We start from the raw sequence: 288,358 nt of genomic DNA on the forward strand, positions 1-288,358 counted from the left end.
GCCGATGACACGAAAGTTGTTGGTGTTGTAGATAGTTTTGAGGGCTGTTGCAGGTTACAATAGAACATTGACAGGATGCAGAGCTGGGCTGAGAAATGGCAGATGGAGTTCAACCTAAATAAATGTGAAGTGGGCAGCACGGTGGCGCAGTGGGTTATCCCTGGTGCCTCACAGCGCCGAGGTCCCAGGTTTCATCCTGGCTCTGGGTCACTGTCTGTGTAGAGTTTGCACGTTCTCCCTGTGTTTGCGTGGGTTTCACCCCCACAACCCAAAGATGTTCAGCCTAGGTGGATTGGCCATGCTACATTGCCCCTTAATTGGAAAAAAATAATTGGGCAATCTAAGTTTAAATAAATAAATGTGAAGTGATTCATTTTGGAAGGTCGAATTTGAATGCTGAATACAAGGATAAAGGCAGGATTCTTGCAAGTGTGGAGGAACAGAGGGATCTTGGGGTCCACGTACATAGATACCTCAAAGTTGCCACCCAGGTTGATAAGGTTGTTAAGAAGGCATATGGTGTGTTGTCTTTCATTAACATAGGGATTGAGTTTAAGAGTCGCGAGATTTTACTGCAGCTTTATAAAACCCTAGTTCGACCACAATTGGAATATTGTGTCCAGTTCTGGTCGCCTCATTATAGGAAGGATATGGATGCTTTGGAGAGGGTGCAGAGGAGATTTACCAGAATGCTGTCTGGACTGGAGGGCATGTCTTATGAAGAAAGGTTGCGGGAGCTAAGAATTTTCTCACTGGAGCGAAGAAGGAACAAAGCTGACTTGATAGAGGTGATGAAAGGCATGGATAGAGTGGATTGCCAGAGACTTTTCACCAGGGCGGAAATGACTGTCACAAGGGGACATGATTTTAAGGTGATTGGAGGAAGGTATAGAGGAGATGTCAGAGGTAGGTTCTTTACACAGAGAGTGGTGGGTGCGTGGAATGCACTGCCACCGGAGGTGGTGAAGTCAGACTCATTAGGGATATTTAAGCGACTCTTGGACAGGCACATGGACAGCAGTAAATTGAAGGGGTGCAGGTTAGATTGATTTTAGATTAGGATAAATGGTTGGCATAACATCGTGGGCCGAAAGGCCTGTACTGTGCTGTACTGTTCTATGTTCTATGTTCTCATAATAGTAACCTACGATGCAGTGTCAGAGTTCCATTTTAATCAAATTCTGAGAAAGAAAGATTTGTATTTAGACAGTGCTATTGATGACCGCTGGATGTCTCAAAGTGCTTTCCAGCCATGAAATATTGTTGGAAGTGTAATGCAGGAAACATGGCAGCCAATATGTGCACAGCAAGCTCCCACAAACAACAATGCGATAATGACAAATTATTTGGTTTCTTGTGATGTTGACTGAGGGATAAATATTGACTAGAACACCGGGTATAACTCCCATGCTTGTCTTCAAAATAATGCCATGGGATCTTTCACATCTACCCAAGCCGGCAGACAGGGCCTCGATTTAACGTGTTATATTAAAGTCTGTGCAGCGCCATCTTACCAAACTGATTGTAAATGTAGTTGGGGAGAATTGTTCCCAGTCACACACAGACCTTTGGTTCATTCTCATGATAAAAGTGATTAATTAATTTTTCTGTGGAATGTTCTTCAAATGGCCTTGGGTGTTTGCAGTTTCTTGGAAACTTGTAGGCTAGGTTTTCTCTCTCTCTCCACTCTCTCTTACCCTTACAGTCAGGTGGTTGTGTCATCAAGCCCCCATCCAGGACATACACACACAAACAGGCCGCGATTCAACTAATTGGGAACAAAGTCCCATAGCGAACATGTTAGCCGTATGTTTCCCGAAGCTTGCAGCGCCGAGAAACACATGGCTATACAACATGACTCGCTTTCTATAAGGGGCCTCAGCGACGAGGCTTGGCCGCACATATCCCTATGTTGTAGCGAGAGATCGGGACATTTTTGAATGGCTCCCCAATCTCTGAAGCCCCCAAACCGACCCCCAACAGCCTGTACGCACTATGGAAGGGTCCCCATTCCCCCCGCACCAACACAAATCTCGCACATACACACAAAAAATGCCAACCTGGCACCATCACTGTCAACTGGCAGTGCCACATGGGCACCCTGCCAGTGCCAGGCTGGCACCCACATGTCACTGCCAAGGTGCCAAGCTGGCAGTGCCAGGGTACCACCCTACCCAAAGAGCATGCAGCTGGGGGCCTCCGAACCCCTGGGATCAGGTGTCGTTGTGGAGACCAGTGTTGAATGGCACTAGCCCGAGGTCACCGAGTCAAAGGGGATGAATCCCAAAGCCTCGGGTGCCTTGAAAATCTGCACATTAGAGTGAGGTTAGCTGTCTCATTCTAATATACAGATTTGAGAAAAGGTGCAACGTCACATTGGATCTCGCGAGGTGTGGTGAGCTGGGGAGTTCCCGGGAGTGGGGCCTCCTTGCTTCTATCAGCCACGCTACGCCATGGCAAGCTGCTTTTCGGGCGCAGCGTGGCCATTGGATCGCGCCCAACAGTCCCAGTGTAATACTTTTTTTTTAGAAATTTAGACTACCCAATTCATTTTTTTCCAAATAAGGGGCAATTTAGCGTGGCCAATCCACCTACCCTGCACATCTTTGCGTTGTGGGGGCGAAACCCACACAGACACAGGGAGAATGTGCAAACTCCACACGGACAGTGACCCAGAGCCGGGATCGAACCTGGGACCTCGGCGCCGTGAGACAGCAGTGCTAACCACTGAGTCACCGTGCTGCCCTGTACAAGTGTAATACTGAGGGAGTCCTGCACTGTCAGAGGTTCTGTGTTTTGGATGAGACTCCAAACCCAAGTCCTATCTGCTTACTCAATGTGAATGCTAAAAATTCCACGACTTTGAAGAACGGCTGGAACACCTGCCCTTTGACCAATGTCGCCAGAGCTGATGGCCTTATTATTCATCCCAGTTGTTGTTGTGGGATTGGGCTGTGTGCTAATGGCTGCCATGGTTGTTTATAATAACAACAGTACAGCACATCAGAATGCAATTAACCGGTTTTGAAGTTCTGTGGAGCTTCAGATGATTCCAACTGAGGGACCACTGACAAACTTTATGTTATTATGCCATGTCAGTGCCGAAGCACCAGGGTTGTGAATATTCTCCAGTATGATTCCAAGGGAACCATCAGCTGGGCCATTGTGTTGACCGGTGAGGTGGGAGAGCGAATGAACAGCCACACCTCAATTTTGTTGCCGTGACGTTGTCTTCAGTGATGCAATGGCGTATTTCTGTGGAATCAGGTTACAAGGTTCAGCTGTGACAGGAAGAGGGTTTAGAACATACCTTTCAACAGAACAATGCCTCCTTTCAATTGTAGACACGCTGGGTGGAGCCTTTGTGATATTCAACACCAATGAAAATCAGGACTCGCACACTTAAAACACTACCTCCACCCTTAGGGCATCTGATATGCTGTTCGTAGATTGCTGAGCTGTTTATGAAAAACGCTAAATTGAATGCAGTTACTGTGGAGAGATTATGGGTGCGATTCTCCGGATACATTTCTAAGTTCATTTCTGGTGGGTTTTTCAGGGAGTTTCCTGCCGGCGATTTCCCCACCGCTATTCAATGAGACTTAGTCATTTTTTTGGGCCCAGGGGAGTTTCTGACTGGTTTAGCCCACACGTGGATTTTTTTTTAGCACTGGGGAGCTGAACTCAGAAATCGGGCCGCCATTTTGAAAGGGTGCCCCGATCTCTAAGTGAGCTTGTGGGTCCCCGCCCATGGGCAATTTCACCCCCCCCCCCCCCCACACACACATGGACTCTACCCCACAGCCCCCAAGTGAGGACACCCCCTCTTCAGGCCCCCTTACAGCATCCTCTCCCTTCCAACCTCCTGGAGACTACATATCTGCCTGCACACCCCAACCCTTCAAACCCCCACCTCTACCCTCTTATCTTAGGCATGTCCTGTCTTGGCCCCTGACCGTTGGCAGTGCCACCCTGGCAGCTTGGCAGTGCCATCCAGGTGCCATGGCAGTGCCAGGATGATAGTGCCAGATGGGCAGTGCCAAAGTGCCTGCATTCCAGGGGGAGGGCCAGTGGGCCACCCTGCACTGATCCTGAACAGCTAGGGGTCTCCGATGGCCCAGGAGACCCCCCGGGTGCCGTCCTGACTGGTCCACGTTCTTGTGGACCAGCACTGAGGCTACCAGCTGTAGCCTTACTGAGGAGGCCAGTGGATCCCGCGATGCTGGTGGATATCGGGTTAGTTCGCCGAAGCTGGCGTGACGTTTGGTCCCACCCCTTGTGGACTCCGACGCCTTGCGGGACTTGGGTGAATCCCGCGAGGCATGAAGACTGTCGGGAAGCCTACGAGTGAGCTCTGCCAGCATTCACCGGTCGCACCGCACTCAAGGGAGAGGGCAATGTGGCCGGTGGATCACGCCCTTTACCTCCCAGGTTGGCCTAGCTGGAAAAGCTCAGCAGGCCTGCCAGCATTTGTGAAAACAGAGTGACAACGTTTTTAAAAAAATTTAGAATACCCAGTTCATTTTTTCCAATTTAGGGGCAATTTAGCATGGCCAATCCACCTACCCTGCACATCTTTGGGTTGTGGGGGCGAAGCCCACGCAAACATCGGGAGAATGTGCAAACTCCACACAGACAGTGACCCCGAGCCGGGATCGAACCTGGGACCTCGACACCGTGAGGCTGCAGGGCTAACCCACCGTGCTGCCCCAGAGTGACAAAGTTTAATGTTCTGAGTCCAATATTAGTCTTCTGCAGCACTTTGGAAGAAGAGTCACATTGGACTCAAAACCTTGTTGTTCTCCCTCCACAGATACTGACCCGCTGTGATTTTCCCGCACTTTCTGATTTTGTTTCAGATCTCTAGCATCCGCAGTATTTTGCTCTTAAAAAAATAAATATGAGGGGGCAGCCCGGTGGCCTAGTGGTTAGCACAGCTGCCTCACAGCGCTGAGGTCCCAGGTTCAATCCCGACTCTGGGTCACTGTCCGTGTGGAGTTTGCACATTCTCCCCGTGTCTGCGTGGATTTCGCCCCCACAACCCAAAGATGTGCAGAGTAGGTGGATTGGCCATGCTAAATTGCCCCTTAATTGAGAATTGGGTAATCTAAATATAAAAAAAAGAAAATAAACGTGTTACTTTATAATATCCCGAATATGTGGAAGAGACTTTCTCGAAGTGAGATGATTTGAGGTTAACTGATGCCTTTAAAAGGAGTTGGATTTGCCCGATAAGACGGATTTCCTCTTCGAACATACTAAAAACCTACAAATTGATCCCCGAGCCATTTATCACCTCTTTGAGTCTGTTCTGCTTGTTCAAATGTAGCTTTATTTCAAAGGGACTTTGTTGGCTACAAGGCACTTTGAACAGTCTGAGGTCATGAATGACAGGACATTAATTCTAGTTATTTCCTTCTAACGTTAACGTGGGGTTGGGGACTGAGTTTTTTTTTCTGGTCTCTATCCTTGTTTGAGGCTTGTGTATCTTGTACCTGATTCTGTTCGGACTGTGCTCTTTGTTTACGGACCCCGCATTATTCGGAAGATGGCTCTCTATTTACACATGCTATTTTTTTTAATAAACATTTTATTGAGGTATTTTTGATTTTACAACAACGACAAAATAAACAATGTACATGAGTCTATAAACATAGTGCAAAAAGCCGTCTCCCTCCCTTACAGGTCCCACCATTATTAACCCCCTACTTTAAGCTGAACTAACTTCTGCTGACGATTAATTTTCCGCAAAGAAGTCGATGAACGGTTGCCACCTCCGGGTGATCCCTCACATTGACCCTCTCAAGGCAAACTTGATTTTCTCCAAACAGAGAAAGCTAGCCATGTCCGATAGCCAGGTCTCCGACTTCGGGGGCTTTGAGTCCCTCCAAGCTAATAGTATCCGTCTCTGGGCTACCAGGGAAGCAAAGGCCAGAATGTCCACCTCTTTCTCCTCCTGGATTCCCGGATCTTCCGCCATCCCGAAAATCAACACCCCCGGACTCGGTGCCACCCTTGTTTTTAACACCTTGGACATGACATCCGCAAACCCCTGCCAGGATCCCCTCAGCTTTGGGCATGTCCAAAACATGTGGACATGGTTCACTGGCCCCCCGCACACCTTGCGCACCTATCTTCTACCCCAAAGAACCTGCTCATCCGGGCCATTGTCATGTGAGCCCGGTGAACGACCTTAAACTGTATCAGTCTGAGCCTGGCGCACGTTGTCGACGCGTTGACTCTACTCAACGCATCCGCCCAGAGACCATCCTCTATCTCTCCTCCTAACTCCTCTTCCCACTTGCGCTTCAGCTCCTCAGTCTGCGTGTCCTCTGACCCCATGAGTTCCTTATAGATGTCAGAGACCTTCCCTTCTCCTACCCACCCTCTGGAAACTACCCTGTCCTGAATCCCCCTTAGCGGTAGGAGCGGGAAGGTTGAGACCTGCCTACGTAGGAAGTCCTGCACCTGCAGGTACCTGAATTTGTTTCCCCTTGCCAATCTATCTAAATTTCCCCTCCAGCTCCCTCAAGCTAGGAAATCTCCCTTCTATAAACCTATCCCCATCCTCACCGCTCTCCACCATCTCCGAAACCCCCCGTCCATCCTTCCCGGGGCAAACCGGTGATTATTACAAATTGGAGACCAGACTGATGCTCCCTCCACTCCCACATGTTTCCTCCATTGCCTCCAGACTCTCAGGGCCGCCATCACCACAGGGTTGGTGGAGTATCGTGCCAGCGGGAACGGCAGAGGCACCGTTATCAACGCCCCAAAGCTGGTGCCCTTACATGATGCCGCCTCCATACTGTCCCATGCCGACCTTTCCCCCACCACCCACTTCCTAATCATGGTTATATTCGCCGCCCAATAATAGTTACTGATGTTTGGCAGCACCAGTCCACCCTCTCCCCGGCTCCGCTCAAGCATCCCCTTTTTCACTCGCGGTGTCTTGCCCGCCCATACAAAGCCCGTGATAACTTTGTTAACCTGTTTAAAAAAGGACCACGGCACTGCTGCCTCACGGCGCCGAGGTCCCAGGTTCTATCCCGGCTCTGTGTCACTGTCCGTGTGGAGTTTGCACATTCTCCCCGTGTTTGTGTGGGTTTCGCCCCCACAACCCAAAAATATTCAGAGTAGGTGGATTGGCCACACTAAAAATTGCCGTTAATTGGAAAAAATGAATTGGGTACTCTAAATTTATTTTTTAAAAAGGAACGCGGAATAAAGATGGGGAGACACTGGAACACAAACTGGAATCTTGGAAGGACAATCATCTTCACCGTCTGCACCCTCCCAGCTAATGACAACGGGAGCGTGTCCCACCTTCGGAAATCATCCTTCATTTGGTCTACTAGTTGGGCCAGATTAAGTTTGTGCAACCGTAGGGCAGCACGGTGGCACAGTGGTTAGCATTGCTGCCTACGGCGCTGAGGACCCGGGTTCGGATCCCGGCTCTGGGTCACTGTCCGTGTGGAGTTTGTACATTCTCCCCGTGTCTGCGTGGGTTTCACCCCCACAACCCAAAAGATGTGCAGGATAGGTAGATTGGCCACTCTAAATTGCCCCTTAATTGGAAAAAATAATTGGGTTCTCTAAATTTAAAAAAAAAAAGTTTGTGCAACCGTTCCCATTCCCGCGCCACTTGGATGCCTAGATACCGAAAGCTTCCCCTTACCACTCTAAACAGCAGTTCCCCCACTCACCTCTCCTGTCCCCTTGCCTGAATCGCAAACATCACGATTTTCCCCATATTTAGTTTGTACCCTGAAAACCGGCCAAATTCCCCCAGAATCCTCATGATTTCTTCCATCCCCCCCCCCACTGTGTCTGATACATACAGGAGCAGGTCGTCTGCATAATGCGAGACCCTGTGTTCCACTCCCCCCCGGACCAACCCCTTCTAGCCCCTTGAGGCTCTTAGTGCAATTGCCATCGGCTCTATAGCTAACACGAACAACAGTGGGGAGAGGGAGCATCCCTGTCTCGTCCCCGATGCAGCCTAAAATAGTCCAATGTTGTCCTATTCGTCCGTACGCTCGCCACAGGAGCCTGATACAGCAACCTGACCCAATAAATAAAGCCCCACCCAAATCCGAACCGTCCCAGTACCTCCCACAGATATTCCCATTCTACTCGATCAAAAGCCTCCTCTGCATCCATTGCGACCACTACCTCCACCTCCCTACCTTCTGGGGGCATCATGATCACATTTAGCAACCTTCTTACATTGGCCACCAACTGCCTACCCTTAACAAACCCCGTCTGGTCCTCCCCAATCATGTCCGGAACACAGTCTTCAATCCTAGAGGACAAAATTTTGGCCAGCAGTTTGGCGTCCACATTCAATAGGGATATCGGCCTGCAGGACCTACACAACTCCGGATCCTTGTCCCGCTTCAGGATCAGCGAGATCGTGGCCTGTGACATCGTAGGGGGAAGCACCCCTCTCTCCCTTGCCTCATTGAATGTCCTCATCAACTGCGGCCCCAATACCCCGAGAACTTTTTATAGAACTCCACTGTGTACCCAACCGGCCCCACAGCTTTACCCGACTTCATGGCCTTCAGCCCCTCCGCTATCTCTTCCATCCCGATCGGAGCCCCCAGCCCTTCTACCAGCTCCCTGTCTACCTTGGGGAAATTCAGCCCTCCTAGGAAGTGCCTCATCCACTCTGGCCGGGTGGGGGGTCCGACCCATACAGCCGACTATAAAACTCCTTAAACGCCTTATTCACCCCTGCTGAATCTCCAACCAGGTTCCCGTCTCCATCCTTTACTTTCCCTATCTCCCTGGCTGCCTCCCTCTTTCTAAGCTGCTGTGCAAGCGTTCTGCTGGCCTTCTCTCCATACTCATAAATCGCCCCTCGCCTTTCTCAGCTGCTCCACCGCCCTCCCTGTGGTTAACAAGCCGAACTCTGCCTGTAGCCTCCACCGCTCCCTTAAAAGCCCTGCCTCTGGGGTCTCCGCATACCTCCTGTCGACCTGCAGTATCTCCTTTACCATTCGGTCCGTCTCTGCCCTATCCATCTTCTCCCTGTGGGTCCGTATCGAGATCAGCTCCCCTCTGACCACTGCCTTCAGTGCTTCCAGACCACTGCCGCCGAAATTTACCCCGTGTCATTGACCTCCAGGTAGTTCTGAATACATTTCCTCAACAGCCTGCACACCTCCTCATCCGCTAAAAGTCCCACATCTAACCTCCAGTGCGGGCGCTGGTTACTGTCTTTATTAACCTGTAGGTCAACCCAGTGTGGGGCATGGTCTGAGATTGTGATCGTCGAGTACCCAGTGTCCACTACCCCCGTCAGTAGAGTCCTGCTCAGAATAAAGAAATCAATCCGGGAGTACACTTTATGCATGTGTGAGTAGAAGGAATCACTCTTGGCTGCCCAAATCTCCATGGGTCCAGCACCCCCATCTGCTTCAGGAACCCTTTTAGCTCCTTAGCCATTGCTGGCATCCTGCCCGTTTTTGAGCTTGACCAGTCTAAACCAGGGTCAATAACTGTGTTGCAGACCCCTCCCATGACCAGCTTATGCGAATCCAGGTCCGATATCTTCCCCAGCATCCTCTTTATAAACTCCACATCGTCCCAGTTTGGCGCATACACATTTACTAGTACCACCTGCACCCCCTCCAATTTCCCACTGACCATAAAGTACCGGCCTCCCACATCCGTAACTATTCTTCCCGCCTCAAACACTTGTTGATCAGGATCGCGACCCCTCTAGTCTTCGAGTCCAGTCCCGAGTGGAAAACCTGTCCGACCCAACCTTTCCTTAATCTAATCTAGTTAGCTAGGCTGAGGTGTGTCTCCTGCAGCATTACCACGTCCGCCTTCAGCCCTCTCAAATACGCGAGCATGCGTGCCCTCTTGACCGGCCCATTGAGCTCTCTTACATTCCAGGTGATCAGTCTAGTTCGGGGGCTCATCAACCCCCCCTCTTCGTCGATCAGCCATCCCCTCTCTTGGGCCAGTCACCAACCCGCGCCCCACGCCTCCACCGGCCCGTCCCCAGGCAGCCTCCGCCCCCGACCTCCTCTCTGTCCCTCAGCAAAAGTCCCTCCCTTGTCAGCAGAACATTTCCCCCCTCCCCCCCAGTAACAGCACAAAATAAATCAACCCCTTTGATAAGCCTAACATCTGCTCACCCCCCATTATGCTTCCGTAAGCTGGCCCGCCCAGCTAGCTTGGTGCCCCCCGCCCCTGGTGCCAGACATTCTCCCACCTATTGTTCTCTCCCCACCCTTCCCCCTGCTCATACATACATATTCAAATGAAAAACAATCCCAACAAAATTGCCTGACAGAGAAAGAAAAACCCCAGTTGAACAAAGAAAAGATCAAGCGAAAGATCCAGCATCTGAACAAACACACCTCCATCCCCCAACAGTGCAAATGCAAACTTTAACTCACTCAGCTCTGCAACTGACCCCAGATCAATACAAAAGGCATTACAAATAACGTCCGCAAAACAAAAACCAAGAAACTTTTTTAAACATAAGCATTGCAACAAAGTTCAAAGTTCTCAGTACGACACCAGTCCTTTCCTTTTCACGAAGTCCAGCGCTTCCTCAGGCGACTCGAAATACAAATATTGCTCCTCGTATGTGACCCAGAGGTGGGCCGGATACAACAGCCCAAACTTCACCTTTTTCTTAAAAAGGGTCGACCTGATCTGGTTAAACCCCGCTCTTCTCCTGGCCACCTCCGCATTCAGGTCCTGATAGATCCACAGGATACTGTTGTCCCATTTACAGCTCTGTGTCTGCTTGGCCCACTGTAAAATACGCTCCTTATCCAAATACCTGTGGAATCTCACCACCATTGCCCTCGGGGGGGGGGGGGGGGGGGGGTGGTCTCCCATTCGCGGCTTCCTCGCGAGTGCTCTGTGAGCCTTGTCCACCTCCGGTGGGGGAATGCCCCATCTCCCAACAGCTTCTTGAACATGTATGTCCGCTATGTATGCCCCAGCGTCCGCTCCTTTGGACCCTTCCGGGAGCCCAACGATTCTCAAGTTTTGCCGGCAGGACCTGTTCTCTAGGTCCTCCACCTTCTCCAAGAGCCTTTTCTGCTGGTCTCTCCACATCCCCACTTCCAATTCTACCGCTGTTTGATGATTCTCCTGGTCAGCCAGTGCCTTCTCTACTTTCAGGATCGCCCGATCTTGGGCATCCAATCTGAGCTCCAGCCAGCCTCTTTAATCAGGTCCAAGCAGAACTGCTTCTGCTTGGCGAAGCCCTCCTGGATAACTTGCATCAGCTGCTTGGTTGACCGCTGGGTCGACAAGCCAGAGGTCCGGTCCTCTGACATGCTTACTTCCGGTGCAGCTTCAGCCCAAGCCTTCTCTGTCTTTTTGTTTCTGCCTTTACGAGCACTTCTAGTCCTCCTCTCCATGCACCGATGTGGGAATTCAGTACACAATTGCCTCTGTCATCAATTTTTCAAATCAAGTTCGGCAAAACAATCGGGGGAAAAAGTCCAAAATTCCGACCCGAGTGGGAGCCACCAAATGTGCAACTTACTCCTTCATAGCCGCCACCGGAAGTCCTATTTACACATGCTCTTGATCTTACTTGCTTGATCTTGCGGAAACCAATACCAGGCTTTAACTATCTCACTCCATAACTTCCATGGGAACAGCACGACGGTGGCCATTTGATGCATGTTGCGCTCTGGACTTCAAAGGTGCTGCATCAAGCAGGGCCCACTAGAGGGCGAAAGGCTACTGTGAGAGTGGGCAGAGAATGGGCTAAGCAAATCAGCAGCCGGTTTTACACTCTGCCCAGTCTTTGTTTCCATTGAAGTTGATGAGAAAAGAAAGCAATTGTGGTGTAAAATGGATTGACAATTCCCTATTGTATATAATGGTATTGAAAAGTGTTATATCAATGTATAAGGAATAGTGGATAGTGTCCCTGCTTTTGACACAGAAGGTCCAAGTTCAAGTTCCACTCCAGCACTTGACGCCAAGGAAGGTGCATTCATAACACAGCCAAATAGGTTGAGTGTCAACTTGTAAATCCTTCCAACATACACCAATGCCAGGGGGAAGAGTGGGAAAAATTCCTGGTCAGTCATGTGAGGGAAAAAAATTTGGAACTTCTGCCATCACTGTCCATAGCTCAGGAGTGCAGCATGTATGTAAAAGTCCATGTTGCTGCAGCAACCCGGACTCCGGGGGGGGAGGGGCGTGCTCAGTTGGCTGGACCCGCCTCCTTGCCGCACCCTTGGTGGAGATTGTGGGTTGAACCTACCACAGAACTGAAGACGAAGAAATGTGTGTGTTTGCTTATGTGAGCCTGTTTACTACTGCTGCTCACTGTGCTTGATTGGTTAAACCTGGGTGTGGACTTTGAGAAAAGTAAACCGAGAACGCAGAAAGACCTGTAAGCATGAGTGCAGACACTTTGTGACTGGACTGTAAATAAGATTCCTGCACCCATAGACACGAATGCCGTCTCTGCATCGATTTGAGGTATAGAACACAACAAAATGCAAGTCTTTCTTTTCCTGCGTCTTGTACAATGATGTGTAAGAAGGTATATGAAAAGGGATTGCATTTGTTCCTGTTCCATGGATAGACATTGGGGAAATGGAAACTTGCTGTCTGACACTGAGGAATGGGAAGGGAACAGAAGAAGAAAGAGGAAGGGGGAGCATTGCTTAGTGATTAAACCATGTAGGTGTCTGACTGACATTTTGTGTCATTTAACAGTTACCTATTAAGTGGTTGTCACCTCAGGCAACTCATTGTCTCTCCACTTCTGATGGGGAGCTACACCCAAAGCATTAAATTGCCTTTTCTCTTCATAATAAATATCTTCATAAACTTGCCTCCACCAGTATATCAGACCCAAAATGATCAATGGGTAGCCTTCAATAAGTTACAGTAGTGTGCAACACTTCAATATGGAGCATAAAATAGGTTTGATCAACCGCAGCTCATTTTGGGAATAATAATTAAGGTGACTCTCCCCGTACGTTCCAGCAGTGTATCATGGACCCTCTAAGCCCACACATTCTTAATGGATGGACTCAGCTAAACTACATGCAACCCCCCCCCGGGAAAAAAAAACCTCTGGTTCACTGTTGTCCCTTTGGGAAGGAAACCTGCCAACCTTACCCAGTCTGGCCCAAATGTGACTCCAGACCCATGCAATGCGGGTTGACTCTAAAATGGCCGAACAGCCACTCAGTTCAAGGGGAAGTAGGGATGGGCAACAAATTGTGGACTTACCAGTAACACGCACATCCCGTTCAATAATTTAAAATAAATATTTTGAAGAGGAAACCTCACTGGTAAGTCATCTTTAGTTTAGTTAGATATCCTAGCCTGGAGGATTCTTTGAGAAGCTATGTGGAGGAACCAGGTAGGTAGGTTGGCATTACGAAATCAGATGGCTTTGATTGGCTTTCATCTGATTTGGATGAATGACCTCTTACTAATCTTGTTAAAGGGTCATTATCACCATGACAAATATTTTTCTTTGGCACAGAGCCAACCCGAGGAGGCACGTCTCAAAGGAAGAGCTGTGTGCTGCATTCCAGTGCTATTTGCATCAGCCATAAACTTATGTTGTATTTTCAATGAGGTTCCTTTTCCTCCACCCAGCAGAGTCCTTGATCAGAAACCCTGGAGGTGGTTCTTACCCTCGAAGACTTGCTTGCACTTCTGACAGGAATAGCAATGGACCCAGTTGGGTGCCTGCTGCTATAAACTATTGTGACATTTACTGCCTCAGTAACTTAATCAAATAGTCACCGTATGTCAGAATCATGTTGTTGAGTTCTGGGCCAGGTTTTTAACGGCCCTCTGGAGATGGGCTATGAGGCGGGAGAGCCAGTAAAATGGTGGAGAAAGCATCGAGAAGGAATCACAGAAATACACAACTGTTACAGTGCAGAAGGAGGCCATCCGGCCCATCGGGTCTACAGTGGCTCTCTGAGCAATTCACCTAGTTCCAGTTCTCCTGCCTTCTCCCCGTAGCCCTGCACATTCTTCACTTTCAGATAAAACTTCAAATCCCTTTTGAGAGCCTCGATTGAACCTGCTTGCACCGCACTCTCGGGCAGTGTATTCCAGGCCCTAACCACTCGCTGCGTGAAAATGTTTTTCCTCAGGGCACTTTTGCTTTTTGCCAATTGCTTTAAATCTGTGAGCCCGACATCTTCCTGCTGTCGGGGGTTATTTGCAAAAGCAGGAATGAGGAATGACTCCGTTACCCACTGACTAGAGGCAGGTAACCAATGAAGCCAATGTAATGGCCTATTAGTGGGTATTTTATACACCGCACTGGTTACTGGCACCACCTTGGAAGACCACCACATTGAGCTGGTGTCCCAGTAACTTATTGAGAGGGAGGTGTTAGTAACCCTCCCTTCCCAGTAGCTCCGTATCCCGTGAGTGGGTAGGTTACCCCCCCCCCCGCAGTGACAGTGGCTTCTCCTGCATTTACCCCTCCTACAGGCAGGGACTGCCTCCCTGGACCCGGCACATTAAATATTTCTTAGTTGTCCCTTTGGAGGTGCTTCAACATGAAGGCGCCCTCTTCTTCTCTCTGCAGCCGCCTCTGTTGGTGCGACCGCGCGCTGGCCCTCCGAATGAGCTGGAGGGGGCGGCCATTGAGGAGTTTGCAAGGTTACAGCTCAAAAGCAGAAGATGTGGGACAAAGTGTGATTGGTGTTCCAAAGAGCCAGCATGGGCACACTGGGCCTCCTCTTTGACTAAGTTTTTAAGATTCTATGAAAGCATCTGCGAGAGGATGGGGAAGGTTGAATTTAAATTGGAACAAGAGCTCAGATATATATCACAAGGGACGAATTAGCTCATTTTGTTGTCTTTAGACTCTGCTTTAATTATGTTTCGCAATATCATTCTTCAACATCTTAAAAATCAGCATCCTGGGTGGCAGGGTGGCGCAGTGGGTTAGCCCTGTTGCCTCACGGCGCCGAGGTCCCAGGTTCGATCCTGGCTCTGGGTCACTGTCTGTGTGGAGTTTGCACATTCCCCCCATGTTTGCAAGGGCTTTGCCCCACAATCCAAAAATGTGCAGGCTAGGTGGATTGGCCATGCTAAATTGACCTTTAATTGGAAAGAAAAATAATTGGGTATCTAAATTTATTTTTAAAAATCCTCTTAATTTCTGAGTGTTTACACTGCTTAGATACAGAGGGCTGAATTTTCCCGCCCCATCCCGGTGGGGACAGGGCCGGGAAATACGGCTAACCATTTAAACATCCATTCACTTTGTCAGGTCCAGAAGATCCCACTGTTGGGAGGGACCGGATAATTCCTGCCAGAGTAACTTCACTGCTCAGAAGGAGGCCATTTGGCTCATTGTGTGAATAAAGCTGATAAAGAGCAACCCAACCAAATTCACTGTTCAGTCCATGGTCCGTGGCCCTGGAGGTTAGATCTTACAGGACTTCTACCACCACCAACCCTTCAGGAGGTGAGTTCCAGATCCCTATTACCTTCTGGTTGAAAAACATTCTTCTCAACTCCTCTCTAATATTTTTGCCTTAAATCTATGCCCCCTCGTTGCTGATCTCTCTGCTAATGGATAAAATGCCTTCCTACCCACTCTATCCAGGGCCTTCATAATTTTATGCACCTCAATTAAATCTCGTCTTGGTCCTTTCTACCCAATGAAAACAGCTCCAACCTATCAAATTGTTCCTCACTGCTCAGAATCTCCAGTGCTAGATGGCAATGTCCTTGTAAATCTATCCTGGCAACGTACTGCACTGACTCCGAGAGATCTGCTGTCCTTCACTGTTGGGTTGGAGCTTGTTTGGAGAAAGCTGGTGAGTGATGAGCATTTAGAAATATGATGAATGGGACTTTTCCCCATGTCCCAATGCTCGCTGCTTGAACCGTGTAATCAGCACCACTTCCCACTCCCTGCCAGGTGACCTTTAAGGGCAGGTATCAAGGAGATGATTGTGCTGCTCAGAGAGACGTTTAAGCGATTGGGATTTCTACTGGAGCCATTCTAAGTTTTAAGAGGATATCCCAGCTTCAGTGGAAAAAATGAAACGCACAATACTCAGAATTGAATCAAAATGGAATTATACGCATTTTAAAAATAAATAAATTGAGAGTACCCAATTCATTTTTTCCAATTAAGGGGCAAAAGGGGCAGGTTTAGCTCAGTGGGCTAGAAAGCTGGTTTGTGATGCAGAACAAGGCCAGCAGCGCGGGTTCAATTCCTGTACCAGCTTACACGAAGAGGCGTTGCAATGTGGTGACTAGGGCCTTTTCACAGTAACTTCATACTTGTGACAATAAAAGGTTATTATTATTGGGCAGCACGGTGGCGCAGTGGTTAGCACAGCGCCGAGGTCCCATGTTCGGATCCCGGCCCTGAGTCACTATCCGTGTGGAGTTTGCACATTCTTCCCGTGTTTGTGTGAGTTTTGCCCCCACAACACAAAGATGTGCAGGGTAGGTGGATTGGGCATGCTAAATTACCCCTTAATTGGAAAAAATGAATTGGGTGCTCTAAACTTTTTTAAAAATTATTATTATTTAGCGTGGCCAATCCAACTACCCTGCACATCATTGTGTTGTGGGGGTGAGACACACGCAGACACGGGGAGAATATGCAAACACCACATTTTGTTTCTTGGATTTTGTTTGTTTATTGTCACGTGTACCGAGGTACAATGAAAAGTATTTTTCTGCGAGCAGCTCAACAGATCATTAAATATATAAAAAGAAAAGGAAATAAAAGAAAATACATAATAGGGCAACACATGTAACTACATAACACTGGCATCGGGTGAAGCATACAGGGTTGTAGTGTTAATGAGGTCAGTCCATAAGAGGATCGTTTAGGATTCCGGTAACAATGGGGATGAAGCTGTTTTTGAGTCTGTTCGTGCGTGTTCTCAAACTTTTGTATCTCTTGCCCGATGGAAGAAGTTGCAAGAGTGAGTAAGGGGTCTTTGATTATGATGCCCGCTTTCCCCAGGCATTGGGAGGTGTAGATGGAATCAATGGATGGGAGGCAGGTTCGTGTGATGGACTGGGCGGTGTTCACGACTCTCTGAAGTTTCTTGCGGTCTTGGGCCAAGCAGTTGCCATACCGGGCTGTGATGCAGCCAGATAGGATGCTTTCTATGGTGCATCTGTAAAAGTTGGTAAGAGTTCATGTGGACATGTTTCCTGAGGAAATTCCTTAATTTCCTGAGGAAGTATAGTCGTGTTGTGCTTTCTTAGTTGTAGCGTTGACGTGGGTGGACCAGGACAGATTTTTGGAGATGTGTACCCCTAGGAATTTGAAACTGCTCACCATCTCCACCTCGGCCCAATTGATGCTGACAGGGGTGTGTACAGTACTTTGCTTCCTGAAGTCAATGACCAGCTCTTTAGTTTTGCCGGTATTGAGGGGGAAATTGTTGTCGCTGCACCACTCCACTTGGTTCTCTTTCCCCCTCCTGTATTCTGACACGTTGTTATTCGAAATCCGGCCCACTATGGCCTTATCATCAGCAAACTTGTAAAAGGAGTTGGAACCAAGTTTTGCCACGCAGTCGTGTGTGTACAGGGAGTAGAGTAGGGGGCTAAGTACACAGCCTTGCGGGGCCCCGCTATTGAGGACTATTGTGGAAGAGGTGTTATTATTTATTCTTACTGATTGTGGTCTATGGGTCAGAAAGTTGAGGATCTAGTTGCAGAGTGAGGAGCCAAGTCTTAGGCTTTGGAGCTTTGATATGAGCTTGGCTGGGATTATGGTGTTGAAGGCGGATCTGTAGTTAATAGATAGGAGTCTGATGTAGAAGTGCTTGTTGTCGAGATGCTCTTGGGATGAGTGTAGGGCAAGGGAGATGGCATCTGCTGTGGACCGGTTGTGGCGGTATGTGAATTGCAGTGGTTCAAGGCATTCTGGGATTATGGAGGTGATGCGCTTCTTGACGAACCTCTTGAAGCACTTCATTACGATTGAAATTAGGGCCACCGGACGGTAGTCATTGAGGCACGATGCCTGGTTCTTCTTTGGCACCAGTACGGTGGTGGTCTTCTTGAAGCAGGTGGTGACCTTGGAGCGGTAGAGGGACAGGTTAAAGATTTCCGCGAACTCATTTGCCAGCTGGTCCGTGCTGGCTCTGAGTGCATGGCCAGGGATCCCGTCTGGACCGTCATCTTCTGAGGGTTCACTTTCAGGAAAGCTGAACTGACTCTGGAATCTGTGATGGTGGGTATAGGCATGTTATGGGTTGCTGAGGTACTGCATGGGCAGTGACCCGGGGCCAGGATCAAACCCTGGTGCTCTAACCACTACACCACCGTGCCGCCCGAGAGTTGTTTTCAGTGTGAATATATACTTGAAGAGGAGGGCGTCACAGTGGCACAGTGGTTAGCATTGCTGCCTCACAGCTCCAACGACCTGGGTTTGATTCCAGCCATGGGTGACTGTGCCTGTGTGAAGTTTGCACTTTCTCCCCGAGTCTGTGTGTGTTTCCTTTGGGTGCTTTAGTTTCCTCCCACAGTCTAAAGATGTGCAAGTTAGGTGGATTGGCCAAGTTAAATTGTCCCTTTATATCGAAAGATGTTCAGGTTAGATGGGATTACGGGCATAGGGTGGGGGAGTCGGCCTAGGTAGGATGCTCTTTCAGAGGTCGGTGTAATCTCGATGGGCCAAATGGCCTCCTTCTGCAATGTAGGAATTCTATGGTTCTGTGGACAAATGTGAGGGATTTCAGACTATGGAAGAGTTGGAGCAAAATAGAAAGCAGGAGATAGGTGGAAACTCAGGAGATATTTGACCAAGATTTCATGGGGCACAAGACAAAAGGAGTGTTAATGTTACAGGGCCATGTTCTTATGATTTGCTTTGGTCCCAGGTTCGTTCCTGGACCTCCGGCGTCGGAGGCCGCTCCTCGCCCCCTATTCTCCCCCCGGGGGGGTAGGAGCGGCATTGCGGGAAACTCGGCCACCGGGCCTTGACGCTTGCATCAAAGCGGCGCGCCGAGAATGACACGGCCTGCGCCGCCGAAATGACGTCGGCTGCGCATGCGCAAGTTGGCCGGCTCCAACCCGCACATGCGCGGTTGCCGTCTTCCCCTCCGCTGCCCCCGCAAGACATGGCGGCTTGATCTTGCGGGGCGGCGGAGGGAAAAGAGTGCGTGGGCACCGATCGCGGGCCAGTCACCTCATGAGCACGCCTGTGGTGCTCGATCCTCCCTCCGCCCCCCACAGGCCCCACACTTACCTGTCGCATGCTGTTCACGATGGCAGCGACCAGGTGTGGTTGCCGCTGGCGTAAACCGGTCGGGTTCGTCAGGCCGCTCGGCCCATCCGGGCTGGAGAATTGCCGCTCGCTGTGAAAAACGGCGAGCGGCGATTCTCCGAGCGGCGTGTCGAAAAACGCGACACGCCATTTATGGGGGTTGGTGGGAGAATCGCGGGGGGTGCCAGGGCGGCGTGTCGTGATTCGCCCGGCCCTCCCGCGATTCTCCCACCCGGCGTGGGGAGCGGAGAATCACGCCCTTAGTTACCTGCAAAGGCTCACATTCGAAGTATCACCTTGCAGTATTGACTTTGTCTATATATATGGTTATGGAACCCACCTCTTCACTCACATGATGAAGGAGCAGCGCTCTGAAAGCTAGTGATTAAAATCAAACAGGACTTTAACCTGGTGTTGTAAGACTTCTTACAGTGCCCACCCCAGTCTAATGCCGGCTTTGCAGCATGAGGTTTAATAAGCAATTTTTTTCTCAGCTTTACTGAAGATTTTAAATAATTATTTGTAGTGGGCTAATGTTGTTACTAAAGGAGCAGAGAGATCCAGGCCAAGGAGCAGGAGGAGAGACTGAAAGAGCTGCCGCTCAGGATGGTAGAGAAAAGTTTTCATTACCTGGGTATACAGGTGGCCAGGAAATGAGATGCCCTGCACAGGGTCAACCTGACTCGGTTGGTGGAGCAAATGGAAGGGGACTTTAAAAGGTGGGACATGCTCCCGCTGTCACTGGGAGGGAGGGTGCGGACCGTGAAAATGACTGTCCTCCCGAGATTTTTGTATGTCTTTCAGTGCCTCCCCATCTTCATCCCTAAAGGCCTTTTTTAAGCTGGTGAGTAGGATCATTACGGGCTTTGTGTGGGCGAATAAGACCCCACGAGTAAGGAGATCGCTGTTGGAGCACAGTTGAAAGTGGGGGGGGGATTGGCGCTGCTGAACCTTCGCAACTACTACTGGGCGGCCAATATAGTTATGATTAGGAAGGGGGCGATGGGGGGAGGGGGGCGGGGGGGGGGGGGGGGGGGGGGGGCGGCGTGGGAGCAGCTGGAGGCGGCGTCATGTAAAGGTACTAGTCTGGGAGCTTTGATAACGGCTCCTTTGCCGTTCTCGCCGACCCGTTACTCCACAGGTCCGGTGGTGGTGGCGACACTGCGGATCTGGGGACACAGGAGGAGGTACAAGAAGGTGGAGGGAGCGTCGGTCTGGACCCTGATATGCAACAATCACAGGTTTGTCCCGGGTAGGATGGATGGTGGGTTCCAGAGCTGGCAGAGGGCAGGCATCAGAAGGATGGGAGATCTGTTCATAGACGGAAGCTTTCCCAGTTTGAAGGCGCTAGAGGACAAATTTAATCTGTGCCAGGAAACGCCTTTAAATATCTGCAAGTACGAGCCTTTCTGAAAAAACAGGTAGTGGGCTTTCCGACGCAGCCACCACTGAGGATACAGGACAGGGTGGTCTCCGGCACCTGGGTGGGGGAGGGGAGGGTGTCGGATATCTACCAGGAACTACAGGAGGCAGAGGAAACCCCGGTGGAGGAGCTCAAGGGCAAGTGGGAGGAGGAGCTAGGTGAGGGGTTGGAACATAGAACATAGAACGATACAGCGCAGTACAGGCCCTTCGGCCCTCGATGTTGCACCGACATGGAAAAAAAAAACTAAAGGCCATCTAACCTACACTATGCCCTTATCATCCATATGCTTATCCAATAAACTTTTAAATGCCCTCAATGTTGGCGAGTTCACTACTGTTGCAGGTAGGGCATTCCACGGCCTCACCACTCTTTGCGTAAAAAACCCACCTCTGACCTCTGTCCTATATCTATTACCCCTCAATTTAAGGCTATATCCCCTCGTGCTAGCCACCTCCATTTTCATTCCTTTTTTTCCATAAATTTAGAGTACCCAATTATTTTTTTCCAATTAAGAGGCAATTTAGCGTGGCCAAACCGCCTACCCTGCACATCTTTGGGTTGTGGGGGTGAAAGTTGGAAGCGGGTCTGTGGGCAGAGGCCCTGGGCAGGGTTAAATCCTCCTCATCATGTGCCAGGCTCAGTCTAATTCAATTTAATGTGGTCCACCGGGCACACATGACGGCAGCGAGAATGAGCAAGTTGTTTTGGGTAGAAGACAGTTGTATGAGGTGCAAGGGCAGCCCTGCAAACCATGTCCACATGTTTTGGGCATGCCCGGAGCTTAGAGAGTTCTGGCAAGGGATCGCGAGGGCAATGTCCAAGGTGCTTAACACACGGGTGGTGCCGAGTCCAGAGATAGCGATCTTTGGAGTGTCAGAAGACCCGGGAGTTCAGGGAGCGAAAGAGGCCGACGTCTTGGCCTTTGCCTCCCTAGTAGCCCGGAGATGGATTTTATTAATGTGGAGGGACTCGAAGCCCCCGAGTGTAGAGACCTAGGTTAACGACATGGCTGGGTTTCTCAGCCTCGAGAGAATAAAGTTTGCCTTAAGAGGGTCTACGCTAGGGTTCTCTCGGAGGTGGCAGCCATTCGTCGACTTTCTCAGGGAAAATTAAAATGTCAGCAGCAGCAGTAATCCGTGGGGTGGGGGTGAGTGCTTCATTGGGATGGTGTGGGAAGACTGCGTTGCGTGGGGTAATGTCTATATAATTGTTATTGTATATTCTCTTTTTGCACTATGCTAATGTTCACTCTAGTTTGTTTTATTTTCATTCCTTTTTTTCCATAAATTTAGAGTACCCAATTATTTTTTTCCAATTAAGAGGCAATTTAGCGTGGCCAAACCGCCTACCCTGCACATCTTTGGGTTGTGGGGGTGAAACCCACGCAGACACCGGGAGAATGTGCAAACTCCACACGGACAGTGACCCAGGGCCGGGATTCAAACCCAGGTCCTCAGCGCCGTAGGCAGCAGGGCTAACCACTGTGCCACCGTGCTGCCCTTAGTTTGTTTTATTATGGTAACTACTGTTTTATTATGAAAAATTCTGCAAAACCTTAATATAAATACTTTTTTTTAAAAAGGAGCGGAGAGGAGTTTTAGACTGACACATGAAGTTTTTTAGACTCCTTCTTATTGCTTGTGATCGGGATAGCATTTGCTTATAAGCAAATCTTCAATTGGAAAATAGCAGTATTGTTTGTTAATCTGGAGAAGATTAGAACTTGATAATCAACTGCTAATCTCTAACCAGTATAATGTGTGAATTTCACTGGACCACAGTGTAGTCTCCTTTCCTGCTATCAGATACTTTGTGTGAGTTTTGCATACTTTTTTTCCTTTTCTTTGTCACTATACCTATCTTTTCCTTCATTCCTTCCCTGATCAGGTGCATATGGCTTTTTTTGTGTTCTCTCTATTACAACACAGTTGCAGCACAGTGGTTAACACTGTTGCTTCGCAGCTCCAGGGTCCCAGATTCGATTACCGGTTTGGGTCACTGTCTGGTAGAGTTGGCACGTTCGCCCTGTACCTGCGTGGGTGTCCTCCGGGTCCTCCAGTTTCCTCCTACAAGTCCCGAAAGACGTGCTGTTGGGTAATTTGGACATTCTGAATTCTCCCTCTGTGTACCCGTGTAGGCGCTGGAGTGTGGTGGCTAGGGGCTTCTCACAGTAACTTCATTGCAATGTTAATGTAAGCCTACTTGTGACAATAAAGATTATTATTATTAACAAATATGTAACAGGGTGTTGTAGTCCAGTGCTGGGATTCACTCATTGAGGCTCAGAATGAGAAGACAGGGCCTTTTTTAAAAATCTTGCATAATAGATGGCAGGTCTGGCAGTGCAGCTTTCACTCAGTACTGCACACAAGTGTCAAAACGAGAGTGGCGTTCGAGCCAGTGCAGGTCAGAGAACACAGGGCTGATGGGTTACTGGAATGTAGGAATGGTGTTCGGGAAAAGTGCAGGAGAGGGTGGCACGGTGGCACAGTGGTTAGCACTGCAGCGTCACAGCGCTGAGGACCCGGGTTCGATTCCGGCCCCTGGTCACTGTCTGTGTGGAGTTTGCACAATCTCCCCGTGTTTGCGTGGGTCTCACCCCCAAAACCCAAAGATGTGCATGGTAGGTGGATTGGTTGAGGTGATGATGTGGATGCATGGCCAGAAGATCATCTCAATATGACACCCAGGTCGCAAAGTTTCCGGCTCAGCCTTAGACAGTTACCAGCGAGGGAGATGGAATTAGTAAGCAGAGTTCATGCGGGGACCAAGGACAATGGCTTTAATCTTGCCAGTATTTAATTGGAGGAAATCTTTGTTCATCTAAAAAGGCTGCCGGGAAGCAGCCTGATCATTTGAAAACACGTACAAAGTACGTTATTAGCTGTGCTCATTAAAAGCTCTTTTGGCGATCTGTTCAGTCTATGATTCAATTTGCAGACAGTATGAGATACTTAAATGTGCAATTAGAGGATCCTTAAATCCTAAATGAAAAGCACAGAAGGGGGCGCCACATGTCTATAACAGAGAAACCTCATTGCGATATGAATCATAGAATCATCTACAGTGCAGAAGGAGGCCATTCGGCCCATTGAGTCTGCACTGATCCTCTGGAAGAGCACCCTACCTAGGCCCATGTAACCCAATAACCCCACCTAAACTTTTGGACACTAAGGGGCAATTTAACATGGCCAATCCATCGAACCTACACATCTTTTGACTATGAAAAGAACCCAGAAACCCACGTAGACATGGGGAGAACATACAAACTCCACACAGAATATCACCCAAGGCTGGAATTGAACCCGGGTCCCTGCAATTTTGTTGGTTCAGAGGGCATGCATTAATAGTCTATTTGCCACCTTATAAAGCTAGGTTTTCCATATACATTTGTACAGCTTTTGAAAAGGAATAAGCAAAAAGTCCTGGCCAGATTTTTCTGACCCTGTCAACTGCTGGGATCTTCCAGTCCTGCCGAAAGTCAATGGAGTTTTGGCTGACCTGGCAAGTCCGGAAAATCCTGGCTGCTTTGTAAAATGGTAATCGGCAAAAAGACCAGAGGGCAGATGAAGAAATTTGTTTTTACACCGTGGGTTGCTGTGATCTAGAATGCACCATCTGATAGGAGCATATGGAGCAGATTTAATGGGATCTTGGCTTGTAGAGTGCAGTATAGATCAATCAGAGTTCTTGCTCATAACCCCTCTGGAGCCTGGGTGAGATTTTAACGTCCTGTCTCCTGGTTGACGGGAAATCCAGGCTTTCGGGCTAGATTTTGCCGACAGTGAACTGAATTTAAGATATTGGATAAATTTTCAACACCCTAAGCTATCCACCCTCCCCAGGCACAAACACTGACCTGAGGGAGAAAACTAGATTAGTTCAGGCGCAGTCTTGGTTACAATTTTTGCTGAAGTATACGTATGAATAGTGGCCAGCTTGGCAAGATGAGGAAGCTGATCTGTGTCCGTCACCCATCTCGTGCTGAGTGAGTCTATGTGTTCAGGAGGAGGGCAGGAAATAGGGAACATCGACCGCACCTTCTAAAACTGCAACCTCTGCCAACTGGGAAGACAAGAGCAGCAGATACCTGCGAACACCACCACCTGATGGCTCCCCTCCAAGCCACTCACCATCCTGACTTTGAAATATATCGGCCGTTCCTTCAATGTCACTGGGTGAAATGCCTGGAATTCCTGCCCTAACAGCATGGTGGGAGTACCTACTGTTCAAGAAGGCAGCTCACCACCACCTGCTCAAGGGGTAATTAGTGATGGGCAACAAATGCTGGCCTTGGCAGCGACACCCAAATCCTGTAAATAAATAGCGGGGGGTAAAAAAATAGTGTTAGACATCTCGGTTCTTGTGGATCTTGTCAGCTTGCAATGAGCTCATTGAGGTCTACCCATTTCATGTTCATAATGACAAGGGCCAAATAGCTTATAACCTGGTTCTGAATGGAGACAAAGCACTCACGTTTGCTCTAGGCACCAGCTGCATTGAAACAATTATGGGTTTTGTGATGGAGGTAATTGGAAATCAGGAGAAAACGCTGGAGACAACCCAGCATCTAAGGCTCAGGGTTTGCTGGGTTGGATGGGCAGATGTTGTTGAACATCTGAAAGGAGAAAATCAGTGCGGAACGTTAGGGTGTGAGGGAAGAGTGATGGGGGTGGGAAGCAAAGGCCCATGGTCACACTGTCTGCAGCTTGCTCATCTTGTCTGGTAACAGGATGAAGGTTATTCTGGGAATTGTGAAGGAGCATAAAGCAGGAATATATCATCGCCCTTAGTCTTCTCCGCAATTCTGGAATCGACTGGCTCTGAGCATTGCAGCCAGCCACATAATGATGAGAGTAATCTCCCTTTCCTGCTTTAACCCCTCTCCTCTTCCTTCATCCTCTCTTACCCACAATCACATCTCCCCTGCTTCCACCTTCCCCTCTCTTACCCCTTCACTCTCTATCTCCCTATCCTCTCTTTCTTCCTCCCCTCTTTTTTTTTCCCTCTTCCCTTCCCTCTCTCCATTCTTTTCCACTGGATGCTGCCAGCCCTGTTGGGTATTCCCAGAGTCTCCCTGTTTTATTTAAGCCTTCCTGCTCTTGGTGCATCATTTGCAGAATTCATAATGAAGGATACAAGAATATAGTCAAAACTGCTGCTGTCACTGAAACTATACAACTAGTTAACTGTGGGTGGGATTTAACACCGTCCCCCACCCCCCCAACGGAGGCAGTGGTGGGGCTGTGTGATTGGGCAGGAAGGTGCAGGATGGAGATCTCACTGACTTCCCGCCTCCGTCCGATTTGGTTTGGTGCAGGAAGGTCTGAGGACGGTCTGCCTTCCCAGAGGTCAACTGAGGCCTTTGGGTGGCCTTAAATTGGCTGCTGTATTTGACCTGTGATGGGTCAGAGTCATGGTGTGCAAGCGTGCCGCCATGAAAGCCCTGGCAGGCAGGCCTGAGCCTAACCCTGAGGCCTATTAAGGGAGGGGGGGTCCCTCCTTCTCAGACACACTTTGCCCCTTGTGGTGAATTATATGCCATCATAATTCACACTGTATTGCCTTGCATGTATTGTGTCCTTGTGGGCTCTGTATGTGAGCCGTTGCGCGGCTCTGCCCATAGGGGGAGATGAGGAGTTTGTACAGGGCTCCACCCATGGCTCAGCCCATGGCTCCACCCATGGCTCCTCCCACTAACCGGAAGTATAAAGCACTGCAGCCGTAAGCCTGCTCTCAGTTCCTCTGGTCGCAGGCTGGCTTAGTTGTAAGACTATTAAAACCACAGTTTACTTCCAGTCACGTGTCTAGTGAATTGATGGTCACATCAATTTAAGAGTCTTAGAAAACTTGAAGAAAACTACTATGGAATCAGCCCTCAAACCTGACCGACTAGAACTTGACCCGCAGGCTGCAGAGGCGAAAGAAATCTTTCTACACTGGCTCAGATGTTTCAAGGCCTACCTGGCTGAATCAAGCACTTCAGAAACTACGGAGGAGCAGAAACTCAGCCTACTGCATGCAAGGGTGAGCCATCGTATCTCTACGCAACTTAACTGTACTACCTCATATACGGAGGCCCTGGCCATGCTCGACCTAATGTACGTGCGGCCCATCAACGAGGTCTACGTGCGCCATATTTTAACGACCGGCCGGCAGCGCCCCACTATTAAAACCACAGTTTGCTTCCAATCACGTGTCTAGTGAATTGATGGTCACATCACTCCTATGCATTCCCACTCCCCCGCTCAGTGCACCCCCCCCCCAGCCGTCCTTTAGATTGACCTGCCTCTTTCTGGTGGCACTGCCAGTACGGGAATGCTGCTGGCCTCTGATTGGCTGATAGCTCCCACGGGTGGAGATTCACCCAACACCCAGATTTCCAAGATCTAATTCCCCTCACAGGAGTCAGGAAGCCTGATGGCAAAAATGGTAGATGGCTGATTGGGATTAAATGCCGTCAAGTCTTCTGAGTAATAGGGGTGGCACGGTGGCGCAGTGGTTAGCACTGCTGCCTTATGGCGCTGAGCACCCGGGTTCGATCCCAGCCCTGGGTCACTGTCTGTGTGGAGTTTGCACATTCTCCCCGTGTCTGCGAGGGTCTCACTCCCACAACCCAAAGATGTGCAGGGTGGGTGGATTGGCCATGCTAAATTGCCCCTTAATTGGGAAAAAAAAGAATTGGGCACTCTAAATTTATTTTAAAAACGGGCCAGAAGATCGCGACATCAGCCAATAGCGGGTCTCCTCTGCCGCCACAAAACACACAATGGGGAAGGGGCACAGATTAATCCTGCCTAATATTTCTGGTCAGTAACTGTCCGACCTAAACGGGGAGTTTTTAAAACTGTAAGAAATTTGAAGCCAGGAATGGAAAGGAGTTGGAGTGGAGAAAGGACAAACTTGGGGGGGAGGGGTCTTGATAGGGTGGAAGTCAGGAGCGATTAATTGACAAAAGGGATGATGGTGCAACGGAAAAAGAGATGATAATGGAACAGCGAAGGAAATAAAAGATAAGGGTAGAAGCCGAAATTGTTGAACTCGAAAGATGAGGTACTATTGCGTAGACCTTATCTTGAATTTAGACCATAAGATATAGGAGCAGATTTAGGCCATTCCTCACTGGAACAGTGCAGTAGCTGAGGACAAAGATGCCAGGGTGCTCTTGTTATTATTCCTGGCTCAATGACTAGGATTCATCAATCTGCCCCTCAGACCTCAGACCATGGGTGGGAGTTTTCCATGTTTCACAGCGGCAGAGGTGGCCCACCTTTACTGGCAGCAGATCTTCTGGTCCCACTGTTGCCAACGGGGTAACCCCATGGAGCTCACCCCTTGCCATCGGCAAACCCGAGGGGTGGGTGTGCCGTCCGCCGCACCGGAAGATCCCACAGGCATGGACAGCTGGAAAATTCCAGCCAATATCTCGGCTAACTGTATGGGGAAGTATGGAGGGAGCATTGCACAGAGGGAGTGTTGCACGGAGGGAGCGTTGCACTGAAGGAGGGCTGCACCGAGGGAGCACTGCCCCGAGGAAGCATTGCACAAGGGAGCATTGCACCAAGGGAGCATTGCACGGACAGAGTGCTGCACCAAGGGAGTGTTGCACCAAAGGAGTGCAGCACCGAGTGAGCTTTGTACCAAGGGAGCGCTGTCCCGAGGGAGCGCTGCACCAAGGGAGCGCTGTCCCGAGGGAGTATTGCACCAAGGGAGCATTGCACAGACAGATGCTGCACCAAGGGAATGTTGCACCGAAGGAGTGCAGCACCAAGTGAGCTTTGTACCAAGGGAGCGCTGCACCGAAGGAGAGCCGCATTGAAGATGTGCTGCACCAAGGCAGCGCTACACCGAGGGAGCGCTGCACCAATGGAGCGCTGTCCCGAGTGAGCATTGCACCAAGGGAGCATTACACGGACAGAGTGCTGCACCAAGGGAGTGTTGCACCGAAGGAGTGCAGCACCGAGTGAGCTTTGTACCAAGGGAACGCTGCACCGAAGGAGAGCCGTATTGAAGATGTGCTGCACCAAGGCAGCGCTGCACCGAGGGAGCGCTGCACCAAGGGACGCTGTCCCGAGGGAGCATTGCACCAGGGGAGCACTGCACAGACAGAGTGCTGCACCAAGGGAGCATTGCATCTAAGGAGCGCTGCACCGAGGGAGCGCTGCCCCCAGGGAGCATTGCACTGTGTGCCATCTTTCTGATGAAATGTTGAATTGAGGAAATTCATCCTCTCAGTGAACATATTTAGAGAAGAAAGTGAGCTATGGTCAGTGTCCACGGAACCATACAATCCCTACAGTGCAGAAGGAGGCCATTCGGCCCGTCGAGTCTGCACCAATTCTCTGAAAGAGCACCTTTTATAGGCCCACTCCCTAACCTGCACATCTGGATACTTAGGGACAATTTATCATGGCCAATCCACCTAACCTGCACATCTTTGGACTGTGGGAGGAAACCGGAGCACCCGGAGGAAACCGAAGCAGACAGAGAGAAAGTGAAAACTCCACACTAACAGTCGCCCAAGTCCAGAATCGAACCTGGGTTCCTGGCGCTGTGAGGTTGCAGTGCTAACCACTGTGCCACTGTGACTCCCGTCCTCCGAGCTGCCACATATTCCAGAAAACATAGAAACCTAGGAAATGGATTTGGGAGTGATTTTTAACAAACTGTTGAAGCCAATTGCAACGTTCATGATACCACTAACATTTTACAAACCAAATACTTGGCTGTACCGCAAGAACACTTGACACCCAAAGCAAAATAAAAATGCTCTTCTAATCCACTTTAAAAATGTTTATTGCAAAATGTTTTGCCAAAAGGTTCAAGAGGGGAGACATGGTGGCGCAGTGGTTAGCATTGCTGCCTCACGGAGCTGAGGACCCGCGTTCGATCCCAGCCCCGATCGTTGTCTATGTGGAGTTTGCACATTCTCCCTGCGTCTGCATGGGTCTCACCCCCACAACCCAAAGATGTGCAGGGTGGGTGGATTGGCCACACTAAATTGCCCCTTAATTGGAAAAAAAAGAATTGGGTACTCCAAATTTATAAAACAAAAGAAAAAAAAGATTCACGAGAGTTTGGTGTCGATTGCTGCTATTTGGAAAAGGGATGCGGCAGATTATGGAAAGATTGCTTGCAATGAAGTTAGAGGAAATCAGCTGAGTGAACCTCAAGCTCATGGACAGCACAAATGTACCGGAAAGATGGTAAATTAGAAATGTTCAAACTGCTCCATGGAGAATATGTCATTTTAAAAATATTTAGAGTATCCAATTATTTATTTTCCAATTAAGGGGCAATTTAGAGTGGCCAATCCACCTTCTCTGCACATCTTTGGGCTGTGGGGGTGAAACCCACGCAGACACGGGGAGAATGTGCAAACTCCACACGGACAGTGACCCAGGGCCAGGATTCGAACCTTGGTCCTCAGCGCTGCAGTCCCAGTGCTAACCATTGCGCCACATGCCGCCCTCAATGGGTCAGAGTTAACGTTTCAAGTCCGCATGACTCTTCTTCAGTTCAGTCCAGTTCAGACGAAAATTCATAATTGGACTCAAAGCGCATCTCTCTTCACAGAAGCTGCTGGACCTGCTGCGTTCTTCCAGAACTTTCTATTTTTACTTCAGATCTCCAGCATCTGCTGTATTTTGTTTTTATTCGAATGGCGCAGCAACCCGCCTAACTTCCTCGTGATTCGTGATAGGTTTCAAACACTTTTTTAAAGCTCAATCCACAGTTGGTTGCTTCGTTATTACAGGCCATGGACCCACAAATCTCCCAATTTACGGCTGGAGTTTACCCACTGCGGGACAGGAAGTTTCCGCCCGAAGCAAAACGGATTTTTGGCTGGCCCATCAGACTTTCTGTCCCATCTGTGATGATTCGCACCATGGGAGGGAATGGAAAATCCCGGCCTACATTCTCTGCATGCACTAACTGCTGAGATGTCCATTTTGAGGAAGTGGCCCTTTTAGAATCCAATGTCCAGTTAGGGGCGGAAGGACTCCGTGCTTTGGAGGGAGTTCAGAGAGGAGAAGGAGAAACTGTAAATGTACCTTTTAAGTGTGACTGTGTCACAAAAGGAAGGAACTTGCATCTTTATACTTAAGGGTATCCCAAGGAACCTTACATCCAATGAAGTTCATTTTTAAAAATTTAGAGTACCCAATTATTGTTTTTCACCAATTAAAGGGCAATTTAGCGTTACCACTCCACCTGCTCTGCACATCTTTGGGTTGCGGGGGTGAGACCCACGCAGACAGGGGGAGAATGTGGAAACTCCACACAGACAGTGACCTGGGGCTGGGATCGAACCCAGGTCCTCAGCACCGTAGGCAGCAGTGCTAACCACTACGCCATTGTGCCACCCACAATAAAGTTCTTTTTGAAGTGTTATCACTGTTTTAATGTAGGAACGAAAAAAACCAATTTATGTACAGCAAGCTCCCACAAAAAGTAATTTGATAATAACCAGATATTCTGATAATTAGTGATGCTAATTGAGGGATGAATATTGGTCAGGGCACTGGGGAAAACCCGTCTCTTGTTTTCAAAATAGTCACAGAGTCATGGAGTTTTACAGCACAGAAAGAGGCCCTTTGGCCCATTGTGTCAGTGCCAACCGCAAGCATGTGTATATATTGATTCCATTTCCCAGCACTTGGTCCTTATCCTTGTGTGCTATGGCGTTTCAAGTGCTTATCTAAATGCTTCTTAAATGTTGTGAGGGTTCCTGCCTCTACCACCCTTGCAGGCAGTGAGTTCCAAATTTTCCTCAAATCTCCTCTAAATCTCCTGTCCCTTGCTATAAATATATGCCCTCTGGTGATTGACCCGTTGGCTAAGGGGAAACGTTTCTTCCTATCTACCCTATTGATGCCCCATATAATCTTGTACATCTCAATCAGGTTCCCCCTCAGCCTTCTCTGGTCTAAGGAAAACAAACCTAACCAGCCTCTCGTCATAGCTGAAACTCTGCAGCCCAGGCAACATCCTGGTGAATCTCCTCTGCACCCTCTCGATAGATACATAGGTACATGGAAGATAGGAGTAGGAGGAGGCCTTTTGGCTCTTCGAGCCTGCTCCGCCATTTATCACGATCATGGCTGATCATCCAACTCAATAGCCTAATCCTGCTTTCTCCCCATAGCCTTTGATCCCATTCTCCCCAAGTGCTACATCCAGCCGCCTCTTGAATATATGCAGAGTTTTAGCACCAACTATTTCCTGTGGTAATGAATTCCACAGGCTCACCACTCTTTGTGTGAAGAAATATCTCCTGACCTCTGTCCAAGATGGTTTACCCTGAATCCTCAGGCTGTGACCCCATGTTCTGGGCAGACCTATCATTGGTAACATCTTCCCTGCATCTACCCTGTCTAGTCCTGTTAGAATTTTATGTCTCTATGAGATCCCCGACCATTCTTCTGAACTCCAGCGAGAACAATCCCAACCTAATCAATCTCTCCTCATATGACAGTCCAGCCATCCCTGGAATCAGTCTGGTAAACCTTCGCTGCACTCCCTCGAGAGCAAGAGCATCCTTCCTCAGAGAAGGAGACCAAAACTGCACACAATACTCCAAGTGTGGCCTCACCAAGGGGCAGCACGGTGGCGCAGCGGTTAGCATTGCTGCCTACGGCGCTGAGGACCCGGGTTCGAATCCCGACCCTGGGTCACTGTCCGAGTGGAGTTTGCACATTCTCCCCGTGTCTGCGTGGGTTTCACCCCCACAACCCAAAGATGTGCAAGATAGGTAGATTGGCCATTCTAATTTTTTTTTAAAGTGGCCTCACCAAGGCCCTGTACAATTGCAGCAACGTATCCCTGCTTCTATACTCGAAACCTCTCGCAATGAAGGCCAACATACCATTAGCCTTCTTTACCACCTGCTACACCTGCATGCTTACCTTCAGCGAACGTTGCACAAGGACACCCAGGTCCCGGCGCACACTCTCCTCTCCCAATTTACAACCATTCAGGTAGTAATCTGCCTTCCTGTTTTTTGCTTAAAAAATGAATAACCTCACACTTATGCAGCACGGTAGCATTGTGGATAGCATAATTGCTTCACAGCTCCAGGGACCCAGGTTCGATTCCGGCTTGAGTCACTGTCTGTGCGAAGTCTGCACATCCTCCCCGTGTGTGCGTGGGTTTCCTCCGGGTGCTCCGGTTTCCTCCCACAGTCCAAAGATGTGCAGGTTAGGTGGATTAGCCATGATAAATCGTCCTTAGTGTCCAAAATTGCCCTTAGTGTTGGGTGGAGTTCATGGGTTATGGGGATATGGTGGAGGTGTTGACCTTGGGTAGGGTGCTCTTTCCAAGAGCCGGTGCAGACTAGATGGGCCGAATGGCCTCCTTCTGCACTGTAAATTCTATGATCTATGGCTTATCCAAATTATACTGCATCTGCCATTGGTTTGCCCACTCGCCCAACCTGTCCAGATCTTGCTGTAGGATCCCTGCATCCTCGTCACAATTCACCCTCCCACCTAATTTGGTATCATCTGCAAACTTTGAGATGTTACATTTCCAAATTATTAATATATATTGTGACTAGCTGGGGTCCCAGCACCAATCTCTGTGGTACCCCACTGGTTACTGACTGCCAATTTGAAAAGGACCCATTAATCCCTACTCTTTGTTTCCTCTCTGCCAACCAGTTTTCTATCTATCTCAATACATTTCCCCAATCTCATGCGCTTTTATTTTGCACAATAATCTCTTATGCGGGACTTTGTCAAACGCCTTCTGAAACTCCAAATATACCAAATCAACTGGCTCCCCCTTGTCGACTGTACTCGTTACCTCTAAAGCACAATCAATGACTACTAAAGCGAGGTTGTAGTACAACTGAAGGCTTTAATAAGCTAGATGTTTCCCCCAGCAGCTCAGGTACAGAAAGGAAGCTGCTGGGGCAGGACGGGCTCTTATACCCCGCCTTGCAGGGCGGAGCTACCAAACAAGTTCGACTCATAGAAAACATACATTATCTACCAATGGTGTTCCAGCATTACAAGATACCGTAATACCTCTACACAGACTACCACAACCTCTTCAAAGAATTCCAACAGATTTATCAAGCATGATTTTTCCTTCATAAATCCATGCTGACTCTGACTGATCCTGCCACTACTTTCTAAATCTTCCGCTATAAAGTCCTTGATAATGGATTCAAGCATTTTCCCCACAACCGATGTTAGGCTTACTGGTCTATAATTGCCTGCTTTCTCTCTACCTCCCTTTTTGAATATCAGAGTGACGTGAGCTACCCTCTAATCTGCAGGGACAGTTCTAGAGTCTATAGGATCCCAGAAGATGACCATCAATGCATCCACTATTTCCAGAGCCACCTCCTTAAGCACTCTGGGATGCAGATTCTCAGGCCCTGGGGATTTATCTGCCTTCAATATCATCAGTTTTTCCCAGCACCATTTCTCTACTAACGTTGATCTCCCTCAGGTCTTCCTTCTCACTAAACCTTTCATTCTCCAACATTTCTGGGATCTGATTTGTGTCCTAATTTGTGAAGACAGAACCAAAGTATGTATTCAATTGCTGAGCCATTTCTTTGTCCCTTATTATGCATTCCCCTGTTTCTGTCTGTAGGGGGCCTACAATTCTCTTTACCAATCTCTTTCTCTTCACATATCTGTAGAAACTCTTAGTGTCAGTCTTTATTTTCCCTGCAAGCTTTCTTTAGTACTTTCCCTTCTTAATCAATCCTTTCGTCCTTTTTTGTTGAATTCTAAACTGCTCCTGGCCAATGTATGCTTCTTCCTTGTATCGGATACTATTTTTAATTTCCTTTGTAAGCCATGGATTGGCATTCTTACCCCCTTTGCTTTTGTGCCAGAAAGGAATGAACAGTTGCTATAGTTCCTCCATGTGTTCCTTGAATGTTTACCATTGCACTCTTTTTAAAAAAATATAAATTTAGAGTACCCAATTATTTTTTCCAATTAAGGAGCAATTTAACGTGGCCAATCCACCTATCCTGCACATCTTTGGGTTGTGGGGGCGAAACCCACGCAGACACAGGGAGAATGTACAAACTACCATAGCACTCTTTAGTACAATCACATCCATATGCCTTGGAATTTTTGATGTCAACCTGAGAAGGCTGGCAGAACCACGGCTGAGCGCCTCATCCGAAAGACGACACTTCTGACAGTGCAGCACTCCCTCGGCAGAGCTAACATGCACATATCTCCGGAGTGCGGTTTGAACCCACTGTCTGACTCGATAAATCTGTAGTGCTATCCGAGGGTATTTTGCATTCTATCCAATTCTCGTTCAGAGTGCTGTGCTGTAATATCTTCCTCGGGATGAGAGTTTAGACTGGGGTTGTGAGTGTTAGATCAGGTGTAGGTGCGAGGCATGCTTAACCTTGGTATGCTTAACATTGATGATCAAGGGGCAGCATGGTGGCACAGTGGCTAACATTGTTGCCTACGGCACTGAGGACCCGGGTTCGAATCCCAGCCCTGGGTCACTGTCTGTGTGGAGTTTGCACATTCTCCCCATGTCTGCGTGGGTTTCGCGCCCGCAACCCAAAAGATGTGCAGGGTAGGTGGATTGGCCGCGCTAAATTGCCCCTTAATTGTAAAAAATAATTGGGTACTCTAAATTTATTATAAAAAACATTGATGATCAATGATCAAATAAAGCATCAGGACTGAACGCTAGAACAATATCCAGTAATTTTCTTTCCCAGAAAAGAAAAGGACAATCAATTCCCACAACTTCAAAAAGCTCTGAGGCTGATAAAAACCTTACTTCATCCTTTCAGTGGTAGCCTAGCAACCGTTTATCCTATAATTTGAGCACTCATATAGACTCCTTAGGAACTGATTACTTATTTAGCCTCTTCCTCTCATTTTCAAATTAGTTCATCCTCCATAGAAGCATCTGGATGATGTCAAGTTGAAACTAAAACACAACAAATGAGAGATGAGCTCCCCTCTGTAGTGTGTCTTTGAAAAGTTTGACTCTGGGGCCGTTCTACCTCAATGAACTTCCCACCTGGGTTTCGTGTCCCCGCAGGTCTGCATGGACACGTGCACGGTAAACACTTTGGGCAGGCGAGATTCCGAGCCTACAACACAAGGTCAGAATATTACTCTTAAAAGGCTTGTGTCATTTTCGGGCAACTTAGATTATCTCCACACCCTACGCCAAAGCCCAATTGGTACAACAACAACTTGCATTCATGTAACCTCCCCAGACTCATTACAAGAGCGTTAAGCATCAAGAACAAAGAACAAAGAAAATTACAGCACAGAAACAGGCCCTTCGGCCCTCCCAGCCTGCGCCGATCCAGATCCTTTATCTAAAACCTGTCTCCTATTTTCCAAGGTCTACTTCCCTCTGTTCGGCCAGATGACCAAAAGCCTGGTCAAAGAGGTAGGATTGAAGGAGCATATGAAAGGAAGGAGAATGGGCAGAGAGGTTTCGGGCGGGATTTTAAAAAAAATTTAGACTACCTAGTTACATTTTCTTTCCAATCAAGGGGCAATTTAGCGTGGCCAATCTACCTAACCTGCGCATCTTTGGATTGTGGGGCTGAAACCCACGCAGACATGGAGAAAAGATGCAAAGTCTACATGGACAGTGACCCTGGGGATGGGATCGAACCCTGGTCCTTAGCGCCATGAAGCAGCAATGCTAACCTCTGTGCCACCGCACCACCCGGAATTTCAGAGGTTAGGGTTTTAGCAGCTGAAGGCACAGCAGCACAGTGCTGAGCGATTAAGATCCTGGTTGGAATTCGAGGAGCATAGGTATCTCGGGGAGCTGAAGGGCACGGAGCTTTCAGAGAAAGGGAAGGGCAAGGCCATGAAGAAATTTGAAAACAAGGATTGGGAGCCAAAGTAGATCACGGGGACAATGGTTGAATAAAACTTGGCGTGAGTTAGGATGTGGAGTTTTGAATGAGTTCACGGTTACAGAGGATGCAAACTAGGAGGCCCCCAGCCAGGAGAACCAGTCTTAAAGTAATAAAGGGATGGATGAAGGTTTCAGCAGACGAGCTGAGAAAAGTTGGAAACCCGATTCAATCTTGACATTTCCTAACTTCTCAAATGTCCTTCTAAACTCAACTTTAGGAATTGGCTTAAATCTATTTTTTCTCCCCACACATAAACAGGAGTAGGCCATTCAGCCTGTTGAGCCTGCTATGACATTTGATGAGATGATGGTTGAGCTCCATCCCACTTACCCACCATCGATCCAGATCCCTTTATACCCAACAATAATCCATCCTTCTCAGTGTTGAGAAGGTAGAATCCACGGCCTTTTGGGCAAAGTGTTACTTTGCCACCGCCACTTGTGTGAAACATAACTTCCTGATTTCACTCCCGAATGGCCTAGCTCTGATTTTGCAATAATGTTTCCGTGTACTTGATTCCTCCAACTGATGACTAGTTTACCTGTACCTGCGCCATTTTCTTTTTTGAATCCAGGCTTTATAAATGGAGACATTGAGGGCAGCACGGTGGCGCAGTGGTTAGCATTGCTGCCTCACGGCGCCGAGGTCCCAGGTTCAATCCCGGCTCTGGGTCACTGTCCGTGTGGAGTTTGCACATTCCCCCGTGTTTGCGTGGGTTTCGCCCCCACGACCCAATGATGTGCAGGCTAGGTGGATTGTCCATGCTAAATTGCCCCTTAATTGGAAAAACTGAATTGGGTACTCTAAATTTATATTAAAAAATAAATAAATAAATGGAGACATTGGACAGAATTTAATGCCTCCTAGTGGGGGGTGGGGGTGGGGAGGGTGGAGGCAATTTTGTCAGTCGGGAGGATGAAGGATTGGGAGCCCGTCCTCCCCCCTCCACCCCAATTAAGTCTGAGGCTGGAAAGCCATCCCCCCCTCCCCTCTTGCTCTTGCATCCGATCTCCCTCACCACCCCCACCATCCTGTCATCACCCATCTGTGGCCAAGGACTATTCATGACATGAAGCCTTGGGTGGGGGAAGGTGTAGGCTCAGGTCCCACAACATCATGCTGGCAGGATAGACTCTGAATGAACCAGCCACGCCAGCAATTTAGGCTTAAGGGCGCACCCATTTTTGTTTTTTGAATTTTAGAGTACCCAATTCATTTTTTCCAATTAAGGGGCAAATTAGCATGGCCAATTCACCTACTCTGCACATCTTTGGGTTGTGGGGGAGAAACCCACGCAAACACAGGGGAGAATGTGCAAACTCCACACAGGCAGTGACCCAGAGCTGGGATCGAACCTGGGACCTCGGCACCATGAGGCAGCAGTGCTAACCACTGCACCACTGTGCTGTCCAAGGGTGCACCAATTTAATTAAATTAAAATTAGAAAAGGAAGAGCCGTCAGAAGCCCCCCTCACATTTGCAAGGGACACTTGCATTTCTCCTCCCAAAGGAAACTTCCCCTGTGTCCTGCCCACCATGGAACCCCCCCAAGACCTCACTCACGGAACTCCCTGGCACTGCTTCCAGCACCTGGGCAATGCTTGATCCTCTCTCCCCAGGTGTACTCATCTCTGGTGTGTTCTTTTTGTCAGGACATGGTACCGTGAATGGACAATCTAATGTGGGGGGGCGGGGACAATTAGGCCTGATCTGCATATTCAAGTAGATATAAATAGGCATCACAACTCTGTTATATTATTGGTGGGGAGTGGGGATAATCGAGTCGGCAAATCCCACCAGCATGAAAGCTGTTTTGGGTCTCTCACTCAATTCATCACCCCCTAGAAAGAGGGATGAAAAATACCCCCCCCCCCCCTCCTTATTGTGGCTAATTTTTGGCACCTCACTTTAGGAAGGGTGTGAATGCTTCTGACAGGGTGCGGAAAAGATTTACGAAAATGGTTCCAGGAATGAGGGAGTTTGGTTACAAGGATAAATTGAAGAAGTTGAGAATGTTGTCCTTACAGTGAGGAGATTTGATAGAGATGTTCAAAATCATGAGGGATCTGGACAGAGCAGGTGGAGGGAAACTGTTCCCATTGTAGAAGGGTTTCAGAAGCAGAGGACACCGATTTAAGGTGATTGGCAAAATAACCAAAAACGACATGAGAAAAAAGAAGTTATGCAGCAAGTGGTCAAAATCTGGACTGCATTGTCTGAGAGTGAGGTAGAAGCAAGATCAATTGTGGGTTTCAAAAGGAAATTGGATAAGCACCTGAAGAGAAATAATATACTGTGCTAGCGGAGAAGGGTGGCGGAGTGGGATTTGTAGAGTTGCTCACTTGAAGAGAGGCAACATGGGGAGAAAGGGCTGAATGGCCTTCTGTGCTGTAGCCTTCGATAATTCTTTTCTGTGACTCTACACAAATGCTTTTGTCATTTTAAACACCTTGATTAGAACACTTTTCATGTCTTTTTTTATCAGTTTAGAGTACCCAATTATTTTTTCTCCAATTAAGGGACAATTTAGCGTGACCGATCCACCTAACCTGCAAATCTTTGGATTGTGGAGGTGAAACCCACGCAGACATAGGGAGAATATGCAAACTCCACACAAACAGTAACCCAGGGCCGGGATTCGAACCCGGGTCCTCAGCACCGCAGTCCCAGTGCTAACCACTGTGCCACATGCCGCCCTAGAACACTTTCCAAACTTCTAAACCCAAGAGAGTGCAAGCCAAGTTGGTTCGCATCATTTAATTCTGTCGTGATCACAGTTGGTGCTGAAATTTCAGGCTGAGGGTTTGTGGTGTTTGGTAGTGTGTTGTGACAAGGAAGACGGCCAAATTTCCCTTTGCACTCTCCAATGAAAACAGATGGACTGAGAAATATTCATGCTCACACTTTGTTTCCCTCTTATATTTTTCTGGGAATTGAGTCCTGTTCACCCAGTAGATGGCCGTACAATTTGGGTTCATAGTCAGGTGAAGTAAGAGGTGAGTAACAGCTGTTAAACTCTCCAATGTTGCAGGTAAACTAAATTGTAGAAAGAAAACACACATTATGAGCATCCCTCTTCCCTCTGGAGTCTTGGATTGTTTTAAAATTCTGACTAAATTTCGAAATTGAGTTGTAATTGTTTGGCAGGTTTTAGGCCTCAGTCTCTGTAGAAGACTGAAATAAAATCCAATTAAAACGCAGCAGATTGAACATTTAGAGCACTGAGCTTCAATATGATGCCCGGCAACAAGTTTCTGAAGCCAACTTCCTCTTGAACTTGACCCATAGCCAAGCTTCACCTCGTATTTTGTTTCTCGTCTCTTGACGTTGATGTTCATTTATCTTGCTCCCTGTTGATCATTCTTTTTCATAAAATGTTGCATGTTCTTCTTAAGTCCCAACCCCCTTGGTAAAATGGGTGCCAACCTACCTTGTAAGGCCGTGGTGGGCAATATACGGCCCAGGCCCAACATGTGACCCATCTGGGTTCTGAGTGTGGCCTGTGAGACATTTTGTTGCCCACACGCAAGGTTGCCACATTCCGTTGACTTCTGTCCAAGCATTTTTTTCCCTACCGGTATGGCTGAAGTGATGCGCATATAAAGCAAGAGGAAGTGAAGGGAGGTGTATGCTGATGGCTCCCAACATTGACTGTAAGCCTTGCACTCCCTCTGTTTCCAAAGTGTAAATATTTATTTTGTTTTTACCATTTGAAGTTGATGACAGTTCTATTTGTGGTGATCTTTGTGAGGGGTTTCCAGGATGGAAGACGTAGTGTTCACAAAGATAAACAAAGCTCTTTTGAAGAACTGAACTAATTTTATTAACACTACTAAATTTGAGTTCAACAGTTATTCTGAATAGCAAACATACACGTAAAAATTAAATTATTTTCACTAATATTATCTCTGTCTATTAATGATAACTATTATATCTTAACTACCTCTGCAATACATTATGAATCTTATCTTCTTCACCTCCAGTCTAAACTCCTCTCCCTAGCTTAAGAGCCAGTGCAATTTATAGTACTGTTCTTAGCTCCCTCTAGTGGCTAGGCTGAACATAACATTAAATCTTCACATGCTGTACATTTGTATAATGTCATACTATTAATGTGTAAATGATAAAACATTTTCTATAACTCATCCCCCCCCCCCCCCCCCCCCCCACTGATATCACAAGAGAAGGTCAAAGAGCCATACTTAAGGGAATGGAATGGTCTTTTAAATCACCTGAGTTGTGTGTTGGTCACCATTGCTGTAGAAATTATTATTAAGAAGAGACTTGCATTTATATAGTGCCTTTAATGCCCTTGTGATGTCCCAGAATGCTTCTCTTTTTTATTCTTTCATGGGATTTGGACGTCGCTTAATAGGCCGCATTTATTGTCCATCCTAAACTTCCCTTGTGATGTTGAAACGCCTTATTTTTAAAAATACATTTAGAGCACCTAATTCATTTATTTCCAATTAAGGGGCAATTTAGCGTGACCAATCCACCCACCCTACACATCTTTGGGTTGTGGGGGCGAAACCCATGCAAACAGTGAAACGCCGTCTTAAATCGCTGTGGTGTAGGTACTCCCACAGTGCTGTTAGGAAGGGGCTTCCAGGGCCCGATCGAATGGCCTCGTCATGCCTGACTTGGTGATGCAACGTGATTGTTATATCTCGCGAGAGGCCTTTCGTGAGATTTACAACGCTTGGGACGCCTCGTGAGATCTAACGAGATGTCATGATCTGTATCTCGCCCTCAGGATCCAGGTTTGCACATTTAAGTGAGCAATTAGCTTCACTTAGATATGTCTACGCCGGTGTCTCCCAAGGTCCGGGATCGAATGTCTGTACCTGCGTGACCTCACCGTGGCACTGTTTAGCACTGCTTTCCATAAACGTGGACCAGTCGTAACGGCACTTGGGAGGGTCTCCCAGGTGATCGGAGGCCCCCGGGTGGTCAAGTTGTGGGCAGGGTGATGTACTGACTCTCTGATGCTGCATGGGCGGTGTCAGGGTGCCCAGCTGGCACTGCCAAGTGGCAGGGGCACGGCCAGGCTGGCAGTGCGAAGTTGCCCAGGTGTCAGATTGCCCATGCTGGCAGTTGAGCCCGAAGGTGCCCTTCCCTTATGAGGTGGGGTGAGTGGTGTTTGAGGGCACCCTAATGGGTAAGTTGGGGAGCTGCCTGGAGGCTGCGGTTGGGGAGGGTTCGAGAGATTGGGGCGGCATTTACAAATGCAGGAAATGAAGGTAAATGCGGCTTTGGTGGGGCTGCCCCGTGGAGGCATTTAATAGCGGGGTTGTTCTTGGTGTTGCAGGCTCTGATAACACCCCGCTATTCGCGTCCAAAACGGGACTCTGTTTTTTTTTCTGTTAAATCCGCCCCCCCCCCCCCCCCCCCCCCCCCCCCCCAAGCCTATTTTGACAGTGAAAGACCGGTGATAAAGTTCCAAGTCAGGATGGCGTGTAGCTTGGAGGGGAATTTGCAGGTGATGATATTCCCATGCACCTGCTTCTCTTGCCTTTGGGAGGTCTTGGGTTTGGAAAGTGCTAATGAAGGAGGCTCAGCAAGTGGTTGAGGTGCATCTTGTGGATGGTACACAGCTGCCACTGTGTGCCAGTGTTGAAGGGAGTGAACATTGAAGGTGGTGGACGGGGTGCCAATCAAGTGGGCTGCTTTGTTCTGGATGTTATTGAGTTTCCTGAATGTTGGTGGAGCTTCATCATCCAAGCAATAGAGAGTATTCCATCACACTCCTGACTTCTGCCTTAGAGATGGCGGGACATCAGGAGGTGAGTTACTCACCACAGAATTTCCAGCCCCTGACCTGCTCTTGTAACCACAGTATTTAGATTGCTGGTCCAGTTCAGTTCTGGTCAATGGTAGCCGCAGGATGTTGTTAGTAGGGTAGTCAATGAAGATACTGCCATTTACTGTCAAGGGGAGATGGTTAGATTCTATTGGAGATTATCATTGTCTGCCACTTGTGTGGCGTGAATGTTACTTTCCACTTATCAACCCAAGACTGAGTATTGTTCAAGTCTTCAACAGCCAATGAAGTACCTTTTAAATGCAGTTACCATTGTAATAGTCACAACATTCTATTTATACATATCAAGCTCCCACAGATAGGGCAGCATGGCAGCACAGTGGTTAGCACAGTTGTCTCACAGCTCCAGGGTCCCAAGTGCGATTCCCAGCTTGGGTCACTGTCTGTGCGGAGTCTGCACGCTCTCCCTGTGTCTGCGTGGGTTTCCTCCGGGTGCTCGGGTTTCCTCCCACAGTCCAAAGCTGTGCGAGTTAGGTGGATTGGCAATGCTAAATTGTCCTTAGTGTCCAAAAAGGTTAAGTGGGGTTACTGGGCTACAGGGATAGGGTGGAGGCATTGGCTTGAGTAGGGTGCTTTTTCCAAGGGCTGGTGCAGACTCGATGGGCTGAATGGCCTCCTTCTGCATTGTTTATTTCTATGAAATAGCACTGTGCAAACAACTAGACCATCTGTTTTTTAAAAATATTTTAATTCTCCTTTTTCACATTTTCTCCCGAATTTACACCCACCAACAATAAACAACAATCAACAAGTGATATGTCAATCCCCATAACAATAACAACGATCCCATCCTCCCACCAACCCCCAAACATCGGCCCGCATGTTAACATAAACAAATGATAAAAAGGAATCAGGGATTACCCATAGTCACCATTAACATATACAGCCCCCCTCCCCCCAACCCTCCCACCCACCCCACCCCCCAACTAATGTTCTTGAAAGTGCATAATAAATAATGCCCATGACTTGTAGAACCCCTCTGAGCTTCCCCTCAGTTCAAACTTAACCTTCTCAAGGGTCAAGTATTCCAACAGGTCCCCCCGCCACGCCAGGGCACACATGAGCTGATTGTGGGGGGGGGGGACTGGCACTTGGTGCAGGAGCCAAGGTTGGCCAGATCACGGCCGCGCTCGCTGGTCCCATCAGGGGAGGCAAAGGTGCTGGCTGGGTTAATGGTGGAAATGGGAGGGGTGGACCCTTGTAGGTTCCTGCACCCAAGGGAACGGGCATACTCGTTTTTTTCAGCAGTCCATAAAGTATACTCGCGGATCGACTTTTTTGTGGTGGTAAAGGCTTTGCTGGCTGGGGTCAAGGGGTCGGAATACTCTGTAATTGCAGTGTCAGATCACGCTCCACATTGGGTGGATATGGTGCTGGAGAATGGGGTAGCGCAGAGACCGGGGTGGAAACTGGATGTGGGGCTTTTGGGGAACCAAGTGTTCTGTGAGAAAATGTAAAAGGTAATTAAGGAATATGTACTGTAAATTCTGCACTGTAAATTCTATGATCTATGTAGGTTTCAACTGTACGGGTGAGGTATCGAAGGTAATTGTCTGGGAAGCTCTAAAGGCGGTGGTGAGGGGTGAGGTAATTTTGTTTAAGGCCAGGGTGGACAAAGAGGAGAGGTTGGAGTGGCAGAGGGTAATAGATGAGATGTTGGAGGTAGATGGGAGTTATGCAGAAGGTGGGGACCCAGCGAAGCTGGAAAAGAGGAAGGAACTATAGGCGAGCTTCGACCGACTGTCCACCAGGAAGGCGGTGCGCCAACTGAGAAGAGCAAGGGGTACAGTTTATGAACATGGAGATAGGGTGTATGTTAGCAGGTCACCTCCAGAGGGAAGCAGTGGCAAGGGAAATTCTTCAGGTGAGGGATAGGGCAGGGAAGTTGGTGGTGGCTCCGGATCTGATTAACAAGGTTTTTGAGGAGTTTTATGAGAGGTTGTACAGGTCAGAGCCACCCGGGGGAGACCGTGAGATGCAGGAATTTTTAGATGGGTTGGAGTACCCAAAGCTAGGGGAGGGATATAGGGCTACATTAGAAGGAGCGATAGGGGAGCAGGAGATAAAGGATGCGATTGGGAGGATGCAGTCGGGGAAGGTGGCAGGGCCGGATGGGTTTCCGGTGGGATATTATAAAATATTCAAGGATAAGTTGACACCCCTGATGGTGGGGATGTTTGAAGAGGCGATAGGGAAGGGGGTGCTGCCACAAACCTTGGGGCAGGCATCGATTTCCCTGTTGCTAAAAAAAATAAGGATCCAATGGAGTGTGGGTCATATAGGCCCATATCACTTCTGAATGTGGACGCAAAAGTATTGGCGAAGGTACTGGCGGGTAGGCTGGAGGAGTGCCTCCCAAAGGTGATAGGTGAGGATCAGACGGGGTTCGTGAAAGGGAGGCAGCTGTTTTTGAACATTAGGAAGGTTTTCAACGTCGTTATGGCACCGGCGGAAGGGAAGGAAACAGAGGTGGTTGTGGCATTGGACGCCAAGAAGGCGTTTGACCGGGTAGAATGGAGGTACCTGATGGCAGTTCTGAACCGATTTGGGTTTAGACCAAGATTTGTGAACTGGATAAAGCTATTATATAAGGAGCCGAAGGTTAGTGTCCGCACAAACAATATCACCTCGGGATAATTTTCTCTCCACCATGGGATGAGGCAGGGAAGTCATATGTCCCCCCTGCTGTTTGCACTTGCGATTGAGCCGTTGGCCATCGCATTAAGAAGTTCGGGAGCATGGAAAGGAATAGTGCGGGGGGGGGAGAGGGGGGGGGGGATAGAGCATAGGGTGTCCATACAGTGAAGGCTGATCTGGCAAGGTGGGATGGTCTCCCTCTGTCACTGGCGGGTCGGGTACAGGCGGTTAAAATGAATGTGTTGCTGCAATTTCTGTTTATTTTTCAATGCCTACCAATTTTCCTGCCAAAGGCTTTTTTCAGGGAGATTGAAGGGAGGACTACCTCGTTCATATAGGGAGGGAAGGTGGCTAGAGTGAGAAAGGTGCTGCTACAGAGGGGAAGGCAGGCAGGGGGTTTGGGTCTCCCGAACCTGATGTATTATTACTGGGCGCCGAATGTGAAGAAGGTGCGGAGCTGGGTCAGAGGGGTTGATTCCCAGTTGGTCAGAATGGAGGAGAGTTTGTGCACGGGGTCGGGATTGAAAGCATTAGCAACAGCGCCGCTCCCGACAGCTCTGGGGTAATACTCAGGGAGTCCGGTAATAATAGCTTCATTGAAAATCCGGAGGCAGTTTCACCAACACTTCTGGTTGGGGGCAGGGTCAAGGGAAATGCCGATTCGGGGGAACCACAAATTTGAGCCAGGGAAGTGGGATGGAAGTTTTCGGAACTGGGAAGAGAAGGGGATTAAGACGCTAAAAGATTTGTTTCTTAGGGGCCGGTTTGCAGGATTGAAGGAGCTGGGAGCGAAGTATGGGCTGGAGCAGGGGGAAATGTTTAGATACATGCAAGTTCGATAGTTTGCCAGGAAGGAGATACAGAGCTTCCTGACGGAGCCGGCCTCCACGTTGTTGGAGGAGGTACTGACAACAAGGGGACTGGAAAAGGGAGCAGTGTCAGCGCTGTACGGAGCTATTTTGGGAGAGGATAAGGCACCACTGGAAGGGATCAAAGCGAAGTGGGAAGGAGAATTGGGAGAGGTTATAGAGGAGGCAGCCTGGTGTGAGGTGCTCCGGAGAGTAAATGCCTCCACCTCATGTGCGAGGTTGGGCTGATACAGCTAAAGCTGGTATAGAGAGCGCACCTCACAAGGGCGAGGATGAGCCGATTCTTTGAAGGAGTAGAAGATGTGCGTGAGTGTTGCGGGAGGAGGGGTGGGGGGATGGGGTCGCGAATCACGTTCATATGTTTTGGTCCTGTCCAAAGCTAGAGGATTACTGGAAGGAGGTTTTTAGGTTAATTTCCAAGGTGCGGCACATGAAACTGGACCCGGGCCCCCGGGAGGCCATATTCGGGTGTCGGACCAGCCAGGGTTGGAAACGGGTGCAGAGGCAGATATCGTAGCCTTCGCATCGTTGATCACCCAAAGGCGGATCCTGCTGGGATGGGGAGCAGCCTCTCTACCCTTGGCTGCAAACACTTTCTTTGCGAATCCCATATCGTCCCAATTGGGACCGTATACACTAAACAGCATCACTAATCTCCCTCCAGCGCCCCTGTCACAATCACATATCTACCCCCCTGATCTGCCACCACCTTCTCCATCTGGAAGCGTACTCATTTACTGACCAACACCACTACCCCTCGAGCCCTTCCATCAAATCCAGAGTGAAACACCTGACTAACCCAGCTCTTTTTAAGTCTCACCTGGTCCTTCACCCTCAAGTGAGTCTCCTGCAGCATTGCCACATCGGCTTTCAAACTTTTAAGATGCGCAAGCACCCTTAACCGGACCCCCTAGCCCTCACACGTTCCACGTGACTATCCTTACTGGGGGTCTCTCACCCGCCCCCCCCACCTTTCTTATCCACCATCATCATACCACCAGGCCCTGCTCCATAAGCCTGACCCTCCCATGTCCATTGTTAACATCGAACCCCTTCCCCCCTCCCAAGAACCCCCCCTACATTTCCCCCTGAAACACCATCTCCCAGCATCCACCCCTTCCCCCCCCTCTCACTCGCCTCGTAGGCCCATTGAAGCCTGCCAACCAGGCTCCAACATCCGCAGCCCTCCTCTCACCTCACCTCCGTTCACTAGCTGACTTTAGTTAGCTAGTGGGGGTGGCTCCCTCCACCAAGATATATCGTCCCCTTCCACGCAGTCCCACAGAAAGGAAAAACAATAAAAAAACAAACCAACAATCCAACCCATACAATTCACTAACATAACATTTAACCGTTGCAACACAGAATGCCAATCAACCCACCATTAACTTGAACTCTGTAACAATGCAAAGGGAAGTCAATTACAATACACATCAGTAAAAAGAAAGTTGTAGCATTTATACATTTTCTAGCTGCTCAAACACAGTTCAGTCTCTCTTCCAATTCCGCTCCTCACGTCTGTCGCAAGCCTTTTGCCCTCTTGAACGCCTCAGCCGCCTCCGCTGTCTCAAAATAAAAGTCTTTGGCGTTATACGTTCCCCTCAACTTCGCCGGGTACACCATACCAAATCGCACCCCCTTCTTGTACAATGCTGCCTTCACTCGCCCAAACGCCGCTCGTCTTTTTGCCAACTCCACCGTCAAGTCCTGGTAGATCCGAACTGCAGTACCATCCCACAGCACCTCACGCTTCTGCTTCATCCAGCTTCCCGTACCAGCCTCCCCGGACAGGCGCCGGAATATGGCGACTAGGGGCTTTTCACAGTAACTTCATTGAAGCCTACTCGTGACAATAAGCGATTTTCATTTTCAATACCTTCTCCTTCGTGCAGAACTTATGGAAACAGATAATTACTGCCCTTGGCGGCTCATTCACTTTGGCCTCAATGACCGATGAGCTCGGTCTAGTTCGTACCGGAAGGGGTTGTCACCCTCCCCCATCAGCTCCGACAACTTCTTTGCAAAGTATTGTGTTGGCCTTGGGCCCTCTGTCCCTTTGGGCAAGCCCACAATTCTCAAATTATGTCACCTTGAGCGGTTCTCCAAGTCTTCGAGTTTTGTTCGGAGTCCTCTGTTGACCTCCGCCACCCGTCGCAGCTCGTTCCCCATCGAGGTGACCTGGTCGCTGTGTCGTGACACGGCCTCCTCCACTGCCTTCATCTACCCGCCCTGCTCTCTCACCACGGCCGATGCCTTTGCTGCTGCCACCCTCACTGGGGTGATTGCCTCCTCCACCAATGACTCAAATGTGACCACTGTCTCCTTCCTCAAGGCCTCCATGTGCCTCGCGAACTACTTTTCAAGCTCCACTGCCATCACCTCGGTCATCTTCTCCACTGTCAGTAGTGCGGCCCCGCCTTGCGGTTCGGCTTCCGCCATCTTGTCAGCACTTTTGCTCGTCTTCTCATTCAGCGGACAACCCGCGTTTCCTCCTTTCTTCAACGCTGCTCTTCGCATCCTTTAGCGGCTTATTGTTTTTCTTTCTTTTCTCTTCTCTCCCCTTCCACCCTCCTGTCCTTCATCAATCTGAATTATTCTTTTTTTTGAAAAAAAACAATTTTTCTTCCTTCACACACAAAAAAAAGGGAAAAAGGGGAGAAAAAAAACTTCCACCAAACTTCCTTAAACCTTCTTTCTTTCTCCTCTACGTTCCCCCAGAGCTCCCCTGGGTCCGGGCTTCAGCCTTCTTTCTTCATCCTGGGTGGGAGCCATCCGATGTGGGACACCCCACCTACATCGTCCCCTGGTCACGGGCCTGCCACCTCGGCCTCCTTGTAGCTGCGACCCGTCTGCTCCGACCTCCACGCCCAGCGCCTCAGCCCCCGCCGCCCGACACCCGCGTGGGGTTCTTTGCCAGTTTTTAAACCGGCCACGCTGGCTGCCCGTGACGGCCCCAAAGCCCACGATAGTCGGGGGTGGGGGGGGGGGGGGGGGGGGGGGTGAGTGAAGACTCAGGGAAATCCCCAAATTCGCCGCAAATTGTGGCCACCGGCGGGGCCCCTCTTACTGCGGCCGCCCTGCTGTACCAGGCCATCTGTTTAATGATGTTGGCTGAGGGATGAATATGGCCTGGTCACTGGGAAGAACACTCCTTCAAAACAGTGTCATGGGTTCATTTTACCTCTCCCTGAGAGGACAGAAAGAACCACCGATCTCTGGAGTGGGAGGGCCCTTGTTATTGCTCTTCATTCTGTTCGGGTCATTGTCCCAAATCCATGAAATATTGCCCGTTTTTCAACAGCCAGGGCAACTCTTAAAGGCAACCAAACTAAGCTGTGTGAACGAGTGTCAGGGCACGGCTTCTTGGCTGGGATATTGTACTTTGCAAATGTAAATCATTGATGGAGAGTTTAACTGAAATGTCATCTTGATTTCCTCAGGCAAGTCAGGATGAGCCACAGAGCACCAAATAATCAAATAAGGAAGTCATTTCTGCCGTGGCTGTCACTGCAGTTTTATGGTGATTATGATCACTTTGTCCATTCTGAACACATTGGCTCCAGTCCTGTAAATGAAGGGTGTGATGGGGAAAGGACAGTGCCGCTGTAAACAGCTTCACAGAGTCTGGTCAGGGAGGATGCAGAATCTCAACCTGCCGACATTTTTAGTGAGATTTTTCCAACTTGATCTTGGATTTTGAGCCATTTTTGTGTTAGTTCCCACCGCTCCCACAATGCACCAGGACACCATGTTGGATATTTCTGGATAATAAAACCAAAGGCTCTGCAGAAGAGTCTTGCGGGTGGCATATGGCACAGTGGTTAGCACTGAGACTGCGGCGCTGAGGACCCGGGTTTGAATCCCGGACCTGGGTCACTGTCCGTGTGGAGTTTGCACATTCTCCCCGTGTCTGCGTGGGTTTCACCCCCACAACCCAAAGATGTGCAGGTTAGATGGATTGGTCATGCTAAATTGCCCCTTAATTGGAAAAATAAAAATAATTGGCTACTCTAAATTTATATACAAAAAAAAGAAGAGTCATACGGACTTGAACCGTTGGGTGCCATCTAGCGGCCACGTCGCGCCCAAAAAGCAGTGCGATTATGGCCGGTTAATGCCGGGGGATCCCTCATCTGGGATCAAACCAGCTCACCACGCCACGCGAAATCTAACGTGATCTCGAGACGTTGCTTTCTGGTTAGTCTGCATATTAGAGTGATAGATAGATAGATAGATAGAGAAATACAGCACAGAACAGGCCCTTCGGCCCACGATGTTGCGCCGAACTTTTGTCCTAGGTTAATCATAGAACTTTGGACAATTTTTCATGGCCAATCCACCCAACCTGCACATCTTTGGACTGTGGGAGGAAACCGGAGTACCCGGAGGAAACCCACGCAGTCACGGGGAGGATGCGCAGACCAGATACAGCTGGTCTCACTCTAATATGCATTCTGGAGATCTACCCAGTGCCTGGGATCTCACTCCCCCGGCTTGGAGACCTTGGACGAGCTCCGTTCAATGCCAACCCCCACAAACGGGGACCAGAACGAATGACACACATGGGGGTCTCCCAAGGGATCTGAGGCCCGCAGGTGCTTACCCTCTGGGCAAGGTGGCACTCTGGCTGGCACTGCTGGTGCTACCTGGGCACTTCCAGCCTTGCACTATGGCACTGCCACAGGTGCTAATCTGGCACTGCCAGGGGATCTGAGGCCTGCAGGTGCTTACCCTCTGGGCAAGGTGGCACTCTGGCTGGCACTGCTGGTGCCACCTGGGCACTGCCAGCCTGGCACTATGGCACTGCCACAGGTGCTAATCTGGCACTGCCAGGGGATCTGAGGCCTGCAGGTGCTTACCCTCTGGGCAAGGGGGCACTCTGGCTGGCACTGCTGGTGCCACCTGGGAACTGCCAGCCTGGCACCATGGCACTGCCACAGGTGTTAACCTGGCACTGCCAGGGTGCCAGCCTTGCATATTTTGCATGATGAGGACCCCCTTATCGGTGAGTTAGGGCTTGTGGGGGGGGGGGGGTGTTTGGGGGTCACATCAGCAGGGTTTGAGAGATCAGGATGCCATTTAAAAATGGTGTCCCGATCTTTCCCTGCATTGAGGAGTTTCGGCGAGCGGACAACGGGTGTAAGTGTGGCCTTGGCCATGCGTTCCCCGCTTAGGCTCCCGATCTACCCTAATGGCCGTTTAGTAGCGCGGTATTTCCCGGTGCTCCAAGCAAATCGCTCTCTGGGCTCTGTTCCCATTTGGGTAGATCACTCCCCGTTAACTCTGATTCTCTCTCTGCAGTTGATGCCAAGTCTGCTGAGTTTTCCCAGCATTTTCTTGTTTGATCGTGGATTCTCTGGAAATTGCTCGCTGGCTTGCAATGCAGGGTGTGGGCAAGGTTGTACATCTTTATGTTACTATGGAGCCAAGGTGAAATGATCACATGCATTCCAGCACCTTAAACAACTACTTATATTGATATAGCATCTTTAACATGATAAAATATCCCAAACTGGAACACTATCAAACAAATATTTTAAAAGTTAAAAAAAAAATTAATTTACACTACCCAATTCATTTTTCCAATTAAGGGGCAATTTAGTGTGGCCAATCCACCTACCCTGCACATCTTTGTGTTGTGGGGGCGAAACTCACGCAAACATGGGGAGAATGTGCAAACTCCACACGGACAGTGACCCAGAGCCGGGATCGAACCTGGGACCACGGCGCCGTGAGGCAGCAGTGCTAACCACTGCGCCACCATGCTGCCCTATTATCAAACAAATATGACACTGAGCCACATAAGAAGATATTTGGTCAGGTGACCAAAAGCTTGGTCAAAGACGTGAGTATTAAGAAGAATCCTAACAGAGGAAATTGAGGTAGGGAGGTTTAGGGAGGGAACTCCAGAACTCTGGACCTCGGCACTGAAAACACAACCATCACTGGTCGCAGAATCATAGAATCCTTAAGTTCAGAAGGAGGCCATTCAGCCCATTGAGTCTGCACCACCCCGCCAGAGGTGCACCCTACCTCGACCCACTCCCCCCCCCCCCCCCCCCCATCCTATCCCTACGGCCCAACTAAGCTGCACATCTTGGGACACTAAGGGGCAATTTAGCAATGCAAATCCACCTAACCTGCACATCTTTTGAAGTGATTAAAATCAGGGAAGCGCAAGTGGTCAGAATTGGAGTTGTGCAGCCATTTGGGAGGGTGGTGGAGCTGGAGGACATTACAAAGATCTCGGGCAGGGCAAGGGATTTGAAAACAAAGGTGAGCGTTTTCAAATCAGGAACTTGCTTGACCAGGAACCAATATGGATAAGCACGCACATGGATGATAGGGGAATGCGGCCTGGTACGGGTTACGGGCAGAAGAGTTTTAGACGACCACAAGTTTACAGAGAGTAGAATGTGGGAGACCAGCCAAGAATGATTTGGAATAGAGAACAAAAATTGCTGCAGATGCTGGAATCTGAAACAAAACCAGAAAAAACGGGACAATCTCAACAGGGCTGACAGAACCTATGGAAAGAGGATGGAGCTAGTGTTAGTCCTCCATCAGTTCTGCCAACTCTAGCATGATGCCATCACCAATCACATCTTCCCCTCACTCCCCTAGTCAGCATTCCACAGAAACTGTTCCCTCCGGGATACCCACTCCTCCATCACCCCCAACATCGGACCCTCCTCCTTCCCAAGCAATCGCAGAAGGTGTAACTCCTGCCCCTTTACCTCCTCCCTGCTTACCATCCCAGGCCCTAAACACTCTTTTCAGCTGAGACAGCAGTTCACGCGCACCTCCTTCAATCTGGTCTATTGCATTTGCTGCTCCCAGTGCCATCTACTCTACATTGGAGAGACTAAACGCAGACTGGGTGACCGTTTTGCAGGACACCTTTGGTCCATTAGCAAGCAGGACCCAGACCTTCCTGTCACTTGCCATTTCCACTCACCGTCCTGTTCTCACGCTCACATGTCCGTCCTTGGCCTGCTGCAGTGTTCCAGTGAAGTCCAGCACAAACTGGAGGAACTGCACCTCATCTTCTGATTAGGCACGGAACAGCCTTCCCGACTTAATATTGAGTTCAACAATTTCCGACTGTGAACTCATTCCTCCATCATCACCCCATTTATATTTTGATCAATTCACTTTCATTTCTTCCATCCATCTGTTTTCCCTTCACTATTGCCCCACCCCACTCGGGCTATCTGTTTCCTGTTCCTAGCTATCCTTTGACACAGTATTGACTTTTGTTCTGCCATTAACACATACTGACCTCTTAATGTGCCACTACAAGCACCCTTCTTAGCCTTAACCGCCATTTACATTCCCTTTGTCTTTCTGTCCATGACATCTTTGTCAACCTCTACCAATCGCTGGCCCACTAGCCAGCTCCACTGCTCCACTCACCCCCTCCCCCACCACAACAAGAAAAATATCACCCTATTTCTTTTTTTTCTTTTTTTTTTTAAATTTAGATTACCCAATTATTTTTTCCAATTAAGGGGCAATTTAGCCTGGCCAATCCACCTACTCTGCACATTTTTGGGTTGTGGGGGCGAAACCCACGCAGACACGGGGAGAATGTGCAAACTCCACACGGACAGTGACCCAGAGCCGGGATCGAACCTGGGACCTCAGCGCCGTGAGGCGGTTGTGCTAACCACTAGGCCACCGTGCTGCCCTATCACCCTATTTCAAGTTCTCTCAAGGTTTTGACCAAGACTAATCCTTTTCTTCAAAATTTAGACTACCCAATTTTTTTTTTCCAAATAAGGGGCAATTTAGCGTGGCCAATCCACCTAACCTGCACATTTTTGGGTTGTGGGGGTGAAACCCACGCAGACACGGGGAAAATGTGCAAACCCCACACGGACAGTGACCCAGGGCCGGGATTTGAACCGGGGTCCTCAGCGCCGCAGTCCCAGTGCTAACCACTGCGCCACATGCCGTCCTGACGAAGAGTAATCCTGACTTGAAACGTTAGGTCCCTTCTCACTCCAGAGATGGTGTCAGACCTGCTGGGATTGTCCAGTATTTCCTGTTTTTGTGTTAATTGATTTGAACAGATTGATATTAAGAAGGAGGATGTGCTGGAAATTTTGAAAAGCATCAGGATAGATAAGTCCCCTGGGCCTGACGGGATATACCCAAGGTTACTACTGGAAGCGAGGGAGGGGATTGCTGCGCTGTTGGTGATGATCTTTGCGTCCTCACTCTCCACTGGAGGGATTGGAGGGAGGCAAATGTTTTCCCCCTGTTCAAGAAAGAGAAGAGGGAAATCCCTGGGAATTACAGACCCATCAGTCTTACGTCTGTGGTGAGCAAAATATTGGAAAGGATTCCGAGCTAAAATGCTCCCATTGGGAGACTAAGTCCTGATGCCGGAGTGAAAACCGGAGTGTTTCACTCCGGCATCGGAGGCCGCTCCTCGCCCCCTATTCTCCCACTATGGCGTTCCCGCCGGCAGTGACCAGGTGTGGATGGCACCGGTGGCAACCCGTCGTATTGGGAAGGCCGCTCGGCCCATTCGGGCCGGAGAATCGCCACTTGCCCATTACAAACGGCGAGCGGCGATTCTCCCAGCGGCCAGCCGTAAATCTCGCCGCACCAGTTTGGGGGGGTGGGAGAATCGCGTGCGGGTGCCGGGGCGGCGTGGCGGGACTCGCGCAGCGCCCCGGCAATTCTTCCACCCGGCGTGGGGGGGGGAGAATTCCACCCAAGATTTATGATTATTTAGAAAAACATAGTTGTTTTTTTTAATAAATTTAGATTACCCAATTATTTTTTCCAATTAAGGGGCAATTTAGCATGGCCAATCCACCTACTCTGCACATTTTTAGGTTGTGGGGGCGAAACCCGCGCAGACACGGGGAGAATGTGCAAACTCCACACGGACAGTGTCCCAGAGCCAGGATTGAACCTGGGACCTCAGCGCCGTGAGGCGGTTGTGCTAACCACTAGGCCACCGTGCTGCCCCAGAAAAACATAGTTTGATTAAAGATAGTCAGCATGGGTTTGTGAGGGGCAGGTCATGCTCCACAAGCCTCATTGAATTCTTTGAGGATGTGACGAAACACATTGATGAAGTTCAGGCAGTGGATGTGGTGTATATGGATTTCAGTAAGGCATTTGATAAAGTTCCCCATGGTAGGCTCATTCAGAAAGTTAGGGGGCATGGGATACAGGGAAATTTTGCTGTCTGGATACAGAATTGCCTGGCCGAAGAAGACAGTGAGTGGTCGTGGATGGAAAGTATTCCACCTGAAGGTCGGTGACCAGTGGTATCCCACAGGCGTCTGTTCTGGGACCTTTGCTCTTTGTGGTTTTTATAAATGACTTGGATGAGGAAGTGGAAGGGTGGGTTAGTAAGTTTGCCGATGACACAAAGGTTGGGGGAATTGTAGATTGTGTCGAGGGCTGTTGCAGGTTACAACAGGACATTGACAGGATGCAGAGCTGGGCTGAGGAGTGGCAGATGGAGTTCAACCTAGATAAATCTGAAGTGATTCATTTTGGAAGTTCTAATTTGAATGCTGAATACGGGGTTAAAAGCAGGATTCTTGGAAGTGTGGAGGAACAGAGGGATCTTGGGGTCCACATAGGTAGATCCCTCAAAGATGACACCCAGGTTGATAGCTTTGTTAAGAAGGTATATGGTGTGTTGTCTTTCATTAACAGGGGGATTGAGTTTAAGAGCCGCGAGGTTTTGCTGCAGCATTATAAAACCCTAGTTAGACCACACTTGGAATATTGTGTGCAGTTCTGGTCACCTCATTATAGGAAGGATGTGGATGCTTTGGAGTGGGTACAGAGGGGATTTACCAGAATGCTGTCTGGACTGGAGGTCATGTCTTATGAAGAAAGGTTGAAGGAGCTGGGGCTTTTCTCACTGGAGCGAAGAAGGCAGAGAGGTGGCTTGATAGAGGTGTACAAGGTGATGAGAGGCATAGATAGAGTGGATGGCCAGAGACTTTTCCCAGGGTGGAAATGGCTGTCAAGAGGGGACATAATTTTAAGGTGATTTGAGGAAGGTAGAGGGGCGATCTCAGAGGTAGGTTCTTTACACAGAGAGTGGTGGGTGCGTGAATGCACTGCCAGCAGAGTCATTCGGGACATTTATGTGACTCTTGGAAGAGGCACATGGACAGCAGTAAATTGAAGGGGTGCAGGTTAGGTTGATCTTAGATTAGGATAAATGGTTGGCACAACATCGTGGGCCGAAGGGCCTGTACTGTGCTGTACTGTTCTATGTGACTGCCAACTCAGCAGCAGCGTTCAAAATCATGAGGCGGTAGGAAGAAGCTGTTCCCATTGTCAGAGAGATCAACAATTTGAAGACATCAATTTAACTTGATTGACAAAAGAGCTAAAGGCGGCCTGAGGTAAATCCTTTTTATTGAATGAGTGGTGAGGATCTGTAATTCACTGCGTGGAGGAGGCAGATTCAGCTGTGGCTTTCAAACAGAATTATCTGACAACATAATCTGCATGAATGAGTGGGATCAGTTGAATTGCTCCTTTAGGGAGCCAGCATGGACACAAAGGACCAAATGGCCTCCTTCTGTACCGTAACCATTCTCGGATTCTATTATTCTGAGCAGCAAGCGAGAAAAATCTAGCCTGATGCGAGCCTGATGGCAGGAATCTTGAGGGCTCGCTTATGATCCCCACTTACTATTTTTAAAAATAAATAAGAGTACCCAATTATTTTTCTTTCCAATTAAGGGGCAATTTAACGTGGCCAATTCACCTACCAGGCACATCTTTGGGTTGTGGGGACGAGACCCATGCAGACGCTGGGAGAATGTGCAAACTCCACACAGACAGTGACCCAGAGCCGGGATTGAACCTGGGTCCTCGGCGCCATGAGGCAGCAGTGCTAACCACTGCACCTTAGTGATCCCCACTTACCAGAACATTTCAGCACAACAAACATCCCGCCATATATAGAGGGGCCTTTATCAGTGATGAAAATTGCTGGTGCAAAGATGAAATGAAATGAAATGAAAATCGCTTATTGTCACAAGTAGGCTTCAAATGAAGTCACTGTGAAAAGCCCCTAGTCGCCACATTCCGCCGCCTGTTCGGGGAGGCTGGTACGGGAATTGAACCGTGCTGCTGGCCTGTCTTGGTCTGCTTTCAAAGCCAGCGTTTTAGCCCTGTGCTAAACCAACATAACCCCTTTATTGATGTTCGTAGCATGATAGCATCACCTATCTAAATCAGTGCTGATTTGCAGGAAAAGGGATTATAAAGAAATCCAATTGGAACTTTTAGTGGAACCCATGAATTGAAAGCAAAAATCTGGAATAATATTCCTATCAACTGCTGGCAACCATGATTTATGATTTTACAAGAGATCGCGATGTGATGGACAAAATACCTACTTCTTTTGATTGGTTATTTTGCAGATTTTCTCTCTGATGTCTTGTGGTGCAGTGGGTAGTGTCCCTGCCTCTGAGCCAGACACGCTGGGTTCCAGTCCCACTTCAGCACTTGACGGCCAAGGTAGTTAGAACATAGAACATAGAACAGTACAGCACAGAACAGGCCCTTCGGCCCTCGATGTTGTGCCGAACAATGATCACCCCACTTAAACCCACGAAACCCGTAACCCAACAATCCCCCCATTAACCTTACACTACGGGCAATTTAGCATGGCCAATCCACCTAACCCGCACATCTTTGGACTGTGGGAGGAAACCGGAGCACCCGGAGGAAACCCACGCGCACACGGGGAGGACGTGCAGACTCCACACAGACAGTGACCCAGCCGGGAATCGAACCTGGGACCCTGGAGCTGTGAAGCATTGATGCTAACCACCATGCTACCGTGAGGCTTATGAAGTTGTGTGAAGTTGTGTTCATTGCACAGCCAAACAGTTTGATAATCAGACTTGGGCTGAAACGTGGCAAGTAACCTCCGCACCACATAAGTGCCAGGCAATTAACATCACCAACAAGGGAGAATCTAACTATCACCCCTTGACATTCAATAGCATTACCATTGCAGGGTTACTATTGACCAGAAACTGAACTGGACTAGCCATATAAATACTGCAGCTACAAGAGAGTCAGAGACTTGCAACCTTGCGGTGAATAACTCACCTCCTGACTCCCCAAATCCTGTCCACCATCTACAGGGCACAAGTCAGGAATGTTTCTACACTCCTTCTCTACCGGTGTCTTATTTTATGTATTTTTTTTATTTAAAAAAAAAAATTTTTTTTTTTTTTAATTCAGTGCACCCAATTGTTTTTTCCAATTAATGGGCAATTTAGCATGGCCAATCCACCTAACCTGCACACCTTTGGATTGTGGGGGTTTCACCCCCACAGACACAAGGAGAATGCAAATTTCACAAGGACAGTGACCCAGAACCGGGATCGAACCTGGGTCCTTGGCGCCGTGAGGCAGCAGATGTTTATGTATTTACATTGTGTATTTATAATATGTTCTATATCTTAATAAAAGCTAATTACTGCGGATGCTGGAATCTGAAACGAAAGGGAAAATGCTGGAAAATCTCAGCAAGTCTGGCAGCATCTGTAGGGAGAGAAAAGAGCTAACGTTTCGAGTCTGATGACTCCTTGTCAAAGCTAACAGACAGAGAGAGTGGGAAATATTTATACTGTGGAGAGAGAATGAAAGATGAGTTATAGCCACAGAAACCCAGGGAAACCGGGTGCTAATGGCCACAGGTATCAAGGGGAAAGAGTGTTAATGGCAGTCCCCAGAGAGGACAAAAGATGTGAAAGGTCAAACAGCAGGGAAACTAACATCAGAGGATGAACTGTAGGTGTGGGGGGAGGGAAAGGGGGAAGCAAAGAGGAGAAAGGTGCAGGAAAGGTGGATAAGATTGGGGGGGGGGGGGGAATTAAATGTATATTAAGAAAGAAAGAAAGAAAGAATGTTCTATATCTTCATGTATGGCGTGATCTGCCTGGACTGTAAGCAGGACAATACTTTTCACTGTACCTCAGTACACGTGGCAATAAATAAATCAAATCAAATCACTTGCCTGGATGAGTGCAGCTCCACCAACACTCAAGAAGCTTCAGACTACCCAGGACAAAGCAGCCACTAGATTGACACCCCAGCCACAATCATTCACTTCCTTCACCATTGACACACAGTAGTAGCAGTGTATACCATCTACAAAATGCACAGTGGGAACTCGACAGGCTCCTTAGACAGCACCTACCAAAGCTGCAGCCTTCGGGAGAGCCGTAATGCCAGTGATTGTTGGAGGGGTACATAGGGGTTGATGCCAGCGAGGACGGTGGTTGGAGGGGTGGTTGCGGTCTGCACTTTCATTTCGAGATGGGGCGCCCTTTAAAAAGGTTGACACCCATGTGGCACTGCCAGGGTGCCAGGCTGGTACTGTAAGGGTATCCACGTTGCACCAGCAGTGCCAGGGCACCATCTTGCCCAAAGGACATGCAGCTGGAGGCCTCCGATCCCCAGGGAGACCCCAATGAGTGCCATTCCGTCTGGTCCCCGTTTGTGGGGACCAGTACTGAATGGCGCGCGCCCTAGGTCTCTGAGGAAGACAGATTAAATCCCAAAGCCTCAGGTTCCTCGGGAATCTGCACATTGGAGTGAGGCTTACTGCCTCGCTGTAATATGCAGATCTGCTAAAGGTTGGGCGGAATTCACATTGCAATATCTCAGGAGATTGTGTTGAATCTTGCGAGGCGTTGCAAGCCTGGTAGATCCCGGGAGCAGGGTCTCCTGGCTTTCAGCAGCCACGCTCCGCTGCAGCAAGCTGCTTTTTGGGCACAGCATGGCCATAGGATTCCACCCTAAGTGTAGGTTGATTGCAATGGGAATCGCGCTGCAACAGCTGACACAATTTGCATCTGCTCTTCTTCCCAAAATGAGGGCGCGATTCAGCAGACAAATGTTAAAGTCCGCTTTTGAGCGCGTTTAGCGGGGTGTTTTCAGCAGCTGCAGCACCAAGAAATACCCCACTATTCAACGACACATGGCCGTTGTTTTGGGGCTGGGGGACTTTCTCCCCGCTAAGGCTGCCCATTTCCTGCTGGCCAGCAGATCTCGCCAGCGGGAACGGCTGATCTCAGATCGGGGCACCATTTTGATCGGGCACTGTCAGCCTCGTGACACTGCCAGGTGCCCGGGTGCCAAGGAAAGTGCCAGGGTGCCACTCTGCCCTGTCCCCAAGCACTCCATTGGCATGTGAGATCCCCCCCCCCCCCCCCCCCCCCCCCACCCAAGCTGCCATTATGCCTGGTCCACTTTTGTGTGGATCAGCACTAAACAGCACCCTGGCAACGTCTGGAAGGCACGGCCATTGAGTCGCGGGCGCCAGGTGAACTAGCATCTGGGCATTTCAATGAGCCAGCCATTAGGCTCATTTAGACATAGCAGATTGGATCTCGCCCAGGAGTTTTTCCTGAATTTCCTATTGGATTAATGAGTGACTATCTTATATTGATGGCCTCATTTTTGGTTTCACAAATAGAAATACGTTCTCTGTGTCAACTCTATCATAATAGAGGGCAGCACGGTAGCCTTGTGGATAGCACAATTGCTTCACAGCTCCAGGGTCCCAGGTTCGATTCCAGCTTGGGTCACTGTCTGTGTGGAGTCTGCACGTTCTCCCCGTGTGTGCGTGGGTTTCCTCCGGGTGCTCCGGTTTCCTCCCACAGTCCAAAGATGTGCAGGTTAGGTGGATTGGCCATGATAAATTGCCCTTAGTGTCCAAAATTGCCCTTAGTGTTGGGTGGGGTAACTGGGTTATGGGGATAGGGTGGAGGTGTTGACCTTGGGTAGGGTGCTCTTTCCAAGAGCCGGTGCAGACTCGATGAGCTGAATGGCCTCCGTCTGCACTGCAAATTCTATGATAATCTTGAAAACCTCAATTACGTCCCATCAATCTTCTCTCTTCTGGATAAAAGAGCCCTCACTTGTTCCAGTGTATAAGCAATAAGTTGCCATTTTAGGTATCATTCTAACAAATGTATTTTGCATGTGCTCCAGTTCATCTCTCTCCTTTTTACAACATGGAATCCAAAACTCTTCATAATACTCTAAATGCGGTCGAACCAAGGCCCTATCCAAATTTAACATAACTTATTTATTTATTCTTTCGTGGGGTGTGGCTCATGTCACTGGCTGGGCCAGCATTAATTCCCCGTTCCTAATTACCCTTGAACTGTGGGCTGGATTCTCCGGTTGCCGACGGCGAAATCGCGTCTGGCGAAAGGCCGGAGAATCCAAATCCCCGACGAAATCAGGGCGGCGCCGCTTTCACCATGCTCCTCCCCTTCCAAAGCGGCGTACTCTGCGGCACTATCTGGCAAGCCGGGTCCCCCGCGGCTGGCGGCTGTTGTACGGCACGACCGCTGCAGCCTGCTGCTGAGCGCATGCGTGGCCGCGGACCCGGCAATTCTATGGCCGTTTCTGTTTGGAACCCCGGGGATATTAAGTGACACGGTTGCTACCTAACCGGGCGGTGCATCGGTGCGGGGGCGCCGCCGACTTTTTTGTCGTAAGACTAGACACATGCTCCGGACACAGCCTCAAAATCGGAGAATGCAGCATCTCGGGTAATGGAGAATCCAGCCCAAAGGCTTTGAGGCACACAGAAGCTCTAAATAATTAAATGGTTGGTTTCTCCAGCAAAGACTTCCTCTGGAAAGTATTGCATCCGACCAGTAAACCAATGGAACACTGGAGGACTGATTGGCTGCTTCTGCATCAAGTGAGCAACGTGCATTTCATTTGAATAGATAAATACTGCACTGTTTGATTTGCACCTCAGCTCCAGCATTCAGTATCGATAGTCCCCGAGCAGGGTTATTTTTAAAATAGCATACCCCATTTGAAATTCAAATACTTTACCGACAGAATTGACACAAAATCCACAATGACTGCTGTTCACTTTCCTCAACAGGCAGCCAAGTGAAGCCTGCAAAGAGGCTGGGTAGTAAGTAACACAACAGGATTTGTTGGGGTTTGGCCAGAAATCACTCAGAGCCATACGCAGCCCTGTGACAGGTCTGGTCTGATGCTGAGTCAGCCAACATTAGAGTGACTTGCCTCGCTGGGGAGAAAGCCTTCCTGCTATTCGGAATATCATGATGGGAATACCTATTTGCAAACTGTCGGGCAGAATCAAACTCCAGGTGACGAGGAGGAAATCTCCAGGTAGGGTGGGGTGGGGGCGGAGTGCCTTTTTCTTTAAACATCTGACAGGAGTGAGTGAAATTTAAAGCCCTCTCCTGCAGTCATTACCTGCTTTTGCAATATATTCCTTGGTTTGTTGTTTTAACACACAGCAGCTTTTAATGCTGCAATTGTGCTGGAGGTTTAGAGGATTTCCGTAACTTCTGCTGATGATGATTTCTCTCAGATGCTCTGCCGTTAGCCTTAGAATCAGCAAACATGTGAATAATGCTTGCTTTGTAAATCTGGCCACTGGCCCCAGCAGTTGATGTGAATCAACAAATGTCAGTGCAGCATTTTAGTTCACCGTGAGATTACATGCTAAACCCCTGCTTAAACCACCATGTAAATGTTATGCCAGTGAACTCCTTGCCTCAGCCCACTGCTCATTCCAGTTGATTCAAAGCAATACAGATATATTTAAATGTACTACTTTGTAGCTACGTAAACGGCTTAATACAAAATAGAAAGTAATCTTAAAATGCAAAGCTATATATGTTCCACTTTGTTAGTTTCCAGGTTGTATGTTATTGTTGGGACTCTTGTTTTCTTGTAGTTGTCAAAACTGTCAGCCTCTGGGTCAGTGGTCACACCCTCGCCTCTGAGGCTGTAGACCTGGGTCACAAGCCCCAAACCAGAGGCTGCAGGATTTAATCCAGGTTGATGCTCCTAGTGCAGTGCTGAGGGAATGCTACATTGTCAGAGGTGCTGTCTTTCGGGTCAGACATGAAACCAAGGCCCCGTCCTGTCGCCACTAGAAAATGTAAAAGAGTAAGGGGGTTTCAGAGCGTGGGAAATATACATCCCTCAGTCGAACAAGCATGACATCGATGAACGTGCCATTAATCTTATCGATGTTCATGGGAGTGTGCTGTACACAAAATGGCTGCCACATTTCCTCATGTTACAACAGCAACCACACTTCCAAATTATTTAATTGGCTTTGAAGCACCTCTTCCTTCCATGTTGTGGTGAATTATAAACACTAATAATCCACACTATATTGTACAACATGTGTTGAGCCTGTACCTTGTACTAGATCATGTGTAGTTGCGCGGCTCTACCCATAGGGGAGATGAGGCGCTTGTACTGGGCTCCACCCTTGGCTCCGCCCATGGCTCCTCCCCCTAACCGGAAGTATAAAGGTTGCTGTTGTGAGCCTGCCTGCCAGTTCAATTAGAATTCATCTCGTCACAGGCAGGCTCTGTTGTAAGACGATTAAAACCACTGTTTGCTTCTAACCACGTGTCGCGTGAATTGATGGTCTCAGCAATTTAATCATCTTAAGAAACAGTAAGGAATGACCATGGAATCAACCCTCAAACCTGATCGACTGGAACTCGACCCACAGGATGCAGGGGTGAAAGAAATCTTTTCCCACTGGCTTCGATGTTTTAAGGCCTACCTGGCTGAAGCAAGCACCACAGAAACTACGGAGCAGCAGAAACTCAGCCTACTGCACGCAAGGGTGAGCCATTGTATATCTACTCAACTTAATTGTACCGGCTCATATATAGAAGCCCTGGCCCTACTCGACAGAATGTACGTGAGGCCCGTCAATGAGGTCTACGCGCGCCACGTTTTTACTACTCGCCGCCAGCGCCCCACAGAATCGCTAGAAGAATTCCTAAGGGACTTAAAAGCCTTATCCCGGGACTGTAATTACCAAGCTGTAAATTCTGCAGAACATAGGGAACTCGCTGTCCGCGATGTATTTGTTGCAGGCCTCAGATCCAATTACGTGCGCCAGCGGTTGCTTGAGAAGGGGGCCCAAAACTTAGAAGACACTGTAGAACTCGCCACTACTATGGAGGTCTCGTTCCGCAGCCTCACCTCATTCCCCGCGGACTCCGCGACCCCGTCATGGGCCCCCGACCAGCGACTACCCCAGGCCTGCGCCGCACGGCCACACAGCCACTATGCTGCCCCAGCCTGCCACTTTTGTGGCCAGCCCCAGCACCCGTGGCAGCACTGCCCGGCCCGCAACGCGACGTGCAGCAGCTGCGGTCGCAAAGGACACTATGCCAGAGTATGTCTGGCGAAGGAAGCTCCAGCCTCAAACGCTCCCACAGCCCAGAGCACTCGCTCCCTGAATTCGCAGGCCCGCAGGCCCTGTAACGCCACGGCCTGTACTCCGACTCCGCCCCCACCCACCACGTGCGACCCATGGGGGCCGCCATCTTGGCAAACCCCCACCACGCGGCCGGCCACGTGCGACTCATGGGGGCCGCCATCTTGGACGTCATCTTCCTCGCCACCCACCACGTGCGATCCACGGGGGCGGCCATCTTGGGCTCCATCCTCTCCAAACTCAGCAACCCAAATCAAACACTGCGACCTCAGCGGGCAATCATCACGGGGCCACTCCAGCACAGCTGATCGAGCCGCCGACTACCCACAACTCAGTGCGGTCACGTTGGACCAGTCACGTCCGAAACACCTCCGCAACTCCATGATGACCGTTAAAATCAACGGGTACAGTACACCGTGCCTCTTCGACTTCGGGAGCACCGAGAGCTTCATACACCCAGATCTGGTAAGGCGCTGTTCGCTCCCTATTTTTCCTGCACGGCAAACTATCTCCCTCGCTTCGGGCTCCCACTCTGTTCCCATCCAAGGGCGCACTGTCGCGACCCTAACGAACCAAGGCGCTAGCTACTCTAATTTTCAACTATACCTCCTGCCCGAACTATGCGCCCCACTCTTACTGGGACTCGACTTCCAGTGTAACCTCAAAAGTCTCACCCTCAGCTTCGGCGGACCCCTACCCCCACTCACCATCTGCAGCCTAGCCACGCTGCAAATCTCCCCCCCTCCACTCTTTGCCAATCTCACTCCGGACTGTCGCAGCAGGCGGTACAGCCTGCAGGACAGGGTGTTTATTAGAACCGAGGCCCAGAAGCTCCTATGTGAGGGGATCATAGAGGCCAGTAACAGTCCCAGGAGAGTTCAGGTGGTGGTTGTCAAGACCGGGGAAAAATTCTGCATGGTCGTGGACTATAGTCAGACCATTAATCGGTTTATGCTCCTCGATGCATACCCCCTCCCCAGGATTGCAGACATGGTGAATCAGATCGCTCAGTATCGTATTTTCTCCACGGTGGATCTGAAGTCTGCATACCACCAGCTCCCAGTCCGCCCGGAGGACCGCCACTACACGGCGTTCGAGGCCGATGGCCGCCTCTTCCATTTCCTCCGGGTCCCCTTTGGCGTCACGAACGGGGTCTCGGTGTTCCAACGAGCAATGGGCTGAATGGTGGACCAGTACGGGCTGCGGGCCACATTTCCGTACTTGGATAACGTCACCATCTGCGGCTATGACCAGCAGGACCACGATTCCAACCTCCATCAATTTCTCCAGACTGCCCAGAAACTCAACCTCACTTACAACATGGAGAAATGCGTTTTCCGCACGACCAGGCTAGCTATCCTCGGCAATGTCGTGGAAAACGGAGTCCTGGGCCCCGACCCGGACCGTATGCCATCTTAGAACTCCCTCTCTCTCACTGTCCCAGGGCCCTCAAACGGTGCCTAGAATTCTTTTCATACTATGCCCAGTGGGTCCCTCAATATGCGGACAAAGCCCGCCCACTATTTAAGGCCACACTTTTCCCCCTGTCGGCTGAGGCTCGCCAGGCCTTCAACTGCATCAAGGAGGACATCGCCAAAGCGGCCATGCGGGCGGTGGATGAATCCGTCCCCTTTCAGGTTGAGAGCGATGCCTCAGAGGTAGCTCTAGCAGCCACATTGAATCAGGCAGGGAGACCAGTCGCATTTTTCTCCCGAACCCTCTCCGCTTCAGAACTTCAACACTCCTCGGTCGAAAAGGAAGCACAAGCCATTGTGGAGGCTGTACGTCACTGGAGGCACTACCTCACAAGTAGAAGGTTCACCCTCATCACCGACCAAAGATTGGTTGCCTTCATGTTTGACAACTCGCAAAGGGGCAAAATTAAAAATGATAAAATCCTGAGCTGGAGGATCGAACTCTCCACCTACAAATACGATATCATGTATCGACCAGGGAAGCTCAACGAGCCCCCAGATGCCCTGTCCCACGGCACGTGCGCCAGCACGCAGAACGATGCCTGAAAGCCATCCACAATGACCTCTGCCACCCGGGGGTCACCCGGCTCGCCCACTACGTCAAAGCCCGAAATCTGCCTTTCTCCACTGAGGAGATAAAAGCCATCACCATGGATTGCCCGATCTGTGCGGAGTGCAAACCGCACTTCTATAGACCAGATAGGGTCCACCTGGTCAAGGTTTCTCGGCCCTTTGAACGCCTCGCCATCGATTTCAAAGGGCCACTTCCCTCGAATAATCGGAATGTGTACTTCCTGAATGTCATCAACGAGTTCTCCCGCTTCCCTTTTGCTATCCCGTGACCCGATATGACCTCCCACACAGTCATTAGGGTCCTGCATAGTATCTTCACCCTGTTTGGTTTCCCCAGCTACATACAAAGCGACCGGGGTTCGTCCTTCATGAGCGACGAGCTGCGTCAGTACCTGCTCGACAAGGGCATCGTCTCGAGCAGGACTACCAGCTATAACCCCAGGGGAAACGAGCAGGTGGAGAGGGAGAATGCGACGGTCTGGAAGACCGTCCTACTGACCCTCCGGTCCAGAAATCTCCCGGTTTCCCATTTGCAGGAAGTCCTCCCCGACGCGCTCCACGCTATTAGGTCCCTCCTATGTACGGCCACCAACCAGACCCCTCACGAGCGGCTCTTTGTTTTTTCCAGGGGTACTACCACGGGGGCTTCGCTCCCGGCATGGTTGAAGACACCGGGCCCGGTACTCCTCCGGAAGCACGTCAGGGCACATAAAACTGACCCACTTGTAGAGAAAGTGCTTCTACTACACTCAAACCCCCAATACGCCTTCATAGAGTACCCTGCCGGCCATCAGGACACTGTATCCCTCCGGGACCTAGTGCCGGCAGCATCGAATCCCACCACTACCACGGCCGCGGTACCCCTCACACTACACCCCACCGAACACGTCGCGCCCCATGCCCCCGCACCTACCGGGTCACTACACATGTTCCGCGCACCCACGCCCACAAGCTTCCAGCGCCCTCAGTCCCCAGTCGAACCAGACGGGTACGAAGCTCGGACAGAATCAACCCCGGAGTCCGCCATCGTATCCCAACCAACCGTGATCGTCCAGCCACCAGAAGAGGCTGCAACCCCAGTGCTCCGCCGATCACAATGGACAACTCGACCACCGGACAGACTCAATTTGTAAGCCATCACCTCCCCCGGACTTGATTTTTTTCACAGGGGGTGAATGTGGTGAATTATAAACACTAATAATCCACACTACATTGTACAACATGTGTTGAGCCTGTTCCTTGTACTAGATCATGTGTAGTTGCACGGCTCTACCCATAGGGGGATATGAGGAGCTTGTACTGGGCTCCACCCTTGGCTCCGCCCATGGCTCCTCCCCCTAACTGGATGTATAAAGGTTGCTGTTGTGAGCCTGCCTGCCAGTTCATCTAGAGTTCATTTCGTCACAGGCAGGCTCTGTTGTAAGATGATTAAAACCACTGTTTGCTTCTAACCACGTGTCGCATGAATTGATGGTCTCATCACATGTTTTCTTTTCTCTGTAGTTGCCTCTTTCACGCAACCTTTCCTGTTGGGAAACGTACCACCTTTTCAATACTATCACTCTTATAAGCACATGTCCATGACATAGTTGTCAGTGTGGCTTGATTGATAGTGCTGGATGGTCATGGGTCTGAGTTCCACTGCAAGAGTTGAGGACAGAATAGATGCTGAGACTTGGCCTGGAATTTTCTGGATCTCATGTGCATTTTGCGCTGATCTTGCTCAGGAGAAGTTGTACTCAGATTTCCTGAGGATTAGCATAGCATACATCGGAACACAGATACAGGTGGAAATCAGTAATAGAATGGGGATCCTGAGGAAAGTGCGGATCAAATATCATCTCCTTGTCTCTGTTGTTTTCTTATCGATAATATGGAAACTAGTTTGAAACCATCGATCCATAATTTATGCACCTCAAGTTCAAGGTGGTTAGCGCAATGCAATAATGGAAATTTTTTCTCCTTTTAATGCAACAGATTCCAGTACCATAAAAAAATTAAAAATTGCTGTAAATCATCAAAAATTGTGACTTTGAAACCAGAAAACTGCTTTCACCTGTTTCCCAGAATTGCCTTTCTCGACCCACCTCTACTCGAGACCATACATGTCAAGTTTGAAACCTAGGGCAGCACGGTGGCGCAGTGGGTTAGCCCTGCTGCCTCACCGCGCTGAGGACCCAGGTTCGATCCCATCTCTGGGTCACTGTCCGTGTCGAGTTTGCACATTCTCCCCGTGTTTGCGTGGGTTTCGCCCCCACAACCCAAAGATGTGCAAGGTAGGTGGATTGGCCACGCTAAATTGCCCCTTAATTGGAAAACATTAATTGGGTACTCTAAATTTTTTTTTTAACTTTGAAACCTTCATTTGGTCGTTGTGACAAGACATATGTTTTGGGGAATGGTGAATGCCATGGGAATGTTACCTCCATCTCCATTAAATCCCTTTTTGCAACATTATTCGGTAAAGGCAACGTGAGTTTTCACAATGGGAAAATTAGATTGACGACATGAGCATCTGTCCGGGAGTTAATGCTGAGGTTACCTAGTATTGGGGTATCAGCCACCACCAAGACCTCTTTCTAAAGATGGTAACCAAACACTCTTTGCCTTGCGGAACGGGCAATATAATGACTGACGGTTTAAACCTTACATTGTAACGTGGATTATATTTACTGGGTCAGTTAGTGCATTGAACTCTCACCATGCGTTGCTGAGTGAGATGCTGCAGTGGACTAATATAAACTCTTTTTGTTTGCTTTCTCCAGACTGCAAGTATACGTGTCACACTCACTGCCGAGACTTAGTGCAGCTTGACTGTCAACACAACGATAAATCAGTAATTCCTATGTCCTGTCCTGGTGATTTGGTGCAATCAGCCCTCAGGATTGAAGAGGTACTTTTTTTTATTCATTTGTTTTCAATCAGGATCGGAGATGCAAAGTTTCAGTGTGCTGCTGCCTAACAGCTCCAGGGACCCAGGTTCAATTCCGGCCTCGGGTGACTGTTTGCACTTTCTCCTTGTGTCGATGTGGGTTTCCTCCGGGTGCTCCGGTTTCCACCCACAATCCAAAGATGTGCAGGTAGGTGGATTGCCCATGCTAAATTTCCCCTTGGTATCCAAAAGATTAGATGGGGTTACAGGGGATAGGGTGGAAGTGAAAGCTAAAGTGGGGTGCTCTTTCCAAGGGCCAGTGCAAACTCGATGGGCCGAATGGCCTCCTTCTGCGCTGTAAATTCTATGATTTATGAATACTGCTCTCTGACCAGCCCTCTGTAGGGAATGGGTTGTGATCTTTTTTTTAAATTTAGAGGACCCAATTAATTTTTGTTCCAATTAAGGGGTAATTTAGCCTGGCCGATCCGCCTTCCCTGCACATCTTTGGGTTGTGAGGGGTGACAGACCCATGCAAACACTGGCAGAATGTGCAAACTCCACATGGACAGTGAGCCAGGACTGGGATCGAACCAAGTGCTAAGCACTGCTGCCTCACAGCGCTGAGGATCCAGGTTCGATCCCGGCCACGGGTCCTCAGCGCTGTGAGGCAGCAGTGCTAACTACTGTTCCACCATGCCGTCCTAGGAAATGGGTCATGGTGAAAGCATGATGACGGGATGAATGTGCCAAGGTGAATGAAGAACCTTTATTTCCCGCAGTTAATCCAGAAACAGGTTTTTATTGTAACTTCTGAAAGCTACACACCTTCCTGATGGAAAGAGTAAATTTACTCTTGTGGACTATTTTAGCAACTATTTTGAGTGCTAGATGCACGCGCCTTGTTCATGAACTTTACTGTTACCTAATAAAGGGATTTTCTGTCAGTTTTAGTTTGTACCAGTCTGATTGGGTACAGGTAGCACAAAGCGTATTTTCTGTTGATGGGAATCAAAGCTTCCTCATTATCTGACCCTTGTGGAGACATTGGGGGAGATCCTCGGAGCCCGTGCCGGGCCGGAGAATAGCCGCAACCGCGCCGTGACGCCCCGACACTGGCGCTCGATTCTCCGAGGTGCGAAGAATCGGCGCCATTTGCGCTGGCCCGTTTGGCGCGGCGCCGGCCATGGGCCGCCGATTCTCCGGACCAAATGGACCGAGCGGCTGTGCCGATACGACAGGTTCCCACCGGCGTCATTCACCCCTGGTCGCTGCTGGCGGGAACTCTGCGCAAACGGTCGGGGGGGGGGGGGGGGGGGGGGGGGGGGGGGTGGGGGGGGGGGGGCGGCCTGTGGGGCTCCTTCTCTGGGGGGGCCTCCGATGAGGTCTGGCCCGCAATCGGGGCCCACCAATCGGCAGGCCGGCCTCTCCCCCCACGGGCCTACTTTCTGGCGTGGCCGGCCCCTGAACACCGAAGCCATGTTGAGTCAGGGCCGGCGCGCTAAAGAAGTCCCCCGTGCATACGCAGGTTGGCGCGGCCCAACTGCAAATGCGCGGGTTGGCAATGTGCAAACTCCACACGGACAGTAACCTAGAGCCGGGATCGAACCTGGGACCGCGGTGACGTGAGGCTGCAGGGCTAACCCACTGCGCCACCGTGCTGCCCCACAGTCATTTATTTAACTTAGATTGGATGAACGTAGAGCTAAGGGGATATTTATTAGCAAGTCTCAATGGAGTTTAGAGATTAGCCTTTTCATTTAATGAGTTCTGGGAATGTCATACCACTTAGAAAAGCAGTTTATGATTAACTTTTTAATAATTACCTCTTCCGGTTGGGGCGGCATACGGCACAGTGGTTAGCACTGCTGCCTACGACGCTGAGGACGTGGGTTCGAATCCCGACCCTGGGTCACTGTCCGTGAGGAATTAGAATTAGAACAGTACAGCACAGAACAGGCCCTTCGGCCCTCGATGTTGTGCCGAGCAATGATCACCCTACTCAAGCCCACGTATACCTATCCTAGTAACCCAACAATCCCCAATAACCTTATTTTTTAGGACACTAAGGGCAATTTAGCCTGGCCAATCCACCTAACCCGCGCATCTTTGGACTGTGGGAGGAAACCGGAGCACCCGGAGAAAACCCACGCACACGCGGGGAGGATGTGCAGACTCCGCACAGACAGTGACCCAGCCAGGAATCGAACCTGGGACCCTGGAGCTGTGAAGCATTTATGCTAACCACCATGCTACCGTGCTGCCCCATTCACCCCATGTCTGTGTGGGTTTCACCCCCACAGCCCAAAGATGTGCAGGTTAGATGGATTGTCCACGCTAAATTTCCCCTTAATTGGAAACAAAATAATTGGGTACCTAAAATAAAAATAAAAAATAAAATAAATAAATACCTCTTGCGGAATGGAAGGTTTCAGCGAATTAATATGGACAGGGTAACTGTGCATATTGAAACATTGTATCTGACAGGATGGTAATGTGTTACTCCGCTGTGGAAAGGAACTGAGTTTAATAATGCATATTGTGAAGAAAGAGCCACTAGGGGGAATCCTTTGTATAATGAATAAAATATGGGTTGATGATTGGGAACATTGGAACGGGTGGTTTTTAACTCTCTGGAGGGCGTAATTGTGTGGCAATTATGAAAACAAGACCATATCTTCATGACCTTCACTTGAGGGTTAAACTCCAGCAGATAAGATCTTTAAAATGAAGGTAGTTGCATAACGAACCAGAAGATGGCAGAACCTTCTAGAATCAGGAGGGAACTCAAGTAATGAGATGCTGCTGTGACATTTAAAATCTATTTTCTTTTACTCGCTTCACTCAGGTAACAGGAAGAATGGCTGAATTTTAGTAATAATTTTACTTTGTCTGCAATTATTGCATAATCAATGATTAAATGTCCTTTGAAGATTTGAGAGCAGGAAGGTGTAACCGGAACCAATTACAGCCATTTGTCACAGAACAACATACCAAATCCATCTGAATATCATGGGAACAGGGGTAGGCCATACAGTCCATCGAGGCTGCTCCACAGTCCAATATGATCACAGCTGATCATTCGCTTCAATGCTTTTTCTCCGCACTTTCCCCATATCCCTTTGAGTCATGGATATTTAGAAATCTGACAATCTCTAATTCAAACATACACAATGGGCGGTGTTTTCCACACTACCTGCCACATGCTTCACGGAGCTGGCCCACCATTGGCCGGTGGTGGGATCTCCTGGTCCTGCCGTTGCCAATAGAGTTTCTTGTTGAATGAGGTCACGGATGAGCTGTATTCCCAGGCAGCTGACTATATCAGCTTTGAGCTGGACCAGGCCCACCAAAATGCTGGGGCTGCAGGTTTCATCGCCATCTCCGGAATGCCTCCGGTCCAGGGGTTAATTGACGGCATGTATGTCGCCTTTCGCTCACCGGGGCATCAGGGAGTGCCCTTCATTAACAGAAAGGGGTTCCACTCCCTGAATGTTCAGCCTGTGCACGACCACCACCTCTGCATCATGCATGTGTGTGCACGCTTCCGAGGGAGCGTGCATGGCAACTACAACCTGGGACACCTGCCTCTCAGCGATGCTCCTCAGTGGCTAGGCCATGCTCTGCAGTTCCCTGGCAAAGTCCACCTGTGTCCCTCAGCGACTGGGACATGCTTTGCAGTGTCTTGGCAAAGTCCACCTGTGTCTGGGACACGTCCCTTAGTGGCTGGGATATGATGTTGAGGTCCTCAGCCATGGTTGTCACAGACTGAATTATGCCATGGACACCATCACTCAAGATGTTGACATTGTGCTCCAGGTTTTCCACTGTGGTCGCCAACCAAGCAGTGTTGGCCTCGGTGCCACGCATTGTCGCCACCTTCTCCTGCGCCTGTAGCCTTTGGGACTCCACCAATCGGCTGTGCACTCGCTGTAATGTCACTCCCTCCTGAATGTCACGGCTGTCTCCTAGCATCTGCATCTGTTCTGGGATAACCTTGTCCAGAGGCTCGACATCTGACTGGGACCCAGCTGAGTCCTGGATCCAGCAGACATCCGACCGCTGTTTCTCTTGAATGTTCCTGCCTCCATCTGATGTGCATCAGCAACAGTATGATGCTCACCAGATTGTGCCTCAGAAATCTGTCACTAATGTCACCCACTGAGGAGTGTGTCTCTGCGCTGGTGGAAGGTGGGAGTGATGGTCTCTTTGGAGCTCTGAGGTGGTCACTTGGATGGTGGCGGGGAGGGGGGGGGGGGAGAACGGCTCTGGATGGGCTGGCCCCATCATATGGAGATCCTGTAAGACAATGGACATGTGGTCAGTGAGAAGGAAGGATCATTTTGTCTGACCTGAATAACTGGCTTGAGAAAGGTCATCTGGGTGAAGGGGCAGTGGATACTTACCTCTGAGGTGCAGGCCAACCTCGCTGTTGGTGGCTGCTCTCTCCTTGGTCATCCCCACGACCTCCAGGGACTATTTGTCAAGGGGGGTGGGGACTGAGATCTCAGGTACTCCGCACCCTCGCCTTGGCCCTTTCGTGCCTATTATGGGTTATCTTCTCCTGCGGGGTGAAAGAGAGGGCATTGTGAGCCGCACGCTTAATGGATCAAGGGGTCTTTGGCAGGTAGTATGTGTGGGCAGAGCAATTGGAAATGAAGGGGTTGTGGTGGTGGGTGCCAGGGGGTACTGAGGTACAAGCACAAGGATCGGATGTGGGGTAGGTGCAAGGTGTCAGCCAGTGGGGTGGGGGGTGGGTGGGGGGGGGTTTGGGAATGTGAGGGATGGCAGGCGGAGCTGATGCCAGGGGACAGGTGGTAACTTACCCTTACAGCTCAATGGAGGTCACCGGTCTTCCTACATCGTATGGCGGTCCTCCTCGTCATGCTGCCCAGACTGGTAGCTGCTGCCGCTGTCAGGCCGTACTGATGGCAACGCTGTTGGTCCTCCGACCCCTTTGAGGGAACAGGATGTCCCTTCTCACATCCGCAGCATCCAGAAGTCTGGACAAATTGATATCTCCAAAGCGAGGAGCAGGTCTGTGCCATGCTTGTGTGTTGACTGGGAATGAGTACTGAGGGAGCATTTAAAAACAGCTTCTCCTTGTTAGAGATGCTTCGCTAAGCCGCATATCCGGTGACTCAGACGGCGGGACAGTCAGTAACGGAGAGGAGCCCATGGGGGCTAATTTCCGGCACTAAGTGCCATTAAATATGGGCTGTGATCTCACCATGCAGCCGTTGAGAAATATCCCGAAATGACACTTTGAAATGTTTTTGTTAAATCACGTCCCTAATATAGACCTAGAAAAGACTTGTTTACATTTGATTTCTGTGTTTCCATCGATTTTGCAGCAAAAGCTTTATGAGAATGCTCTTGAGAGCTCTCGGCTGGGATTCTCCCAAATCACGGCTAAGTGTTGTCGCCGGCGTAAACACCGGAGTGTTTCACACGGGCATCAATGGGCCTCTTGACCCAGCGATTCAGTGGTCCACAGGATTGCTTCACGCAGCTCTGGCACCGATACGCAGCCCTGCCCTACCGGCGTGGGTCCGTGCATGGGCGCGGCGGCTGTTTCCACGCCGGCGCTGCGCAACATGGCGTAGCAACACAGTGAGCCCACGCGAAGGAAGGTAGGCCCCCCCAGATCGTGCGCGCCCGCCGATCGGCCGCCCCTGATCTCAGGCCTGGCCGTCATGGAGGCCCCCCTGGAGTCTGATCCCCCCCCCGCGCCCCTACCAGGACGGCCACCGCAGTCGCGGGTCCGAGCTTCTGCCAGGTGGTAACCATATGTGAAACATGCCGGCGGAACTTAGAATACTGTGAGCAATTTTGGGCCCCACACCTCAGGAAGGACATACTGGCACAGCGGAGATTCACACGGATGATCCCAGGAATGGTAGGCCTAACATACGATGAACGTCTGAGGATCGTGGGATTATATTCATTGGAGTTTAGGAGGTTGAGGGGAGATCTAATAGAAACTTACAAGATAATGAATGGCTTGGATAGGATGGACGTAGGGAAGTTGTTTCCATTAGCAGGGGAGACTAGGACGCGGGGGCACAGCCTTAGAATAAAAGGGAGTCACTTTAGAACAGAGATGAGGAGAAATTTCTTCAGCCAGAGAGTGGTAGGTCTGTGGAATTCATTGCCACAGAGGGCGGTGGAGGCCGGGACATTGAGTGTCTTTAAGACAGAAATTGATAAATTCTTGATTTCTCGAGGAATTAAGGGCTATGGGGAGAGAGCGGGTAAATGGAGTTGAAATCAACCATGATTGAATGGTGGAGTGGACTCGATGGGCCGAATGGCCTTACTTCCGCTCCTATGTCTTATGGTCTTATGGTCTTAACTCGGCCGGTCGACTGCGGAGAATCGCCACGGGGGCCTCTTTCAACGGCCCCTGGCCAGCGCCGCGTAGACCGCGTACACGTGCGTGACGGGTCGATTCTCCGGTCTCCGGAGAATCATGTCCTGGCGTTGGAGCGGCGTGGCGGGAATTTTCTGCGTCAACGGAGATTCTCCGACCTGGCGCGTGCTGGGAGAAACCCGGCCCACTAAGGCTTTCGCTGCTTGTCAAGTTTCGGAAAGACCTGCTCTCGAAAATACGTGCCCAGTTTCCCCAATCTTTCTTCACAGGACAATCCTGCCATCCCAGGATCAAGCCTGGTGAACTTTCATTGCACTCTTTCTATGCTAATAATATCCTCTTTATCGCTTCTCGGCCTTTTGGCTAAGATGGTCAGGTGTAATGCCTGGATCTGGTGTGTCTTGAACTGGGACGATGAACTGGATTCAATTTGAATTGGTTTTTGGAGCAGGCAAGGAGCTGGATTCGGAGTTTGCCCCTGTCCACAATCTGAGCTCTGGCTTTGGAACTCTGATAAAGTGATAAAAAAATAATAACAATAATATGCTTCTGGAGATTGGGCGGCACGGTAACACAGTGGTTTGCATTGTCGCTTCACAGCTCCAGGGTCCCAGGTTCAATTCCAGGCTTGGGTCATTGTCTCTGTGGAGTCTGCACGTTCTCCCCGTTTCTTCCGGGTGCTCCGGTTTCCTCCCACAGTCCAAAGATGTGCAAGTTAGGTGGAATGGCCATGCTAAATTTTCCTATAGTGTTCAAAAGGTTAGGTGGGGTTATTGGGTTGCGGGAATAGGGTAGAGGTGTGGGTTTAAGTATAAGTGGGGTGCTCTTTTCGAGGGCCGGTGCAGACTCGATGGGCTGAATGGCCTACATCTGCACTGTAAATTCTATGATTCTTATAGTAAGGGGACCAAAACTGCACACAGTGCTCCAGATGCAGTCTAGACTGTCATGATTCGCAAACATGCAGCTAATGAACACATAGAATAGGACATGACCAATGAGCAGTCAGGACACTCAGGGGCGGTACCTCACTATAAAAGGGATGATACACTCATACCCCGCCTCTTTCCACAGACCAACATCTACAGAGTGAGACAGGGTGTATCCTCAGCATCACACCCCAGCACGTGGCTTAGAGCAAATGGTACAGTTAGACTGAGTTACTACATTTAGATTAGCAGAGAATCGAACGCATTGAGAACTGTGCTAATAGTTCAATAAAACACATTGATCTCACTTCAAAGTCTGGAGCTTCTTTTACTCAAAACTGCATCAAGTGGCAGCTTGTGTTATTCCAAATTACATAACACAACATAGACAAGGTTCTATTCTATAATATTCTTGGCATTGTTTGACTAATATGGAATGTATAATGAGTACACAGAGATCTGTAAAACACGACCTTTGTTTGAACACATTGTGCATCTTCCATGAGACTGTACAAGAGAGTAAATCATATGACATTGCATCATTTCCTATGTTTTGTGCACCAGTATCTGATTAGCATATTAAGCAGTTCGAATCAAGCCATTACACTACAATGATCAGCTGACTGACATCTTCCTGCACATCTTTTGACTGTGGGAAGAAATCAGTGCACCCAGAGGAAACTCACGCAGTCATGGGGAGAATGTGCAAACTCCACACAGACAGACACCCGTGGCAGGAATCTAACCTGGGTCCCTGGTGCTGTGAGGCAGCAGTGCTAACCACTGGCTCACTACTCCAGCTCACGGACCCCGGTCAGGAAGCAATAGAAGCCCAAGATGAGGGCCTTGAGGTTTTTAGTGATGGAATCCAGTTCGCCTGTTTTTTTTAATATAAATTTAGAGTACCCAATTATTATTTCCAATTAAGGGGCAATTTAGCGTGTCCAATCCACCTAGCCTGCACATCTTTGGCTTGTGGAGGTGAAACCCACGCAGACACGGGGAGAATGTGCAAGCTCCTCACGGACAGTGACCCAGAACCGAGATTCGAACCCGGGTCCTCAGCGCCATAGGCAACAATGCTAACCACTGCGCCACCGTGCTGCCCTTCAGTTCGCCTGTTTTTAAAATATTTTTTTATTCTCCTTTTTCACATTCTCTCCCATATTTACACCCAACAATAAACAATAATCAGTAACGATTGTAATGTCAATCCCCATATTAATAACTACGATCCCATCCTCCCATCAAACGCCCAAACCGTTTTCCGCAAGTTAACATAAACAAATGACAAAAAGGAATCAGGAATCACCCATAGTCACCATTATCACATACAGTCCCCCCTCCCCCCAACCCACCCAGCCCCCAACCCACCTAATGTTCGTGTGATCTAATTCTCGAAAGTGCATAATGAATAACGCCCATGAATTGTAGAACCCTCCATCCTTCCCCTCTGTTCAAATTTGACCTTTTCGAGTGTTAAGAATTGCAGCTGGTCCCCCCGCCACGCCAGGGCACAGGGCGGAGATCTCCACCCTAACAGGATCCGCCTTTGGGTGATCAACGAGGCGAAGGCTACAACACCTGCCTCCATCCCCGTTTCCAACCCCGGCTGGTCCAACACCCTGAATATGGCCTCTCGAGGGCCTGGGTCCAGTTTCACATAGGAATCCAATTCGTCTTGCAGCACCATGGTAATGGGATTGGGCTCTGACAGACCACAGCTCAGCAGTGGAGGCAACACGGCGAAGGTCATGCTCTGGGTCAGGCATCGAACAAAACTCAGTGAAGCCTGTGGCCTAGAGAAGGAGCCTGAGAGACGAGCAGAGCAAGGGCAGGGTAGGGCTGGACGCCACCTGGGCCTCGGTGCCAGTGGGGGCTACAGTGTCTGAGAAGGGGGAACTCGGCCTGGAGACTAGATCTGCGCTTTTCAATCACTTTGCCGCAAAATACGTCACACCCGACTTCGAGGTTTGATCCTTTTACCTTTTTGAAAATGTGCCCCCACTTAGAATTCTTGCGCAGTCCATGACGGCTGAACACATTCTGTGTGAATGATAAAGCATTCACCCATTTTAGTACTTCCCTTTGTTTGACTACAGGCGTAACCAGGAAAAAACCTGCAATCCCCAGAAATTTCTCGTGACCCTATTTTCCTGTTTCTCACAGTTCCTGTTTCTCTCTGAACGAGATAAGCTCTCTTTTTTTTTAGCAAACTACTGCGGATGGTGGAAATCGAAAATAAAATCAGAAAGTGCTGGCAGCAGGTCTGGCAGCATCTGTGAAGAGGGAATCTGAGTTAACGTTTTGAGTGTAACATGACTCATCTTCAGTTGTGGAGTCAGATTCAATTCAAACTATAAACATTAAGAGAACAGAGTTAGAGAGATAAATGCTGGTCAGGGAGAGCTCCCCGGGCTTTCTTCAAATAGTTTCACTCCCACCTGAGAGGGCAGACAAGGTTTTTTTTAAAATATAATTTTTATTGGAATTTTTTACAGAAAATATAAAACATAACGACAAACAATGAAATGCAACAAAATAACCCATAATAACTGTAACACCCCCAGACCATATGTATCCCATCCCCCCACCCCCCAACCCCAATGAACAACAAAAGAACTTAAAAATAAATTAAAATTAAATAAACAAACATAGTCATTGTCCGCCCCCCCCCCCCCTTTTCCCTCCCCCTTCCCCCCTTCCCCCCCGGGTTGCTGCTGCTACTGTCCCAGTACCCTATCGTTGAGCCAGAAAGTCGAGGAAAGGTTGCCACCGCCTAAAGAACCCTTGTACCGACCCTCTCAGGGCGAATTTGACCTTCTCGAGCTTAATGAAACCCACCATGTCATTGATCCAGGTCTCCACGCTTGGGGGCCTCGCATCCTTCCATTGTAGCAAGATCCTTCGCCGGGCTACTAGGGACGCAAAGGCCAGCACACCGGCCTCTTTCGCCTCCTGCACTCCCGGCTCCACCCCAACCCCAAAAATCGCGAGTCCCCATCCTGGCTTAACCCTGGATCCCACCACCCTCGACACCGTCCTCGCCACCCCCTTCCAGAACTCCTCCAGTGCCGGGCATGCCCAGAACATATGGGCATGGTTCGCTGGACTCCCCGAGCACCTGACACACCTGTCTTCACCCCCAAAGAACCTACTCATCCTCGTCCCAGTCATGTGGGCCCAGTGCAGCACCTTGAATTGGATGAGGCTAAGCCGCGCACACGAGGAGGTAGAATTAACCCTCTCCAGAGCATCAGCCCATGTCCCGTCTTCGATCTGTTCCCCCAGTTCCCCCTCCCACTTAGCTTTCAGCTCCTCTACTGATGCCTTCTCCGCCTCCTGCATAACCTTGTAGATATCAGATATCTTCCCCTCTCCGACCCAGACCCCCGAAAGCACCCTGTCGCTCACCCCCCTCGCGGGAAGCGAAGGGAATCCCTCCACCTGCCGCCTAGCAAATGCCTTTACCTGCAGATACCTGAACATGTTCCCGGGGGGAGCCCAAATTTCTCCTCCAACTCCCCCAGGCTCGCAAACCTCCCATCAATAAACAGGTCCCTCAGCTGTCTGATGCCCGCTCTGTGCCAACTCTGAAATCCCCCATCAATGTTCCCCGGGACGAACCTATGGTTCCCCCTTAACAGAGCCTCCATCGAGCCCCCCACTTCTCCCCTATGTCGCCTCCACTGCCCCCAAATCTTGAGGGTAGCCGCCACCACCGGACTCGTGGTATACCTCGTAGGAGGGAGCGGCCACGGCGCCGTTACCAGGGCCCCCAGGCTTGTATCTCCACAGGACGCCCTCTCCATCCGTTTCCATGCTGCCCCCTCCCCCTCCATTATCCACTTGCGCACCATCGACACATTGGCCGCCCAATAATACCCCGAGAGATTGGGCAACGCCAGCCCCCCCCCATCTCTACCCCGCTCCAAGAAGACCCTCTTCACCCTCGGGGTGCCATGCGCCCAAACAAAGCTCAAGATGCTGCTAGTCACCCTTCTAAAAAAGGCCCGAGGGATAAAGATGGGCAAACACTGAAAAAGGAACAAGAACCTCGGGAGAACAGTCATTTTGACGGACTGCACTCTACCCGCCAACGATAGCGGTACCATGTCCCACCTTTTAAATTCCTCCTCCATCTGCTCCACCAGCCTGGTAAAATTAAGCTTATGGAGAGTCCCCCAACTCCTGGCCACCTGCACCCCCAGGTATCTGAAACTCTTCACTGCCCTCTTAAATGGGTCTCCCAATTCCCTCCTCCTGATCACCCGGGTGTACTACAAATACCTCACTCTTGCCTAAATTTAACTTATAGCCCGAGAAGCCCCCAAATTCCGCTAACAGCTCCATCACCCCCGGCATTCCCCCTTCTGGATCCGCCACATACAACAGCAGGTCGTCCGCATACAGCGATACCCGATGTTCCTCCCCACCCCGCACCAGACCCCTCCATCTCCCTGACTCCCTCAACGCCATAGCCAAAGGTTCAATCGCCAGTGCAAAGAGCAAGGGGGACAGGGGGCACCCCTGCCTGGTCCCACGGTAGAGCCTAAAGTACTCCGATCTCCTTCCATTGGTGACTACACTCGCCATCGGAGCCTCGTAGAGCAGCCTCACCCATTTGATGAATCCCTCCCCGAATCCAAACCGCTCCAGCACCTCCCACAGGTACCCCCACTCAACTCTATCAAACGCTTTCTCCGCATCCAGCGCCACCACTATCTCAGCCTCCCCCTCCACTGCCGGCATCATAATAACATTTAGCAGTCTCCGCACATTCGTGTTGAGCTGCCGTCCCTTGACAAATCCTGTCTGATCCTCGTGTATCACCCCTGGCACACAGTCCTCTATCCTGGTGGCCAGGATCTTCGCCAGCAACTTAGCGTCAACATTGAGGAGCGAGATAGGCCTGTATGATCCACACTGCAAGGGGTCCTTATCCCGCTTCAGGATCAGAGAGATCAGTGCCCGCGACATCGTCGGGGGCAAAGCCCCCCCCCCCCCCCATGCCTCATTGAAGGCTCGCACCAACACGGGGCCCACCAGATCCGCATACTTTTTATAAAATTTCACCGGGAACCCATCCGGCCCCGGCGCCTTACCTGACTGCATTTGTCCAATCCCCCTGACTAGCTCCTCCAACTCTATCGGCGCCCCCAGCCCCTCTACCAGCTCCTCTTGAACCCTTGGGAAACATAGCCTGTTCATGAAGCTCTCCATCCCCCCTCTCCCCATCGGAGGTTCTGACCGGTACAGTTCCTCGTAGAAGTCCCTAAAGACCCCATTTACTTCTGTCCCCTTCTGCACTACATTCCCACCCCTATCCGTCACTCCACCAATTTCCCTCGCCGCATCTCGCCTGCGGAGCTGATGCGCCAACATCCTGCTCGCCTTCTCCCCATACTCATATACCGCGCCCTGCGACCTCCTCCACTGTGCCTCCGCCTTTCTGGTGGTCAACAAGTCAAATTTGGCCTGCAAACTACGCCGTTCCACCAGCAACCACTCCTCCGGTGCCTCCGCATATCTCCTGTCCACATCCAGGAGCTCCCTCACCAGTCTCTCCCTCTCCTTCCTCTCCCTCCTTTCCCTATGGGCCCGGATGGAGATCAGCTCCCCCCGGATCACTGCTTTCAGAGCCTCCCAGACCATCCCCAACCGGACCTCCCCCATGTCGTTGGTATCCAGATACCCCTCAATACTTCCCCGGACCCTCCTACACTCCTCCTCATCAGCCAGCATCCCCACATCCAAGCGCCAGAGCGGGCGCTGGTCCCGCGCCTCCCCCATCTCCAGATCAACCCAGTGCGGAGCATGGTCTGAAATCGCTATGGCCGAATACTCTGCATCCTGCACCTTCGGGATCAATCCCCTGCTCAGGATGAAAAAATCTATTCGGGAATAAACCCTATGGACATGGGAGAAAAAGGAATACTCCCACACTCTCAGTCTCCCAAACCTCCAGGGATCCACCCCTCCCATCTGGTTCATAAACCCCCTCAGCACTTTGGCCGCCGACGGTCTCCTACCCGTCCTTGAACTGGACCGGTCCAGTGGGGGATCCAGCACTGTGTTAAAGTCTCCCCCCATGATCAGGCCCCCTGCCTCCAGGTCCGGAATGCGGCCCAACAAGCGCCTCATGAAGCCGGCATCATCCCAATTCAGGGCATATACATTAACCAGCACCACCTTCTCTCCTTGCAGCCTACCCTTCACCATAATATATCTGCCCTCCTTGTCCGACACCACCTCAGCCGCCTCGAACGCCACCCTCTTCCCCACCAGAATCGCCACCCCCCCGGTTCTTCGCGTCCAATCCTGAGTGAAAAACCTGCCCCACCCACCCCTTCCTCAGACGAACCTGGTCCGCCACCTTCAAGTGGGTCTCCTGGAGCATAGCCACGTCCGCCTTCAGCCCCTTCAGATGAGAAAATACCCTAGTTCTCTTAACCGGCCCATTCAGTCCCCTCACGTTCCAGGTAATCAGCCGGATCAGAGGGCAACCTGCCCCTCTCCCCTGCCGGCTAGCCATAGCTTATCGACTGCTCGCCCCAGGCCAGCTCGCCCCACCTGACCCGTTCCCCATGGCGATAACGCCTCGCCTCTACCCCCCCAGCCCACACCAGCTCCTTCCTGGCCATTCCAGCAGCAACCCGGTATCCCCCCCCCACCCCCCCCCACCCCCCCAGGCTAGGACCCCTCCTAGCCACGACGCACCCTCCATGGTACTTCCGTGAGTCAGCTGACTTCTGCTGACCCGGCAGCTCCCGCCAAAACCCATCTCCTCCCGGCATGGGGTCATCCCCCTCTTGCCACACCTCCTTGGCACCACTTCAGCGGGGGAAAGAAAACCAGTGAAGGCCACGCCCCCACCTCCAGCTCCGCCCCCCCCGCCCCACAGCGCGGGAAACCAGAGGAAAGCCCACGCTTTCACACTGCCACACCCCACCCTTCTGACGCAGCTCTCCAAAATCCAGTTTCACCCCAACCCCCAGCCCCGTACAGAAGAGAACATATAAAACACAAACCCCCAACGTTCCCCACATACCCCACACCCATACCCAACAGACAAACCCACCCGGAAACAGAGCAAAAGAAAACCAGCATAAGAATAACACCTGTCAAAATTGAAGAACAGCAACAGCGAAAATAGCAACGGCCATAGTGTGTTCCCAGACCCTAGTTTGATTCCAGCTTCTCCGCCTGTACAAAGGCCCACGCCTCCTCCGGGGACTCGAAGTAGTGGTGCCGGTCCTTATATGTCACCCACAGACGCGCAGGCTGCAGCATTCCAAATCTGACCTGCTTGGCATGCAGCACCGCCTTCGTCCGGTTGAACCCGGCCCGCCGCTTTGCCACCTCCGCACCCCAGTCCTGGTAGATTCGCACCACCGAATTCTCCCACTTGCTGCTCCTCTCTTTCTTGGCCCAGCGCAGCACACACTCCCGGTCACTAAACCGATGGAACCGCACCAGCACCGCCCGCGGGGGTTCATTTGCCTTAGGCCTCCTGGCCATCACTCGATGAGCTCCCTCAAGCTCCAGGGGCAAATGGAAGGACCCCGCTCCCATCAACGAGCTCAACATTGTGGTCACATACGCTGGGAGATCCGACCCCTCCAGCCCCTCCACCAGGCCCAGGATCCTCAAATTCTTTCGCCTCGTGCGAGCGTTCCTCCAAGCGGTCTTGCCACTTTTTGTGAAGTGCCTCGTGCAACTCCACTTTCCCCACGAGGACCACGGCCTCCTCCTCCCGCTCAGCGGCCTGCTGCTGCAACTCCCGGATAGACACCTCCTGTGCCGCCTGGGTCCCAAGCAGCTTGTTTGTAGTTGCATTCAGGGAGTCCAGCAACTCAGCCTTCAGCTCCGCAAAACAGCGCAGAAGAGAGGCCTGCTGCTCCTGCGCCCACTTCCACCAGTCCTCGGGTGTTCCGCCGGCCGCCATTTTGTCTTTCTTCCCCTGCTTTTCTTGGGGAGCTGCTGCAGCTTTTTCCTTTGCCCCACTCCGGGTGAGCACCATAAATATGGGGAATGCTCCTCTAGACACCTTCCCCCACTGGGATTCGTCGGGACAGCGTCGACTGCTGCTAGAATTCAGCTTTCATAAAGGCCCTCAAGTCAGCTTGAGAAATCTGAGCTGGCCCTTCCCCTGCCTGCTTGTAGAGGCTCTTGTTTGCTGCTGCTTCCGCCCGATCTTGCACTGTTTCTGAGGGTCTGATAACCCAGAAACATACTGGGCGAGATTCTCCGCACTCCTGACGGTGCGGAGAATAGCGTGGCTCGTAAAATTTTACGGCCACGCTGTTCCGACGCCCTCCCGCTATTCTCCCCCCCCCCCCCCCCCCATGCCCAACTCCCGACACGAATCGCTGCCGCCGTTTTTTTTACGGCCGGCAGCGATACACAGCTGATGGATGGGCCGAGTTCCCAGCCCTTTACGGCTGTTTTTACGAACGGCAAACACACCTGGTCTGGCCGTTCGTAAAAACGGCCGTAAACTCTCGCTTTTTATAACCATGGCACCGATTAGCACGGCAGTACCACGGCCATGGGCACCGATCGCGGGCAGCGGGCCCGATGCCCGCGCACTATTTGTCCTTCCGCCGCCCCTAGTATCCATTCGCGGGGCGGCTGAGGGGCATCCCGGCCCGCGCATGCGCGGGTTTTGCGCAAATACGCGATGACGTCATCCGCGTATGCGCGGGTTGGAGTCTTCCAATCCGCGCATGCGCGGCTGACGTCATATGACGCGTCAGCCGGCGCTAACTCTGGCAAGCGGGCTTAACGAAATTCGTTAAGCCCGTGATGCCGGAGTTTACGGCGTCGGGCTGCTAGCCCCGACCGGGGACCAGAATCGGTTCCCGGTCGGGAAGGGGGGGGCTGGCGTCAAACCCGCCCGGATTTGACGCCAGCCTTACGATTTCTCCCCATATGGGAGAATCTCGCCCACTATTCCTGGGGGAAAGTACTCCTTGAACATTCACCAACGGCTTTTCATCGAAATTCCAACCCGTGCCGCCCAAAAAAGAGCTCTTTTCTGTAACCTTGGGCAGGAGCTGCCACTGTGTGCTCACTCACTTCATACTGCACACCGGAAGTCCCGGCAGACAAGGTTTAACAGCTCATCAGAAAGATGTTGTGACACTGGGAGTGTTCATTTTTGAAAAATAAATTTAGAGTGCCCAATTCTCTTTTTTTCCAATTAAAGGGTAGCGTGGCCAATCGACCTACCCTGCACACCTTTTTGGGTTGTGGGGCGCTAACCACTCACTGGGAGTGTTCAGCCTAGACTTTGTGCTCGAGTGTCTGGAGTGGAGCCTAAATCCACAAATCGTCTGACTCAGAGCTGTAGCCACCGTGGGTTTGCTTAACCAGATCTGTTGATGTTTTGTCCTGTCACGTAGCATTGATGGGCTATAAAAAGCCGAGACAAATTAACTGTGTTGAGGTGGCAATTTATCCACTTGGCCAGCTACCATCTTAAGTATACAGTGAATACCTGTTAGACACAGCTGTCATTGTTCGAACTTGTACTTTTGTTCACAACAGCCAGAAGCAATCTAACAGATGGGTAGAATTCTCGGTCTAATTACATTGGTTTTTTTTAAGTGTTATTTATTTGTGGTAATTATCAGAAGCTGGAACTACAATGCTGCCTGCAGGTCTTGTCTTGCTGATATCCAAAATGGACAGTGTTTTATCAGTGTTATTGCACTAGAGGATTGATTTTTTCCCCAATTGAATCCCAGCATGAAACAACATTTTGTATTTGTCTTATCTGCCATAATAATAATGATCTTTATTATTGTCACAAGTCGGCTTACATTAACATTGTAATGAAGTTACTGTGAAATTCCCCTACTCGCCACACTCCAGTGACTGTTCGGGTACATAGAGGGCGAATTCAGAAAGTTGGGCGGCACGTGGTTAGCACTGAGCACTGCTGCCTCATGGCGCTGAGGATCCAGGTTCGATCCCGGTCCCGGGTCACTATCCGTGTGGAGTTTGCACATTCTCCCCGTGTCTGCGTGGGTCTCATCCCCACAACCCACAAATATGTGGCGGGTAGGTGAATTGGCCACACTAAATTGCCTCTTAATTGGAATAAAATAATTGGTTACTCTAAATTTATTTTAAAAAAGAATTCAGAATGTCCAAATTACCTAACAGCACGTCTTTCGAGACTTGTGGGAGGAAATAGGAGCACCCGGAGGAAACCCACGCAGACATGGGGAGAACGTGCAGACTCCACACAGACAATGACCCAGCTGGGAATCGAACCCGGGGCTCTGGCGCTGTGAAGCAACAGTGCTAACCACTGTGTTACCGTGCCGTCCTCATTACTTAACCCGTTCAATAATTTGTTCTGTAATTGTTGGTTTCCACAGTTCCTGCTAATGGGGGGGGTTACCCACAGAGTAAACCAATTCACATTTAGCTTCTGAATTCAAATAGCTGTACAGCAGAGGAGGAAGCCATTCAGCTCATCGAACCTCTTTTGAATAGCAGTCCAGTTAGTGCCACTCCTCCACAACTCAGACACTGTAGTTAGTCCTTCCCGAAGGCCCCACCCCAAATGACACCTTTTAAATGGCCCATAGTTATCCACCCATCACCCAATTTCTTGTCCATTCTGAGGTTTTACCGTGAATTCCCACCCTTTCCAATTTAACTAGGAGGCTTTCATTCACAACTTCATCAAATGTCTTCTGGAAATGTGGGTGCATAACACTGGACTTCAGTTACCACTGTCCCCAAACAGAATCTAGTAGCTTGGCCAAAGGCAAAATAATCAACTTTTCTTACCCTTTTCCTGGGATTGTGCTATTTATGAAGCCCAAGATATACGAAACACCCAATAATATACAATTAAATGAAAAGGTATTTATTTCTCCTGTTCATACATTAGATATTAGTGTTTCTGGCTGGGCCAGTGTTTAATACCCAATTTCCCTTGAGAAGGTGGTAAGCTGATTTCTTGAACTGCTGCAGTCCCTGCGGTGTAGGTAGACCCACAGTGCTGTTAGTGAGGGACTTTCAGGGTTTTGGCTCAGGGACAGTTCAGGAAGAGACCATATATTTCCAGGTAAGGGTGGTGAGTGGGTTAGAGGGGATTGAGAGTGGAGGCTTTCCCATGCATCTGTCCCACCGAACTCGATGGCCATTTGTGTTTGTCACTGGCTGCACCGCCGGAGATCCCGCTCCAGGGCATCGACTTCGGCAGGACTGGAAGATCCTGCTGGTGGGAAGGGCTGGAAAATGCCAGGCACTGACTACAACAGTCAGTAACCTGCTGAATCTTTCACCTAATGTCCCTCTGCATCCTAATCAACCTGGGGGCTTACTTGTCTTAAATACTTTCAGCTTGTCGAAGCTTCTACTTCCCCTTTTATCAAAGTCCTGAATATAGCTCTTTTTTGAAGGTCTTTGTATCTTCCAGAATGAATATTGGAAGATTAATCATTTGGATATTTACTATTTTATACATCTCCCCGGCAACCATCTAAGACCAAACTATATCGTTTGCAACCTAGGCATCCTGTTTGACCATGGGATGAGTTTCGGAGCTCCAGTTACATCTGTAAGGCCACCTGTCTCTCTGTCCGTGCCTCAGCTGCTGAAATTCTCATCCATCTTTTCCTTACCTTCATAAACCTAAACTCGTCCAAACCTCTGCTGCTGGTATCCGAGGTGAAACCAAACCCTATTCGTCATCACCCCGTCCTCTGTGGCCTATTGGCTCTCCGTCTGACAATGCCTCAGTTGTCAGATTCCCATCCTTGTTTTCCAACCTGTCTGTGGTCTCACCCCTCACTCTCCCGATAACATTTTCCATCCACACAGCCTCCCGAGATACCTGCACCCCACCAATCCTGGCTTCTTGCCCATTTTAATTCCTACTTTTAATCATTCAATCTTTGGCGGCCATGTCTTCAACTGCTAAGGAGGTAAGTTCTGGAATTCCCACCCTAAACATCCTGGCCTCACCACCTCATTCTCTTGTGTTAATTTATCTTTCATGGCAGATGGGCGTCACTGACAAGGCCATCATTTCTGGCCCATCCCTAAATTTGCTTGAACAAGGCCATTTTAGAGGGCAGCTAAGAGTTAACCGCATCTAGAGTCACATGTAGGCCAGGCAAAGATGCTAGATCCTTCCCGAAATGGTATTAGTTATCACAACTCTACGTTGCTGAGACTAATTTTCAATTTCAATTTTAAAAAAAATTATGAATTAAAATTTCACCTGCTGCCATGTTGGAATTTAAATCTTTGAACCCCAGAAAATTAGCCTGGTTCTCTGGATTACTCACCCAGTGACTCATTACCACAAGGCCACCATCTCCCCCAAAGTCAATCCTTCAAAGCAGAATCACAGATTTTCAGAATTCTTACGATGTAGAAGGAGGCCATTTGGCCCATCGTGTCTGTACCAGCTCTCTGAATGAGCATCATGACTTAGTGGCATCCTCCTGCCTTTTCCTTGTACCCCTGCACATTGTTTCTACTCAAATAATCATCTACTGCCCTCTTGAATGTCTCGATTAAACCTGCCTCCACCACACTGCCAGGCAGAACATTCCAGGCCCGAACGCTCACTGCGTGGAAATGCTTTTTCTTTCGTCACGTTTGCTTCTTCTGCAAATCACTTTAAACCTGTGCCCTCTCGTTCTTGATCCTTTTACGAGCAGGAATGGACTCTCCCCCTCTGTCCAGCCTCCTCATGATTTTGAATATCTCTATCAAATCTCCACATAACCTTCTTCTCTCCAAGGAGAACAGCCCCAACCTTTCCAATCTGCCCTCATAACTGAGTTTTCCCATCCCTGGAACTATTCTTGTCAGCCGTTCCTGCACTCTCTCCAATGCGTTCACATCCTTCCGATAGTGCGGCGCCCAGACTTCCAAACTAATTCCAACAGTACTTCAACTGGAGTGTCTTGTATAAGTTCAGCTTGACCTCATTGCTTCTATTCTATGCCCCTATTAATAATTTTCAGAATACTACATGTTCACTAACTGCTCTCTTCACCTGTCCTGCCATCTTCAATGATCTATAACTCATTGACCAAACTTAATAATAATAGTAATCTTTATTGTCACAAGTAGGCTTACATTAACAATGCAATGAAGTTACTGTGAAAAGCCCCTAGTCATCACATTCCGGCACCTGTTTGGGTACATTGAGGGAGAATTCAGAATGTCCAAATTACTTAACATCACATCTTTCGCGACTTGTGGGAGGAAACTAGAGCACCCGGAGGACACCCACACAAACACTGGGAGCATGTGCAGACTTCACACAGACAGTGACCAAGCCAGGAATCGAATTTGGGACCCTGGAGTTGTGAAGCAACAGTGCTACCCACTGTGTTACCATGCTGCTCCAGTCACCTGTTCTAATAGCTTCTTATCGGTGTCCAATTTTGATTGCTGATACCCCTGTGATGTGCTTTAGGGAGGTTTACTGCGTTAAAGCCATTCAGTATAAAACAAATGATGTTGTTTCCAGATTATTTCTGCAAATACAAGGCCAGGGCAGTACGGTGGCACAGTGGTTAGCACTGCTGCTACACAGCACCAAGGACCCAGTTCGATCCTGGCCCCGGGTTACTTTCTGTGTGGGAGTTTGCACATACTCCCCATGTCTGCGTGGGTCTTAAGTGAAGCTAAGGTAAACTGCCTGTGCTGAGCTGTCTCTGTCTGCTGCTGCTCACTGGCCCTGTGCTTCTGAAAGAGGCGGATCCTCCCTTGGGCTGGACCCGTCTCTGATGCTGCCCTCCAGTGATGCTGTGGCTGTTACACCTGTCTGAGTCCCTGGTGTATGTGCAGATGTATGTACAGATGTACAGATCACTACAGGGTGGAGGTGTGAGTTTAGGTAGAGTGCTCTTTTCAAGGGACGGTGCAGACTCGATGGGCTGAATGGCCTCCTTCTGCACTGTAAATTCTATGATCTATTGTCTATGAACCTCTCTGCTCTTATATTCTATGCCTTAGCTAAAGGCAAGTGTCCCATATGTCAACTTATCTACTTGTCCAGCTGCCTTCAGGGATCTTTGGACGTGCACATCAAGGCCCCTCTTCTCCTCTAACTTCCTAATGTCCTACCGTTCATTGTGTATTCCCTTGTCTTGTTAGTTCTGCAAAATGAACCACCTCCCGTTTTTCAGGGTTAAATTCCATTTGCCACTCCTATGCCCGTCTGACCAGCCCATCTATATTGTCCAGCCCCTCAGTGCACTAGGTGAAAAGGACTTTGACTGTGCCCTTTCCCCATTGAGCTGTTATGGTGACTGCCCCAAGCTTTAAAACATCCCCCAGCACGCAGTCCAGGATCTTGGAATGTGCCAGTCTGCAGCACTCAGTCATGGACAGGTCCATAGGTTTCTCTGCACGACAAGTAGCATACAGAATGGAGTACAATACTCACCACTCCCCCTCCCCCTCAACCCACCTTCTCCCTGCTTCCTATTTCCGGAGGAAGACGGAAGGGCTAACCAGTAATGTTCTTTGTAAATCAATATATGATGTCAAGCTTCCCAAGTATTGGATATGTCAGGATCTCTCTGGGAAATTGTGTAGCCCTTATTTCCTCATCTTTCCTCTGGCTCCATCTCTAAACTTCCTTTCAACGTAAACTTTTATTTGTACAAAGAAACTAAAAATTATTTTTACAAAGTAAACCACATTATTAAATTCAAAACTACTGATGCCAGAAACATCACAGAACAATCCAGTCACCATCTCTCAACTTACCCAGAGTTCAGCTGGAGGCTGTCTGGCTGGTTCCTCAGAGTTTTCACATTGATTCACTAATTAGCCCACAGGATGTAAAGTCACACCTCCTCACAAATAACCATTGCAGAATGTCGCATCATTTCTGTTTTGTCAAAGGAGCATTGAGATGGCGGAGCCTGAATTAAATTAGATTGGTCACATGTAGTCTCTTATGAATTGAATCATGTAGGAAGGGATAGTCAACTCATGCAGGCCATGAGGAAGGTTGATAGACATTTATTTTCACTGGGCAAATATCAAAGACCTTGCTCGCATATGGTGCCTTTCATGACATCAGGATGCCTCAGAGCACTTGAGAACTAATCAAGCGCAACCTCAAACAAACCATTGTTTGCAGCAAACTACCCAGCCTTCAGAACAGTGACCACGACACCACACAACCCTGCCATGGCAATCTCTGCAAGACATGCCAGATCATCGACATAGATACCACCATTACACATGAGACCACCACCCACCAGGTACGCGGTACATACTCGTACGACTCGGCCAACGTTGTCTACCTCATACGCTGCAGGAAAGGATGTCCCGAAGCGTGGTACATTGGTGAGACCAAGCAGACGCTGCGTCAGCGAATGAACGGACATTGTGCGACAATCGCCAGGCAGGAATGTTCCCTTCCAGTCGGGGAACACTTCAGCAGTCAAGGCCATTCAGCCTCTGATCTCCGGGTAAGCGTTCTCCAAGGCGGCCTTCAGGACGCGCGACAACGCAGAATCGCCGAGCAGAAACTAATAGCCAAGTTCCGCACACATGAGTGCGGCCTCAACCAGGACCTGGGATTCATGTCGCATTACATTCACCCCCCACCATCTGGCCTGGGCTTGCGAAATCCTACCAACGTCTTGGCTAGAGACAATTCACACCTCTTTAACCTGGGGTTACCCTTATCTCTGGTTCTGTAAAGATTTAATTACCTGCAAATGCTCGCATTCTAAGCATTGTCTGACATCTTTGAATTTGTCTATATAAATGTTTTTGGAACGTACCTCTTCATTCACCTGAGGAAGGAGCAGTGCTCCGAAAGCTAGTGTTTGAAACAAACCTGTTGGACTTTAACCTGGTGTTGTAAGACTTCTTACTGTAATCAAGTGTAGGCACTGCCGTAAGGTAGAAAATGTGAGAACCAATATGCATAGCAAACAGCAAAGTGATAATGACCCGATAATCTGCTTTTGTGATGCTGGTTCAGGGTGAAATGTTGGGCACGTTGCCCGGAGAGGGAAAATCTTCTCAGTTAGTCCTCAAACTAATGCTGTGTGATTTTGTTTTTGAATCCACCTCAGAAGGCAAACAGGCCTTGATGAAAGACAGCGGGGTGGATTCTCCATTGGCCAACGCTGCGATTCCCAATCGGGCGGAGAATGGAGCACCCGCAACCCCCCCCCCCACCCGAAACTGGGTTTGACACCCTTAGAAAGCTCCGGTCCCCTGCTGGCGGCCTCAGCATGCTAACCGGCCTGGATTGGCCAGAGGATGCAAATCAATATACTTTTTTTTCATCATGAAGCTTTTTAAAAAAATCTAGAGTGCTCAATTATTTTTTCCAATTAAGGGGCAATTTAGCGTGACCAATCCACCTACTCAGCATGTCTTTGGGTTGTGGGGTTGAAACCCACGCAGACACGGGGAGAATGTGCAAACTCCACACGGTCACTGACCCAGGGCCGGGCAAATCAATATACTTAATGGGTTGGAAGCATCGCCCCGCCCTGCCCTCCCATTATGCACCGACCCCCACAGCAGGAAATTCACTGGGTCGGCTTTGGTGCAAGTTTGGCCAAGCCTGACTCTTACAAGATGGACCCATGATGTGGGTCAAGGGTTTCAGTGCATAACTGAGGTTCCCCCCATCAGAAGGCCCCCCTTCTCCCCACAATGCAATTCCTGTCCGCCCACATTCCCCACTGACAAGTAGGAGCATCCTCTCCTCTGCCACAGGAATAATGGTTCAACTCTCACAGTTCACATGCATGAGGATGACCTGACAACTCCCCCCCCCCCAACCCCTCACCGCCACCCCCATTAGGCCCCCCTCAGGGACCCCCATCAGACGGCTCATCAGAAACCCCCATCAGAGACGTCCATCAGAGATCCTGATCAGCCACCCCTGCCTGAAAGCTGAAGGGCAGTCCATGCAGTACAGTGAAAGTCACTGCAATTTCATTCACCCTTCCCTAATACCTGTTGCCTAAGACAAAAGTGTTTGGCTTCCTCGAAAGCCAAGTACACTTTGTGGGGAGGCGGCCTGCCGCCGGACCTGGGGATCGGGCCTCCCGCTGAAAATGGTAGCCCGATCCTGGGATTCCAAAGGAACTCAGCAAGCTCTCCCCTATACATATATATGCATAGTTAGGGCGAGAGACTCAGACCTACCCACACCCAGTGCCAGTGGAGACTAGTCTTAATTCTCCGCTGGCGGGAGAATTTAGTCTCCAGAATGGAGAATCCAGGCCAGCAGCTCAAACAGTGCTGTACTCCCTCACTACCATGTTGAGGTCTCAATTATAGGCTCAAATATCTGCTGTGAGACTTGAACCAATGGAATGAGCAGGGAAGGAACATGCTGTGGACCAGTGATATTCCCTCTAAAATGAGCGGCTGTGCGTTAATCTTAAAGGGAATGTGCAGTGCAACAAACCGGTCACGCACAGTGAATAGAAATTGGAAAGAACAGTGACTTGACCTTCTGACTCAGTGTGTCACCCACTGAGGTAACCGGTAATCTCTACCACCTAGAAGGTCAAGGGCGGCAGACACATTGGAACACTACCACCTACAAGTTGCCCTCCAAGCCAGTCACCATCCTGATCTGGAAGTATATCACCGTTCCTTCACTGTCGCTGGGTCAAAATACTGGAATTCCCTCCCTAACAGCACTGTGGGTGTACCTACACCACATGGACTGCAACTGTTGATGAAGGCAGCTCGTCTCCCTCCTATTTTAACAGGATGTGTTAATGCATCGAGTTTGAGTGGGATAGAGGGATTTGAAATGACAAAAAATGAAAATCGCTTATTGTCACAAGTAGGCTTCAATGAAGTTACTGTGAAAAGCCCCTAGTCGCCACATTCCGGCGCCTGTTCGGGGACTTCAGGAAAATGCGTACAAAGCATCTGCACTCCTGTCCCACAGACTGAGCACGGCCAGCAAAAAACGAGTTCCAGGCCAGATTTTAACAAATGCTGGCTGCAATGTAAATAAAATTGGTTTTCCTGCGCCGAATTGACCTTGGGAGAGTTGCTGAGATGGTTTATAATCAACTCTGACTGGAGTGTAAACAATGTTTTAACAGCACGTCCGTTAATCTTTTGCTCGTTGAGATTATGTTGCTGACACAGAGAGCTGGGAGAAACCCGTGCTTTGAGCTGCTTCTTGGCAGGGTGTGATAATTGAAGGCTTCTGAACCTATTATTTTTGCAGAGCTTGTCACTGCCCATTCACATTCTCCAGGTAGGAACGTTCTTTATGTAAAGTTGCTGCAAACCTCGCCTGGTATCAACACCAGCCAAAGGTTTGCTGTGCGTGCAATCGTCCACCTACAACAACAACTTGTATTTATTTATTTTTTAAATTTAGAGTACCCAATTATTTTTTTCCAATTAAGGGGCAATTTAGCGTGGTCAATCCACCCACCCTGCACATCTTTGGGTTGTGGGGGTGAAATCCACGCAAACACGGGGAGAATGTGCAAACTCCACACAGACAGTGACCCAGAGCCGGCATCGAACCTGGGACGTCTGTGCCATCAGGCAGCAATGCTAACCACTGCGCCACCGTGCTGCCCAACAACTTGTATTTATATAGTACCTTTAACATAATGAAACATCCCGAATCTTTTCACAGCGTTGTAACACATTCTAATGGTATTCAACGCTTCCCAAAGATTTATTCTTCTGATGAGAATTGCCTGAAGCGCTGCCATTCCTCCAGATTTGCACTATAGCCTCCAAGAATTAAAGATTCATCTCCAGAGCAATACTCTTCGTAAACTCAGGATAAATCATTGGAGGCATGATTTATTAGAGCTCAAAGTATTGGAAACAGTGAGGCAGGGAAGAAAAAACAGTTTGACTGACAGTCCAGAATCGTCCAATCGGGTAATGAGGAGACTGCCAGCTTTCCAATTGGCCACAGGAAGGTGGGGAACCATGACAATGGCTATGCCACTGACCAATGGCGGGAGTGTAGGGGTGGGGCGGTGGTCATGTGATGGAACATTTTTTATTAATTAAAGGGATCTGACTTTGTCATCTAGACTAAGATTCATTGCCCATCCTCCGGGATTCCGTACTGTCAGAGTTGGCAACCCCGAGTCTCACTCTAGTTTGCTTCAGAGTCAATGTAGGCTTTTCCAGGCAATTTTCACTCCACATAAGATTGGCACTGGTTGGGTGGTATGTGGCGCAGTGGTTAGCACTGGGACTGCGGCGCTGAGGACCCGGGTACGAATACCAGCCCTGTGTTACTGTCTGTGTGGAGTTTGCACATTCTCCCCATATCTGCGTGAGTTTCACCCCCACAACCCAAAATGTGCAGGTTAGGTGGATTGGCCATGCTAAATTGCCCCTTAATTGGAAAAAATGAATTGGGTACTCTAAATTTATTTTAAAAAATAATCAATGGGAAGAATGGTGCTGCTTGTGCCGAGACACCAATGAGGTGATATCTGGGCCGGGATTCTCCCCTACCCGGCAGGTGGGGGTTCCCGGCGTGATGGAGTGGCGTGAACCTTTAGCGGCCAAGCCCTAACATTGAGGGGCTTTGCCGGCCGGCGGAAGTCCGCGCATGTGCCGGAGCTTCAGCAGCTGCTGACGTCATCCCCGCGCATGCGCAGGGGAGGGGGTCACTTCCGCCTCCGCCATGGTGAAGACTATGGCGAAGGCGGAAGGAAAAGAGTGCCTCCACGGCACAGGCCCGCCGGCCGATCGGTGGGCCCCGATCACGGGCCAGGCCACCGTGGGGGCACCCCCCGGGGTCAGATCACCCCGCGCCCCCCCCCCCCCCCCCCAGGACCCCAGAGCCCGCTTGCGCCGCCTGGTCCTGCCGGTAAGGTAGGTGGTTTGATCCACGCCGGCGGGACCAGCATGACAGCAGTGGGACTTCGGCCCATCACGGGCTGGAGAATCGCCGGGGGGGGGGGAGGAGGGGGGGGGGGGGGGGGGGGGGGGTCCCGCCGACCAGTGCGGCGCGATTCCTGCCTCCACTGAATCTCCGGTGCCGGAGACTTCGGGACACGGCGGGGGCGGGATTGACACTGGCTCCCGGCGATTCTCCGACCCGGCGGGGGGTCGGAGAATCCCACCCCTGGTTCTGAGCTGGAGAGTTTCAGTCTCATGTTGGACTCCCCATTCAGCCAGTTTCTCTACTTTGATTACAACTTCCCAAGTGTTGAAAATCCGATCTGGCTTTCGCACGTTGTAACAGTAACACAGACCTTGTTGTTGTTTGTGCTTATCACCTAGGAGCTAGTCTGGTTGTCTGGCATCACATGAGTGGTAGGGATGAGATTTCAGTCCTGAGAGTTCAGTAGGGGTTGGTTTAGCACAGGGCTAAATAGCTGGCTTTGAAAGCAGACCAAGGCAGGCCAGCAGCATGGTTCAAGTCCCTTACCAGCCTCCCCGAACAGGCGCCGGAATGTGGCGACTAGGGGCTTTTCACAGTAACTTCATTTGAAGCCTACTTGTGACAATAAGTGATTTTCATTTCATTTTCAGTCTTGTTCCTTCGTCAGGCCTTGGCCCTGCTGCTGCGTGTCTGTAATGGGCTCTTTGAAACAGCTTGTGGACCGCCTAGGGGATCCGGGGGGGGTCCGTGGGGTTACACATTCTCCCCAGGGTGATCCCATTTTGAGAGCCACTGATTTATGGAAATGACATTGGATTCATGGCAAGGGATCAGTGAAGATTATCGTAAATAATTAATCTGATAAAGATCTGCAAAACTAATCTGAGTGTTCCTGCTATTTGGCAGATCTTACTCAGAACATCACTAAGAGAACAAAGGATCATTAGAAGATTAGAAGACATGTTATTCACTGACAGGGTTTCTGCATGAAGCTGAAGTGGCTATTAAGGGGCGGCATGGCGACACAGTGGTTAGCACTGCTGCCTCATGGCACCGAAGACCCAAAGTTCGATCCTGGCCCTGGGTCACTGACCTTGTGGATTTTGCATATTCTCCTTGTGGACCGCCTAGGGGATCCGGGGGGGGGGTCCGTGGGGTTACACATTCTCCCCAGGGGGATCCCATTTTGAGAGCCACTGATTTATGGAAATTACATTGGATTCATGGCAAGGGATCAGTGAAGATTATCGTGGGTCTCACCCCACAACCCAAAAAGATGCACAGGTTAGGTGGACTGGCCAAGCTAAATTGCTTATTAATTGGAAACAGAATTAGAAGTGGCTGTTGAGACCAAAATTAACATAACATAGAACATAGAACATTACAGCGCAGTACGGGCCCTTCGGCCCTCGATGTTGCGCCGACCCGTGAAACCATCTGAAGCCTATCTGACCTACACTATTCCATTTTCATCCATATGTCTATCCAGTGACCACTTAAATGCCCTTAAATTTGGCGAGTCTACTACTGTTGCAGGCAGGGCGTTCCACACCCCTACTACTCTCTGAGTAAAGAAACTGCCTCTGACATCTGTCCTATATCTACCACCCCTCAATTTAAAGCTATGTCCCCTCGTGTTGGTCATCACCATCCGAGGAAAAAGACTCTCACTGTCCACCCTATCTAACCCTCTGACTATTTTATATGTTATAATTTAAAAGGGAATTGGATAAGAACATGATTAGTGCTCATTTCTCAGGTAACTGGGAACAGCGGTAAACACCAGCCTTGTGAGCGATTCCTGCATCTTCTTAGAATCTATAGAATCCCTGCAGGGAAGATTGAGGCCATTCACCCCATCGACTCCACACTGACCCTCAGAAAGAGCACCCCACCCAACCCACTCCCCTGCTCTATCCCTGAAACCCCACCTAACCTCCACATTCATGGACACCGCGAGGCAATTTGTTTAGCATGGCCAATCCACGTAGCGCATATCTTCGGACTGTGGGCAAAATCCGGAGCACCTGGAGGAAACCCCACGCAGACACGGGGAGAAGGTGCAAACAGTCAGCTGAGGATGGAATTGAACCCAGGTCCCTGGTGCTGTGAGGTGACAGTGTTAATCACTGAGCCATTGGGGGCGATTCTCCGAGCCCCGCGCAGGGCCAGAGAGTCGCCGCAACTGCGCCACAACGCCGGCGCATGGTTCTCCGAAGTGCGGAGAATCAGTGCCATTTGCGCCGGCGCGGTTGGCGTGGTGCCGATGGGGTCTGGCCGGCTGCGCGGCCGGCCCCTGAACCATGTTGAGTCAGGGCTGGCACGCTGAAGAAGTCCCCCGTGCATGCGCAGGTTGGCGCGGCGCCCATTTGGTGCCTGGGAAGGGAGGCTGGAGCGGCGTGAACCGCTCCAGCGCCATGCTGGCCCCCTGTGGGAGCCAGAATCGGTCGTCCCCGTGTCTGTTTCGTGCCCTCGTGAAACACGACGGAGTTCACGAAGGCGCAAACACTTGGGCTCCGTTTGGGAGAATCGCCCCCATTGTGTCTTCTTGAGAATGAATAAAAGAGAAGGTGAATATGGGTGAGGGAGTGAACTGGCAGGCCTTGCAATTCGCATATTGGACCCATCTCTGACCCCTGTCCGTTTGTTAATTTCAATGGGTGACTAGAATTGCAGCAACGTGCCCACAATTATCTGATATGCACCGATCACACGTGAGACCTTGATAATTAGATGTGATCACAATATGTCGCCTCTCCGGGTTGAATGCTTGATCTGCTTTGGATTCGGGTGACCTGTGGCCTTTAGAAACTGCTGGATATTTTGCAAGTGTTGGCCTTTTCCATCGATTGACAACATTATTGGAAGTTGTTGCCCCTTTCCTACACCTGACAGACTTACCGTGCCAATAGGTATAGTTTGGGGGAAAAAAGCTGAGTCAAGCAGGCAAAATAAATATATATTTTGATAACTTTGTTTGGTTGTTTTAATTGCAATGTCTGGGAGTCCATTTAGCGAAGCAATTCTCTTCTGATTACAGTTTACATTCTGTTTTGTCCCCAGATCAATGTAGATTCAAGAATAGAAAGCTTTTCAATTGCGCGTTTTATCGAATGAGTTGAAGTCACCAGTGAAAACAGGACAACTTAAAAGTGCACCCTAATGGGATATGCATTAACCGACACTGGGAATCCACACTTATGAGCAGCTTAAGGGGTCAGGAGCTGGCAGGAATCTCGAGCAGTTTGGCTGAGGCAACCCTATTCACCAAAGTCACACATTCTGACTGCCAAAAGGACAACTTCCATTTATATAGCACCTTTAACGTAATAACAAAGCCCCAAGGCCCGTCACTCTGGTGCTATCAGACACAATTGTTTTTTTTAAATTTAGAATACCCAATTATTATTTTCTTTCCCAGTCAGGGGCAATTTTGTGTGGTCAATCCACCTAACCTGCACATCTTTGGGTTGTGGGGGTGAAATCCACGCAGACATGGGGAGAATGGGCAAAAAGGGCAGCATGGTGGCACAGTGGTTAGCATTGCTGCCTACGGCGCTGAGGACCCGGGTTCGAATCCTGGCTCTGGGTCACTGCCCGTGAGGAGTTTGCACATTCTCCCTGTATCTGCGTGGGTTTCACCCCCACAACCCAAAAGATGTGCAGGCTAGGTGGATTGGCCACGCTAAATTGCCCCTTAATTGGAAAAAATAATTGCGTACTCTAAATTTAAAAAAAAATAAGAATGTGCGAAATCCACATGGACAATAACCCAGGGCCGGGATTCGAACCCGTCTCCTTAGCGCCGTATTCCCAATGCTAACCACTGTGCCATGTGCCGCCCTTATCAGACACAATTCACCTCAGGACCTCAGAAGGAGACTTTAGGAAAGGTGACCAAACTTTGGGTCAAACAGATATAAAGGAAAGTCTTAAAGGAGGTGTAAGAGGGAGAGAATTGCTGTTGGAAGCTTGGCAGCTGGAGGTATCGCCTCCATGTATCTATCTCCCAATCCTCGCTGAATGAATACAGTGTAGTTCCACAGTCCCTTTCCTTGAGACCTTGCAATGCATCAATTGGCTGCCAGTTTCCCACATTACCAGTGACCACCATTCAAAAGTAGTTAATCAGCTGTGAGGGCATGAAAGCTCCAATATGAGAGTGAGATTATTTAAACAAAGTGGCGCAGTGGTTAGCACAGCTGCCTCACTGTGCCGATTCCGGTTCGATTCCGGCTCCCGGTCACTGTCTGTGTGGAGTTTGCACATTCTCCCCGTGTCTGCGTGGGTTTCACCCCCACAACCCAAAGATGTGCAGGGTAGGTGGATTGGCCACGCTAAATTGCCCCTTAATTAGAAAAATGAATTAGGTACTCTAAATTTATAAAAATAAACAAGCATTTTGAGTCTCTAAGTCCTAGGGTGAGGGGTTCAAACCCCACTCCAATGATTAGCAGATAAAGCGTGCTGACTCGCCAGTCCATGTATGGTGCCACTTATGGACATGACGTTGAACTGAGAGCCCCTGCCTTCCCTTGGCAGGTGCGTAAGACCGGTTCGTCCAACTGGATGCCCGCAAAGCCCCTCTGTGTGGTCCACCGAGCCACTGTTCAAAGGCTGGTAAGTTCAAAGTGCAGGTTAGTGAATTTCAAGATATTCCAAGGGGCCGCACCTCCAATCACCTCCAGGCCTTTCCTTTCCTGGGTTTGCTGCTGATGGGCCCAGTCCTGAGCGATGCGGAGGCTCAGGATATTCATACTGAGATCGATAGATTTCTACACATTAAAAACATCAAGGGATGCAGGGATGGAAGTAGGAGATCAGCCATGGTTTCATTGAATGGAGTAGTGAGCTAGATGGGCTGAATGGTCTACTCCTACTCCTTATGTTCAGATTTGTAAGTTGCCAAACATCGAGTTGCCTTCTTCCTTTGTGCTCTAACTAGTGGAGTGCTTTTTCAATTTGGGGTGGGGGTTGGGTGACTGGTGCAAAATTGATGTGCTGGTAACAGAAAGGAGTTTTAACTGAACTCAGACAGAGGGAATTCACTTAGAATTGGATAGAAAACTGTATTAACACAGCCTTCCCTTCCCCCATCCCCAGCAGGTATTATTCTCAATTCACTTCAGTGGAGTGGGTTAAGCATTGTGCCCAGTGGCGGACTGGGTCTAAAAATATTGGTTGCCAGGAGACAAAGGGGGCCCACCCACAACTACAATGCTATCATTTAATTTTCATAATGAATAAATAAAATTTTCAAAAAATACATATGGAAAAAAGGGTACAATTAAAATTTTTGTGGAAAAAAATGTGTATTTCTTAGTAATTACAGTGTACATGGACTGTACATATTACTGGCAGTAGATACCAAATGTAAATACAGAATGTTATAATTGAATTTTTGATTTATTTTTTTAAATTTTAAGTAATTGGTTGATATTTTTAAATAGTTTACAGCACAATTTACACATTAACAGATAGTTCAAAAGCACAATAGAGCATTGCATGCAGTCCACTATATTAAGAGCAATCGTTTGTGTTCGCTATATGATTGTGCGAATCTGCCAATAATTGCTTCTGAATCCACTTCATCTAACAATTCCTTTTCAATGGATAGCAACATGTATGATTCCAAATTCTCCTCAGACAGTGAATTTCTTAACCTTGTCTTTATGATCTTTAGCTTTGAAAATGTCCTCTCACATTGGACTTGAGTAACTGATAGTGTGCAGATGACTTTATAAAGTTCATAAAGGTTATCTTATGCCTTGTCATGAAGTCTGTTGGATGCCAGAATTTTTAGTACACACGATGGGCAAGTGCTGCAAATTTTACAATTGTTGCAACTGGAATCCATATTCTCACCATCATTAAGCAATAGCTTTAATACATCAAAGTTTGAAGCAAAAGAAAACAATTCCAATATTACTTGATCTTTGCTGATTTGTGGAAACAGCTTAATAATACCTTCCAATGCTTCATCTTCAAGGCCCTTCTCTGCAATAGTTTTAAACTTTGCTGGGTCCAAGCAGGACAAATCTTTATACAACTGTTTGTGTTGTACAAAGCGTGATTCTAGTGACTGGACAATGCGATCCATTATTAGGTTAAACACATTTACTCGAAAATCAGCTAGAGAATCTGAGGAATTTCTTTCATCATCAATAAGCTCATCTGCCATTCTTTTCTTCTTCCTCTGCCTCTTAACTGGCAATGCTCTTTCCAACGCATCAATGTCCAATGTTTGATTTTCATCGATATTCATCTGTGAAATCCTGTCATTACATTCATTTACAAATTCCAAAGCCTTGCTGTGAACGTTATCAAATGTTCTTGTCTGTTCCTTCAACTTTGTTGTAGCTGAATCTACCAAACTCCATGCAGTAAACATATCTAAACCACTTGTCTGTAGATAACTTGATAACGGGGTTGTAGTTTCAAATATATACAAGTAAGTAAATGCTGTCAATATGGTTTCAAACTTTAGAAGACTTTCAAGTAAAACATTTGCTTCATGTTTTGTTTTTGCATCAAACTGTTTTGAATCTTGTATCATTGATAAGCATGTCAATAGATTTACAAAAGTACTGGCAGCGGCATCATCAAAACGTCCAAATATAGTTGTTGCTGCATTGGATTTTCCTGACCATCTGGTCTCACCAATTAGCTTTAATCATTTCATTTTTTCTTGTCCTAGATGTTTTCCAACAACTCCTATCCATACAGCCATTCTCTTGTATGATGCTTTCACAAAAGTTGCTATATTCTAGAGCAAATTGAAAAAAGAAACTGCAGGCACACAACATTTTGTTGTTTCAGTTATCACCAAATTCAAGACATGGGCATAGCACCATATATGAACATGTTGATCAGCCACATCAGCAATTTTACTTTGTAAACCATTATACTGGCCATGGTAGCTTGCAGCGCCATCTGTGCTATCAGATAAACATTTTTGGGGGTCAATTTTAAGATGCTGTGATGTTTCAATCAATAGATCAAAAAGTCCCTGTCCTGTACCATCATTACTTGGCACAACTGAAAGTAGTCGCTCACAGATAATACCTTTAAGCACATACCGAATAATAATGCTAAACTGATCGATGGATGAATTATCTTGTGTTGAATCAACCTGAATAGAATAATATTTTGCTTGAGAAACTTCATGACTAATTCTTTCTTGTATCATATTCTTCATAATTTTGATTAACATGTTTATAGTTGTTTTACTCAGGTATGTAACAAGTCCACCACGACCTTTACTTTGAGCCTTTCCTTGTTGCTCTAATCGTTTGATTCTTTGTTTAGACTTGTTTTGCACTGCAGAAACGTGAGCTGCCATAATGGGCTCATATTTTGCCATCAACTGCACTGTAGCTAAAAAATTGCCATGATTCAGAACCTCATTATCTAGAGTGTAGGCCGATTCATTTATGTGACCTCGAAAAGGAAGTGCTTGCTTGTCTGACATCTTTATGATGTCTATAATCCTCATGACAATACTTCTCTGCTTCAATACTTCTTCTTTCCTTTTAATTAGTGATGCTGCAAAAAAATTATCTAAGGTGCCATCATTAACCACACTGATATATTGCTGAGCATTTCTGACATGTGTTGTTGTCGATTCATGTCAAGTCAAGCTCTGGCTAATACGCCTGTAGTCACTAAAGCCACGTACAAAGGGTGATGGATTACAAGTGTTGGGAAACTCAAAGGCTAAGCAGTATGAACAATATAAGCATCTATTTTCTTTGTTATATGTTAGCCATTTTCTTGGGACTGAGTCATTCATAATTTTCCTCTCATACAAACGAGCATCAAATGGCAGATCATCAAGTGGCTGAAGTGGATGTTCAGCAAAAAATTGTTTTAGCTTTGCTCGTGATGGATATTGGAAGATTCCAGTAATTGATCTTTCATTTTCTTGCGTAGGTTCATTTACAGGATATGCTTCAGAAACCAAGTCATTTATGCTTGAAGGAATATCTGATTCCCTGTCACTAGTTGAAGCTATGTGTTCAGATGTTGCAACTACAGGCAGTACAGATACCGGAACAAGGAAGCCAGAAGAAATATTGGGCCTGGGTTGGTTAGTAATGGATGCACTTGTATTTGGCTCTACATTCAAAGTAGCTCTTCTCTGTTCTTGTAACTCGTGTGTCATTGCATCATCACCATGAGCATTGTTTCTTGCTTCTTGATTATTTGTTGCAGAACTGGATATTGATGTGGATTGTGCTTGTGGTATTATAAACACTGTAATAGGCCTGCATCGCTTGGCTGATTCCTTCCTTTCTGCTTCTTTTTGTACTTTGCGTTTTAGTGACCCAGATATATGCTTTTTCTTTTCCATGCTGGTAGGGGTAATATTCCTGAAATAAAAACTTAATAAAAATAGCGCACATTGGGAAAAATGAATATTGATGATTGCAAGAATAACTTGAAGGAACGCCAGATAAACCCCTACTTGATAAAAAATATAAAATAACTTACTTACACTTCAATAGGCTATGTTCATTAGTCAATACTCCTGTGGCCTATGCAGCTTCTGAAGAGGAGACAATCCACTGTCCAGTGTTCACACCAGCAAGCAACTGAGACAACTGTTGAAACTTAGAAGTTTGGTCCGACTATAGTAAGACATTAAGAATGGTCCCACGACCAAAGTTAACATGTCCAGTTTGATACCAGTGTAGTGTTACAAGTTGCAACCCTTTGAGTTTACCGATCATGGCTTATCACTTCAATATCTTTGACCTCATGATTCACGGTCAAAGGTACCGCTTCTCCTTTTCGGTGACCTCACAACCCTATGTACTGCTTGATATCCTTTCAAGTTGCCGACCATCTCAAATCACGAACTGTAACTTTATCTTTAAATTCACACACTCTTGCTGAAGACGTGGATTTCCAACTATGTCCGACCCGGGTGAACCAGCCCCCCCCCCCCCCCCCCCCCCCCCCCCCCCACTCCTTTTCACATCCGTTTAACACTGCTTCGTTCCTTCATACACTGAGTGATTATTTGTTTGTTTCTTTATTGCATTTTTATTTGGTATTGCTCTTTTTAAAAACAATTATATTTTATTATGTTAGAGTACAAATCTCAGGAAAGAAGTTGGAGATTTATTTATCTAATTAATTATAATTTTTAAGGGCCCTTCAGAGATTCACAGGCCCTTCTTGGCTCTCCGGGCCCCGGACCGATGTACCGGCTGAACCAAGACTACTGCTTGATATCCTTTGAAGTTGCCGACCATCTCAAATCACGAATTGTAACTTTATCTTTAAATTCACACACTCTTTCTGAAAACATGGAATTTCCTTAATTATGCCCGACCCGGGCCCCCCTATTCCACATCCTTCCACTACCTCCCCTGCTTCGTTCCTTTTCATGCGCTGCTTATTTGTGTCCTGTTCTCTTTTTTTTCTTATTCCTTTTTATTACTAAAACAGTTGTCTGTGTTTGTTTCTTTATTGCATTTTTATTTGATATAGGGGGCCCACTTCATCAGGGGCCCACTTGCCATCGGGCAAGCTGACACCCTGACCAGTCCGCCACTGATTGTGCCCAAATCTGTTGCTTTTCCGTGAGGCGGAGTAGGTTAAAATGACATCCAGAGTCTCAAAAGCCGAGTGCAGTCATTTAGAATGCTACTGGTCTGCATGTGCATAGAGAAGTGCTCCTGAAACTGGAGTTTACAGATGGTAAAGACTTGGTGAATTAATGTGAACATACTTATTGAGCAGGGCGGTCCTGGCGAGTGGGTGAGATGGGACAACTGGAGGTTCACTTGTTCCAAAATGAGAGACGGGAGCTGTGTGCAATCGCCAATTGTGCATTGAAGTGGGCTTGGCTGTTCCACCTCAGAGGGGAACATATGTGGAGGAGCACTGAGAGGGGAAGATCATTACATCTGGACATATCTTTGGGAGATGGCATAGCGGCAATGTCACTAGATGAGGCACCCAGACTTGCTAAGTCGGTCCAGCATTTTCTGTTTTATTTCAGATTTCCAGCATGCGCAGTATTTTGCTTTTTATTTTAGTCATCCAGAGGCCCGGACTAATGTTCTGGAGACATTTGGTTCACAGCATGTGGTGGGATTTGAACCCATGGTGAAATTCAATCAATAAATCTGGAAGTGAAAGCTGGAAACAGGCATGGTGATTACGAGGCTTTCATTGATTGTCATAAAAACCCATCTGGTTCAGTAATGTCCTTTAGGGAAGGTGATTGGCCATCCTTACATGGTCCGGCCTACATGTGACTCCAGTCCCACAGTAATGTGGTTAACTCTTAACTGCCCTCTGAAATGTGGCCTAGCAAGTAACTCAGTTCAAGGACAAGTAATGTGGGCCTTGACAGTGGCATCCCTATACCATCAAAGAATTTTTGAAAGTTCTTTTAAAAAGTAAATTGACTTATGTAAATACCTGCTTTTGTTAAAGCATTATTAAACCAACCTTTATGTACTGTGCTTCAAATTATAGAATTTTGTAATATTTATGGGGTGGGGTCCAAGGTTGCTAATTAATTTGAAAAGGGTTCCATCATCTCAAAAAAAAGTGGTAGGAATCGGGAAGTCATTGCCTGAAAGGGAGGTAGAGGCCGGAACTAGCACAACGTTTAAGAAGCATTTAATAATAAATCACATATTGTCACAAGTAGGCTTCAAATGACGTTACTGTGAAAAGCCCCTAGTCGCCTCATTCTGCCACCTGTTCGGAGAGGCTGGTACGGGAATTGAACCCGCGTTGGCCTGCCTTGGTCTGCTTTAAAAGCCAGCTCTTTAGCCCACTATGCTAAACCAGCCCTATTTAGATGAGGGCAGCACAGTGGCACAGTGGGTTAGACCTGTTGCCCCACGTCGCCGAGGTCCCAGGTTCGGTCCCGGCTCTGGGTCACTGTCTGCCTGGAGTTTGCACATTCTCCCCATGTTTGCGTGGGTTTTGCCCCACAACCCAAAGATGTGCAGGCTATAGGTGGATTGGCCATGCTAAATTGCCCCTTAATTGGAAAAAATGAATTGGGAACTCTAAATTTTTTTTAAAAGAAGCATTTAGATGAGCACTGGAAACTCCATAGCATGCAAAGCTAAAGAAAAAAGTGCTGGAAAATGGGATTAGAATAGATAGGTGCAGACATGATGGGCTGAAGGGCCTCTTTTTGTTTAGTAAAAGCGTAGATGACTCTGAGAACCAGTAAAGCGTTTTATTTTGTGTACTCAAATTCATTTTCGAGTACTCTAAATGAAAAAAAAACACATGACTAACATGGTGAAATGTTTCAATAAAAGACATTTCATTTGCGTCATGTAATATTTGAGAGTAACCCATCCCTGTTCTCGCAGCTCTCCTCAACAGGGCAGCTTGCCAAGATTATCTATCCATGCGGGGTGGAGAGGGAGCAAGAGGAGGTGGTTGCAATAAATAACCCTGTCTTGTTTCACCATTTCTTCACCGTTTTTGGGTGGCAACACCCATGTGTCATTGGTTGAAACATGGCTCCGTGTCCTCACGATCGCGAAACGCGCAAAAAGGTTGGGCTGCGGCCCTGCCAGTTCCTGGTGAAAGGCATGCCTGACTCAGATTGTCTTTATGCTTGTGACAATCTGCTGTGGTTCCCGGCCTTTCCCCTGAGAACCAGATTTTCTTCCTATTCCAGGAAGAAGTAAAAAAAGAGAATTAGTCATGCAAATTGAGGATTGAAAGCTAAATGCTGCCGTAAGTGAAGCCTGGTCATTCACAAGCCAAAGCTGGAGACAAAGGGCGGAATTTTCCATTTTGTTTTGACTACGTGTCAACTCAGGCAGCAAAAGCGGTGTGTAGCTTGCGCACTCCACTGCTGGCTTTACCCAACATATTTGTTTTTAAAAATCCTGGAGGTGGATGCCACCATGTTATGCTGACGGAGCGGATTTTGAATGAGCCCACCCCACCAACAAGAGATCAAGCGATCGCAATAGCCTTTTTCAAAGGGTGCCCTGGTCTAAACATAATAAATATAAGAACATGGACATGGAAACTCCTCCCACCACAGATAGACCCCCCTCCCTCCCAGGGAATCTGCCCCTCACGGACAGGGGGAACATCTCCCACACACACAGGGACCTCCACGACCATAAACACAGGGAACCCCTCTCTTTGCACTCAAACAAGGAACCCTCCATCCTTTATGTACACAAGGAACACTCTCCCTCATGGGTACAGAGAAATCAGCAAATCAGTGGCGGAAAATCCCAATCAAAGTATAACGATTGCGATCCAGTGAAGATCGTGCCAGGTTTAAATAACAGAGCAATCTTAACGACATACAAACAACATATAAACATATGAATTAGGAGCAGGAATAGGCCCCTCCAGCCTGCTCCACTGTTCAATAAGATCATCACTGATCTGATTCTAACCGCAACCCCGCATTCCTGCCTGTCTCCAATAACCTTTCACCCCCCTGCTTTTAAGAACATAAGAACTAGGAGCAGGAGTAGGCCATATGGCCCCTCGAGCCTGCTCAGCCATTCAATGAGATCATGGTCGATCTTTTGTGGACTCAACTCCACTTTCCGGCCCGAACACCATAACCCTTAATCCCTTTATTCTTCAAAAAACTATCTATCTTTATCTTAAAAACATTTAATGAAGGAGCCTCTACTGCTTCACTGGGCAAGGAATTTCATAAATTCACAACCCTTTGGGTGAAGAAGTTCCTCCTAAACTCAGTCCTAAATCTACTTCCCCTTATTTTGAGGCTATGCCCCCTAGTTCTGCTTTCACCCGCCAGTGGAAACAACATGCCCGCATCTATCCTATCTATTCCCTTCATAATTTTATATGTTTCTATAAGATCCCCCCTCATCCTCTAAATTCCAATGAGTACAATCCCAGTCTACTCAACCTCTCCTCGTAATCCAATCCCTTCAACTCTGGGATTAACCTAGTGAATCTCCTCGCCACACCCTCCAGTGCCAGTATGTCCTTTCTCAAGTAAGGAGACCAAAACTGAACACAATACTCCAGGTGTGGCCTCACTAACACGTTATACAATTGCAACATAACCTCCCTAGTCTTAAACTCCATCTCTCTAGCAATGAAGGACAAAATTCCATTTGCTTTCTTAATCACCTGTTGCACCTGTAAACCAACTTTTTGCGACTCATGCACGAGCACACCCAGGTCTCTCTGCACAGCAGCATGTTTTAATATTTTATCATTTAAATAATAATCCCTTTTGCTGTTATTCCTACCAAAATGGATAACCTCACATTTGTCAACATTGTATTCCATCTGCCAGACCCTAACCCATTCACTTAATCTATCCAAATCCCTCTGCAGACTTCCGGTATCCTCTGCACTTTTTGCTTTACCACTCATCTTAGTGTTGTCTGCAAACTTGGACACATTGCACATGGTCCCCCAACTCCAAATCATCTATGTAAATTGTGAACAATTGTGGGCCCAAAACTGATCCCTGAGGGACACCACTAGCTACTGATTGACAACCAGAGAAACACCCATTAATCCCCACTCTTTGCTTTCTATTAATTAACCAATCCTCTATCCATGCTACTACTTTGCCCTTAATGCCATGCACCTTTATCTTATGCAGCAACCTTTTGTGTGGCACCTTATCAAAGGCTTTTTGGAAATCCAGATATGCCACATCCATTGGCTCCCCATTATCCCAAAGTCCAAAGATGTGCAGGTTGGGTGGATTGGCCATGACAAATTGTCCAAAATTCTATGATTAACCTAGGACAAAAGTTCGGCGCAACATCGTGGGCCGAAGGGCCTGTTCTGTGCTGTATTTCTCTATCTTTTCTCTATCTATCTACCGCTCTGGTAATGTCCTCAAAAAATTCTACTAAATTAGTTAGGCATGACCTGCCCTTTGTGAACCCATGCTGCGTCTGCCCAATGGGACAATTTCCATCCAGATGCCTCGCTATTTCTTCTTTGATGATAGATTCCAGCATCTTCCCTACTACCGAAGTTAAGCTCACTGGCCTATAATTACCCACTTTCTGCCTACCTCCTTTTTGAAACAGTGGTGTCACGTTTGCTAATTTCCAATCCGCCGGGACCACTCCAGAGTCTAGTGAATTTTGGTAAATTATCACCAGTGCAGTTGCAATTTCCCTAGCCATCGCTTTTAGCACTCTGGTATGCATTCCATCAGGGCCAGGAGACTTGTCTACCTTTAACCCCATTAGCTTGCCCATCACTACCCCCTTAGTGATAACAATCATCTCAAGGTCCTCACCTGTCATAGCCTCATTTCTATCAGTCACTGGCATGTTATTTGTGTCTTCCACTGTGAAGACCGACCCAAAAACCTGTTCAGTTCCTCAGCCATTTCCTCATCTCCCATTATTAAATCTCCCATCTCATCCACTAAAGGACCAATGTTTACCTTAGCCACTCTTTTTTGTTTTATATATTTGTAGAAACCGTTACTATCTGTTTTTATATTCTGAGCAAGTTTACTCTCATAATCTATCTTACTCTTCTTTATAGCTTTTTTAGTGGCTTTCTGTGGCCCCCTAAAGATTTCCCAGTCCTCTAGTCTCCCACTAATCTTTGCCACTTTGTACGTTTTTTCCTTCAATTTGATATTCTCCCTTATTTCCTTCGATATCCACGGTCAATTTTCCCTCTTTCTGCCGTCCTTCCTTTTTGTTGGTATATACGTTTGTTGAGCACTATGAAAAATCGCTTGGAAGGTTCTCCACTGTTCCTCAACTGTTTCACCATAAAGTCTTTGCTCCCAGTCTACCTTAGCTAGCTTTTCTCTCATCCCATTGTATTCTCCTTTGTTTAAGCACAAAGCACTAGTGTTTGATTTTACCTTCTCACCCTCCATCTGTATTTTAAATTCCACCATATTGTGATCGCTCATTCCAAGTGGATCAATAACTATGAGATCATTAATCAATCCTGTCTCATTACACAGGACCAGATCTAGGACCGCTTGTTCCCTCGTAGGTTCCATTACATACTGTTCTAGGAAACAATCAGGATTCTATAAACTCCTCCTCAAGGCTGCCTTGAGCGACCTGGTTAAACCAATCGACATGTAGATTAAAATCCCCCATGATAACTGCCGCACCATTTCTACATGCATCAGTTATTTCTTTGTTTATTGCCTGCCCCACCATAATGTTACTATTAATGTTACTTTTCAAAAATCTATCGAGCTCAGCCTTAGAAATATTCAAAGATTCTGCTCCACTGCATTTTGAGGAAGAGTTCTGAGACTCACGTCCCTCTGAGAGAAAAATATTCTCTTCATCTCTGTTTTATCTTTTTTTAAAAATATTTTTTATTCTCCTCCTTTTTCACATTTTCTCTCAAATTTACACCCACCAACAATAAACAATAATCAGTAACAAATATGTCAATCCCCATATCAATAACAACGATCCCATCCTCCCACCAAACCCCAAACATTAGCCCGCATGTTCACACAAACAAATGACAAAAAGGATCACCCATAGTCACCATTAACACACACAGCCCCCTTCCACCAACCCTCCCACCCACACGCCCAACTAATGTTCGATGTTATCCAGTTATTGAAAGTGCATAATGAATAATGCCCATGAATTGTAGAACCCCTCCGAGCTTCCCCTCAGTTCAAACTTAACCTTCTCAAGAGTCCAGAATTCCAACAGGTCCCCCGCCACGCCAGGGCACAGGGTGGAGAGGTTGGTCTCCAACCTATCAGGATCCACCTTCGGGCGATCAAGGAGGCGAAGGCTACAACATCTGCCTACGCGCCCGTTTCTAACCCTGGCTGGTCCGACATCCCGAATAGGGCCTCCTGGGGGCCCAGGTCCAATTTGAAGTGCACCACTTTGGAAATTACCCTAAAAACCTCCTTCCAGCAATCCTCTAACTTTGGACAGGACCAAAACGTCTGAACATGTTTAGCGCGCCCCCCCACAAACAACGTTCACACACATCTTCTACTCCTTCAAAGAATCGGCACATCCTTGCCCTCGTGAGGTGTGCTCTGTATACCACCTTCAGCTGTATCAGCCCCGACCTTGCGCACGAGGTGGAGGCGTTCACTCTCCGGAGCACCTCACACCAAATCTATGTTTTATTTTTAAACAGTGACCCGTATTCTAGATTCTTCCACAAGACAAAATATCTTCTCCACATCCACCCTGTCAAGACTTCCTCAGGATCTTATATGTTTCAACCAGGTCACCTCTGAATCTTTCAAAGATCCAGCGGTTACAATCCTAGCCTATCCAACCTTCCCTTATAAGACAACTTGCTCTTTCCAGGTGTTCGTCTGGTAAACCTTTTCTCAACTCCTTCTAACTCATTTGCATCCTCCCTACAGATAATACCAAAATAACATGAAACCGTCAGGTTAATCATCTGAGCGGCAGAGACTCAAAACACAAGACTCACTCATGGAAACACAGAGCATTGAAGATGCCCATTCAGCCCAAATGCTGCTTCTCTCAAAGAACTATCCAATCAATCCAACTTCCTCACTCTTTACCCATAACTTCAGGGTGGGAGATATAGGAGGGATGTCCGAGGTAGGTTCTTTACTCCGAGAGTGGTTAGGGTGTGGAATGGACGGCCTGCTGCGATAGTGGAGTCGGACACTTTAGAAACTTTCAAGTGGTTATTGGATAGGCACATGGAGCACAGCAGAATGACAGGGAGTGGGATAGCTTGATCTTGGTTGCGGACAATGCTCAGCGCAACATCGAGGGCCGAAGGGCTTGTTCTGTACTGTTCTATAACCTTTCATATTTTTCCTTCTCAAGTTGACAGACAATTTATTTTGTCGGTTGGTATTGAATCCGTGCTGAGTTAGCTAATCAGGAGCACGGTTGGAGACACTACAATTGGCCTAAGTGCTTCCTGGCTGCTGGGAGATTTGGTTGAGATGTGCCAAATTGTGAGGGGCTGAATAGAGTTGATGGTAAAGGTCTATTTACCTTAGCAGGGAGGTGAGAGTCTAGAGGCCATAGATTTAAATTGATTGGTAGAAAGGTTGCAGGGGAGATGAGGACAGATATTTTCACCCATAGGGTTGTGGGGGTCTGGAACCCACTGCCTGAAAGGGTAATAGAGGCAGAAACCCTCAACTCAATTAAAAGGTGGTGGGATATGCACCTCAAGTGCCGTAACCTGCAGGGCTGAGGATCAAATGCTGGAAAGTGAGATTACGCTGGGTGACTCATTTTTCGGCATGATGGGCCAAGTGGCCTCTTTCTGTGCAGTACACTTTCCATGATCCCAGCCTTGCCTTAGCATTGGCAGTCTTTTCCTTTATTGAAGTCAGAAAGATGTAGGGTTGGTCACACTCCAGGCTTGAACGTATCGGCTGGTATTTCACTGCAGCATTTAAGGAGTGCCGCATTGTCGGAGGTGCTCTGATAGGTGAGATGTTCATGTGAGGCTCAGTCTCCTGCCCTGCTGTTTGAAGCGTGCACTATAGATTACTTCCAATTAAAAATCCCAAATGGGGACATACACAAAAATGAAAGTGCTGTCTTTCAGGTGAGACATTACATAACCTCCTCGATGGATGAGGAAGATTCTTTTAGCATTATTGAAGCAAAGCAACGGATGCAGATGTTGTAACCTTCGCCTCATTGGTCACCCGAAGGCGGATCCTGTTAGGGTGGAGAGCAGTCTCTCCACCCTGTGCCCTGGCGTGGCGAGGGGACCTGCTGGAATTCTTGACTCTTGAGAAGGTCAAATTTGAACTGAGGGGAAGGATGGAGGGGTGCTACAATTCATGGTGGCTATTTATTATGCACTTTCGAGAATTGGATTTCATTGAACATTAGGTGGGGAGGCTGGGAGGATTGGGGGGGAGAGGAACTGTATGTGGTAATGGTGACTATGGGTGATCCTTTTTGCTGTTTGTTATGTTAACATGCGGGCCAATGTTTGGGGGTTTGGTGGGAGGACGGGATCGTTGTTATTGATATGGGGATTGGCATTACATTCGTTACTGATTGTTATTTATTGTTGGGTGTAACCTTAGGAGAAGATGTGAAAAAGGAGGAGAATAAAAATATATATTTTTTTAAATGGAAGGAAAGCAAAGCCCCCTTAACATCCCTAATTGGCAGCCTTCATGCTGATGGCCAATGGCAGCTTGATTTGACAAACCGCAATGGCACGGGCTGGGGTGAGCAGGAACAGACCATTTCTGTTTGGCCTCCCTCACAACACTGAAAAACATAGGGTGGAATTCTCCGCTCCCGGGAAAAATCGGGAAGGCCGTCGTGAACTCGGCTGAGTTTCACGATGGCCTCAGAGGCCACTCCTCTCACCGTATTCACCCCCACCCAGGGGGCTAGGAGCGGCGCTCCGTTAGTCTCTTGACGTTTGCGTCAAGGCGGCGTATCGAGAATGACATGACGGCGGCGCCTATGTGATGTCAGCCGCGCATGCGCAGGTTGGCCGGCTCCAACCCGCGCATGCGCGGCTGACGTCACGACGGCTGACGGCTCAAACCCGCGCATGCGCGGTGGCTGTCTTCCCCTCCGCTGCCCCGCAAGACGGGGCGGCTTGATCTTGCGGGGCGGCGGAGGGGAAAGAGTGCGTCCCGTTGAGACGCTGGCCCGACAATCGGTGGGCACCGATCGCGGGCCAGTCCCCTCTCGAGCACGGCACTCCCCTCTCTGCCCCCCACAAGCCACAAACGGGCCTTTGGCGCCCATGTTCACGACGGCAGCGACCAGGTGTGGTTGCCGCCGTCGTGAAACGGCCGCGAACGGCAGGCCGCTCGGCCCATCCGGGTTGGAGAATCGCCGGTCGCCGTGAAAAACGGCGAGCGGTGATTCTTCCGAGCGGGGGGGTGGGAGAATCGTGGGGTGCGCCAGTGGGGCGTGAAAAGAGGCGCCTGGCCCTTCCGCGATTCTCCCACCCGGCGTGGGTGAGCAGAGAATCGCGCCCATATAGTCCAGCCCATTTTCGAGCTTTCGTTCACCAATATTTTTCATTCAATGCTGTGCTTAAATTGACAGTTATCAATGTCTACGTAACACCAGCCCCCCCCCCCCCCCCCCCCCCCTCCCTGTGGTGTGTTTTCTGGCAATGGAGCCAGCTTGCCATTGGCTGCTGGTAGGATCTTCCTGTCGAAGTCTATGGCAAGTTGCGCGGCTTGACCGTCTTGCCGCCGGGAATTCTGTTGCCGAGGGTCCCCTGCGGGGGGACCGGATGATCCTACTGGCAGTGTCGTCATTCAAAAAGTACTTCATCGGCTAAGAAACATTTTGATATATCCCTTGGACATGAAGGGTCTGATATTAATGCAAGATTTTCTTTTTGTATCCTTCCCACTTCATCCCGTGGTCAGACCATGGAAAAGGTCAAATTGAATCACAGGATGAAACCATTGAATTAATGGTTCTCCCCACTCTTTCCCTGTAATCCCTGCAATTTGTTCTCCCATTCCCTTTTGAACGTTACCCTTGCATTCACTCCCAATGCCCTTTCGCCAGTGCTTCCCAGATCATGACAACTCGCTGTGTTAAAAACGTTCCCCTTGTGTTGCCTCTGGTTCTATTCCCAATTTCCTTAAATAGGGCCCTCATTCCTCATCACTCTCCAGTGAGTCTTGCTGGAAGTGTGTGTGTCCGAATCGCGGTTACAGACAAGATTGGGCTTGCCACGGGAGGCTCCCTATCACAGCCAAGAGGAACAGCCATTTGTGCGTTGAACAGGATCACTGTCTACATCCATGCAACCATAACGCAGGATGTTTCTTGTCATCAAGAGAGGTGGAGAGGCAAAAAAATCTGGGTGAAGGCAATCGCATTAAGCTGGTCCGAGGAGATGTGGCAGCTGCTAAGCATTTACTTGAGGTTTCCTCATCAATCCTACAAAGCAAATACCATCAAAGGACTTAATGGAAGTTTGAGCAGTGAGATCCCTCAACTACATGGATAGACTAAAATTCCAGTGGGAACTCCCATTACTTCCTGCCGACGCCTGAGGCCTCCTGAGGGAGATTGCTGTGTGCAAATTAGTTGCTATGTTTTCTAACCTACAACAGTCACTATGTTTCAAGGTACTTCAATGGCTGTAGGGCACGAAGGGACATCCTGAGGGCATGAACGGTGCTAAATGAATGCAAATTCTTTCCTTTCTCTTTCGCAATTAAATCTGTACAATTTGGTGAGGCATGGCAGCACTTTTAAAAAATAAATTTAGATTACCCAATTAATTTTGTTTCCAATTGAGGGGCAATTTAGCGTGGCCAATCCACCTAGCCTGCACATCTTTGGGTTGTGGGGGCAAAACCACAGGGAGAATGTGCAAACTCCACACGGACAGAGCCGGGATCGAACCTGGGACCTCGGTGCCGTGAGGCGGCAGGGCTAACCCACTGCACCACCGTGCTGCCCCAGGAAAGGCAGCATTGAGGGATTGTTCAACAAGTAACAACAAACATAAGATTGCACACAAAAGATCACATGACACCAAAAAGCAATGCCTATATTTCTCCTTTTCCCTTGAAGGGCCATTTCAAGCAGGAACAAAAGTAACTCTGTGGACAAAGCATAGTTATCCAGTTGGTATGTATATTCTAAGCTGAAACGCAGAGGAAGTTTGTTCAACTTCTATCGAACCTTGGCGAGACCACATTTGGAGTACCATGCACATTTCTGGTCTCCAGATGGTAGAAAGGATATGGAGGCCCTGCAGAAGGAACAAAAAATTTACTGGAATCATTCCAGAATTATAGCGCCTTTCATGCCCTCATGAAATCCCAATGTATCCTGCAGCCATTGGAGGAGTACTGTTGAAATGTAGTCACTGTTGTCGCTTAGAAAACGTGGCAACCAATTTGCCCACTGCACGTTCCCACAGGAGGCCTCAGGTTCCTGCTGGAGATAATGGGAACTCTCACACATCAGGACAGGAGCACAGGGCACTTAGGGCGGAATTCTCCGCACCCGCGAAAAATCGGGAACGCCGTCGTGAACTCGGCCGAGTTTCACGACGGCTCCCCACGGCCCCGTTCCAGAGCGATCCTGGCCCCAGAAATGGGCTAGGAGCGAGGCCGCGGGAAACACGTGGGCGATGACGCCATAAGCGTACGACGCCCGAATGACGGCGGTCTGATGCCGGTTCGCGTCGTAAAAAGGCGCGGGCGACGAGATCAGCAGATGGAGAGGATGACGGAGCCACGGAGGGCCGCCCCGAGGTTCGGAGAGAGTGACCTGGAGACCCTCCTCGATGCGGCGGAGCAGCGGAGGGGCATCATCTGCCCTAGAAGAGGGCATCGCCGCTCTGCCAGTGTTGTGCGACGGTCCTGGCGTGAGGTGGGCACGGCAGTGAGTGCTGTGGGGCAGACCCCTCGGTCTGGGGAGCAGTGCCGAAAGAAGCTCCATGACCTCACCAGGGCTGCCAGGGTAAATGCCGAGAGGGTGCCCCCGGGTCACAACAACCCCCCCCCCCCCCCCCCCCCCCGCCCCAAAGTCCCTCATCACCCACCTCCCCCTCCTCGGGCATGAGGGGGAAGGGGGGGCGAGAGTGAGTGGAGGGTGGTTAACAAAGTTGTCACAGACCCACATGAGCGCTGCGACCCCCTGGAGAGATGCCATGGTTTAGCTGCAGCTTTTCCCCCAACCTGTGCCAATATCTGAACGGCCTGCTGATACCTGCCGAATTGTAATGATCTATCTATGCCCCCACAACAGGACAAGACTGTGCACAACAACCAGGAGCGCAACAAGACCGGAGGGGGTTCTCCCATAATGCACCCCCTGACCGCCTTTGAGCAGAGAGCACTGGACCTTGCTGAGGGATCTGGCACCCGAGAGGTCGCACAATGCGAGGTTGGTGGTGCAGAACCAAATGAGACAACCCTGCATGACAACCCCCCCCCCCCCCCCCCAGCCCATCCTCTCTCCCACACTCAGCCCACTGGACCCCCCATCCTCTCTCCCCTCACACTCAGCCCACTAGACCATCCAACGCCCGGCCAAGCGTGTCTAAATAACCCTGTCTTATTCTGTTCCCTAGGGCGTGCTGCCGAACATTCAGGGCCGTCTGCTGCCACACCCAGCCGGACATCCGCCACCACCACAGCACCCAGGGCCGCACGCCAGAGGTTGGCAGGAGGTCAGTCAGGAGTGCCATCCTCCCAACCCGGGACCGTCCAGCAGGACGCACACACGGCGACACACTCAGCAGACTCCATTGAGGGAGAAGAGTACATGGGCCGCGTACGCCCTGCGGCCACATATGACTGGGACGATGACACTGCGGAGATAATAATGGACGAGGACCTAGAGTTTGCGGCACTGCTATCTCGCACACCATACACCATCCCAGAGACACTCACCTCGGTTGGCCAATTAAGTGATGAGGCTCCTGGGTCGGTACAGCAGGTGGAGGTCGGAGCAGCCGAGGGCCCGGACTGGTGGAGGGCAGCCCAGGTCCAGCATTCAGCTGGCTCCCAAACGTTTCTCGGGTTCCTGGATTTACTCGACCCACCCGCACAGCTGATGCATTTTCTTTTTTTTTTAAATTTAGATTACCCAATTAATGTTTTCCAATTAAGGGGCAATTTAGCGTGGCCAATCCACCTAACCTACACATCTTTTGGGTTGTGGGGGCGAAACCCACGCAAACACGGGGAGAGTGTGCAAACTCCACACGGACAGTGACCCAGAGCCAGGATCGAATCTGGGACCTCAGCGACGTGAGGCAGCAGTGCTAACCACTGCACCACCGTGCTGCCCAGCTGATGCATTTTCAAACCCAGGGACACAATGACGGGATGAGGGCTGTCTTCCAGCAGCTGCAGACGCAGTTAGAGGAGTCAAACTGCGTCCAGGAGCAGGGAGTGGTGCCGCTCATGGCAGCCACCCAGGCCGACACCGCACGGGTGGCATCCGCGGTCAAGGCAATGGGTGAAACGGTTTCGGCTATGGGTCAGGTTCTGCAAGGCGTTGGGCTTCATTTGCATGCATCATCCTCGGCCCTGGACAGGGCTACCCTCTCACAGGCAGCAATGCGCCAGAGCCAGCATGACATTGCCGGCGCGCTACGGGTCTTGGCCGAGTCTCAGCAGGTCATGGCCCAGTCTCAGCACGTCATGGCCCAGTCCCAGCAGTCGATGGCACAGTCCCAGCAGTCAGTCGCGGAGAGCATCAACCACCTGACACATGTGCTGGATGGCGTCGCGCACTCTCAGGTTGAGGTCGCACAGTCCCTGGCGGGAATGTCTCACTCCCTGGACTCCATCTCTGTGAACCTTCGGATCCTGGTGGAGACCATTGCAGGCCTCCAGGACTGGCAGCGCCAGGTGTCGGTGGCGCGACGGGGCACCTCCCCGCTTGCATCTCTGTCCCACAGTGAGGCCCGGGGGCTACGGGGCTCCCCGAGGGAGGAGGAGGTTCCGGGGCCCGTCCCATTAACTCCATCACGGTATGTCCCGGAACGCTCGGCCTCCCCAGTCCCATTCCTGGTACATCGGGTGGGCAGCGGGCAGAGCAGGGTGGCACCACGTCATCTGAAATGCCCGCGGAGCAGCCTGGCCCAGCAAGGCCGAGTCACCCCAGGAAACGAGTGCCGACGGGGAGACATGTTGCAGGGGGTGATTCTCAGCAGATCGCCTCCACTCCTGCTGTATCATCTGGGGATCCACTTAGAAGTAGTGGTAGGGCCCGTAAGGCAACGAAGAGAGACACTGAGTAAGTTGGCACGGGTGAAGGGCACAGATTAGTTGTAGGGGCTAGGGCATCTGTACATAGTGTTAACCATTAAACTCACTGTTGCACCTAACTTGTAAGATCGTGTGATTTTTCCGTTGCCACGGGGATCGTGATGGTGACCGAGTGTTGCTGGGGTTGACGAGCGGTGAAACTTCGCTGCCGGGTGTGCAGTCCCTTCCCCCCCCACCCCCTCCCACAGCTAGCCCATGCGGGCACTTGATGGAGTGTCCCTAACGAACTCAGCGACTACCTAGATGGATGGTTCAGCTATTGCCATGAGTCAGACTTTGGCTAACGTTTCTGAGCTCACAGCTCATCGCAAAGCGGGCTGTCATCATTCCACATGGCACTGATCACACCCGCTGACACAGCCATCAATGTCGTGCCATACCGTCTGGACCCAGTGGTAAGGGTGATGTAGAACTGGAGCAGTGTACCCAGAGCGGGGGAGGGGGGGGGGGCCTCTACCACACCCCTGGTTGCTGCATGGACCTCGTTGTAAAGGGTCTCCGCGTTGGTCTGAGGCCTCCGTATGGGCGTCATCAGCCACAACCTCAGCGGATAACCCCTGTCGTCCAGCAACCAGCCCCTCAGCCGGGGGGCCGTCCCTCAACATTGCAGGGATGTACGACTGCGCAAGAATGTACGCATCATGCACACTCCCAGGGAACCTTGCGCACACGTGCATGATCCTCATGTGGGGGTCGCATACCACCTGGATGTACATGGAGTATGTCCCCTTCCTGTTTGTGAACACCTCCCTGTTGCCTGCAGGCGGGCGCATGGGGACGTGAACACAATCAATTACACCCTGCACCATCGGTATCCCGGCTACATTGGCAAATCCACGAGCTCGTGAATCTTGACTTGCTTGGTCCTCGGGAAAGGTGATGTCGCGGTCGGTGATGGCATAGAGGGCGTCGGTCACATCCTGGGAGATCCCGGAGAGGTCCCCGCTCGGAGACTGGAAGGAGCCGGTTGGATAAGAGTTCAGTACAACCGTCACCTTGACGGCAACCGGTATCACGTGTCCTCCTCCCGTTCCACGTGGGGCGAGGTGCGACACGAGTTGGCAGATATGTGTCACCGTCTCTCTGCTCAACCGGAGTCTCCTCCTGCAGGTGATGTCCGGCATTGTCTGGAATGAGATCCGGGCACGGTACACCCTAGGCCTCGGTCGTCGCCTCTGGCACCTTGGCTCCACCATCAATGCCGCCTCTTCCTCCTCCTCCTCCCCATGCTGCTCGACGATTGGCAACTCCTCGGCCCTTCCCTCTGCTGCTGCAGCTGGCCCTGCAGCCACTGCGGGTTGTGGCTGTGGACGCTGCTCCATCTCCAACCGCAGTGCAGCGGCCCCAACCACTGCGCTGAACATAGCCGTTCTGTTCGCAGACATTTTGCTAACCTACAGAAGGGTGGTGGGGGGCAGAGAAACGACATGTTAGACGGAGGTTAGTCGACACCTCGGCAGCCGCCTGCCACGGGATACCTGTGTGTCCCGGTGGCCTGGTCGCGCTGCTGACACGCGGCCAGCCTAACCCCTGGTCACTTTCTGCGTCTAACGGGCAGTTAACAGCACGTCCTCTTCACCGGTGTGTCAGTGGGCTGTGGCCATAAGCCACAGGGCAACCAGCGGCCGTGTCCTCATGACCGTCCTGCAATGGCAGGGCGGCTGACATGTTGCATCTGGGGGTGGACACCCCATCCACTCCACTCACTCACTCTCCCCCCTCCCCCCCACTACACACGCTCCCCCCCTCCCACTTCTCCCTCCCCCCTCCCACTTCTCCCTCCCCCCTCCCACTTCTCCCTCCCCCCACTTCTCCCTCCCCTCCCTCGTCTCCCTCCCCCCTCCCACTTCTCCCTCCCCCCTCCCACTTCTCCCTCCCCCTCCCACTTCTCCCTCCCCCTCCCACTTCTCCCTCCCCCCTCCCACTTCTCCCTCCCCCTCCCACTTCTCCCTCCCCCTCCCACTTCTCCCTCCCCCTCCCACTTCTCCCTCCCCCCTCCCACTTCTCCCTCCCCCTCCCACTTCTCCCTCCCCCCTCCCACTTCTCCCTCCCCCCTCCCACTTCTCCCTCCCCCCTCCCACTTCTCCCTCCCCCCTCCCACTTCTCCCTCCCCCCTCCCACTTCTCCCTCCCCCTCCCACTTCTCCCTCCCCCCTCCCACTTCTCCCTCCCCCCCCCCACTTCTCCCTCCCCCCCCACTTCTGCCTCCCCTCCCACTTCTCCCTCCCCTCCCACTTCTCCCTCCCCCCTCCCACTTCTCCCTCCCCCCTCCCACTTCTCCCTCCCCCCTCCCACTTCTCCCTCCCCTCCCACTTCTCCCTCCCCCTCCCACTTCTCCCTCCCCTCCCACTTCTCCCTCCCCCCTCCCACTTCTCCCTCCCCCCCACTTCTCCCTCCCCCCTCCCACTTCTCCCTCCCCCCCTCCCACTTCTCCCTCCCCCCCTCCCACCTCCCTCCCCTCCCACTTCTCCCCCCCACTTCTCCCTCCCCCCCCACTTCTCCCTCCCCCCTCCCACTTCTACCTCCCCTCCCACTTCTCCCTCCCCCTCCCACTTCTCCCTCCCCCTCCCACTTCTCCCTCCCCCCTCCCACTTCTCCCTTTTAAAACCAGGTGTGGATGGCGACGTTGTGACATGGCGTCACGACGTTGGGACTTCGGACCATCCGGGCCGGAGAATAGCGGGGGTGCTGGAGAGTCACCATTTTGCTTCCGTCGGGCGACTCTCCGTTGCCTCGTTAAAGGTTCTTAGCAGGAGTGGGCTCAGCAGCTCCGAGAACTTGTTATAAAATTCTACAGGGAAGCCGTCCGGACCCGGGGCCTTGCCCGACTGCATACTTGCTAGGCCCTTAACTATCTCCACCAGGGCAGCACGGTGGCTCAGTGGGTTAGCACTGCAGCCTCACGGCGCTGAGGTCCCAGGTTCGATCCTGGCTCTGGGTCACTGTCCGTGTGGAGTTTGCACATTCTCCCCGTGTCTGCGTGGGTTTCACCCCCACAACCCAAAAGATGTGCAGGGTAGGTGGATTGGCCCTTAATTGGGAAACAATAATTGGGTACTCTCAAATTTATAGAAAAAAAAATTGAATCCCACGTGCCCCAAGCCTCCTGATTACCACATCACCCACACCCCTTGTCAGGACCTGCCTGACTCTCAACCAGGCCTTGTCCTTCAACCTTAAACTCTGGCCTCCAGTGATGCTTCTTCTCGGGGATTCACCACAGTCCCCGCTGTGGCCATTGCATTTGTCGGCACTGCTGGGCCTGGAGAGCTGCTGACCCTCTGATTGGTCACCAGCTACTCACGGGGGCAGAAGCCATGACCTCAGGCAATATTGCATCATGGCTGCCAACCTGTGGGAGGGGTTACACCCTCCACCTCAAATTCAGTCCACTGTCCTGTGAGGTGTAGTGAAGGACCATGTAACTCAGGTAATATTCACCTGGATTCCCATTCCTGGTAATGTTGGACATTCAATATTGGTGCTTAATAGCTGACGCCTCTTCTCATTTTTGATGATGTCTTCATCCTCAGGTGCAACAGCGACCGTTTCTACAGATAATGCCGTCTTTCCACTCCCTGTATTGGAGCCCTCCCAGAGAGCGACAAAGGAGGGATAAAATACTTCACACCCATCCTCAGTAAATGCTTCCACCAATTTAGATTCTGCCATGCGAGTACAGGATCACAAATTTCTGGGCAGCACGGTGGCGCAGTGGGTTAGCACTGCAGCCTCATGGCGCCGAGGTCCCAGGTTCGATCCCGGCTCTGGATCTCTGTCCGTGCGGAGTTTACACATTCTCCCCGTGTTTGCGTGGGTTTCGCCCCCACATCCCAAAGATGTGCAGAGTAGGTGGATTGGCCACGTTAAATTGCCCCTTAATTGGAAAAAAATGAATTGGGTACTCTAAATTTGTGAAAAAATAGGATCACCAATTTCCTCTTATGCAGATATATTTGAATATGAAAAAGTGTTTGGGCTTTGCTTTACTGGAGGTTTTTTTTTAATGAATTGTACACAGGATAATCATATGTCACACAAACCTATGGATACAAATAAAAGTGGACAGTGGAGTTTGTGATTTTTAAAAAATCACACGTGTGATAGTGTTGCTGGCAAGCCAGCGTTTATTGTCCATTCCGCATTGCCTTTGAGAAGGTGGTGGTGAGCCGCTGCCTTGAACCGCTGTGGTCCCGCTGGTGTAGGTACACCCACAATGCTGTTAGGGAGGGAGTTCCAGGATTTTAATCCAACAACAGTGAAGGAACGGCGGCATATTTCCAAGTCAGGATGCTGAGTGGCTTGGAGGGGAACCTCCAGGAGGTGGTGTTCCCAGGTATCTGCTGCTCTTGTCCTTCTAGATGGTAGCGGTTGTGGAAGGCGCTGCATAAGGAGCCTTGGTGAGTTCCTGCAGTGCACGTTGTAGATGGTACACACGGCTGCCACTGTGCGTTGGTGGTGGAGGGAGTGAATGTTTGTGGAAGATGTACCAATCAAGCAGGTTGATTCTTGAGTTCGGTTGGAGCTGCACTCACCCAGACGCTGTCATATCTTGTTAGGCAGCAGAGATGCTTAAGAGACGATTTGTTAGTGCTGTTCAAAATCATGTACTTTTGACGGTGTAATAGTTTAAAAATATATAAATTTATAGTATCCAATTCAGTTTTTTTAAGGGGCAATTTAGCGTGGCCAATCCACCTAGCCTGCACATCTTTGGGGTTGTGGGGATGAAATCCACGCAAACACGGGGAGAATGTGCAAACTCCACACGGACAGTGACCCAGAGCCGACTTCGAACCTGGGACCCCGGCACCGTGAGGCAGCAGTGCTAACGACTGTGCCACCATGCTGCCCTTTGATGGAGTAAATAAGAAGAAATTGCAAAGGCGGAAAGATTGGTAACAAGAAGACACAGATTTAAGGCGAACGAGAAAAGAACCGGAGGCGACACGGGGAATTTATTTTTCCTCAGTGAGTTGCGATCTGGAATGCGCTGCTTGGAAGAAAACAATTCAAAAGAAAATGGAGAAATACTTGAAGTGGAAATAAAATAGTAGCCAATGAAGAAAAAGGAAAGGAGTGGGAGAAATTGGATAGATCTTTCAAAGAGCCAGCATAGGTAGAATGGGCTGAATGGTCTCCTGTGCTGTATCATTTCAAGATCTGCCACAGTATTCTTTGGCACCACCTAATCTTTTATTTTGTGGCAATTTTAGTAGTATGTTCTGTGGTTAACCAGTTTTCAGAACTCATACTATCCAAATAATAAGTATAGATATGTAATATGTTTTGAAAGTTCAATTGTTTTTGGCTATTTGCCCTGTGTTTTGTATTGAGCTCATGTCTCGACCTGCAGCCTCATTGAGAGGCCTCACTTGCAGCATACCCCCAGCTCCAAGGCGTGGCTGATGTGTTATTCCTGTTTTGGCAAATCAGTAGTTGTCATCTGCTGATTCTCCATCGCAGATATTTCCCAAGACTTCAAAATCTCTCTGGCTTAGATTTCTTTAATCTTGAGCATTGCTGAGAAAAGAAAGATGCCGTTGAAGCATTTCCTCTTGCACCCATCAGGTCAGGTGGAAGAATGCCAAATTTCAAAGGGAGCAACAATTTATGCTGCAAAAGAAAAGGGTGCTGATTGGTTGGCAGGTTTACTCCAATTAGTTGAGGCATTCCCATGGAAAATGCAGTAGGGAACTATTGCCCCACCCCCATTCTTTTGTTTCATTAAAAAAAACACAATGCCTGGATATGTTCCTTTTATCTGCGGAGGACAGGTCCCTACATATGAATATATGTAATTTGTACCTAGTGTGAATGAGCTACATTGCTAGCTTGACTGAGAATTTTTCTTTTAAATTTAGAGTACCCAATTAATCTTTTCCAATGAAGGGGCAATTTAGCGTGGACAAACCACCTAAAACGAAAGCGAAACCCACGCAAACACGGGGAGAATATGAAAACTCCAGACGGACAGTGACCCAGAGCCGGGATTGAACCTGGAACCTCGGCGCCGTGAGGCAGCAGTGCTAGCCACTGCGCCACCATGCTGCCCCCCTGACTGAGAATTTTAAATTGGTTGTTAGTCTAATTCTTAGCGCACTTGGGATTGTTCAGCAAATGCTGTCCAATTGAGGAATTACATGTAATGTTAGATATTATGTTCTGTGTTTCACAAGCACGGGCTGGTTGAATACAGTTAGCATGCTGATGGTTGCGAACAGCCAAAGGGACATACGGTTTGATACACTCCACCTGTTGTCTGGCCTGTGTAAGTGCCATTGCACAGGCACTGAAACCCGTATACCGCGTAACTAATTTGTGTGGTCACGGGAACACATTTCTGGCTTAACGGCAGCATCCTGTTACTGGAGATGTGCTGCTACCAAGTAGTAGCAGTGTGAAACGGCGAAATTCATCTCTCACTGAAATTATTCAGATACCTTACTCTTCCGCTCTTCTGTTTCTTAAACCAAAATTATTTTATTGCTACACTACCCAGATGGAAATTTGCAAATCTGTTTATTTTGGATGCTGCACTCTTTGCATTTCAAGGGGAAGCAGGAAGCTAGTACATTTGAGTCTTGTTTGTATAGAGGTACCTAATCGGAGCATTTTTAACATCCAAGCCTGGTAATGATCCAGAGTGGGGCAGAAAATCTGGCAGCATTACCAAGACTTTGCCTTGGAGTGGATGCTCCGGGTCTATCTAGCATCAGAACCAATATCTGTTTCCACTCACCACCCCCTCCCCCTCCCCCCCCCCCCCCCAAATAAAGGTCACCTGAGTTTGTGGGGGAGGCGATGTGCAACCATGAGAGCCATGAGAGCCGTCTCCATGGCTGGGATGTTATATTGCCCCCTGCCTAACAGAACAGTAATGGCTTGATTACTCAGTGAAAAGGAAGGATATTGGATGATACCAAACCCCACCCTCAATCGGGTTTCAGGAGCCCCAGGTGGGTCGCCACAATGGAAGACAGTTGACCTCTCCCTGACCTTATATATATTTGGCTGGGGTCAGGAACAGAGGTCATTGGGTGAGGGGGATGGGGCAAACATCCACAAAATAGGGGATGATATTCCGACAAGTAAAGAAACAAAAGATGGGCTTGAGGAGGTGTAAATGGCAACTGCAGAAACATTACCAACCATTGCTGTTTGAACTGATGGGAGCTGAGGTTGTGATTTAAAGCTGCTGATCACAATGTTGACTTTGGAAGTTTGCAAAGTGCCTTTTCGAAGATGTTCCATGAGTATCTGTTGCTCAATTTGTCGTATTTTGTCTTGTGCCACCATCATTTGTCATTTGATCTCTTTTGCAATCTACCCTATCACAGACCTTCCCTTTTGTCCTTTCCTCATCTCCCCCACACCCTACATTCACTTCCCGTTACATCTCTAACTTGTTCCAGTTCTTTTTTTAAAATAAATTTAGCGTACCCAATTCATTTTTTTTTCCAATTAAGGGGCAATTTAGTGTGGCCAATCCACCTACCCTGCACATCTTTGGGTTGTGGGGGCGAAACCCACGCAAACTTGTTCCAGTTCTGCCAAAATGTCACAGGCCTGAAACATTAATTCTGTTCCTCTGCCAGGTGTGTTGAGAAATTGCAACATTTTCTGTGCTTGTCTCTTTCTTGTATGTGTCTCAGTACAATGTGATGTAACCCAGTTCAGGAACTACCCTACCCTGTGAGGGAAGACACGTCAGTGTTTTGTTCATCTCTGTCTGCTCTTTACACAGCAGAGATGTTAGCAGCTAGCTCAGAGTGTGTGAGACAGACTTGGGAGCTGCAGGGTGATGTGTGGAACTAAATGGAAGAGGAGTCACTCTGTTATCGGGAAGGTAAAGTTTCCAATTCCCACAACTGGAACAGTGCAGAGTGTATTGTCCACCAGATGTGCCACATTCCCACCTTGGGAATCTGCTTTAGCTACTCATTACTACGTACGTGCCTACTGCTCACCTGTAAACAGGGGGTAGAAAAGCAAGACTTACATTTATATAGCACTTTTCAAGAGCACAGGGCATCTGAAAATGCTTTACAGCCAGAGTAGTGTAGCCACTGCTGTAATGGCGGCAGCCAATATGCGTACAGCAAATTCCCGCACACAGCAATACGATAATGTCTAGGGTTCTCCATCAGCGTGATCTACCGCTTCGCCGGCAACACACTCACACCCATGGATTTCTCGTCGGCATGGGGGTGCCCACAATGGGAATCCCAATTGGCTGCCAGGACGGAGAATCCCACTGCAGGAGGAGGAGTGCCTCACCGGAGAACAGGTGCGGTGAGTTGGAGAATCCCATCCAATGGGCACGATCCTCCGAGCCCCGCGCCGGGCCGGAGAATCCCACTGCAGGAGGAGTGCCTCACCGGAGAACAGGTGTGGCGAGTTGGAGAATCCCATCCAATGGGCGTGATTCTCCGAGTCCCGCGCCGGGCCGGAGAATCGGCGCAACCGCGCCACGCCGCCCCGACGCCAACGCGCGATTCTCCGAGGTGCGGAGAATCGGTGCCATTTGTGCCGGCACGTTTGATACGGCGGCGGTTGTGGGCTGCTGTGGTGCCGCCGATTCTCCGGCCAGAATGCGCCGAGCGGCCACGCGGAAATGGCAGAGTCTTGCCGCCGCTGTTCATCCCTGCTCGCAGTCGGTGGAAACTCTGTGCGAAGGGTCGGGGGGCGGCCTGTGGGGTGGGGAAAAGCACTCCTTCACCAGGGGAGCCTCCGATGGAGTCTGGCCCGGGATCGGGGCGCACCGATCAGCGGGCCGGCCTCTTCCCCCCCCCCCCCCCCCTCTCAGGGCCTACATTGTTGCCCAGCCGGCCCCTGAACCCTCACGCCATGTTGCATCAGGGCCGGCGTGCTGAAGATGTCCCCAGCGCATGCGCGGGTTGGCATGGCGCCCATTTGATGCCGGGAAGGGAGGCTGGAGTGGCATGAACACTCTGTCTCCATGTCGGACTCACTATGTTTCTTTTTGTGAAGTTGATTGAGGGATAAATAGGCCAGGGGACTGAGGTTAACTTCCCTGCTCTTCTTCGAAATAGTGCCATGGGATCTTATACATCCACTTGAGCAGGTGGATGAGGCTTCAGTGTGAGCAAATACCTGGGAACACCATCACCTGGTGATTCCAGTCCAAGCTTCACACCATCCTGACTTAGAAATATATCGTCGTTCCTTCACTGTTGCTGGGTCAAAGTCCTGGAACTCCCTCCCTGACAGCACTGTGGGTGTACCTACCTCAGGGAGCTGCAGCGATTCAAGAACGCAGCACACCACCACCTTCTGAAGGGCTATAATAATATAATAATCTTTATTAATGTCACAAGTAGGCTTACATTAACACTGCAATGAAGTTACTGTGAAAATCATTAGGGGTGGGCAATAAATGCTGGCCGAGCCAACGATGTCCACGGCCTGTCAATTAATTTTTTAAAAAGACTTCCAACAGTGTAGCATTCCCTCAGCACTGCACAGGGCTGCCAGCGAAGACTTGTGTGTTCAATGCTTGGGGGAGGATTTCAATTCCAAGGCTGGGATTTTCCAGACCCACCACAACAGGCCCCCCCAGTGGTGGATGCGATGAGCCATTCAAATATCCGTTGACTTCGGCAGGACTGGAAGATCCCAGTAAATTCCACTCTGAGACTTCACTCCCACGGCAAGAATGCTACAAACTGACCCACTTAACAGGGTTTCAGAAGTAAAAGGAAATTATTCAAGCTGTACACTGTGGTAGTAACCACTGTTGGATATATTAGGGTATGTATGGTAAGGCCCTGTACTACAGGTACGGGGGTAGTCCCTGCCTGCTGGCTCCGCCCAGTAGGCGGAGTATAAATATGTGTGCTCCCCGTACAGCAGCCATTTCGCCAGCTGCTGTAGGAGGCCACACATCTTAGTGTAATAAAGCCTCAGTTGTATTCAACTCTCATCTTTGTGCAATTGTTCGTGCATCAATTTATTACACTAAAGTTTTCAGAAGATGGACCTCCGCATCAAGCCGGATCGCCTGCAGCTGGATCCGCAATCAAGCAACGGCAAAAAGGACTTTGTACACTGGCTAGCTTGTTTCGAAGCTTACATCAGGTCTGCACCAGACCCAATTCCGGAAGCTCAGAAGATCGAGATTCTTTACACGTGGCTGAGCTCCAGCGTTTTTCCTCTTATCCAGGACGCGCCGACCTACGATGAAGCCACGGCGCTGCTGAAAGAGAATTACGCTCAGCGGACTAACACGCTTTACGCCAGGCACGTCCTCTCAACTCGTAGTCAACTCCCTGGTGAGTCAATAGAAGATTTCCGGCGTGCCCTAATTCCCCTGGTCAGAGACTGTGACTGTCAGGCCATCACGGCCACGGAACACTTGCATTTACTCATGCGGGACGCTTTCGTTATGGGGATTGCGTCAGATCACATCCGCCAGCGACTTTTAGAGGGGGCCACGCTCAGCCTCGCGGCAACCAAAAAGCTGGAGCTATCGATGACGGTCGCCTCGCGCAATATCCAGGCCTACACCCCCGGCCGCGCGGCCCACCCCTCCTACGCATCGTGCACCCTTCCACCAACGGATCCTCCTTGTGGAGCCGTACATGCTTACGGAGGAGTACGGGTCCTGGAACTGCGAGCCAAGTCGGGAGCGACACCCCGGAGGTGGACTTCCTGGGGAAGGAAAAGAGACGTTCATGGGGTGTGTCGTTAGTCGCAGTGCATAGGAGCGACCGAATGGAGTGCAGCGCATCGGGGAGGACCTCCTGCCAGCGGGAGGCCGGCAGATATCTGGACCGTAGGGCCAGCTGGACCGTCCCGTTCTCCCTCTCCACCTGTCCGTTTCTCCGGGGGTTATAGCTGGTCGACCTGCTCGAGGCGATACCCTTGTGGAGCAGGAACTGACGCAGCTCATCACTCATGAATGAGGATCCCCTGTCACTGTGGATGTAGGCGGGAAAGCCACACAGAGCGAAAATGGTGTTGAGGGCTTTGATGACGGTGGCAGATGTCATGTCGGGGCATGGGATGGCGAAGGAGAATCTGGAGTACTCATCGACCACACTGAGGAAATACGTGTTACGGTCGGTGGAGGGGAGGGGCCCTTTGAAGCCCACGCTGAGGTGTTCAAAGGGGCGGGAGGCCAGGCGCGCATGGTCCGGCCGGTAGAACTGCAGTTTGCACTCCGCACAGTCCTGGTAGTCTCTGGTGATGGCCCTGGCTCCCTCGACGGAGTAGGGAAGATTGCGGGCCTTAATGAAGTGGTACAACCGTGTGACACCCGGGTGACAAAGGTTGTCGTGCAGAGTCCGGAGTCCGTCCACCTGTGCGCTGGCACATGTACCTCAGGATAGGGCATCGGGGGGCTCGTTGAGCTTACCAGGGCAATACAAAACCTCGTAGTTGTAGGTGGAGAACTCGATCCTCCACCTCAAGATTTTATCATTTTTAATCTTGCCCCGCTGTGTGTTCTTGAACATGAAGGCTACCGACCGTTGGTCAGTGAGGAGAGTGAATCTCCTGCCGGCCAGATAATGCCTCCAATGCCGCACAGCTTCAACAATGGCCTGGGCCTCTTTTTCGACGGAGGAGTGCCGAATTTCAGAGGCATGAAGGGTTCGTGAAAAGAATGCCACAGGCCTGCCTGCCTGGTTGAGGGTGGCGGCTAGAGCGACGTCTGATACATCGCTCTCCACTTGAAAGGGTAACGTCCGTCGACTGCATGCATCGCGGCCTTGGCGATGTCGGCCCTAATATGGTTGAAGGCCTGTTGAGCCTCGGCCGTCAGGGGGAAAAGGGTGGACTGGATGAGTGGGTGGGCCTTGTCCGCATAATTTGTAACCCACTAGGTATAGTAAGAAAAGAACCCCAGGCAGCGTTTGAGGGCCTTGGGCAGTGGGGGAACAGGGAGTTCCATGAGGGGGCGCATGCAGTCGGGGTCGGGCCCCACAGCTCCGTTCTGGAGCACATAGCCGAGGATGGCTAAGCGGTTTGTGCTGAATACGCACTTCTCCTTGTTATAAGTAAGGTTTAGGAGATGGCGGTGTGGAGAAATTTGGCACGGTTGGCATTATAGGCCTGCTGATCGTGGCCACAGATGGTGACATTGTCTAGGTATGGGAAAGTAGCCGCAGCTCGTACCGGTTGCCATTCGGTCCATCTCCCTTTGGAAGCCCGAGACCCCGTTGGTAACGACGAAGGGAACCCTACGAAAATGGTAGAGGCGGCCATCTGCCTCGAAGGCAGTGTATGGGCGGTCCGCCTTCCGGATGGGGAGCTGGTGGTAGGCAATTTCAGGTCCACAGTTGAGAAGACCCGGTACTGTGCAATCTGATTGACCATATCAGATATGCGTGGGAGGGGGTACGCGTCGAGCTGCGTGTACCGATTGATGGTCTGGCTGTAGTCCATGACCATTCTGTGTTTCTCCCCCGTTTTCACCACTACCACTTGGGCTCTCCAGGGGCTGTTGCTGGCCTCGATAATGCCTTCCCGAAGCAGCCGCTGGACCTCGGACCTGATGAATGTCCTGTCCTGGGTGCTGTACCGTCTGCTCCTGGTGGCGACAGTTTGCAATCGGGGTTAGGTTTGCGAATAGGGAAGATGGGTCGACCTTTAGGGTCGCGAGGCCGCACCCAGTAAGGGGTGGTAGGGGCCGGCCGAATTTCAGTGTAAGGCTCTGGGGGTTACACTGGAAGTCCAGGCTGGGTAGCAGGGCAGCACAGAGGTTGGGGAGGACGTAGAGGCGGAAGTCGCTGAACTCCACGCCCTGGACGGTGAGGGTGGCTATGCATTACCCCCGGATCGCCACGGAGTGGGACCCCGAGGCCAGGGAGATTCTCTGATTGGCGGGGTGTGATGGGACTGGACAGGCTAGATGCGGGAAGAATGTTCCCGATGTTGGGGACATCCATAACTAGGAGTCACAGCCTAAGAATGAGGGATAAGCCATTCAGGATTGAAATGAGGAAGAACTTCTTCTCTTTTTTTTTATAAATTTAGAGTACCCAATTCGTTTTTTCCAATTAAGGGGCAATTTAGCGTGGTCAATCCACCTACCCTGAACATCTTTGGGTTGTGGGGGCGAAACCCACGCAAACACGGGGAGAATGCGCAAACTCCACACGGACAGTGACCCAGAGCCGGGATCGAACCTGGGACCTCGGCGCCATGAGGCAGCAGTGCTACTCACTGTGCCACCGTGCTGCCCAGAACTTCTTCTCTTAAAGTCTTGTGAACTTGTGGAGTTCTCTAGCACAGAAGGCTATTGGGGCCAGTTCGTTTGATGTATTCAAGGGGGAGCTGGACATGGCCAAGGGGGATGGAGCTTTGTTGTTAATCTTACTAATATTGTGGGAGTGGGAGACTGAATTTGCATAATCATATTGAATGGTGGTGCAGGCTCGAAGGGCTGGTAGGCCTACCCCTGCACCTTTGTTCTATGTTTCTATGTCTATGTTTCTATTCTGGGCTTTTCCTGAGAAAGGTGAAGAATTTGCACCTTGAGCAGGCACAAGGATGTAACTGGAATTGCATCAAAGTGGAGCTAACCTCACCATACTCCTGCTTCATTTTCTTGAGTTTCTTTTTGTCAGAAGGCCAGAAACATTGCCCACAGCTAGCGGGGCTTGGTCTGTGCACCCAATCCCTTTATTTATTTATTTTTTTAAATTTAGATTACCCAATTATTTTTTCCAATTAAGGGGCAATTTAGCGTGACCAATCCACCTACTCTGCACATTTTTGGGTTGTGGGGGCGAAACCCACGCAGACACGGGGAGAATGTGCAAACTCCACACGGACAGTGACCCAGAGCCGGGATCGAACCTGGGACCTCAGCGCCGTGAGGCGGTTGTGCTAACCACTAGGCCACCGTGCTGCCCTACCCAATCCCTTTAGACCAGAGGACCTTGGATAGTATCTCCCAGACCCATGATGTCCATCACCCAGCAGAATGAGGGTCAAGGCGCATGAGAGCACCTTCAGGTCACACACCATCTTGACTTGCACACAGGGGTTATGGGGAAAGAGTGACGGTGTGGATCTCATCAGATAGCCACTTCAATGAACCCGCACCTTCCTTCTGCGCTGTATCGTTCCATGATTCTGTTCTTATATGGGTCAAAATCTGGAACTCTCTACCTAACAACATTGTGTTAGCGCCTTCACCTTGTGGATTGCCCCAGCTCAAGAAGGGAGCCCACCTCCAGCTGCCCAAGAGCAACTCAATGATTCCTGCATCCCAAGAATAAAGAAAAGGGCCAGGCAGCAAATTCCCAGAAGCATTAAAAAAGGTTTTGTCCACAATATTAGTAAGATTAACAACAAAGCTGCTAATGGACAGTGGCTGCCACGACAACAGCCATTGGCACTGCTGCAACCCTCTCAAAGAGTTTTCCTGCACTTGGGTAATTTCAAGGCGACTGAAATGGATCGATCCCGCTAATAAGGCTGGAATTTGGTTCCGCCAGGCAAAATATACTTCGAAGTATTCCACTGAAATTAATCGATGGCTGGGTGGGTAGATAGAGGTGGTGGGCTGGGTTAGTGAATGATGAGGCAATGAAAATTGTTCTTCGACTCTTTTACAAGTTTTGGTAAGAATAAGTAACTGTTTCAACCTCGGAATTTGTTAGCTGAATAACTTAAACATCATTTAGGGTATAAAGGGAGAGTGAGTTCAGGGAGGAAGGGGATTGGACAGTGAAACCCAAGAGGGGTCAGAAGTGTTTGCAAATATGGGAACAATTATCATTCATAGCAGCAGCCTCCAGCTAGGTACAGTTTATCTCAATCACAAGCCAAAGACAATCTCACAAAGAGTTCACATTCATACTTCAGCCGAATGTTCTTTTTTTAATTAACCTTTCCGGTCACGCAGTTTATTTTTCAAGACAGACACGCTGAGTTTACAAAGGAGGCCAATATGATCTGTTGAATTCTGTTTATCTGTAAACCATTTGAAAAGTGTGTGCCTCTTTCTTTCCTGACATGTTCATGTGATAGAAGCAGAGTTGAGCCTGATTAAATTACACTCCTCGGCCCTGTTGAGAATCGGTTAGAGTGCAGCAAGTGTGTCCAGTCAGGCAGATGTTCCAGTCTGGGGAAAAGTGTTTGGACTAACTGACAATGGTGCGTCTGAAATTGTTGAGGTTTAAGGGGTAATTTTATGCATTGTCCCCAGGGGATTTTGTGTTTTTACAAGCATTTCAAATGTTGAATAGGGGAGCACTGTGCTTGGAACTATGAGGAAAAGCCCTGAAGGGCAAAATGGCCTAGTTTCTCATAGAGTTTTACAGCACAAAGAGAGGCCCTTTGGCCCAACATGTCTGTGGCGGCCATCAAGAACCGATCTATCCCATTTCCCAGCATTCGGTCCGCAGCCTTGTACGCTATGGCATTTCAAGTACTCATCTAAATGCTTCTTCAGTGTTTGTGAGAGTTCCTGCCTCTACCACCCTTTCATGCAGTGAGTTCCAGATTCCCACCACCCTCTGGGTGAATACAGTTTTCCCCACACCCTGTTTAAATCTCCTGCCCCTTACTTTAAATCTACGCCCCTTGGTTATTAGCCACTCTACAAAGAGGAATAACTTCTCCTATCTACCCTAACAATGTCCCTCATAATTTTGTGCAGGTTCCCCTTCAGCCTTCTCTGCTTTATGGAGATCAACCCCAACCTATTCAGCCTCTCTTCACAGCTGAAATGCCCCAGCCTCAACAACATTGTGGTGAATCTCCTCTGCACCCTGTCTAACCATGTGGTTAGGTCCCTGATTTTGGAATTCTTTCAGGTCCTGATCCCACACCGTGTCAGAAATAAATCCCAGGCACGATGTTTGGACAAAAGACCAATTAATGGCCTGAGGGATAGGCTTGCTGTCCGACTGAGGATGGTGGGTGGGGTCCCAAGCCTGGAGGGTTATTAGGTTCCTCTGGCACTGAGAGAGCCGATATCAGGGGCGAGATTCTCCGACCCCCCCTGCCGGACATAATGCATGGACATGATGGGCGGAAGGCCCTCTTCCCATGCTGTAAAAACTTTGACACCAAGGAGCCCTTGTGGCGCAGTGGGTAGCGCCCCTACTACTTGACCAGAAGTTCCAGGTTTGAGGACTTATTGGCCACAGAGGGACATCCAATGAGCTGATAATCGGCTGAAAAATCCTTCCCCCACAATTCCCCCAAGGGTAAAAAACAGTGGGTGGGATTCACCGTTCCCCGACGCCAATTTTGTAATGGACTATTGGGTGGAGAATCCCTTCTACCGCCGGAATCGGGTGCGGCGCCTGTTTGACGCAGGTTTTGTATCCTCCGCTCCCTCCAAAATGGCGTCATCATGTCGTGTGCCGTTGGGAATGGCATTAGCCGCGTCACCAGAAGGCCCTCCCCGATGCTCCACCCCCGATGGGCCGACTTCCCGGTTGATGTGTGGTCTCAGTGGTCGGGAACCCGCCGTGGCGGCTGCAGGAGCCGTGCTGCTGGCTGGGGGTGGGCTTCCGCAAGGGCTGGTGGGGGGTGACCAGGGGTTGGCCAGGGGGGTACTATCTGGCAGGTTGGGTCTGCGCACAGCCGGCGCCGTGTTTTATGGCACGACTGCTGTCGGTCGTCGCCGTGCTCACGCGTGGCCACGGACCCGGCCATTCTCCAGCCGTTTGTATCGTGGGAGCCGACAGTTTTACCTGCGCAGCTGCTAAACCCTCACCAGTCGCAGGGTCGGTGAGGGGTCAACCCCAATTTGTTTTGACCTAAAACACCACAGTTCCTCCGCACAGTCTCAAAACGGTGAATTCAGTCCAATATCTGGGTGGGTAACAACATGGGGACAGAATGGTGCTGCTTTAGTAAGGAGAAGTTCAGGATGGAGTGGATTGTATTTGGAAGGCAGTGAGGGTCAGGGTTTTATTTTGAGGGGTTGATGATAGCAGCTATGAAAGATTCAGAGACAGATTTGGAGGCAAGCCAGTCACTTGTTTACACTTGTGTGTGTCAGGTTGTTTTACTTTCAGCCTGAATGGAAACCAGTGGCGGGGAGGAGGAGGAGGGGGGGGGGGGGGGGATTTTGCTGCCAGAACATCAGGTGATTCATGTGGAGTTGCAGCAACCTTGAAGATGACGTGAAAATAACTCCAACCCCCACCGAAAGCCGCCTTTACAATATTCTGGTGTCACAAAATTAAACTTGACATTTGTGGCGGTCCAATGACCTCGTTCTGTGCCCCCAATAACCGACTCGCCGGGAAACCCAATAAAACAATGGTACTGGCAGCATCTCGGAAAAGACTTCAGTCTGCATCGGGTCCAACAGTTTCTCTGACCTTGCAACTAATTATTTACCCCCGCCATTAAAATACCATTAGCGACGGTGCGATTCAGCCCATTTTCACACAATCTCCCCCCTTTTTTTTTGTTGTACAATGGACGCACATTCTTTTGAGAAGTTCACAGGTCCATTTTCACACCCTGTTAAAGAGTGATTAAATCGGTTTGAGCTTGGGCCGCTGTAACATTGAGCAGGAAGTGGAACTGCTCTCTCAATGCAGAAACTGAAGGGGGTTGGACAGAAATGACTTCATCCTTCACTTGGAGTGTGGGTGTGACTGCAGGATTACCACATCTGATTTGCCAGCAGATTACTGAACAGGAACATTAAGCAAGTCGTTAACCTGCTGCCATTCAGGCAGATTCCTCTCTCTCTCTCTCTCTCTTTCCCCCCCTTCTCTGTTGTACAACTTTGCTTTTATTTGGGGCAGTGTTTTGCATGCAGAGTTCGCAACTAAGGATCTGGGGGGTAGCACAAGACAAGAGACAGGGAGGAACTTGGATGGACAATGCCAACACTTAAAGCTCACAAGCCGGCCAGAGGACAATCCCCTTTGAACTGAAGGGAACTGAGAGAGAGAGAGAGAGAGCAAGAGGCAGCTCTCTGAGTGCCAGCTCACGTCTGACAGGAAAGGGGGTGAGACTGCATGTGGAATCGCCCCAGTCATCATTACCTGAGACCTTCCCTAACCCCGACTCCTGTCCATTTACTGCTGACCGCTGTTTGGTGTGTGCTGGTAGAAGGAGCCCTGTGCAGATGACGTGGACCAGCACTATGAGCAGCGGCTACAGCAGTTTAGAAGAGGACTCCGAGGAGTACTTCTTCACTGCGAGAACTTCCTTCTTCAAGCAACCTCAAGCTAAACCCAAAGCCGATCGGGTGAGTTGCATTTTGTTTTTCTGCCCCCTGGGCTGCAGATACAGTTAACCGATTGGGGAAGTGGGAGCAAGCAGCCTGTTTGTTGTCAAACCCAATGCAAAAAAGCAAAGCCTGAGACTCAGTAACAATGCACAGTGTTAGGTGTTAGCTCCTGAACTGTACTCGACCGGCGTTTGTACCTTTTTTTCTGGCATCCCTCCATATTTTGGTGTACAGCTGGAAAATAAATATTTTAAAAATCTGACCGTCGGTTATATTAGTGGTGTCCTGTTTTTAGGAAGCCAAGTATGTGTGCAGTGTGGTGCCGCTGTGTTGCCTGCACACAGGATTATTGTTCTGTTGAATGTCACACAAGGTTCTACACAATTCCAAGTCGTTCATGTCAGAATATGGAGGTGTGCTGCAAACAAGTGACTAATTCTGCTTATCTTTAACTGGCATAGACACCAGTTGAGCATTTCGTGTACCTGGTAGCACTTGTATTCAATGGTGGAGTGTTAGATGGAGTATTAGCTTAATATTGGTTATCAGCCCACTCCTGGTGACTGCAACTCTTGTGAATCTTATTAAGAAGGTATTTTGTTAAAACTTGAAGACACAAGTTAAACCCACTCCTTTTTTTGTTGTTGGGGGGCATAAGAGGTGGCTCTGTTCCTTTCTCTGACATGCATTTGATGGGTCGAATAGCCACTTCCTGTGAAGAGGAACTGATTTTCATGTTGGGATGTAGTTCCGCAAGCATCCACATCCCACTTGACTGTCTGCTACTCGTGGGTGAGCCCACAGCAGCCAGTAGGTCACTTGACTGGGGTAGTTGACATCACCCATTCACCCCCTCGAGCATGATCCACCATTTAATTAGATCACAGTCTTGAAGCTCAGTTCATTTTAAAAGGAACAATGAATGTCCACATCTCATCATCACGGGGATGCAGTTCCTGTTTAAATTTAGGGTGGGCAGACCAGATTGACAAAGTGGTTTTCATTATCCATCTAGCTGATTGAAGTAGATTAGGGCATTTGATGTCTTCTAGTAGTGGTTGCTGAAAGAATGAATAGGAGTCCTGAGCTTTTTTTAAATGCACATCTTAACACGCAAGCTCTGAAGCCAATTGTGATACTGAAGCAGGGGGTAGCCAACTTCCATTCCTGCTCCTTGCTTGGGTTTAGGGTGGGTTTGCAATCCCACTGGAAAAATGTATGGATGGTTGGATGATAGATGAGATGGACTTCAGGTAGAAAGATTCCTCCTGTGGTTTAATGGCTTGCCAGTTTTCACCATTGAGGCTAATGGATGGTTCTTGTAGCAGAGGAGCTACTCGTAGGCTTCTAATGCATGTTAAAATGGAATACCCTAAAGAAACATCTGGGCAAAATTTGGGGGTGGTCTTAGTTTCACACCCGCTCCTCAAATAAAATGTGTTTTGTGTCATAACAAATTCTAATCAAACCTATTGACCTCCATTTAAAAGACCAAACAGCAAATTTCCACATTAGTGCTGACCTTGCTGTTCGCCTTGTCACATGTGTCATACATTTCGGTAAACGTTATGGCACAACAGAGTCCTTCAACTAGATTTAAACTGGTTGAATCACCGCTTTAGTTTCAAGGCCAGTAGAAAGGACGCTGCACTCTTTGATAAGCAGCATGCCATGACTTGGTAACATTATCCCTCAAACATCTTATGTTGGGTAGATTGGCCATGTTAAATTGCCCCATAGTGTCCAATGATGTGCAGGTTTGGTGGATTGGCCATGATCATGGTGTTGCGGGGTGCCTAGGTAGAGTAGTCTTTCGGAGAGTTGGTGTGGACTCGATAGGCTGAATGGCCTCCTTCTGCACTGTAGCGATTCTATGGATATTTTTGGTGCCTGTTGTCTATGGTTTGTGCTCCTTTTTAAGAGAAGCTGTAGTTCAGATATTGTTATCCTGTAGTGTACAGGGAAAGGGTTGTTACTTTTCACCCTCTCCGAAACAGAGGGCATCCTATATTGGCAAACAAAAGAAAATAATATCACTTTATCACAGCTCTCAGAAATAACCCAAAGACCTTCAGATGGGTAAACTACTGAGTGGTGTTATGTGCACAGCAAGATCCCATAAAGAGCTACAACGAATGACCGGTCATTTATTTTTAGGCAGTTTTGGCTGAAGGAAAGATTGTTGTTCAAGAAACTGAAGAGGTTTTCTGAATTTCATGAGATCTCTAACATCCACAAGAACAGGAGGATGGGCCCTCACTCTAACATCCCAGTGAGGGCAACACCAGTGACAGTGCAGCATGCCCCTCAGCGTTGCAGTGAAATGCCAGTATAGATTATACAATCAAATCTGACTTGCAACCCGTGATTGCTAATTTAAATTGGCTCCCAGTTAAGCAACACTTTGATTTTAAATTCCCACAGCCCTCCCAAGATACCTACGCACCTTCAATTCCAGTCTCCTGAGCCTCCCCATTTTACTAACTCCAGCGTAGGTGGCTGGCTGTGTCTTCAGTTACCTGGGCTCTGGAAACCTCTCTGCTTCTCTTTACCTCTGTATCCCATTTTAAAGTGCTCCTTAAGAAATGAAATGAAAATCGCTTATTGTCACAAGTAGGCTTCAATGAAGTTACTGTGAAAAGCCCCTAGTCGCCACATTCCGGCGCCTGTTCGGGGAGGCTGGTACGGGAATCGAACCGTGCTGTTGGCCTGCTTGGTCTGCTTTAAAAGCCAGTGATTTAGCTCAGTGAGCTAAACCAGCCCCTGGTTCCGCAAGACCTGACTCCGCTATCAGTCATCTGCCCCAATTATAATGTTGCAGTTTCAAATTTTGTTTGATAAAGCTCCTGCGTGAAGTGCTTTGAAATGTTTTCATGAAGGTGCTGCATGAATTCAATTGTAGTTTTAATCTGAAATACAGAAATAATGCTGGGAGCACTCAGCAAGTCCAGCAGCATCTGTGGAGAGAAAGTTCATTTTGGAGGTCAATGACTTTTTGTCAGAACAGTAGGAAAACTATATATAGGAATGTTGAGGTTTTTCAATCAGTCCGAGCTGTATGTGTGTGTATTTTTTTTTGGTGGGGGCGAGGGGGCAGATTCTAGCATCCACAGTAATTTGCTTTTACTAGAAAGAGTGGCATTAGTTGTTGCCAAGAAACCAATGTTGTGTACAGGTGAGATGTTAATGGCTCTACAGCAGCCGTCTGAATGCAAAATGAAGGGATAAAGAAATAAACAAGCCAGCAAATAAAGACAAAACAACAAGATGGAAGCAAGCAGAAGTTATAGTCTAAAAGTTGTTGAACTCAATATTGAGTGCAGAAGGTTGTAAGTGTGCCAAGACGAATGATAAGGTGTTCCTCGCACTTTTGTTGAGCTTAATTGGAACACTGTATTAGGCCAAGGAAAAAGAAATCAAGAGCAAGCAAGGTGTTGTTTGAATCTGTTTGATTTACAGGTTCAAATCCCACCATGGTACCTGGCGGCATTATCACAAATTGAACTTTAGTCTCCACCGTAGTGACTATCATTGATTTTTTTTATAGAAACCCGTCCGGTTCATAAATGCCCTTTCGGGAAGGAAATCTGCTGTACTTACCCAGTCTGCCCTACATGTGATTCCAGACCCACACAATGTGGTTGACTAGCAACTGTACTTCGAAATGGCCTAGCAAGCCACTCCGTTCAAGGGTGCTGGCCTTGTCAGTGACACCCATGTCTCGTGAAAGAATAAAGAAAATACTCTTTTTTTTGTGGGAAGCTCTGCAGGGTCTCTAGGTTGTGAGTGAGCATGGTGCTGAGCTCAGGAGCTACCATAAAGCTGCCCCAACTCTGGGATCCATCTTCCCGACCTCATTACAGTTAGCTGAGGATTTCCTCAAATGAGATCCCACTGGATCCCCTGACAAGAGTTGATGGGGCTAAATTGAGACATCCTTCTTCAGTCTGACCTGATTTAACGGGCAGAAGCCTTGACCAGTGGACCTGATGAGTCTTTCTCTAAGGTGGGAATCAGCAAGCAAATTTTGGATGGAGTGGTTGTGAATGCTAATTGGACTGCACAGTGGGCTAGCATGTTTAATCCAAGGTCCTGCTAATTCTAGGTGTAGTGTTCATCCTGTGACAGTGATTAAACCACAGCATTTACCTGTGTGAGACACTCTGTTAAAAGCTGTATCTTGCACCTCCGCTATAAATCACTCGGCTCTTGTGCTGACTTCCTCTTTAATTAGACATTTATTTTGTGTTTTAATTTTTTTGGTGGAAAGGCTACTATTGTCTGAGCCTTTTGAAGTCTCGTCTGCATCCAGATGGTGCACTGCACGCAGGATTAGAGGGAAAATGGGATGACTTGGCACAGAGCTGTGCAATTAGCTTCCCTGGAAGCCCACTTACCAGTCATGTTACTCAGCCTGGGTTTGTGGTCTAAAGTGGGGGAAGAGGCATTTCCTGTCTTGTTAGAGGCATCAGACATTGGGTGAAGGACACCTGCCCCTGGCTCCGTGGTTAAAGTCACCGGATATGATTTTCGCTTGTTTTTCCTCCGTTTGCAGTTATTTACTGTCTCCTTCTTTGACTCTGGGTCAGTTTTGGGCTGATTGTGCTGTGCTGCTGCTTTGCTGTATTCGGAGATGCTCTACAAATCAACATTGTTGTTGGGGCATTGCAAAGTGCTTCACAGAATTGTTATGGAGGCAACATTCTACATCCCAAATTTAAAGACAAAAGTGGGGCCTCCGATTAATGGCCTCATTTTGGTGTCTCATCCAAAAGACAATACCGTTAACAATATAACATTCTTAGCCAACTGTGCTGAGTGCTGACGGTAGATGCACAGGAAGCCCCTGGCAATGGAGTCCCAGCTTTCAAATGGAAGCGCCAACACTTTCTGACTTGACCAAATGCTTTCAAGGTGAGACTGGGATTATCCCAGAGTAAATGTATAATCTAAAGTATTCTGTTTTGAAATGGAGAAAGCACTAAAATGTATCTCATTCTAATGGTCTGCGACAGACAGACTCCCTACGGTGTAGAAAGAGGCCATTCAGCCCATCAATTCTGCCCCGCCCCTCTGAAAGAGCACCTTCCCTAGGCCCACTCCCCTGTCCTATATCTGTAACGCCACCAAACGTGCACATCTTTGGACACTAACCGGCATTGTCTTAGCATGGTCAATCCGCCTGACCTGCACATCCTTGGGACTGTGAGAGGCACCCGGAGGAAACTCACGCAGACACTGAGAGAATGTGCAAACAGTCTCCCAAGGCAAGAATTGAACCTGGGCCCCTAGTGCTGTGAGGCAGCAGTGCTAACCACTGTGCCAAGACTACAATCTAGCTCCTCCATTGAGATGAAACGTAAAGCTGTAATTACAAACCTCAAAAGTGTATTCATTTTGTGCATTTTATGTTTTCTCGGACTTTCCAATAAAATTGTCCTTGAAATGAGCTATCAAGGTCAACATTTATTAGCCGTAACTACTTGCCCTTGATGTGATTATGAACCTGCTTCTTGAACTACTGCAGTGCTATGAAGGAGGGAGTCCCAGAATATTGACCCAGTGATCAGAAGAAGCAGAGATATTCCCAAGCCCTGTGACTTTACAACTGGTCTATAACATCAATGCCATTTTATACTTTGTTAGGATTTGAGCCAGTGATTTGAAATATACTTTCTGTTATCTCTATCCAAACAAAGCCGGAGTTTTCTGGGTTTTCAGAGCAAGGTGAAATTTTGGAAAGAATTTTTGGAACAGAGGAAAGGTTAGGCCATCTGGATTTCAGGCGATCTTATTGAAACAATACTCTGAGGGGGCTCCGCAGGGTATAGATTCTGAGAGAATGTTTCCCCTCATGTGGGAATCTAGAACCAGGGGTGCACCTTTCACAATAAGGCTTCCCCATTTAAAACTGAACTGAGGAGGAATTCCTTCTCCTGAAGGATTTAGTGTTTGGAAATCTCTTCCTCAGTGAACAGTGTAGGCAGGATCATTGAATGTATACAAGGCTGAGTTAGATTTTGTTTAAAATTTTAAGAGTGCCCAATTTGTTTCCAATTAAGGGGGCAATTTAGCGTGGCCAATCCACCTCCCCTGCACATTTTTTTGTGGGGGTGAGACCCACGCAGACACGGGGAGACAACTCCACATAGACAGTGACCCAGGGCTGGGATCAAACCTGGATGCAGCAGTGCTAACCACTGTGCCACCCCGAGTTAGATTTTGATCTATTAGAGGGTCACTGCAGAGAAGGGAGGGGGGGGGGGGGGGGGGGGAGGTGGAAAAGTGGGAGTTCAGGACCAGAGTCAGATCAGTCATGATCTCATTGAATGGCAGAATAGACTAGAGGGACAGAATGGCCTGTTCCTGTTTCAATTGCAGGGAATTGATGCCCTCTGTGCTGGGATGGGGGAAGGAGGAAGTAAATCTGGTATTCATTTCACACCGACAATGCCTTGGGCAGCATTCCTGAAGCAGGGAAAATAAATCTCCTCCATTCTTTGAATCATGTGCTCTTTACAGCTTTCAAACGTTTTTTCTCGAGACTCACTCTTGGCAGCCGGCTGACCTTTGCGACACACGCTGACTGATCTTTGTGACACACATCACGTTTGCGTACCTTTTAATGCAAAATGATCTCACTTGAATCAGGTTCAAAGGATGAGAGGGCAATGCACATATCCAGTGTAGACTTCAGCCAGTTCCTTTGTGCCGTCTTCATTTTTATGAAAACGGAAAATCCAGAGCAGGATTCTCCAATAATGGGGCTATGTCACCATGCCGGCGTGAAAAGCGCTGCCAACCACCCTGGCGCCAACGATCCCTGATAATGGGGAATGAAGGGCAGCGCAGTGGGTTTTCCCTGTAGCCTCACGGCGCGGAGGTCCCAGCTTCGAGACCGGCTCTGGGTCACTGTCCATGTGGAGTTTGCACATTCTCTCTGTGTTTGCGTGGGTTTCGCCCCCACAGCCCAAAGATGTGCAGGGTAGATGGATTGGCCATGCTAAATTGCCCCTTAATTAGAAAAAATGATTTGAGGAGGCTAGGTCGGCTCCGAAGTGGTCCCCGCAGCTCCAGCCGGCGCGGAACGTCCGGCGTGATTCCGCGCATGCACGATGGCTTCCTTATCCACGCCGGCCCCTGGACAATATGGCGGAGCCCTACAGGAGCCCGGCACAGAGGAACATAAGCCCCCATGGAACCTGCCCGCCTGCCGATCGGTAGGCCCCGATCGCAGGCCAGGCCACTGCGGGGCCCTCCCCCGGGGTCGGATCACCCCCCCCCCCCCCCCTCTCCAGGGTGGCCCCCCGCAGACACACCTTCCGTGCATGACCTGAGTAACCCACGCCGGCAGAGCTCTGGCGAACTCGGCGGCCACTCGGCCCATCGGGGCCGCTTTCAACTGCCCCCGACTGGCACGGTGGGAATCCCACGGGCGCCCGAAAATGGTCGGGGGAGAATTGAGAAGCCGGCGGCGGGGTGCGATTCTCGCGAATCCCGGCCCATATCTCACTCGTGAGTGAGATGGATTTTCCATTTTCATGTAGGCCATTGTGCAGGACAATAGCCACAAAATGCATGTTTTACTCCGCACTGGATACTCCTGGGATATGCTACATCAGAATGCTGACAGCCTCTAGAGTTTTTGGCACATTTAAAAAAAAAAATAGATTTAGAGTACCCTGTTTTTTTTTCCAATTAAGAGGGTGGATCGATGGCGCAGTGGTTAACACTGCTGCCTCACAGCGCCGAGGCCCCATGTTCGATCCCGGCCCTGGGTCACTGTCCGCTTGGAGTTTGCACATTCTCCCCGTGTCTGTGTGGGTCTCACCCCCACAACCGAAAGATGTGCAGGGTAGGTGGATTGGCCACACTAAATTGCCCCTAAATTGGGGGAAAAAAATAATTGGATACTCTAAATTTATTGGGGGGGAAAAAGAGAATTGTTTGTTCCCAATTTAAGGGGCAATTTTGCATGGTCAATCCACCCTGCACATCTTTTGGGTTGTGGGGGTAAGACCCACGCAGACACTGGGAGAATGTGCAAACTCCACACGGACAGTGACCCAGGACTGAGATCGAACCTGGGACCTCGGCGCCGTGAGGCAACCGTGCTAACCACTGTGCCTCCCCATTTTGGTGCGTTTCTAATATGGTATTACAGGTAAGCTGCAGCAGTGTAGTCATTTAATTTGGAGTCAGCGCTAAGTTAATAAATGACTCTGCATTACTAGCCTGGGAACTTTGATAATGGCTCCTTTTGCCGTTCTCGCCGACCCGTTACTCCACAAGTCCGGTGGTGGTGGTGACACTGCAGATCTGGGGACAGTGGAGGAGGTACAAGAAGGTGGAGGGAGAGTCAGTCTGGACCCTGATATGTAACAACCATAGGTTTGTTCCGGGTAGGATGAATGGTGGCTTCCAGAGCTGGCAGTGGGCAGGCATCAGAAGGATGGGAGATCTGCTCATAGACTGAAGCTTTGCCAGTTTGAAGGCGCTAGAGGACAAATTTAATCTGCCACCAGGAAACGCCTTTAAATATCTGCAAGTACGAGCCTTCCTGAAAAAACAGGTAGTGGCCTTTCCGATGCTGCCGCCACTGAGGATACAGGACACGGTAGTCTCCGGCACCTGGGCCATATTTCCATGGTAACGGATCCCATTAGTTGGGGCAATCCTTTTAGTTCAGGGTTACCTCCTGTTCTCTCACTAGGAGTTTTTTTTTCATGAGGGCCGGTTTACCCAGTTGGCTCAATGACCAGTTCAGAACAATGTCAACGATGTGGGCTGATTTTTCAATTTATCTGTTCATAGACGTGGGTGTCGCTGGCTAGGGCAGTGTTTATTGCCCTTGGGATGGTGGTGATGAGATTTCGCCTTGAACCGCTATGGCCCATGTCATGTAGGTACACCACCTGTGCTGTTAGGAATGAGAGCACCAGGATTTTGACCCAGCCACAGTGAAGGAATGGACAATTTTTTTTTCTCAATATTTCTGAGTCAGAATGGTATGTGGCTTGGAGGGGAATTTTCAGATGGTGGTGTCCTCATGTGTATGTTGGCCTTGCCCTTCTAGGTGGTAGTGGTTGTGGATTTAGACAGTGCTGTCAATTCAACTTGCGGCTGTGGACAAGACCTGCCTCGTGCTTGATGTGCAGTTGTGACCCTCCAGATATAAAACCACTTGTTTCTCTGACAAAGAGAGATGCTTAGTTCCCCTTGTTGACTGTGGCACCTGTTGACTCCTGATGTGTTGGCCTCGAGCAGTCAACCTAACCTGCAACTGGTGCAGTGGTTAGCACTGCTGCCTCACGTGGCCAAAGACCCAGGTTTGATCCTGGTCCGGGGTCACTGTCCGTGTGGAGTTTGCACATTCTCCCATGTCTGCATGGGTCTCACCCCCACAACACAAAGAAATTTGCAGGGTAGCTAAATTGCCGTTTTAATTAGGGAATAAAGAATTGGCTACTCTAAGTTTTTAAAAATAACTTTACCTCAACATTGTCAATGTCCGTCAACATTGATATCCACTGGGCAGCACGGTGGCACAGTGGTTAGCATTGCTGCCTACGGCGCTGAGGACCCGGGTTCGAATCCCGGCCCTGGGTCACTGTCCGTGTGGAGTTTGCACATTCTCCCCGTGTCTGCGTGGGTTTCACCCCCACAATGCAAAGATGTGCAGTATAGGTAGATTGGCCATTCTAAATTGCCCCTTAATTGGAAAAAATAATTGGGTACTCTAAATTTATTTAAAAAAAACATTGGCATCCACATTTCCTGATGCCAGTGCGACCTGCATTTTAAAAAAATGTTTGAACTGTGCTCAAATGGAGATGTAATGGAGTCATTATGGTACAGGAAGAGGCCATTTGACCCATCAAATCCATGCTGGGAGTAAATCGGTACAAACATCAATGGGAAAGAAACAATAAATAGAAAATGCTGGAAAAACTCAGCAGGCCTGGAAACATCTGTGGAGAGAGAGAGAGAAAATAGAGTTAAATGGGAAAGATCTGCAGGAAGGTGGACTAAATTTAAAAAGTCTTCCAATTATACAAATTTAAAATGATTGATAAAAGAGCTGAAGTGATTACAGAGAGATTTTCAGTCATACTGTTCTGGTCTGGAATGCACTGACTGAAGGTGTGAAAGCAGATTCAAATTAACTTTTCAGAGATTTTGATAGTTGAAAAGGAGCAATTTGTGCGGGAGTGCTGGGGGAATTGGATTAATGGGATTGCTCTTTCACAGTACCAGCACGATGGGCTGAATGGCCTCTCGGCAGCATGATTCTGCAAAACCCTGTTGAAAAGTTGTGGTGGATTTGTACTGTGCCGTCGTGGTCATGGGCACCGTTGTCGGTTTATCTGGAGGAGGATCTGTTTCGAATGGAAAAAACTCTGCAGTGTAGATGGTACCTGATGCATTATTTATGCTCAGGTAACCTCTATTTGCAGTCACTTTGTGTTCTGACTTGCGAACCACCTTTGGAAAGAGGAAAATTACATTGAGATCTGAAGGGAAGGCCTTTTTCCAAGAAGGATTTCAAACTTTTCCTCTTCCTACTCCTCTTTCTCTCTTTTTTTCCCCCCCCCCCGCACCGCCTCGCTATTCTGTTTTATCAGGAGTCATGCACCTATATGAAACCATGCTGAGTTCTGTTGTTTCATGTTGTAACAGTTTTATTTAATGTTTCATCAAATCTGTTTGTTTTAAAGACAATTTTGGCAGTCAATGCAAAACACAAATGTTAGGAATGTTCGAAAGGCTGCACCTGCCTCGGGGGAATGATTTCTGGTCTTTGTCAGTTTTTCAAATTGGTTCCGCCTTCCACAGTATTTACAAGCCATTTGGCCCAAAAGGTTCATGCTGGTGTTAATGCTCCACACTACTAGCCTCTTCCCACCCTTTCTTCATCCAGCTCCATCAGTTTTTTTCCTTTCTCCCTCGTGTTTATCTTCAGTGGGCCCACGCTGATCCCTGTGGAGATTTGTGTGCACTGGGGCTAACCTTTCCACATGTTGGCCCTCTTTCTTTTTCTGCCCGTGCTTCAACCCCATTGCTTTTGAACCCCGTCTTTCACCCCTGCAGATGTGACTATTCCAGTGCCTTGCTAGCTGGCCTCCGTGAGATCTTTCATACCCACCTGAAGGGGCGGACAAGGCTGCGGTTTCAGCTCTTCATTTGGAAGAGGGATACTTTATCTTTCTGCTCGCTGATGACCACGTTTCCTGAGGGAAGGTTTAACTCAGTGAAAAACTTGATTAAATCTCCGCAAGATGAAGTAGCTCTTGGTTAAAAGCACTGAGATGCCAAACTCAATTTAATAATTAGACAAACGTTTGATTTATATTAAACTGCATCATTTGAAGGAAGCCCCCCTCTCTCCCCACTGAGCCTGTGGAATTCTCTACCACAGAAAGCAGTTGAGGCCAAAACATGGTACGCTTTCGAGATCAAACTCTTGGGGCTAAAGGAATCAAAGGATAGGGGGGGGCTTGTTCCTGAATTGGATGATTAGTCATGTTCAAACTGAATGGTGTGGGAGGCTCAAAGGGCTGAATGGCCTACACCTGCCCCCTATTTTCTATGTTTCTATCACTGGACATTTCAGTAGCTGGCCAATAAACATTGATACCAGGGCCTGTGTTCACAGCAATCACCTGCCTCCGAAATGGCATAATGGCCTCAACAAGTTTTACACAAAATGGTAAACTCTATTTTGAAATCGGGTTGAATGACATAAATAGTATCCCCTAATTGCCATTTTAGTTTGGAACTGCTTGGGGCCTGACTCATCCTCTCGGGCCTATTTTTAAAAATAATACTCTACTCCTGCCTCATGGCGCCAAAGGTCCCAGGTTCAGTCCTGGTCACTGTCTGTGTGGAGTTTGCACATTCTCCCCGTTTTTGAGTGGGTTTCGTCCCCACAACCTAAAGATGTGCAGGGTAGGTGGATTGGTCACGCTAAATTGCCCCTTAATGGAAAAAAAAATGAATTGGGTACTCTAAAATAAAATAAAAAATAAAATAATACTCTGGGCAACGCCATCCTGAGTGGCCCCCATCCTGCGTGATCATGACCCCTGACCCTGGCAACTGCTGGTGGTTCCTGCTTCAGCCTGAACCCTGCACTTTGCCTGCCAGATTTAAAGATGGGCGGGGCATTCAAAAAATGGGCGGTGGGGGTCCTCTTTGTTGCCGAAGGGGTGGCCAACCAGTGCCCAAAAACCAAGTTTGACCTTGGTAACTCCCTTTATCGCTGCCTTGTAAAAAAAAAAATGTATGTCTTTGCTACTTGATGCTATATTTTGCTATCGGTGGGGACAGCAAAGTAAATGAAGCAAAACACGTTGCAAAGAGAGATCTGTAACTCCCATCAGTGACTCTTCTTGACAGCAGCATAAACCCTCTTTTTTTTATATTGCTGTCCAGGGAGAGAGAGAAGTGTGCCGCACCCCCGCATTCCCATTTTAGTGGTGCATTTGGCCCTCTCCGTAAACCAGCTGCGAGATAAAATGGGATTCCATCTGTGTGTGTCTCTTTATGTGTTAGTGTATGAGCAGATCAGTGTGGTGGCGAGGTCTGTGACGAGAGATGTCATGGCCGTTATGGGGGTCGCTGGTGTTACTGGAACAACATCAGGCCCCAAACAGCAGCTGGGGAAATCTGGGGGTGGAGGGATTGGGTAGGATGAAATCCCTCCGGGATTGGCCTAGAGTCTGCAGGATACTGCTGTGCACAACCTGGGGAAAAATGATCAGGACATAAGTTTGGGTTTTTATCATTTGTTTTGAACATTTCTCTGTACCAGATATAATAATATTGGAAAATAGTGGTTAAAGGCTTTGTGGCTGACCATCAAACCCCATCCAATTAGGTAATGAGTCTTTTTTTTTTGCTTTGGAGCGTGTTGGGGGGGGGGGGGGGGGGGGGGGGGGAGGGGAGGAGAAAGTCCTGTCATGAAACCTCCAGTTAATCAGAATTGGCAACCTTGGGCTGGGATGGGATAAGGATGGCCAGGAGTTTCCACACTGTGGCTGGGCCTTTCCTGCAGAAGTAGGAATCAGAATCCTGGTCTATCTCTGTGGTTGCGGTGGGGGAGAAATCTACTCATTAGGATTTTTGGAGGTGTCCCCTTAATTGGCATGGAGACTGGTTCCCTGCCTAATCAAGGTCAGTGGGTGGGCTCAAGCTGGAGGGCCAATTTAGAGGCCTTCAGCTTGAGGGGCGTGTGCAGCCTGCAATGGAAGGTAGCAATAGCGAGGCCACCACAACATGGAGGCACCCTCTCTAACCGCTTTCAACTCCCTTTGCAAAATAGAGATGCAACAGCCAGACCACCGCTGTTGGGGACGGAGAGTCCATCTACAGGGGGGGTCTATGGCTACAACCAACCCCAGACAGGCAGGGGACGTCCCCTCGGTTTGCCTGAAGTTGTGCCTCCTAGTCTGCTGCTGGGTGCCTGGCTCCAGGTGTTGTATGCCTGGTATGTAGAGATGATGCACGTCAGGATATCTGTGTGCAGGAACTTTATTTCTAAGTGCTGTCAAAATGTCTGTTTGGTCCCAAAATGTCTGCACTCTCGTTTCCAACTGCTTGCTTCAGTTTAGTTTCTCTTTCTCAGTCACCACGTCCAGTCTTATCAATATCCCTGTGTGAGCAGTCAACACACCCACACAATCAAACACTGAACAATTGAACTTTATGGCAGGTGCCAATTGGCCACTGACATGGAAATTTCCATGGAGCTTCCTCTAAATGGGCTTATTGAGGCCCGTAATGAACCTAATCTTTGGACTGCTAACCCAGTCCTGCCTCGGCAAAAATGGCTGAGGGTGGGATGGAACTGGGGCACTGGCATTATGGTGGGATGGGAGAGTTAATTTTTGAGCCTCCCCACTTCAGGCCTCTGCCTCTTTACAGCCTTCTGGACTAGTTCAACAACTTCACACCATGAACTCTGTCCTCCAAATTTGTACCTTATTTCCCCATAGTGCTGACCTGCATCTTGTGGGTCTGGTTTAGCACAGTGGGCTAAACAGCTGGCTTGTAATGCAGAACAAGACCAGCAGCCCGGGTTCAATTCATAAATTGAATTCCTACCGGTCTCCCCAAACAGGCGTCGGGGGAATGTAACTTCATTGAAGCCTACTTGTGACAATAAGCGATTATATTATTGTTCTCGTTTGCTTTCACAGTGCTGTCCTTTATTCTGCTATTAACACCTAATTTATTCCTGACCTTTCCTTTTAGCTCCACCTGACACTCCCCGCCCTTTCAGCAGCAAAAAGCCACACGTTTCTGCTGCTCTTCAGTTCTGAAGAGTCAAAACGATCTACCTGAATGGGAATTGAGTCCTGTAACGTGCGCGGTTTGCCGGGTGTTTCCTGGTGCTCGGAGCGGCAAGAAATACCATGCTATTGATCAGGTAGATTGGGGGCCTCAGCGGGGAACGTGCAGGCTGGGCCGCACTTCGTCGCGTTTCCTGAACTGAGGAGCTCAACCCGCTGGAACTCCTCAATGCAGAGTCCCCATCTCTCAATCCAAGCCTCAACTTGCTTATAAGGGGGTCCTCTGGTGGGAATCCTGCGAGGCGTGGCAAGCCAGGTAGACCCCAGCAGAGGAACTCCTACCATTTACTGGTCGTACGGCACTGCCTTTTGGTTATGGTGCAGAAAGAGGCCATTCAGCCCATCATATCTGGGCTGGCTGGCCAAAATAGAAAAATAAACTAGCCGTTCATTTTCATCCCACTTTCCAGCACCTGGTCCATAGCTTTGCCGGTTGTACAGACTTCAGATGCAGATCAAGGTAAGGTTGCGCATTTCTGCCTCAACCACCAACTTAAAAAAAATAAATTTAGAGTACCCAATCGTTTTTATTTCCCCCCCCCCTATTTAAGGGGCAATCTACCTAACCTGCACATCTTTGGGTTGTGGGGGTGAAACCCGTGCAAACACGGGGAGAATGTGCAAACTCCACGCTGACTGACCCAGAGCCGGGATCGAACCTGGGACCTCGACGCAGTGAGGCAGCAGGGCTAACCCTCTGCGCCACCATGCTGCCCCCTCAACCACCGACTTAGACGGTGAATTCCTGATGTCCGCCATCCTTGAATGAAAATAGTTTTCCTCATGCCCTCTCTCATTCTTGTACCAATCACCTTTAAATCTGTGTCCTCTGATAATTGACCCCTCAACTTGGGGAAGTGGGTTTTTCCTATCTACCCTGCCTAGGCTCCTAGAACACCTCAATTAGGTCACACCTGAGCCTCCACTTTTCTAAGGAAAACCACCCTCGTCTATTCCAATCTCTCCTCATAGCTGCAATTTTCAATCCCTGACACAATTCTTGTAAATCTCCTCCAGAGCAATTGCGTCCTTCCTGTAATCATAGAATTTACAGTACTTAGGAGGCCATTTGGCCCATCGAGTCTGCACCGGCCCTTGGAAAGAGCTCCCTACTTAAGCCCACGCCTCCACCCTATCCCTGTAACCCCATCTAACCTTTTTTTTGGACACTAACGGCAATTTAGCATGCCCAATCCACCTAACCTGCACATCTTTGGACTGTGGGAGGAAACCGGAACACCCGGAGGAAACACACGGGGAGAACGTGCAGACTCCGCACAGACAGTGACCCAAGCCGGGAATCGAACCTGGGACCCTGGAGCTGTGAAGCAACTGTGCTAACCACTGTGCTACCAGACTGGACACACAATGCCTGTGTGGTCTAACCAGAGTTTTGTAGAATATCCAGCTGTTTCACAGTGGGTAGCACTTCTGCCTGGGTGAGAATACTGTGGGTTCACGTCCCAGTCCAGAGATGCACCGTTGGAGCTACCATCTTTCCAATGAGATGTTAAAACCAAGGTCCTGCCTGCTCTCGCAGATGGAGGTAAAAGAACCTGTGGTTCTAGATGGAAGATGAGCAGTGGGGCTTTTCTTTCAATATTCGCCTCTCCCTGAACATGCTGGTTGTGTTTGTAGGAGCTTGACTGGCATAAACTGCTGTGTTTCCCAGCTTACAACAATGAATACAGGTTAACCTCTTCAGCTGTGAAGTGCTTTATGATGAAGGGAGGTCATGACGGACTATACGAGGCAGCACGGTGGTGCAGTGGGTTAGCACTGCGGCAATACGGCGCTGAGGTCCCAGGTTCGATCCCGGCTCTGGGTCACTGTCCATGTGGAGTTTGCACGTTCTCCCCGTGTTTGTGTGGGTTTCGCCCCCACAACCCAAAAACGTGCAAGCTAGGTGGATTGGCCACTCTAAATTGCCCCTTAATTGGAAAAATGCACGCAAGGAATCGAGAAAATATGCTTGGAACTACAATTAAACGTGGAGCTGGATAGGGCGCAATTCTTTAAATGTGTATGTTGTTGCATAAACCTCTCTCCGCCCCATGTAAATCTCATAGCTCTGTTGCAGTCGTCCAGTATGAACACTGGCTTTCGTGTCGGGCATGGTGCCATTGGCAGCACTCTTGTGCGAGTCAGAGGGTTATGGTTTCTCCAGAGGCTTCAGCACAAAGATGAGGGTGACACTCCTGGTGGCGTAGCATTCCCTCACCACGGCACTGGAGTGCCATCTTTCAGATGAGATGAACTGAGGTCCCACTGCAGGCTTGGGTGGATGTAGAAGACGGAGTGGTATTATTATGAAGAAGGGCAGAGGAAGGAAAAGCAAAATATTGGAAATTTGAAATTAAAAAAACAAAATGCTGGAAATACTCAGCAGCTCGAGCAGCGTCTGTTGGAGAGGGAAACAGTTCATGTTTCAGTATTAACAGAGTTAATGCTTCAACTCAATCAGCTTTTGCCAAAACAAAGAATTCTCTGCAAACAAAAGGAATATGTTCAGGCCTTGGACCTTTTTGGGATTACCCAGGAGCTTAGGGAGTCTGTAGTTTCACATGCTTTCTCTAATCCAAGTCAATTTGTCAGCCCATCGGCACTCTTTTCTCCTGTAGTACAAATTGTTGTGGTTGTTTGAAATTTGGGGGTTCTTGATGAGTGCACGATGAAAAGCTTCAGCAATATTCAAAACAGATTATTTGTTTGTTATCACATTGCTGTTTGTGGGAACTTGCTGTGTGCAAATTGGCTGCCATGAATGCACTTCCAAAGTACTCCATTGGCTGTAAAAGTACTTTAAGTACAAGGTTGTGAAAGGCGTTGTATAAATGCAAGTCGTTATTTATTTTTCTGTCTGAAGAGCATACCTCAATTTCAGGACCCCGGTGGTGGCCTTCTGGCCCCGCCCGCCTGCCTGGTTTATGTGGGACACTAGTTGCCTGCAGGGAGTTCATGAAGGGCTGGTGTTAAAATTCCGATTTGGCTTCACGTCACTGGGCGTTGGGACAGATAGCTGCTGCCTCCGGTCCCATCTTGCGTGAATGCTGCTAGGAAGCAACATTTAGCCCAGTGGGTGACTTAAATCAAACCCAAGAAGAAGTCTAAGTTATAGAAGTCCTCCAGTGCAGAAGGAGGCCATTCAGCCCACCGCCCCTTAAAAAAAGCCCCCTACTTAATTCCCAATCTGTCTTGTCAAATTCTCCACTCCTGATCTCTGCGGATTCCATTGGCGGGGAATAGTGGTGGCTGGTGCTTGCCAATACTCACTGCCTTGGGTTCACACATTAGGGTGGTTTCTTAGAATAATATAGCACAAAAGGAGGCCATTTGGCCCATTGATTCTGCTCCACCTCTTTTTTAAAGAGCAATCCAGTCTTTTTTTTTATGGGACGTGGGTATTAGCAAGGACAGCATTTGTTGCCCATCCCTAATTGCCCTCTAACTGAGTGACTTGCTGGACCTTACTTGGAATTTTTTTTTCAAGATTTCTGTCCCTCATGGATCATAAATGAAGCAGATGGCTTTATACAGCTGTCACAATGGTTTCATGGTCACCTTTGTTTAATTCCAGATTTATCAATTGAATTAAGTTCCACCAATTGCCATGGTAGGATTTGAACCCAAGTTCCCAGAGCATTAGCCCGAGTCTCCGGATTACTAGTTCAGCGTGCAGCACCATCTCCCCGCTCGAATGTTATTTCCTCATAACACTGCAGATTTTCCTCTTTCAAGTATTTACCCAATTTTCTTCTGAAGTTACAATTATATATGTATACACCACACTCTCTCAGGCAGTGAATTCCGAATCCCAATTGCTTCTCACGTTTTCTTAAAAAAAAGTTTTTCCTTAGCCTCTAGTATTTTTGCCAGTCATCTTAAATCTGTCCACTCTTCAGCAAGCTGGAAAAAAATTTGCTGTATTTATTCTTCTATTGCTAAACTCTAGTTGCCCTTGGAGAGGGTGGTGGTGAGAGACCCACGGTGCCATTGCTTTAGTGGTTTCCCGATTTTGACCCAGCGACAGTGAAGGACGTTTTGTATTTCCAAGTCGGGGTGAGTGTGTGGCCTGGAGGGGAACGTGCAGGTAATGGTGTACCCATGTGTCCCTGCTGCCCTTGTTTCCCGCGGTAGTTGATTTTGAAGGTTTGGGATGTGCCAGTGAAGAATTCTATCTTCAAGCATCTATCAAATCTTCTGTTGACTGTAGCTGCTCCAAGGAGAACAACACAAAGTTTCTCTAATCTGTCGATGGAAATGAAAACCCTTCCCCTTGAAACCATGCCATTAAATCTCTTTGCTACTCACCTACGGTTTGGGGGGGGGGTTAATCATTGCCTGCCAATTACCACAGGTAGAATATCACCTAACCTTGCGCTCAGCAATGGGTTTTTAAAAAAATTTAGAGTACCCAAATAATTTTTTTCCAATTAAGGGGCAAGTTAGTGTGGCCAATCCATCTAATCTGCACATCTTTGCATTGTGGGGTGAGACCCACGCAGACACGGGGAGAATGTACAAGCTCCATACTGACAGTGACCCAGAGCCGGCATCGAACCTGGGACCTCGGCGCCGTGAGGCAGCAATGCTAACCATTGCTCCACCGCTCAGCAATGTTTTAACCTCCTGTATCCTTCTTGCTGCTGATTTGAATTTGTACCTTTTTTTTGGAGCCGAGATATTTCTCACTGTATTGCACCAGGCTCTGTGTGGCACTGTAGGAGTCCAGAATTAGTCAATGGAATTGCAGATTTTGAGCAAGCACTGCTCCAGCCTTGAGGAATCTTGAACTTGTCTTGGTTAGTTTTAGAGGAAACAAGGTGTTTCCTGTGCTACATAAGCCGCTAACGGTAATGTTGGCGATATGTCCGTTTGAGGCCATGGGTGGGGGTCCTAAAGTAGATTTGTTTTTCTACATTTGGCAGGTCTCGGCCTGATCCGCTTTTTTTAAACTGGCCTCATTTATTTGATGTACCTGCAAAATGATTGTTTGTTTGTCTTGGATAGTAACTTGGCTTTCAAATACAATCAACACCAAATGAAACAATACTGGATAAATGCTGTGGCTGCAAAAGCAGATTAGAGGCTGTGATTTCTGCGGTGTGTAACTCTCCTCTTAACTCCCCAAAGCCTGTCCAGCATCTCCAAGGCTCCAGCCAGGAGTGTGATGGAATACTCTCCACTTGCCTGGATGAGTGCAGCTCCAACAGCACTACAGAAACTCAACACTGCCCTGGACTATGTAGTTTGTTTGATTGGTATCCCATCCACTGTCTTGAACATTCACTCCCTACTTCGGTGACGCACTGTGAGAGTGGTGTACACAAGTTGCACTGCAGCAACTTGTAGAGGAATCTTCTACATCTTCCAAAATCCATGATCTGTGCTAACTACTCGGACAAGCGCCACAGATAGGAACGTCATCACCTGCAAGTTCTATTTCAATCCAAACCATCTTGACTTGGAACCATATTGCCATTCATTTAAGTGTGGCTGGTTCAAAAGTCAAAGGATCATAGCCTTTGTCAGAGGTCTCGCTAGTTGGTAAAATCCCAGGAACAAAAGTAAAGCAGGGGACTTATCCTCCATCGACACTGTCAAAAACAGATTAATTGGTTATATAATTATTTGCTGTGCCAAAATTGGGGGCATTTATCCACACAATATTTCAAACAAATTAATTGTAATAATCTTTACTATTGTCACAAGTAGGCTTACATTAACACTGCAATGACGTTACTGTGAAAAGCCCTAGTCGCCTGTTCGGCTAAACTGAGGGAGAATTCAGAATTTCCAATTCGCCTAACAAGCACGTGTTTCAGGACTTGTGGGAGAAAACCGGAGCACCCGGAGGAAACCGACGCAGACACTGGGAGAATGTGCAGCCTCCGCACAGACAGTGTCCCAAGCCGGGAATCAAACCTGGGACCCTGGTGCTGTGAAGTAACTGTGCTACCCTGTTGCCCAGGATTGTAACTATGCGAAGAATTTTTGAGAAATCTCAGACTGTACTCTTGGAATGCAGTCTGCTTTCTTTGTGTTTACTGGAAATATCAAAACCTGGACCTTTCTGGAAATCACCCTGCACTGCATTCCCATCCCTCTCTGGTTTTGCTGCTGTATATCACTAACCTTATCCAACCATATAATCCTCCTCGGTGATCCTCTTGTATCCCTGATTTCCCTTGTCCTGCTACTGACACCCATCTGGGCACCAAACTCTGGAAGACTGGAAAAAAAACTAACCTTTATGACCAAGCTTTTACCCAACTATCCTGATATTTCTTTGTGTGAATTGGTGCCAAATTTTGTCTGTCAGAGGTTCTAGTGAAGCATTTTTTTTTGTGCGCTTGACTGTGTGAAAGCTATTTGTATCTGTTTTTTTGCAGACTTAAACTCTTTGACACGTTCACCAAGAGCTGCCTTGCGAGCAGTGATGCTGTACACTTTTTTATTTTGGTCAGTTTACGCAGTGTGTTTATAGATGGTGATTCGTGAGAAAGCTCGCTTACTCTCTTCAAAGAGATGAATGCCATCTGATAATCTTGATGCTTATAGTTTATCTTTCTGTGGGGAGGGGTGGGCAGGAAGCAGCAGTGGTGCCAAAATCGTTGCCTAGCAACTCTACAGAATCATTATGTATTCTCTACTGTCAAATCTCCCCACACTGCAGATTGTAATCTTTCAGACTGTTCTGGTCTTCTGCACAATAAATGCCTCTTACTCAATATTACATTTGTGACCACGTTTGATGAGAATTGTTTACTTGATTAAAAAACAGACTATTGGTGCGTGCTGTTCCTGCCGTGTGTGTGGTGGCCCTAAGTGACTTTAACATGTACAGCGCAATTCTCCCCAAAAATCTTTATGCTGGGTTTTTCAGGGAGTTTCCCACTGGCTCTGCCAGCGAGTTCCTCACCACTATTCAATGACACTTAGTCACTTTTTGGGCCCTGGGGAGTTTCTCACTGGTTTAGCCCACACTTAGAATTCTTTTAGCACTGGGGAACCCGAGATCCGGCAGCCATTTTACAAGGGTGTCCCGATCTCTCAGTGAGCTTGTGGGTCCCCCACACACATGGACACTACTCTGCACCACCCTCCTTTCAGGATCCTCACTCATCACCCACCCAAACTCCTGCAGGCCCCTACTTACCTGCCCTGTGCACGCCCACACCTTCAACCCCATCTCCCCTCTCCTGCCATGTGCATGGCTCCCGGGAACCCTTTCACTGGCACCCAGGCAGTGCTCCAGACAGCTTGGCAGTGCCACGCTAGCACCTTGGCAGTGCCAGGCTGCCAATGCCAAGGTGCTGATATTCTAGGGGGAGGGCCAGGGTGCCACCCTGCATTGACTGACCACCCAGGAGTCTCCAATGGACTGGGAGACCCCCCCCCCCCCCGGGTGCAGTTCTGCCTGGGCCATGATCTTGTGGACCAGCACTGATAGGCGCCCGGCTGCAGCCTTGCTGGGGCGGCCCGAGAATCAAGGGAGCCCGGTGTATCCCGGGTAAGTAGATTTAAGACCTACTTCCCGGAGTGCTCTTTGGTCATGCCCCTTTTGGGCAGAGTTCGGACTGATGCCTTGCGGGTCTTGGGTGAATCCCGTGAGGCGCGGAAGCTGCCAGGAGGCCCACGAGAGGGCTCTCCAAGATTCTCCGATTTTCGTTGTGCATTCGCTTGAGCGCAATGCGACCAGAGAATCACACCCTTAGTTTCGGGTGAGCCTCAATTGTGAAAGACATCGTGTACACCCTCTACTACAGCAACAACTTACATTTACGTAACACCTTCAAGGTAGTAGAACTCCCTAAAGGTGCTTCACAGGAGTCTAATCAGATAAAAGTTGACAAGTGAGCCAGAGGACAGATGAACAAAGGTTTAGTCTAAGAGGCATGTCTTAAAAGAGACCAGAGAGGTACATGTGAGATAGATGACCAACAACTTGGTCGGAAAGATAGGTTTTGAGCATCATTGTAAAGGAGGATCGAGAGTGGCAAAGCGAAGAGATATTGTGAAGGAATTCCAGAACTTGAGGGAGTTCGGCAGCAGAAGACGCGTGTCTCAGATGTGGGAAAATTAAAATTGGGAAGAGGGCAGTGAGAGGTTAAAAGTTTTGGGTGGTGAGGTACTGGTGGGATTTCAAAATCCGGACGAAGAGTTTGAAACTGAGCTCTAGCTAGAAAGGGGAGCCTCTGTACATCATGTGAGCCCTGGGATGACTCCACACTACCGCGTGTGACTTCAGTTAGATGTCCCCCTGGCATGTCCACACAATGCCTTCAGTGTTAAAGCACAGAGAATTTGCGTCTTCAGTGCTAAAATCTGCAGTATCAGGATACAAATGAACCCAAAATGGTCCTTTGATAACAGTCTGTAATTCATGCACTGAAACGACTTCAAGGCAGTACTCTAATTTGGGGGTTCAGTGCCAATTATCTAATCTCTCTCTCTTGATCTGATATGAGCAGACTTGCTGCTCAATTGATTTAAAACTCAAGTCGAGTCAGAAATAAGAAGAAAATAGGCTGCTTGTGTGAATCACCCTCACACTGGCACAATAGGCTGTGTGCACTGCAGAAACAGCACATCAAGTCTCCAGATGTCACTCACTCTCTCTCCAGAGTGAGAAGTGTTGAAAAGCTGGGAACTGCCGCTGTTTAAAACCTGTAATCCCAGCACAATCTACTATGTGGGTGAATAAATGTCCAGGGCTAGTGCATTTGAAACAGTTCAGAGAAGGTTCATGTGACTGATTCATGAGATGGGGGAGGTGGTGTTATGTTATGAAGAAAAGTTGGGACAGGCTGTACCTGTAACCATTAGAATTTAGAAGATTGAGGTGATCTTATTGAAACATAAGATTCTGAGGGGAATTGACTGGATGGACAGTGAAAGGGTATTTCCCCAAGTGGAAGAGACTAGAATTAGGGGACACCTTTTAAAATAAAGGATTTTAAGTTTAAGATGGAAATGAGAATTTTGGTTTTTTTTGGGGGTCATGCAGGAGTGGTGGAGGCAGGGTCATTGAATATTCTTCAAGTAGAGGTAGGTCTGACTAACGTGTGTGTGTGTGTGTGTGTGTGTGTGGGGGGGGGGGGGGGGGGGGGGGGGGTGGGGGGGGGGGAGGGGGGCGTGGTGTAGGTGGAATGCGCAGTTGAGGCCACAGTCCGGTTAGCCATGATCTTCGTGAATGGTGGAGCAGAGTGGAGGGGCCAAATGGCCTATGGCCTGCCCCTGAGGTGGCAGAGTGGTTAGCACTGCTGCCTCACAGCACCAGGAACCCTGGTTCAATTCTGGCATTGGGGTGACTGTCTGTCTGATGGAGTTTGCACGTTCTCCCCATGTCTGCGTGGGTTTTCTCGGGTTTCCTCCCACAGTCCCACGGTTGTGCTAAGGGGATAGGGCAGCCTTGGGAAGGGGGAGTCGGTGCACACTCAATGGCCTCCTTCTGCATTGATAGGAATGCTATGGATTCACAATTCGTACATTTGTATGTATGTGATGTTGTATTTTGACACCAGTTTGCTGCTCACTAAACCTCCATAGGATATACAGCACAGAAACCGGCCATTCTTCCCAAATTCATGTCTGTGTACGCTCCACTTGAGCCGTGTCCCATCTTTTCTCCCCGAAATCGGTCACCGTATCCGTCTCCTACATATGCTTGTCTAGCTTCCTCTTAATGTGTCCGAAAGATGACCAGGACCTCAGGAAGAACTTCCCTGCTCCTCTTCATAATGGCCATGGGAATGCTCCTATCCACCTGAGGAGGGTATATCATCCGAAAGGGTGCCCCCCTTTGATGAGGGTAATCCATCCAAGAGACGGCTCCTCTGACGGTACAGCACTACCTCTACACTGCACTGGGAGTGTGGCCTTGATTTTTGTGCTCGGGGCCCTGGATTGCGAATGTTAATTAAATTAGAATGTCAGCCATAACTTCAGTTAGTAGTGCCTTTTTCATTGAGCCGTAAGGTTGTTCATTCAAGTCCCAGTCAGAGACCTGAGCACAAATTTGGGGCTGACACTCCAATGCAGCACTGAAGGTGTGCTGCATGAACAGAGGTGCCAACTTCCAATTGGGACATTAAATCAAGTCCGTGTCCGCCCTCGTGTGGATGTAAAAGATCTCATGGCAATATTTCAAAGGAAATCTGAGGCTTTCTTCTTGGTGCCCTGGCTAATATTTACCCATCAATCAACATCACAAAAAAATCTGCTTATTATCACATTACTGTTTGTGGAGCTGGCTGTGCATATATTAGCTGCTGCGTTTCCTACATCACGACACTTCAAATATATTTAATTAGCTGTGAAAGTTCATTAGAATTTCCTCTTGTGAAGGATCTATACCTGTTGTGAAAGGCTCTATATAAATGAAAGTCCATTTTCTTCTTAAGTGACTGGCATCAGAAAAGCCACTAATATTGGGGTGGGATTGGCCTGTATAAATTCAGTTAGAATGTAGCAGTGTCACGCAAGTGGGAGGAGGAGCTGGGAGGAGAGATAGAGGATGGTCGATGGGCGGACGCGTTGAGTAGTCGATGCGTCCGCAACATGTGCCAGGCTCAGCCTGGTACAATTGAAGGTCGTTCACCGGGCTCACATGACAGTGGCCCGGATGAGCAGATTCTTTGGGGTGGAAGACAGGTGTGCAAAATGTATGGGAGGACTAGTGAACCATATCCACATGTTCTGGACATGTCCAAAGCTTAGGGGATTTTGGCAGGGGTTTGCAGATGTCATGTCCACGGAGTTAAAAACAAGGGTGGCGCTGTGTCCAGAGGTGGTGATTTTCGGGGTGTCGGAAGACCCGGGAATCCAGGAGGAGAAAGAGGCAGACATTCTAGCCTTTGCTTCCCTGGTAGCCCGGAGACGGATACTATTACCTTGGGGGTCAAAGTCGGAGACCTGGCTATTGGACATGGTTAGCTTTCTCTGTTTGGAGAAAATCAAGTTCACCTTGAGAGGGTCACTCGGAGAGAGTGAGTGACACCTTGAGAGTTTGCCCGGAGGTGGCAACCGTTCGTTGACTTCTTCGCGGAAAATTAATCGTCAGCAGAAGCGGGGGGGGGGGGGGGGGGGGGGGGGGGTAGTTTAGCTTAGAGTAGGGGGTTGATAAAGATGGGACCTGAAAGGGGGGGAGATGGCTTTTGCACTATGTTTATAGTTTCATGTACATTGTTTATTTTGTTGTTGTTACAATACCAAAAATACCTCAATAAAAAGTTTATTTAAAAAAATGAATGTAGCAGTGTCTTCGCACTGGCTGCTCTCTCAGGCCAGTTGTGAGATTTTAAGGTCTGTTTTCAGTATGACCTTTGTCTGAATTGGCTGCAGGTCTGGATTTTGTTTTGGCCCCTGCAGAATGTGGGAGTGTCGGGACAGCTGATGTACCGACGGGTAATCAGCAGTGAGGGGAGGTTGATTGTGTCGGGACCGATAGTCCTACAGTAATCTGACACAGTTGCTAAACACAGCTGCAGTTTCCTGCTTTGATATTTTACTGTCTCTTCACAGTTATGACCTTGATCAAGCAAAAATAGTGTGATAAGTCATTAACGCGCACAAACAAACTGTTTAAGCTAGCTGTGCATTTTTAGAAATGTATGTTCATTCATGGGACATGGGCGTTGTTGACAATGACAGTGTTTGTTGCCCATCCCTAACTGCCCTGGACGTGAGCGGCTTGCTGGAACATTACAGAGGGCAGTTAAGAGTTAAACACATGGGGCGGGATTCTCCCAGCCCTGCGCCGAGCCGGAGAATCCGCACAACCGTGCCACGCCAGCACAGCACACGATTCTCTGCGGAGCGGAAAATTGGCACCTGCGCAGTTGCGGGCTGCTCTACGCGGCCGGGCCACCGATTCTCCGGCCCCAATGGGCCGAGCGACCGCTCTAAAAAGGCAGAGTCCCACAGGTGCCGTCCACACCTGGTCGCAGCCGGCAGGAACTCTGCACGCAGGGTTGGGGGTGGCCTGTGGTGGGGGGTGGGTGGGGGGGGGGGGGGGGGGGGGGGATCCGACCCCGGGGCGTGCCTTCGATGGGGCCTGGCCCGTGATCGGGGCCCACCGATCGGGCCAGCCTCTCGCTTCCTGGGCCTATTTTCTCACGCACCGGCCCCTGAACTCCTGTGCCATGTTGCGTTGGGGCCGGCACATTGCGGGAGGCCACCACGCATGCGCGTATTGGCACGGCGCACAATTTGCGCCGGAATGGGAGGCTGGAGTGGCGTGAATGACTCCAGCTTCGTGCTGGCCCTCTGTAGGGGCCAGAATCGCTACTCCCAGTGGCCCATTCACGCCGTCATGACCCCCGCCCCTGCATAAAAAGATAGTGGCTCTTGCACAGTCCGACAATTGGATTTCCTTCTTTTCCCTTTTCATATTATGTTTCTTGTGTTTTGGGTAACCAGGTGGAGAGTATTGATTAATTAAATATCTTTAGCACACAGAGACTAGGGAAGGGGTGGCATAGTTATACTCGATTGCTAATCCAGCCACCCAGAGGGCAGCACGGTGGCCCAGTGGTTAGCACTATTGCTCACGGCGCTGAGAACCCGGGTTCAATCCATCCCGCCTCCGGGTCACTGTCCATGTGGAGTTTGCACATTCTCCCCGTGTCTGCGTAGGGTCTCACCCCTACAACTCAAAAAAGATGCACAGGTAGGTGGATTGGCCACGCTAAATTGCCCTTGAATTGGGTACAAAAAAGGGCAAAAAATCCAGATACCCAGGGTAATGCTCCAGGGACCCAGATTCAAATCCCACCACAGCAAATGGTGAAATTTGGATTCGGTAATAAAAATCTGTAATTTAAAAAGTCTAATGATAACCATTATTGATTCTCATTATAAAAAAACCATCTGGTTCACTCAAGTCCTTTTTCGGGGGAGGTAATTTGCCATCTTATGATTCCAGATCCTCCGTTTGGTTGACTCCTGGCCATTGCAAGCCACTCGTTCAAGTGCAATTGGGGATGGGCAATAAATGCCTTGCCAGTGATTCCCACATCACGTGAAATCATTTAAAAAAATAAATAAATAAGGAAATGGTGGAAAAACCAAAACTTCTAATTGAGGAACCGGGTGCCTTGGGAGTGCATCATCAACCCTGGCAATGGCATTTCCATTTGATACTTTTTGCCTGGCTCCGGTAAAATAATTAATTTATGGGCTGCGGGTATCGCTGGCGAGCCCTAATTACCTGTGAGAAGGTAGTGGTAAGCTATTGCCTTAACCACTGCAGTCCCTGTTTACTCATCCTGCTGTTGGAGAAGGATTTCCAGGATTTTGACCTAGTGAAGGAACGGCTGATTTTTCCAAGGCAGGATGGTGAGTGGCTTGGAATGGAACTTGCAGATGGTGGTGTTTCCCGGGAATGTGCTGCCCATGTCCTTTTTTAGATGGTGGTGGCTGGGGGTTTGGAAGGTGCTGTCGAAAGGGCCTTGGTGAGTTGATCATTAATTCATCTTATTTGTTGTGTAGAAGAGTGTACATATACATTTTTTTAAAATAAAAAGGACTGCTGGGCCACTGTGTGTGTGGGGGTTGGTAGATAGGAAGCAGAGACGTGTAATGCCGCATTCTGTAAATAAACCTACTATCTAGAAAAAGATTAGTGTCTAAATTGATATTTTACCATCTGGCTTGGGATCCATTTAACATTCCCTCCATCTGATAATTCAGTGTTGCGAGCGTTAGTGAATCTGAAGTGACGGCAAAGCAGATAGATTCTGGCTATTGAAACTGTGTACGTGCTAACAAACTGCTTGCTCTGTATTCTACAGGAGGGGCAGGGTATCCAATGACGTTTCACTTTTTAAACTTTTTTTTGTGAGCCACTTTTTTTTGATGGGGTCTTCGCTCCTCTTTGGGCCCCTGAAGTCCAAGTGCAGTCTGAGGGGGGGTTTGAGGTTATTCAGGCATGTTTACCCCTGGACTGAGATGAGTTAAAGACGGGCATTTATTTAACTGTTTTCTTCATGTCTGGATGATCCTGAGCATCATTGCAGCCAGCAAAGGACCTTATGTGTTGCTATTGTTGAATAGGGGGTTGTTCCTCTGGCTTCCTGTTTGTGGTTTATTGACCGTCTGGGTCAACTTAATAATTATCGGGACAAATCTGTAACTTATTTTTTAAAGTACCCAATTATTTTTTTTGCAATTTAGTATGGTCAGTCCACCCACCTGGCACGTCTTTGGGTTGTGAAGGTGGAACCTATGCAGACACGGGGAAAATGTGCAAACTCCACACAGACGGTGGGCCGGGATCGAACCTGGGTCCTCCGCGCCGTAGGCAGCAGTGCTAATCACCACCACCGGGCCCCCTCATCTGTAACCTTTTCAACTGCACAAACAAATGCCGCATGTTACCTTCCCTCCCTTGTACCCATGAGTTATGGATAAATGTCACTCAACAGGTTTTAATAGTGTCCAGAGGCATGAGCAAATCTAAGGATGGTTTTTAACTTGCCTGAAACTGGGCAGTTAATTGCCCCAGTGTTCCTTGCCCACCCTAGAGAAACTAGGCCCAATTTTAATCTGCCCAGACTAACCAGGTGGAAAGGAAGCCTGCGTAAAGCAAGCAGGGTCCTGGTTACACATACATGTTGTGTTCTGATGATGTCATTGGGACACACTGCAATTTTAACAGTAGTCAGAGGCGCAGTGAGTTTCCCACTTGTGGACTGCAATTCACAGTTTGATTTACAGCTCCTAAGAGATTATTGGGGAATTGGATTTCTTTGATGTCGGGTTATGAATACAAATGTTTGTTTAGGGATTAAGCACTTGAGAGAATTTAAAAGTATTGAATGGACTTTGATCAATGAAAATGCTTTATACCATAGAGTGAAGTTGGCAATAAATACTTTATTTCATCTCAGTATGGTTCCTGATGTCTGCCCATGGTTGACATGGAAGTTGCAACGGCAAAGGGTGGTGGATGGGGTCATGGTTTGGCATAAGTTCCACTAAGTTGGCATGGAGGCTATAAGGGCCATTGGGGTGGGTGAGTTGACATGGGTTGGCATGGATGGAGCAAAGGGAGTGAATGGAGTTGTGGGAAGGGTGTATTATTGTCGGGACTAGAGGGCTCAATATTCAAAAGGCATGCCTTTTAACCAGGCGTCTTGACAGTCTGCAGCCTCTTTGGCTGCATCCAAACTGTTTTTGGGGGTGGTGGGCCTGAATCCACATGTAACCTGTGCCCAAAATGAAGATACCATTATTTGGGCACTTTTTCCACAGGCAAGTGCAACAAGTTGGGAAATTTCTTGTCTGCTCAGTCACCTTGGGAGCTATAGTGGAAATCTATAGATAATGTACAGAGCTTCATTGTTTTTTTACGAAAGGTATTTTATTCTAAGTGTCTTCAACATAACAACACAACCATAACATCCAAAAGCGTAAACAGGTTGTGCATTCCCCCCCCCCCCCCCCCCCCCCCCCCCCCCCCCCCCAATTTACTCCTCCCCGCACGATAAACAGCTCCTCAAGTACAGCCATGAACGGCCTCCACCATACCTTGACCCCCTTGGGGCATATTTGATTTTCTCCAACCTGAGAAACACTCCCACCATGTCGCAACGTGCAGCGGCGTGGCCAACCTCCAATTTAAAGCCATCCATCGCCAGGCAATCAAGAGAGGCGAAGACCACAACATCGGCTCCCTCCGCTCCAGCAGCTCTGACACGCCCCCTACAGTCATTAATAGATTCCCGAACACTGCCTCCCAAAAGCTCTTGAACCCCTCACACCCGCATAACATATGAGCATGGTACGCTGGACACCTCTCACACCACCTTGCACCCGTCCTAGCTCCGGAAAAAAACCCACCCCAGCTGGCCTGAGTCATGTGGACCCAGTGCATCAACTTAAATCGTATAATTCTCGTCTTTGCACAGGAGGAGGTTGAGTTCATTCAGCGCATTACTTTGCACCAAAGTCTCCATCCCATTTCCCTTCCCAACTTCTTCTCCAGCTTCCACTTGCAGAGCCTCATTGTTAAATTGCACAGCAACAAGAGGTATTTATATAGCCCCTCTAATGTCCTGGAGTGCTTTACAAGAGTGTTCTAAAACACAATTTGACACGGAGCCACCTAAGGAGATATTGAGGCAGGTTGAATGCTTGGTCAACGAGGTGAATTTTTAAAAATAAATTTAGAGTACCCAATTATTTTTTTCCAATTAAGGGGCAATTTAGCGTGGCCAATCCACCTATCCTGCACATCTTTGTGTTGTGGGGGTGAAACCCACGCAGACACGGGGGGAATGTGCAAACTCCTCACGGACAATGACCCACGACCGGGATTCGAACCCGGGTCCTCGGCGCTGGGAGGCAACAGGGCTAACGAGGTGGATTTTAAAGAGTGCAGATGTCTTGAGGGTTGGCCGAGATTACAGGGATTATAGTTGGAGCATCGCAGTTCACAGTGAAGCTTGAGTGTGGCTATTCCACAATTTATATAACTGCTGCAGCTTTGTGTAAACCCGTTTTATTTTTCAAAGGGAACCCAGACCGATGAACGTTGAAATTTCAGACATAAGAGAGATTCCAGACTCAGCAACTCTGCTGAGAATAGATAAACGTTTGTTTGATTTAAATCTCAAAAGACTTTTTTGAGTTTAGACTGGCATGGTCTCGGTGACTTTTTGAAGCTCTCACATATTTACATTCTGCCATGAGCTACATCAGCCTATTGAGAACATCAATCGCTTGTATCTTGCTCAACGTAAAAACAAAGCAGGAAAAATACTGAATACCCCTCCCCCACCCACAGCAAATCAATGTTTCACAGGAAGACTCTTGCGTGGAAGTATGAAACGAGGAGAGATAATGAGAGAAATTGAACACATGCACAAGGAGGGGTGTGTCTGTTCTCTGTGGGGAACATTGACTGCAGCTTGTTCCTATCCTTGCGCCCCTTCCGTGACCTCTTGCTCCTGAATCATAATTGTGATAATGCTGTTTCCTGGTATAAAGAACAGTATTGGCAATTATTTACATTTCTACCCCTTCCTTTTATGTGGTCCTTCTATTGTTCCCTTTTTCGTCCTGGATCTACCTCATTATTTTCTCCCCTCTCTGTGTCTCTGTCTATCTTTCCCTTTCTGTGTCTCTTTCTCTTCCCCTCCTTTGATGAAGTGGAGATGCCGGCGTTGGACTGGGGTGAGCACAGTAAGAAGTCTTACAACACCAGGTTCAAGTCCAACAGGTTTGATTCAAACACGAGCTTTCGGAGCGCAGCTCCTTCCTCAGGTGAATGGCGAGGTATGTGGGAGTATGTACATACCTCGCCATTCACCTGAGGAAGGAGCTGTGCTCCGAAAGCTCGTGTTTGAATCAAACAAGTTGGACTTTAGCCTGGTGTTGTAAGACTTCTTTCTTTGATGAAATCACTCCCCTGCGCCCCCCTCTGCAGTTTGCATAGGGACTCTATTCCCCTCTAGTTTCTCTGCCTCTGTCCTATTTGCTCTGATGTCACTTACTGGTGCTTGTGAAATCCCCATCCCTTTACTCAGTAAGGGATTCTACTTGCCTGTGATCAGTGGGTCTGTCCTGTTCCCTGTAAAAATAATAATCTTTTATTATTGTCACACGTTGGCTTGCATTAACTTTAAAAAAAATTTAGTGTACCCAATTTACCTTTTTCCAATTAAGGGGCAATTTAGCGTGTTCAATCCACCGACCTTTCACATTTTTAGGTTGTGGGGGCGAAACCCACGCAAACACGGGGAGAATGTGCAAACTCCACCTGGACGGTGACCCAGAGCCGGGATCGAACCTGGGACCTCGGCGCCATGAGGCAACAGGGCTAACCCACTGAGCCACCGTGCCGCCAGTTTGCATTAACATTGCAGTGAAGTTACTATGAAAATTCCCTAGTCACCACACTCCAGCCCCTGTTTGGGTACACTGAGGGAGAATTCCAAATGTCCACCCAACAATCACGTTTTTGGGACTTGTGGGAAGAAAACCGGAGCACCCACAGGAAACCCATGCAGACTCCGCAGACAGTGACACAAGCGGGAATTGAATCTGGGACCCTGGCGTTGTGAAGTAACAGTGCTAACCACTGTGCTACCGTGCCGCCCTGTGCTATTCTTCTGCCAGTTTTCTCATCTCCCAACATGATCCCTTCATGTATTCCACCTCCAACATGATCCCCTCATTAAATGTATCTCTTCCACCCACCCTCCCCAAACTGTTTCCATCTCTAATTTCCAAAGTAAACTGCTCTGTCTCTGAAGCCCTGTTGAATATTCTGACAGAGACCTCGGAATGGATTAACAGAGTTAGTTTTCATGATACTGTGATCCGATATCCCCATTCAATGTTTAACTGTTAATGGTTATAACATGGCTGGTAGTGAGATTGTTGTAACAGAGACGGTTGTTTAGAGTTAATGGCTTGAGTCGCATGATCGACACTAGAGGTGTCCAAGTCACTCTGGACCACTTGCTCCTTGGGGCCTGTGTATAAAGCCATATTCCCAATACTGTGCTTACATTTCAACCTAGATACCAACATATAATCAAGCATTTAGCCACCAATGAGGCATCCGCACTAAGATCTACTTTTACCAACCCTCAAGAGCTCACAAAATTTAAACAAGGCTGACGACAAAGGAAATATAAAAACGCAAACTAAGCCAAGGCTACTGAGATTTGTAGTACAGTGTGGGCCTACACCTCCCCAGACTACCCACATCGGAGAGCAGAAACAACAAACACTGTTGATTTGTTCAACAGCTGAATTAAACAATTCCAAATTGTTGAATTGTGTCGCAAGTCACTTTGTGTAACAACGCCCCCTCCGCATCACCACCAGTTTCTCCGCCATTCTCTCTGGACCAAGTGTTTGGTAGTTTGTGTTGCCACTCTGTCCTTCAAAATGCTGTCATCCAATCCGGAGGAAATTTGTGGGCAGCTTTTTGGAGTGTGGAAATAGTGGGGTATAAAACCCACCTGGTAGAATGAGAAGGGCAACAACAATTTTCAAACTGGTCTACTTTATTTCTCTTTGATTGAAGTTAGTGGAAAAGGGATCAGGCAGCCAAGAGGAATTTGTACCCCAATATCTTTAGGAAGCAATTAGATCATAAGAAATAAGATATTCAGTAGTCCATTTGGCTCTTTGTGGTCTGCCGTTCAACAAGATCAGAATTCCTACAGTGTAGAAGGAGGCCATTTGGCCCATCGACCCCCGTGAAAGAGCACCCTGCATAGGCCAGCTCTCCTGCCCTATTCTCATAACCCCACCAAACCTACACATCTTAGGCTGTGGGAGGGAACCAAGGCAGACGCGAGGAGAAAGTGCTAATTCCATACGGACAGTCACCCAGGGCTGGAATTGAACCAGGAACTATCTGGCGCTGTGAAGCATCATCACTAACCACCGTGCTGCTGCCCAAGTACCTCTGTTCCACCTTCTGGGCTATCCCATAACCCTTAATTTCCTTTAGTAGCCAATAATCTATTGCCCTCTTTAAAGCACTCAAACAATGAAAAAACACACTGAAACTGAGAATCCGCCACCTTGTGTGGAGAATTTCAAAGCTTCACGACCAAATGAATGAAGAAATTTATCCTCATCTCAGTGCTAAATGGACAACTCTTTTTATTCTGAAACTGCCATCCTTGGTTCTAGATTTCCGCACCGGGGGAACCATCTTCTTGACATCCAACCTGTTGAGCAGCTTTAAGAAATTAATGATGTTTGATTTGATCTCTTCTCATTCTTGTGAACTCCAGGAAGGTATAGGCCTCATCTTTACAGTTCTCCTCTTGAGGGCAATGCTTTCGCCCCAGGACCATTGCACTTCTTGTGTACTTCCTTTCGTAAGGACACCAAACCTGAGCACACTGTTCCAGGTCAGTGGCCTCACTCAGTTGAAAGGTTCAGGGCCTTGTGTAGAGGGAGATTACAATGAACAAGTGCACGCCAGGCAAAAACAACAATGAATGGAGACCACATACTGTTTGTGTAGAACTCCAGCCTTTGAATTAACATGTCGCTCTTAGAAAGGTTGAGTTGAGATTCTTTAGTTTGACAGGAATTCCGTTTACACGGTGCAACAATAGAGTGAATGGATATTTTTGTTAATGCTCATTGTTTCTGTTTAGCTGTGACATGCATTTAATCGCTGAATTTTACCATGGTGGGATTCCAGATAACTAGCCTGTAAATTTCCTGGCATTACTAGAATATTTTATTAATTTAAAGCGGGGAAGCTACAAATCTTGCCACACTAATTTTTCTTCTTGATGGAGTGACTTGATCAAATTGCGAGTTCTTGGCCTAGGAACTCTGTCTAAAGGATTCTGCTTTATTGGAAAGGATTGGGAGTGCTGGATAGTGCAGTCTGATTGTTCAGTGCTCATTCCATTTTGCTGGCATGAGGAGCAGAATTCCCTCGGGCAAGGCATACACTATGAACACGACCAATTAAGGTAATACAGACTGATATGATTTGTTGCTCGAAGGGAGGTTCTACCAGCCTCCTCTCTCCTCCAGACCATTTTGAAGAACCAAAGTTAAGGGGCGAGATTGTCCCAAAAGGGAACAAAGTTCCCAAGCGACTCGCTTTGAATAAGGGGCCTAAAAGGGGATCGCGCAGCCGTGGCCACTCAACCCCGCTTTTATACAATTGCAAGCTCTACTCGCCAGGACTCTCGATGAAACCCCCCCCCCCCCCCAAAAAGAAATCCCCGACCCCAGCCGCACGCAACATGGGAGGGGGCCCCGCACCCTCCAACACGCATGCCGGGCAACCCCGGTCCAATCGCACGTGCACAAAAATGCCAGCTTGGCACCCTGGCAGTGCCCCAGCCAGTACCACCTGGGCACCATGGCAATGCTAGGGGTACCCAGGTGGCACCAATAGTGCCAGGGCACCACCCTGCCCAAACGGCATGCAGCTGGGGGCCTCTGATTCCCTTGGAGGACCCTCACTCATGTCTCCTTTGGTCAGAAATTTGCAGATTCAAGTCTCATTCTAGGACCTGGCTTAACTGTTGAAGTGTGTTGCGGCTTTGGGCCTTGCGACTGTTTTTGCTGTGTAACTGCTGAAGTATATGGAGGCTTTGTGCCTTGTGACAGCTTTTTGATCTGTAACTGTCGAATTGTTAATAAACCAAAATAGTTCTAGAACCTGACTACAAAAATAAAGTCTGACACTCTGCCCGAGTCCCGCGGTGCTGCCCGAGTCCCGCGGTGCTGCCCGGGTATCGCGGTGCTGCCCGAGTCCCGCGGTGCTGCCCGAGTCCCGCGGTGCTGCCCGAGTCCCGCGGTGCTGCCCGAGTCCCGCGGTGCTGCCCGAGTCCGGCGGTGCCGCCCGGGTCCGGCGGTGCCTCCCGGGTCCCGCGGTGCCGCCCATCAGATGAAATGTTAAACAGAGACCCTGAATACCCCCTCAGGCAAACATAAAAATAAATCCCACGTTATAGAACATAGAACAGTACAGCACAGAACTGAAAAAGAGTAAGGGAGCCTGGTGTCCTGGCCAATATTTATCCCTCGATCATGAAACAGATGATGCGTTTCATTATCACATTGCTGTTTGTGAGAGCTTGCTGTATTCCAACTGACTGCCACTTTTCCTACATTACAAAACTTTAAAAAAAATTAAATTTAGAATACCCAATTATTTTTTTTCCCGCAATTAAGGGTCAATTTAGTGTGGCCAATCCACCTAACCTGCACATCTTTGGGTTGTGGGAGTGAAACCCACGCAGATACGGGGAGAATGTGCAAACTCCACACGGACAGTGACCCAGGGCCGGGATTCGAACCCGGGTCTTCAGCGCCGCAGTCCCAGTGCTAACCACTGCGCCATATGCCACCCTCTACATTACAAAAATGACTAACTTCAAATAGGCGGGAAAGCCCTTTTGAGATGTCCTGAAGTTGAGAAAGCTGCTATATAAATGCAAGTTTATTCTTTTGAATGTATGGGAAGGTATTTTCACACTGCGCTCAGCAATATTGTGGGCAAAGCATCAGACATCTCTGTGACCCAGAGATTCAGGGCGTGTCCACAAAACCTGGTCTATCCTCGAGGCCTCCATATTCAACACCCACTAAGAGATGCTTGGCCACCCGACCAAGAAACGTCAAGACTGGTTCAGTGAGAATCACCAGGAAATCCAGGAGCTGATAAGCCACAAGTGCAAGACTTTCCTGAATCTGAAACAAGAACTTGATTGGCGAGCAAGAAAACAGCTCTACAGGCAACAGGCAGCTGAAGGCTGAGGTCCAGTTAAGTACTCAATTCACTTATTCCCCAATTCAAGGGGCAATTTAGGGTGGCCAATCCTGCTCATATTTGGGTTGTGGGGGTGAGACTCAAGCAGACACTGGGAGAATGTGCAAACTCTACATAGTGGCCCGGGTCCTCGGTGCCATGAGGCAGCAGTGCTAACCACTGTGTGCTGCTCTGTTGGCACAAATACATGACCTTCCCATATCTGGAAGGGGGAGAATATGCCAGTGGATGGGTGACCCGCCTGACTGCAGTAAATAAAAGCATTTCCCTGCTGTTGGCCACAGGGAAGGCCAGTCCTCCTTAATTGCTTTCTCCCTGTCGCTGAAGAGCTCCTCCAAGAATCGCAAGGTGGATTCCACCCACTAATTGGGACAACGGACATTATCTTCACCATATGGCAACTACAAGAGTACAGCACCAACTCTATGTGTACATATGGCCACCTTTGGCCCCACAAAGGCCTTTTACACTTTCAACCACAAGGGTTTATGGAGCGTCCTCCTCCATTTCGGCTGCCCCCATAAATTTAGTCACCATCCTCCACCTGCTCCACGATGACCTGCAAGTTGTGACCCTGACCAACGGATCTGAACTCTTCACTCTTCATCAATGCTCTTCTCCGTTGACCACGCTTGATCAGCTCCACTGGGCAGGCCACATCATCCGCATGTCTGACACGAGACTCCCTGGAAGAATTTGAACGCCACTGATTTTATTGTCGAGGGCAGGTTGAAGCCAAGTGTGTACAGTGAAAGGAGTATGTAGCAGCCTGGGCACACCACACACTCGGTCCTCCAACTACATCTGCTCCACCTGTGACAGAGACTGTAGGTCTGCATTGGACTAGTCACCAGAGAACTCATTCTCAATGTGGAAGCAAGTCATCCTAGACTCGTGAGTTCAAGTCCCACCATACAAAACTACATTCAATAAATCTGGCCACTGGTGGGCAGGCTCACTGAAATGATGAAACAACAACGTGAATTTAGTTGAGGGGGGAGCCGATTCTCTGAGCCCCGTGCCGGGCTGTAGAATCGAAACCGCGCCCCGACGCCGGCGCGCAATTCTCCGAGGTGCGGAGAATCGGCGCCATTTGCATCGGTGCGTTTGGCACAGCGCCGGCAACTGGAATCGGCGGAGCTGCGGATTCTCTGCCCCGGATGGGCCGAGCGGCCGCGCCGAAACGACAGAGTCCCGCTGGCGCCGTTCACCCCTGGTCGCTGCCAGCGGGAACTCTACGCGAATGGCCGGGGGGGGATGGGTTGGCCTGTGGTGGGGGGCTCCTTCACTGGGTGGGGGGGGGGGGGGGGTCGGGGCCCACCAATCGGCGGGCCGGCCTCTTCCCCAACCCCCGGGCCTACTTTCTGGCGTGCCGGCCCCGGAACACCGATTGCATTTTGATTCGGGACTGGTGCACTAAAGAAGTCCCCCGCCCATGCGCAGGATGGCGCGGCGTCCATTGCGCACTGCGAAAGGAGGCTGGAGCGGTGTGAACTGCTCCAGCACCATGCTGGCCCCCTGTGGGGGCCAGAATCGGTTGTACCCGGGCCTGACGGCGTTCACGATGGCACGAATACTTGGGCTCCATATTGGAGAACTGCTCCCATAGTGTTTTCAACAAAGTTCAACATCCCAAGGCACGTCACAGGAACGTCAGCAAACCCAATTTGACAGCGTGCCATGTAGGGATATTGGGACTGATGACCAAAGACATAGACTTCTAAGATGTCTGAATATGGTGAGAAAGAGGTGAAGAGACTGGGGCCTGGGCAGCATGTCAAATGGTGGAGTGATGAAAATTGGGGAATGCACAAGAGGCCATCATTGAAGGACGCCGATATTGCTGTTCGCAATATTTAATTGGAGAAAATTTCAGCCCAATCACTGGCAAATCCGAGGCAGTGAGGGAATTAGTCGTTCAGGGCACACGTTAAATCTGATGCCATTTTTGGGTGGTGTTGCCGAGGAGGGGCCTCACGGTAGCAAGGGGCCTCACGGTAGCATGGTGGTTAGCATCAATGCTTCACAGCTCCAGGGTCCCAGGTTCGATTCCCGGCTGGGTCACTGTCTGTGTGGAGTCTGCACGTCCTCCCCGTGTGTGCGTGGGTTTCCTCCGGGTGCTCCGGTTTCCTCCCACAGTCCAAAGATGTGCGGGTTAGGTGGATTGGCCATGCTAAATTGCCCGTAGTGTAAGGTTAATGGGGGGATTGTTGGGTTACGGGTATACGGGTTACGTGGGTTTAAGTAGGGTGATCATTGCTCGGCACAACATCGAGGGCCGAAGGGCCTGTTCTGTGCTGTACTGTTCTATGTTCTATGTTCTATGATATGTTCGTTTGAGGAATAGGAAAGGGACCAAGGAAAACTCCAGCCGGAATGGTGCAGGAGTGGGAAGAGAAGCCGTTGTAGGTGATTGGCTGACTGTTAATGGAATGTAACTGGTTTGAGGGTAATCCTACCCAGTGTACCAGTGGAGGGGAGGCATTGGGGAAGAATTGTTGGCAGCTGTGGCAGGTCAGGAGATTGGAAGGAACAGTTTACAAAAGTCACCCTCATTATGACTTTGAGGACCATTTGGGTGGCAGGAACTGATTGGGTGGGTCCAAACATGGCATTGTGGGAAATATGGGCATGGATTTGGGAGGTGACGGCATGCTAAATAACTTTGAAAAGGAAAAGGTTGTTGGACGGAGGTTTGTAAGGACTGAGGAGTCGACGGTGAAGGTTTAAAAAAAATTGTTTTCATGGGGTTGCTGCTGCAGCTGGCATTCATTGCCCTTGAGAGCTGTGGGTCTGTAAGACCTATAAAAGTGACAGATTTTGGGGCGGCATGCTGGCACAGTGGTTAGCACTGCTGCCTCATGGAGCTGAGGACCCGGGTTCAATCCTGGCCCCGGGTCACTGACCATGCGGAGTTAGCACATTCTCCCCGTGTCTGCGCGGGCCACGCCCCACAACCCAAAGATGTGCAGGGTAGGTGGATTGCCCATGCTAAATTGCCCCTTAATTGGAATTTTTTAAAAAATGGCTGATTTCCCTTCCTAATGGACATGAGTGAACCAGATGGGTTTTAAAACAATCGAGTTTCATGGTCGCCATTACTGAGACTAGATTTCAATTAGTGAATTAATTAAATTTAAATTGCACCATCTATTTGTGGTGGGATTTGAACCCGTGCCATTACCACTGTTCCACCACCTCTCACAATGATATCATTAATAAAATCACATGACGTATGTGCCAGGTTGACACCTCCTAAAGTATAGGCTTCTGTTGTCACCTTCTCCCAAATGACTAACCAATATTAAGGTAGTGAATAGGGCAGTAGTTCAATTGCTGGCTCCGCACAAAATAATCACTGTTGCCTTTGTGTGTTTCTGGGAGGAATGTGGCAGCTTAAATTGTTGCCCCACTTTGGTTTAAGCACTTGGGCCTCCCTCAGGACTTAACTTGGATGATTGCAGATATTATTTGAATAAGCATTGAGGCAAAGGGAAGTTTACATGGATTTCCTCAGATCTTTGTCAAAGCAACACCATTGTGTGACAGTCCCAGTGGCATAGAATGCTGTTTCTAATAATCTGATGGAGGACATGTTAAGGGAACCTATTCTTTCAGTGCTTGTTTCAATTCCTCCTGGCACAGCCACAGCAGAATTTATAGACCTGTTTGTTCCAACGTTCAATTGCCCTTTAGTGACCTAATTTTCTCACCTTTGCAAAGGTTGTATAAATGTTAATGTGAGCTGCATGAACTTTGTTTCTTTTTTAGGTATTCTCTGCGTTTGAAGATTGTAATGATAGGGAACAGATTGGGGCACTTTTTCTGTAGAAAAGAGAGGATGGAAGGGTGCCGAACACGAGATCTTCAAGATAACGAAAGGAGGGGCAGCACGGTGGCACAGTGGGTAGCACTGCTGCCTCACTGCGCCGAGGTTGCAGATTCGATCCCCGCTCTGGGACACTGTCTGTGTGGAGTTTGCACATTCTCCCCGTGCTTGCGTGGGATTTGCCACACAAGCCAAAGATGTGCAGGGTGGGTGGATTGGCCATGCTAAATTGCCCCTTCATCAGAAAAATGAATTGATACTCTAAATTTATGAAAAAATTACAAAAGAAGTACCCAATTCTTTTTTCCCCCCCAATTTAGCACAGCCCATTCACCTACCCTGTGCACCTTTTTGGGTAGTGGGGGATGGGACCAATGCAGACATGGAGTGACCTGGGTCCTCGGTGCAGTGAGGCAGCAGTGCTAACCATTGCGCTACCGTGCTGCCCCCTAAGATTATGAAAGGATTTAATGACATAAACTGACATTTCCACCAGGGGCCATAAATATATTTTTTTCTTTCTAAATTTAGATTACCCAATTATTTTTTCCAATTAAGGGGCAATTTAGCGTGGCCAATCCACCTACTCTGCACATTTTTGGGTTGTGGGGGCGAAACCCTCGCAGACACGGGGAAAATGTGCAAACTCCACACGGACAGAGACCCAGAGCCGGGATCGAACCTGGGACCTCAGTGCCGTGAGGCAGCTGTGCTAACCACTAGGCCACCGTGCTGCCCTTGAGAGGGGGGGGGGCATAAATATAACCTACTCAAAGGGCATGATCCAATGGCCACGCTGTGCCCGCCGTGGTGCAGCATGGGCGATAAAAGCTGGGAGACCCCGCTCCCAGGTTCTACCGCGCGAGACGCTGTGATGTAAATCCCGCCCATTGTGGACGGGATCACGTTTTAGCAAATCTGCTAATTAGTGTGACATCACTTATCTCCCACTAATATGCAGTTTCAGGGACCTGGGTTTTTTTTTTTTTTTTTTTTTTTTTTTTTTTTTTTTTTTTTTTTTTTTTTTTTTTAAATTTAGATTACCCAATTATTTTTTCCAATTAAGGGGCAATTTAGCGTGGCCAATCCACCTACTCTGCACATTTTTGGGTTGTGGGGGCGAAACCCACGCAGACACGGGGAGAATGTGCAAACTCCACACGGACAGTGACCCAGAGCCGGGATCGAACCTGGGACCTCAGCGCCGTGAGGCGGTTGTGCTAACCACTAGGCCACCGTGCTGCCCTAGGGACCTGGGTTTAATTCCTGAGTGACTGTCTTGTGTGGAGTTTGCGCTTTCTCCCCGTGTCTGCGTGGATTTATTCACACAATGCAACAATGTGCAGCTTAGGTGGATTGCCCATGCTAAATTACCCTCAGTGTCCAAAAAGATGTTGGTTAAGTTAAGGGGTTATTCGGATTGGACAGGGAAATGAACCTGGGTGGAATACTCTTGAGGGTCAGTACAGATGTGATGGGCCAAATGGCCTCCTTTTGAACTGTAGGGATTCTATGTCAACCGAGATTGTCCCTTTTGCCTCGGAGACCTTGGGCGAGCGCTGGTCAGCACTGGCCCCCAGAAATAGAAACCAGATGGAAAAGAACTCATGGAGTCTCCCAAGGGATTGGAGGCTCCCAGGTGCATGCCCTTACCAGTGCCTGACCTGACCAGATGGCACTGCCAGGGTGCCATTTTTTTGTGCGCTGGCTATCGGGTTGGGGGTGCCCTGCACAGGGGTTTTTTTTTTTTTTGGGGGGGTGGGTAGGAGGAGGGGAGTGTGGCGGTTGAGGAAGCCCTCCTATAGTGCGTTGGAGCTTGGCGGGGGGGGGGGGGGGGGGGGGGGGGCAGTGGTCGGGTTGGGGGCCTTTGATGTTTAAAAATGAAATAAAAACAGAGAATCATAGAATCTACAATGCAGAAGGAGGCCATTCAGCCCATCGAGTCTATCCCCATAACCCAGTAACCCCACCCAACACTAAGGGCAATTTTGGACTCTAAGGGCAATTTATCATGGCCAATCCACCTAACCTGCACATCTTTGGACTGTGGGAGGAAACCGGAGTACCCGGAGGAAACCCACGCACACACAGGGAGGATGTGCAGACTCCGCACAGACAGTGACCCAAGCCGGAATCAAAGCTGGGACCCTGGAGCTGTGAAGCGATTGTGCTATCCACAATGCTACCGTGCTGCAACTATAGCCATCATTAGACTTTTAATTCCAGGTTTTTATTGAACTCGAATTTCACCAACTGCAGTAGCAGGATTTGAACCTGGATCCCCAGAGCAGTACACTGGGTCTTTGGTTTACTAGTCCAGCGACAATACGACTACGCCACCACCTCCCCATATGCAGGGTTGATAGCATCTGTAGAGAGAGGAGGGAGCTAACATTTTGAGTCTAGGTGGCTCGTTGTCAAATGGTTGGAATAGTTCACAGGGATAGCAGATGCAAATAGCATAGATGCATTCAAGGGGAAGCTGGGGAGAGAGGAATAGAAGAGTATTTTGATTAGGTTAGACGAGGAAGGATGGCAGGTGAATTGGAAGGACATAAGCACGGGCTTGGATCGGTTGGGCTGAATGGCCAGTTTGTGTTGTAAATGAGATCCTCCTGTTGAGGAAAAGATGGAAAGACCGAGTTGCATCCCGGTTCGCAGGATATCCCAAAGCAGCAGACAGCCATTTTGCACTCAACAAAGTCCCATAACCCATTGTGGTGTCCTGAACTGCTCACAGATGTGTTCTAACCAGTGATTGTATGGCTTAATATGCCTTCCAGCCACATATTGTTTGTATTTATTTGCAGGATGTGGGCATCGCTGGCAACATTTGTTGCCAGCTCTAATTGCTCTTGAGAAGGTGGAATACCATGTTCTATCTGTCTTGAATTATCGTCAGCTAAGACTTTCCTTGACTAACTCAGGGAGGTCCCAGACTCTTCACAGAAGACTGCCCATTAGACCAGTGACAACAATGATGGTTCCCCAGAAGTGTTGCTGGGTCTGTCTTTTGAGCCATTGTCCTACTAACTTAGGAGTTTCCATCGTTCCCAGTCTTCATACATATTAGAAGGGGTGACGTCCTCACATCACAACGGCCAAAGCTGCTAGGCCCCTCATCTTAGTTTTGCATCACTGCCAAATCAAGATCCTGGTGATGGCTGCTGGCATGTTAAACCACCTACTTGGAGGCATTAGTGAGAGTTGGTGAGTATGGGACACTGCCTTCCACTTTTGACACTTGTATGCGGCTTGGCAGGAGGCCAAGGGGACTAGCTCTCTCAAACTCTACCTTGCTTGCGATGTCTATCTTTTTGTCATCGATAAACTTTATCACATGGCTTATCTCCGATCCCATCAACTGAACCATTAATGGAAGCTTCCACAAGCAGAGCGAATTGCTGCTGATAGACGTGTCCATTCAAAGCTGAAGCAATGACATGATCTTTTTCGGAATTAAAAGATAAATATTAAAGGGTAAAAGAGCAAAGCTGTGAAATATGATTAGTCTAGATAGCTTCAGTGGTGGGTAACCACAGGCTGGACTGGATTGACTTGCTGCTGAAATCTTTGATTTTATATGAAGGAAATGTTTGGGGTATAATTTGGTTTTTGATTTTAAAATTGCTGAATCTTTGCATATGGCCTGCTGTTTCATTGTGTCTCACCACTCTGCAGTGAAGTAGCATTTTCTGCCGATTCCAAATATCATACTGTCTCATTCATTCAGTCGCCCCATTCACTCAGTCCCAGTGATGTGCCTCTTGAGATTTGCTTGTTTCATTCACTGTGTAACTCATCCAAACAGGCCAGAAGACCTCCAGGTTTATTTCCGGCATGTGCTGAATGAGCCAGGGGGACAGTATGGGTGAGGGACCTGGGTGTTTCCAGTTCCACAGCAAGTTCATATGTTTCAGCGCCAGGCCTGGTGTTGTTTGGGGGATTGGGGGTGGCGGTGACAGGTTTAGGCTGGCTGTGATGCACTCAAGTCGAATGTTGTGTATCCATTTGCTCACCATTATGACCTGTGCTAAGGTGGAGTATGAGGGTATGCAGGAACTGCAAAAACAGCGACATTTTGAGCGTGAAGGGGAAATGACTAACAAACAGACATCATTGTGTGAATCTGCATTTGTTACCCAGATCGTTGCGATCACTGGATTTGCCAGGAGGAGAATATCGACTTCTTCTTTGACCCCTGTAGCTGCTACACACAGCAGCAAGTTAATGTCAATGCTGGACTTGCTGACTAATCGCTAGCAGTTCCTATTTTGTGGCGAATTACGTTTGGATGGGGCTGTAGCGCAGAATAATATTTTAATTTCCTTCCTCTGCCTCACACCCAGGGAAGAGAACAGGCCCACAGATCCTCCTCCAACTGTGAAGTGCAGATGCAGCCTCCTAACTCAGCCTTACTTTGACCTGGCTGTAACCTATACTCCAGGAGCTGCAAATCTGATTGCCCCTAACTAAAGCTCCCACTTCACAGTCTTTGGCCGTGTAAGCACGGATGCATGTTTGCCTCCTTTAAGCTGTCTATAATACTGCTACTAATCTCTGACACTGGAGCCCGCTGTACACAGGATTACAGAGGATACACAACACAGGCACCATAGAGACGTGTAACAAGCAGCAACCCCATGGTAAAGTTGTCGGTTGTCTCCTGAGGCGGATTGAACACCATGTTTTCCACTAGTCGCGCCCCCCCCCCCCCCCCCCACCCCCCCATCCCATTTGTTGGTATTGACAAAATCCAACAAATTCACTTTGAGACACAACCCAGTGTGAAAACAGCTGTACCTCAGCTGTTAAAAGCGCTGCATCAGCAGCAAGGCCTTGGATTCATTGGGAGGCTTATCGTGAAATTGTAAGTGTGCCAGCCACTACTCCTTAACCTCGCTGGGCAGAAAGAATGAACTTGCATTTGGAGAGGCAGCAACTCCGGCAGTGCATGGCACCAAGGGCCGGCCTAGATTATGTGCTTTATTCTTGGGAATGGGGCTCGAACCCAGAAACTTCTGTCTCCGAGACAAAAGTGCGAGCACCACTGATTTCCTAATCTGTGTGTCAGAGGTCCCATTGGTGATGTAAGCATTCCAATAGTTCCACCCTGTGACTATTGCTAATAAAATGAACGATACAAGCGGCATTTATGACAGCCATCTTTTGATGGGCCAAGTGATTTATTTTTTAAAAACACAAATCCTGGGCACTAAACAACTGAGCAATCTGCTAATGCGGTGACTCTGCCCATTAGGATCATATTCATTGGAGTTTAGAAGAGTGAGAGGGGATCTCTTAGAAACTTACAAAATTCTAGTAGGATTAGACAGGGTAAATTCAGAAAGAATGTCCCCGATGGTGGTGGAGTCCAGAACATGGGGTCATAGTTTGAGGATAAGGGGTAAACTTTTAGGTGGTGAGGAGAAATTTCTTCACTCCAGAGTGGAATTCACTACCACAGAAAGTAGTTGAGACCAAATTGTTATGTAATTTCAAGAAGGGGTTAGATATAGCTCTTGGGGCTAAATAGATCAAGGGATATGGGTGGGGGGTGGGGGGGGGGGGGGGGGGGGTGGAATCAGGGTATTGAATTTGATCAGCTGTGATTGTAAGGAATGGAGGAGCAGGCTTAAAGGGCCGAACAGCCTCCTCCTGCTTCTATTTTCTATGGATGCCGGTAATCAATGGAGTTTAGGATGTGAGCGCATCTCATTGAAACGTATAACATTCTGACAGGTAGAACAAGGTACCAGTCTCTGGGTACTGGTGGCCATTTAGGGCTGAGATGAGGGGAAACATGTTCACTCGAGAGGGTGGTGAGCCTGTGGAATTCTGTGCCTCAGAAGGCTGTGGAGGCTAAATCACTGAATATATTTAAGGGGGAAATAGATTTCTAAACTCTAAAGGTCTGGGGAGAGAGCTGGAGTATAGTGTTGAAATGCAGGGTAAGTCATGACTGTATTGAATGGCCTACTCCTGTCTCTATTTTCGACGTGTTTATGACCTAGCCCGCATCTTTCTCTATGCTACCCTGAGCTTCTCGCCTCACCTAGTAAGGATTGTGTAAACCCAACAAGTTTGACCTGTTTGGGTCAATGAACAATAGCCATTTTTCTGAACTCTTCCCCAGTGATCTAATGCTAGATGTATATTGCGAAAGCAGTTGCCACCCACGTTACTATAGAAACCAGCCCGTGTGTCTAATGGGTGGTTGTTACTTTAATGCCTCAGCTGACGTTTTGCAACCACCTTGAGCCTATGCTGACTTTGTGGTGCCAATTGAACCCTCTATTGGTACTGCTTTTTGACATGGGCACCTTGGAGCACAATTTCAGCCTTTTTAACCACATTGAACACTCCTTCTGTGGCCAACAAGTCCTGGAGTTGGAGCTTCTGGTCTAGTGATCGGGACACTGCCACTGTGCCGCAAGGCTTCCACCTGGGGGCACGGAGGCACAGTGGTTAGCAGTGCTGCCTCACCATGCCAAGGGCAGGTGTTCGATTCCAACCATGGATGGCTGCCTGTGTGGAGTTTGCACATTCTCCTTGTGTCTGCGTGGGTTTCCTCCGGCTGCTCTGGTTAACTCCCACAGTCCAAAAATGTGCAGGTTAGGTAGGGTTAGGAGGATGTGGCGGGGGAGTGGTCCTGGGAGGGTACTCCTTCAGCAGGTTGGTGCAGACTCAATGAGCCTAATGGCATCCTTGTGCACTGTAGGTATTCTGTGGATGCATCACCAGTTCTATAGTTCTAAGGCAGGTTCTGGTTCGGCAAATGGGGACTGAGTGATGTTCCTTGTGCAACAAAATAGCTGGTAATGTTTAGATAGCAGGGATTTGGCAATGGATCTGGCCCGTGGCCTGTTTCTGTTTCCAACTTTTCCTCATCTTGTTTTCTTAAGGTGTAAGACTCATTGGGAAGGCTGTCATTTGTTGCCCTTCACTAATTGCCCTTTGAACTGAGTGGCTTCCAAGGTTATTTCAGAGACTAGTTAAGAGTCAACCATATTGCTGTGGATCTGGAGTCACATGTAGGCCAGACCGGGTAAGGATGGCAGATTTCCTTTCCTAAAGAGTGAACCAAATGGGTAAAATCAATAATAGCTCATTCTGGGACTTTTGATTCCAGATTTTTAGTTCTACTCCAGTTCCATTTAGATGCCATGGTGGGATTCAAACCCAATGTCTGCATAACATCGCATGGGCTTCTAAGTTACTAGTCCAGTGACATTATCGCTACACCACCAGGTACACATTCCCTCCCTTTCCTGCCTTATCCATTTGTCTGTCTGAAGCAACAGTTCTCTGACCTTGTTTCGAGATCCTGAGCAAGGGGTTTAGGAGGAAAACATGGCCCAACCTGCTTCTCGTGTTCTACAACTAGTCTCGGTCTATGGCTCTGCCTAGTCCAATCGCAGATATCAAACAGAGGAATGTTTACTATGTAGGTGATGACATTGGGAAATATTCTGAGGAATCTGTGGCCGGTTGGCTTGTGTTGGGAGGGAGAAAGGGTGCTGGTTTGCCAGACAATTGTCACTAGCAGTTCATGTGCGTGTCAATGCCATTTGGAAGTAGGGTGTAGGAGCTGATAGATGAAAGTTTTTGATTTGTGATTCAATGGCTAGCACTCCTGCCTCTTGAGTCACATTTCAAAACACATTCCAGAGACTTGAACACAAACCTCAGCAGGTACGCAGGGAGTGCTGTACTGCCGGAAGTGCCATTGTGTGAAAATCCCATCTTCCCCAGGTGATGTAAGAGATCCAATGGTACTGTAATATTTCAAAGAAGAGTAGGATGTGCTTCCTGCTGCCCTCGCTAAAATGCCCTCATGCCCCCGGCGTGAGTTTTAAAATAAGTTATCTGCTCATCAGGCTGTGGGACCTTGCCGTGTGTAAATTGAGTGCTGCATTCTTCACAACAGTAACTTCCCTTGTATTTAATGGGCTATAAAGTGCATGGGGATTTCCTGTGGCTGTGAAAGGCGCTACATGAATGCAAGATGACCCTCACTTGAAAGCAGGATATGTCTCAAAATATCCCACAACTAGGATCCCAGTGATGTGAATTCACCAACCAAGCAGTTTAAAAAGCAAAACCGCCCCCGAGCAGGTTTTAGTTTGCCGAGAAAAGCAGGAATTTTTTTATTTTTTTATTTTTTTTATTTATAAATTTAGATTATCCAATTAAGGGGCAATTTAGCATGGCCAATCCACCTACTCTGCACATTTTTGGGTTGTGGGGGCGAAACCCACACAGACACGGGGAGAATATGCAAACTCCACACGGACAGTGACCCAGAGCCGGGATCGAACCTGGGACCTCAGCGTCGTGAGGCGGTTGTGCTAACCACTAGGCCACCGTGCTGCCCTGAGAAAAGCAGGAATGATTATTAAAAAAAAATACAACCTGTGACTATGATCCATTCATCAGGTATTTTGTGCAGAATTTATGTGACAACCTGAGAGCTAAAGGAAGATTGTGGAGAAACCACACCATTCTTCCAATGTTTTGTGTGAGGCACAAACCTTGAAACAATCAGCGTGAGGAAAAGGTGTGGTGAACATTCCTTCTTAACCTTGTTTCCTGTGAGACACAATGGACCTCTGAAATATCCAGGGCATTGCTTCATTCTTAAATACTTCCTAAACCTATTGGACTGGTTTACCAGCTGCTGTTGCAATCTCACTCCCGGGCAAGTTGACCAAATAAGAAAATGTGCCAATGTTTTGACTCCTGTTGTCCTCTTTTTTAAAAAACTCAAATGTCATGTGTTTACTCAGCTGACGTCAGCCCAGAGTGCTCGTCAGGCCACTGCAATTAACAACAGCATCTCTGGCTTATGATGGGAACGCTAGCCAAAATTCCCATCCAGGAACGTGCACTGTTGAAGTTGTCTGTCTCCTCTTGGCTGTTAGACAGTGACACCCTGAGCAGGAATCTTTTTACGCCCAGGGTCAGCTGGAGATGGGATGGGGGCAGAGCTTTTTTCCAACCGATACGCAGCAAGGATCATGCACGGTAGCACAGCGGTTAACACTGTTGCTTCACAGGGTCCCAGGTTTGATTCCTAGCTTGGGTCACTGTCTGTGTGGAGTCTGCACGTTCTCCCTGTGTCTGCGCGGGTTTCCTCCGGGCGATCCGGTTTCCTCCCACAAATCCTGAAAGACGTGCATGTTAGGTAATTTGGAAATTCTGAATTCTTCCTCCATGTACCCGAACAGGCGCGGAATGTGGCGACTAGGGCCTTTTCACAGTAACTTCATTGCAGTGTTAATGTAAGCCTACTTGTGACAATAAAGATTATTTAAAAAAATATATCAAATAGAACACCTGAATTAGGAGAGTGCAAGTCTTGCAGCTTTGAGATGAAACTTGTTTGGTGGACCATCAAAATGCAAATCAGGAAAAATTCCCAAAGGGTAACTTGGCCCCTCGTGGTGGGGGCATTTAATCTGGTAGGAGGGTCGCTCTGGGGGCCCCACCCACCCTGATTTATGTCTGTGATAAGAAGGCCCATGGATGGTCTACCCTCCACTACCAATTGAGTCCTTTTAAACGGCCAATTAATGGCCACATGCCACTGCTGCTGATACTAGCCCAATGCTAGCCAGGAGACTTGCCATCCAGGGAGCATAGCATGCCAACCCTGGTGTGTTTGCTTGCAGGCTCCTAAGTGGGCATCCTCATTCAAAGGCAGTCTGGTGCCTGGTGAAGGAACCTGGCATTGTGTGTGTGGAGGGGGAGGGTGGTACTGCTGTAAGTCAACCACTGCACTTGTTGCCAATCACGCCCCCCCCCCCTCCCTGCAACCCTCTCCCCACCTTCACTCTCTCACCTGTGCCCCACCCCTCGATTTGAGGCCTCACGTTGGTGTTGTAACGCAGTTACCGCTGGCATCTCTCATTGACCAGCAGCTCTCATCAGGTGGGATTTCAGCCTCGGGGCCCTTGTTTATGGGGCAAAGCCCACTGCTGGCCTGTCAAGTGCCCATGTAGCCCAAGATACAGTAGGCCTTCTGAGAGATCGGCATCTTGGTTAGACTTGACAGACCGTTCCAGCTTGGTCGGAGGCAACTGAGAAGTGAGCTAATAGAGATATAAAAATATAAACCACTTCAAAGATCAAATTGATGTCAGCACGTTCTACAGTGGTCACTTATGGGGAGGCAGTGATACTGTCGCTGAATTAGTAATCCAGAGTCCCTGGGTAATGTTTTGGGGACCTGGGTTCGAATCCCGCTACGGCAGATGGTGAAATTTGAACTAAATAAAATATCTGGAAAAGTCTCAAAACCACTGTCGATTATTAATAAAACCCATCTGGTTCTCTAATGTCCTTTTTAAGGAAGGAAATCTATCGTCCTCACCTGATCTGACCTACGTGTGACTCCAGACTCGCATGAAAGTGGTTGACTCTTAATTGCCCTCTGGTTTTAAAAAAAAAGATTTCCCACCCTCATTCCCAGCCATGTTTCGTTTCCTCTGATTATCCTCTACCAACCCAACAGCCCTTGGATCTATGCACTCATTCTGGCCTCCTGCAGCTGTATTTTCAGCTGCCTAGTCCCCGCACTCTGGAATTCCCCTCCCTTGATCCAATCATTTTTACATCCCTCCCCACACCTTATAAACCTATCTCTTTGGTAATCTGCCCTAGTATCTCCTTGTGTGACGCTGTGTGTTATTTTGCCTGATAGCATTCCTGTGAAGTACCTTGGGGCGTTATTTATATTTGAATGGCACTATATAAAGGCAAAGCTGCCAAACGCACTTTCGAAGGGGTCTCCTCACAAGCAGTGCATTGTAATCTGCAGCGAAACGTTCTCTGTTCGCTTGACATGGTTGCTCCTTTCAAATTGGTGTGAGCCCCATGCGCCTGGTCTTGCCTTGAACAGCAAAAAAAAATAATTTTGTTAAAACTATTGCAAACAGTTTACTCTATTGAGTGACTTTGTCTCTGGTTATTTTCGCAAATGTAAATAAGGGCACTTGTTAGAATATATATTCTTGAAACCTATACATCTGCAGCATGCCAAGTCTTGATGCTGCAATTGGCCAAGATGTCTGTCCAAAACAAGCTGTGACTCTAAATAGAATTTGGGAGTCGCTGCCAAGATTCTAAACAAGAGACGTGTTGACCATAAATGGTGCTAGAGTAGATGCAGCCATTGGTGTTAATGCTATGATGCAATCAATCATAGTTTTAAATGAATATTACTGTGGCTGCAGTTGTTCTCGGACTTTCAGGCTCGCTGTCTTTTCTTTTCAAACAAGAGTCTGTAATCATGCAAAGACAAATTCTGATGTAATTGCTGTTGGGCCTATTCTTTAACACCATCTACTTGTTCATCGCACGTTTTCTCACACATTTCTTGAGGTGTTTTTGAATTTGACCAACGTTTCACGTTGCCCCAGACTGACATCTAAATGGCAAGAATCACTGAACTCGGGCAAATCAGGATTTGGCTCATGCCAATCTCCTGGAATTTGAGCTAAGGAAACATCAGGAGACAGTTTAGTTAATACCTCCAAACTGTTGGGAGATAGTGCCACCTGCATCCTGCTCTTGAACACTTTTTTCGAGTACCCAATTCGTTGTTTCCAATTAAGGGGCAATTTAGCGTGGTCAATTCACCTAGCCTGCACATCTTTGGGTTGTTGGGGCGAAACCCACGCAAACATGGGCAGTGACCCAGAGCCAGGATCGAACCTGGGACCTCGGCGCCGTGAGGCAGCAGGGCTAACCCACTGCCCCATCGTGCTGCCCTTGAACACTGTTCTTAAACCAGTCTGGCCAGACATGCATGGAAAGTATCAAATATACGTGTAGTCCTTTGATTGCTGTCGCAGATAAACGGGCTAAATTCTCCAACCCCCAGCAGGGTCGGAGAATCGCCTGGGGCCGCCGAAAGTCCCGTCCCCGCCATGGCAGAGATTCTCCGCCACCCGGGAAGTGGCGGGGGCGGGAATCATGCCACCCCGATCGGCAAGGCCCCTGCGGCGATTCTCCGGCCCGGATGGGCCGAAGTCCCGCCGCTGGGAAGCCTCTCCCGCCGCTGAGGTTTGAACCACCTCTGGTGGCGGTGGGATCGGCCGGGGTCCTGGGGGGGGGGGGGGGGGCGCGGGGGTGATCGGACCCCGGGGGGTGCCCCTACAGTGGCCAGGCCCGAGATCGGGGCCCCCCCGCTCAGACTCCGGGCCAGTGCCCTGGGTGCACTCTTCTCCACAGCCGCCACCATTGCGGAAGCGGAAGAGAAACCCACATCGCGCATGCGCCGGTGGTGACGTCAGCGGCAGCTGGCCGCTGACGTCACCGCCGGCGCATGCGCCGACCGGCGAAAGCCTTTCGGCCAGCCCCGCTGCCGGCCGGCGGGCCTGAAAGGCCGCTGGCGCCGGTTTTTTGCGCCAGTCTTCTGGTGCCAACTGCTCCGGCGCGGGGCTAGCCCCCAAAGGTGCAGTGAATTCCGCACCTTTGGGGAGGCCCGACGCCGGAGTGGTTGGCGCCACTCCGCTACGCCAGGACCCCCCGCCCGACCAGGTGTGGGAGAATTTCGCCCCACTTGTGCCTATCTGGATCTAAAGGATTGAGGAAGAAACCCCGTATATGGAGAGTGGTGTGTACATACAACAATTGGGAGATGGTGATGTCCATCACAGACAGTGTAAAGCAGTGAATGGCCGCATGAGTGGCCCTCCTTCATCTTAGTGGGCCGCAAAATTGAAATCCGTCTTGTTCGCTAACCATGATCCCGTGAATAAGATTAAATACATGCCGAATATTTTTCTTTTTTTTTAAATTACTTTATCAGAATTACAAAGCCAGAGCTCAGGGGCAAACCCCTAATCCAGCTCCAAAAACCAATTCCAATTGAATCAAATTCATGGCCCCCAGAAGAGAGACATGCCAGATCCAGGCATTACACCTGACCTCGCACTCATCTTAGCCAAAAGGCTGAGAAGCGATCATACCGAATATTTCACAAGTGTGTAATAGAAAATGCTTAGTCATTTATATATTAATAGAACTATCATCAATCTCAAATGGTAAAATAAGCAAAATAAATATTTACACTTTGGACACCGAGGGAGTGCACGGCTCTCGCAGTCAGTGTTGTGAGCAATCAGCACTCACCTCGCTTCACTTGCTCTTTCTTTACATGTGTATCACTTCAGTGCTCATGGTAAACAAAACCTACGTGGACAGAAATCAGTGGAATGTGGAAACCCTCATGTGAGCAATGGTTAACGAAAGTGTCTCGTGAGCCACACTAAACCCAGATGGACCGCGGGTTGTCCACCACTGATGTAAAAGTGTGTACTTTACAATGTCCATGTTATACAATCCTCATCTGGTTTACGGTTTGGTGTATTGCAACGGGTAGAGGACCAGCAACTCGGTGAAAGACGCTCCTTTCTCTGTCTGAAACTTGCTGGTCTTCCAGTGATTCTCCTTTCTCTGTCTGAAACTTGCTGATCTTCCAGTGATTCTCCTTTCTCTGTCTGAAACTTGCTGATCTTCCAGTGAGTCTCCTTTCTCTGTCTGAAACTTGCTGGTCTTCCAGTGCAGAGTGTTACAGACTAGTCCAAAGTCCAGGAGTATGTGCTGAGAAGCTTGATGGAGCCCCAAAGGCAATGGGGAAAGGCCACCATTTGAGGCCTTTCAGTTATTGTACACTGAATGGGCTGGAAAATGGATAAAACCTCTCTGGCTGTCTATTTCAAATGTAACAAATATTGAAATGTAGGGAGGAACATATAGGGTGTGATCTTCTGACCACGCAGCGCCGGAAAAGCATCTCTGTGGCCGGTGAAAGCCTGGAGACCCCACTCCTGGGATCCACCCGGCTCGCAACGCCTTGCGAGATTCAATGCAATCTCGTGAAATGTTGCAAGGAGCATCCCATCCACAATGGGCGGGATCACCTTTAGGTAAAACTGCATATTGGAGTGAGGCCGTACTCTAATGTGCAGATTCATGAGGTACCTGAGGCTTCAATCCCTTTGCCTCGGGGGCCCTCGGGTGAGCGCCATTTGGTGGTGCTCTCCACAAACCAGAACCAGACGGAACAGCACTCGTGGGGGTCCCCAAGGAGCAGGTGGGTGCCCTGGCACTGCCAAGGTGCCAAGCTGGCATTTTGCACGCGCGATCGAACCGGGGGTTGTCCACCGTGGGTGTTTGGGGGTGTGAGGGGGGCTAGGGGACCCTCGCATGTTGTGTTCAGGCTGGGGCGAGGTCGCCTTATTTTTGTGGGCTTTGGCGATCTGGACGCCATTTAAAAATGGCGTCCCGATCCCTTGCTACAATTGGCAGTTCCGGCGAGCGGAGCTCCCTGTTGTAAAATAAAAACAGAGTTTTGTGCGGCCGTGGCATCGCGTTCACCATTCAGGCACCTTATTCAACACGAGTAGCGTTCAATAGCCATGCCGAGTGCCTGGAAACACACGGCTAAACGTGCTCACTAGGGAACTTGGTTCCCTTTTGGGAAGATCTCGGCCATAGTTTTGCAATAAAGTGATTTGCACTTCTTCATGTACTTTGTAATTTGTTCTTTTCTGAATAAAGTTTTTTGAAAAAATATGTTGGGTGCGAGACACCGGCTGTGTTGGGCCGTTGCTTGAGCCCAACCTGGCTGGAGAATGCCAGGAGAGGCCTCCGGAAAGTCTCCCAATTGGCTTCGCGCCTCCCGGGACGCTCAAGTTCTGCGAAAAGTCATAGTCGGAACTCCGCCCCAAATGGGCAGGACCGAATAACGCTTGCAGGATCCACCGGCCTCCTTCGATTCACCGACCTCCCCAGGGAGGCTGCAGCTGGGCGACGTTCAGTGCTGGTGCACACAAACGTGGGCCAGGAGGAACGGCACTGCCTGGGTGCAAGGGTGGCACTGCCAAGGGTCAGGGGGCAAGGGAGAGCGGGGGGGGGGGGGGGGGGTTGAAGGATGGAGGAGTGCAGGGCAGGTAATTGGGGGCCTCAGGAAAGTTGGGTGGGGTCCTAGAAGGAAGCCGGTGCTGTATGTAAGGGGGCTTGAGGGGGGACCTGAAGTGGGGGGGGAATCCCCAGGGACCCCATAGCAGGGTGTCCTCACTTTGCAGAGGGGGGGGGGGGGAATGGGGAAGAGTGGGGTCGTGTCCATGTGTGTGAGGGGTGACATTTCTCAATAGTGGGAGGTGTGGGGGACCCACAAGCTCACTTGGAGATTAGAGCACCCTTTCAAATTGGCGGCCTGATCTGAGTTCTGCTTCCTGGTACTAAAATAAATTGTGTGGGCTAAACCAGTGAGAAACTCCCCAGGCCCAAAAAGTGACGAAGTGTCATCGAATAACGGTGGGGAACTCGCCAGCAGCGCTGGTGGAAACTCCCTGGAACATAGAACATAGAACAGTACAGCACAGAACAGGCCCTTCAGCCCTCGATGTTGTGCCGAGCAATGATCACCCTACTCAAACCCACGTATCCACCCTATACCCGTAACCCAACAACCCCCCCCTTAACCTTACTTTTAAGGACACTACGGGCAATTTAGCATGGCCAATCCACCTAACCCGCACATCTTTGGACTGTGGGAGGAAACCGGAGCACCCGGAGGAAAACCACGCACACACGGGGAGGCCGTGCAGACTCCGCACAGACAGTGACCCAGCCGGGAACCGAACCTGGGACCCTGGAGCTGTGAAGCATTTATGCTAACCACCATGCTACCGTGCTGCCCCAAAACCCACCACAAATTCACGTAGAAATTGTTTGGGAGAATCGGGCCCTTTCTGACAGGTACACCATGCTCCTTGGCTTGCATGTCATTATTAAAGCCTTTGGCCTATAACATTCTCTTCCTTTTTCTTTTTTTTTCTTTTTTTATAAATTTAGATTACCCAATTATTTTTCCAATTAAGGGGCAATTTAGCGTGGCCAATCAACCTACTTTGCACATTTTTGGGTTGTGGGGGTGAAACCCACGCAGACACGGGGAGAATGTGCAAACTCCACACGGACAGTGACCCAGAGCCGGGATCGAACCTGGGACCTCAGCGCCGTGAGGCGGTTGTGCTAACCACTAGGCCACCGTGCTGCCTAACATTCTCTTCCTAACTAGTTACGCCGCAACTGTGTCAAATAAAAATGCTAGCCTAACTAATGATGCCCACATCCTGTGAAAAGAATAATATAAAAAATAACATTTTGTAGAACAGTGAAACTAAGTTGTCTAACACCACGATTAATGGACCAGCTGGCAATGAGCTGAAGCAGTAAATTAATCCCTTCTGACTTCACCCGAAGCATTGGATTAAATTGCCTGTTGGCGGGTGTTTGCATTTTCCAATGTGACCTGCAACTGTGGCCACGGTTACACTGCACCTGCTGTGTATTATGAATCTTTATTGAATAAAGTATTGCCAGCTTTAGGATGATAAGGAATACCTTGGTGAACCAAAATCCAGACAAAATTTCCACTTGTCAGGGGGGCTTTCCCTGCTGTGAAGGGAGATTCCACCTAATGGTTTCGTTACAGCAGCACAGCCGAGATTGGGCACTCGCCAGCTGAACATGTGTTTCTCTTGTAAAAGATTGTTCTTTTAAAAAAAAAACATTTTTTTTTGATGGGATGTGCCTGTCACTGGCAAAGACAGCGTTTGTTACCCATTGCAGACAATGGACCTGGAGCCACGTAGGCCCGACCCAGGTAAGGACAGCAGAGTTCCTTTCATTAGTGAACCAGATGGCCCACTGCAGACAGTGGGCCTGAAGCCACATGTAGGCCCGACAAGATGAGGAGAGCAGATTTCTTTCCATTAGTGAACCACATGGCTTTTAACAGCGATTAGTTTCATGGTGACACTTACTGAGATTAGTTTACATTCAGATTAATTCTTTGATTAGCTGAATTTAACTCCCATTGGTTACATGGTGAGATTTGAATTTGCAGGAGTGGAGCAGGGAATGGAGTTGTTCCATTTTGAGTCCTCTCCCCTGTCAATCGGGCAAGAATTCAAACCATGTGTTTAGTTGAATCGGCTCTCGTCTGCACATCTTTTTGGCTTGTGAGGGTGAGACCCACGCAGATATAGTGGGATAATGTGCAAACCCCCTCTGGACAGTGACCCAGGGCCAGGATCGAACCCGGGTCCTCGGTGTTGTGAGGCAGCAGTGCTAACCACCGTGCCATCTCCTGGGGGCTGAATCTTGCCAGTCTCAAGCGTCTGGCTAAATGAGCATCATTTAAAACGCACAACCTGATTGGCAGCACAATCTGATGGAGATGGGTTACATCCACCCACCCCCTCTATCTCCTCCCCACCAATACTGACCCAGAGCAAGCCTGACAGGACTGGCATAGAAATCAGCATGCAAATATCCACAACTTATTTGAATATTCTGCTTTTAATTTCCAGCTGATCTGTTGCTAGTCAAAGGTATCCCTTTGTAAATATTAATTTTCCAAGTAGCCCTACCCTTCCAAAGAAAAAGCAATGCAACCGTTTCTCAGTTAGCCTGATTTTTGTTTGCCTGATTTTTTTTTTCTAACGTTAAAGCTAGGGCCCTTTCAAAGCTCAGTACATGTTCTGTGTGTGCTCTAAGTGCTGTTTCCTCCTGCTCCCACAACGGTTCAACGTACGGCAAATGTTTAGAACACTGCTGCCTTGTACTGTCTGCACATTGAAATGTTGTCCAGAGGAAGAATATGTCTAGAAACTTGTGAAAAGTGCCAAGGGTTTGTGAGAAAAGGGCATGTTGATCATGGTGCATTGCCTAACAGGTCACCTCCCAGCCATTAAATTAACTTCTTCCATCTGTCTTAGTTCCACTAAAACCATAAGTTTATGAGTGGCATACTAACTGCCCTTTGAATCTGTATTTAACCAACACGGTGACTGTTGACAACGATATAAATTCAGATGTCCTCAACACCCAAATTGAATATAGATCAGGTAATCGAGGCAAAAGATTTTGCAGATGGGAGTATAATGTGGGAAAATGTGAGGTTGTCCACTTTGGCAGGACAAATAGAAAAGTAGATAGTTATTTAAATGGAGAGGGACTGCAGAAGTGCCGAGTGGATGACCCATCTCAGTCTCCTCAGGTCTCTAGCATCAGAGATGTCAGTCTTCAGCCAATACGATTCACTCCACATGATATCAAGAAACGGCTGAAGGCACTGGATACTGCAAAGGTTATGGGCACTGACAATATCCTACAATAGTACTAAAGACTTGTGCTCCAGAACTTGTCGTTCCCCTAGCCAAGCTGTTCCAGTAAAGCTACAATAATGGCATCTACCCGCCAATGTGGAAAATTGCCCAAGTGCGTCCTGTACACACACAACAGGACAAATCCAACCCAGCCAATTATCACCCTATCCGTCTACTCTCCATCATCAGCTAAGTGATGGGATGTCATCAACAGAGCAATAACCTGCTCACGGATGCTCAGTTTGGGTTCCACCAGGGTCACTCCGCTCCTGACCTCATTACAGCCTTGGTTCAAACATGGACAAAAGAGCTGAAAGCTAGAGGTGAGGTGAGAGTGACTGACCTGACATCAAGGCAGCATTGATGGCATCAAGGAGCCCTAGCTAAATTGGAGTCTAGGGAATCAGGAGGAAGGGTGGCATGTGGCACAGTGGTTAGCATTGCTGCCTACAGCACTGAGAACCGGGGTTCGAATCCCAGCCCTGGGTCACTGTCCGTGTGGAGTTTGCACATTCTCCCGGTGTCTGCATTTCACCCCCACAACCCAAAGATGTGCAGGGTAGGTGGATTGGCCACGCTAAATTGCCCCTTAATTGGAAAAAAAAAATATTTGGGTACTCTAAATTATAAAAAAAGGGAATCGGGAGGAAAAGCACAGTGGTTAGCACTGTTGCTACACCGCTCCAGGGTCCCAGGTTCGATTCCTGGCTTGGGTCAGCTGTCTGTGCGGGGTCAGCATGTTCTCCCTGTGTCTGCTTGGGTTTCCTCCGGGTGCTTCCCACAAGTCCCGGTTTCCTCCCACAAGTCCAGAAAGACTTGCTGTTAGGCAATTTGGACATTCTGAATTCTCCCTCAAGTGTACCCGAACATGAAATGAAAATCGCTTATTGTCGCAAGTAGGCTTCAAATGAAGTTACTGTGAAAAGCCCTTAGTCGCCACATTCTGGCACCTGTTTGGGGAGGTTGGTACGGGAATTAAACCGTGCTGCTGGCCTAACTTGGTCTGCTTTAAAAGCCAGCGATTTAGCCCTGTGCTAAACCAGCACCTTCTAAACCAGCCCCTTTAGCCCTGTGCTAAACCACCATTCCAAACATGCGCCGGAATGTAGCAACTAGGGGCTTTTCACAGTAACTTCATTGCGGTGTTAAGCCTACTTGTGATAATAAAGATTAGTATTATTATCTGCTCTACGTCTACTTTGTCAATATCTTTTATTAACTCGTATGCCTCAATCTTCTAAATGTGGTAATGTCACTGGACTAGAATTCAGACGCCCAGGCTTCTGGAGTCATGGGTTTAATTCCCTTCAAGGCAATGGCTGGAATTTCAATTCAACAAATCAATAATTCTGGACGGAGAAGCTAGTCTCGGTAGTGGTGGACATGAAACTATCACTGGCTAGTTCAACTCGTGTCCTTCAGGGAAGGAAATCTGCCACCCTTCCCCCAGTCTGGCCTACGTGACCCGAAGCCCAGAGCAATATGGTTGACTTGAAACTAACTGCCTCTGGGGAAATTGGGTTGGGCAACACGATGCAGAGACGGTCACACCCCATGAAAGGATCACCAGAAAAAGTTGGGGAATTGAATTTGGTAAATCTGATGAGCTGAAATAACCATGGAAGCTGATGGGTTGTTGTAAAAACCTGATGAGTTGATTAATGTTCTTGGGGGAGAGAACCTGCCTCAAATGTGCATCCTTCCTCTAAAGTTTAGATTCAAACGTCTGTTCTGTCTACACATCAGATCATTGTTTAACATTTTTAAAATTCATTACAGGATGTGGAAAAGGAAAGGGAGCCACAGAAAATACTAACGAAAGAGGAGATCAAGCAGAAGATTGAAGCTTATAACGCAACAGCAACAAACCGGTTAAAAATGACCCTGGTAAGTGAAAGCGGATGGCTGGTAATGTTGGCAAATGTTTAGCCGTCAAGATCCAAGTACTCTGTCTGGTATTGCTGAAAAGAGAGACACGTTGATGGAAGTTTTTCCCTTTGCACTCATCGGGACGAATACAAGAATGCCAAATTTCATACGATCACAACAATTTATTCTATAGGAGAAGTGGCTGCTGATTGGTTGGCAAGTTGATACTGACAGGCTAAGGGGTTGCTGTGGAGAAAGCAAGAGGGATCTGTACACTCTTTAGCCTCAAATAGCGGGCACCAAAGTAAAACTGCTGGCTCACTACAACAACAACTCTCATTTATATAGGGCCCTCCATGTCGTGACCACCCTAAGTACTTTGCAGGACTATAATTGGGCAAAAGTTGATACCAAGGTGGAGATGGCCAAAATCTTCATTGAAGAGTTTTTATGTAGCATCTTAATAGGAGGAAGAAGCGGTATAGGGAAAATCCTTTTAGAGCTTCAGGACCTAGGTAGCTGAAGATGTGGATACCCAAGTTACATGTTAGTAGCTTGGGGATTGACCGTTTCTTCTGTGGCAAGGCCTAATCTATAATTTATTTTCTATTATCAAGCCTAATCCTCTCCATAATGGTGATCTTGGGACTAAAAAATGGCAAGGAATTAGTTGGCTATTTTTCCCTCCTTAAAGGCCTAGATTTTGGAGACACTGATACAGTGGTGATGTCATTAGACCAGTAATCCCGGGGGGGGGGGGGGGGGGGGGGGGGGGTGGGGGGGGGGGGGGGGGGGGGGGGGGGGGGGGGGGGGGGGGGGGGGGGGGGGGGGGGCACGGTGGTGCAGAGGTTAGCACTGTTGTTTTATGGCGCCAAGGACCCGGGTTTGATCCCGGATCCGGGTCTCTGTCAGTGTGGTGTTTGCGCATTCTCCCAGTGTCTGAGTGGGTCCCAGGCTAATACTCTGGGGTCAAGGATTCAAATCCGCACAAGGAAGCTGGTGGAATTTAATATTCCATTAATACATCCGGAATTGAAAGCTAGTCTTGTCCATTGTAACCATGGAAAATACCACTGATTGTTGTAAAAGCCCATCTGTTTCTCTAATGTCCTGTTTTAAGGAAGGAAATCTGCCGCCCTTACCTGGTCTGTCCTACATGAAACTCCTGACCAACAGCAGTGTGGCTGACACTTAACTCTGAAATGGCCCAGCAAGCCATTCAGTTCAAGAGCATTTAGGGATGGGCAATAAATGCTGGCCTTGGCAGTGATGTCCACATCCCATGAAAGAAAGAAAAAATACTGTGGTCAGCAGTGAAGGAACTGTGCCCGCTAGTCATCAGGGTGACCGCTACCCACCATGGGCATTTTAACAGAACCTTGTTCTCATCTGACAGGGATAGGTTCAGCATGGCGCCCTCTAAAGGGTATCAATGGCATGTGTGAGCAGGAGAAGCAACAGAATGACTCTTCAACCAACCAGAGTAAAGTATTCTCATTGAGGCAAGCAGAGCCTAAAGCAGGAAGAATAAATTAGATTAAATCGGTTATCAAAAGCAAAATAGAGGGGGGAAAGAAAGATGGCATGAGGAGAGAAAATAAAAGTCACAAAGTGAAACAAAAGCTCCTAGACTAATTAAATAGAGTTTGGTTGTAATTATGATTTATCACAGCATAAAAATTTTACTTGCACACTGTGTCAACCTTAAATTTTTCCACTGTGTTTATTGGGGAAAGTAGTGGGTAGGTACTCTAGTCGATCAGTACTGTTGTAGCGCTGCCCGTGGAGGCATGGTAACTTGGCCCTCAGTTTCTGGATTGCTGCATTAAACTCTACATGTGAGTTCTCCAGAAGCTGCTGTCTGATTTGCTCCACTAATAACAGAGAAAGCTGCTGGCTCTGCTTTTAATCATGTCACAATGTTTTAAACACCGTCTGCCATCATGGTCTGAATTCTCAAGATGGCAAATTCTCGGCGCCTGGCATCTGGAAAGTTAACGGGGGAAGTCTTGAATATTTGAATTGGTGCATGGGAGCACCCTCACCCCCCCCCCCCCCCCCCCCCCCCCCCAGCCGAAAGGCCATGCACCTGGGAGCCTCCAATCACCTGGGAGACACCCTAGAGTGTCGTTCTGTCTGCTCTCCGTTTGTGGATACCAGTACTGAACGGCATTCACCCGAGGCCCCGATGTGAAGGAGATATATATCCCAACGCCTCTTGGCCCTCGGGGAAATTGCACTTGCTTTAATCTGTAAATTTGCCAAAAAGTGATCCTGCCCACAATGGGTGGAATTTACATAGCAACCTCTCGCGATATCACTTTGGATCTTGAGGCATTGTGAGCCGGGTAGATTCCACACTGCACGGCAGAGAACTGCTTTTCGGGCGCAGTGTGGCTGTTCGATCATGCCCATTATTTCTCAAGTCTTATTCTCCAAGGGACCTATTCCCACTTTGACCCCCCTCTCTTCCTTTTTATATATTTAAAGAAGCTCTCGTTTTCCATTTTTATATTATTAGCGAGTTTAATCTTCTAGTTTATTTTCCCTTTTTTGTTTTGGTCACCTTTTGTTCGTTTCTAAAACTTTCCCAGTCCTCTGGTTTATCACTAATCTTGACACTGGGTGGGATTTAGCGACCACCCCGCCGTGTGTTTTGCGGTGGGGGAGGCGGCCTGTCAGCGGGATCTACTGGCTGTTTGTCAACGGGATTTTCTGTTGACTGTACCCCTCATTGCCGGGAAATCGCCTGCTTGGGACTGGAATTTCCCGCTAGCGTGAACAGCCGGTAAATCCCGTCCTTTTATCTTTTTTCTTTCAGTGTAATACTATATTTTAACTTGCTTTGTTAATTATCCCTGCCTAGAATCCTCTTCCTCACTGGGATATATCTTCGCTGTGAGGCATGAACTATTTTCATAAATATCTCCCAAGACCAATCATCTGTCTTTCCTGCTAAACTCCTAGCCCAGTTCACTCCAGCCAACTCTGCCCTTGTTCCTTTTATAATTACCCTTATTTAAGTGTAGCACAGTTGTTTCTGACTCAAGCTTCTCACTCTCAAACTGAAAGCTGAATTCTTCCATGTTATGGTACTGTTTCTTTTTAAAAAATTTTTTAGATTATCCAATAATTTTTTCCAATTAAGGGGCAATTTAGCGTGGCCAATCCACATAGCCTGCACATTTTTGGGTTGTGGGAGCGAAACCCACGCAGACACGGGGAGAATATGCAAACTGCACACGGACAGTGACCCAGGGCCGGGATTGAACCTGGGACCTTGTCGCCGTGATGGTACTGTTTCCATGGGGATCTTTTACTCAGATTGTTTATTAAACCTGCCTCCTTACACATTACCAGATCCAAACTAGTCTGATTCCTAGCATATTACTGTTTTAGGAAACTGTCCCGAATACACTCTATGAATTCTTCCTCATGGTTACCTCTGCCAATTTGATTTTGCCAATCTACATGAAGGTTAAATTCACCCATGATTAAAGTGCTGTCTTTTTTATATTCCTTATTCTCTCTTGATTTGTTCTCCATCCTACAGTATAGCTACTGTTAGGGGGCTATAGACTACTCACACCAATGTCTTCTTCCTTATGTTATTTCTTATGTTATTTCTTACCTCCTTGATCTTGTAACCAAGTTTTGGTAATGGCTACAAGATTATACCCATTAACCTCAATTTGTTCTGTTGATTAATTTAATTAGTGCCAAATACTAAGTGGATTTATGTGAAGAGCCATTAATTCTGTCTTGTTACAATTCCACCCCCCCCCCCCCCCCCCAACCCTATTTGCTACTGTTTTTTGTTTGTACGCTCTGTCCCTTCATAGAAACCCCACAGTGCAGAGGAGACTATTCAGCCGTTCGAACCTGTACTTGGAAAGAGCACCCTAACTAATCTCGCACCTCTACCCTATCCCAGTAACCCTACCTAACCCTTTGGAGACAAAAGCGGCAATTTAGCATGTCCAATCCACCTAATCTGTGGACTGAGAAGAAACCGGAGCACCCGGAAGAAACTCATGCAAACTCTCTAGGCAGAACCTCTTTCCTTGTTCTACCTTTGTCGTTGGTACCTACATGGACCACAACAACAGGATCCTTCCCCCTCTCATTGCAGGTTCCTCTGCAGGCTGGAGCAGATGTCCTGAACACTGGCACTGGGCAGGCAGCACAGCCGCCTGGACACTTATCCTTTGCTGCAGAGAGTAGTGTCAATCCCCTTCTCTATACAGTTCCCTACTACTGAACATAGAACATGCAGTGCAGAAGGAGGCCATTCGGCCAATCGAGTCTGCACCGACCCACTTAAGCCCTCACTTCCACCCTGTCCCCGTAACCCAATAACCCCTCCTGACTTTTTTGGTCACTGAGGGCAATTCATCATGGCCAATCCACCTAACCTGCACATCTTTGGACTGTGGGAGGAAACCGGAGCACCCGGAGGAAACCCACACACACACGGGGAGGATGTGCAGACTCCGCACAGACAGTGACCCAAGCCGGAATTGAACCTGGGACCCTGGAGCTGTGAAGTAATTGTGCTATCCACAATGCTACCGTGCTGCCCTTCATTCACTTACTTATTTTCTTTTCAATGTTAAGTAATCTCATCACAAACTGCAGGACAAATTTAAACTTTTGGGGAATGTAGACCTTGACCACTTAATGGATATTTACCAGATAGCCACCAACAGCTCACCACCTCCTTTTCAGAACAGCAGCACCAATTCCTACAGGATGGGAACGTTAGAAAAGCGCAGGAGTATCGCCTGACATTCTCACCCAATGTCCACGTTTGCAGAGAGAGAGAGGGGGAGAAAACTTTGATGGAAAGAGGAATGGAGAGTGAGAGAACAGTTGGAGGTTAATGGTTGGCGTGGTGGGGGCATGGTGGGGGTGTTGGGATTCGTGGGGAGGGGACAGATTAAGGCAGGCATTGTATTAGACATTCAGCAAAATATTTAAACACTGGCAGCATTGATCTGCTGCTCCCACTCAGGGCCTGCAAAATGCAAATTGGGCAGCTCCCTAGAGTGAAAGGTGAAGGCCTCTCAGAGGCCCAGATTGCATTGCCTCCACTGTGCACAAATTGTGTTGAAAGGCTTTTCTTGCAGTTACCAACCCTCCAGGTCTGACCTGGAGTCTCCAGGAACTGAAAATCAATATCCAGTACACTGGATAGGGGCTGGTTTAGCACACTGGGCTAAATCGCTGGCTTTTAAAGCAGACTAAGGCAGGCCAGCAGCACGGTTCAATTCCTGTACCAGCCTCCCCGAACAGGCGCCGGAATGTGGCGACTAGGGGATTTTCACAGTAACTTCATTGAAGCCTACTTGTGACAATATGCGATTTTTCATTTCATTTCATTTTTCATTTCACTGCTGTGTGAAACCCTGAAGAAAAGTCATCAAAACATTGAAAAATATATTTTTAAAAAATGTTCTTTGAACATTTCTTTTTACCAGCTACAAATAGAAAATGGCAAATAGAAGCCGTTTGGCTGACAGTCAATCATCATCCAATTGGGTACCGGGTCATTTTCTTTCCAATTGGTGTAGGAAGGCTGTGCATCACAGAGATGGATGAGTTGGCTGACAAGGGGCTGGAGTGTGGGGGCAAGTCATGTGTTGAAATCTCCAGGAATACATTTAATCACAGTTGGCAACCCTATTAGTCACTTATGATTAATTAAAAAAAAAATGTATTTTATTCCAAACATATTCAAAAAGTACAAAGACATGAATCAAAAAACATTATCAACACCCTACAGTTCACAGTTTGTGCAAGTTTTTCCCCTTTTCACCCCCTCAGCCACCCGCAACAAACAATTCCTCAAACATTGTCATCAACAGTCCCCACTGCGTCTCAATGCCCTCCGCTGATCCCCTCCACTCAAACTTGATCTTTTTCAGCCGGAGGAAGTTGTACAGATCCCCCAGCGAGGCCGCCACCTCTGGTGGCTGGTCGACAATCCAGCAGAATCCTTCGCCGGGCAATAAGCGAGGCGAAGGCCACAACCTCGGCCCTCCTCCCCTCCATCAGCCCCGTCATTTCTGATGCCCCAAAAATCGCCACCATTGGGTCCGTCCCGACCTCTACCCCCACAATCTCTGATAACATCCTAAATACCCCCTCCCAGTATCTCTCCAACTTCTCACAGCCCCAGGACATATGCACGTGATCTGCTGCTCCTCGCCCACAATTTCTGCCACTCCTTGGAAGAACCCACTCATCCTCGCCCGAGTCAATGCACCCTGTGCACCACCTGAAACTAAATCAAACCCATCCTCACACACGAGGAGATCGAATTTACCCTGTGCACCGCCTCACTCCACACTCCCCATTCTATCCCACCCCCCTCGCCCCACAGCTTCTCCTCCCGTTTGTTCACTTCCTAATACATGCCGTCCGTCTTCCCCGGCTTAAACCCAAGGTTCCCACACAACGCTGTCAGCACCAACATCCTGTCCATCCTAAAGTGTCTCCTCAACTGGTCCAACACCCTAATTGTGGACCGGGTTCATTGTGTACTTCCCCAGTGCCAGCAGCAGCAACGCTGTCACCATGGCTCTCAGGCTGGATTCTCTACAGGACTCTACCTCCATTTCTAACCCCTCTCCTTACCACCACCATCTCACCTTCTCCACACTTGTGCCAATTCCCCTTTCTGCCTCTGTGACAGGGTCCTCCTCACCCTAGGTACCTTCCCCGCCCAAATAAACTCTTGAGATCGCTACATCCAATTTCCAAGAAAAGGCTTTTGGGATGAAGATTGGGAGGGTCTGGAATACAAACGGCAGAATCTTGGCAGAACGTTCATTTTAACCGCCTGGACCCTCCCCGCCAAGGTCGGATGTACTGCATCCCATCTCCTAATGTACCCCCCCTAACCTCCCCCACCAACGTTGTCAGGTTCCACTGTGCATCGCTGACCTCTTCCTGCATCACCTGGACCCCAGATACCTGAACCTGTCCCTGGCTACCCTAAATGGCAACACCCCCAGATTGGCTCCCTGACCCACCGCATTAACTGGAAACACCTCACTCTTTCCGACATCAACTTGTAACCTGAGAAGGCCCCGAACCTCTAATGTCCATAATTCTCCCCATACTCTCCAACGGGTCTGACATGATAAGCAGCAGGTGGTCCACTTGTAGCAACGCCCAGCGTTCCCTCTTACCCCTCAAAATCCCCTGCCACTCTACTGACCACCTAAGGGCCATCGCCAAGGGCTCTATCGCCAGTACAAACAATAACAGCGTCTGCCTGGCTCCCCTGTGCACCCCAAAACTCTGAACCCCTCTCGTTTGTCCGTACACTTGCCACCGGGGCCACATACAACAGACGCACCCGTGCCACAAACATCGGGCCAATCCCGAACCTTCACACAATCAGAAACAGGTACCACTACTCCACCCGGTCGAAAGCCTTCTCCGCATCCATAGAGACCACCATCTCCGGTACTGCCTCTTCAAGGTCATGATCACGTTTAATAGCCTCCTGATGTTGCCGCCTGATGTTACAGGAAAGCTGCCTGCTCTTTATGAAACCCGTTTGGTCCTCTGCAACCAGCCCCAGAATGCATCATTCCATCCTCCCTGCTACCATCTGGCCAACACTTTTGCATCTGTGTTTAGCAGTGAAATGTACATAAATGGCCCACACTCCAATAGGTCCTTCCACGTCTTTGGGATTAGCCTGATGGGTGTTCGAGTCAGTGTCTCTGGTAGCTTCCCCCTTCTCCAGCGCCTCGCTAAACATTCCCAGCAAATGTGGTGCCAACTCCATCGCAAGCTCTTTATAGAACTCTGCCAGGTAGCCATCCGGCCCTGGGGCCTTCCCCGACTTCGTCCCCTTATACTATTCATCACCTCTCTCAACCGTAGTGGTTCCTCCAGTGCCTGCCTCCTCTCCTGTCATTCAGCCATGGGAATTCCAGCTCGCCCAAAAACCGCCCCATGTCCCGTCCTCCCCATCCAGCTCAGCCCTGTATAGCTTCCCGTAATACTCCCTAAATGCCTCATTAACCTTCCCCTCTATCTTCAATACCAACTCCCCCTTCCCTGTCCGCACCCTCAGAATTTCCCTGGACACGGCCGGCCTCCTCAGCTAGTCTGCCATCATATGGCTCGCCTTCTCGCCATAGTCATACAACAATCCCCTCACCCTCGTAGCTGCCCCACTGCCTTCCCCATCGTCAGCCTGTCAAATTGCCCCTGTAACCTCTTTCTCTCTGCCAACCCCTCCTTGGTGGGGGCACTCAAATACTTCCTGTCCACGTCGACCATCTCGTCCAAAGTTGTCCTCCCTGTCTCTGTGCGCCTTGAACAAGATAACTTCCCCAAATCATCGCCTTCAATGCTTCCCAAAACATGGCCGCTGATACCTCCCCCTTCTTACTCCACTCCACATAATCTCTGATCACTGACCGCACCTTCTCACAGAACCCCTTGAACCAAAATAGTACTAGCGGCAATCGAAAGTCACCCAAAGTTTCATCGGGTACGGTACCCCAAACCGAATTTGCCTTTGGTGTAGCACCACTTTGACCTTGTTAAACCCGGCATGCCTCTTCACCAGCTCCGCTCCGATATCTTGATAGATTCGGATCCTGGTCCCCTCCCATTCGCAGTTCCTCTTCACCCTCGCCCACCGCAGGATCTTTTCCTTCTCCACAAACCTATGGAGCCTCACAATCGCTGCCACGTTGGCTCCCCTGCTGGCTGTTTCTGCCTTCGGGATCTGTGCGCTCTGTCCACCTCCTGGGGACTTTATCCAGCACCCCCTCTGCCACCAGCCCAGCCAGCATCCTTCAGACCTATCTCGCGGCACGCGTGCCAACGATACGCAAGTTCTGCCTTCTAGATCTATTCTGCTCCTCTACCTTTACTCTTAGCGACTTGCAAAGGTCCCCCAGGAGCCCCACATCCGCTCCCAATGCCACCACTCAATCACTGTGGTTGGACATCACCTTCTCCATCTCCCGAATCTATGACCCCTGTGCCTCCAGGCATTTCTCAACTCGCTAGATCGAACCTTTCAGGGGTGCTACCGCTCCCTCAGTGGCCTTCGACCGATCTTCCTGCATCTCCTTTGCTGCTGGGGGAACTCTTCTCTAATGAGTGACATCAACTGCTCCATCTGGGGCTTTCCAACTTGTGATAGCCCTTCCACCACCTTCACAATTGTTACTGCGTCACAGGTCTCCTCCAATTCCTTGGCCAGGTTATTAATCTTTTTCTGCCGGGGCTGGTAACCAGCAGACATGCCACCTACGGGGGGGGAACTCCTCCACCACACCTTCAGCTACTCCTTTCCTGTCAAAATTACCCCACTTTCAGTGAAAAGAGCTCAAACCAATACCGTAGAGCTGGAGCTGCCCTGTGTCCGACCACCGGAAGTACCACTTACGGTTAAAATGAGACCATTTATTTGTATTTGGCCTTGGCAGTAATGTGAGGCAGTTTGATTATCTCTGACCTAGGAACTGGGGAGTGGGCAGATCATTGGCTGGTCAAAGCTGCTATTTGTAACCGTAACCTCTGATGTTAAACAAACAGAATGACTTCTGCCCTATCAGCACACATGCCTGCCAAAGCTAGGAGTCTAATTGAATTACGTCAGTTCAGTCTGACTGATCAGAAGCAAATGCAGTCCAAGGACAGATAAATCCTGTTTTTGTTTATCTCCCCAGATGTTACAAGCTCTGTTTCACTCTTTAAATTCATAAAATGATCAGGTTACACTTTTCTTCAGTCACCTATCGACAGACCCTAATGCTACAATTACACATCCCGATCCGTGAAGATTTATTATTTTTCAAAGCAGTATTTGTGAAGAGGACTATGTTAAAATGATTGGAACTGTATCGTAGAGCCTTGTAACCGGTTATAGATGCTGGCTCAAGTCTGGGTTTTAATCATGAGGGGCCTGGACAGAGTTGGAAAGAGAAAAATTGTTCAGTTTCTACTGGTGGACAGCTGGGAAACCAACGGGGCACAGATTTACGATAATTGGCAAAAGCGGTTCAGATTTACGATAATTGGCAAAAGCGGTTCAGATTTACGATCTTGGCAAAAGTGGCAGTGAAAACATGAGAAACATTTCACACAGCAAGTGATTAAGATACGGAATGCACTGCCTGAGAGCATGGTGGAGGCAGGTTCAAACGAGCCACTTGCGCGGGAATCTGATTATAATTCGCAAATGGGAAATGTAGAGGGTTGCGGTGAGGAAGCAAGGCAATGGAACTAGGCGGATTGCTGTATTGGAGAGCTGGTGTAGATGCGATGGGCTGAATGGCCCTGTCCTGTGCTGTAATACTGTATTACGAGGCAGGTGTGTGACTGAATACTGTCTGCTTACCTGGATGAGTGCAACTCCCAACAACACTCGAGAAGCTTGACACCATCCGGGAAGCTTTGACACCATCCAAGACAAAGCAACCCACTCATTTGGCACCTCATCCACCACCTGCCAAAGGGCAGCACGGTAGCATGGTGGTTAGCATAAATGCTTCACAGCTCCAGGGTCCCAGGTTCGGTTCCCGGCTGGGTCACTGTCTGTGCGGATCTGCACGTCCTCCCCGTGTGTGCGTGGGTTTCCTCCGGGAGCTCCGGTTTCCTCCCACAGTCCAAAGATGCGCGGGTTAGGTGGATTGGCCATGCTAAATTGCCCGTAGTGTCCTAAAAAGTAAGGTTAAGGGGGGGGGGGGGGGGGGGGGGGGGGGGGGGTTGTTGGGTTACGGGTATAGAGTGGATACGTGGGTTTGAGTAGGGTGATCATTGCTCGGCACAACATCGAGGGCCGAAGGGCCTGTTCTGTGCTGTACTGTTCTATGTTCTATGTACCTTCAACATTGACTCGCTACTCCACCAGCGCACAGTGACAGCAGTGTGTACCATCTCCAAGATGCACTGCAAAAACCAGGGATCCTTTGACAACACCTTCCAACTACCTCTGGCACCTAGAAGGACAAAGGCAGCTGATACATGGGAACACCACCACCTGGAGTTTCCTCTAAGCCACACATCACCCTGACTTGGAAAGATATCCGTTCCATCACTGTCGCTGGGTCAAAATCCTGGAACTCCCTCCCTAACAGCACTGTGGATGCATCTACACCACATGGACTGCAGTGGTTCAAGGCAGCTCAGCACTACCTTCTTGAGGGCATAGGGATGGACAACAAATGCTGGCCAAACCAGCGACACCCATATCCCATGAACAGATAAAAGGAATAAGAATGTTATGATTGTGTTGTGATTAAATTAAATGCACAGAACGGTACGCTTTTTCACTGGGAAGTTGTTTTCATCCTTTGTATTTTCCTCTCCACGTTTCCCCCCAAATAACTGCACTGATGGTTGTGGTGAATGTAACTTAGTAATTCACACTGTATTTACCGATACCTTTGTAAGCGCAGTAGCATTATCTGACCACTAGGGGGAGTAGCTCTGTGAATGCTCAGGAGTTTGTACAGGGCTCCGTCCACGACTCCTCCCCCTGGACTTGCTGAATAAATACCCTTGAGCCAGCCTGCAGTTCATCGAGAGTTCAACGGGTAACAGGCTGGCTCTGTAGTAAGTAGATTAAAACCACTGTTCATATCTTAAAGCACGTGTCTAGTGAATTGATGATTCCATCAATGGTTTAAAAACTGTGCCTCGGTTTCACTTGGGTCTTAACCAGAGAGTCTGACTGAATCGTGGACAGGAACGCTGTCCAATATTGTACGGAGTGTAACACCAACAGGCAATGGCCATTTGGAGGATGACATGCTCTTTGGCTTTACTTCATTTTCTTGACCTGCTCCACTTCGGTGGGGGAGAGAGGGAGGTGGAGAGATTTTGCAGCACTCTGGGATAGGGAATGGATTAATTGCATTGCTCTAGCATCAACATGGACATGATGGGCCATTGTGGTATCATTTTCTAGAGTCCAGATGGTACAGTTGTATATCGACCAGCTATGTTAGAGGATTATTATTATAAAATTTGGAATTGGTCAATTGAGAGCATGAGAAGCATGGGAGCTGATAGTATTTGTGTTGGTGTTGGAGAGTTGCACTCACCGAATTTACACCATGCCTTTTAACATAGTGAAAATTCCTAAAGAGCTTAAGTCCAATAATTTGAAAATGAAAGTGTAGTGAGGCAGGGTGCTTTGGGGAGATGAATAGACGGTGGGGGAAAACCATACATGTGAGATGAAATGGGCTAGGAGGAAACTCGAGTGGAGCATAAGAAAATGAATGGACAGCTTCTGTGCTGTAAAGTTTATATATAATACTTAATATCACTAAGTGACACCTCCTCCTGATAATCACACCACATCTGTAGAAGTCAGGTTCCTAAAAAAATCTAACCTTTTATATCAATTCTAATGCTTGGGGTTGCTGGGTTATGGGGACAGGGTGGAGGCGTGGGCTTAAGAGGGGTACTCTTTCCAAAGAAAGTGCCGACTCGATTGGCTGAATGGCCTCCTGCACTGTAAATTCTATGTAATGCTGAGCCGTGTGTATGAAATCCTGGAAACACAATTTTCTTTTCCTTTGGTAGAATTCAAATGAAGTATACACTGGTTTTATCAACGTTCGGATGGACTTGCGCAGGCCGATTACCATCCGCTCCGCAGCCACGAAAGGAAACCGTCTGTACAATAACAACAATGAGACTGCCTTCTACATGCCCAAGGATACCACGAACACTCTCCACATCAGCAGCAGTAATACTGTGAGGGAAGTCATTGAGGCCTTGCTGAAGAAGTTCACCGTTGCTGATAACCCTGCCAAGTTTGCACTCTTCAAGCAGTCGCGCAAGAAAGAGGAAGGTAAGGCGTACTGCTGTGAAACACAAGTTGTCATAATACCTCTACTCAAAGGGCATGGGAAGGAAGGACTTGCATTTGTGTAGTGCCATTCACAACCTCCAGAGGCCCCAAAGCCCTTCGCAGTTAGCGAAGTACTATTTGAAGTGCATTCAATATTGCAGCATGGGAAATGTGGAAGTCAATTGGCACACAGCAAGCGCCATACACACCTAATATACTAATGACCAGACTATCTGGGGGGAGGGGGTTGTGTCGGGTGAGGGAGAACTATTGATCAAGACACTGGGGGCAAACTCTTCCCTGCTCTTTTTCTCTTTGCTCTTCTTCAAAGTATTTGTTGCAGGATCTTTCACCTTCACGTGAGAGGGTAGACGGGATCTCTATGCTATGTCTGACCTGAAAGACCATGCTGCACTCCCTCAGCACTGCACTAGGAATATAAGCATAGATTCTTCATACAATTAAAGCAGCCGATTTTAAGGACATTTTCTGTCACGATATCTTGCTCTCCTTTTCCACCACCACCTACACATGTAAATGTCAGGAAGGAAAAAAAAAAATCATAATTCTTTGCAAATGTGATTGGAACAAATCAACCAAATGATCTATTCTGTACCTGCTAACTTTAGTATATCAAGGTAAGCCTGATTCCTTCTGTTGGCAGCTTCTTGTAATTTTATTCATTATACTTTAAGGATTCAATATAATGCAGTGCTTTTATATCTTTAAAAAGCTTGAAGGTAGTAAATTTGGTGAACAAAAGGTCTATTCAGGCCCAAATTACTTCAGCTTTATTCTTGAATGAAAACACTGTAAACTGGGAATGGTGGTATTTGGGGACAAAGCAGTAGTATTATTGTTCTACTTGTACAGAAAATGCACCCTCTGGGATATGAGGAAGACAGACTTGTGTTCTGAACGGTTCTGTATTAAATGCTGTGGTGGGGGAACTGCAGGATCTTTCTTACAGATTAATTGACATGAACTAACTGGCGGCCTTCATCTCTTTTCTCCCATCCCTCAGCTAGCTCGGTGCCTGACGAACCCACAAACCCATCACCCTGTAAAAGTATCTCGTTCCAGCTCCTCGAGACTCGGCTGTGAGCTCTCTGATTCAGTTGACATTTTGCGCACAGTTCTCTCTTCTCCCCCCCCCCCCCCCCCCCCCCCCCCCACAGTTGGGAATCATTCCCACTCAACTTTAAAAAAACAAAACAAACCCACCACATCCCCCCCCCCCCCCCCCCCCCCCCCCCCCCCCCCCTACAGTTGGGAATCATTCCCACTCAACTTTTAAAAAAAACCAAACCCACCACATTGACAAAAAGCAAAGATTTGGTCTCTCCAGCTGGGGTAGAGGTCAACCAGCTTAAACCACATGGCCAACTCCTACATTGTAGCATTAAATTTGCCCAAGAGGACATCCCATCCGTTTGGGTCATGGTTTACAGAGAAGACTCTGCAGACAGCCCCCCCCCCTCCCGCAGCGTGTGATTGGCTGACTCTTCAACCTCCCTTCAAGTGACATGGTAACCGTGACAATGATTTACTACAACCCAATCCACACCAAGTCCCATCCACCCATCAGCTCTGTGCTCCACATAAGAATGTGGAAGCACCGAATCCAGTAGCTACCAGGGGTTTATAGGACATATTCTCCAGCTCCCCCAGTGCTAGCTGCTCTTACGAGTGGAATTGCAACAGGTGAACTAGCTGGGCCAGCAGGCATTTTTAATACTCCCCAGAATACTGCAATCTAGTTCGCTGACTTCCATGGCAGCATGATGTTTGGAGTTGGTGGGGGGGGGAAAGAGAAAGAGAGACGACGACTCCATTCCTCTGCATACGCACCAGCAGAATGTAATGTCAGGGATTTTGGAACTGTACATTATGGATCGCCAAAGGGTTGTGGTCCACGATGGTCTTTCAGGTGAACCACGGGTCCAAACAAAACAGGCCCCTGGTGCGCAACTCCACAGCTGAGACCATAACAAGAGAAAGGGCCAGAACACTCGGCTCCATCACTCGCATAATGTCACGCAACCAGACCAGCTGGATATGTAACACCAGCGCAGGCAGCAGCAATGTGGATCTGCGAACAAGATTTGTGTTTTACAACAGCAGGATCAGTGTTGTGGCTGCAAAGCAAAGAAGAAAAACTGGCTGAGTTAGAGCCTGGAATCAGATTAATCTCCTTGGTGTCTCGTCAAAAGCAGCACTATTCTTCCTAATCTTTGTGTTGCCTATCAATATGTATCTTTTTCATGTTGAAATCAACTTTAATTTAAACACTGAATTAACCACATTAGCAACAAAGAAATACCTTTACAGAAAACAGTTACAACAGTTCTTAAGTAAAAGGAAAAACTTTAACTTACTCCCTACACCTGCCATTATATATTGCAATTCAGCAAACTAATATTGTTTAAATACCATATCAGGTTTACTTGTGCAGAGCCCTTGGAGTGAACCTTTCAGGAGCAAACTGAAAGACACTTCTTGGCAGACTAAAATCCTATGGCAAACTGAAACTACAGACAAACCTGGTTCCTCCCTTAATTTTTTTTAAATTAAATTGAGTATCCATTCATTTTTGTCCATCTAAGGGGCAATTTAGTGTGGCCAATCCACCTACAGTGAACCCTTCCCTGGTTCACTGTCAGTGAACCAGGGCTGGGATCGAACCTGGGACCTCGGCACCGTGAGGCTGCAGTGCTAACCACTGTGCCACCGTGCTGCCCCTGCTATAAAATGGCACGTGCATTACATAAGGGGCCTAAGTGGGAAATGGCAGCTGAGGGCAGTTTTGTGCACTGAGCCGCTCCGCACGACAGAACTCAGTGCAGCGAGAGATCAGTGCAGCAAGAGATCAGGACACCATTTTTAAATAGGGTCTCAATCTTGAAGGATCCAATATGACCCCCGACCAGCCCCAAAGCACTAGGGTGCATCCCTGCCCCCTCACTGCTCTCTTCCCCCCCCCCCCCCCAACACCTGTGCAGGGCACCTCCAACCCAAGCGCCAGTGCACATAAAATGCCAGCTTGGCACATTGGCAGTACCAACCTGGCAGTGCCCCAACCAGCTGGCTGTGCCACCCAGGCACCTTTCCCGTGACATGCTGGTGCCTGGGCAGCACGAGTAGTGTCAGGGTACCTTCCTACCCAAGGGCATGCACCTGGGGCCTCCGAACCACTGGGAGACTCCCACAAGCGGCGTTCCATCTGGTCCCCGTTTCTGGAGACAAGTGCTGAATGGTGCTCGGGTCTCCGAGGCGAAGGAGATAGATCCCACATCTCTGGTAACTCTGCGCATTAAGACTAGCTGTCTTGCTCGCATGTGCAAATTTTATAAAATGTGATCCTGCCCACAATGGGATTGTGTTAGAACTCATGAGGTGTGGCGAGCCGGGTAGATCCCAGGAGTGGGATCTCTTCTCTTGGCCACGTTGCAGAGTGGCGAGCTGCTTTTCGGCTGCAGCATGGCATTTGGATCGCGGCCAGTTACTCTCATAAATTACCAAACCTAAACAATATTCTATTAGCCAGCTATCTGTCAACAAGTAACTGCTTCTCAAATCTACCAGAACACCTTGTCCTGCAAAATCTACAACCCCTTAATCACAGCTTTAGCAGCATACTGGCTGTGTGAATCTTCTAGTCCTGTTTAATTAATAACATTACTGCAACAAATATGAAGTGTAACCAATTTCTCACATTCATCACACACCAAAAATTTGTCCAACAGCCTTATTGTTTTCTCTCTCCCGTTTTGCAGTCCACATGAGCAAACTGCTGGATGCTGAACATCCTCTTTACCTCCGCCTGCTTGCAGGGCCCAGCTCCGACGTTCTGAGTTTTGTCCTCCGTGAGCAGGAGACTGGAGAAGTGCTGGTAAGTGACCCATTTTCTTTTGTCTCATCCAGTCATAATTTATTTTCTTGCAGCTGAAAGCAAAGATGAGAACACGGAGAGGCTGTAAAGAAACGTAGGCCCGTTAAGTGAGTGGGCAACAAGACAGCTTGTTTTTCTCCTAGTGCTGGCTGGGAGCTATACGCATGATTTTCGGACCAGATATTGCAGCAGAATTTTTTTAAAGCTGCAGGTGTCTCTGACACCATCACGCTGGAGGCACAGGGTCTGATTAGAGCGGAAAGGGCACCCAGATCTGCACAAAATGCACCCACGCACACACCAGTTCAAGTCTGCACACTTGAGGGGGGATTTCTAAATGTGTGTGGGGGCTGGAATGGAACATGTGGAGGAGATGCACGATAATTATTTTTAATATGTATTACTATTAGTCATTAAAATGTTTTATATCACCCGCAAGGCAGCATGGGGAAAACAGCCCCAGTCTATCCAATCTCTCTTCATGGCTAAAACTCCCCAGCCCAAGCCACATCCTGGTAAACCTCTGCACCCTTTCCATGTTATCACATCCCCCTTATAATGTGGATTCCAGAACTGCACACAAGCTGTGGCCTAACCAACATTTTATACAGTTCCAGCACAACCTTCCTGCTCTTAAACTCTATGCCTCGGCTAATAAAGGCAAGTAGACTATATGCCTTCTTAATCACTTTATCCACCTGCTCTGCTGCCTTAAGGGACCAGTGTACATGTGCACCAAAATCCCTCTGATTCTCGGAGCTTCCCAGGGTCCTGCCGTTCACCATGTCTTCCCTTGCCTTGTTTGTCCTGCCCAAGTGCATCTCACACTTATCAGGATTGAATTCCATGATCATCAGTCCACCTGACCAGTCTATTAATATCCTCCTTTAATCTAAGACTATCCTACTTGTTATCTACCACTCCACCAATGTTTGTATCATCCACAAACTTACTGATCAACTCTCCAACATTCAAGTCTAAATATTTTTTAAATTTAGAGTACCCAACTCTTTTTTTTTTCCCAATTAAGGAGCAATTTAGTGTGGCCAATCCTCCTACCCTGCACATCGTTGGGTTGTGGGGATGAGACCCACGCAGACAGAGAATGTGCAAACTCCACATTGACAGCAACCCAGGGCCGGGATTGAACCTGGGTCCACGGAGCCGTGCGGCAGCAGTGCTAACCACTGTGCCACCATACTGCTAGAGTTTGAATAACTAAAAACATCCACAAGCAGTAAGGGCCCCAACACTGATCCCTGTTGTGGGACCCCACTGGACACGTGCTTCCAGTCAGACAAACACCCCTCGACATTCACCCTCTACTTCCTGCCATTCATCCAATGCGGGATCCAATTTGCCAAATTTCCTTGGATCCTTTGGGCTTTTACCTTCGCTATCTGAATGGCTTCCTCCTGCAGTCCAAAGATGGCCATGCTAAAATTGCCCTTGTCCAGGGATGTGCAGGTTAGGTGGGGTTATGTGGATAGGGCGGTGGACTGAGTGGACGCTCTTTCAGAAGGTCAGTGCAGACTCAATCAGCTGGATGGCCTCCTTCTGCTTTGTGGATTCTATGACCTCTATATGTCAAATGGGCAGAAAAGTGGAGTAGAGGCAGATGGGGCTCGAAAGGCCGAATGATCAATCCTGCTCCTATTTCTTATGTTCTCAAATTGGATATTCAGAAATGCACGGAAGGAAGATGAAAAGGTAATTGTTTCCAGTGTATATTGTTTCCATTGACATGCGATTGTACCCCAAACAATAACCAACCTAACTTTTTGACAAGAAAGTCACTGGGTGATGCTCTTTGGCCCTGCCCCTTTCCCCGGGGCTTTAGTTTTCTCGGGTAGTTGCTGCCAACAATGCTGCTGAAGATTTGTTTGATTTGTTAAATCTGCCTAGCCCCTCCCACATCAATCTTGAAGCCTGGATCACCTCTTGTTTGTGTGTAGTGCCTCAAGGTGCTTCACAATCTGCTGCATGATTGTGATTTTATTTCCGAATTTGAGTTCTGTTTTGTCTTTGGCTTTTTGCATTGTTATATTACATTGTAACTTTAACCAAGCTGCTTTTTCTTCAGTGGGAAGCCTTTAGTCTGCCGGAGCTGAAGAACTTCTTGCGTATATTAGCAAAAGAAGAAGATGATCATTTTCAACACTTGAAGAGGCGCTATGTAGACTACAGAGCCAAGCTTGAAGAGGCCTTGAGGGCAGCTGGGAAACCCGGTTAACCTGCTGCAAGGAAATGGCAGAGGAGGCACGCTCCTAATGAGGAGGGCATGCTTCAACCAGGGACTACGTGCAAGTATAACCAACAGGAGTGCCTTCAAATCTGAAGACTTTGAGGATAAGAACTTGCGTGCAGCTAAAAACATTGGACCCATTGACCAGGAACCAGGCCTTCTCTTTCTTTGTTTGCACAATTAAGATGTTTACCAGACAATCAGATTATTTATAAATTGACTGATTGCCTCTAGCTGATTGGAAGGCTCTGTGAGAAGTGGGGTAATATGTAATCCATGCGTGTACTCTGGGTATAACGCATTTACAGTGGTGCCTTTAACATGTCACTGCACACAGGACAACAACTTCATAACGTCCTGGTCTGTGGCTCCTTTGTCCTTCTCATGTTGATACCAAATAGGCACATGGTGATAAAGGTTCAGCCTGAAAACTCTCCAATGTTCCTTTCAAACTGCTTACCTTTCTGGGCAGTGTGAAGGATAACCTTTTGTGATCTCTTGTATAGAGAAAACATACAGGGTGGAATGATATTTTTCTTTTTGCGGCAATACTTAATTCGAACTTAATGTATAAATGCCTGTGGACCATTGCAATGGATTTTCAATTAAAAAGCTTTTAGACCGGATGGAAACCAGAATTGGAATGATCAAAAGATCGAGTAGGACAAGGGGGGGTCAGTGAATGTATGTAGGAGAGGGAGTAAGGGAAGTAGTGATGGTGAGCTATTGTTAAAGATTGTGGAGGGGATAAATGAAATGTTCTGAAGGAAAATTTGGGCTGAGCAGAAGAGCGAGGAGCTCGTGTTGGACAGAGATGGAAATATTATGGAAACGGGTAGATGTACAAGAGAGAACAAGGTTAGATTTAAAGAAAGTAACTTGATTTAAGCAGCTTAGTAATGGATCTTGAAGTACTTTATTCATATGTGAGTCTTAACAGATTTTTGCTTTGGGAATCCTGAGGTGCATTGCTTACATCTGAGCAGTGCCTGCAAGGTGCCAACTACACACAACCTTGGCACATAAATTGGCTGATACCAATCTAGCAGCAGAGACAACAATGGGGGCACTTGTAGTGGGCTCGAGGTCTCCTTCATAGTGACCCCCTGTGCAGTTGCCATTTTCACCCTAGCATTCTTGACTTAGAATATCCCGAGACAGGGAACCCAATCAGTGCAGGACCAAGTGAGTGGAAGAATGTGCTTTGGTTAGAGGTGCACTGACACTTGGGAATAATTGACAGTTGAGCCTAGCATAACTGATCATAAACAAAAGAATTGTTTATATAGCGCCTTTCGATGTAGGAAAACACCCAAAGGCACTAATAAAGGACTATTTTCGGAACTGAAATTGAGCTAAAGGGGGAGACTTAGGACAGGTGAGAAGTTTATGTAGGCCAGAGAGAGAGTTAGAGAAGGAGAGGTTTGGGGAAGGAATTGCAGAGCTTGGGGCCTAGTTGGCGAAGCGAATGGACACTAATGGCAGAGAATAGACTAGAGGATGGAATTGGAGGAATGTAGATTTCTGGGAGGTTTGGGACACGAGAAGCGATTGTGGAGATGAGCATTATGTTGGCCCGATTTTAAAAGCAATTGGTCGAAATTTAGGAATTTAGTCATTTCCATCTTCCTGTGTGGATGTTGTGAAGTACAAAAGCTACCAGAATAATGTGCCATTTGGCTGACCTCCCGAGCTATCAGAATGTCTGCACGAGGCCCTTGAGACGTGGTTCACTGTTCTGGTAATGAACTGCAAGTGGTTTCTTTTGAATTATCGTGTGATTCTATAACATCAGGTTACTCTGCTTAGGGGATGATTACCATGCTGTCACCCCTTATGCTTCAGCACCCTTTAGCACCAAAGTCCTGAGCGGTAAGTTCACAATAGCCACTCAAACTGGTGGCACAAGAAAATAAAACATTTTTATGTTTTATGTGATTAGTCTATAAACAGACCCCCAGACGCAATGCAAGAAAAATCATAGAGCCAAAGTTATCTTTTTACTCATTTACCCACAGCCATGCCTCAAATTACTCCTATACTGTATATAATGTATTTGAGTGAATGGATGCTAACTCCTTTCACAGTCTCCCGAATGAATTGCTCATGGTTAACAATACACCAGTGCTGGCAGTGAATTGAGTCTGTACATTAACTTGGCATTCCACTTCATAAACACTCCCAGACTATTGCTCAGAAGCGAATTATCGTCAATGTATTAAAATGTTTGCATTAAATTCAGAAGATAGATGTCGCTAATGGGACCACAGTGTTGTTCAGATTAATTCTAATTGGGAGCAGGTTGGTGAAATTACCAGTGCAACGATCCAGAAAATGAAAAGACTGCAAAGTATGCAAAGCCATGAGGGCTGTTTGACTGTTAGTTGTTCCTTCAGTTCTTCCTATAATGCCCAAATCTAAGTGAGGCTGTGTTGTACCTGTGAATGGTGGATTGTGATGCGCAGTAAGGGAAATAAGTGAGCGTACTTTTAATTCTAAACCAAAGATCCCTGTGAAGCGTTACTGTGCTTCCAGTAATGGATTTCACTCTGTGGGGAAGTGTATGTATCCCTGCTCTCCAGTTACCGGAAAGTGTTGCCAGCCAAGGGGAGGGGCATGTGTGCAATAGAGGCTGATGCAACGTATGATTGTTGAAATTACTGAAAGGTGAATTTTCCAGGACAGCTGGTTCCCAAAACTAAACAAAAAGTTGTAAAGTGCGTAATTAGGAAATTACGAGCAGGCAGTTCGGCCCCTCAAGCCCGCTCTGCATTCAATTACATTCTAACCCCCGGCTCCCTAACCTTCAATAGCCTTGTCTGTGCGCCTCCTAAACTAGGTGCAGCTGCAGGTACTGCCATAGTCCATTCTGCTGTTCAGTCTCTACGGGAGGGTTAAAACTTAGCGATTTACATTCAGATCCAATTTTAGTCCCGAGTGTGGACAATCATGAGTTACTGGCACCGATGCGGTTCAATCATCTGGTGAAATGCAGTTAAACATTCCGCGCTTGTTCACCACAGACTGTCCAGTGCAATCTCTCCGTCATCTTGCAGATGCAATGACATTGAGTTTAAAACTGAGATGCAAACCAGGTGGGCCAACCTGCAATGCAAACCTATGCTGCAGACTATGCTCCACATGGCCTCCTTCGATCCTCTTCGTCTAACTTCAACATATCCTCCTATTCCTTTCTCCCTCGTGTGGTTTTCTAACTTCTCCTTAAATCTATGCTCTTCACCTCAACTACTCCCTGTGGTGGTGTCCAACTCTCTGTATAAAGCAATTTCTCCTTAATCCCTTATATCGCTGACCTATAGTTTTGACACCCTCCCAAACCTGGAAACCTCTTTCTCTATCTCTACCCCATTGAAGCCTTTAATAATCCAAGAGATTTCTTGTAAAGTTGCCTCTCAATCATCTCTCCAGAAAACTGTTCAAGCTTTCCATATAGTTACAGCCTCTCAGTTCAGTTATCATCCGTGTAAACCTTTTATTGCACCTTCTGCCGTGGTATTTTAATACGTGGCGTCCAAAACCGCGGACACTATTCAAAGCAGACTCAACATGAGTTGGTTCCAGAGTGTGGTCTGAGCAGGGAGTTGCCAGGATCATGTATCTGTATTTTTGCAGCTGTTGGACAGACTCTGGTGTGTAAATATGCAGCCTCTGGTCGCCTAGCCTAGCAAACAACACAAAATGGGCCCTTGTATTATGTCACAAGTTAGTACTTGGTTAAAATTTGGTGCCAACAGATTTTAACCATGTTCATTGAAACAGGCTACTCCATTCTTTAATCCAAGACAGAGGTGGAAGGGGAACCATTCTCTCAGTGTAACAGAATCACACATGTCTTTTTGAATGAGGTTTCCAACTTCACTCCACCCAAGTCTGAGCAAATTTCCTGTGGTCATGATTCAGTGCATTACAATAACTCTTCAAAATTACTTCATTGGCTGTAAAGCACTTTGGGATATTTCAGGGAGGAAGGGGGGGGGAGCTGTTGGACCATCTGTGCCCACACTGCTGATCAATTGATATTTAATGTGTTACTACTGTATTAATCTTCTTGAACCATTTCCAATGAATAGAATTGTATAATGAGTTATTTGGGCTGTGACGCTGATTTCGCGGAATGTGTGATTCGCGAACACAGTTACAGTTGAGTCCGTGCAAGAACTAAAGCATTGAAGACTTCTCCAAACCCTGTTTGGGTGGGGTGGGGGGTGTAAGGGTATGGGTGAGGGGAGGGGGGTGTAAACAGTTTCTGGACATTGCTGGTGAGGCCACCGTTACTGCTCACCCCTCCTGGTTGCCCAGCTTTGACAAAGGTGGCTGTGGCCGTCTCTTTGAACTGTTGCAGGCCGTGTGCTGGGCTATATATCTCATAATAGCTGGGCTAGACATGTCAACACACTGACAGTAAACCACCGTCAGGCTGCTTTGCCGGCTCTCATTGTGGAGACATCAGCCTGCGGGGAAATGTATACCAGTGTCTTTCAAAACTTGTATTTAGTGTTACCCCTCTGCAACGCAAACTGTCTGGGATTGAATTCTTGAAAGGTTAGCCCAGGGCAGTGACTAAAATGGCCCTCTAGTGGATCTTTTTCTTGATCCAGGTCACAGCCTTTTGAAACTGAATTTCTTTCTCCCCCTTCAGAAAACTTGAGGGGTGAAATTTCATGCAGTCAACCAATCCTATTCCGGATTGGCGATCTGCAGCAAGCTGCATTTCGAACTGCAAAGCCATCATATCATTAGCCGGGTGGGCTAAAAACTACTGAGTCTGGAGTGGCAAGGGGGCACAGTGATTATCAGTTTTGCACCAACTAATACCAAAGTCGAGACTGGGGCACTTTAGCACATCAGGGATCTGCTTGTAGAGTCTTGTTAACCCAGAGAAACCCATCAAAACGTGACATTTTAATTTAGCCATCCGCTTTCACTGTTTCTCACCATGTTGTATTTAAAAAGAAAAAGCTGTACCAAAGTTTCTTCCTGTGCTCATTGTGTGCTGCGACAACGGTTTTCCGAGCTAGACACTGTACAAAAAGTCTTATATATTTTTTACAGGACCTCTGTATCCTTGTTGTGAACTGCGTGAGCAGGACAGCAGGGTTGCTTTTGTGTTCTTCTACTGTGAATGTTTTTTTACCCTTACTTGAATGAGTTGCGAAGCACTGTAAAGCGAAAAGATATTCAACAACTGTGGGGCACACCTAGGTGCGTGACGCGCTACCCAATTGGTCGTTTTGTTAAAGGGGGACGTTGGGGGAGGGGTGGGGGCATGTAGTAATGGGTTTTTAATTTGGCATTTGTACTTCCTGCGACTCGCACCAGTGAAGGCTCTGGATGCGACAATTGTAATCCTCCTACTGTAATCATGATCGATGTGCTGCTGATGCTTTATGTCAAAGACCCAAAGGGCATCGCATAATCGTGAACGAAACTGCAAATCACTGACTGCATTTGTGTCAAAATACGTAAGGGTACAAAAACGGACATGAACTTTTAATCGTGGATATGCATGTGGACAAACACAAACTCTAGACAGTGTATCGGACTGAAAGATTTTGTTATTGTATTTATACTGATGCGAGTGCAAATTTATTTTTTTAGGGAAGAATTGTTCTGTTTCCATTTAAGATATTGAATTTCAAAAATTACCTTGTAAACTGTCATTGCATATTTTAATAAAGATGTGATTGACAGACTGCCGGTGCGTGTCTACCATTTACAGATCTATTTCCCAGACCATTCGACCGCCCCTGTTTAATTCGGATGGTTTACAATCGCCAGCCTTTCCTTAAAGTTCTTTCTTGGGAAAGAAACAGTTGTGTATTTGGTCAGGCGACATTTAGAATTCAAACAGCTCGAGCTGTTAAACATGACTCCCTGGTTACCCCTTCCTGGCCAACCCCCTCTGCTGGTACATGTATGTATGGCAGTCTCAACGTCCCATTGTGAGTTTTAACCCTTCCTCTAAGTAAGGCAGGCAATGGGATAAGCGAGGGTTAATCATCAGTACCCTGTATTCACATTGGTAGCCTGCTCCTAACCAAGTTGGGTCAGAGATAGGATTATAGCCACCTCTCTGAACTGTACTCCCTTCTGACTCAGCCATCTTGCTGGGAACGTCTGATCATGGTACTAATTCTTTACTCCAGGTGTCATGCGTTTGCTTACATTTGTGTGCCAGCCATCCTGTTAATAATAATCTTTATTAGTGTCACAAATAGGCTTTCATTAACACTGCAATGAAGTTACCGTATAAAGCCCCAGTCGCCACATTCCGGCATCTCCTGGGTACACGGAGGGAGAATTCAGCATGACCAAATTACCAGCATGTCTTTCGGGACTTGTAAGAGGAAATTGGAGTACTCGGATAAAAACCCACATAGACACGGGGAGAACGTGCAGACGCCGCACAGACAGTGACCCAAGCCGGGAATCGAACCTGGGACCTGGGGCTGTGAAGCAACTGTGCTACCCACTGTGCTACCATACATTACTGAAAGGTCAACTGGCCTTCATCTTTCAGTAGAGTCACTGGCAGGGCCGGCCCAAGGTACCGGCAACTCGGGCAGTCGCCCGGGGCGCCATGTGCTAGGGGGCGCCAGAGACACGGGTCCCGCGCATGCGCAGTTGGGCCGGTGCCAACCAGCGCATGCGCGGTGGCCGCCCTCCCCCAGTGCGGCCCCCTCCGCCTCCCGGCCTCCGCCCCCCCTCCGTCCGCCCCCCCCCCCCGCCTCGGCCCCCCCCCCCCCCCCCCCGCCTCGGCCTCGGCCCCGCCCCCCCCTCGGCTCCCCCTCGGCTCGGCCCCCCCCTCAGCCCCTCCCCCTCCCTCGGCCCCCCCCTCGGCCCCACCCCTCCCCCTCACCCCTCCCCCCCCCCCCCCCCCCCCCCGAAGGGCGCTGAAGTTCAGCTTGCCCGGGGCGCCAGCAACCCTAGGGCCGGCGCTGGTCACTGGGCAGCAGTTGGGTGCCATAACCCAGGCCGATTTATTCCCCTTGCCTCCCATAAGCAATTTTCTTCGACACTGGCTCCAACTCTGTACCAACTAAAATCGGTTAACTTGGCGCTGACCTGAATTTTAAAAAAATATATTTAATGGGATTTGGGTGTCACCTGGCAAGGCCAGCTTTTGTTACCCATCCCTAACTGCCCTTGGCTCACTGAGCCATTTGAGAGGGCAGTTCTGAGCCAATCACATTGCTGTGGATCTGGAGTCGCATGTGGGCCAGACCAGGTAAGGATGGCAGATTTCCTTTCCTAATGGACATTAATCTATGAGAATAGTTTTTACAAAATTGACTATTTATGGTCACCATTACTGATGGAATTGCAGATTATTTTTTTTAAAAGTTGAATTTAAGTTCCACCAAGTGCTCTGCTGGGATTTGAACCCATGTTCCCAAAGAATTCGCCTGGGCCAGTGACATTATCACAACATCACCATTTCCGTAAATATCACCATCCATAAGAATGTACAGCAAAGAAACAGACCATTTGGCCCAACAGCTCTATATTGGTATTTATGCATCACACGGGTTTCCTCCTACCCCATTTCATCTTGTCCTTTCAACACACCCGTCTATTCCTTTCTCCCCCATACGCAGCTACTCACCTCAACTACTTATTGTGGTAGTGAGTGTCACATTCTAATCATGTGACTTTGGGTTCAGAATGGATTGGTTCACACCATGAGGTACAGTTAGAGTCATAACAGAACAGGAGATTTACCAGGATGTTGCCTGGTATGGAGGGAAAATCTTATGAGGAAAGGCTGATGGACTTGAGGTTGTTTTCGTTAGAGAGAAGAAGGTTAAGAGGTGACTTAATAGAGGCATACAAAATGATCAGAGGGTTAGATAGGGTGGACAGCGAGAGCCTTCTCCCGCGGATGGAGGTGGCTAGCACGAGGGGACATAGCCTTAAATTGAGGGGTAATAGATATAGGACAGAGGTCAGAGGTGGGTTTTTTACGCAAAGAGTGGTGAGGCCGTGGAATGCCCTACCTGCAACAGTAGTGAACTCGCCAACATTGAGGGCATTTAAAAATTTATTGGATAAGCATATGGATGATAAGGGCATAGTGTAGGTTAGATGGCCTTTAGTTTTTTTTTTCCATGTCGGTGCAACATCGAGGGCCGAAGGGCCTGTACTGCGCTGTATCGTTCTATGTTCTATGTTCTAGATGGCCACCATTTGGCCCATTGATTCAATGCCAGCTCTCTGTAAAGCAGCTCAATCAGTGTCATCCCTCCACTCTATCCCCGTGCCTCAAAGTTGCCTATCCAATTTCCTATTGAAGTCATTGGTCTATTTCCAACAACCTTGAGGGAGCAAGTTCCGGGATTCTTCCATCATGCCCATCGCAAGACTGCCACGGGTGGGAAGCAGACCATTTAAAGGTCCATTAATCTTGAGTGGGATTTTCCAGTCACTGGGCGGGTGCGACTGGAGAATCCCGCCCTAACTTTGTTTTTTAAAAAAAAAAAGAAGTTGCACCTCACAACCTGCCTCTCTTGTCCAATCCTTAAATCCATCTTCCTCCGTCCCTGTGCCACTAGCTAATGGGAACAGCTTTTCTTTGTCCACCTTCCCTAAACCTGTCATAATCTCAATCAAATCCCCTTTGCACCAAGGAGAACAAGGCCAGCTTCTTCAACAAAGCCTTGGAACTAAAATCACCCACTCCAGGAACCATTCTGGTAAATCTCCCTCGTATCTTTCCTGAAATATGGTTCTCTGTTCTGCCTGCACAAAACCCCAAGGTATGTAAAGCACAGGTCACTCTTTGATTAAAAAAAAACCGCATTGTATTCAAACTTGTATCAAAGTAGTTACAGAAAATAAACACCCCAGGAAACCATTCTTCCCAAAATCAACTATGCAGTTTGTACAGATTTTTCTCCTTTTTTACCCCCCCCCCTCCCCCCTGCGATGAACAGCTCCTCAAACACGGTCACAAACATCCCCCACCTTTTCTCAAACTCCCCTGCTGAGCCCTTAATTCATCTTCTCTAACCGCAGGAAGTCATACAGGTCACCCAACCATGCTGCTACCCCCGGTGGCGATGCCGACCGCAACTCCAGCAAAACTTGTTGCCGTGCAACCAGAGAGGCGAAAGCCATGACATCGGCCTTCCTCCTCTCCATGAGCTCTGGCTTCTCTGAAACCCCAAATATCGCCACCAAAGGGTCCTGGTCCACTCCCTCCTCCACTATCCTGGCTCAGACCGCGAACACTCCCGCCCAGAATCTTCCCAATTTTTCACAACCCCAAAACATGTGCGCATGATTCTCTGGCCCCCGCCCACGCCTCTCACACTCATCTGCTACCCCCTGAAAGAACCCACTCATTCTCGCCCGAGTCATATGCACCCTGTGCACCACCTAAAACTGTATCAGGCTCATCCTTGCACAAGAGGAGGTCCTACACAGTGCCTCACTCCATACTCCCCAATTGGTCTCCATTCCCAACTCCGCTTCCCATTTCTCCTTCATCTTCACCACCCGCTCGCTTCCCTGCTCACCCAGCCACTTATATCCCCAATTCTTCCCTCCCCTTCCACATCCGGAAGCAGCAGTCACTCCAGCAGGATGTATCCCAGCAATCGAGGGAACCCCTTCCAGACCTTTCGTGCAAAGTCCCTAACCTGTAGATACCTGAACTCCCTCCCCCTCGGCAGCTCTACCCTCTCCCTTAGCTCCTCCAGACTGGCGAACCCTTCCTCCAAATACAAATCCCTCCCCTTGACCAGCCCCACATCCCTCCACCTCCTGTATACACTATCCATCCCCTCCCGGCTCAAACCCATGATTCTCGCACAGCGGCGTTCGCGCTGACGTCCCTTTCACCATAAAATGTCTCCTCAGCTGATTCCATATCTTCACAGTGGACTGTACCATTGGGCTCCCTGAACACCTACTCAGAGCCATTGGCAATGCTGCCATCACCATAGCCCTCAAACTAGACCCCTTACAAGATTCATCCTCCATCCTAACCCACTCTACCCCTTCTCTTTCCCACCACCGCCGCACCTTGTCCACATTCGCCGCCCAATAATAATGAAGCATGTTTGGCAACGCCAACCCCCCCTGCTGCCTCTGCCTCTGTAGCAGGGTCCTCCCCACCGTCGGCACCTTCCCCGCCCATACAAAGTCAGAGATGATTGTGTCCACTTTCCGAAAAAAAAGCCTTTGGTATAAAGATCGGGAGAGCCTGAAAGATAAATAAGAACCTCGGCAGAATATTCATTTTCACCACTTGGACCCTCCCCGCCAACGTTAAGTGCAATCCACCTCTTAAGATCCTCCCTGGCCTCCTCCACCAGCTTCATTAAGTTCCACTTATGGAGCCCCATCCATTGCCTCACTTCCTGAATCCCCAAGTACCTAAACCTATCCCTCGCTACCATAAATGGCGTTCCTCCCTAAATTAGCCTGCTGTGTGAGCTCATTCACCGGGAATACCTCGCTTTTCCCTACATTCCGCTTGTATCCCAAGAACCCTCCAAACCTCCCCAACAGACACATAATCCTTCCCATACTCTCCAACGGATCCAAAACAAACATCAAGAGGTCATCGGCATAGAGCGACGCCTGATGCTCCGTCTGTCCCCTCATTATCCCCTGCCACTCTCCCGACCCCCTGAGAGCCATCGTCAATGGCCCTATGGCCAGCGCAAACAGCAGCAGCGACAGCGGGCACCCCTGTCTCCTGCCCCTGTACAAAGCTTTGTGAGCTCATATAAGGGGCTGGTTTAGCTCACCAGGCTAAATCGCTGGCTTTTAAAGCAGGCCAGCAGCACGGTTCAATTCCCGTACCAGCCTCCCCGGACAGACGCCGGAATGTGGCGACTAGGGGCTTTTCACAGTAACTTCATTGAAGCCTACTCGCGACAATAAGCGATTTTCATTTTCATTTCATTTCATTCATCCTCGCCCTCGCTCTTGGTGCCACATACAGGAACCGCACCCATGCCATAAATCTCGGGCCAAACCCAAACCTTCCCAAAACTTCGAACAAGTACCGCCACTCTAACCAATCAAATGCTTTCTCCGCGTCCATGGACACCACCACCTCCGGTACCAGAGCTCTCAAAGGATTCATCACCACATTCAACAGCCGTCTTATATTACTCGCGAGCTGCCTGCCCTTCACGAAGCCTGTTTGATCTTCTGCAACCACCCCGGGGACACAATTCTCCATCCTCCCCACCAACTTAGCCAATACTTTCACATCCGTGTACAAGAGTGATACGAGTCTATACGACCCACATTCCACCGGATCCTTCCCTTTTTTGGGATTAGTGTGATTACTGCCTGCTTCATCGTCTCTGGCAACTCCCCCTTCTCCAGTGCTAATTAAACGCCCCCAACAGATGTGGTGCCAGGTCTGCCGCAAATTCCTTGTAAAATTCTGCCAGGTACCCATCCGGCCCAGGGGCCTTCTCCGACTTTATACCACTGATACTACCCAGCACCTCTCTCAGCCCCAGGGGCTCCTCCAACGCCTGCATCTTTGCTTCCTTCACCTGAGCAAATTCCAGCTCATTCAGAAAACGCCCCATGTCCCCCTCTCCTCCTGGGTAGTACTCTCTAAATGCCTCATTTATCTTCCCTGGCTCTGACACTACATCCCCAGCCCAAATCTGGATCTTCAATATTTCCCTGGACACAGCCTGCCTCCGCAGCTGGTGCGCTAGCATGCGCTCGCCTTCTCCCCATACTCGTATTGCACCCCTCTTGCCCTCCACAGTTACCCTAATGCCCTCCCCGTTGTCAGCCTGTCAAATTGCCCCTGCAACTTTTTCCTCCTCACCAATCCCTCCACGGTGGGCACCCTCGAATATTCCCTGTCCACCTCCACTATCTCGCTCACTAGATGGTCATGTTCTGCCCTCTCCCCAGACCACTGCCTTCAGTGCTTCCCAAAAAATGCCCGCCGACACGTCCCCATTCTCATTGAACTCCACATAATCCCTAATCGGCAACCGCACCTTATCACAAAAACCTCCATCCACCAACAACCCCGAGTCAAACCTCCACCCCGGCCTCTGCTCTTGTCCTGTACTGAACTGAATATCCAGCCAGTGGGCTGCATGGTCCAAGATAACTATCCCCGCATACTCTGCCCCCTCCACCCCAACCAAAATCTCCCGACTCACTACAAAGTAATAAATCATCGAATACACCTTATAGACGTGTGAAAATAAGGAATACTCCTTTCCCCCTGGGTTCTGAAAGTGCCATGGATCCACCATACCCATCCTCTCCATAAACCCCCCTCCCACCCCCCCAGCTCCATTGCCATTCATACCCTACCCATAGACCTCGGCTCCAGGACAGTTAAAATCTCCTCCCATGATCAACTGGTACGTGGCCAAATCTGGGATTGCTGCCAGCAACCCCCTCATAAAACCCACATCATCCCAATTTGGGGCAGACACATTTACCAACAATACCGGTGCCCCTTCCGATACCCCACTCACAATCATATATCTCCCACCTGGATCCCTCTCCTCCTTCGCACTCACAAATCCCATTTTTTTGCTCATTAAAATCGCCACACCCCTCTACTGTCCGTCATCTTCCCAACTTAACTCCTGCCCCTTTAATTCCACTCTGTACCTAGCCCATCCCAGATGGCCCCTTTCTTCGCCCTTGACCATGTCATCCCTCACCCCCTGCTGCATCGCAGAGCCCCCTTCCCCCCCCCCCTGCTTTTCCCCACTTCCCCTTTCCCCCCCTTCCCCTGGCCACCCCTCTTGGCCTTCTCCCCCACCACCTCACTTCCGTTCACCAGCATAACTTACTAGAGCGGATGCCCCTTCCCAAAGGCGCAATCTAATGACCGACCTCCCCCCCTCAGAGACCTCTGCGCTCAGCCCACTTCAGGTCCCTTATCTAGCACCCCTTCTGCCACCAGTCCCGCCAGCAACCTCGAGACCTACCTCGTGGCACTCACACCTTCCACTCCTTCAGGCAGGCCCACTATTCCAGGTTCTGTCTTCTCGAGGTATTCTCCTGCTCCTCCACCTTTGCCCTCAGTGTTTTACAAAGGTCTCCTTGGAGCCCCACCTCCGCCTCCAGAGCCACCACACGATCGTTGTGGTCTGAGATCACTCCTTCAATCTCCTGAATCTGTGATCCCTGCACCTCCAAACGCCTCTCCATCTGCTCCAAAGTACTCTTCAGGGGTGCCACAGCTTCTGCAATGGCCTTTGCATGTTCCTCATGCATTTCTTTCCTCTGTTTATGGAATTCCTCCTTGATAAAAGTAATCAATTCCTGTATCTGGGGCCTTACAGCTTGCCCTTCCCTGCCTGCATGCTGGAAGAGACTGTCTGTGAAGCACAAGACTGTTTCACCTTTCCAGCCAAACCCCTCACTGTTTTCTGCCGGGTCCGGTGATCAGAAGACATACCGTTCCAGGGGTAAACTACTCCTCTAACATTCACCTACGCCTTTTCATCAAAATTCCACCCAGATCTGGGTAAAAAGAGCCCTTTTCTGTGACTTTGAACAGGAACTGCCCTTTATTTACCAATCACTCCATGGTCACATGCGGAAGTGCGAGGTCACTCTTTGACCATTGCTATTCCGCCTTGTTTATCTTTAATGATCCCCATGATGAGGCATTTTTTTGTTAAGGAAAATAACGAGAGTTGTGCTCTGCCAGGGAATGAATGTCCAGATGAAGGTGCAGGTTCAGTCGAATATCTATTTGAAATTCCCTTTTCTCTATTTGTTGATGTTAGAAGCTTGGAGAGAAAGAAGGATTCTTCCAACAGTGACCGGAGGAGATCTTTTCTTTAATATAAATTTACAGTACCCAATTCATTTTTTCCAATTAAGGGGCAATTTAGCGTGGCCAACCCACCTACCCTGCACATCTTTGGGTTGTGGGGGCGAAACCCACGCAGACACGGGGAGAATGTGCAAACTCCACATGGACAGTGACCCAGGGCCGGGATCGAACCTGGGACCTCGGCGCCGTGAGACAGCAGTGCTAACCACTGCGCCACCGTGCTGCCCTCGGAAGGAGATCTTTAAGATTAGGAAAGGGATTTGTTAGGGTGTTTGTTGGAGCCTAAAACTAGAGGCCATAAAGATAGCCACTGCTCGATACAATAGAGAATTCAGGAGAAACCTTTTTTTCCCAAAGAACGGTGCAAATGTGGAATTCAAAGATACGTTAGACCAAGATCAACACAATATTTAGTGAGACGTTGTCCCCATGGGACTATGGAAACGATGGGCAACTTGACTCTGCCATAGACCCCCGGTCCATCGGAACTTCTTCTGCTCCAGTCAAGGTGGTAACCACCTCGAGAAGGAAGGTTCTCCTTATTATTTTAAATTTAGAGTACTCAATTCATTTTTTCCAATTGAGGGACAATTTAGCTTGCACGTTTTCCACATTTGCACCATTCTTTGGGGAAAAAAGAATTCTCTATTGTATCGAGCAGTGGCTATCTTTATGGGTTGTGGGGGCGAAACCCACGCAGACACGGGGAGAATGTGCAAACTCCACACGGACAGTGACCCAGAGCCGGGATTGAACCTGGGACCTTGGTGCCGTGAGGCTGCAGTGCTAACCCACTGCACCACCGTGCTGCCCCTCAAAAGGTCCTCCTTAATGTAGTTTGCTGTGTCTTCTTGGGCCAACCCCGCTTCTTCTTCCATCTGATGGTGTCCACTTTACTGTTACTGCTACTCATCAGGGAGGTGAAATGTGTCCTGCCACCTTCGTTGTCTCCATCATGATGTCCTGCAGTTGTCTCTGACCTGCCATTTGTAGTACTTCCTTTTGTAATATGCAAAAGGGAGAAGGTAATCCAAGGCTACATGGACCGGGTTAAATGAAAAGGATGGGAGGGGGCTCGTGTGGGTAAAGAACAACTGGGCTAAATGTTGACTTCTGTGCTGTAAATCCGATGCAAGGTTAAATATTACCTACTCGGGCAGCACGGTGGCCTAGTGGTTAGCACAACCGCCTCACGGCGCTGAGGTCCCAGGTTCGATCCCGGCTCTGGGTCACTGTCCGTGTGGAGTTTGCACATTCTCCCCGTGTCTGCGTGGGTTTCGCCCCCACAACCCAAAAATGTGCAGAGTAGGTGGATTGAACACGCTAAATTGCCCCTTAATTAAAAAAAATATATATTACCTACTCCCTGCCAGCCCCCTCCTCACCACCACCACCTGTTCCCCGGCCTCCCGCCCCAGGCAGGACAGACCCAGCAGAGGTGGCGGCGGCACAGTGGTGAGAGAGTTGCCCTGGGAGTCCTCAACATCGACTCCAGACCCCCATAAAGTCTCATGGCATCAGGCTAAATATGGGCAAGGTGATTACCATGTACATCGCCCCCCATGCCGACCTCTGCCTGAGCCAGCAGGTGTATTGCACACCTGAGTTTTTTTTCCTCTTTATTTTAATTATAATTTTAGGGTACTCAATAATTTTTTTCCAATGAAAGTCAATTTAGTGTGGCCAATCCACCTAATGTGCACATCTTTGGGTTGTGGGGGTGAAACCCACGCAGATATGGGGAGAATTTGCAAAATCCACAGAGTGACGCCTGAGTTTTAAAGCAGAGATTTTTTTTTCACTAGATCTGTTTGGGTTGCTCTTTAACTTCCACGCATGTGTCTCCCTTATGGGGGGGGCTTACAGGCAGGGGTCTCTCTTACGCCGGGGCAATCTATAACCGTTTCTGTTGTATAAACAGAGCCAGCCTGTTGGGTACCGGCTGGAGAGAAGACCAGTAGTGAAGTACTGATGCTGTGTAAATATTAGTTTCAATAAAGTTAAGTTTTGTTTGATTCACAAACTCGTGTTGGACTCTTCGTGGCCCTCTGGTGGCGGGCTGGGTGGTGGGGGCAGGATTTGCATTGTGGGAGGGGATGGTGTTCCTCCGATGGAGCTCTGGGGGGCCAGGCTCCAATCCTGGTTTTACCCAACTCTGGATTCCCTGCCGCCTCTGGAACTCTGCTACTGGACAGCTGAGAATCCAACCCCAGATTGTTCCAGTGTTTGCTTTTAACATAGAGAGGGCTAAAGAGGCCAGGGTACCTGCTCCTGAATAGAAGATCTAGATGTCTAGATGCTGGAATGAGAACTGTGCTGTAACACACCACATGGTTGGCTAATCGCTTGGCTTAGTGTCAGTCTCGGTGAGTTTGTTTAAGCTCACCAGTGGCTGCAGAATTTGAACTCAACATGAAGAGGAAAAAATGAAGCGTTAAGACCGACATACAGTTATCTATGGTTATCTAGTCTCTCTCTCTCCTTCTCTCTAGGTATCACGCCTGAAGATGGCATTGGCAATCAGGGGCTTTCATGTTTGTCTTGCACGGTAGCACAGTGGTTAGTACTGTTGCTTTACAGTGCCAGGGACCAGGGTTCGATTCCCGGCTTGGGTCACTGTCTGTGCAGTGTCTGCACGTTCTCCCCATGTTTGCGTGGGTTTCCTCCGGGTGCTCTGGTTTCCTCCCATAAGTCCCAAAATTGATTAGTGAATTGGACATTCTGAATTCTCCTTCAGTGTAACCGAACTGGCTCCAGAATATGGCGACTAGGGTATTTTCACAGTAACTTCATTGAAGTGCTAATGTAAACCTACTTGTGACACTAATAAAGATTATTATATTATTATTCTGCAGGTTCTGGCTGACCAGAAGATGCTCGCACGCTTACCAACTGATCGAGGTCTTGTGGTGCAGTGGGTAGCGTTCCTGCCTCTGAGCTACTAGCTCTGGGTTCAGGTCCCACCCCAGGACTTGATGACCCAGGAAGGCGTGCTCATATTGCAGTCACACAGGTTGAGTTTGAAACCTGCAAAGTTCTTCCACACACGCTAATGGGTGGCGGTAAGACCCGGAGAGACTCGTGATCAGCCAAGCTTGGTGTGGAGTGGCGACCCTCAAGCTATAATCCTTGGCGACCGACTAGTGATCTATTCTGGGAATTATTAGCTATGGAAACCGATGATTGTGCATTAGTGCACAGCCAGGTGTGGGAAGAGGATTGGAATAGGCATATTGGATTTACAGCTTGATAAACAGTCTGTTTGGCCACCTTGCTTGACCCTAACGTTGTGGAGAGTGACCTGAACCTGGAGCTCTCAGGCTATCTATTAAGAAGACAATAAAGTTGTCAGCAAAAATCAAAAGCGAGGAAGAAAGGGGTTTATTTTCAATTTTTGTTCCTGGTTAATCTATTTATGAAATTTGTACCTTTACCGTGTAAATTGGTATATTAATTAATCTGTCTCCCAATAGTACTTTGCGCTGGGACTTTCCCTTGAAATCAGTAAAACAACAACTTGAATTTTTAATCACGCGTTTACTATGCAGAGAAAATACATCTCATGGTGCTTTGTGGAAGTTTAATAATAATGGATGCCAAGCCAAAGGAAGAGATATGGTGGATTTTGACCGAAACTTTGATTGAAGAGGTATATTTAAAGAAGGGAGGCAGGAAGGGAGGGGGCAGAGTGTTCTTAAAATCTAATTCAAGAACATGGGACCGAGATGCACCGCTGTCCGTGCCGGTGTCTGGTTGGGATGCGCAATGGTCGAGTCCTGAATACAGAGTTCTAGAGGGTTTGTAGAGCTGGAGCAGGTTTACAGGGTTGGGGTCATAGAGGGCTCAAAAGTGAATGAGACTTTTAAATTGGATGAGCTGGGGAACTGGGAGCCAATGTAAGTCAGTAAGGACACAGGTGACGGGTTTGGTATGGGATTGGACCTCTACAGGTGTTTTGGGTGGGCTAATATTTGGGAGGGATGGAGGACCAGGACAGGAGGCCAACCAGGAGAGAGTTAAGTGTAGATGTAATGAGTTCAATAAGGGTCTCAACAGCAGATAGGCTGAGACAAGGAGAGCGGTAGGTGATATTATAGAGATGTGAAGTTGGGAGTTTTTGTGATGGAGACAGAGAAAGGATCATTGTTAAAGGTTTTACAGTGGGAATTGAAAGCATTGGCATTAGCCTTCCCAACGTCCAACTAAAGGAAATTCCTTACATTTACTGTCTTAATGATCACTTGGTAGTACAGAACTTGAACATTGATGAAAAGAGAGACATGTTGCTGAAGGTTACATCTTCTACTTGCCAGGACTAATGCAAGAAGGCCAAATTTCAAACGATCACAACAATTTATACTACAGGAGAAAAGGATGCTGATTGACTGGCAAATTGGCTTTCTCTGACTGAAGAGTTGCCATGGGACAAGCAATGGGGAACAATAGGTAGTGCATTCCAAACCATAGCATCATAATTCCCTGTTGCTTTCTCTATGGCAACATCTTGGTGAATCAGAGTTGACTGGCCAACCAGCAGCACTCGATCCCCCGACAGTATAAATTGCTGTGATTGTTTAAATTTGCTATTCTTTTGTATTCTTGTCTTTGTCCTGATAAGGTCATGATGAAAATACTTTGTTAAAACATTTTCCAACTAAGGAGCAATTTAGTGTGGCCGCTCCACTTCGCCTGCACATCTTTGGGTTGTGGGGGTTGTGATGAACGGTATTAATAACTGCCGTAAACGGTACCTGACGTTTAATACCTTGCCCCTTTAAGAGGCTTGGAACCCTGGGGGACTCCGCCTCTGGCTACGCCCCCAGGAAACGGTATATAGGATAAGGCTCCATGTGGCAAGCACACTTCTCTCGAATGCTGTCCTGTTCTCTGTAGATTAAAGCCTTTTGATTACCGACCTCGCTCTTGCTTCGTAATTGAGCGTGCCTCAGGGGTGAGACCCACGCAGACACAGGGAGAATGCAAACTCCACACAGACAGTGAACCGGGACCGGGATCAAACCTGGGTCCTCGGCGTCATGAGGAAGCTGTGCTAGCCACTGTGCCACTGTGCAGCAAGATGAAAACACTTTGACAACATGTCTCTCCTTTCAGCAATGGATTAAAAGTACTATCAAATTTAAGGGCAGCATGGTGGCGCAGTGGTGTGCATTGCTGCCTCACGGCGCCGAGGTCCCAGGTTCGATCCCGGCTCTGGGTGACTGTCCGTGTGGAGTTTGCATATTCTTCCCTTGTTTGCGTGGGTTTGGCCCCCACAACCCAAAAAGATGTGCAGGGTAGGTGGATTGGCCACGCTAAATTGCCCCTTAATTGGAAAAAATGAATTGGGCACTCTAAATTTATAAAAAGAAAGTACTAGTAAATTTAAATTTTCTGGTGATTTTTACAGGGTTTATTCAGGCACGAGTTGACTATGAGGCAAAATTTACCTTTTCCAAAACTGATGGATGAATATCACAATAAGATTTCTTGACACGGTTGAGTCAAAGTGGAATATTTCTTCCTCAAATTTTCTTTCTCATTCCATTTCTGCGAATTGAGGCTATGATTACCCATTCAAATACTTGTTTAGTAATGACGTCTGTCTCGCTCAGCAGGAATGCCTTCAGCTGCCAGTACCTGCTGTTGGTTATTGGGCCACTAGAGGGCGAGGAGCCGCAGAACTCAGCAATAAAGGACGTGGGCCAGAATTTTAATGTCAGGGTTTGGGCATGTGCCGAATACAATAAGTATCCTTAAACTGTTCAATCCTAGACAGACTGCAGACGGAAGGCTACACCTTACAATGGAAAACAGTGAGGGGAAATTTATAGGGATGATTTGATCCTGATTGGGAGCTCTGTGGTGAAATAGTTCTTCTGACTGAATGGATACATTTACTGTTTATGGTGGGAACAATTACTCCGCCTGCCAAAGAGGAAAGATGCAGAAGGGGCAGATTTACAACCTTCTTGTTCTAGCAGATTGCAAACAGTGCAGTTCCACACACGGTAGCATAGTGGTAAGCACTATGGCTTCACAGCGCCAGGGTCCCATGTTCGATTCCCATTTGGGTCACCGTCTGTGCGGAGTCTGCACGTTCTCCCCGTGTCTGCGTGGGTTTCCTCCGGGTGCTCCGGTTTCCTTCCACAGTCCAAAGATGTGCAGGTTAGGTGGATTGGCCATACTAAATTGCCCTTAGGTTAAATGTGGTTGCAGGGTTACGGGGATAAGGTGGAGGGTGGGGTTGAGTAGGGTACTCTTTCCAAGAGCCGGTGCAGACTCAATGGGCTGAATGTCCTCCTTCTGCTCTGTAGATTCTACGTAACCCCTTTCTTGGCAGCTTGCTGCCCCCAAATTAGCTGCTATGTTTCCCATTTTACTACAGTGACTATGCATTAAAAAGCCACCCCAGTGGCTTTGTGAAGGACTTTAGGATGTCCTGGGATATGAAAGGCATTGTACAAATACAAGGCCTTCTTTCTTTACACTCACTTTGGGAATGTTTGACATTCCATAAGCATTGCCTCCCTTTCTCCCAGTTGGATGCGTATTAAATATCGGCACTACCACCCAATCTTTCACAGTCACATGGTGCAGGAACAGAGGTGGGGGGAGGCAAAGAGGAGGATGGAGTTCATAGGAGCTACATTGAAGATAATCTGTGATTTTGAAGGGCCTATAAAGGACTGCTGGATTTTAACAAATAAAGCTGGATTGGGGACATTGGTAGCTGTCCATCAGATCACAGAGACAGGCTATTTGATTCACTGGCTTTTAAAGCAGACCAAGGTAGGCCAGCAGCACAGTTCAATTCCCGTACCAGCCTCCCCGAACAGGCGCCGGAATGTGGCGACTAGGGGCTTTTCACAGTAACTTCATTGAAGCGTATGAGTGACAATGAGCGATTTTCATTTTTTTCATTTCAATACATCAGTCATCCAGTCTAATCCCACCCTCCTACTTGTGCCTATTCTCCTTTAATTGGCCTCTTTTACATGCAATCCTTTTTACACAGTTCAGGGGCGGGATTCTCCCCTACCCGGCGTGACGGGGGGTCCCGGCGTAGGGGAGTGGCGCCAACCACTCCGGGGTCGGGCCTCCCCAAAGGTGGGGAATTCTCCGCACCTTTGGGGGCTAGCCCCGCGCCGGAGCAGTTGGCACCAGAAGACTGGCGCAAAAAACCGGCGCCAGCGGCAGCGGGGCTGGCCGAAAGGCTTTCACCGGTCGGCGCATGCGCGATGTGGGTTTCTCTTCCGCTTCCGCCATGGCGGAGGCCGTGGCGGCCGCGGAGGAGAAAGAGTGCCGCCAGGGCACTGGCCCGGAGTCTGAGCGGGGGGTCCCGATCGCGGGCCTGCCCACTGTGAGGGCACCCCCCGGAGTCCTGGGGGGGGCGCGGGGCGATCGGACCCCGGGGGCCCCGTCGCGCCGCCGATCCCGCCGTCACCAGAGGTGGTTCAAACCTCGGCGGTGGGAGAGGTCTCCCAGCGGCGGGACTTCGGCCCATCGCAGGCTGGAGAATCGCCGCAGGGGCCTCGCCGATTGGAGTGGCGTGATTCCCGCCGCCGCCACTTCCCGGGTGGCGGAGAATCTCTGCCACGGCGGGGGCGGGATTTTAGGCGGCCCCAGGCGATTCTCCGACCCTGCTGGGGGTCGGAGAATTTCGCTCAATATGTTGCTTCAACAATGGCTCTTGAAGAGAATTCCACATTGTAACCAGTCAACCTCCACTTTAATTCTCTTTAAATATCTTAATTGTGCTCCTTTTTACTACAACCTTTCTGATCACTGGTTAATAATCTATCACTGTTTATTGTAACCCTTCCTTATTGCAATGGCTATTGTCAGCCCTTAACCTCAGCCTCAGCTCTTGTCATAATCCTGATCCCTTCCCCTAATTTGTATTGCCTTCCATAGTCAGCTATGGTCCAGTGGGTAATCTGGTGTCCCAGTCAGAAATGTATGGGTTAAAGTGCCATTCAGAGAGGTGGAAGATAGTCTAGGCCTACCCTCTCAGAAGGTAGAATGTTCAGGGTTACAGGGAGAAGGCACACAGGGAATCGCTCTCACAGAGCATGAGCACCGACACAATGGGCCAAATGGCCAGCTTCTGTGCTGTAACCATTCTGTGATTCTGTGAGGGCGGTATCGATATACATTTCCTTTTATATCCTTCCTACAATAGGGTGTCTAATGCCTTCTCTTTCGGCAGTCAGCCTGATTTACCAGAGCTGGTTTATTTGTTCTGTACAGCTTGGTTGGATGTGCAGTGAAGGAACTGATCAGGGGAGTGTGCTTTGGGGGGGGTGGGGGGGGGGGGGGGGGGGGGGATGAATTGGAAACCCTGGTCGCAGTTCCGTCAATAGCCAGTGGTGTCACTAAGCGCTTGTACGAACAAGATAATCTGCAGTCAATGCATTGCTCTTTACCACAGAAGTCACAGATAAGTAAGTCAATTAAAAAAGAATCAATTGACCACCCGTAATCTTCCAGTTAATAAAGAAAGACCGAATTAGTGGAACTCAATGGGTTGGTAATATGAGTGATAAATTGCCCCCAGCGTCTGCTCCCTTCCAAACTGCCAAGCAGTGACCGGGTGAGAAGAGCAGTTGTCTGGATACGGTAACAGAATGTGCTCCGAAAAGCCCCCCCCCCCCCCTCCTCCCCCCGCCCCGCATCCTCCCTCCACCCTCAAAGTTGAACCATTTCCAGCATGCTCTCTAAGCTCAGGTGCACAATGGTCAATGGGTGAGGTAATCGATGATGCTGCTGACTTTTAACCATCCTTTGTCTCACCCTTGGCAAAATCTCCAACCATCTCTTGGACATCTTAACCCTTTCAAACCTCAACTCCCTTGTACAGTGGCTTTAACAGTTCTGTCACCGCCGAAGGAATTTTCAACCAAAAGTAAAATACACGAATCCTGCGTTTTTCCCGTTCACTTTGTTTCCCTCACATGGTGGAGAAGCAGATGGTAGACTAGGCAGATAATGTGAGAAACAAAGACATAAAATCACAGAAAATAGGAACAGGAGGAGGCTATTCGCTCCTTCGAGCCTGCTCTGACATTCATTTTTTTTTTAAAATTTAGATTACCCAATTATTTTTTCCAATTAAGGGGCAATTTAGCATGGCCAATCCACCTACTCTGCACATTTTTGGGTTGTGGGGGCGAAACCCACGCATACACGGGGAGAATGTGCAAACTCCACACGGACAGTGACCCAGAGCCGGGATCAAACCTGGGACCTCAGTGCCGTGAGGCGGTTGTGCTAACCACTAGGCCACCGTGCTGCCCTGCTCTGACATTCATTATGATCATAGCTGATCATCCAATTTAATAGTCTAATCCTGCTTTCCTCCCATATCCTTTGATCCCCTTTGCCCTAAGTGCTATACCTAACTGCTTCTTGAAAACAGATACAGTGGAAATCTCCATCGCCGGCAGCGTGGTATGGCCACAATGGGAAATCCCATTGGCTGGCTGTGGGAACGGAGAATCCCGCTGCTGGCGGGGATGGTGTGACGGAGATTCCCGCCCATAATGTTTTGGACTCAGCTGCTACCTGTGGTAATGAATTCCACTGGTCAAACTCTCTCTGGGTGAAGAGATTTCTCCTCATCTCTGTCCTAAATGGTCTACCACGTATCCTCAGACTGTGACCTCTGGTTCTGCACACACCCCCACCCTCAGGAACATCCTTCCAGTATCAATCCTGTCCAGTCCTGTTAGAATTTTATAAGATCCCCCCCATTCTTCTGAACTCCAGCGAATACAAGCCTTTTATTTTATATTTTTAATATAAATTTAGAGTACCCAATTATTTATTTATTTTTCCAATTAAGGGGCAATTTAGAGTGGCCAATCCACCTAACCTGCTTTGTGTTGTGGGGGTGAAACCCACGCAGACACGGGGAGAATGTGCAAACTCCACACAGACAATGACCCAAGGCCGGGATTCGAACCTGGATCCTCAGCACTACAGTCCCAGTGCTAACCACTGCACCACTGTGTTACCCTCCAGTGAATACAGTCCTAACTGATTCAATCTCTCCTCATACGTCAGTCCCGCCATCCCAGGAATCAGTCTGCACTCCCTCTAGAGCAAGAACATCCTTCCTCGGATAAGGATCACAAAAGTGCATGAAATATTCCAGGTGTGGCCTCACCAAGGCCCTGTATAATTGCAACAAGACATCCTTGCTCCTGTAGTTGAATCCTCTTGCTATGAAGGCCAACATACCATTTGGCTTCTTGACCTCCAGAGGGAGTGCAGCGAAGGTTTACCAGACTGATTCCTGGGATGGCGGGACTGACGTATGAGGAGAGATTGAATCAGTTAGGACTGTATTCACTGGAGGGCAACACAGTGGTGCAGTGGTTAGCACTGGGACTACGACGCTGAGGACCCGGGTTCGAATCCTGGGTCACTGTCCGCGTGGAGTTTGCACATTCTGTATCTGCGTGCTTACGTTCAGTGACTGGTGTACGAGAACACCCAGGCTTCGTTGCACATTCCCCTCTCCTAATTTATGACCATTCAGATAATAATCTGCCTTCGTGTTTTTGCTACCAAAGCGGATAACCTTGCATATATCCAAATTGTACTGCATCTGCCATTCATTTGCCCACTCACTCAACTTGCCCAAATCACACTGAAGGATCTCTGCATCCTCCTCACAGCTCACCCTCCCACCCAACTTGGAGTCATCTGCAAATTTGGAGATATTACATTTTGTTCCCTCATCTAAACCATATATATTGTGAAAAGACACATCAAGCAATGTGGATTGGGCAGCCATGTTTTGCTACTCACTGGTTAATGGACCTGCTATGAGCGCCTGCATTTAAAGGTTGATTCTGCAATGACAATGTTAGGGTGTTAGACATTGGTAATGAAATAAAAAAGATGCGCCCATAACGAGGCCAATCAGCTTGAGTAACCTTCCAACACACATCAATAGCAGGTGGCAAGATTAGGAGAGGTTCCTGGTTAGCCATGTGATGGAAAGAAATTGAAGCATCTACCTTCAATGCCCTTTAAAAAAAAATTTAATTTAGAATATCCAATTTTTTTTTCAATTAAGGAGCAATTTAGCATGGCCAATCCACCTAACCTGCACATCCCAGGGCCGGGATTCAAACCCAGGTCCTCACTGCAGCAGTCCCATTGCTAACCACTGCGCCACATGCCACCCTGTTGCTGCAATGATAACACCTCACAGCGCTGGCCCCGCATCTGCGGGAGATGTTCACAGACTTGCTAGCTAGGGGCACACTGCCACCCACGTTAGCACAGGCCTCAATCTCGCTGATACCTAAGAGAGACAAAGACCCAACGGAATGTGGGTCATACAGACCCATATCTCTGCTGAACACAGACGCCAAAATACTGGCCAAAATCCTAGCCAAAAGGCTAGCAGACTGTGTACCTGAGGTGGTCACAGAGGACCAGACGGGCTTCATCAAAGGTAGACAGCTCACCTCGAACATTAGGCGCCTGCTGAACGTGATAATGACCCCCTCCGGGGAGAGAACACAAGAGGTGATCGTCTCCCTGGACGCAGAAAAGGCCTTCGAAAGAGTCGAATGGAAATACCTCATAGAGGTACTGGAGCGGTTCGGGCTTGGAACAGGGTTCACCGCTTGGGTAAAGCTCCTATACAACGCCCCCATGGCGAGTGTACGGACCAACAATACCAACTCCCAATACTTCCAGCTGCACAGGGGCACCCCATGGCGAGTGTACGGACCAACAATACCAACTCCCAATACTTCCAGCTGCACAGGGGCACCAGACAAGGATGCCCACTGTCCCTGCTGCTGTTCGCACTAGCAATCGAACCGCTAGCAATCGCGCTCAGGGCAGCAAAAAATTAGAGGGGAATCCGAAGGGGAGGCAGAGAGCACAGAGTCTCACTCTATGCAGATGATCTGCTCCTCTACATCTCGGACCCACAAAGCAGCATGGACGGAATCATCGCGCTCCTGAAAGAGTTTGGAGCCTTCTCGGGCTACAAACTCAACATGAGCAAAAGCGAGATCTTCCCAGTACACCAGCAAGGGGTGGGGGGGGGGGGGCAGCACTAAAGGGGCTGCCGTTCAAACAAGCCCGACATAAATTACGCTACCTGGGGATCCAAATAGCCCATGACTGGTAAGGGATCCACAAATGGAACCTCACCAGCCTGGCGGAGGAAGTAAAAAAGGACCTGCAAAGATGGAACACACTCCCACTCTCCCTCGCAGGGAGAGTCCAGACGATCAAAATGAACGTATTGCCCAGGTTCCTCTTCCAGTTTAGATCCATTCCGATCTACATCCCCAAGGCCTTCTTCAAAGCGCTGGACAAACTTATCATGGCGTTCGTATGGGGGGGGGGGTAAAAATGCTAGGATCCCAAAGAAGGTCCTACAAAAAACAAAATCCAGGGGGGGGCTTGCCCTCCCGAATCTACAATTCTACCACTGGGCGGCAACAGCCGAGCGAGTAAGAGGATGGATCCAGGAGCCAGAAGCCGAGTGGGTGCGTGCGGAGGAGGCCTCCTGCATGGGGACCTCCCTCCGGGCCCTCGCCACGGCAGCACTCCCATCCCCACCCAAAAAACACTCCAGCAGCCCAGTGGTGACAGCCACCCTCCAATCCTGGAACCAACTGCGGCAGCAATTTGGCCTGAACAAAATGTCGGACAAGGCTCCCATCTGCAACAACCATAGGTTCAAACCAGCACTGACTGACGCCACCTTCAAAAGGTGGAGGCAGGACGGGGGGACACTGACAGTCAGGGACCTATACACGGACGACAGGATCGCAACACTGGACGAACTGACAGAGAAATTTCGGCTAGCTGGGGGGAACGAGCTACGGTACCTGCAGCTCAAAAACTTCCTACGAAAGGAGACAAGGACGTACCCACAACCGCCACGACAGACACTACTGGAAGACCTACTGGACGCAAGTATCCTAGAGAAAGGGAACTGTAGCGACATGTATGACCGACTGGTAGAAAGGGACGACACCGTACTGGACGCAACAAGAAGGAAATGGGAGGATGACCTGGGGATGGAGATAGGGTGGGGACTCCGGAGCGAAGCACTGCATAGGGTCAACTCCACCTCCACGTGCGCAAGGCTCAGCCTGACGCAACTAAAAGTGGTACATAGAGCCCACTTAACAAGAAACCGTATGAGTAGGTTCTTCCCGGAGGTGGAGGACAGATGTGAACGGTGCCAAAGAGGCCCGGCCAACCACGCCCACATGTTCTGGTCTTGCCCCAGACTTGTGGAGTACTGGACAGCCTTCTTCGAGGCTATGTCCAAAGTGGTGGGGGTGAGGGTAGAGCCATGCCCGATAGTGGCGGTCTTCGGGGTTTCAGACCAGCCAGATCTATTCCTGGGGAGGAGGGCGGACGCCCTTGCCTTTGCCTCCCTGATCGCCCGCCGTAGAATCCTGTTTGGCTGGCGGTCAGCAGCACCGCCCAGAGCTGCAGACTGGCTGTCCGACCTCTCGGAATTTCTCCAAATGGAGAAAATCAAATTCGCCATCCGAGGGTCAGACGACGGCTTCCACAGAACGTGGGAGCCATTCATGCAACTGTTCCGGGACCTGTTTGTGGCCAACGTACAAGAGGAAGAATAGCCGGGTGGCCAAGAATCAGGGGAAAATGGACGGGAATCGGGGGAAGGTAGCCGGGGGGGGGGGGGGGGGGGGGGGGGGGCGCTACGGGTTCGTTACGGGGGTTTGATGGCTAGCTAAGGCCCAAAACCAAACTGTAAATAAATGCCAATAAACATGTGCCTCGGCCATATTGGGGAATGTAAAATACGTATGCCGGCTAAAGGGGGGAGGCCACAGTTATTATTACGAAGATGCTTACCTGTAAATATATATGTTAATTTTTGCGTGTTCTTTTTTTTTTCTCTCTCTCTAACAATTTGTAATTTGTTCACTATAAAACATGAAAACTGAATAAAAAACATTTATAAAAAAATGATAACACCTCTTTGATGAGTAGTTTAATAGGGAAGGGGCCTGCATGGAGACATTGCAATGTAACAATACATTACGTGGTACTGTTATTTGTATATCGTCGAGTTTGAGACAGGTGAAATTTGTGAACTTAACTGGGTGTCTACTTCACTGTAACACTGTCCAAAGGGCAGTTCACTTCACAGAATTCGGGCAAAATTCTCAGTTTGGGAGTTTGTGAACCCGAACAGGCTCTGGAATGTGGTGACTAGGGGCTTTTCACAGTATCTTCATTGCAGTGTTAAATCTAAGCCTACTTGTGACAATAACGATTATTATTATTATTACTATAGGATGTGAGTCATCCCTCGCCCCCAGACCACTCCATTCCAAAATCTCACCATGTGTCTTGATTTTTGTCTTGCAGGAACACCATCAGACCAGGCCAGCCCATCTGGGGTACCTCGCCCCCAGCCACAATCCCAGTACACCTCAGAGGACCAATCCCGGGAACGACACGACTTCTCGGCACTGAATTCATCTAAACCCTCCACCATCCCATAGACTATTTAGTGAAGAGGCTCCTGGGTCACCTTCTGGTGCACATGTCACACATAATGCAGCACGTCAGGTGGAAGTAAAGATTCCCAAGGGAGCGGACAGTCAGAGGGCTGCCTGACCGCAGGAATTAACTGTAGTCCGGACAGGTAAGACGCTTCAGGAAAATATGATCCCGTCACTGGTGGAGATGCATATGCAGAGCCAGGATCTACAGGAGGATGTGTGCTGTTGCCCCTGATATGTGGCCGTCCACACTGCACCCCTGTCCCCCTCAGTGAGTCACACAGCAGAGCCTCTATTCTCCCCAACCTGTCAACAGGGGTATCCGTGACTGCCGCAGCCTCTGTCAGTGATAGGCTCTTCTGCTCTGTCCTGTCTCCCCAGTGGGGTTTTCTGTCGGTGCCCCCATTGGGTGGAGCAGCCTGGCAGCGGGGTGGTGGCACTTGGTGTGCAATGGAGAGTGTCACGGTGTGCCACTAGTCGCCTCCATGCTTAGAGGCTGGTGCGTGGGCATGTCCTACAGATGGGAGTGAGACAGGGAAGTGTGCGTCTGCTGGGAGCTTAGCTGCAGTGTGATGTGGGTCCTGGGTGTGACACACAGGTTGTGACAAACGGCCCGGGGGTAGGATGGATGGGAGCGGTGGGCAGGCAGGGCTTGGAGATAGCTGGTGGTCCAGCGGAGTGGGATAGTGTTGCTGGTGTGTGGCCAGGGGCTGTTCTAAAGGCCACGGTGCACGTGTCCTTTGGGGTGAGCTCTGCTTTTCCCCTACTTCCTCTGCAGTGGGGCTGTGCTTCTGATGAGTGCACTGAGGAGCGACAGCACCTGCTGTGCCACTGATTGAGCTTGGCCACACCCATCCCATTGATGGGTCAGCTGGGGTCTGAAGTTTGCCAGAGGGGTGGCCTGGGTGGGCTGCCAAATGACCAGAGGCTCAGTGAACAATTACAGGACACAGTGAGCAGTCAGCAGATTGAGCAGCCAGGAGCCTGGAACTTGTACCAAATAGATTGTTTAAAACAAATACTGCAGCAATGGCAGTCTGAGCCAGATCACCCCAATCCCGAGGGAGACACCCCAAATCCACGGAGCGGTCAGCAAGTCACTCCCCGCTACTGCCTCCTGGCTCTGGCAGGCACTCCCAGAAAGCAGTACAGTTTTAAACAATTTTTCAAACTTTGCTTACCATCTCTCTGCCCCTCAGCAGCCATGGCGCCCAGTCCCTGTTGTAAATACCTGTAGTAAACCCCGCCCGCGTGACTTCCACCTGAGAGGAGCGGAGCATCGTGGAGGCACGGAGCACAGTGCATCAAACCCGTTAACCCAATTTAAATTATTGCAAATGCCAGTTTTCTATGCCACCAGCGAGGGACCAGAGCATTGCATCTGATTTGGCACCAGGCGGGGTACTCGATTTTGGCCGGAGGCCCGACTGTCCGCCTGATCGCGGTTTGCGTTTGCGGCATCGCGAGGCGGAGAATCTCACCCTTGATTTTTGTGAGATTGAAGAAAGTCATGTACGACAGCTGTGGAGTTGGATGGACCTCGCAAAAAGCTGCCACTGATGTGATGGGTCAAAAGGCCTCCATCTGTGCTGCATGGTTCTATGCTGTAAAGCCCTGATTAGTTCAGTAAGGATATCTGTTTCTGTGCTATGCTGCAAACTCTGCCAGGATCAGAGCAGGACTGCAGCAGGTGCTGGCTTCCGTTGTTTAATGAGAATTGGGAAGTATCAGTGACTGCAATTAATTCACTCAGTGACGTATTCTATTTCTAATGTGGGTGTCAGTGATATTTTCCGTTTCTGGCTTGTTTCTTTCTACTGGGAGCTAATAGTGCCAGGATTGTCAAAAGCCACTGCCCAGCTGTCAGCTCATGGAGCTACTTACAGTCTTCCAGCTTCAACTCCACTGCTGTTACCAACATTTCATAAATAATCATCTTTGCAATACAGGATGCAGTACAAAGGACGACATGGCGGCACAGTGGTTAGCACTGTTGCCTTACAGCACCAGCGACCTGAGTTCAATTCCGGCCTGGGTCACCGTCTGTGTGGAGTTTGCATTTCCTCCCCGTGTCTGTGTGGGTTTCCTCCGGGTGCTCCGGTTTCCTCCCACAGTCCAAAGATGTGCAGGTTAGGTGGACTGGCCATGCTAAATTATCCTTTTGTGTCCAAACGATTGGATTGGGTTGCGGGGATATGGTGGGGGCCTGACCCTCGGTAGGGTCCTCTTTCAGAGAGTCGGAGCGGACTCGATGGGCCGAGTGGCCTCCTTCTGTCCAGTGGGGGTTCTATGAAAAAAAAGGGCTTCACGTTCCTTGCATTACAACAGTGACTGTACTTCAGAAGTATTTCATTGGCTGTGATGCACCTTGGGAGATGCTATTTAAATACAACTGAGAACATTTGTTCAATGTTATCCTTCTGTTTACACCAGGTCAACACAATATGGAAAAGAGCCATTAAAAATCGGTCTTTATATCTTTACCAGGTATTTACATGTGAGATAGTGATGGTCACCAATGGAACAAAAGAGAAATGTACATTGAATGTGGAAAGTTTCTACTTTTAATAGTATAAAGCAGATTTCCTATTATGTAAATAAATAAACAAATATTTCATCAGAAATGCGTTTTCGGAGATGCAAGGGATGGCTTTAAGCAATTTTTTTGTGAGAGTTTTGTAAGAGTTAAAGGGCTAGTTTCTCCATCCGTTGACTATAAATGAGGCCATAATAATTATACATTAATTCCGTGTTTAATTGTTTCCAGATAGTGGGCCTTAACTGAGGACTCACTTGTGTTCCTATATATATTGGAGCAGACTGAAATTGAGGTTGTTGGGCTTGAGGGTGCACATTTGTAATGTGAATCTCTGTTAATAAAATCTTGGAAAAGTGTATAAAGATTGGCTCCAGTTCTATCCTTCAATACCCATCTTTGTGAACTGGAACACAGAAGAAAGGTTTTAGACCTGCCACACTAGCTGTCTCATGTTCTAACCGTGGATCATGCCAGACCTACGGAGTTTCACCAGCCTATAATACATTTGTTTTCCATTTGTACTGCAGTAAAAATGATGGTCACTTTTCCCACAAAAATTGCATTTCCTTTGATTTCATAGCATGGGATTTTCCGGGCTTGTCTGCCTCCGGGATCATTCTGTCCCCCGTGCAGGTTCTGCCATGTTGGGGGCCGGAACATCCTAGCAACATATATATGGAAGGAGACCATTCAGCCCATCCTGTCTATGCTGACTCTTTGGTGAAGCTGTCCATTTAGCGCCTCTCTCTTGTTCTTTCCACATTGCCCTACAATTCTTTTCCCCTGTATCGTTATTTTGTCAAATTCAGATTTAAGGACAGATTAAGCCCAAGCATTGCACATGGGGAATTTTAGTGATTGATACCTTTGAAAGATCGAAGGTGTCCAGCTCTCATCAGTCCATTATTGAGTATTAAAAGTGCAATAAGTCAATTTAGGAGATCTTGGGGTTAAGTGGGCCGCCTCCCTGCTTTGGAGTCAGAGACCCTAGCTTTGAGTTCCACCCCAGGACTTGATGGCCAAGGAGGGCACATTCATAACATGGTCAATCTTCCCAACACATGCCAATGGTGGTATCTGGCGGTTAGAGTGGGAAATATTCCTGGTCAGTTAGGTGATTGAGCGCCTCAATCATTACAAGCCATAGTTCCAGGCTGCAACCATAGAATCCCTACAGTGCAGACGAAGGCCAATCGGCCCATCGAGTCTACACCAACCCTTTGAAAGAGCACCATACCTAGGCCCATTCCCCCACCCTATCCCCGTAACCCCATAACCACATCTAACCTTCACACCTTTGGGCACTAAGAGGCAATTTAGCATGGTCAATCCAACTATCCTGCATATCTTTGGATTGTGGGAGGTAACAGGAGCACCAGGAGGAAACCACACAAACACACGAGGGAGTTGATTGATTATGTATTTTGAGCACATATAAAGAGGAACTGCTGTGACACTTGGTAAGTTAGTAGATAGGAGACGATCCCAGATATAATGCTGCCTTCTGTAAATAAAGGAACTATCAAGAAGAGGATTTATGACTAGTTTCATACTTATAATTTGGCTGGGGGTTCATTTATCAGAGAAACCATTTTCTCTGTTGCGGTACTCAAGAACACAGGGTCATTAGGCCGAGGCCATTCAGGACAGAAATCAAGAACATTTTGATACAAAGTATAGTGGGAAGCAAAAACTCGCTCCTTTAAACGGCTGTGGATACTGAGGCAATTGGATCTCTTATGATTGAGATAAATAGGTAAGGATATGGAGCTAAAGAAGGTAAGTGGAGTTGAGATACAAAGCAACCAAATGGAATGGTGGAGCAGAATTAAGACACTGAATGGTCTACTCCTATTCCTGTGTCTGTGACACAGATTATAGTGAAACTGGAGATGGCTGTCTTGACATACACAACAGATGCCAGAAGATCTATTCTCAGATTAATCGTGAATTTTATCGATATTGGACCAAGCTCCCAAATGCCGACAATTTCCAACTCATGTATGATAAATGTTTGTCTTAAGAAAGTTTGTACAAAGAGCTATATAATGCTGTATTCTTACGGAAAGGATCTTTTACAGTAGAAGAATTAGCCAATGTTCACTCAGCATCTTTTGGCCGTTTAAATAGTGAAGGGATAAATGGTGTGTGTTTGTATTATGTATAAATAAAGATTGGTACTGCATTGTTGATTGACTAGCTGAATTGGCCACTAGAGGCTACACGCTAATGTCTAGTTGCATTTAGGTAGGAAGAGCTAAGGCTGTCCAGCTGCTGTAGGGATTGCAGGAAGCCTTTGACAGTGCAGATTTGTTCACTGAGAACTCAACCCTGTTCAAGAAATTATCTGTTTCAGTAGCTTCTCAAAAGCAACATCCTCTTCAAGAGTTTTGAGCTGGTAGCTGCCATGTTTGGGAGTAGTCGTTGATTTTGGGTATTGTTTAACGCGGTCAGCTACATTTTGCAGCCCTTCTGAATTTGCTGCAAATAGACTTCTGGAAAGTATAATCCACAGTAGGAGCCATGCCAATTGCTGGTTGAAATGCTCCATTTTGCTCAACATTACAATTTTTTTCACCTTTTACCTGTCCCAAGGCTCGTGATGCCTTTTCTAAAGGGATGAATTTACAATGCAGAAGGAGGCCATTTGGCCCATCGAGTCTGTACCGGCTCTTGGAAAGAGCACCCTATTTAAGCCCACACCTCCACCCTATCCCGTAACCCATCATCCCCACCTAGCCTTCAGAGCAATTTACGTGGCCAATCCACCTAACCTGTACATCTTTGGACCATGGGAGGAAACCAGAGCACCTGGAGGAAACCCAGGCAAACATGGGGAGAATGTGTAGACTCCACACAGACGGTGATCCAAGCCGGGAATCGAACCTGGGACCCTGGAGCTGTGAAGCAACTGTGCTAATTACTGAGTTACCGTGCTGCCATTGTTCTTTAATTGGGTGTTCTTTAATTGAGTATCTTGAGCATAAACAAAGAGGGACTGCTGTGGCACTGGGTGAGTTGGAAGATAGGAAGCTGACATACGAATGAATTAAATGAATTGTTGACTGTGGACCTCGAGTAGTGTGGGGTAACAGTTGGAAATTTGTTCACTTACTCTAAATCCTTATTCTATACAATAGGAGTACTGGACAAGTAATCGCGAGCCTAGGACTAATAACTCAGAGAATGTGAGTTAATATCCTACCATGGCACTTTGAAAAAGGGATTTGTAAAAAATCTGGAAATAAAAATACTGATATCTGTAAAAGTGGCCAAAAGGCTATCGGATTGTCATGAAAACGCAACGGGGTTGCTCATATCCTTTAAGGAAGGACATCTACTATCTTTACAGGGTCCGGCCTATATTTGACTCCAATCCCACAGCTAATTGGTTGGCTCTTAGCTGCCCTATCACGTGGCCTGATGAGATGCATTGTTGTATCAGGGCAACTAGGGATGGGAAATAAATTCTTGTCCCACCCACATCCAAGCAGAGGAGCTGTGTCATGGTAGTGAAGGGTGGGGGTGGAGGGGCTGCGATGGTCAAAAGATTTCTTCAATATGGTGCGGGAGGCAGAGCATTTTCTTTTACACACTGGTATAAATGAGAAGCTGTTGTATAAGGAACTTGTTTATTATTGTACTCCTATTAGTGCAGAAAGTGACAGAAAAGGAACGGCGATATAATTCCAAGTCAAGATCGTGTGCAGTAACCTTCAGGTGGTTGTGTTCCCATGCCCTGATCCTACTAGGTGGTAGTGGTTGTGGGTTTGGAACGTGCTGACTTGTGTTTATAACCAACGAGCTGACCCTGTTCAAGGCTGAATGCACATTGCCCAAGTTAAATGACATTCCACTCCACCAGGACAGGCATCAGCAGTTTTTGCCAGTATGAAACTCAAGCAGAAAAAGTTTCTTTAATTATAACATGTATAGGAGGTTGGATTATGGGTTGGATTCTCCGCTGCTCCTCGGTAAAGCAGCTGTTTTGAGGAAGCCTCTGGCACTTGTAACAGCTGCTGCTTTAAACACTTTTGTCTGAGGCAGCAGATGTTAGGAAAGGAGAAGTGAAAATGCAGCGATTTTTCACCCGACTGCCAGGACTGCTCTTCAGCTTGGGGAGTTGGGGGTCTCTGTTTGGGGTCTGATGGGAGGTCTGATGGGGGCAGGCTGTTGGGGGGAGTCTGATACAGGGATCTGACTTGGGGTCTGCTGGGAGGGTCATGGAGGTGTCGGGTCACTCTCACGCGTGTGTGCTGTGGGGGGGCTGGCCTATCACCATCATTCTCATGGTGGTTGGGGGAGGATGCCCCTACTTGTTAGCGGGGGAGGGGTGGCAGGGTTTGTATTGTGGGAGGGAAGGGGGGGGTCATCTGCCGAACATATGATTCGGTCCACAAAATGGCTGCCCGATACCGGGATTCTGACAGAATCCTGTGAGTTCTCCTCAATGCATAAATTAGCATGGAAAAGGAGAGGGAATAACTCCTGGGTTCACTCCTAGTGCCAGTGGAGACCGGGAGCGATTCTACCCCAGCGGGAGCAGTTTGTCTACACCCAGAATCCAGCCCTATATGGCTGGGGTCCCATAGCTTTCTGCATGTGCGAGAAACGTCAGGACTTGTGATGCGCGATCAATAACTACTGAAACGAAGGAGTAGTCCGAATTGAAGGCTTTAATCTACAAGATGTTTCCCCAGCAGCTCGAGTACAGAAAGAAGGATGGCCGCTGGGAAACACGGGTTCTTATACCCCGCCTCATTGGGCTGAGCTACCTTACGTCCTGACCAATGAAAAGGCAAACGCTTGGGCCAATGAGCAGCGAGCCTTCTCCACAATGGTAGCTCACATTCCCAGATACCGTAGTACCTCTAGTCATATTACCACATTCACCCCTTGTTGAGAAAGGACCCGGGGGGGGGGGGGGGGGGGGGGGGGTGCTCGTTGAGAAGCGGTGGGTGGGGGGCTTGGGCGTCCAGCCATGACTGGTAGTCCGGTGCAGGTGGGACAATTTATTGGTAGTATGACTAGTGATATGGGATTATACCTCTCCAACGGCAGCTGCCCACTGGCCCGTAACTATGTACAGAGTTGTGTTATCACACGGCAAATTATTTACAGAGTCAGAGAAAAAAAATGTCCATTAAGAGTTTATATCGACTCGATCAGATGATCGGGGGCCTTGGACGTCCTCTGCGACCGACGGAGCTTCGTCGGAGATGTTGGAGATGCGGGCGTTAAAAACTCCGGGAGCGATGATCCGGTCCTCGTGGAGGTTTCAACACCCCTAGACGGAGCTGGTGAGGGCCGGGCCGTGGGGGACGGCGTCTAGTCCTGTAGGCGGCGCGGGTGAGGGGGTTGGCGGGCCAGGGAGGGGAGCGACTGCGGGGAGCAGTTGCGGTTGGAGGGGGGTGGGTGGGTCTGGTGCCGGGGGCGATGGCGGGGATCCGGCGGGCACCAGGTCCCGTAGAGAGACCGTGTCTTGTCGGCTGTCGGGGTACTCCACATACGCATATTGCAGGTTAGCGTGGAGCAGCTGGACCCTCTCGACCAACGGGTCCGATTTGTGCGCCCGCACGTGTTTCCGGAGAAGGATGGGCCCGGGGGTAGCCAGCCAGGTCAGGTGCGGGTTTCCTGAGGAAGACTTCCTGGGGAAGACAAGAAAGTGTTCATGAGGATTTTGATTTTTGACGTGCAAAGTAGCGACCGGATGGAGTGGAGGACGTCTGGGAGGACCTCCTGCCAGTGGGAGACTGGGAGATTTCTGGACCGTAGGGCCAGTAGGACGGTCTTCCAGACTGTACTGTTCTCCCTCTCGACCTGACCGTTACCCCGGGTGTTGTAACTGGTCATCCTGCTGGAGGCGATGCCCCTGCTAAGCAGGAATTGACGCAGTTTGTCACTCATAAAGGAGGACCCCCTATCACTGTGCATGGAAGCGGGGAATCCGAACAGGGACAAAGTGCTGTGGAGGGCTTTTATGATGGTGGTTGTGGTTATGTCGGGGCAGGGGATGGCGAACGGGAAGCGGGAGTACTCGTCAATCACGTTGAGGTACGTGTTGCGGTTGGTAGAGGGGAGGGGACCTTTGAAATCAAAGGGACGGGAAGCCTTTATCAGATGCGCTTTTTCAGGGCAGTAGAAGCGCGGCTTGCACTCCGCGCAGATGTGGCAGTTCCTAGTGACTGTCCTGACCTCCTCGATGGAGTGGGGCAGGTTGCGGGCCTTTACAAAATGAAAGAAGCGGGTGACCCCCGGGTGGCAGAGGTCCACGTGGAGGGCTCGGAGGCGGTCCACTTGTGCGTTGGCACAGGTGCTGCGGGTCAGGGCATCGGGAGGCTCGTTCAGCTTCCCAGAACAATACAAGATGTTGTAGTTGTAGGTGGATAACTCGATCCACCACCGCAAGATCTTGTCATTTTTTATCTTGCCCCTCTGTGCATTATCAAACATGAAGGCCACTGACCGTTGGTCTGTGAGGAGGGTGAACCTCCTGCCAGCCAGATAGTGCCTCCAGTGTCGCACAGCTACTACTATGGCCTGTGCTTCCTTCTCGACCGAGGAGTGGCGGATTTCGGAAGCGTGGAGGGTACGGGAGAAGAAGGCCACGGGTCTGCCCGCTTGGTTGAGGGTGGCTGCCAGAGCTACATCAGACGCGTCGCTCTCGACTTGGAAGGGGAGGGACTCGTCGATAGCGCGCATCATGGCCTTTGCGATATCCGTTTTGATGCGGCTGAAGGCCTGGCGGGCCTCCGTCGACAGGGGGAAAGTGGCTGTTTGGATGAGAGGACGGGCTTTGTCGGTGTAGTTGGGGACCCACTGAGCATAGTAAGAGAAGAACCCGAGGCAGCGCTTCAGGGCCTTGAGCAGTGAGGGAGGAGGAGCTCCATAAGGGGGCGCATGCGTTCCGGGTCGGGGCCTATCACTCCATTTCGCACTACGTCGCCGAGGATGGCTAGGCGGTCGGTGCTGAACACGCATTTGTCTTTGTTATAGGTCAAATTCAGGAATTTTGCGGTTTGGAGGAATTTGTGGAGATTGGTGTCGTGGTCCTACTGATCGTGGCCGCAGATGGTGACATTATCGAGATACGGGAAGGTTGCCCGTAAACCGTATCGGTCGCCATTCGGTCAATCTCCTGTTGGAAGACCGAGACCCCGTTTGTGACATCAAAGGGAACCCTTAAAAAGTGGTAGAGCCGCCCGTCCGCTTCGAACGCAGTGTACTTGCGATCACTCGCGCGGTTGGGAAGCTGGTGGTAGGCGGACCTGAGGTCTGGAGAAGACCTTGTACTGTGCGATCCTGTTGACCAGGTCGGATATACGGGGGAGAGGGTATGCGTCCAGCTGCGTAAACCTGTTGATGGTCTGACTGTAGACTATGACCATCCTATTCTCTCCCCGGTCTTTACCACCAGAACCTGTGCTCGCCAGGAGCTGTTACTAGCGTCGATGGCCCCTTCCTTCATAAGCCGGTGGACCTCGGACTGTATCGTCTGCTCCTGGTGGTGACAGGTTTGGAATCAGGGGTGAGGTTTGCAAACAAGGACGGGGAATCGACCTGAGGGTCGCGAGGCTGCAGACAGTGAGGGGAGGTATAGGGCCGCCAAATTTAAATGTTAGGCTCTGGAGGTTACACTGGAAGTCTAAGCCCAGGAGTGCGGCCCTGCAGAGGTGGGGGAGGACGTAGAGTCTGTAATTTTAAAACTCCCTCCCCTGAACCGTGAGGTCCGCTATACAATACCCCGTGATCTCCACCGAATAGGAACCAGAGGCCAGGGCGATATTTTGCTTGACAGGATAGACAGGGAGAGCGCAGTGTCTTACCGTGGTAGGGTGTGCGAAACTCTCCGTGCTCCCATGGCAGAAGATCGGAGTAGTCACCCGCGCCGGGGTCCTCGGAGCCGATCCAAGATGGCGGCGCCCATCGGTCGCACATGGCGGAGGATGGACAAAATGGTGGCCCCCGCACGTGGCGTTGGAAGCACAAAATGGCGGCGCCCGGAGGCCGCACGTGGCGTTGGGGGGGTGGGGACAGAGAAGTTTGCAGGCCACACGGGGCCCTTGGAGAGAGGGGGTTGGTGTCCCGCGGTCACTGCCCGGGACCGCAGCGACTGCCTTGGCCTGGCAAACGAACAAAAAGTGGCCTTTCTTCCCGCAGCCCTTGCACGTTGCTGATCAGGCTGGGCAACGCTGTCGGGGGTGTTTTGCCTGGCTGCAAAAATAACAGCGGGGCCCGGCGGGTTTTTTAGGGCATCTTGCGGCGCAGCCCTGGGGCGATTCCGAGTCCATGGGGGAGAGGGAGGCTGAATTCCACGCTGCCCAGGGGGCCGCCGCTCGGTCGGGGGCGTATGAGCAGGCGTTTCTGTTTGCAACATCTAGACAGTTCGCGAGGGCCCGTGCCTCCGTGAGGCTCAAGGTTTCCCTTTCTAACAGTCTCTGGCGGATTTGTGGGGACTGCATGCCCGCAACAAAGACGTGCCGGATGAGGAGTTCAGTGTGCTCATTAGCAGACACTTGTGGGCAACCGCAGTTCCTCCCCAGTACAAGGAGTGCACGGTAAAGGTCGTCCAACGACTCAGCAGGGATCTGCTGCCTCATAGCCAGCAAGTGCCGAGCGTAAACTTGATTTACCGGCCAGATGAAGTGTCCTTTAAGCAGTTCCATGGCAGCGTCGTAGTCGGTCGTGTCCTCGATGAGCGTGTATGGCGGTGCGGACGCACGAGTGGAGGATGTGTAGCTTCTGCTCCCTCGTCAGTAGGCTCTCCGCCGTGCTGAGGTAGCTATTAAAACAAGCCAGCCAGTGGTTGAATGTAGCTGCTGCATTAGCTGCATGGGGGCTGAGTCGCAGACTCTCCGGCTGGATGCGGCGCTCCATCCTTTAAAAACCTGTAGATTAAATTGACGCGCGATCAATAACTACTGAAATGAAGGAGTAGTCCGAATTGAAGGCTTTAATCTACAAGACGTTTCCCCAGCAGCTCGAGTACAGAAAGGATGGCCGCTGGGAAACACGGGTTCTTATAACCCGCCTCATTGGGCGGAGCTACCTTACGTCTTGACCAATGAAAAGGCAAACGCTTGGGCCAATGAGCAGTGAGCCTTCTCCACCAATGGTAGCTCACGTTCCCAGGTATTGTAGTACCTCTAGTCATACTAACACAACTTGGAACCATACAGCACAGAAGGAGGCCATTCAGCTCCTCATGCTTGTACTTGCCCTTGGAAAGAGCTGGCCAATTATTCCCACTATTCCTGCCCTTTTCCCCTTAGCCCTTCTATTCAGAATGTTAATATTATTGAATATTAATTGATGGAGCTAATTTATTGATGTGCTTGACAGTTCTATTTCGCACTCTTCTGAAGGCTAAAGTACATCCTTTATGAGAGTTGAAGTGTCTCTCTGGTGTTGGAGTTGTACAGGTGCTAGAGTTTCCTACATTACAACGGTGAACAAAAATTCAACGCAGCACGCAGCCAAGCCAGTGCAGAATGGTCCACACCCCTAAACCAACCCATTCACCCTTCCCTCTTCTCAGGATTTCTATGTCAGTGGAATGTGAGTGACTGTCCATTGAAGCAGAGAGGCAGTTCTTCCCGGTGTCCAGGCCAATATTTATCCCCTCAACCAGCATCACTGACACAGAGGGTGCGATTCTCCGCTCCCCTCGCCGGGTTGGGAGAATCGCGGGAGGGCCGGGCGACTCACGACACGCCGCCCTGGCACCCCCCATGCTTCTCCCACCCCCCGCTCGGATGAATCGGCGGTCGCCGTTTTTCATGGCGACGGGCGATTCTCCGGCCCCGATGGGCCGAGCGGCCTGACGTTCCCGACCTGTTCATGACGGCGGCAACCACACCTGGTCGCTGCCATGGTGAACATGGCGCCAAAGTTTCGTTTGTGGCTTGTGGGGGGCGGAGAGGGGAGTGAGCACCACGGCTGTGCTCTGGAGGGGACTGGCCCGCGATCGGTGCCCACTGATCGTCGGGCTGACGTCTCCAAGAGATGCACTCTTTCCCCTCCGCCGCCCCGCAAGATCAAGCCGCCACGTCTTGCGGGTCAGCGGAGGGGAAGACGGCAACCGCGCATGAGCGGGTTGGAGCCGGCAGCCGTCATGATGTCAGTCGCGCATGCGCGGGTTGGAGCCGGCCAACGCAAGGGTCAAGGCCCGGCGGCCGAGATTTACGGAACACCGCTCCTAGCCCCCTGGGAGGGGGTGAATAGGGTGTGAGGAGCGGCCTCCGAGGCCGTCGTGAAACTCGGCCGAGTTCACGACGGCCTTCCCGATGCCGCGCGGGAGCGGAGAATTCCGCCCAGATTGTCTGGCCATTATCACAGTGCTGCTTGTGGGATCTTTCGATGTGCAAATTGGCTGCTAGGCTTCCTATCTTAAAGCAGTGGCTACCACGTGGGGCAGTGCCACATTGGCTGCAAAGTGCTTTACAATATCCTGTGGCTGTGTCGGATGCCATAAAAATGCAAGCATTTGTTTCAACACATCGTCACTGCACTGAAGTGGCGTATCAGTATTGAGGGAAGAGAATGGACAAGTTACATTTTGAACATAAATACTGCGACAGAATGAAGACAGCTTGGCAACGGGTGTGATGGGATTTCCACACATTGTCAGCAGGGAGGGGCCCCAACGATGGGCAGGGAAGCTAGCAGGGGCCCCGTCTCCATTGTTTGAGGGGTGGGGGTAGGTTCATCTGGCCACATTTAAAGCCCATCAAGCTGCCATTGGGGCTCTCTTCCCCTTACTCTGTGTCACTGTTGGGAAATACCTCAACTGAGGGGGCGCAGCAATGAATGCCACTCTTGGAGCAAGGCAAGTTGTGTCAAAGGTCACTGGGGACAGTGGGGCAGATCCTGGCAATGGGGATGGTGTGGGTGGCATAGGCAGGGGTGGGTGTGTTGCCACAGGAGCAACCGTTGCCATATGGGAGCCCCTTCCTTGGCAACAAAGTGTCTGTTTAGGAGGGTTCCATGCCCACAGGGTCCACCAGAGAACACCAGGAGATCTCCCCACGTGACAGAGGGCCCATCTGCCATTGGTAAAATGCCAACAACGACGGAAAGAGGCCCTTGATTAGCCGCGTAAGTGGCACAATCGGCCTCTGGTTGGGAGGACAGTCCTCCACCTTCCTCACCACTGGCAGACTGCCATGTCGGCACTCCAACCCTGTCTTTCTTCACCATTTTAGTGATTAGGTGGATTGGCCATGCTAAATTGCCCATAGTGTAAGGTTAATGGGGGGGATTGTTGGGTATGTGGGTTTAAGTAGGGTGATCATTGTTTGGCACAACATCGAGGGCTGAAGGGCCTGTTCTGTGCTGTACTGTTCTATGTTCTATTTTCCGAGCCCCTCCCCAGCCCCTAGACTATCCGGAGGGTTAAAAAAATCCAATCCATTCAGATTAATGTCTGTGTTTATCCTTCATCATTTGCTCCCACCTGGGTTGCGGAAGACTGATTATCGGAGGCAGAACATCCACCTAGTTTAAAGCAATCTGTTTATAATGAGGTGGTTTCAAATCTGTCTAAGCTGCAGTAATAAACAGAGTGGCAAGGTGATATAACGTTAGGTATCACATACTTAGAATGCAATCTGGGTTACTTGTCTGAAATAGACTATATTATAGCACCTTGTTAAAAATAATGGGAGGCTAGATGGTAATTCTTCATAAACTGAAGGTGATGCCAAATCAAATTTTGAGCATTATTTCATCGATCTTCATGTAATAAGACTGAACTATATACATTTCCCATTTTAGGAATACTCACATTGATGTATCTGATTACTCCCAAATTCTGATGACTGCGCTTCAAAAGTACTTAATTAGCTGTAAAACTCTATCAGGCATCGTGAGGTTACGAAAGTCTCTAAATAATTGCACATTCTTCTCGAGAGAGGGTGAGAGCAAAGTCAGCACCAGCAAGCAGCAGAGCCCGACTATACAATATTCCTTCTCCAAGTATACCGGAGAGACTGGTGGGATAGTGTTTCACTTTTCTCATAAGAAATCCATGCTGGTCTCTTAATTAACCCACATTTATCCTTGTGATTATTAACTTTGTCCCTAATTCTTATTCCAAGAAGTTTTTCCACCAGCGAAGTTAAACTGGCTGGCCTGTAGTTGTTGTGTTTCTCTTTTACACCCTTTCTTGGACAAGGCAGTAAGGTTTGCAGTTCTCCAGTCCACTCTTAAGTCTGAGGCTGACTGAAAAATGACAGCCAGTGCTTCCGCCCATTTCCATTCTCACTTCTCGCAGCATCTTTGAGTGCATCTCACCCGGTCCTGGTGCCTTATCAATTTGAAATATGTAAGATAGTGGCCATGAGTCACTTCATGCACTCTGTCAGGAGTGACGGTGCCTGCAACTGTGTTAGCATTGCTGGGTACGTGACATGCTCCCTTGACTTCCCTGCTGAACCAAATTAGTGACTCATGTTAAAGTATGGCTGCCCAATCAGTGAGAAGCCCCAGTGCACTCTGCCTCTTGCTTGTAGCCAAAACAAAGTTCTTCTTTAAGTTCCCAGAAAAGAAATATCCAAGTGTTTACTGAGTTACGTATTCCCCCTTCCAACTCACTGCCTCTTTACTGCACTTTATGAAGGGAAAGTGTTTATTTTGCAGTTTCAAGGGTTGTGACATTGTAACCGTGATGAAGTAATGAAGCATTTAGAATTGGCTCATTCTCTTAAATTTGGACCCAAATATCCGGAGTTTCCTCACAACATTAAAAGAAACAGTACAGTACCACATTAAACTGTTACAACTGCTATCTCTCCCCCCCCCCCCCCCCCCCCCCACCTTTTCCTTCTGCTCTCAAATCAAAAATCCCAGCTCAGGTTCAACTCAATAAATAAACATAAGGGTTCGGGAGAGGAGGGAGGGGGGGGGGGGGGGGGGTTAAATCCTTGAACAAATAATTCCCAGCAACAAGAGCAGAAATCTAAATGCAGCTTTACAAAAGTGCAATGTGTTTGCGGTGCAGAAGAGGTGAGTTTTTGGGTTCACCTCCTGTTGTAATAAATATTTCATTCAATCTTGCCTCTGGCTGTGTGCCAGCATTCTCCGACTGAATGGCAAGAGGAAGACAGCGCAGACCATGTCAAGTCACAGTCATGGGTTGATTCGATCTGTAAAACCACGCGGAGGTGGTGATTTATCTGTCGAGTCTTGTCAACGCAGGGGCCAATTCCCGAGCTGACTCTTTGACAGCCTTTTGTTAAGCAGGGGGTTTTAAAGGTTACAGAACATCGACGGATGGATGGGGATACGATACAGATCAGCCTTGATTTAATTGAGTGTTGGGACAGGCTGAAGTGCCTCGTCCTGTTACTCTGACCGTCTGCCCGGTTTTACATACTCAGTTCTTGTCACTTTCATTAACTTCTTGCTGAACAAGAAAATACCAGGCTGAGACATTTTCCCACCATCCATGTAAACGTATGGATAGATCGGAACATTCACTCTAGCGCCAAAGGATAATTCTGATTTAACTTTTGCTCACCTGGTCTGTGACCATAAGACCCTAAGACACAGGGGCAGAAGTAGGCCCTTTGGTCCATTGAGCCTGCGCCACCATTCAAAGAGATCATGACTGATTTGATATAATCTTCAACTCCACTTTCCTGCCTTATCCCCGTAATCCTTGACTCCCTTACTGATTAAAAATCCATCTATCTCAGCCTTAAAACATATTCAATGATTCAGCCTCTACAGCCCTCTGCGGTAGGAATTCCACAGATTCACTGCCCTCTGGGGGAGGAAATTCCTCCTCAACTCTCTTATATGGGTGACTCCTTACTCTGAGATTAAGCCAGCTGATCCTAGGCTCCCCACAAGGGGAAACAACCTCTCAGCACCTGTGCTGGTATTTTTGATCTCCACAAGCTTCACCTCACACGATCAACCTAACCTTCGAAACCCTGCCCTGTCACGTACTCATTTAGATTTTCCTCAAATGTATCTATGTTATTCGCCTCTACTACTTCATGTGGTAACAGGTTCCACATTTTAAGTATCCTCTGAGTGAAGAGTTTACTCTGGATTAGATTTACTAGTGACCATGTTATATATATATGCACCCCAGTTCTGGTCTATCCCACAAGTGGAAACATTTCCTCTTTGTCTATCTTATCGAAACGCTTGATTACTTTAAAGACCTTGGCTGGGATTCTCCCCTACCGGCGGGGCGGGGGGTCCTGGCGTGTTGGAGTGGCGTGAACCACTCTGGCGTTGGGCCACCCCAAAGGTGCGGAAGTCTCCAATCCTTTAGGGGCCAACCCCTCACATTGAGGGGCTAGGCCCTCGCCGGAGTGGTTCCTGCTCCGCCGGCTGGCGTGAACGGCCTTTGGCGCCACGCCAGCCGGGGCCGAAAGGACTTCGCCGGCCGGCGTGTCCACGCATGCGCCGGAGCGTCAGCGGCTGCTAACGTCATCCTGGCGCATGCGCAGGGGAGGGGGTCTCTTCCGCCTCCGCCATGGTGAAGACCATGGCGAAGGCGGAAGAAAAAGAGTGCCCCCATGGCACAGGCCCGCCCGCCGATCGGTGGGCCCTGACCGCGGGCCAGGCCACCGTGGGGGCACCCCCCCGGGGTCACATCGGCCCATGCCCTCCCCCCCCAGGACCCCGGCGCCCACCCATGCCGCCAATCCCGCCAGTAAGGTAGGTGGTTTAATCCATGCCGGCGGGAGAGGCTTGTCAGCAGCGGGACTTCGGCCCATCGCGGGCCGGAGAATCGCCGCGGGGGGCCCGCTGACCGGCGCAGCGCGATTCCCGCCCCCGCCGAATCACGGTGGCGGAGAACACGGGACACGGCTGGGGGCAGGATTGACGCCGGCCCCGGGCGACCCTCCGACCCGGCGGGGGGGTCGGAGAATCCCGCCCCTTTATCTCGTCGCCCTTCAACTTCCAGGAGTTCCAACTTGTTCAATCTTTCAGAATGAATCAGGATCCATCATTTTAAGGTTGATTTTGAAAAATATATTATAATAATTTCTCTTAGGCTCAGACTAGTGTAACTGGGAATAATTTCTCGACATTGCTGACTGCAGTGCCATTTAAAAATATTTCTCCAAGCACTTTGCATCCAAATTTAAAGAAAGGGTTGAGTCAGGCACTTGGCTCGGGGCCTCTAAAGAAAACATACATAGCTTGTGCTGAATGAAGCAAACCACATAATTAAATATGCAGCTAGGCTTGTGTCTCTGCCATATAAATAGTGTAATTTAGACTACACAGTTGCCTATTGATGAGGTACTGGTGGGTATGTACAATGTGTCTACTTTATGTGTGCTTTTTTCTTTTTATATCTTGAATAAATGGGTGCTGCATTAGTTACATAACCATTCCCTTCCAATTTTTCACACTTAACGTCTCCTCTATTTCCAGACACCTCGCTCAACGTATCTACAAGCCAGTTAGATCCTTGGCAGTGCAGTGCTGAGTATTGCTGTAAAAAGAGACATGCTGTCGAAGCTTTTCACCTCGCACTCATGAGTGCAAATGCAAGAATGCCAAGTTTCAAAAGGAAAGCGATTTATACTGCATGAGAAAAGGGGTTTTGGTTGGTTGCCAAGTTGGCTCTGATCAAGACATTGTCATGGTGAATACACTAGGGAGCTATTGGATTGGATTGGATTTGTTTATTGTCACATGTACCGAGGTACAGTGAAAAGTATTTTTTTGCGAGCCGCTCAAACAGATCATTTAGTACATGAAAACAAAATAAAATAAAAAGAAAGTACATAATAGGGCAACACAAGGTACACAATGTAAATACATAGACACCGGCGTGGGGGCATAGCCCCAGAATTGGCAAATCCAGCCAAATCCAGTCTCTCTCTCATTCAAGATCAATGGAGAAACATGACCAAACATGGAACATTTCCCCTACCTGGGCAGCCCCCTCTCATCTAAGGCTATGATGTGGAGATGCCGGCGTTGGACTGGGGTGAGCACAGTAAGAAGTCTTACAACACCAGGTTAAAGTCCAACAGGTTTGTTTCAAACACGAGCTTTCGGAGCACGGCTCCTTCTTCAGGTGAAGAAGGAGCCGTGCTCCGAAAGCTCGTGTTTGAAACAAACCTGTTGGACTTTAACCTGGTGTTGTAAGACTTCTTACTGTGCTCATCTAAGGCTGACATTGATGCGGAGATCCAACATTGTATTCAATTCGCGAGTGCCTCCTTCGGACAAGAGTCTTTGATTACTGCAACTGTCGTGCTGACACCAAGATCCTCATACACAAGGCCGTTGGCCTTTAAACTCTTCTCTACAGCTTAGAAACTTGGACTATGTACAGGCTCCACCTCAAGGCCCTGGAGAGGTACCATCAACACTGTTTGAGATGGATTCGCCACATCAGCTGGGAGGACAGGTTTACTAACATCAGCATCTTTGAAGGAGCAAAGAGCACCAGAATCAAAGCCAACTCTACAATTAACTCCGCTGGGCCGCCCACATGCTCAGGATGTCAGAGTTCTGACAGCGAAAGTTAATCTTCTTCACTCAGCTCAAGGAAGGTTTCCCAAACAAAAGGAGGATAAAGGAAATGTTTCAAATACACCCTGAAGGCTTATCTTAAGAAATAGAACTTTGACGTCAAAGGCTGGGAGACCCTTGCTCAGAAGACCCCTACTTGGAGGAACCTCCCGATTAAAGGGTCACAATTGTCGAGGGCACCCAACAGCAAGAAGAGGCCTGGAAAAGGTACCTAAGAAAGGAATGCCAGCGCTCTAGAATCTAAGGATCGATCCCACCTCCTGGTAACACCTGCCAAATGTGCGATTGTAGGTGCGGCTCCAGGATCGGGCCCATCAGCCACTCAAGGACACACAGAACCCATGACCAGTAACACACAGCTTCTTAGATAGACAATCAAACCTGTTAATGGGTGATGCTGAAGAACATGCAATGGCAGCACATAACTTGATGCTGTGGTCAAGCAAAAAAGACAGTCTGAATACTTCACAAATGAATAATGTGGTATATGAATTTCAGTCAGTGGGCCTTTGGCTGGTTCATCAAATTTTCCCTCCTGCCAACAACCCTTCCTACTGCGGGTGGGACTGGCAAATCCTGGCCCTGGCATCTGCTTGACCGGGGCTAGGGAGGGGGTCTTGAAGAATGAAGACCAAAGAAGCCTGCACAAGTGTTCTCAGTGGGCAGCTGTCCACAGGGCGCATCATGCAAATAAATATATTTATTCCTTAAGAAAAAAGAACATTTTTTTTTGGTTATAGGCAACTCAGTGGTCATCTCAGCCGCCCCTGCAACAGGATCCCATTGAGATCAAGATTTGCCAACAGGGATTGGACAGATTTCCGGAGGTTGCCTTGCATGGACTTCTGCCTCCATTTGCGTCAAAGAGTCTTTTTATTCCAATATTTTTATGACTAATAAATCAAAAACGTTTAATGCAAACGAAAAAAGGAGCACTCTTTTCAATGATATGATTTGTACTCTTGGGCGTTGCTCGAAGCAGTTTCTGGAAGATTAACCTTTAATTCCTGGCAACCTCCCCTGGAGGATTGACAACACTAGCATGACCCCCTGATGGGGGTCAGGAAGTCTAGCCCTTTAAATCTTAGGACATTTAAATTTGAACCTCTCCACCAAAATTGTAAGGATATTTTATGCAAATGCTTTTAAGTGTTTGCTTACATTTAAAGAACTGAATGTTAAGGAAAAGTCCCCCACAGCAATATATTTATATATATATATATACTTCCTCCACCATTGGTCAAACCTCGCTGGCCTCACTTTCCCTCAGCCAATGAGAGGCCAATTGATTGGATGATTCTCAACTTCAAGCAATCCTTTTTCCCATCTCCTAGTGTGCGCTTAGGTAACAACTAAGTCAAGGGGCTGATTTAGCTCATTGGGCTGCTTTTAAAGCAGACCAAGCAGGCCAGCAGCACGGTTCGATTCCCGTATCAGCCTCCCCGGACAGGCGCTGGAATGTGGCGACTAGGGGCTTTTCGCAGTAACTTAATTGAAGCCTACTCGTGACAATAAGTGATTATCATTTTTTCATTTCAAGTGAAAGTGCTCAAAGAAGAATTTTTTAAAGACACGGGCGTTATTTTAACATGACAGTGATTATAGTTCCTGGGCTTTTGCTTCCAGCAGTGTCCTTGGAGTTAACTCTTCAATTCCTGGAGACTCTCCAGGTCAATCCTGGATGGTTGGAAACCATGTCCCACACTGATGTCAGAACATGGCTTTTTCCTATGTGTGAAAGGACCATTACTCACTAGCACCACCATGAGGGTTGATACATATAGACAGTTATCTGTGCAGATATGAAATATTGGACATTCCTATCTTCAGGCAACTCACTAAATACTTCAGAAGTCAGGAATCACAGCAGAGATTAAACTGTTTGGTTCCATGGACTACACCATTTCTAATGCATGAGTGCATGTGAGTAATTAAAAGAAATATATAAAGTACAATATTATAATTCCTGAAGATGCATAAGGCACTTTAATACTCCAATATTTTGAAAAGCAATGGTTGTAATGATCTCTGTATATGTTAATACATGATTAGTTAATGTACAGTCAGTACAGTCAGATGATCACTAGATGGTAACACTAACAGGAACTATATAAGGAGTGGCTATATAAGGAGCCACTTTCTTGTCTGTTAGCTTTGACAAAGAGTCATCGGACTTGAAACGTTAGCTCTTTTCTTTCCCTACAGATGCTGCCAGACTTGCTGAGATTTTCCAGCATTTTCCCTTTCGTTTCAGATTCCAGCATCCGGAGTAATTTGTTTTTATATAAGGAGTTTCCCGCTCTTTCTCAGTGCTAGTGTGTGTGTGTTGCAGCTCGAGGATAGACGTGACCAGCTCAGAGTGTAGTGTATTATATTAATTGTTAATTTAATCTAATCTTAGTTAATTCTATTACTAGTCAAAGTATTAAAGTAAAAGAATTCACAAGTATGTTATTTTGTCACTCAATAAATAATTTGTCATCGACTTCTGGTTGCAGCCATGGAGGAGTCGGTCGCACATTTGATAGCTCCTGCCTGTGACGGACTTTTGGACCTTTCCCCCTCTGGTTTTTTCCGGATTTTATGGGATAAATCGGTGAAGGGTGAGACGGTAAGGAGAAATCCCCCTCCGGTGTCTGGATAATTGGACCAGAAGTGGCCGTGTGAGAAGACAAAGTCCTATAAGGAAGACGCGAGCAGAGCTGGCATCGCGGGAGAGCATGGTGGAGAGGCAGGGCCGCGGGAAGACGGCACAGTGGTCGACGGGGCAGCTGGTGAAGTTTTTCGAAGATTGCTTCGCCATGCTGAAGAAGGACATGCTGGACTCGATTAAGGCTTCAATTGATCAAATTATGCAGAATTAAGAGACCCACGGGAGAATGATCCAGGAGGTGGAGAAAAAGGTGTCCAAGTACGAGTAATACATAACCGAGCTAGAGACCAAAGTGGAGATGATGAACGACCGCCAGAAAAGAATGCAGGAGAAGCTGGAGGACATGGAGAACAGGTCCAGGAGGCAGAATCTTAAAATTGTCGGCCTCCCTGAAGGCAGTGAGGGATCAGATGTGAGTACTTATGTGACGGACATGCTGGAGAAGTTGAAGGGGGCTGAGGCTTTCCCTCGGCTCCTGCAAATGGATAGAGCGCACAGAGCCCTCGCAAAGAAGCCCCGAGCGAATGAGCCGCCGAGGGCCATGGTGGTACGCTTTCACCATTTCCTGGACAAGGAACACGTTCTGCGGTGGGCCAAGAAGGAACAGAGCAGCAAATGGGAGAACTGTGAGAAGTGCATTTATCAGGACCTGGGCGCGGATCTGGCCAAGAGGCAAGTGGGTTCAATCGGGCAAAAACGGCCTTCTTTAAGGAGGGGGTGAGGTTTGGGATGCTGTACCCTGTCCGTCTGTGTGTCACATATGAGGATCGGGACTTCTACTTTGAAACACCAGACAAAGTATGGACGTTTATTAAAGAACAGAGGCTGGAGGCGAATTTAAAGACACTGAAGCCTTGGAGAAGTACTGTGGTGGCGATTTGTTGTGCTGGGTTGTATAAATATAAGTAGTGCGATGTGTAATAAGGGGCTGTTTGGATGGCGAAAGGTAACTTTGTCTTGCAGGGAGCTGGTTGGGGGGATGGGCTTTGGGATTGGTTCTGCTTTTTGGGTGATTATTTTTCTAAAGTGGCTGTTTCTTCACAGTTTTTTCTGATGTTTGTTTACTGGGGAATGTAATGCTTTTAAAATGTTTGTCTATGTGGGGGGAGAGGGGAGAGAACAATGGGGAGACAGACTGCTTGGTGCCAGGGGCGGGCACTATCAAGTTAGCATGTGTCAGCTGACTCTCGGAAGCGCAGTGGGGGGTGAGCAGGTGTTAAACTGGAGCTTGACTTGGGGGGTTGGGTTTCTAGTGTTGTTGTTGGGGAGAGGGAGTGGGGGGAGCTGCTTTGCTGACAAGGGAGGAACTGTTACTAGGGGACAAATGGAAAGTCGGGAACGGCAACTGCCTGAGCGGGGTCTCGAGGAGGCAGAGTGCCCAAGCTAGAGCCTGGCCTAAAAAGGGTGATGGCTAGTCAGGCAGGAGGGGGGGGGGGGGGGGGGGGGAGCTGGAGGCCCCCCAACCAGGCTGGTTACATGGAACGTCAGAGGACTGAATGGGCTGGTCAAGAGGGCTCGCATGTTTGTGCATTTGAGGGGGCTGAAGGCGGACATGGCAATGCTACAAGAGACACACCTAAAGGTTACAGACCAGACGAGATTGAGAAAGGGTGGGTTAGCCAAATATTCCACTCAGGGCTGGACTCAAAGACTAGGGGGGGAAGCGATCTTGATCAACAAACGAGTGGCATTCGAGGCAGGGAGAATCGTGACAGACAAGGGGGGGGTAGGTACATAATGGTGAGTGGGAAGCTGGAGGGGGTGCTGGTGGTACTTGTGAACATATATGCTCCGAATTGGGACGATGTGGAATTTATGAGGCGAGTTTTAAGTAAGATCCCAGACTTAGAGTCACATAACCTGATCATGGGACAGACCCACAGAGAAAAGGCGGAACGGGCTGAGAGGGATAGATTAGTGGAAGAGATACTGCAGTTGGACAGGAGATACTCGGAGGCCCCAGGCGCGGGATAGTGAGGGAGCGGCAGAGGTTAAAGGCGGAGTTTGGGTTGTTGACCACAGGGAAAGCAGTGGAACAGTTGAGGAAGGGGGGGGGGGGGTCGATTTATTTCTTTCTTTATTTATTGTTTTTATTTCTTTTTATAAATTTAGTGTACCCATTCATTTTTTCCAATTAAGGGGCAATTTAGCGTATTCAATCCACCTAACTTGCACATCTTTGGGTTTTGGGGGTGAAACCCACGCAAACACGGGGAGAATGTGCAAACTCCACACGGACAGTGACCCAGAACCAGGATTGAACCTGGGACCTCGGCGCCGTGAGGCAGCAGTGCTAACCACTGTGCCACTGTGCTGCCCTCAAGGGGGGCGATTTATGAGTACGGGGTAAAGGCAAGCAGAATGTTGGCACACCAGCTCAGGAAAAGGGAGGCAGCCAGGGAGATAGGTAAAGTAAAGAGTAGAGGCGGGAATACTGTCCTGGGCCCAGCGGGGGTGAACAAGGTATTTAAGGATTTCTATCGTAAACTATATGAGTCGGAACCCCCGGCTGGGGTGGAGGGGATGAGGCAGTTTTTGGATCAGTTGAGGTTCCTGAGGGTAGATGATGATCTTGTGGAAGGGCTGGAAGCCCCAATTGAAATTGAGGAAATAATCAAGGGACTGGAGGACATGCAGTCGAGCAAGGCCCTGGGGCCTGATGGCCACCCGGTGGAATTCTATAAGACGTTTTCAGAGATATTGAGCCCACTGCTGGTGAGGACATTTAACAAAGCAAGAGAGAAGGGAGTCCTCCCCCCAACAATGTCGCAGGCTTCGATTTCATTGATCCTGATACGGGAGAAGGATCCGGTGCAATGCGGGTCATATAGGCCAATTTCTCTACTGAATGTGGATGCCAAACTGCTGGCTAAGATACTGGCTACAAGGATAGGGGACTGTGTCCCGGGGGTGATAGGGGAAGACCAGACGGGATTTGTAAAGGGCAGGCAACTCAAGGCCAATGTTCGAAGGCTTTTGAATGTTATTATGATGCCCTCAGAAGGAGAGGAGGTGGAGGTGGAGCAATGGATGCGGAGAAGGCTTTTGATCAGGTGGAGTGGAATTACCTGTGGGAGGCGCTGGGTAGGTTTGGGTTTGGTGAGGGCTTTATTGACTGGGTGCGGTTGCTCTATCAGGCACCAATAGCGAGTGTGCGTATGAACCGGCTGAGGTCAGGATATTTTAAACTACACCGAGGGACGAGGCAAGGGTGCCCCCTCTCCCCGTTACTGTTTGCTCTGGCCATAGAGCCATTGGCCATGGCGTTAAGAGCCTCTAGGAACTGGAAAGGGCTGGTTCGGATGGTGGTGGCTCACCGGGTCTCGCTTCACGCAGACGACCTGCTCTTGTGTATTTCAGACCCGTTGGATTGGATGGGGGAAGTAATGCGAATCCTGGGGGAATTTGGCAATTTTTTGGGGTATGAATTGATCATGGGGAAAAGCGAGATGTTCGCGATCCAGGCAAGAGGTCAGGGGAAGAGACTGGGAGAGCTGCTGCTTAGAATGGTAGGGAGGAGCTTTCGGTACCTGGGAATCCTGGTGGCCTGGGAATGGGAGGCACTGCACAAGTTAAACTTATCCCGGTTGGTAGAACAAATGGAAGGGGACATTACGAGATGGGACAAGCTCCCGCTATCACTGGCTGGAAGGGTACAGACCGTGAAAATGACGGTCCTCCCCAGATTTCTGTGGTCTTTCAGTGCCTCCCCATCTTCACCCCAAAGGCCTTTTTCAAGCGGGTGAATAAGGTTATTTTGGGCTTTGTGTGGGCGGGTAAAACACCACGAGTGAAGGAAGTGTTGCTGGAGCGCAGTCGGGAGTAGGGTGGGTTGGCGCTTCCGAACTTCTGCAATTACTCCTGTGCGGCTAATATAGCCATAATCAGGAAGTGGGTAGTGGGGGAGGGGTCGGCATGGGAGCGGATGGAGGAGGCGTCCTGTAAAGACACCAGTTTGGGAGCACTGATAACGGCACCTCTTCCGTTCTCGCCGGCCCGATACTCCACACGTCTGGTGGTAGTGGCAGCTCTGAGAATGTGGGGGCAATGGAGGAGATATAAGAGAGTGGAGGGAGCATCGGTTTGGACCCCAATTTATAATAATCATCGGTTTGTACCAGGTATGTTAGATGGTGGGTTCCGGAGATGGCAAAGGGCAGGAATTAGAAGGATGAGGGATCTATTTATAGGTGGGAGCTTTCCCAGCTTGAAAGCTTTGGAGGATAAATTTAAATTGCCAGCAGGGAATGGTTTTAAGTATTTGCAGGTGCGCGACTTCCTGAGAAAACAGATGCCGGCCTTTCCGCTACTGCCGCCACGGGGGATACAGGATAGAGTAGTTTCCAGTACCTGGTGGGAGAGGGGAAGGTATCGGATATTTACCAGGAGCTTTCGGAGGCGGAGGAAACTCCGGTGGAGGAGCTTAAGGGCAAGCAGGGCCGGCCCAAGGCACCGGCAACTCGGGCAGTCGCCCGGGGCGCCATGTGCTAGGGGGCGCCAGAAACTCGGGTCCCGCGCATGCACAGTTGGGCCGGTGCCAACCAGCGCATGCGCGGTGGCCGCCCTCCCCCAGGGCGGCCCCCTCCGCCCCCCCCTCCCGCCCCCCTCCGGCCGCCCCCCCCTCCGTCCGCCCCCCCCTCGACCCCGCCCCCCCGCGCCTCGGCCCCCCCGCCCGCCCCTCGCCCCCCCCGCCCGCCCGCCCCTCGCCACCCCGCCCGCCCCTCGCCCCCCCGCCCCCCCTCGCCCCCCCCACCCCCCCCCCTCGCCCCCCCCCCCGTCCGCCCCCCCCGTCCGCCCCCCCCTCGGCCCCGCCTCCCCACGCCTCGGCCCCCCCCGCCCGCCCCTCGCCCCCCCCGCCCGCCCCTCGCCACCCCCGCCCGCCCCTCGCCCCCACCCCCCCCTCGCCCCCCCCCCCCGCGTCCCTCTCGGCCCCCCCCGCCCCCCTCTCGGCCCCGCCCCCCCTCGCCCCCCCCGCCCCCTCTCAGCCCCGCCCCCCTCTCGGCCCCACCCCCCCTCGGCCCCCCCCCCCTCGGCCCCCCCCTCGGCCCCCCTCAGCCCCCCCCCTCGGCCCGCCTCCCCCCTCGACCTCGGCCCCCGCCCCCCTACCCCCGGTCCCGCCCCCCCCTACCCCCCGGCCCCGCCCCCCCTACCCCCCGGCCCCGCCCCCTACCCCACGGCCCCCCCCACCCCCGCCCCCTACCCCCGGCCCCGCCCCCCTACCCCCCGGCCCCGCCTCCCCTAACCCCCCCCCCGCCCCCCCCCGAAGGGCGCCGAAGTTCAGCTTGCCCGGGGCGCCAGCAACCCTAGGGCCGGCGCTGAGGGCAAGTAGGAGGACGAGCTAGGAGGAGAGATCGAGGCGGGTCTATGGGTGGATGCCCTAAGCAGGTTAATACCTGATCATGTGCCAGGCTCAGCCTGATACAATTTAAGGTAGTCCACCAGGCACACATTACAGCGGCTAGGATGAGCAGGTTTTTCGGGGTTGAGGATAGGTGTGTGAGGTGCACGGGAAGCCCAGCAAATCATGTCCACATGTTTTGGGCATGTCCGAAGCTTGGAGGGTTTTGGAGGGGTTTTGCAAAGGCAATGTCCACGGTACTCAAAACACGGGTGGTACCGAGTCCAGAGGTAGCGATCTTTGGAGTGTCGGAAGAGCTGAGAATCTAGGGGGCGAAGGAGGCCAACGTCCTGGCCTTTGCCTCCCTGTTACCCTGGAGACGGATCTTGTTAATGTGGAGGGACTCGAAGCCCCCGAGTGTAGAGACCTGGGTTACCGACATGGCTGGGTTTCTCAGCCTCGAGAAAATAAAGATCGTCTTAAGAGGGTCAATGGCCGGGTTCACCCGGAGGAAGCAGCCGTTTGTGACTTTCTCGGGGAAAATTAAAATGTCAGCAGATGCAGTACTCCAAGGGAGGGCCAGATTGTTGTTTTATGGCTGGGGTGTGTGAAGATTGAGATGGGGGGGGAAATGTTTATTAAACCATGTTGATGTCATTGTCTATGTTATTTTTATAAAAATTTTCAAATACCTTAATAAAAACATTAAAAAAAATAATTTGTCATCAACTGGAAGACTGTTTATCATCAAGTTAAATACAACTCGGCAAGACAAATGAGTAATATATATATTACATCTCGGTAATATAACAATGGTATCAAGGGATATATGAGGTGGATCAATTTCAGGTGCTAATCAGCCATGATTTGATAGGCTGGCTCAAGGGGCTGGATGTTCTTCTCCTGTTCCGAATGTTGCTCCTGTTTCTAATCCTAGTCTTTTCCCTTTTTTAAAATTTAGAGTACCCAATTATTTTTTTTTCCAATTAAGAGGCAACTTAGCGTGGCTAATCCACCTACCTTGCACATCTTTGGGTTGTGGGGGTGAAACTCACGCAGACACGGTGAGAATGTGCAAACTCCACACGGACAGTGACCCAGGGCCGGGATTCGAACCCAGATTCTCAGTGCCGTAGGCAGCAATGTTAACCATTGTGCCACCATGCTGCCCTATCCCAGTCTTTTCCAACGTTGCCCTTACCTAACCACGAGTGCCAATATCTTTGTGGCACTTTCAGTGTGCAGCTTTAGCCGATCTGAAGATGTGTCCCCTCCCCCTCCAGCTGTAACAGTGCTGCTGATGGACAAAGAGATTGCAGAATCTTGTTAACCCCGAGTCATCAAGCACCTTGGCAAACACCCAAACTGGAGTCAGTTTGAATCGTTTGTTTTCCGCAAATGAAAATGAAAAATTAAAAAATTAAAATCACTTATTGTCACGAGTAGGCTTCAATGAAGTTACTGTGAAAAGCCCCTAGTTGCCACATTCCGGCGCCTGTCCGGGGAGGCTGGTACGAGAATGCAACCTCAGTTGACCGGCAGTCACGTGACTTTCACGGCTTGAGACAAAGACAACCTCAAAATGTTATTGTTTGCTTCTATATAAAAGAAAACGCAGCAACTGTGCCTTGTTTCAGTTGGGTAGAACAGACTGTAAGTGTGGAAATCATGTGTGTAGATTGACAATCACCTCAAAAGCCTGGCATTCTGTAGTGTTGCTGATTTGATATTTTTAGAAGTAGGTATTTAGTTGGAAGAACAATTAGAACTCACGACTGTCAATTCTCGGGGCATTGTAGAAGTGGAATTTTTCACTCCCCTGGAGTTAGTATTTCTTATGTGTATTAATACCATTGTCACCATTATTTTCAGGCATGTTTAACATCCGCAGGGTAAAAATATTTCCAGAACAAATAATATGGGGCGAGATTCTTCAATTGGGAGTGTATGTTCTCCCACTGGGGGAGAATTGCTACTGATTTCCGCTTCCGCTGGGATTGCAAATCAGGAAGCAATTCATTATCCCTTGCCATGCAAATTTGCGCATGAAACGAATATGAGGGATTCCTGCTATCGGGCAAGAGTGGGAGAGTTTCCTGATCAGTCACACCGCAGAAGGCACCAGCAAACCACAGCAGCACTCTGCTAAGTATATTCATGGAGCAGCCCAATGAAAATCCATGGTTGGCAACAACCTCTTCGGACATGGTACCATGGGCGGCACGGTGGTGCAGTGGTTAGCACTGCTGCCTCAGGACCTGGGTTCAATCCTGGCCTTGGGTCACTGTGCGTGTGGAGTTTGCACATTTTCCCCGTGCCTGTGCAGGTCTCACCCCCACAACCCAAAAAGATGTGCAGGGTAGGTGGATTGGCCATGCTAAATTGCCCCTTAATGGGAAAAAAAGAATTAGGCGCTCGAAACTTTTAGGGAAAGAAAATAGGACAAGGTACCTGAAGGAGGAAGAGAGGGAGAGGATTGTCTGAAGGTTAGTTAGCAGCAGGAGATGCTAGGAGGAGTATTTACACTGCTAAGATGGGAAATAGGTTGAGATTGGTTCCAGGTCCGAATCCCAATCTCCAGGGAGGAGACAATCACTCAAGAGTTTTTATGGGACCTTAATTGTCATGGAGATAGGCTTGTTGCACAATTGAGGATGGCCGGTGGTCTCACTAACTGGAGGACCAATCAGAGGCCTTGCAGCTTGAAAGGAGCTGCAGGTTACAATGTTAACTAAGGTGCTTCAAATGGAGGTGCCCTTTTTCCAAGATGTTATCAGCTAAATTTTAAAATTTTGCAGCCAGGCCTCCACTGTCAGGAGTGAGGGGACCTCTATATGTGTATCTGTGGTGGATCTGTATACAGACAGACAGGGAGAGCCTCAATGCCTGCCCGCAGTGTCGGCTTCCCTGGTCTGCAGCTGGGAACCCGCCTCCAGTAAGCTGTATCCACATGTGACGGCGAAAATCTGGAGGACCCCCAGGTGACTCAATGAGCTTGGCCAGCTATCCACCACATGTGGTCTGGTAGTCCTGTCATCAGCCCCCCCCCCCCCCCCCCCCACCTCCCTTAAATCATGCCTCGGTAAAAATGGGCCAGAGGCAGGTTGGAGCCAGGGGAACCGGAACACCAGACAGCAGGCCTATTTTCAGCTCCCACCTGCCTCCAATCCCAGCTTGGATGATTGGGGGCTCCAAGCCCAGCTCCAGATTCTTTGATCAACTGACGCTGTCGAGGGAGATTTTTTTTTGTGAGATCGGTGAGGAAGGATCATGGTCTGCAGACGTGCACATTGCTTTTTATCTGTTTAGATGTAGACTTGACTCTTTTACCTCTGTCTTTACTTCTTCCCTCAGTGCCTGTTCTAAGCTTTACCATAAGGATATATGTGGGAATGACCAAACAGAGAACCCCATGGTAAGTCCCGTCCCCCCACACCCTCCACTCCATGACAGAAAAGGCTGCAAAGCAAAAGATTTTGTGGAGCAAAGCTACTGAAAATCAGAATCCATTCTTTGTAGCACTGCTTATGTTGATGCTAATGCTTCGAACAAAGTTAGTGGGGATTCAAGGTCTGCTGATTCAGACATTTCCTGGTTCTATCAGTCATGGTTGTCGTGTTATTAACCCTGGGGTAACACGGACGGCAACTAGATGCAGTTAGACTGGAAAGCAGACACCAAACTTAGACGTTGGTTCAGTAAGATTTATTGAACTTCTGTAACAAGGCACACAGCTTGCTGTGGGTTGACACTCTACTATTCAAAGTATACTAACTCTAACTAACTAGACCAGGCTAGCCCTGAGCCACATGTGGAAGGTGCTGACTAATATATACACCCTGACTATCACTACAGTTGTCACCAGTGGAAAGAGGCGGAGTGCTGATACCTCGTGTGTTTTATAGTGGGAAGCCCCCCTTTAGTGTTCTGTCTAGTAATTGGTTGTGTTCTGTCCTGTGTATTGATTGGCTAACCTGGGTGTCTATCACTGCCTGTCTTTACCTCATGACATGTATGAGTGCATATAATGACAACGGTGACACACCCCTCTTGGCGAGAAGCTTCAGTCAGATATGTTTTTAGGGCAAATGGCAGTTTGGAAAGTGGCTTTGCCCCTCATTATCCATTTGAAAACATGCACCATTTTAGAAGGCCACATCTTCTGGCACAGCTCTCAGTTCTATTGGGATTTAAGGCACCTTTCAGAATTCAGGATTCAACTTCAGTGACATCCTGTAGGGAAGGAAATCTGCCAATCTCACCTGGTCCGTCTTATATGTGGCTTCAATCAATCCTGGGCCAACGCGATTGACTTTTAACTATCTTCAGGTGGATGAGAAATCTTAATTCTAAGGGTGGCCAGGGATGGAGGCAATGCCGGTCTTACACATCCAGGGAATAAAATTGCTCTTTTCGGAAAGATGTAACTCTGGTATATCTTTCCTACCCCTTTAATTTCCAGTTCCCTCCATCAGAACAGCACCACTTCTGCACCAAACAAGGATCAGAATACGGGTCCGACTGACTCTCAATATCATACTGCAAGTTTGGAATTGGTTGAGTGATGCTAACAGGAAAAGAATACAAGTGACATTAAGTTACTGAGCTTGATCTTTCTTTGCTTTTGCTATAAATAGCTAATGAGTGTTTTGACATTACTGAGGTACTTCCGTGACTGCTGCTCTTTAGTCATGTGGTCAATTGGGAGGCTGCTTTGGCAAATCCCGACATTCCTCTCATGACAGCCCGCACGTCCGCTCATTCGCAAACCTCTCATTTGGTCTATTTTCAGTTGTGGGATAAATTTGCCAGGACCAAACTTTGTAGCTGGTGGGTATTTTTTGTGGTGAATAGTTTGTCCTTTGCTGTCACATGACTATCGGTCACATCAATACTTTTTAAAAAACAAATCTAGAGTACCCAATTATTATTTTTTTCCCAAGTTTTTTTTCAATTAAGGGCCAACTTTGCATGGCCAATCCACCTAACCTGCACATCTTTGGGTTGTGGGGGTGAAACCCATGCAGACATGGGGAGAATGTGTGCAAACACCACACGGATAGTGATCCAGGGCTGGGATTCGAACCCGGGCCCTCAGCGCTGCAGCCCTAGTGCTATCCACTGTGCCACATGCCTCCCTGGTCACATCAATTCTTAGCGCGCATAGTGTAGAGCATTGGGAGAAGGGGGTAACTTTAACTTTCATCACTTTTAACAATCAGCTGTCCATTTTACACCCACCCACTTACCTTCTCCATTGACCTGTGGCTTCAAAGAATATTTCCCACTCCCAATCTGATGCTTAACGATCATCATGTCACATCTACTCTTCAGTCAGTATACTTTAGTAATTCAGAACTTATAGACTCTATATTCTGAGTTGTCATCTATAATCTGTGATGATGGGGAAATTTTTAATGTTGATCTTTATATCCTCTGTTGTACTGCCAGCAACCAGCATGTTGCCTGCTTTACATTACAAACTCGTTCTTCCTTGTTGGTTAAACATTCTTCCATGCCCTTGCACACTTTGAGAACTGACTCCTGAAATATTTCCTTTCGTAACCTCCTGAATCACTGTTGACAAACTTCAGCTCATCCATATCTCCGGGGGCCAGCTCCCACACAAAGCCCTGTCTCCCTTCATCCTTGTCCTCCCTGAGCATCACTAACTCGCAGTGTCCAAAGTCAGTTGATTGCGAGGCCTACCGATCTGTCATTTAAAGCCAATTCAACGGCACACATCACTACCCACTGAGAATTGTCATGAGAGAATACGTTTTCAAATGCCTCCCGCAAACCAAAGTCTTCAGTCAACGCCGAAGGCTGAGTTCTGTGTCCTGCTCCCGGCTTTCCTTTTCTTTGTGATTGAGCTCCATCCTGTTCATCTGCGATTGGTGGAAGGCTATTTTTCTCGGTAACATAGTGATTCTGACACTGAACTAGACCTGAACGAATGAGTTCATATTCCTTTACAGCAGCCGAGGAAATTAAATACAGTCAATTAAATAAACGTGGAATAAATTAGCGGCAAGGTGGCATAGTGGTTAGCACTGCTGCCTCACAGCCCCAGGGACCCAGGTTCAATTCTGCCCTCAGATGACTGTCTGTGTGGATTTTGCACGTTCTCCCCGTGTCTGTGTGGGTTTCCTCTGGGTGCTCTGGTTTCCTCCCACAGACCAAAGATGTGTAGGTTAGGTGGATTGGCTGTGCTCAATTGCCCCTTCGTATCCAAAGATGTCCAGGTTGGTAGGGTTACGGGGTACGGGGAAAGGGTGGGGGAGTGGGCCTAGGTAGGTGCTCTTTCAGAGGGTCAGTGCAAACTTGAAGGGCTGAATGGCTTCTTTCTGCACTTTAAGAATTCTATGAAATGAAGCCGTTCTCAGTAATGGTGACTATATGGCCGGAATTTTCCAGCCACCAACCGCCACGGGTTTCCCAGCGACAGGGCCAGCGAACCATTGAAATTCCCGGATCACATCGGCAGGACCGGAAGGAAAAAACTTGAACTGACTATCTATACCTGCTAGTAACTCCGATTAAGCAACCCAATACAGTTCAAATGCCACTCATAAATAAAGTTAACAAAATTGGTTACTTGATTAGCTGTGTAGAGACTTTTGGAGAGGGTTCCTTTCAAGACCAGATCCAATGCATTTCTGCTCAACCTAACAGCATTTGGCAGAACTGCTATTCAACTTGAAATCCTATAACACTGCCGATAGCAGAGCTACCGATGCAGTGGAGAATCTCGTGTCGGGCAAATAATCGGTGATCCCATTGTGATGCTCTGGTCCGCCGCTGGTGGCGGCATCGAGGTTCGCGGCCAGCACTACAGACAGATCTGACTCCTCCCATTAATTACATCATCTGTATCCCACTAAGTTCTATGATCTGCTTAACTATATCACTCCCTCATAAAGTATCTACAGTCCAGGAAACCTCCAGCAATCAAAACGTGACTTCATTAGCCCTTTATCTGCAACCAGGTAAGTAGTTGGAATCAATCACTACGTCACCTTTTACGACTCTTTAATTACAGCTTTAGCAGGCATACTGCCTCTATATATTTTAAACCAGGGTTTTTTAAATGACATTACAGCCACAAATATGAAATATAATGGGGGGATTCTCCGCCTCACACTGCCGATAGTGGAGTTACCAATGCAGTGGAGAATCTCGTGTCGGGCAAATAATCGGTGATCCCATTGTGATGCTCTGGTCCCCCGCTGGTGGCGGAATCGAGGTTCGCAGCCAGCACTTGTGGGAGGATATATATAAGTAATTTGAACCCATTTGCATCCTATTAACGGGCTGGACCCAGGGTTCTCCTTACCTCTGTGATGCTCTGGCCCTCTTGGCCGCGATTCATTCAGGCCTGGATTTGTGCAAGCATTTTCCAGCATTGCCCTGACATGGTGGACATCATGGTGGACCAAGGGGATAAATATATAATGTAGGTGTCGCCAAAATTCATCGGAGGGCCCCCTCACACCCACAATGCAAATACTGTCCACCCCACCCATGCCCCCCCATCTGATACTCACATCTGATGCCCCCCAGCAGACCTCCATCAAACTGCCCTCACCAGAAACAATTACCTGTGGTGTCTCAGACACCTTCTAACCAGCGCTTAGCACCGGTATCGCGATCACTTCAGCTCTTTGCTCAGGGAAGGCATAATGTAATAAATCTCACTGGGGACGGTGGCATCTGTTCCAACAGTTGCACTGATTAGCTTCTGAAACCTCACCCTTGGTTTGAGTACTGCCGTGAAGTGCTCTGGAACCCAAACATCTGCTTTCCATCCATCAAAGGTTTTATCTCAATCATCAAACGCAGAGAGACAAAATATTTGACGGGCCATTAAATGGTATGTCAGAAGAAATAGCTTGGCTCAGTGGGGAATGCGTTTATATGTTGCTGCGAGTTTAGCAGCAGTGGGAGAATGGAATCCATGGAGCACACTGTGTGAATTACTTCATCAGTTATTCATCAAATTAGAAAGCGATCTGCCTGCGTCGATATTGAGCTCTACCAAAAGCTTCACGTTTATCCATTTTTTTTGGTGCCTAATATAATCCCAGACAAACATGGGACTGTTGAGTGAACCTGTTGAGGGGAAGCTACTGCCTAAATCACTAATTGCAGTGGGACAATAGTGGGACTGAATGCAGTCCAGCACACACTGTTCTCAGTCTTGTTCTTATCTAATCGAGCTTGCTACATGCCAGCGAACATCATTGAATGGCCCATTTGTCCATTTAATCGTGCACTTGCAAAAATTGGCTGCTCCGAGTGTTCCTATCTCCTCGACAGGCTCCCTGACTGATTGAATTCTCTTTTTCAGAGCATTCATTGTATTCCCTTCTCATTCTGCGCTGGGCATTCATTTGATGGTCAGCGATCTGTGTCTTTTTTGTGCACCCCTTGCGGAAAGTATTTACTCACTCTGAAACGCTGCTGAAATATTTGATCTAGAATTCTACAGGCATGCATAGTGGGATTCTGGCCGGCAAACACTTTTAAGAAAAAAAGATCAAAATAATCGCAAGGTTATATGATCGATGAATGTGCGTGTATGTGTGTGGAACAGGCTTGCTGAAGAAGATTATTTGTAGACCGAGTGGTCATGTGAGAAAAATATGACGCAGCTACAAAAGAGGTCATGTGGCGGGAGCGCTGGTTATCCCCTGGGAGTGCAGGCAGAGCCCAAGTGTTGAAGTAGCTGCTAAGCTAGTGGATAAACTGCCCTTTGTTGAAAGTCCTGGTTGTCAGTGATACAGGAATGGGTTTCCCGTTGGCGTTGGGTTGCGTCAATGGGAAATCGCAGAAATACCCGGCGAGGGGATTGGAGAATCCAGCCCAAGATGTGAAGTGGGTAGGCGGTGGTATACACATATACCAAGATCTGACGGCGGAGCTGGCGAGAAGGCGGGCGGCCATTGGACGGGTGAAGGCGACATTGTACGGCAGCAGAGTGAAATTTGGAGTGGTTTACCCAGCGAAGCTAAGAGTGACTCACAACTCGAAGGACTTTTATTTTGAGATGACGGAGGCATAGGTTAAAGCTGAAGGACTGAGACTGAGATGAGCGTTGAGATTTGGACCTGGTTGGTGTGGACTGGGAATGTTTTCTTTTTGGGTTTTTTCCTTGGATTGATTTTTGTCTCTTAATGGGGGGGTGATTTACATGTTTCCGTTTCTTCTTATGGATGTGCTTTCTTTCTTTGTTTAGGGGATGTGGATTTCTGGGCATGAGGGACCGGGATATTGAGGGGTGGGGGGTGGGGGGGGGGGGTGCTCTGACAGGGGTCGCCGTGCTAGCAAACAAATATTGGCTAGTGTGCAGGAGTGTGGTGGTGGAGGGGCTGCGAGCGTTGGTGCCTGGGCGAGCAGGTTTCGATCTATTTGGGACGTGTGAATGGTGCAGGGAGATCGATACTGGGTGAGATCTTTGCAAGAGGTAGTGGGTGGGGGGATTCTGGGAGGGGGAGAAGGGGGTCGACAGTAACAAAAGAATGGGGCGGTCTGGCCGGATGAGCGGATCCTGGGGTAATAGTGATGGGGGATAGGAGGGACGATAGGAGAGACCCCTGGTCAGAATGGTGACGTGAAACGTGAGTGGGTTACGGGGACCGGTGAATAGAGCGAGAGTATTTGCTTATTTGAAGAATTTAAAAGGTGAGTGGGTGGGGGTAGGCATTGATCTGGCTCATGAGGCAGATGGGGGAAGGGCTTGATCCATGGAGATTAGTACACCCGAGGGACCAGGAGCATTCATTTTTTCCCCCCCCCAGTGCACAAGGTCTTCTCAAGGATTGAGAAGTGGGGAAGACGCTGTTGGTTGGAGTTAAGAAGGCAGAGGCTGGGTGAATGGAGAAGACAGAGCTGGAGGATCCGGAGGGGTTGAGGAAGTGAAGACGGGAATCGGGAAGATGCAGGCGGGTAAGGCGGTGGGGCTAGATGGTCCCTGGCTGAATTTCACAAGAGATTTAAGGACACACAGGCATCATTGCTGGTGGAAATGTTCGAGGACTCAATGGTCAGGGGGGCCTTGCTGAAAACGATGGGGCAGGCCTCCATTTCATTTTTGCTTAAGAACAATAAGGATCCGGTGGCGTGTGGGTCATACATGCCCAAATCTCTGCTGAATGTGGATGCCAAGATATTGGCAAAGGTGCTGGAATTAAGGTTGGAGGAGTGCCTTCCAAGGGTGATTGGGGAGGATCAGACGGGGTTTATTAGAGATGAGGAGGAATTTCTTCAGCCAGAGGGTGGTGAATCTGTGGAACTTTGCCGCAGAAGGCTGTGGAGGCCAAATCACTGAGTGTCTTTAAGACAGTTATAGAGGGGTGGCATGTGGCGCAGTGGATAGCACTGGGACTGCGGCGCTGAGGACCCGGGTTCGAATCTCGGCCCTGGGTCACTGTCCGTGTGGAGTTTGCACATTCTCCCCATGTCTGTGTGGGTTTCACCCCCCCAATTCAAAGATGTGCAGGTTAGGTAGATTGGCCACGCTAAATTGCCCCTTAATATAAAAAAAATAATTGGGTACTCTAAATTAAAAAAAAAGACAGAGATAGATAGGTTCTTGATTAATAACGGGATTAGGGGTCATGGGAAAAGGCAGGAGAATGGGGATGAGCAAAATATCAGCCATGATTGAATGGTGGAGCAGACTCAATGGGCTGAGTGGCCTAATTCTGCTTCTATCTCTTATGGTCTTATTAAGGGCAAACTGTTAGAACATAGAACATAGAACATTACAGCGCAGTACAGGCCCTTCGGCCCACGATGTTGCGCCGTCCTGTGAAACCCTTCTAAAGTCCCTCTACACTATTCCCTTATCATCCATATGCCTATCCAATGACCATTTGAAGGCGTTTAGTGTTTAGAGTCCACTACTGTTGCAGGCAGGGCATTCCACGTCCTTACTACTCTCTGAGTAAAGAACCTACCTCTGACATCTGTCCTATATCTATCTCCCCTCAATTTAAAGCTATGTCCCCTCGTGCTCTCGATGTCCACCCTATCTAATCCTCTGATCATCTTGTACGCCTCAATTAAGTCCCCTCTTAACCTTCTTCTCTCTAACGAAAACAGCCTCAAGTCCTTCAGCCTTTCCTCATATGATCTTCCCTCCATACCAGGCAACATTCTTGTAAATCTCCTCTGTACCCTTTCCAATGCTTCCACATCCTTCCTATAATGTGGTGACCAGAACTGCACACAATACTCCAAATGCGGCCGCACCAGAGTTTTGTACAACTGCAACATGATCTCATGGCTCCGAAACTCAATTCCTCTACCAATAAAAGCTAAAACACCGTACGCCTTCTTAACAACCCTCTCAACCTGGGTGGCAACTTTCAGGGATCTATGGACATGGACACCGAGATCTCTCTGCTCGTCCACACTACCGAGAATCTTACCATTAGCCCAGTACTCTGCCTTCCTGTTATTCCTTCCAAAATGAATCACCACACACTTTTCTGCATTAAACTCCATTTGCCACCTGTCAGCCCAGCTCTGCAGCTTATCTATGTCCCTCTGTAACTTGTAACATCCTTCTGCACTGTCCACAACTCCACCGACTTTAGTGTCATCTGCAAATTTACTCACCCATCCTTCGACACCCTCCTCCATGTCATTTATAAAAATTGTTGTCATCGAATGTGAGACGGCTGCTGAATGTGGTGCTTTCTCCAGCAGAGGAAAGGGAGTTGGAGGTGGTGATGGCATTAGATGCAGAGAAAACATTCGATCAGATGGAGTGGAGTTATTTGATGGCGGTGTTGGAGAAATTTGGGATTGGGCCGAAGTTTGTGGCATGGATGTAGTTGCTGTATAAGGAGCGGATGGCGAGCGTGCGCACAAATTATATGAGCTCAGGGTATTTTTCATTGCACAGGGGAATGAGGCAGGGGCGTCTCATGTCCGCCCTTCTGTTGGAATTGGATATAGAGCCCTAGGCCATTGCGCTGAGGAACTTGGCATTGTGGAAGGGATCGTGCGGGGAGCAGCGGGATGGGGGTGTGGGGCGGGGTAGGCCAGGGTGGGGGGGCTTATATGGTGTCCTTGGATGCGGATTTGTTGTTATATATTTTGGAGCCGGACTCCTCGTGCAGGCCATAATAGGCTTGCTTCAAATATTTGTGACATTCTCTGGATATAAGATGAATTTGGGGGAAATTGAGTACTTTGTGATTTCCTCTCCGGGAGTGGGAGTTGGGCTGGGATGGGGGTGGGGCGGGGGGCTGCTTTTCAATCCGCCAGCAACTCACTTTAGGTATTTGGGGGTGCAGGTGGCCTGGGCTTAGGCAGGACTTCGGAAGTTCAATTGCTGGCAGTGAAGATAAATATTTTAACCGCGCTTCTTGCTTTTGTTTCACTTCCAGCCGGTCTTTTTGCCTACGGTGTTTTCCAAGGTGGGTGGACAGGCTGATCTCTTTGTTTGTCTGGGTGGGCAAGGTGGCCAGGATAATACTGCAGAGGGGACGGCAGTTGGGCCTCCTGAATCTGATGTGTTATTATCGGACGGCAAACGCAGAGAAGGCTCAGAGGTGGAATAGGGAGGCGGAGCTTTGTGGGTAAGGATGGAGGCGGACTAATTTAGGGGCTCGGGGTTTGCAGGCGTTGGCAACGGCAACTGCTCCCGATGGTCCCAGCGAAGTATTTGGTGAGTCCAGTGGTGGCGGCCACGCTGACGATCCGGGGGAAGTTTCTGCAGCATTTTAGGTTTGGAGCAGGGTCAGGGAGGATGCCGATCAGAGAAATCACGGGGAGGATGTATGCGAGGTTCTGGGGATGGGGGAAGAAATTTAGGGAGATGAAGGATCTGTATCTGAGAGGGCGGTTTGTGAGCTTGGAGGAGCTGAATGAGAAGTTTGGACTGGCGGGGGGGGGGAAGAGTTTCCGGTGCATGCACTTTGCAAGAAGGTCTTCCTGACCTTTGCACTCTCTCCAAACAACCACGTCCTTCTGGTAGCATGGCGACCTGAACTGCATGCAATATTCCATATTGAAAACCTTCTGACTCCGAGGCAAAAGTGAAGCCCCTGGACCACAGCTGATGGCCTCAAGCTTGGTGGAGTTTTCTCTTTGTTTTAATGTTTTTCAAGTCCACGTGGGGTCTTTTCCAAATTCCAAGTGGTCGAGAGAGAAACTGTCCCCATTGATAGCAAAAGAACCAACGGAACTCGAGGAAACCTTTCTTAAGCCATGGGGTACGGGCCTCTGGCACGGAGTCTGTCCCTGTTGCTCAGAAGGGAAGGGGGGAAAGGAGTAGAACATTAGTAATTGGGGACTCAATAGTCAGGGGCACAGATAGGAGATTTTGTGGGAGCGAGAGAGACTCACGTTTGGTATGTTGCCTCCCAGGTGCAAGGGTACGTGATGTCTCGGATCGTGTTTTCCGGGTCCTTAAGGGGGAGGGGGAGCAGCCCCAAGTCGTAGTCCACATTGGCGCTAACGACATAGGTAGGAAAGGGGACAAGGATGTCAGGCAGGCCTTTAGGGAGCTAGGATGGAAGCTCAGAGCGAGAACAAACAGAGTTATTATCTCTGGGTTGTTGCCCGTGACACGTGATAGTGAGATGAGGAATAGGGAGAGAGAGCAATTAAACACGTGGCTACAGGGATGGTGCAGGCGGGAGGGATTCAGATTTCTGGATAACTGGGGCTCTTTCTGGGGAAGGTGGGACCTCTATAGACAGGATAGTCTACATCTGAACCTGAGGGGCACCAATATCCTGGGGGGAGAGATTTGTTAGTGCTCTTTGGGGGTGTTTAAACTAATACAGCAGGGGCATGGGAACCTGGATTGTAGTTTTGGGGTACGGGAGATTGAGAGTATAGAGGTCAGGATCACAGATTTGACTTCGCAGGAGGGTGCCAGTGTTCAGGTAGGCGGTTTGAAGTGTGCCTACTTCAATGCCAGGAGTATACGAAATAAGGTAGGGGAACTGGCAGCATGGGTTGGTACCTGGGACTTCGATGTTGTGGCCATTTCAGAGACATGGATAGAGCAGGGACAGGAATGGTTGTTGCAGGTTCCGGGGTTTAGGTGTTTTAGTAAGCTCAGAGAAGGGGGAAAAAGAGGGGGAGGTGTGGCGCTGCTAGTCAAGGACAGTATTACGGTGGCGGAAAGGATGCTAGATAGGGTCTCTTCTTCCGAGGTAGTATGGGCTGAGGTTAGAAACAGGAAAGGAGAGGTCACCCTGTTGGGAGTTTTCTATAGGCCACCTAATAGTTCTAGGGATGTAGAGGAAAGGATGGCAAAGATGATTCTGGAAAAGAGCGAAAGTAACAGGGTAGTTGTTATGGGAGACTTTAACTTTCCAAATATTGACTGGAAAAGATATAGTTCGAGCACATTAGATGGGTCGTTCTTTGTACAATGTGTGCAGGAGGGTTTCCTGACACAATATGTTGACAGGCCAACAAGAGGCGAGGCCACATTGGATTTGGTTTTGGGTAATGAACCAGGCCAGGTGTTAGATCTGGAGGTAGGTGAGCACTTTGGAAACAGTGACCACAATTCGGTGACCTTTACGTTAGTGATGGAAAGGGATAAGTATACCCCGCAGGGCAAGAGTTATAGCTGGGGGAAGGGCAATTATGATGCCATTAGACATGACTTAGGATGTGTAGGTTGGAGAAGTAGGCTGCAAGGGTTGGGCACACTGGATATGTGGAGCTTGTTCAAGGAACAGCTATTGCATGTTCTTGATAAGTACGTACCAGTCAGGCAAGGAGGGAGGGGTCGAGCAAGGGAACCGTGGTTTACCAAAGAAGTGGAATCTCTTGTTAAGAAGAAGAAGGAGGCCTATGTGAAGATGAGGCGTGAAGTTTTAGTTGGGGCGCTTGATAGTTACAAGGAAGCGAGGAAGGATCTAAAGAGAGAGCTAAGACGAGCAAGGAGGGGACATGAGAAGTCTTTGGCAGGTAGGATCAAGGAAAATCCAAAAGCTTTCTATAGGTATGTCAGGAATAAAGGAATGACTAGGATAAGAGTAGGGCCAGTCAAGGACAGTGGTGGGAAATTGTGTGTGGAGGCTGAGGAGATAAGCGAGATACTAAATGAATACTTTTCGTCAGTATTCACTCAGGAAAAAGATAATGTTGTGGAGGACAATGCTGAGACCCAGGCTATTAAAATAGATGGCATTGAGGTGCGTAGGGAAGAAGTGTTGGCAATTCTGGACAAGGTGAAAATAGATAAGTCCCCGGGGCCTGATGGGATTTATCCTAGGATTCTCTGGGAAGCCAGGGAAGAGATTGCTGAGCCTTT

At 49.0% G+C, this 288,358-nt stretch overlaps 1 protein-coding gene across 2 annotated transcripts; it reads left to right on the top strand.

Moving 5' to 3' along the window:
* Window positions 1-61,978: 61,978 nt before the first annotated feature.
* Window positions 61,979-223,382, top strand: rassf3 (Ras association domain family member 3). Of its 2 annotated transcripts, XM_038780803.1 has the most exons (7): window positions 61,979-62,067; window positions 68,970-69,097; window positions 100,794-100,871; window positions 198,595-198,702; window positions 211,261-211,531; window positions 215,308-215,423; window positions 217,507-223,382. In XM_038780803.1, exons 1-7 carry the CDS (start codon window positions 61,998-62,000, stop codon window positions 217,654-217,656), a joined length of 921 nt encoding a protein of 306 aa, XP_038636731.1. In that variant the 5' UTR covers window positions 61,979-61,997; the 3' UTR covers window positions 217,657-223,382. The 2 variants fall into 2 exon arrangements, with proteins under 2 accessions (XP_038636731.1, XP_038636732.1); XM_038780804.1 differs by lacking the exons at window positions 61,979-62,067; window positions 68,970-69,097; window positions 100,794-100,871 and adding an exon at window positions 137,600-138,180.
* Window positions 223,383-288,358: the final 64,976 nt, after the last annotated feature.

The sequence above is a fragment of the Scyliorhinus canicula genome, chromosome 20 (assembly GCF_902713615.1).
Source record: "Scyliorhinus canicula chromosome 20, sScyCan1.1, whole genome shotgun sequence".
Lineage (NCBI taxonomy): Eukaryota > Metazoa > Chordata > Chondrichthyes > Carcharhiniformes > Scyliorhinidae > Scyliorhinus > Scyliorhinus canicula.

What these genes read in the sequence shown, in the direction of transcription:
- rassf3 (XM_038780803.1), top strand. Translation starts at nt 61,998, where the DNA reads ATGATGGGAATACCTATTTGCAAACTGTCGGGCAGAATCAAACTCCAG. An exon ending in GTCGCGCAAGAAAGAGGAAG is followed by an intron (nt 211,532 to 215,307) that starts GTAAGGCGTACT and finishes CCCGTTTTGCAG; the next exon opens with TCCACATGAGCAAACTGCTG. An exon ending in AGGAGACTGGAGAAGTGCTG is followed by an intron (nt 215,424 to 217,506) that starts GTAAGTGACCCA and finishes CTTTTTCTTCAG; the next exon opens with TGGGAAGCCTTTAGTCTGCC.